This window comes from Numenius arquata, chromosome 19 (genome assembly GCF_964106895.1).
Source record: "Numenius arquata chromosome 19, bNumArq3.hap1.1, whole genome shotgun sequence".
Lineage (NCBI taxonomy): Eukaryota > Metazoa > Chordata > Aves > Charadriiformes > Scolopacidae > Numenius > Numenius arquata.
In genome coordinates, this window is record NC_133594.1 from 8,108,891 (window position 1) to 8,342,821 (window position 233,931).

General features: G+C 52.0%; 4 protein-coding genes across 6 annotated transcripts; 2 read left to right on the forward strand and 2 right to left on the reverse strand.

Moving 5' to 3' along the window:
* The first annotated feature begins 26,025 nt into the window (after positions 1-26,025).
* DBH (dopamine beta-hydroxylase) lies at positions 26,026-44,904 on the forward strand. The gene is made up of 13 exons (XM_074161394.1): positions 26,026-26,044; positions 30,355-30,674; positions 32,939-33,085; positions 34,470-34,727; positions 36,128-36,304; positions 36,746-36,848; positions 38,154-38,320; positions 39,034-39,177; positions 39,291-39,329; positions 40,294-40,353; positions 40,947-41,074; positions 42,169-42,328; positions 44,770-44,904. Exons 2-13 carry the CDS (start codon positions 30,396-30,398, stop codon positions 44,902-44,904), a joined length of 1,797 nt encoding a protein of 598 aa, XP_074017495.1. The 5' UTR covers positions 26,026-26,044; positions 30,355-30,395.
* Positions 44,905-47,606: 2,702 nt separating this feature from the next.
* SARDH (sarcosine dehydrogenase) lies at positions 47,607-71,680 on the reverse strand. The gene is made up of 20 exons (XM_074161172.1): positions 71,365-71,680; positions 70,581-70,759; positions 69,842-70,021; positions 69,122-69,245; positions 68,836-68,936; positions 67,286-67,390; positions 66,701-66,830; positions 64,309-64,395; positions 64,097-64,187; positions 61,989-62,130; positions 60,204-60,287; positions 59,376-59,489; positions 58,688-58,826; positions 57,956-58,069; positions 56,299-56,446; positions 55,857-55,950; positions 50,893-51,055; positions 50,423-50,591; positions 49,832-49,967; positions 47,607-48,139 (listed from the first exon to the last, which is right to left on the reverse strand). The coding sequence occupies exons 1-20, from the start codon at positions 71,678-71,680 to the stop codon at positions 48,014-48,016; spliced, it is 2,742 nt and encodes a 913-aa protein (XP_074017273.1). The 3' UTR covers positions 47,607-48,013.
* Positions 71,681-76,136: 4,456 nt separating this feature from the next.
* VAV2 (vav guanine nucleotide exchange factor 2) lies at positions 76,137-223,942 on the reverse strand. 3 transcript variants are annotated; one of them, XM_074161401.1, is made up of 30 exons: positions 223,739-223,942; positions 192,398-192,514; positions 127,638-127,696; positions 113,753-113,821; positions 105,054-105,156; positions 103,330-103,344; positions 102,539-102,637; positions 100,990-101,058; positions 100,089-100,189; positions 96,600-96,699; positions 95,256-95,351; positions 94,717-94,785; positions 91,841-91,927; positions 89,929-90,014; positions 89,540-89,672; positions 88,831-88,845; positions 88,288-88,397; positions 87,617-87,718; positions 87,423-87,511; positions 86,778-86,794; positions 86,423-86,444; positions 85,031-85,158; positions 84,776-84,850; positions 84,083-84,135; positions 83,279-83,395; positions 83,084-83,171; positions 82,866-82,989; positions 81,796-81,882; positions 79,546-79,700; positions 76,143-78,921 (listed from the first exon to the last, which is right to left on the reverse strand). In XM_074161401.1, exons 1-30 carry the CDS (start codon positions 223,940-223,942, stop codon positions 78,874-78,876), a joined length of 2,637 nt encoding a protein of 878 aa, XP_074017502.1. In that variant the 3' UTR covers positions 76,143-78,873. The 3 variants fall into 3 exon arrangements, with proteins under 3 accessions (XP_074017504.1, XP_074017502.1, XP_074017503.1); XM_074161402.1 differs by lacking the exons at positions 88,831-88,845; positions 103,330-103,344; XM_074161403.1 differs by lacking the exons at positions 81,796-81,882; positions 88,831-88,845; positions 103,330-103,344 and having other exon boundaries at positions 76,137-78,921.
* Positions 223,943-231,719: 7,777 nt separating this feature from the next.
* Positions 231,720-231,989, forward strand: BRD3OS (BRD3 opposite strand). Its single transcript, XM_074161258.1, has one exon. It carries the CDS (start codon positions 231,720-231,722, stop codon positions 231,987-231,989), a length of 270 nt encoding a protein of 89 aa, XP_074017359.1.
* The last annotated feature ends 1,942 nt before the right edge of the window (positions 231,990-233,931 follow it).

The following is a 233,931-nucleotide window of genomic DNA, read 5'->3' on the forward strand; positions in this document are numbered from 1 at the left end:
TTGAGCAGCTGCGTATGGGGGGGGAGCATGAGTCTGACCCTCTGTGGTGGAGGGTCACGAGCTCTGTGGGTCTTGTCCCGGGTGGGTGATGCTGCCATTTCCCATCTCATCCAATTTCCCACCTCATCCATGCACAACAAACCCTGACGACGATGCTTCTGACCAAGCCGTACTTCAGAAGAAAGGAAAAGAGCTCAGCAAGAGGTCAGGGAAACGGGAGAGACATAAGTGATGTCTGAGATGCCGCTTCCCCGAGCCACTGGGTCTCGCTGCTGCTGCTGCTTTCCTGGGTGCAGGCAGCATTCGAGACCCAGGACAAGAGTAACATGAAATCCCACTATAATAAACTCATCGGGGCAGAGCAGACTGGATCTGAGCCCTTGATGCTGCAAATTTTTGGGGTGAGCCTGGCTTACACTCCCCTGTTGCCCCCCCAGTGCCACGTTAAGTGCCAGGGCTCTGCCCAAGGGTAAACCCCGAGAGCATCGGCGTGAGGGAAAGCCACTGCCCGGCCAGCAGCCACCAGCCTGGGAGGTGGGAAAGCAGCAAATAAGTTAGAAGCCAAAAGCAGTTTGGTGGCAAATACAGCCTTATTTCTGCATTTCCCCCAGTTCCTGTAATCCTACCCAGTCAATGAATAAGAGCCGGGCTGCTAGGAACTGCCGGGCAGTGTGCCAGCAGAAGACTTTGCATTTACGGAGCCAGCGGACAGGGCAGCTGCCAGAAACACAGGCGGAGAACGTGGCTTTCCATATGAAAAACACTTTAAGCAGAAGGCCTGCATCACTTTTGTTCGCTTTCTTTCTCTTCCCCCTGATGGCAGCACTCCTGGCCTGGGGGTTGATGCTCTGCCTAAACAGCAGGGATTTAAACGGCCAGGCTGGACTGTGGGTGGGCTGGGGAAGGGGCACACGGGGGCTCAGTGCCTGTGAACCCATCGCTTTGAGAAGACCATCTGAGCACTCCTCAACACAAGGACAAGACAAGACACGTCTCATGAATCAATGTTTCCCATGTGGGACCCCCTCTAACTCCAGGCACCAAGTTTCTTTTGAACATTTCATGAGCAAAGGACACTTAACTCCCTGCTGTCCCCTCTTTGGAGAATGCTACTCACAATTTCCTGGCTGATCCATAGCAGATGGGTCCTCCTGGGTGCTGGAGATGGTTCAGGGATCCCAGCAGCCCCATCCTCCCGTCTGCACCCATTGAGACCGCATTTGCCCCCATCTCTGCTCAGACACTGGCCCCTTGCAGAGTGGCTCCTGCACTCGGGAGGTGTTTCCCCTACCCTGAAAATGGGGGTTTGCATCACTACTGATAGTCCCTGAAATAAGAAGGATTTTTGGAAGTGAATTGATGGCACATTGGAGAGGGGTCCACTGCCTGGGAGATGCAGCCAGGTCTGGGCTGGCACTGTCAGGCTGTAACACCACCATGAGCTTTTAAATGATAAATCAGAATGGGGAGCAACATTTCACACCCACCTGAAACTGCACGTCCCTTTCTGGTGGCCTTAGAGGCATTACCTGGTTTGAAGCCAGTTACAGAGGTCACCAATACCCTAACAGAGGTAACTCACAGCTATGCCTGCAGTGACCCCAGCCCTCTTGCCCGCTGGGACGGACCCCGATACTTCAGCTCCCGCTGATGTCCAGACCAGAAACAACACATTTCAAAGGCAATCTATATGCAGTGCCTGATAAATCATTCAGCAAACAGGACACTGCTGGAATAGTGCTGAGCTCTGCAGAACAGGATCCCGGCCACCTCTGGTGGTGCACAGCATCACTTGGGCAGGGCTGGGACGGCAGCTCGGGGCAGGTTGTGCTGGGGACCAGGGCTCACGGGGCGCCTGGGAATGGCCGAGGGGAGGAGGACAACACCATGGCCATGAAAAGGTGATGAGAATGGGGTGCAAGAGAGCCCTCTCCACCTGCAGGCACCGGCTCAGCACGTTCTCATGCTGGTTTTAGTGCCCTGGCAGTGAGAGTTAAGCCTGGAGCTACATCAGGCTAATGCGAGATGAGCATCAGGCTGATACAGGGATGTCTCCTCCGTATAACCCACAATAATCTCCTTTGGGGGACTGGAGGAGCCGGGGACAGTTCCTCTCCTCTCTGCCCATTCCCAGATCAACCCTTCACAGCCAGAAACTCTCTCCCAGCGCTCCCCGAGCCGTGCCTATGGTCAGGCTGAGATGGGGAACGGGGACAGCCAAATGTCACAGTGACCCACTCCTTCTCTCTGCTCTTATTACTGTCTACTATAATGATATATAATGACGATATCATTAAAATCCAGAGTTTTATCATCCAGTGTGTTTTGGATTATAAATTTATAGAAAAGCCGCTGCTTTTCTGATAAGTTGTATTAGTTTTTTCCATATGGTGAAGACACCCCGTACTCGTTTCCCTGTGGGTGTCCCTGCTAGCAGTGGCACTGCTGGGGCAGCCGGGCTGTGCTGCGTGAGAGCAGCTCATCAGCCATGAAACCCAGCAAAGGGGGCCCAGGCTATTCGGGAGATACGTCATACAGCAACTCCAAATTTCAGGTTTTCCTGATGCTTAAAAAGAAAGCCAAAGTTCATGGGACAACTAAGAATCCCCTCCCATTAATTATCGTTGTTAGTTTTTAAAACCGAGATCGGCACTTAGTGAGCCATCTGAATTTTCAGCACACTGAGGCAGGCTGTCTTCAAAGTGCATCGATCTAGGGGATGCCTGCCCCAGCAGCGCGTGAGAGGGAATATGTGCTCGGCAATAATGAGGCAATAATGTCATTTAACACAACCAAATCACGCCTAATGAAAAATAATATTTGCACAGCTCATCAAAGTGGCATTGAGGCTTACTAAGCACAACTCCAGGCATGAATTTAAATGACTGCAAATGCTAAATGGAGTGCAGAGGTGCTGCTCGGGAAGGACAGGGCAAAGCGCTGAATCACCTGGACGGTGCGTGGATGGACGCTGCCCTTGGGAACATCCCTTTCCAGTGCCCCTGGGGCCATCCCGAAGATGCTGCTCTCTCTGTCCCAAAGGGACTACGGAAAGTGTCTGCAGACACTTCAGCATCACCTGGAATAAAGCAGGGTATGTTCACCCTGCTCTGCCCTTCTGACCCTCTGTAAAACTGTACAGCTGCATCCTAAAACCCATCGGTAGGGATGCTATTGGTATTAGTAGGGATGCTACTGGTATGGGTAGGGATGATAGGGATAGGGATAGGGATAGGGATGCTACCGACTCAGCGCTGCCCACCAGTGCATCCCCGCACACCAGCCCTATGCTGGCAGCAGTCCAGGAGAAGTAAACCCCAAAACCATGTCCAAGGAAGGAACTTTTGATGGAGTCGTGATGGACTCACCTCCGGGTTCAGCCGGTGAGCTGTCACAGCAGGGGCTCGCAGCCAGCCGGTCTCTGTCAGGATTTCAGAGCTGCTGTCAAACCACACCAGAGTGAGCTGGGCCGGGGGGGAGGGCTTACCCTCCCCAATCCCACCTTTCCCTGCCCAAACAATCACACTCTGCTTAAGTACCAGGAATTATTTCCATACATCAGCTGGAGAGCCGGCCATAATCCCAAACACGCATAAGCAGCCTAAACTCCTTCAAAAAAAAAAAAAAGAAAAAGGAAAGAAAGACAAGCTGTCTTTCCACCCTGCATCATTTAATCGCCTCTTGAATTACAGTTTAGTCAGCCTGAGATATTAGCATCAGAGAGAGCAGGTTTTGGTATTAACGGCTTGAGATAAGCTACCGCAATCACTGCTGAGTGGGAAATAAGTCAGAGAGTGGGGAGCACCCACCAACCCTGGGCGCTTCTCCTAGCAGGGCAGTTTTGCAAGCTGGAAACGTCCCCTGGCCCAACTGAATAGTTTGTGTTAGTTTACTGAGACCTAATAATAAAACTTACTCCTGATCAGTACATTTTCCTGCCCAATTCACTGAGCAGGCATTGCTCCCTCTCCATCACTGTCCCACGGGAGAGCTCACCACATCCCCCCAGCGAGGCACAGTCTTCTGGAGCGCTGGCGGAAAGGTGAAAAAGCCCCAATTGTCAGAAAACACTCCTGAAATGGTGCACCAAAGGTGGGAAAAAGGGAATCTGTCCTTCTGAAAGAGCAACTCTTTCCAGAATTGCTCCATTCACCCAGATTTTGTTAGTTCTTCAGGCTGAAAACCAGCTGCTGCTGCCCCAAGAGTCCTGGGTGGACCCGGTGCCCCACACCAATAGCTCACACCAGCTTTCCTGTTGTCACATCTCCCGGCAAACACCTGGAGAGCAGGGTTTTGTTGCTCAGACGGGACTGCTGGGGCATGCGGATGGGGAGAGACCCACACAGAGTTGCTGGCTGAGCTCTCGGCTGATTACCACCCTGGCTGGGGGCTGGAGCTGCCTCCTGGCCCCAGGGGCACCAATGGCGCAGATGGGATGGGTCCAGCACTCCCACCCATGATGGTCCTGGGAACAAGGCTCTTACAGGCCAGGGACACCGCACAGAGGGAGAGCAAGGTCTGGGTACCCTCTGATGGCCATGCAAAGCAACAGGAGCAGCAGCTCTCACGGTGGCCCTCCCAACAGCGGCTGCTTTAGCTCTGGGGATTTGTTGGCTCTGGCCGTGCAGTGGTGTCTGCACGGAGCCCTGTTGTTATGGGAAGACATTGCAGCAACTGGCCTGGGGGAGATGGACTGAGTCAGCCCTGCCGGGATTCAGCCCTGTGCTATTAGAAACACCACTTGCTTCAAAGCTTGGGTTTGCACCTTTCAGCTTTTGCCTTAGGCAACCAGAAAGCCACGCAGAGCCTTGGGTGGCACCGAGAGGAGCAGCAGCCCATGTAGCCATCAGCCAGCCCCAGCTGTGCATTCAGCCTTTGTGCGACATCCGAGCTAAAGCCCTGGTTCAGCCCAGGGCTACTGGCCCCGTCTCCTCTCTGGCTCCGGCAAACGAAGCAGTATGGTGCCCGAGAGAGAAAACATTGCTCTGCCTATATCCATTTTACAGACGGGGAGACTGAGCCCTGGGCTGATTAAGGCTCTGCTTTTGAAGTTAGTTTGCTTGATATCTATCCAATATCGGCCCATTTCCAGACTAAGGTGGGTTCCACCAGGACAGGCACTGGGTAAGCAGTGAGCTGAGCTCAGCTCCACTCTCCTTCCACCCCCTGCGCTGGTGGCTGGGAAAGATGAGTCCCCACACCTGACCCGGTGGCCCCTGCAGATGTCCTGAGCTGCAGATGAGCCATCGATCCTGAGCCGCAGATGAGCCATCGATCAGGGGCTGAGGAAGGAAGGACACGTACAGTGTACGTCTCCAGTAAGCAGTAAATCCAACAGCTTTGCATTTCCAAGAGGCAGGAAGGCAGCTCCGTGGCATGGGAAGACCCTGGGCAGATTAAAGTCTTTGTGAGCTGCACAACTTGCTCTCATTCGCTCGGGAATCACAGACCCAAATGGGCTGGGGTGGAGGCAGCAGGGAGCACCATTTCCTTGGTCATCATTAAATGCAGCAACCTGAGAGCTCCGGGGACCGCCTCGGTGTGGGGGGAGGACCAGCACCCCTCTGTTCTGCTCCCCTCAGCTGTGGTTGATGGCTGGTGACACCTCTGACAGCCTCACACTGCCCCCCCAGCACCCCGCTGTCACACGCCAGTTCCTGAGCTGCCCTGGGCTCCAGCTCTCTGTGCAACTCACTTATTCCTCATCAGTCCCCACTCCTCTGCCCTTGTGACATAAAATCCCTGCAGTGTGACACGGGTCTGGGCTTCCAGCTCCTGCTGCTGCGTGGCACCAGGTGACCCCCCGAGTGCCGGCTGCGACCACACAGCATCTCCCAGGGATGAACCCTCAGGGCTGCCTGAACAAACAGCAGTCCCACTGGGGATCTCCAAAGAGATGTAAGTTTCTGCCTCTAAAAAATAATAATAAAAAAATCACAAAATAGGGTAGGGAGTTTCCATAGCTACAGCTTTACATTGCTCTGGCAAAGGCTCGGGTTCAGCCCATGTAACGAGAAGCAAGCAGAGTGTTTTTCCCACTCCAGCCCAGCAAGGCAGCGTGGCCTATGAATAACGTAGTGAAGTGATTCTGGCAATAACGCATAAATGATAAGGACTGGCATGTGAGGCTGCCGCTAGTGCTCCCTTCTATGGGGCAGGAATTGCATTTGAGGGTGGGAAGGAGCCCTCACAGCCCCCCTCCCATCAGCACAAGGAGTGCGACATCCACCTCCATCCCGCTTGATGTGGTCAGCAACCACTTCATTTAATTATAGTCTGCGTGGTGCTCCCAGGACTGGACTTCCACAGAGACGGGGAGATGGCACAAACAGTGAATCTGCAGAGATTTAGTGCTGCTGCCAATGCAGAGTCACTGTCTGCAGGACCTGGGGACGTGGGGCTTGTCTTGCTTCGTACCCATGCTTTGGATAAGAGAACATCCCGCACTTCGGGCTGGTGTCAGCACCACGGCTCGTGGGGAAGGACATGCACATTTGCAAACCGTCCTGATCATGAACAAGGAGGCGACAGGCTTCCTCACTGCTTGTGACCAGGAGTTTTCCTACAGGCAGTAAAATCTCCTTATGTTATCCTTTTTAATAAGGATTTATCATTGCTGCATCAGGGGAATTAATACAGACCCGTCTGAGAGGGTAATTTTCAGATTCTTGGCAACTTACACTGAACCGGTTCCAGTAAATTTTCCTTTTTTCCTCACCTTAATTCTGTTACAGCTTTTCCTGGGAGATGAGAGAGGGAAAGGTTTAGCTCAGAGGAAAAAAAAAAAACCCTCAACAACAAAATCATAAGCAAAAAAGCGGAAAAGATAAAGTAATTCATGCGGCTCAGCTGAAAACCATCATTAGGCGAATAAAGAAACCGAGATAAACCTTCGCACAAATTGCTCTGCTCAAACCATGTGGGCTTAACAGAGCTGCTGGGATCAAATGTTTGAAATATCGACTGTTCCCAGGGACAGCATCTTTCAGAAATCAAAACACATGTGATGGATCTTTTTGCCTAGCGTCAGCACTAGGATGGAGCAACCCTGTCTTTGAAATGACTCCTTGATGCTCGAGAGGGCCTAGAGAGCGATGCGGTGGTTGGTGCTCCCCGCACACACACCCTGCCATCTTCTCGCCATCCCCGGGAGCCAAAGCAAGGCCACCTAAGGGCAGGGGAAACTGAGGCAGGTGAGGCTGGTGGGGCAGGGCTCTCCCACCGCTTCTGCTGGCCTTTGATGCCTGCAGGCATCGGGCTCCCCAGCTCCTCCTGTCTGCAGCACATCGGTGCTGGCTTCTTCCCCAGCAGGCTGCAGTTACTGCCTTCCTTGTTTAAATGATGCCTGACTCCTGACTTGTGGCACCTCAAAGGACTGGAAAACGCCAAGGAGCTTCTCTCTGAAAGCCAAGCCCTAGACCAGCGCTCTGAGTCACCCCTGAGCGTTTGAGCCCTTCCTTGGCTTTGCCGAAGGGCGGATGGGCCAGAGTACCAACACCATCCGTGCTTGCTGTGGGATGGGCTGCGCTTCCGGCAGCCCCCGGAGGGGTCAGATCATGTAACCCCCTAGGGATGTGCACGCAGAAATGCCTCCATCCATCCTGGAAAGCAGGAGGAGACTCACACGCCAGCACTGCCCCACTCCACCCTCCGAATCCCAGCTGAATGTCACCTTGCGTGGTGAGCTCACCTGGCTTGAATATGTTTGCTTGAACTCCTTGAGAAGTAGGTACCTTATACTGTTAAATAACACTTTCTGCCCCAGAGCTAACCCTGCAGATGAACTGGGAACGCACAAACAACATAGCAAAACCTTTCCCTGAACCTATGCTGAGCCTATTTTCTGAGCTCTCCAGACATCACTCTGGCCACGCTGATGCTGTAGGACCATTAACGGCCCCCCTTGATGGTAAACCATACAGAAACCTGCTTCACAGATAAGTTTAAGTCTTACTAAACCCAGACCTGCAAATGGGAGCATCTTTGCTGCCCTGTGCCCAATTAGCAGACCAGAGCTCATTGAAACGCAGGTGCCCGACTCGCGATGGAGCTCTGCCTGCAGGAGATGCCCCTCACAAGGATAAACAGACTCAGACTTCCCAGGTCTCCTCTGGGAATCGGGAATACATTCGTTCAAGCCACAGGCCTGTTTAATAAACCACCCTGCAACCTGGCTGCCACCGCTCCTGGGCTTGACAGCGGAGAGACCTGGCAGCGCCTGGGAGCCTGGGAATTTCTGCTGTGATCACAGGATGCTTCAGTTCTGCTTCTGGTTGGTTTGAGTAGGATATCATGACATAGCACGAGATTGTGACACTCGGGTTATATGGCAATGTTAGCATTCCTATCAAAGCACTTTTTCTTTTCAGGTTCCTGCAAATGTTCTCATCTGTATTCATTTTTCGCAATCTCTTTTTGAGCAGAACCCAAGCACTGGCGACAGCACCAGGGTGCCAGTGCATTTCTGCAGCTGGGCAGCTCTAATCCTCTGCAGTCAGCGCTACTGCCATAACCCAGCAATATTCATGCTTTATATTTACAACCAATCAAGCCAGACAATATTTTAAAGACCTACCCTTTGTCTGTCAATCCTAACATTCAACAATATAACATAATATTTACACAGGTATCCAGCAAGCAAGCAAGATCAGTGCTTGGCTTCTCAGAAACCAGTATCGCAATCTTGTGTTTTCTATAACCTATGTTGTTTTATTTAAAAATACAACAAAAACAAAGATGTGATGCCAGAAACACAAGGGAAAATATGCGCAACCAAGAAAACCCGACTTTCTGTGGGCTGAAGCTGCTCCCACGAGCTACCGTGAGAATCAGGAATAACTCTTGAGAAGTCACTAATGTTAAACTGTTGCAAATCAGAAAAAAAAAAAAAAGCAAGCTGGAACTGTCTAATATTAATTGTATAAATATTATGCTTGTCTTTATCTCAGGAGGATATGCCTGCCCACAGGATGTCACATCCAGGCTGGCCAGAGGGGAAACCCGCAGGCCTCCTCTGCAAAGAGCAGCCAGGATCTTCCCACACATGAATCCGGATTGATGCAGCCGTGAATAACCATAGAATCACAGGATTGTTTAGGTTGGAAGAGACCTTTAAGATCATCAAGTCCAACCGTTAACCCGGCACTGCCAAGGTACCACTAAACCAAGTCCCTTAGCACCACATGTCTTTTAGATACCTCCAGGGATGGTGACTCCACCACTTCCCCGGGCAGCCTGGTCCAAGGCTTGACAACCCTTTTCGTGAAGAAATTTTTCCTAATATCCACTCTAAACCTCCCCTGGCACAACCTGAGGCTGTTTCCCAGCTGCAGCTCAGCCTGCCCTGCGACGCCCTGCACGGTGGGCACCCCCGGCACTTCTTACAGCCCAGAATTAGGGTTTGTGTCCCTGAGGGGCCCAACATCCTGGGAGCTTCTGCCTGAGCTGGGACGAGCTCAGCGGCACCAGCACCCGGAGCAGAGCTGCCCTTCTCCGGGTACATCTTCAGCTCTGGCGCAATCAGTATGTAAATGCCTTTGGTGACAGTTGGGTCACCTGGAGGGGTTTGAGAAACACCTTTTGAGCACTTTAATGCATTTGGACGGGGAAGGGGGGGCCGGCCCCGCTCTCTGCAGCCACCGAACCACGCGGCTTTTTGCCTGTCCCCGTTTGCACAGGGAAAGGTGTCTCAAAGGAAACCCACGGGACAGATGTAAGTTTAAATGATTCCCCCAGCCTCTCCTTTGTATAATATAACAATAAACCCACAAAATTCACCTAACAGCAAACCCAAATCAACACTTATTATCCTTCCCCTCCCGACTCCACTCCCACTCTCGCAGCAAAGCTATTTTTCCCCAGATCCCACCACTAATCTTCCCAGGGCTTAGCTACCCAGCAGGCGACACCAATCAAACCAAGACACCTCTTTTGCCTTCCACATGAGAGCCTTATAAAAAAAAAATTGCATCCCTGTAAATCCCTGCTTGCCCTGGCTCATAGAGGGAGATGGGGAGAGATCGTCAGCAGCGAGGCCATGTATTTCCTAGCTGGGGCACCGCAGCACTTGCTCAAAACAGAGCCTCTGGCAGCCTTGATACTGTATTTTTCTCCCCAGGGAGGGAGTTTAGCTTGGATTGCCACAAAAGGCATCATGCCTTGCTATGTAACTCACGTATATTGTGTTAACTAAAGAGTGACATCGTGCACACTATTGTTCTGCGGATGCAAGGGTGGGAAAGCAGGAGGAAGAAGGAGCATCGCTGCCTGCAGGGGCAATGCACGGGTGAGGGAGAACCCCCCCCCACACCACACAGCCTGTCATCCAGCAATGAAGCTGGCAACAGGCAGAGGAGAGAGTTAACGGTTTGCCAAAGCTCAGGCAGGAAGACCCGCGACTGGTCTTAAAACAAATCCACACTGAGAGCAGCAAAGGGAATCCAGATGCAAACCGCATGGCAAAGCCCAAGCAACACCCTCTGCTTAAATGGGGAAGGAAACGCGGGTTCCAGAAGAGGAGCTCTGTACTGGGATTGCACTGTCCCTGCTGGTCACGGCAGAAAATACTGTATCATTTCCTAGGGAAAAAAAAAAAACAAAACAAACAACCCAGAGGAGCGAAGGTGGAATATTGGGAATAAAAATGAGCAATGCTATTTATAGGTGAGTTATTTTTCTCAGAGGAAACGGTGCCTGTAAGAGGATATTTTAGCAGAGCTGCGATGCGCACGCTGTTACACAGCCCTTTGGGGACTCCTCTGGCACTTGCCTGTGAAGTCCCTCTGTCTCCAGGCAGGCTCCCGCATTACCACAGCAAATGCCAGCTTAGATGGAGCCCGTTTGTCATCTTTTACAACAAAGTCCGAGACATCTCTCTGCTGTGATCAGTGCTGCTTTATGAGTCTTTCAATCTCGAGACGTTTTGATCTGCTTCAGTGGAAGTGACCTGAGCTGGGGAGAGGTCGGGGGGAGACAACAACTTCTGAATCCATCACAAGGCTGCGGCTGGTCCCCAGAGAGTTTCACAACCGCCACATCACCCAGCAATCTGGGTATTTTATCTTCCCCTGGGCACCCAGTTTCCTTTCATTAATGCCGATGTGTTTTCCCCTTTAACCTCAAACAGTCTGAAATTCTCAGTGAGTAGAGACAACCTGGCTTCGACTGCTGCCAGCTCTGCAGCTCCCAGAAGAAGAGGCCACTTTTGTCCATTATGGTCCAGCCTAGATTTTCAGGCAGCTGAGGAACAAGGGACCGCTCTGCACAGGAAAAAATGAAACCACAAAGGACTTTTCCTCCCAGTCTCCCCTCCAGCAGAAAGGAGGGAAATCCCAGCTGTGCCCACTGCTTGCAATTCCCCCAATATAATGAGCTTATGAGCTTCCGCAGCTCAGACCCTGTGATGAACGTGTACCTAGAGAAAAGCCAGAGCCTGGCCTCAAAGCCATACCTAAAGCTGGCAGTGCGGAGGGCTTTGTCCCCCACCTGGAGAGAAGATCATCTCCTTTATCCCCTGCCCAAGAGAGGCCAACTACTGCAGCCTTCAAGAGCCTAAGCTGGAGTTTAGTGGCAATTTAAAAAAAAACAACCACAAACCTACAAGCTTTTTCACCAAAGCCTATTTTTCAGGCTGGCAGCTTCTGACGGTTATCTCACCACCTAAGTTGTCTGTAATTGGTATCTCGGAAAGGAAGGAAGATGGGGACAGGGTTGGGGAGGGGGAGCAGTGAGTGACCAGCAGATAAGCAGAAGGGAAAGACAGATAGAGAGCGTTGGGATGGGGTGTGTGGGATCCGAACAGCTCAGAACAGCTCTCTGACACTCCTCTGCAATGCTGACACAGCCTCACAGCAGCGCCAGATGAGGCCGAGGAGAGCTGGAGCCAGTGCCTGGGACGGGATGGTCCTGCTGTGGGAAGAGAGCTCCGGTGGGCTCCAGGACTCCGTGGGCACCCTCCCAATCTTGCTCCCTCCCCCCCATCCTCAGAGAAAATCAGTGGCAAACCAGAAAGAACGACGTGGGAGACCGCAACGTGATTTCCTCCCCATCACAGCTCTCCGAGAGACATGAAATTAACGGTGAGAATTAATTCTATTTGCCCTGGGGCCGAGGTAAGAAGCCAGGAGTGATTTCTGCCAGAAGCGCCTGCAGATGCTAGGCTGGTGTGAGTGACAGCAAAGCCACGTCTCACCCCTTCTGCCACATGTGAGCAGCATCCTTGTCACCTGTGCGAGGGACGGGGATGATGCCTGGCACTTGGCTTCTGCCAAAAATTCACTCGCCCTTCTTTTTCTCTTTTTTTTTTTTTTTTTTTAATCAGGAGGCTATTAACTGAGCAGGGACATGATGAATAAAGATGTGGGCTGCAAAGTGTCTCCTCCAGTGGCCTCGTTGAGCCCTCCGAGTGCTGGCAGACCCTGCCAGCCCCCCTCTCCCTGCAGAGCCTCCCGCCCTCGACTCAGGTGCTCAGAGGCGGTTGCTTTATCCGCTCCTAACGGCATTTATTTTCTTTTCAGAGCCTCGGGGAAGACTCTTTCTCTCTCCCTCCCTGCTGACGTGAACCCTGCTGCCCTATTATGCTGATCCGAGACCTTTTTTTTACCGTTGAACCGCTGGTGGTCTCCCCTACATCCCTGAACTGTGCGCCCCCAGCCTGCTCTTCCCACAGACAGACACACACACTTCCCCGGCCTGATCCAACCAGCATTGAAGGAAAAACTCTTCACGTTTTCCGGCTGGATCAGGGCCCCCCAGCCCGGCGAGGATGGGCTGAGACTTGCTTTTGAATTTCTGGTAACTTGCCTCTAAAATGTCCTTAAGAAAAAGGCAATTATCACGGTGCCATTAAGGCTTTCCCCATAGCACGGCCAGTTAAGTCGCTGGGAGTCTTTTGAAATAACCTTTAAACAATAGATCCTGTCTTGTTTACGGAATGTTTTTGAACTCAACAGTAATGCATCCAGATGTCACCCGTGTCTACTGTAGGCCTAACTATTTCTGGAAACACACCAAGGGCAAATTGCTTGGATAATGTCAGATATTGTTGCGGAGAGAATGTGACAAGTTTCCATCTCTTTGATAAAAGCCGTGGAGCAGAGAGATGTTTCCCAGGGCAGCAGAACTGCGTGCACCTTCCACTCAGCCCTCCCCGTAGCTCACGGGCCGGTACAAGCGGCATTCGCTTTCTTTCCAGCTGGGGAGAAAATTAGCATTACTGTCAAGCAAAGCCCGGCAAGCTCACAAACTGCCATGCTGGGTGATGTGTCGCTTGCAGGTGGCTTTTGTCCTGGAGGTGAGAGATGGGGGAGAGAAGCACTGGAGACAGCGAGGAGGGGCTGAGCTGCCCTCGTGGCCAGGCAAACTTGGGGAAGATGTCTCGGCCCGTCTTGTGCCATTATTCTGGATGAAGCTGAACACCAGCTCTGACCCGCTTGCAAGATAAAACTCTGTCTGCCGTGAGAAGGTAAACAAAAGTCCCCTGGCCCCTGACTCATCTCTTGTCCCTACTCCATGTCCTGCCAAGAGGAGCACCAGTGCACGCTGAGGGAGATGCCAGCGTCTCCCAACAGTGTCCCAGGCTGCAGCATACACTCCTGCAGCCCCTGACTCCAGTGAGAAATCCACACTCCCAGTCACGTAGAATGAGGCAAAATCCTTGGCATTGTGATTTTGGCCTAAATCAGTTCCGCTCCCGTCCCCTCTCCATCCTGACACGGGCACCTTGAGAACTGCACAGTCCACAGGAGCCAGGTCCTCTCTGAGGTGCCCTGAACTGCTATAAATGGGTCAGGGCTGTTATTAAGCTTTCCAGGGAGAAACGGGTCCAAGGATGTTTCAAAATGTTATTATGACTTTTAATTTTGTTCCCCAACCTTTCCAGCTGACCTCTGCCCAGGGCTGTTCTCAAGGGGATCGCAGGGCTCGCAGGTTCCTGAGGTCCCAGCCTTGTCTGGATTGGCCTCAGCTGCGATCCGAATGTGGCTGGAAGGTCTGAAGAGGGTCAGAGTCCATCACCCAACCAATTTGTCACGCCTCAGCCAATCTGTGGTGCTGGGATATATGCTTTTTTTCTCAGGCAAAGGGTGAACCAATGCTGCCTACTGTAATAAATTAGATCACGCGGAGAGAAGGACATAACAGATGACGACATGGGGACAAGTGTAAATTAGAATGGGAATGAGTGGCAAGTTCAACCCCAACACCTGCCGTCTCTCCTCCATCCCTTCCCTGCTCCTCTTCAATGTTATAAGTTGCCTGACAAGCCATGGCTGCGGGAGCCCTGCCAGCAACGAGCACCTCTTCACCGGCCATGTCCTTATCCATATCCATGACAACACGACAGCCAGGTACCAGAACACGATGAGCGAGAAGGTAACGAGTTATCCCCATTTCTTACACCAGCGCTAACACAGCTAAGCACCGCACAGCCAAACAAAAAGCTCCGAGGTATGTAAATACCTTACAGCTTGGCCAGCAGCAAAATCCCTCGCTGACCGCCGTGTTGGGCACCCAGGACATACCCTGACGTGCCCAAAGGTCAGTGGCACAGACTTCTTCAGCCTGCGAGGATGCAGCTAAGCTCTCTGGGCTGCAGAGAAATGCCCAAGGGCATTAAGTACCTTTACCTTTACCTTTTTGTATCTGGCCCCCAGCAAAACTTACAAAGGAGCCTAAAGGGGTGCTTAGGTATGGCTGTGGGGTCAGGAGGTGTTCTGCAGCTTTAGACATGGGAATACCTTTAGAAAGACTAGGGTCAATGTGCCACCGACAGCGAGCAGGTCCTCTGTCACTTAGCCACTTCTGAACGTGTTCTCCTTAGACTGCAAAGCCCCTGAGACCAAACTTTCAGGTCTGGCTCTCGTGTCACCTACACGAGGGTTTGGAGACTGCTGCAGTTGCAATGGGAAAGGAGGAGACATGACAGCTAGACCAGTCTTCTCTTTGCTGGAACACAAAGAGGAACACAGCGGAGATGCAGCCAGTAACCACAGTGCTGGTAACGTTCTGCAACTCCTTTGTGCTCAGGTAGGCACAGGTATCGAAGAACTGCCTGTATCCGTAACCTGTATTCACTGACAAGAAAACAGAAAGGAACAAATGCTGCTTCCTTCCTTTTCCCTCACATCCCCACATCTTTCGTAAGTGAGAACCAACGTACTGAGGGGTGATAAATCAACATCAGCCACTTTGCGGGGGATTTTGTTGAAGTTCTTTACATCTACTGAGCACCAGCACCATTCCCCAAGAGGTCCTGTCACCGTTCTGCACAGAAATCCTGACAGGCAGAGGAAAGAGGTTACACTTCTAATTACAGCTGCACGGTCTTTAAGGTGTTTGAAATCTCTTTTCACCAACTGACAGCCGTAATGCATCTTTCTGCTCGTTTCAGACTAGATGAAAACCAACCATAAAAGGTTGCAAACAACCTTCCGTTATTCACACACCATCGCAACGGGGCAAGTGCCTAAAAATACAGGTGTGCAGATAGTTCAGGCGCTTAGTTCATGCATAATTTACTTAAGCTATTTTCCCTTAACAGCATTATAATTTAGTTGCTTACTCAGTGAAGACAAGATATAACGACTTTAAAAAACCCATAGGTCTGAATACTTCTGCTCAAAGGAGGTCACTCAGGAGCAAGGTCTGCACTTTAAACATTGGGATTTCTGCCAGGTTTCCTAAAATGACAGGCATCCATCATGAAAGACTGAAACGCGTGATTTTACCATCTAGGTTTTATGCTGATTTCACTGCTCGTTTTAGGCTAGAAGACAATCTGTTGAACCTCAAAGTGCAGTCTTCGCTTACCTTTAATTTATTCTGTCAGAAAACTGTCTACCTTAATGAGTATGAGCACACCCCCACTACCTTCCTAGTTTGGTGATCTGTTATGTCAAATATAAATAATCCTGTCTGATACCAGTCAATATGGGGAAATGAAAAGCCATCTTCCCTCGGGGGATTTCTCTCTCCCTCCCACAGCCTCCCCCCCCCCCAAGCCTGCAGGCTACCTTTAATATACCGAGCAACGTCCATGTGCTGCCAACAGCACAGACCTAGACAGCTGTTGTATTAACCAAGTAGTGACAAAAACAACCCACAGATAATTATGCTATTACCTTCCTTGCATTCACCTCTGGATTCCTCTCCATCACCATTGCTCTGTGGTGTGTGAGCTGGTTTGCTGCCTAACCTGGGGCTGGGGTGGTCTCCACAAGCTCACCTGGAGGGAGTGAGGGATTCCTACATCCTTTAGCGCCAGGACATGAGATGGGAACAAACCCTTGTCCTAGACACATGGCTCCAGGTGAGATGCCCAGACAGGCAACTAAGAGAGGCCAGTTTCAGCTCAATGCTGAGCATGCAAAGGAGCACAAGCTGTCCCCGGGGCAGAGAAGGACATGAACCGCACACCCAGGTAGGGCATGGGATGGGGGCAGCTTTCCCACCCCATGCCCAAGAGATGCTTTCATGACCACCTTCATAGGCATTGCTTTGAAACTAAAGATGCTGTAGGACCAGGGAAAACCAAGCCTGGAGCCTCCCGTTATTTTTCATCCTGGTCTAAGGCGGTGGGACTTGACCAGTCCCCCTGAGACAGGCTATCGGGGAGCGGATGCTGTGCAATTCTCCATGTCCCTTTTTGCTCTGCCTCCCCCCTCCAAACCCCTTCCCAGCCCCAACTCTGGCAGCCGGGGCTAGTCCTCTGCCTGCTCTCCGTGCAGGCATTACCCCAGGACCGGGGGTAGCTGCCGGTTCCCCCCGGAGCAGCAACCGCACCGCTGCTGGAAGGCAGGTCAGGATGTACCGGGAGGAGGACGAGGGAGGGGGGAGAGAGAAGTAAACAGGAGGAAAAGCACCGCAAAAGACCCCACCGTTGGGAAGGACGGGGAGAAGGAGCCCAGGCAGAGCCGGGGGAGGTCGGTCTGTCACCGGCGGAGTCTCCGCGCCGGTCCCCGCTCCCCCCGCGCTGCCCTCCCCGCTTACCTTCACCCGGGGGAATTGTGGCTGGATCGCTCAGGTGAGGACCGCGTCTCCCGAAGTCTCCAGCTCGGAGAGCATCAATGCAAAACCAAACCAAATGAAAATAATAATTTAAAAAAAAAAATATATATATATATTAAAAAAAAAAAAAATAATAAGGATGAAGAGGCGGACGCTAGCTCAGGGCGCCGAGCAGCCCAGCCGGCAGCAGACACCCTCTCGGCACATGGCCGGGCCCGGCAGCGGCGGCTCTGCGGGGGAGCGCTCTCTCCCTCCCCGCCCCGCGCCCCAGCGCCGCCGGTGCCGCCAATGACGGCGGCGCGGAGCCGAGCGGCGCCCCCCCGAGCCCCGCACCGGGGCCGCACGGGCAGCGGCGCGTGCTGCCGGCCCCCCGCCCGCACACACACACAGCGCCCCCCCCCCCCCCCCCGCGTCCCCCCCTAACCCCAGCCCGCGGCGGAGCGGGAGGCGGCCGAACGCTCCCCCGTCCCCAGCCTCCGCACCGGGATGCGGGGCTGTCCTGGCCATCGCGGCCGGTCCGCGGGGGGGGGGGGGGGGAGGGAAAATGGTCTCATGGAGCCGGGTAACCTCCCATGGAGCAGCATCACCCCCTCACGGAGCCAGGTCACCCCCCCCATGGAGCAGCATCACCCCCTCACGGAGCCAGGTCACCCCCCCCATGGAGCAGCATCACCCCCTCACAGAGCCAGGTCACCCCCTCCAGAGCCACATCCCCTCCTCATAGAGCCATGTCACCCCCTCACAGAGACAGGTCATTCCCCACGGAGCCGGATCACCCCCTCACAGGGTCGGGTTGCTCCCTCACAGAGCTGTGTGACCCCCCCCTCACAGAGCCGAGTCACCCCCTGAGAAGGGTCGAGTCACCCCCTCATAGAGCTATGTCACCCCCCACAGAGCCATGTCACCCTCTCACAGAGCCAGGTCACCCCCTAACAGAGCCACGACACCCCCTCACAGAGCTGGGGAACACAGCAGTTTGGCCAAGGGAGACTTCATCCCCTTTGCTGGCACAGGAAAAGCATCCCACCCAACTCCTGCCACAGGGAGGAAGGGGAGAAAATGAAGGCAAACCCCCCAGTGTCCCCTGTTTAGCCCCCCACAAGGGTCCTGGGGTATTTTACATGTGACGTCCCATGCACCGTTCACCAGGAGCTGCGCTGAGGATTTTGCTGTGGTTTTGGTGACAGCCACCCCTGGGGAGGGGAGCGTCTCACCTCTTCCCAAATCCGTGTCCGTTCCAGCACAACCTCAGCTACTTTAGAAGTCCCCGTCCACTGCTTTCTCTGAAGACGCCGATGCTGTACAGGGCACGTGTGGCACTAGCACTGGTGGTCCCCGAGACTTTGTTAGTGTCAGGGTGATTATCACATCCCAGAGCTGAAAAGAGCAGCGTTTGGTAATAGCAGAACTTGGGACAAAACCTGGCGATTTGAGTCACTTTTTCCCCTCTGGCAAGTGGGCAACCTGCAGAGACACCAGCATGGAAAGGACTGTCACAACCATGCAGGGAGGTTGTCCCCTCTCCCCACACCGGTGTGACAGGGAAGCAAAAGTGCCCCAGCTCTCCCGCTGCATCCCCTGAGCTCATCCACTGCTTGTCCCCGGGCTCTCTGCAGAGCAGCATCTTGGCTCCCCGGGGCACGGAGGATGCTCGGCAGGTCTTGGGAGGCCCCTGCCACCCCCTGCCATCAGCCTCGGCTGCTGTCACCCACGTCACCTGCAAGCTGTCAGACTCCTCGGGTAGCAGGGAGCAGGCCACTGCCTCTTCCAGCTTCCCGGCGCTGACGCTGGGGAAGACGAGAGCGTTCAGCCCGGAGTGTCTCCGTCTGTCGGGATGCGTGACTTCTGTCCTGCAGCCTTCATTTCCCTGCCCTGAGTTGCGTTTGCCAAGTCCCAAAGTTATTCCAAAGAGCTAACTTAATTTATCTCTTGGGCAATTTTAGCCCATCGATACTCATTCTGTCCTTGTTGACTGATGAGAATAATTAGCGTCTGGTCCTTTTTTAGCACATCTGCTCTTTTTAAGATGGTATCCCTTATAACACTCTTTTAATCTATAGAGAAGGAAACAGTTGCATTTAATTAATTGCTCCCTATATAAACTAATCACTGCCAGTAATTTCAGCACACTTTGCACGCAGTTCAAACACCCGTGTGGAGATCTGACAGGCAGCCACCCAGTCTAATGACAAGAAATGACAGCAAAGGGGCAAAATATAGTTTATCTTCACGAGAGTCGACTTAAGACTATTAACATTTAATTATTATAGACCGCATGGGTTAGTACCGCACTGGCCATGCCATGGTTCCCGTTCAGTTTTGCTTCAAGGTTGCTTGGATTACGTGCAAAAGATATTGAAAAGCTATGCCAGAAAAAAAAAAAAAAAAAAAAAAGACAATTTTAGCTTTTTATTGCTTTTATGGGTCAAAGGCCATTGTCTAGCAATTTATCATTGTATCTTTGTTCAGAAAGATGAATGATGGAGGTTCTTTGCCCGGGCCATTCATTTTTATTTCGATGCCTGGACTCCTGTGCTGCAACAACCAGCCTCCCTGCTGCCCAGTGGGTACGTCAAAGCAATTCTCCGCTAATCTGAGCAAGGAAAAACAATGTTATAACAAGGACTTAGCCAATACTTGGGCTACCTTGAGCAAATATAGACCTTGTTTTCCGGACTAATTCGAGTTCCACTTACTCTAAGAGCAATTATGTGAAGATCAGTCACCTGCGAAGGAGACAAAGGGGTTTATTATATATTTCTATATCGCAGCGGTGGGCAAGACCTCCGTTGCGAGCATGGTCTCGTCATGTTAGAGGGCTGTACAAAGGGCAAAGAGCTGGGATCCCCTAGACTTTGCAACGTACATTTTTACAGGAGGAAAGTGCTAATTAGTCTCTGAAGTTTGGGAGCCCGTCCATGGCTCGGGGAGCTGGCAGATGGCCAGCCACAACTTTTATCAACATCTCTCGCCATTTGGGAAGTGTCCGGTGCCTGCCAAGTTTGTGGGATAAACAGGCCAGCAGCAGCCAGGAGCCAAATCATGCCTATGTTTTAAATACAGTGTTCAGGTTGTAATCACCTGCTTTCCTCCACCACCACCAACGGGTTACAGTCAGTGTAAATCCTCCGGTGAGTTCACGCGTTCGTTTTCCCTGCACCCAAAAATTCTTGGTTTCCTCACACTTGACTCAGGACTTGGGATCAAACTGCCCAGGAATATTGTATGATCTTCCCATCACTCAGCATCTAAGGCCACACTGTAGGTTTTTTTCCCCCACCTCCATCTTGTTCCAGCCCCAGGGAGCAACTCGTGATGTGCTGCCTTTAGGAAAGGGCAGGTTCCCATCTGGTTGTCATGACCCTGGAGACATCTCCCTTCTATGACTCCCTTCATCTGGGGGTTACATGACCACAAACCCCAACAAAACCTGGGTATTGCTGGGAGCAATGGGCTGTTAAAACACTGCCCAGCTTTCTGTATGTATTCCCAGTGCTCTGCCAGCCTGGGGGGTGGGCAGTGGTGCCATTTCTAGATTCAAGCCTTTTTTAGCAACTGCAGTTTGGTGGACGTGACACACACCAAGTGTGCGGCCTCCCAGGGATGCAATAAAACACACATACCTCTGAAACAGGGCTAATTTTTAGCTGAGGGTGATTAATAGCGCTAAAGGATCACACAGCTTCTGCCAGTGCTTTGCTCCAGCGGGGGAACACGGCATTAGGGCTCTAATAAACCACCCCCAGGCGTTTTGCAGGCACATACCAGGCACCTTCTGCCTATCCCAGACCCTGGGAGTGGGTTTGGATGCAGCAGCCAGGTACAGTGACAACATGACCCTGTCATCCCTGTCAAATACTGTCTTTTTCCATTCCTAAGCCTTTTCCTTTGCTGCTCTCTGGCATTTGATTTTGCTTTAAGCTCCCCGGCGGTAAATAGGACCCGGTGAGTGCTTTTTGCAGGAGGATGCTTACCTCCTCGTAGTGACCGCTGCTCTCTGCTCCCGATGGAAGTGCCGGGCACTTTGCTCTGCCTCTTCTCCGCGATTATGGAGGTGCCTTCCCTTGGCCAGTCTCCAGGCTGATCCCAAATATTCACGATGGCAGCCTGGAAGGGCTCCCCCTGCATCATCCTCCTCTCTCTGGGACGTGGGTACGTGCTCATTGCTCCTCAGTCACCTTTGCTGGATTTAAATGAAAACTTTTTGTTTAGGTGAGAACGGCAGCTTGATCCCCAGGTGCGTGCTCTTCCATAGCAGCCTTTCTCCTCCCTGCTTTAATCACCCACAATCTACCAACCACCTGGATCATAAACACAGCCCATGACCAGGGTCCTCGCCTCCAGGCGTCCCTCTTGCACCCACTGCCGTGTCGTACGGCACTGCTTCAGGCAGGTACGGAGGTGACGATGGCCTGGGGCCAGCCCTGCCACATAGCACTCCGAGAGGTTTCTGTCCTGGAAGGTGACAACCTCAGAGTGCCGAGGGATGCGTCTGCTTGCAAGAGTTAACAAAGCAAGAACAGAGAGAAACTGCTTGTTAAATAAGCGGGTCTAACCTGAACAGATGAATTACTCAGTGCCACAAGCCCGCGTGCTCCACGCTCGCTGTGTTAAACATCCCCAGCCCCTGCCCGACACCATACGCCACGGGGGGTAACGTCGGCCTCAGCCAGAGCAACGCGGGTCAGGGATGCTCTGAGGCAACGTGTGCTGAAAAGCGGTTCCATGGCAGGGCTTGCCCGGCACATCGTGTCACATCGCCACCGTCAGCTCGTGCCTCGGCACCCGAGGTGACATCCCAGACTTGCTGGAACATGATTCTCTGCAGCCGCTGTTTTGGCTGGAAGTGCCAACAGGCAGGGCTTAGAGAGGCAGGGGGGGAGTTTGCGGCTGCTCGCCATGGATTCCCTCACCTCACCTTTACACAGGGCGGTCCTCACCCCAGAGGCATGGATATCAGGGGTGCTGCTGGCTTGAAGGGCCATGTGAGCAGCTGGGGCAATAATCCTTCCATGGACATCTGGGCTGTGGTGGGACTCGGGCAGAGCCTTCTGTCACAGCCTTGGAGAGCCAAGGAGACCGTATCTCCTGAAAACATCTTCCCCTTCAAGCTTATTGACCCCTTTAAGGTTGTCAAGAGGTTTGTAGGGCAAGAACTCCCTGTACAGAAGCCATGTTGGGTTTTCTGAAGGAAATAATATTTATTCACTATTTCTACCCTTTATTAGACCTTCTGCTGACTTGTCTGTGACAAACCTCAAGCGTGCAGAGCCTGCAGCCTCTGTCATTTAACGCGCCAACCCTTTTGCTAAGCTGATAAAGCTCCATCTTCAGACTCCTCAGGCTCTTCTGGCCCCACATCCTCTCCTGGATCGGCTCCTCTTGATCCTGGCTTGCTGTGTAATCTTCAGGAAGCAGCTTAGTGCCAGAAAGCGATGGCTAGAGGAAAAGCAACAAGAAAGGCTGGCATCAAAGAGCAGAGCCCCACACAGAAGGGCTCAGCACCAACCCACCCCCTGAAAACTCACATGGCAGACAGCCCTTCCCCTGGGCTCACGCCCACAGCAGATTCCAGCTCCCTTTGCTGTTGTTTCCTACCAAATCTGAGAAGAACTCTTCCTCACCGCTCTGGAGGCATGAGACATCATGAAAATTACTGGGGGTCCTGCAAAATCAGGGATGGAAGCTAATGCTGAAAGGCAATGCAGAGTGTCCTACAGCAAGAAGAGCAAAAATTGGATTTGGTGTGGTTTTAAAATGATAAAGCAGGTCTTTCCTTACTGAGTTTGGTATTCTCCACCACGTGTCAGATAATGAAGCATGGAGAGATGTCTGCTTGCACTCACAGGGAGAGAGACAGGAGAGAAAACAAGCGGATGAATGGTCATCCCACAGTGAAGGGCATCTGGAAGGCCACAAGGGAGCTGAAACAGCCGTGGCCTGGGGACGTCACCCACCGATGAGCATGGGGGATGGGAAGGTAAAGCCACTGATGGAGACTTGGAGATTGGGGGTAGCACCTGCTGGGAAGAGAAGAGGTCTCCCACGGTAGGACTGGAGCCAGCTTGTCATGCCTCTCTTGGAGAATGAGCTTAGAGCAGGGTTTATTCTGCTTGGAGCTTCTTTTGCAGGGACACATGAATCTGTGCTACAATGCGTGGAGATGGTTATTGCAAAGCCACTTTATTTATGGTGGTTTTATTGGCAGGGGAGTGGGAGTGCAATACAATTTTAGCCACTCTGATGTCTCCATCTCCCTTACATCCCACCTCCATTCCTAGAGAACTTTTTTTTTCTTCATATTACACGAACTGTGCAAGGGACTTTCTGTACCTGAGATGGTACAAGATTAGCTGGATGGTCTTGCTGAGAAGGGTCAGGTGTGGGCAGTTGTGGGAGAGCTGATGACCATATGCCTCTACCACCATCACCAGTCCTTGCCCCCACCAGTTGCAGGCAGCAGGATCTCCTTGCACATGGCAGAAACAGGGTAGGACCAAGATTTGCGTGAAGCTCAGCTGGGATGAACTTGAGCACGAAGAACGATGCACTTCATACCTACAGGGAGCCCAGATCTTGGGCACGAGCAGGGTCAGTAAGCAGCCTAGCCAGCAGCACTTTTTGGGATCATTTTAGAAAGATCCTGTTGAAGATCGGAGGGAGTCTCCAGAGCTACCGAGTCCGAGACTACTGCTCCATCATGTTCCACTTCTCAAAGTCAACACAAATCTCTCCCACCTGCGGCTGGCACTATCCACTGGATCACACAACCCTTTATAAACAAACCCAGAGAACACTTTTTGTCTCTTCCTGTCCTTTGCAGATATTTTGGGTGTTTGTGGCAATCTCTCCTGTTTATATAACAAAGCCACAGCCCAGTGTTTGTGGCACCATATCCATGGTAACCCTAATATAGCATCCACAGGCGACTAGATTTCATTAGGTGGCTCAGCTGCGGCAGCACCAGGGAGGGAATCTCGCTGGGATGCTGAGCTGCGCATCCAGCCAGGTGGGAAGGGGCCTGGCTGCTCATCCGACCTCGAGCTCCTGGCAAGGCAGCACCTCTGCAGGAGCAAGGGATGTTCTCCTTTCGCTACCTTTGGCCTTTCTCCTGCTCTGCCATCACCCCATCACCACAGCACGGTGCTGGACACAGCCTGTCCACCTGCCTTTCACTCTGCAGAAGAGCCACGGGTGCGTGGCTGGACGAGGAGAGGCAGAAGAGATGGGAGTTGCTCAGCCTTCTCTGCGCATGGCAGTCCTTGCTGGAGCAGGAGCAGCAGGAACCAAGCCATAAAGAGCAGCTGATCTCCAATTCTGGGTCCAATTCTATCTCCAATTCCGGGACACTCCTCCAGTGGCAGTGGGGAGGTCCGACTGCACAGTTGGGGTTGGGTCCCCTTCAGATGTGGTTCTCGTGGAGGATGAGGCAGGGGGCATTAATTGGTGTAAGAAAGAAAATTTGGTCCAAACCACGACACTGAGGAAGGCAAAAAAGAGAAACAGGTTAGGAGAAAGCAAGATGGTGGAATGAGCAGAGGATTAGCAAGGGGGATGTTACAGCGTTTGTTGCTCACGTGCTGTAAGGCACAAACTCACATGCAAGGAGGAGGGAATGGCTCTTCCCACCCACCGCTGTGGGTCACTGTCTCCTCCAGTGTCCTGTCTTGGTTGGCACCCAGCACGTCAGCAGGTCAAACAGCAGCTGCTGCAGCCACGTGTGGAGATTCCCATGCAAAACCATGCAGCTCAGAAATAACCACCCTGAATTATTCACACTGTGGCCCAGCAAGGTCCAGGTGACATTGAGACATTAAATACTCGCCTGTGCCTCCTCTGGGCAGATGCAGACTCAGATCTTTCAGCCCCAGCACCCTCTCGGTGCACGACGAAGCCACCGAGCAGCCTGCAGATCCCTTCTGACCTGTTATGGGAACAGGATGGAGCAAAGTGATCCTTTTGCAAGGATGATAAACAATTCTCCCCACTCTGGGATGTATATCGAACAGTTCCCGCAGCCATGGGGCTGGTTCAGCCTCTCCGGCTCTGGTATGAGGGGTGAGAGGTGGATCTGGCCAGTGAAATGGCACAGAGCATCGATCAGGGCTGGGGTCCCTGGGACCCTGCACGATTGCCCATCCACGTGAGTATCTCCCCTCCATGCCATCCCTCTCTTCCCGCTTCTCACGCCGCGTCGGGTCCAGCCAGAGTCAGACACTGCCTAACCTCATCAGTGTCGAGGCAAATTTGATCCTGGCTCTGGCTGGCCACGGGCCGGGGCTGTGAACGGCAGAGCCCCCGGGGCACGGAGGGCTGCACCGGCTGCACGGGAGCAGACAGCGAGCTTCCCTCCCCTCCCTGCCCTCGCCCAAATTGAATTTCCATGTATGTTAGCAAGGGAATGGATTATAGCTCGGAGGGGTGCTGCCTGCTTCAATCCCTAATTTGGTGCGTCAATTGTGTTTAAACCTACTTACCTGTAAGTCAGTCTTTGTTCCAGGCAGGCAGCCCTCGCCTCCTGCTGATGCAGGCAGCTGCTTCCCCGCACTCCCCGCCACAAATGCCAGGCTCTGCTGCTTCCAGGACTCTGGAAACCACAGCTCAGCTGCCTTTAGGACTGGCTTTGCATCTGAGGTCGTCAGTGGCAACGAAAGGCCACGGTAGTTTTAGCACATCGCCAGGAGGGTTTGGACGTGTGGCTCTGCAGAGGATGGGGCCAGCAATACCCGGTGGGGGGTTAATGCTGCTACCAGGGTTTGTACGGCATCCAGCGCAGCCAAGCTGGGACCTAGGGGACACATCTGAGCACTGTCCATTAAAAATAGCCCTTCTCCGGGGCTCACAGCGTGCTCCAGGTATTCCCTGTGCGTTACTGCACCCTGAGCTCTTCTCTGCTGGAGAGGATTGGCAGGATCTGCCTGGAGCAGGGCAGGGGGGGGTGCGGGGAGACCTGAGCCTTGTCTCCAGCACAGGATGCTCTGTGCTAGCACTGGCCCGATTATCCCGGCATTAGTTCCAGCAAGAGCTTGCAGGTGGGCAGAAAGCTACTGCTGCTGCTCTGCCTTCAAAGAAAGGAGATGAACCCATGGGTCCCGTCCCGCAGCCCTCCCGGTGCACCTCCCGGCAGCCAGCCCACGGGAAGCCGCTCTGCGCCAGCCCCAAGCAGTCGGAGTTTCTGAGTCAGGAAACTGGCATTTCTACACCTCATTGAAGTCTTAAAATAAACACCCGGTGCAACGAGTGGAGAGCTGGATCCTTGCTCTTCACCTGGATTTAGAGCAACGACTGGGGAGAAAGTGAAGGGGGGAGAGAGAGATATACATAATTTTTTTCTCTTTAAATAAATTCTCATTGCTTATCTGTAAAGTTCAGCTGTTTTCAAGCTGACCTGCCCATGTTATGCTGTTCCGTTGCAAATTCCTCCTGTAGAGGAAAGCTCAGGAGCTCCACTTGCATGTGCCAGCAACCTGGGGTTTCATCTCTAATAGATGGAGGCAGAACTCATTAGCTAAGGACCCCCTCCTGCCCCCCAGTGAGGATCATTTGCCTTCCTGCCATGCTAGCAGCTCGGCTTCTTTCCCCTTATGATGAAGAAACAAAGCCGAGAGAGGAGGAGAAGTGGGTGAATCTGTGCTTGGGGGAGGTTAGAAATGGGGCAAGGCAAAAAAAAAAATCTGTTCTCAGGGGTTTTTGTAACACAACCAGACGTCTACCCAAGCAGCCAGGGCTGGAGGACCAGGAACATCCATCTGATGCCTGCAGACAAGGATCTCAGAGCACGGTGCGTCCAGGAACGAGCCGAGGAACCTCAGGGAAAAAGGAGGATGCTGCCTGCTCCTTCAGGAAGATGAGCGGGGCCACAGATGGGTTGAGCTGTGGAGGTGCAGACCCAGCCCAGGGCACCCCAGGGGTTCAGTTTGCATCTCCAGCGAGTGTGGCTCCAAGAGCTGTCACTGTGGGAGCCTCCCCAGGCAGCTCTAATGACTTCCCACACATTAAACTATCCGGACATGTGTTTTTAAAGCTGCCAGCCGCAGCGGGAGGGCTGCTGTGGGGCTGGGCTGCGCATCCGAGTCACTGCTCCCACGGGGCACAGGATGGGGCTGAAGGATGCGCTTGTCTGGGAGGGCTCAGCTCTCCGGTTTTCTCTCTGCTTTGGCCTTTTGCTTGACAAAGCTGAATGAGAAAACAAAACCTCTAACCAGCAGGTGACCCGACAAGGAGAGACGCTCTGGATCAATTGCCGCGTTCCTGGGTAATGGTTGTGTTTTAGGACAGAAAAACCTCATCGAATTTAGCGTAGAGATGCACACATTGATGATTCATTAAAACAGCCGGGCACTGAGCTGAATCTATTTCCTCGCATTACACAGGGCTGGGAAATGTGGATCTGCCCCCATGACATTGCTGCAAGGACCACGAGTGAAACCCAAGACCCAGAGGGGACCGGAGGGGACTCCGCACAGAAGACATCTGAGAGCATCACTTGTCACGTGATGCCAGCATTAATAAAACAAGGCCACAAACTCCGAGACTACAGCAAGGCAGTGTGTATGAATCAAAGAGCTTGAGGCGGTTCATTATAATTCCAATTAACATTAAAAAGTTAATAACCTAAAGAGAATACATCAGACTTTAAACAAACGAGAAGGGGGAGGGGGAGAGACAAAATGTGTCTTAAACTGGAGCCAAAGTCTCAGATGCTACAAAAGCAAAGAAAGAGCAAATATTTAACATCTCTGAAGGCCCAGGAAGGCAGGACCTTCAATAGGAGCCAAACCAGGGTGCAAGAGGAGCTGGGTTTTGCATGGGGATCCTCATCTTTGCTTAAATGCTGTGATGGGTTTGGATGGGCCAGAAATAAATCACGTGAAGGTGAAGGTAAGGTGGAGGAGAGGAGAGGAGAGGAGAGGAGAGGAGAGGAGAGGAGAGGAGAGGAGAGGAGAGGAGAGGAGAGGAGAGGAGAGGAGAGGAGAGGAGAGGAGAGGAGAGGAGAGGAGAGGAGAGGAGAGGAGAGGAGAGGAGAGGAGAGGAGAGGAGAGGAGAGGAGAGGAGAGGAGAGGAGAGGAGAGGAAAGAGGTTTCATTTATGGCTGTTTGGGGGAAATCAGCATTTTCTCTGGCATTTAGCTTTTCAGGGAAAATATTTCAAACATTGTCAATATTACTTAATGCCTGGGAGCTCAGACAAGGCCCTGCTCGTGATCGGGGATCCTTTGTGCTAACTGCATCATTAGAAAGCACAAGAGCAAATCTCAAAGCCTGCAGCATCTCCCATTTGCTGTCCTATTCCTGAGATACTCAGCCACATGGGATAACTATCTAAATAATCAGTGCAGCACAAGTATTCTCTTCTTGTCCCACTCCAGAGCAATCCCATCTGAAATGAGAAGCACCTCCTGGGTGGTGGCCACCCAGTGCTAAGCTCTGTATGGCACCGATGAGAAATTCCCAGAAGGAAAACGCAAGCAGACAGGGACATTCACCGGCACATCCTCAGCAGCTGTGGGACCGGAGACCCGGGGCAGCACCACTGGACTCGTGTTTCTCCCAGGTGCTCTCAGGGATGAAATCTGGGCAATGTCAATGCTGCAAAGCCCCTGGGGCCACCGAGGTGAGGGGGCCATTCCCTGGTGCTGCTGGATGGGGGAGAAGAACAGCCTAGAGCTGCCAGGGCAGGAGGCCGAGAAGGGCTGAATTCAGTTCCTGTAACAGCTACTAACCAAAAATGTAATTTTCCACCTGGAAAAGTAAATTGAGTCCCTGAGGTGCCCTCCACAGGCAGTACATCCCCATGGAGTGTTTTGGAGGAGGATAGGAAAAGGGGTTTTTACTTCCCTGCGGTAAGACACTTCCTCCGCTGCGGTCCCCGGCGGCTGCCTCCTCCAGCCACTGCAGCTGGGTCCATTCACGCTCCCCGAGTCCTCCGAGGTGCTCACATGAACGATACAGCACGCTGCTCATAACGTGCCACTCATTCTAATTGTCTTCCCTGATTTCTCTGAGCATTAAGAAGCTGGGGTGACTCTGCTCTGGTTTGTACCCTTTCTGTCCCCAGCTGCTGGGAGCCTGTGGGGCTGTCCTCAATGCTGGGGTGTGCAGGAAAGACCCCATGAGATGCCAGGATCCCAGCTCAGCACTGCCAGGCCAGCTCTATCCTACTAAAATAAACTCTTGCAGCATTTTCCTGGAGGTGTGATCACGATTACATGTAAAACTATTATTAACAGGTTAAAAAACGGATGGAGGCTGAGATGGGAGGAGAACAGCCGTCTCCCACGCTGTCTCCAGCTGAGCTATGGGGACGGCTTGCTGGAGCAGAAAGCACCGTTGCCACCACCCAAAACACGGGAAGGGCATGTCCTCTCCTGGGATCCTTCTTCTGGACCTGCTCTGGCACCCATGGGAGCTCCAGCAAACACACTGCAGTCAGCTTGGAAAGGTTCATTTTAAACCCAGCAGCGACTAAAGGACTGGGGGACTCCGGGTCACTTGACTCGGCTCAGCTTTCGGCAGCATCTCATGCAAATGTGTCCCCGGGGAGGCCAGCCTCCAGAAATAAATAAACACAGAAAGGGCTCCGTGGGCTTCGTGCCATCGGAGGGTGTCCCTGGGAGGGAACGTGCAGCCGGACGGGTCCCCATGGTGCAGCCCAGACCTCGGCACAGCCTGAGCTGCACACAGCAACAGGGCTGGGGGAAGACGGGGGGGTCTCCTGGGGCACTTGGGCCAGCTTATCTGTAAGCCACTGACCTGCGTGTTACTCAGAGGGGCAAAAAGAAAAGGGAGATGCACATAGTGGTACCCAGACCCGCATCCAGCAGAGCGTGGGCAGGGAGCAGAACTGGCACTCTGGGTCTGTCTGGCAGCTGACCCTGGGATGTGACTCCCCCCAGTCTGGCCATCTTTCTGGTGATGAGTGATCCCAGGCTGGGGGACATGGGGATCTGTGACTGGGATTGCTCCTGGGGCTATCCTGGTGCGTTCGCCCCGCAGAGCTGGGCAAGAGGCACCACAGGCAGGGCAGAGCGTGTCCATGCAGGACTTGCGGGTAAAGAGCCCTTTCCAGCCACTGAGGAAGATTTAAGAGTGAACAACATCAGCCCAGTCAAATTAAATTACTATTGACAATGTCCATGTGCAATTAGAGCCAATTAAGGGAAGGCAGCGAATGACGAGTGTTTGGCCAGAAGGTGGGGGGGGGGTGTCAATACAACAATCCAATTTCCCAACAACCAAATGAAATTAAAGGGTATCGCTTACCCGGTTCGCCCAGGAGGGCCAGCACATAAATGGGTGAAGCCAGGCACGGGTGCTGTCCTCCCCGGGATGCAGACCTCTGGGAGCAAACCCTGCCCCTGCCCCAGCTTCAAGCTGCGGGAAGTGGCATCCATGTACTTCACCATGATCGCGGTGTTCCTGGTCATCTTGGTGGTGGCCCTGCAAGGCTCCGCACCCCGTGGGAGTGATTTTCCCTACAAGGTGCCCCTGGATCCCCGGGGGCTGCTCGAGCTCTCCTGGAACGTCAGCTACCCCGAGCAAGTGGTGCATTTCCAGCTCCTCCTCAGGGACCTGCGGTTCGGGCTCCTCTTCGGGATGTCGGACAGGGGGGAGTTCGAGAACGCGGACCTGGCCGTGCTCTGGAGCGATGGGCACAATTCCTATTTTGGGGTGAGTTTCCCATGTGTTTGCACAGCTGCTTTTTGGGGGTTGCCTCCCCGCAGGTGAATCTGGCTCTTTGTTTGAAAGAGCGGTGCTGGTCCAGGGCATGGGGCATCCTGGACCGCTTCTGCTGCCTGGGTGGAAGGGGTCCAAAAGGGCTTGGAGATCTTAAACCCAAAAGAGAAAAGAATAAATAGAGCAAGGCTGAGTGGAACCAACACCTGGATGTTCCTGCTGTGCTTAGCTGCCAAGAGCTCCGCAGGTGGTTGTACAGACCGGCTCACACTCACACACACACACACTCACATGCAGGATGCATCAACACCTTGGTTCGTTTGTGCGCTGCTCTCGATCACATGAAAAATTAACCACAGCTCCCGTTAATGACTTTGGGAAAAGTGCAAAAGTTATCAGCCAGAAAAGCCTGCTCCTGCCACCGCCAAGAACCTGGCCGTGGGTCGCCCTCGCTGCTGTCGCAGGGATCAGCAGGACACGGGGAAACCCAACCTGCCAGCAGCGCGGGGCTATCAGAAACTAAACGTCAAACGCATCTGGGTGGTATGTAAACGCCTGGTGATAGCAGATTGGGGAGGGAAATAATTTCTAATTTTGCTGTTTGCTGCTGCAAATCGCTCTCCTTTCTTACACAGTCTGTTTGTCCAGGTTCTTGGTGGTTTGTCCTTCCACTGGGGCGGCAGTTGCAGTAACTACCCCTGTGCTCCCCGGCAGGTTCCTATCCCCAAACCACCACTACTTTACCCTTACTGCCATTGTGCTTGGTTGCAGAAAGCAATTCGCATTTTTCCCCGTATGAGGCTTTCCAGTAAGTTAAATTTTACCTCTCTGCTTACATCAAATTAACCATAAAACACATTCTTTCACAATCAGCCGCAATGTGATCTGCAGTGTAATGAAAGGATGAAAAGGAGAGCTTATTATCTGTACTGTTTTCCTGCTAATTACCAGCCATTCAGGATGTGTGGTGGCCCGAATGCTACAGTATTTCACAGCATCGTGTTAAAAAACCATAAAGGATCATTTCTAATCTGCCTTCATGTGCTCACTGAAAGACAATCAGCGCTGAATTAAACACCGGGCAGAACGTGGGGTTTTTTTCTTTCTGTTGGTGCTGAACAGCATCCTGCGAGGAGATTTCTATAAATCTCTCCAGTCCTGGTTTTCTCTCTCCCGGCAACCTTTCTTCTGGATAAGTATGTCAGCTGTTAGAAAGATCCAAATTTGCTTAACCCCCCATGTACTACGAGATTAATTTGCACACCACACTCCTATGAAAAACAAATGTCATGCGAGCTTCATGTAGCTGATTTTACTCTCCCCCTCTAAGGACAATATGTTCTTGAAAAACCACTCTATAGTTCTGGCTGAAATGATTCCAAGATGCTTTATTCTTTTTCTGCTGCTTTTTTTCCCCCAAGAGAAGAGAACCGATGCCACTTACGTAGGTACAGCGAGGTTCTTCTTAGATGCCGTTTCTCAGTAAACAAAAGGTACCAACAGGAGCTGCCAAAGATCAAGACAACAACACTTTTCAAACCCAAATTATTGCAGGATTTTACACTCCAAACCTGCAAATCCTTAAGCACAGGAGTAACCTACTGCTTTGCTTCTCGGTGGGGCTTTGTCACCATCGTCAACACTGAGCAGTTTTTGGGAGGCCTTGCTGGGCTGCCGAAACAATCTGGCCACAACAAATTAAGGATTTTGAAGAGGGGTAGCGATTTCTAGGGCTGAAACTACAGCTCAGCAAGGGTCTGGTCTTAAATTGCAAGCAGCGGGTTTGTGGCAAGGGTCTTGGAGAACACATCACCCCCCTCAGAATGTCCCCTCAGCCATATACACCCGAAACGCAGCACAGACCAATGCGAGACCTTCACGCGTCCCTCTGGGCTTTCCTCCCCCCGCATCCTTTCCCTCAGTTGCATCTCAACTTGTAAAGGTCTTTCTGCAAGATATTAATGCTGGGTCACCTATTTCACAGCTCTGCCTGCGCTCACCCATGTGCCACCACCACGGGTTTCATGGCAGGGGCCGTGCCGGCATGGAGGTGCCCATGGCTGCTGGAAGGGGATGTGGGGCAACCAAAACACAGGCTCCCTCCACCCCCACGACATGGAGGGTGAACCAACCAGAGGGTGAACAGAAGGAGGACCTCATGACTTGTGGCTGCAGCTGGAGGTCACTGCCATAGGCTCCTCAGGCTGAGCAGGGCCAATCGAGCCTCCTGGCTTAGTGGGATGCTCTTCCTCCCACAGGATGCCTGGAGTGATGCCAAGGGGCAGCTCCACATGGACTCGCAGCAGGACTACCAGCTCCTTGGAGCTCGGAGGGCTCCTGAGGGGCTCTACCTCCTCTTCAGAAGAGCCTTCAGCACTTGTGACCCCAAGGACTACCTTATAGAGGTATGGCATTGCCCTCACCCCGCTATAGCACTCCCCAGCCCTGAGTGACCAAGCTGGCCTCCAAACCCCAACCTGCATGATCAAACCCCAACCTGCATGGTCAAACCCCAACCTGCATGGTCGAACCTCACTGGTGTTTTGTCCTGGCAACAGCATCAGGCATTTGCACTGTCTAGGGCAGAAAAGAAGTGTGTTACAGGTGTCAGCCCTGGGATATGAGTAATGTTTGGCACAATCTATTTACAACCTCTTATAAACCTCTACAAAATGTAGATTTTAGCTCGTTTGCATCATCCGCTGCTGTTAAGCATGTGTTAGTTCTATATAAATACCCTCCTGCATCACTCCGGCTTGCAGTCTGGAGCCAACTGTTTGGAGTGTTACAAGGGGATGTTGATGTTGTTCAACAGGAGGCAAAGAAGAGGGTTTGGTAGGAGTCAGAGCAAAGGGACAGCAAATAGAGTCACCGCGGTGCGCTCATCTGTGGTTCGGTCAAGTCTTTTTGGGTCTACATTCACCGCTCCTCCATGAGAGAGGACTTGGGGTTAACCTTCCCAGAGGGGTTGTTGAAGAACTTTGGGGTCTCAGCCATGGACCTCAGGAGCAGGTGCAAATCAGTAAAATGCTCATTTCAGATGAAAACCTTTGCTGGGCAGGATATTTTAAAGCCAATGTGGGCACAGAGCATCCTTAAGTTTTTGTTGCTAGTTTTCAAAAGCTTGTCTTGCAGTGAGAAACGTCTACCATCTGCCAAAACACAAAGAGCCCTGGAGGAAAAAAAATAATCTGTGTGTGAACAGGAAAAAGACTTGCAGGTCTTTATTCTCTGATCCTTTAAGAGAAAATTATTCTCTTATCCTTTCTTCCTTATCTTCTGTCCAGAGCTCACTGGGTTCAGCAGCACCTTCCTTGCTTGCAGTAGGCTTTCAGCAGAGCCTCTCTTTGTATCCCCCAGCAGAGGCTGGGAGAAAGAGAGGATTTCAAGGAGAAATTATTTTTCTCCTGTTCCTCCCCAGGCTGCTGCCCATGGCCATTGCTGGGGCTGGGCTGCAGGGTGGGATGAGCCCTAAAGTGACACGGCCACCCCAGCCTGGAGCTCAGGGGGGGATGAGGGCCTCTGAAAGAGCAGAAAGGAGATGTTACCCTTACAGAACTGAAGCCACCTAGGGAAAGCTTTTCAGACTTTCCCAACTGGAGAGCCCCCTAAATCTACAGTCTTTCTGGGACCAGCAAAGTGAGCTACTGGTGAAGTCAGGGTGATTTCCCATCTGGATAGGGGTCCAGGCATACTCCTGGAGTCATGCCACCAATACTGGTGCTAGTAGGTCATGCAGTTCACGTTCCTGCATGAAAAACCACCTGATATACTTTGCTCTTGCTCCAGGATGGCACCGTGCACCTTATCTACGGGATCCTGGAGAAACCAGTCCATTCCCTCCACGCCATCAACATCTCTGCCATCCACAGGGGACTGCAGAGGGTGCAGCTGCTAAAGCCCAACATCACCATCCCTGAATTGCCCAGCGACATGAAGACCATGGAGATAACGGCTCCCAACATTGTCATTCCCAGCCAGGAGACAACCTACTGGTGTTACATGACAGAGCTCCCAGCTGACTTCCCCAAACATCACATTATCATGGTAAGAGGCAGGGGAAGAGAGTTGCTTTCCCTGGTGCAGATCAGCAATCGCTTCCACATTCAGCCATTCTGCAAAGTCCTCTTCGCTGCCCTTTCACAAGGAGGCTTTCAGACGCCTATATCTTCCCCAACATGATACCAAAACATCTCCCAGAGCCATCTCACCAAGCATCCTTGTGTCTCCTAGAGAACCCGAAATCAGAAGTTTCTCAGCAGGAGGTGGCAAGGTCGTGACTTTCCACCTGGCACAATGAGCAAGTACCAGGGCAAGCTCAGGGCAGCTCCCTTGCAGAGCTGACCCCCTGCAGAAGGCAGAGCTGTAGCCATCAAGGACAGAACCATGGCAGGATTATGGCACACAATGAGCCATGAGGAACGTATAAACATGGGGAACAAAGGAGCAGAGCTGGCAAGAGCAGGGCAAAGTCAGCCAAGATATGAAGTGGCTTCTAAAAGATAAGGCATACTCCAAAAAAAATGCAACTTGTGTGCATTGCCCAGCGGTGTGGCACATACTTGGGTCACCTCCCTCCAAGGAGAGCAGAAACCTGCAGGCAGCCCAGTGCCAGGGAAAGGCAGGAGTAACACCAGTCTGACCACCCAACACGAGCTGCTGGGAGAGCATCACCCTGGCAGCGTGGAGGTGGCTCAGCAGATGACCTGGCACACCCAGAGTCAAAAACCACACAACGGGGAGAGGGAAAACCTGACACACAAGGCGAGGGCTTAGTGATTTATAGGGGAGAGACGGCGTTGCAAAGCAAAACTCAGAAGGAGGATTTTCTCTCCAACAGATGGTATGAAATGAATCATCTGTGTGTAAGTAAAAAGTGTGTAACTCCCGATACCTTCCCGCTGCTGCAGATCACTCCTACAGCTGGCACTTTTAGCCAGACCTGTTCTTCAGGCTTGTTTGAAGTCACTCTTTCTACCCCAAATCCTCCTCCTCGTGCCCCGAGCAGCTGTTGGCTACAAACAAAACCCAATAGCTGCAGGCAGAGCTACCACAACGTGGCCAGGACCCTCATTAGGAAAAGTAATGTCCCCAGGGTCACTTACGCCTGAAAAACTGGCAAAGGACTCAGTCACCACAAAGCAGACCAAGATCTTCTGCTGATCAGGTGCATCTGTTCCTGGAGAAGGGATGAGATGTTTCTCTGTGGGCTCTGGTGGACTCTGGGTTGGTCCCAAAGCCAACCAAGAGCTCTTGGCCCTTGGTGCCCCATGCCCAGAGCAACCTTCCCTCCCCATCACATGGCAGAACCTGTCTCCCATTCAGTAATGGAGAGCAGACGTACCTGACTTGGGCTTCTTGTGGAGCCTGCACAGGCAGCAACCCTTGGAGATGGGCTCTCAGCAAATGGTCTTAATGTGAACTCCTTCTTGGATGCTGCTTTGCAGTACGAGCCAGTGATCACGGCAGGCAACGAGGCCCTGGTCCACCACATGGAAGTCTTCCAGTGCGCTGCTGAGTTCGACAGCTTCCCCCATTACAACGGGCCCTGCGACTCCAAGATGAAGCCAGACCGGCTCAACTACTGCAGGCACGTGCTTGCCGCATGGGCCATGGGAGCACAGGTGGGTACGAGATAGGACCCACCACCCTGGGTGAAAGCTTTGCTCCTGGGCACTTTTCTGCTGCCTCCCAACCCTTCCTGATCCTATCTTGGGATTGTCCCATGCGGGCTGCCCCAATCCCGGTATCTGCTGGGATTTGTGTCCTGCCCTGTTTGAGCTCCCCCAAGACGTGTCTGTTTCCACCTCCCCCCAACCCACCTCCTCGGTGCCATAAATCGGTGTGATGCCCCTGCTGAGTGGTTATGCCATTGCATGTGCATGCCAGCATGTCAGAAGCCTCTGGAAGTAAGACCTACTCACCAAGCACAACCAAGAGCACAAGTCCTGTCCCTCAGCCCACGGTGGGGGTCAGGATTATGCCAGTCATATCCCTTAGCCTTTTCAGCTTTGTCCCCAGGAAAGCCACCCACTGCTCCCCTAACACCCTCTCTCTCCTTCCAGGCTTTCTACTACCCCAAAGAAGCAGGTCTTGCCTTTGGTGGCCCAGGCTCCTCCAGATATTTGCGCCTTGAGATCCATTACCACAACCCCCTGGTGTTCGAAGGTGAGTGGGTATGTGGCCATGCCCGGTGCCTCCCCAGCGAGGCACTGGCAGGAGAGCTGGGCAAACACCAGGGACTGCCACCCTTCCAGGGAGGGCGTCCTACAGAAAAAAACTTGGCCAAAATTGTAACCCTGTTTGCAACTTTCTGGAGACCTCATGGCCCAGATCTGCACTAGCGGGAGGAATAGGTTAAATCCTCACCATGCTGCTGCCTTTCTGGTCTCAGCGAAGTCATCCTCAACAGAGGCTGGACCCCATCCTCATGCATGCCCAGTGGTGGGGAGGGATGCTGGAGGAAGGGAGCCTGGCTGAGCCGAAATCACCAGAGAGACAGCACCAGCCTGGCTGGGGATGGGGGAATTTAGATGTTGTTTTACTGGTACTCCTGCTTCGATAACATTGTCAGGAGACACATTTTAAAAAAAAAAAAAAAAAAGGGATGCCAAACAACCCAGTTTCTTCATTAACATAAAAACAAGTAGCTTCTTGACTACCCAAGTATATTTTTAGGAGACCAGAGCATATGTACTGTAGATCAATCATAGCACATTCGGCAACTTGAGAAGAAACTCGTCTATAAATACAGAGCTCGCGTCTTTCATAATTTATTTGCTTTTGCATGTTAACCAATAGTGTCTCCCCTGTTATTCTTATCCCTGGGTGGGCTCCAGCCCAGAGACAGGGAGTTTAAGGCCACCCCGAGCCCCTCCTGACCTACTGAACCTGCCCTTTCCCTTTGCTTGCAAAGCTGGGTGGCAAATGGGAGCCCATTTGAGCATCTACCAGGGACGCACCATGGGCACAGGGGCTTCTCCAGCTCCCACCAGCTCCTGGGAGGAGGTTAAATGGAGCAATCTCAAATGCAAGAGAGACCAGAAGCTTTCCAAATGCATTTCTCCTCCTGCCAGGCTCCCAATAACAACATGGCCTTCGTTATTTGGATGTATCAGTTAAAGATGCAATGAGCCATATCTCTGAGGGAGTTCTCCAAAGCACCCCATGATCTGTCCTCCTGCTTTGGGCTCTCCAAAGGTGCTACTTACCTCTCTTGGGAGCAATTCAACCTCAGGTCGGTGACCTCTCTAGGGGACTAGGAATGTGTTTGGCTCAGTAAAGGCTTGCGTGGAAATATCTAGGATTTTAAAACATGAACAACTGCACACATGAAGAAAGCTGCAAGTGAGGGGCTGGAGCAACCTCTCCCCACACCCACTGCAGCACAGTGTCATTTTTTATGCCTGACCTTGTCCCAGCAGCCGTCACTTCTCCCACGGTGACTTGCAGCCTGGTCCTCTTGCCCGCCAGGTCGCCACGACTCCTCGGGAATCCGCCTCTACTACACGGCCACCCTGCGACGCTACGACGCCGGCATCATGGAGCTGGGCTTGGTCTACACGCCGGTGATGGCCATTCCCCCGGGCGAGGACGCTTTCATCCTCACAGGGTATTGCACCGACAAATGCACCCAGCTGGTGAGTGCCCATCCTCTCTGCCCCACCTTCACCTCGGAGAAGAGAGGTTGTAAACATTTTTTCCCTGGTCCCAGGCAGCAGTGATATGTCACCAAGCTCCCAACTCGCAGTTTTAAACTCCCTGAACCCCTTATCGTGAGGTTGTGCTGGAAAGAAAAAAATCTGCCGTGTACAACAAACAGCGAGCAGCTGGTTGGGATGCACTGAATCCCCCTCAAAGGAGCTCTCCTGGGGTGCCATCTGCTCCGGCTCCCCAGGGTACCATTCCCGTAAATCTTACTGCCGAGCTGGCCGTGCACTGGCGGTGCTTTCCCCCACGGAGATGGGAAGATTGGCCTCTGCTGCCGAGGAGCTTGCCAAGAGCTCTCTCAAGCATGGTTTCAAAATGCCCACCTTGCTCTTGAGGAAGTTTTAGGGGACATTTTTGTAGGGCCTACCCAAAAGGAATCATTTGTGCCACCACTAATGAATGCAAGGAGGCAACCAGCCTCTGGCCCAGCTGCTCCTGATGACTTTGGGCATGGCAGCACATACATTGGTTTTGGCAGTGGACTGAGCATCTGTCCCTCTGCAGGGAGCTCACTTCTACACTGCTCCAAGGGCACAGCAATCCCCAAAGCCCCGTGTGGGAGTCAGGGATGGCCGGTCCCTAGCACGCATGGGAGGTAAGAGGGATGGGGTTGGGCAAGGGGCTTGAGCCATCCTTCCCCCAGGCTCTGCCCGCTGCCGGCATCCGCATCTTCGCCTCCCAGCTCCACACTCACCTGGCAGGACGAAAAGTGGTGACAGTGCTGTCCCGGGACGGGAGAGAGCGGCAGGTCGTCAACGCTGACGGTCACTACAGCCCTCACTTCCAGGTACAGGGGTCTGCAGGGGCAGCGGGGGGGCCCGGCTGGATGTCACCCGCGGGGCTGCCCTGGACACAAAGCCACGGCATTGCTCTGACACAGCCCCTTTCCTTCCCTCCCAGGAGATCCGCATGCTGAAGGAGCTGGTTGCCGTTTTTCCAGTGAGTGGCTCCAAAAACCATGGTGGCTTCCAAATAGTGCCAAGACCTTCTCCTGACCGCCACAGCCCTGAGACCCCTGACTCCTTTACTCATCCCCGCCATCGCCGGCATTCCCTGCCCACACACAGGCACCCGCTACCATCTGGGACCTCCCGGGGGGGCTGCAGGAGGACACGCTCCCTGGGGTCCCCAGGTCATATCTGCCACCTCCACACAGATGCCTTGGGGACACCGGGGCCCTTCTCACATGGCACAAAACTGGTGTGTGGGCAACCGAACCGTGCCAGGAGCTAAATTAAGGATCTAATTGAGCTGGGCTTCCTCTAGCAGAGGGAGGCTCCTCGGGGGGTAAGGGTGAACTGAGCACGCACTGGAGGTGCCCCCTCCCTCCTGGCTTGATGGAAGGAGAGGAAGAGATTCGGCGGGGAATGTGGTGCGAGTGGGTGGTAAAACAGAGGCTGAGCGTGTCCCGGGGCTGCCCGGGTGAGGAAGGACCCGGCTGCAAAGCAGAGGACACCTCCAAGAGGCTGCTCAAAAAGCTTCAGCACCCATTGAAACCATGCCCAGGGCTGCGCTCCGGGGTGTCCCCACGTGCCCCGGTACCGACCGCAGAGTGGGAGGCAGTTGTGCCATCAAGTTGGATATAGGTTTGGCAATTCAAATTGCTGCCTAAGTGCATATTTTTTAGGTGTTTCAGCCTTACAGAAATTCTTAGAAAGTGAGGAAAGGAGGAAACACCATCCCTGGGATACAGCCCTTGGGAATCTCCTCAGGGGACGCACGTTTAGCAAGTGCTCCTGCTGCACCACGGCCGGTGCTGGTGGGGAAATGGGCTGCCCCCGGGGCTGGCACCACTACAGGGAGCATCTGCCACGTTACACACTCCCTAATCCCAAATTTACTGATCGGAAAGGGGAAACGCTGCACTCTCACACCTACACGTGTCTGTGTTTGAACCCTCCAGGGTGACGAACTCATCACGACCTGCACATACAACACGGAGGACCGGAGCCGAGCCACCGTGGTGAGTGCGGGGGACGAGCTCACTGCCTGCCTGGGGCTGCACCCCGGGGCTGGGGACACCCACAAAGTGGGGACCTGCATGAACCGGGGCTGAATCACAGCCAGAAAAAGGGTGGTAAAGAAGGGCTCTGCTGTCGGCAGCGGGGATGTTAAGGTGCTAATTGAGAAGTAGCGTGTGTCACTCTAATTCCCATCACAAACTGTTCCACCGGGGATTAATTGTAATTAAAGAGAAGTGGCATTTTTTGACAGTGCATGTTATTTTCTTACATAGGCAGCAAAAAAGGAGCCTGTCAGAGGTACCATCAACAGGGACAAAGCTAAATATAGCAGAGGGATTATAGGAAATCTGCATTTTAATGTAAACCACACGATCTAGCCTGAAAGTCTGTCCTTGCATAAAGGGCGGATGGGCAGATGAGCAGAGTGTGGCCCTTCTCATGCACCTGAAGGGGTGTGTATGTATATATATATATATGTATATTTGTGTGTGTGCACATAGAGGGGTGAGCTTTGTGCCTTTGTGGCCCTGCTGCCCACCCCGGCAGGGCAGAGCCGGACCCGGCTGCCAGCAGGTCTGTGTCTGTGCCACAGGGTGGGTTTGGCATCCTGGAGGAGATGTGCGTGAACTACGTGCACTACTACCCCCAGACGCAGCTGGAGCTCTGCAAAAGTGCCGTGGATCCCGGCTACTTGCACCGATACTTCAACCTCGTGAACAGGTACTGAGCCCCTGCACGGGAGTGCGGGGGGGAGAGGGACCATTGCAGAGCTCTTTGCTACTAATACTGGGAAAAAAGTTTAAAAAGTGGGGTTTGGGGCCCTGGCTGGGCAGTAGGTGTGCAGGGGCACTAAGGCAGTGTGGGTTTCAGGAGCCGCGGGTGCACGCTGGAACACAATCCTGCCCTCTCCGTCCCCAGAGCTGGCAGCCAAACCCAGGGCTTTGGAGTCCTCAGCACAAGAAGGACATGGACCTGTTGGAGCAGGTCCAGAGGAAGCCACAAAGATGTTGCGAGGGCTAGAGCCCCTCTGCTGTGAGGACAGGCTGAGAGAGTTGGGGGGGTTCAGCCTGGAGAAGAGAAGACTCCGGGGAGACCTTGGAGCCCCTTCCAGTCCCTAAAGGGGCTCCAGGAGATATGGGGAGGGACTCTTGGTCATGGAGTGCAGCCATAGGATGAGGGGGAATGGTTTTAAACTGAAAGAGGGAGATTTAGATAGATATTAGGGAAAAATTCTTTGCTGTGAGGGTGGTGAGACACTGGCCCAGGTTGCCCAGAGAAGTTGTGGCTGCCCCATCCCTGGAGGGGTTCAAGGCCAGGCTGGATGGGTTTAGTGGGAGGTGTCCCTGCCCAGGGCAGGGGGGTTGGGACTAGATGATCTTAAAGGTCCCTTCCAACCTAGGTGATTCTGTGTGACTTAAGGATGGCTGTGCAGTGAGAACCACCAGGAGGGGAGAGCATTCCCAGGGAGGGACTTCCCAACAAGAGTCAGTGCATGGCCAAGGACTTACATGCAAAATACTTGTTATAACCCAAGGCAGACACCAAGCACCCCTGCCAGAGAAGCAGGTTGCAGCTCTTTCACCCATGGTGAGAGGGGCGAGATGCTGACCTGGCACAGGGTGTCCTCCTCACGGGCAGTCTGGCTGGCCCCAGATCTTCCCCCGCAGATGCTGGCTGTGCGAGGGTCTCCCAGCTCCCAGCGCCGATTTCAGAGCTGTTCCAGGCTGAGCTTTAGGCAGGGAGGGATTAGACACATCCAGAGCTGAAAGGGGATGGCGTTGCTGTGTTTCACTGTGGCATTTCTCCCACCCCAGGTTTAACGATGAGGAGGTCTGCACGTGCCCGCAGGTCTCTGTCCCGCAGCAGTTTTTCTCTGTCCCCTGGAACACGTTCAACCGAGATGTGCTGAAATCCCTCTACAGCTTTGCTCCCATCTCCATGCACTGCAACAAATCCTCAGCTGTCCGGTTCCCGGTAGGTACCAGCTTCACAACCAAAGCTTCACAGCAAAATTCCTGGATCTAGGTAAAAAAGCAGCTCAGCCACAGGGTGACACTGATGAGATGGGCCAGGTCTCTGGTGCTCAGGGCACGGCTGCACCCGGCGGGCTCGGGGCAGGGACCTGGAGCTGCCTGGGGAACCCCAGTGTCACCAAGACACCGAGCCCAGCCCAAACCTGGTGCTTAAAACAATACGGCACCAGCCTGCTGTGGGTATGCTCGGCCAGATTCAATTAGGGGATGCATTTGCATAAAGTGATTTTGAGGCTGCTTTTGCTGAGCATTAAAGCAGGGCGAGCTCCAGAACCGAGGAGGAACGTGAGGTGGTTTTTAGGATTTTTGGCAAATTACATCAGGTCCCAGCAGAGCGAGCTCATTACGCACATCATCTGTGCAGTCTCCAAACGCGGCGATCCAGCACAACGTGAAGGATGAAGGGCCGTGAGATCTTTAAAAAAACAAAAAACAGGCCCAGCCACGATGGTCACGATGATGAAGCTTTAAAACTTCTGTTGATGGTCCCTATCACCATCAGCTCCCAACACTGTTTAGGAGTGTAATAAACTCACCGGATATGTTATCTCTGGATCCAGCATTATCCACTGCAGCGCCAGAGGATGCCAAGCTGGTTGCAGGGAAAACCATCAGCTTCCTGCCCCGGTAAAACCCCTTTAGCAAACTCTGCTCCGGAGGGGGCAGAAGCCTTTCCAGTCCCCTGGAACTGGAGACCCAGCACCTCTCAGCCACACAGAGCCCAGCTGCAGGGACAAAAGGGGTGCAGAAGTTTTGTGCAGCAGCCGAATTATGATTTAAGCCTCTTAATTACAGCCCAGGCAACTCTCTTGATTTCAGCGAGGTCTGGGGGGTGGCCCGGAAGAGACTGGAAGGGAGCAGATCCGACGCTGGCACAAAGTGGGTCAGGAGCATCGCAGTGAGGGCAAAGGAGCCGAGCTGCCCCTCCTGCTCTGCTGGTGTTTTCAGAGCGAGCCCGATTTTAAGACATCTCATTTATTCCACACGGTTTCTGCCAAGAGAAAAGCACCAGCTTCTAATTAAGCAAGTGTTTTTGCAGTTCAGTGATCCCAAACCTGACGAGCTTACTGGAAGGATTGAGTGCTGTTAATTATGAGAGCGGCCACGGGGATGTCACCGTCCCCCAGACCCCTGCACCTGCAAGGGCTCGCAGTGAACTCTCTACGTTCAGATTTCCACTCAAAAGCATGGAAAACAACAACTATCGAGACACTCCAAATGCCTTTGATCTACCCCAAAAGCAGGGTGCTGGCGAGGGTTTGGGACTTGTCAGCAGGGCAGGAGGACACTGCAGCAGATGGGCTGAGGCAGCCTAAGCATGCTTAACTGCTCTCTTAAGACATAAGGGCACAGGAAAGCAGTCATTTCTCCAGCTGGTGCTCCCCTGCAATGCTGTCCCCTCTCCAGTCACTCCCCGTGTGAGTCGTCCCTCCATCCCCTTCCACCTTTTCCTGGTGCCAGAGCAGGCTCTGGCCCGTTTCGCTTGACATAGGACAAGGAATTTAATCTGAAAACACAAATTCAACCTTCATCTTCTTGCCGATGACTCACGGCTCTACCTCTCCTCTCCAGACCTCCCTCCTCCCGCTCACGCTGCGGCTCAGCCTCTCGCTGACGTTTCCGCATGAGCGCCCAGCCGGCAGCCAAACTGGAGCGTCACCGAACCACATCTCAGCCCAAATTGAGCTTCCCCCACCCCAGCCCCTGCCTGCATCTCACCCAGCCACTAACCCGGACCAACAAGTCACATCTGAGCTAGATTCTGCCCCGCGGGCTCAGCCCTCAGCACCGGCTGAACCCAGTGAGTTGCTCCTTGCAAAGAGCATCCTCAAGACAAGGTGTCCCCAGGCGTGCAGGGAGCTGGGGGTTTTATCCTGGTTGTGGTCACCTTGAGCCCTGATGGCTGTGACAGCCCTTCCCCATGGCACCTCATCCCGGTTCCTGCCTCCCTCCCGTTTGGCAGCAGCTTCAGATGAAATCCATGCTGGCACGATGCAAATGTCGCCTCCAACCAACCTTCCTGCCAATACCTGGTAGAGAGCTTTTTTCAGGGCTGGGATGAGAGCGCGGTGGGTCGGTGGGACTGCCTGGTTGGAGTTGTCTCCATCTGATGCGGTGGGTAACACTTTTTGGGGTGGAAACTCCCTATCTGTGGTGGGTTTGTGCAACGTGGTGCACTGCAGACGTCTGTGCCGCTAAGGGGATGCGTAGGTGCTTCTGCAACACAAATAATTACTAACGTCTCATAAGAAAACATCCTGGTTTGGGCTAAAAACACTTCAAATATAAAAGACCGTTTCATTTTTTCAAGTAGGGAGGAACACAGAGTCTCCAAGTACCTGAAACCCTGACTTGGTCTCATGGTGCCGATCTCTCTTGCAGGGCGAGTGGGAGAAGCAGCCGCTTCCCACCATCACCGAGAGGCTGCGGGAACCCATCCCTCACTGCCCATCTGCCCCAGGGCCTCGGCCTGCTACCCCTGTCCCCCTCAACCTGGGCCCGCTCAGGAGGGACTGACCCGGTGCCCACTCCTTCCATCACAACGGAAAGCGCCTCCGGGCAGGAGCATCCACAGGGAACATCCTGTTGCTCCCCCGGCATCCCTGCCTGCACAGTGATGCTGGCCAGTGCCCTGGTCCCTGTCTCTGGAGGAGGTTAGGGCTCACAAGTGAGTTCAGAAAGTACTCTGGAGCTGGAAAGCGCTATATTTAGTGAGTTATTAGCAATCCCAGCTCTGAGTAATGCTGCTTTCCGCCCCCAGAATAATAACGTGGAGGTTTGCTATTGTGCCGAACCCAGCGCGGCCCCGGGGAGGGAGGGAAGAAGCCTGTTTTCCCGCAGGGAAACTGAGGCACAGAGCAAAGACCTGCGTGGGAGCAGCGTACAAGCCTTCCCAGTGCCCCGTGGTCCCGTCTATCTCGGGGAGGCTCCGTGGGCGCTCTCCCACGCCGGCACCCTCGGCGGGGATGGAGGGATGGAGGGATGGAGGGAGGGATGCTGTGACGCCCACCCGGTGCTCGCCTCCCCGCTGCAGGGACTGCGGCTCCCTGCCGTGCTCCTCCTCCCACTCCCCCACACTGGGGATTATTCTCCTTGACGCCACCAGATGCCAATGGCCGGGAACAAATGATACCTCTGTGATGGGGTTTTGAAAGGGAGAGGGGTGACGGGGAGGAAAATGGGGCGGGGGGTGGGGAGACAAACCTTTTGACAGGAAAAATTACTCCATTAAATACCTAAATGTGAAAAAAAAAATTAAAAAAAATTGCTTTTTTTACTGTTGAGCTCTAAAGGGAAGACAGTCGGGAGGAGCAGGGAGAGGACGGCGGTGCTGCAGGAGAGCCCATGCTCGTCCCAGCCAGGCACCAGCCCTCGCTGCCCTGGGGTAGGTGGCATCCAGGGCAGGGTGGCACCAAAACCTGCCCTCCTGGCCACCTTGGGATTAAGGAAAAGTCTCAGGTCAGAGCACTGGGGAGCAGAAAGGCTTTTTTGAAGGAAAACATTATCTTTGCAGGAACGTGGCAGATCCCTGGCCAAGCAGGGAGGCACGTGCTCCTCGCACCTCTTCCCCTTTACCAACTCCCTCGTTTATTCCCAGGACAAACGGACAAGATTGTGGCCACCCCCTCCTCCGACCTCCTCCTGGGCAGCGTCAGGGAGTGCAATCACCTCCTATTCAGAGAAAAATCCATCCCAGTCTTGTTTTTTTAATGTTTGCAGTAAAATCAAAGCATCTGAGAGTTCAAACTCTTGCCCGTGGCGCCTGTTGCACGAGGTTAAGGAACTGAAATCAGCTCTAAAGAGGGTATAAACCAAGCATATAAACCTGGTCAAGGGAAATAGAGTGAAAAGCATGCAGTGTGATTATTTCTTCAGGTGGGTGAAAACTTCAGCAGAGATCAGGCTGCACTGCTGGAGATGGAGCCCATCAAGGGGACCAGAGCAAGGGATGATTACGGGGACGTGCTGGGAGCATCTGCCCCTTCCCTTTAGCAGCGGGGGGTTCACGGGCTGCATGTGTGCCATGAAAAACCTTCCCTGATGCCTCCAACACCGCCTCTGCACTGGCAGGGGCTGCAGGGCTGGCAGCACATCGCTCAGCCTCTGCGAGCATCGCCCTCTCTGTAGGGATCTAAAAGGAGCCACCTCCAAGGTGACCTTCGGGAAGATGCCAGCAGAGCAGACGGGACCACGGAGCCGCCAGGGGCCAAGGGCAGCCCTGGTGTCAGTGCCCCGGTCAGTGAGCTCACACCACAGCGCTGAGCTGGTCCTGCCTGTACCAGGAGCAGCCCAGAGGACACACAAACACAAACTGTACCGGCAACCCAGCTGTGGGCCAAAACATTCATCAAACTCTTTTTTTTCTTCTCCTCCAAATTCTGGGGCTACACACACACAGAGGCGGCAAGGACCCAGATTCCAAAGGCACTTGCCTTGGAGAGTTTCTTTTATTCTCTGGGACACAACACGAGAATCTCTCCCCAGTTAAGCATCACGGGGACGCACGGCACCACTGTGTTTCCCTCGTTTCGAAGCCAGGGGCCGGCGCAGGCTGGCAGCTCTCCCTGGGCACCACCTGCTCCCATTGCCACGGCTGAAAACTGGGACTTGTCTTTACTCTCGCCCTCCCGCAAATGGACACAGTCATCATTCAGGTCTGGGCAGGATCGACCCTCCCCGCCTTCCACGCATCCATCGCACACCGACGCACACACTCAAGCACCACGAACAAAATCGAAGCAGCACTGAACGTTTCACACCCCAGGGTTGATTTTTTAAAGGGCCTTAGGTGCCAATCGCCACTGAAGGCAACAGAAGTTGGTGCTTAAGCTCCCTCTAAATTTTGGAGCCGCAGGAAAGCATTTGCCAAAGCAGGACCTGAAGCTCTGGCTGTGACCAGGATAAGGTGGGATGGAGGGACAAACCTGTGCTTGCAGAGATGGGAAGAACATGCCTGGAAACCTCCTGGGTAAAGCCAACAATTTCATGGTGCAGAAGAACCCTGCACTGGGCAGAGCATCCATGGCGTGAGCCTGGGCAACAGCCCTGGGCCCCTGCCCCTTCCCTCTGTGCCCCCCACGAGCACTCCCACCCCAGCACCATGTCCCCAGGACACAGCCAGGAGGAGGTGACACCCATCAGAGCAGGGACAGACGCAGTAAGGGACCGCAGAGACGGCAGGTTGGGAGGCTACAGCTGTTATTATTAACAGCAGAGTTAGTTTAAAAAATTCATTTCCAGGCAGCATGAAACTACATTTTGGGGGAAAGGGTTTCCAGCAAAGTCAAAAATTGAAACCACTTCATTTTCAGTCGAGCAAAACACCGTTTTCAGGCCAATTAACCCATGGAAAAGAATTATTGCTGTAGTTGTACTGCTTCATTTAGAAAACACAGGAACAAAATCTTTGGACTTTTTGGAATCTCTTCCTCCTCTTCCCCTCTAATTTCACCCAAATTTTCTTGGTGAGTCCACTGCAGACATTTGCCCGGCTCTCCCAGCAGACCCTGGAGCCAGCTGGGGCACCCAGGGGCTGGGAATTCAGCCGGCAGCTCCTAATGGCATCTTCCCTCTTCCCACCCCGGCGTCTGCAGCGCCCGCCCGCCGGCCCCACGCTGCCACGCTCTCAGTAAAAGCCCTTCACTCGCTTGTTGTCCGGGTCGAACGGGGACTTGGTGTGTGCTCGGGCAGGGTAGGTCACTCCCATCCGCTCCAGCTCGTAGCTGCCGCTCTTCACGAAATCCAGCGAGACCTGCAAGGCAGAGCCACGGCAAAAGCCCCGTTAGGTGCTGGGAGGCACCGGTGGGGCACCAGCCCCTTGCCACCATCCCAGCCCCATCTCTGGGCAAGCCCCCACACCACCCCACAGATGCGCTTTCCATAGAAAACCCAGCTCTGCCACGTCAGGAGGAGGCACGGAGAGGAGGAAAAGAGATTTTTTAAACATTCAGCTAAAAAAAAATAAATAAAAACAATGCAGTATTTAATTTTTTTGAGAGTTTTTTTTTTTTTTCTTTTTTCCTGTGGATTTTTTTGATGCCACCCCGTGCAAGGTGTGCTTACAGCCAGGCTGCGGGAGCTCGCTGGTGGAGGGGCCAAAGCAGGCAGGCTGGGTGCAGGGATGGGACACCCAAATGGGGTCAGCCCTGGCTGCAGGAGGGGACCATGGTGGCAGCCAGGATGTCACTGCTTGGCGTGATGAGGGTTTGGCGTTGGTGTGGGGTCTGGGTCCAGCACCAAGCCCCCAGTGAGGTCGGTGCGGATGCCCCAATGGACCTGCACAAGGCTCTCCCCTCCTTCTGCAATTATTGCCCAAACCGAGTGAGTTATCCCAGGGAGCGCAGAGATGAGGGCTGCACATTAACATCTGCTTAATGAGCGCTGCTTCCCAGCTCAGCCAGCCAGAGTGGCCACGCAAAGGAGCTGGCAGGGCTAGGGACCCCACAGAATGGCCACCCGTACACGGTGCCAATCCCCACCATTGCCATTTCAGCCCCCCCTCGCCAAAGCCCGGCAGGCAGCTGCCTGCTGCCAGCCCCACAGCAGGCAGCGGCGGCAGAGCTTTGCCTGCAGTGGGGGTGCGAGGGGGGAGAGCGATGCGACGGATGCACCCGGCAGGGATGCACTCAGCGCCGCTTTGCCGCATCGGTGCCTCGCCGGAGGCAGGAGGGGACCGTCCCCCCCCTCCTCCACCTCCATCCTGCTGCCTCTGTCACCGCTGCCTGGGGCAGGCGGGGGCGGCCAGGAGAGGGAGGAGAGAGTGGGAAAGGAAGGGAAAGGAAGGGAAGGTCTAGGGGATAACGTTCACGGTGGGGAGAAAAGGTGGTCCCTGGCGGCTGAGGGGGCAACCAGAACATAAAACCATTTGACTTGGGAGTCTGGCACTGATGCAGGATTAAAAGTCAAGGCAAGCAAGAGGAGGAAAGCACAAGCACAGGCACTGCTCTTGCTTTGCAATAGAGAGGGTCCCTGGGGACATCATCCACAGCCCTCTGTCCCCACACGGGTTCCCTGGCCTCTGCCTACAGCACGCTGCCTAATGAGGGCATCTGATTTACTATCCAGGAGTCTCCCAGGGTTAATTAAGAGCCCGCTGCGCTCCTATTGGCCATTGCTCCCTATAACATAAGTTAATTCACTGCTGCAATTAAGTACTCGGTTGCAATTAACATCTGAGGCAGCTCTTGAGCTGGAGAGCATTGCTGGGACTGCGCAGAGTGACAGCCGGTGACACCGACCTCGTCACCGAGCCATGGCATCCCTCACCCTCCCACCTCCCAAGGGCAAAGCACCTGGGGGGGGCCTGCCCCGTCTCGCTCCCCAGACGACAGTGAGTTTACAACGGGTTTGTGCATACAGCTTCAAAACCAAACAAGCACTACGCTCCCCCCCCTGGCAAGCCCCCATCCCCATGGGCTGGCAGCGGCAGGGGGTCTGCACTCACTGGGCCCCCTGCGGGGTCACGGATGTAGCCGTAGGCGATGGTTTTGTCGATGGCAAAGCCGAAGTCTGCCCGACGGATGTGGCCGACCACTTTGCCGTCCCGCCAGACCGCCTCCAGGCCGAACATTGGCACCTTCCTGCAGGGAGAAGGCAGAGCTGCCGTCAGCAAAGCCCCACGCTGGGACCCCACGAGGGATGGGGGCTCAGGGGGACCAGACCCCGGCTCTGCCCTGGGCCAGCCCACATGCTGGGGCTCCCACTGCCCACACGTTCATTAACCTCCCCGTGCCCATCCCCAGCGCTGGCAAAGCCTCTCCAGCCCCACTTGCAAAACCTCCCGCTGTTCTGGGTGAAATGAGATAAACCCACTCCCTGTCACGCTGCTTCCAGCTCCCATTAAACATCCAGCAGGGAATTCGCGGTGGGATTTAAATTAGAGATGGAATTAGAGCATGGAAAACTGCCGGGCCAGTTTGCAACTGAGCTCCACGTGCGTGCCCGGGCACAAGGGTGGATGGGGATGGCTGAAGGTGCTCATCCCAGGGTGGCCACTGGCGCTGGGTGCTGCCTGGGGTCCCACAGCGGTACTCACTCCTCGGTGGTGAAGCAGACGAGACGGCGGAAGATGCCCTTGGCTTTTTGAGCTTCCACAGCCTCCCGGCCCAGGAAGGGGATGCTGGATTTGAGCTTGCAGGTGAAGGCCAAGCCTGATTCTAGCGGGGTATCGTCGGGGCGCAGGTCTGCGTGCCAGTGCCTGTACCCTGCAGAGAGCAAGCGTGGGTCACCCAGCCTCTCCCTGCCATGGCAGCAAGCCCAGGGGGAGCAGCATCAGGAGGCCAAGACATCACCCCCACCTCCTGGACTCCCCTGGTGCCCCGGACAAAGCACCCTCGAGAGGAGCCCGTATTGGGGAAGTCTCAGCAAGGAGCGCTGAGGCCGGTTGAATCTCTACCAGTAGCTCCAGTCACACTAACCCACACTTGAAGCTGGAAAGAAACCATTTCCCCTGGTTCCCCAGCCGGAGACAAAGCAGCGAGCGCTGCTGTAAGGAAAGCAAGAAACCTTTCTCGATGCTGAGGCTGTCGATGGCTCTGTAGCCGGCGTTGGTAATGCCATGCCGGGCGCCCGCCTGCATCACCGCCCGGTAAACCTTCACGCAGTCCGCCTTGGGCACGTGCAGCTCCCAGCCCATCTCGCCGACGAACGACAACCTCATGGCACGGACCTGCGGAACGCAAGAGCCCAAACACCCCTGTGGACCGAGTCGGGCTGTGCAGCGTGGGAGCCACAGGCCACCATGGCAGGGGGAAAGCCAGCTTGCCCAAGAACCTTTGGCAAAGGTTCTGCAAATATCCTGCTTTGGTGGAAGGCATTTCTTTGCTCTCCCTAGTGCCTGAAGCCAGGATCAGACTGGATTTCTCATCTCTTGGCACCTCAAACCCAGCTACCATCAGTGCCCAGGAGGGATGGCCAGCGGGCAGAGGGGGCTGCGTTCAGCATCCTCTGGCCACCGATCCCAGGGCTGTGGCACCAGCGGGGCTGGGGTTATGATCTCTGGCTCCAGCCGGGCTTTTGTCTCCCTCTGCTGATCCATCCACACCAGACAAAAGCCCACAGCCCCCCCACCCCCAACCATGTGTCTCCCCAGATCAGCCTGTCAGATGGGGAAGCCTGTCCCCAGCAGGACTTTCCTGCTTTGGGGCACTTCATGGCTGCTGTCCCCTGGGGGTGTCTCCCACCTGGGATGGTGCTCCCACGGCAGAGACACCCAAAGGCCCTACGCTCCCAGGCAGGGGCTGAGCCTGGCATCCCAACCCGTGCCCGGCTCATCCCAGGGGGATGCTCACATTTCTCCCAGTGGGAGTTGTGCCCCAAAGCATTACCCTTAGCTGCCAAATTAGCTCCACACCGAATGTATGAAGCTCCAAAGAGGAATGAGCAGATCAGCACGGGGGACTCGGTGCTTCTCGGGGGAAGCCTCATCCTCGGAGATGTGCCTGCCTGTCCGTGCTCCCGGGGGCTGGCACTGCCCTGCCCATTTCCCCCCCCCCCGCTTCTCAGTCAGGCAGCCTTGTCTCCATCCTCCTACTGTCCCTGCTGAAACAGTCTGCATTCCCAAAGCTTTCCAGGCCAGTTGGGGCCACCCCAGTTCGGGCGCCTTCCCTGAAAATACCCCTTGAGTCTGAGCTGCATTTCCCTCTGCTTCATCCCTTCAGATTTCTCTGCTTCCTCCCCCACAAAGACCCCTCTAGTTCATCCCTGCAGATGCACAGCAACTGCAAATGGGAGATCTCTCGCTTTGGGAGAGAGATCAACTCAAGAGTTTCACTCCAGACTGATCTGCAGTCTCAATAAAGCAGTTTTCAGCTCAGAAGAGGCTTCCAGGCTGGTTCTGTTGGCCAGGCATGCTCTGCAGTTTTGTGGCATCTCTGGATGTCATCGGGGCAGAAGCTGCATCTTGCCGTTTGCTGAGCTTTTACTACAACCGGGAGCCGCTCTCAGCTGCACTCTCTAACCCTGGGTACAAACAACACCAGACAACAACAGCCGCTGCCCAAAACAGGCAGAAACAGGCAGGAGAAGTACCAAAGGGGTGCCCAGGCTCTCCGCTACGAGGACAGAGAGCAGGTGATGGCTGAGAACCCAAACCCATCCTTGCTCTCCCCAGCACCCCCGTGTTCTACCAGCACTGCAAAAAATGTCCTCAAGCAGAGTTTAAGGCAGCTTTAAAGACACCTTAACCTTTACAACAGAAATGGAGAGGAGAAAGGAGCGCCCTAGGTATTGGGAATTTATTTTGAGCCCCCTCACGAGAAGCCATGCTGGGGATCCAGCCTTCCTTCGGTCCCCCCCCAGCCCCGCTGCGAAGCACAAAGGCTGGCAATGGCTTCTCGAGGTGCACAGACACAAGGGGCACGGGGAGGCTTTTCGCTCCACACAAAAGTGTCATCTAATTAGGGAACAGCCAGAGATCAAGCCGCTGCAGCCAGCTACCATCTTCAGTGCGGCAGGAGATGCTCTGGGGATTGACAGGCAACTTCCCAGCTCATTAACCCTGCCTGTGACTCCACAGTCGCAGCTGAAATGCACTTTACTTTCAGAGGCAAGTTACTGCTGGGAGAAACTTCCCCACACACCACCCCTGCTCCGGGGGAGCGAGCATCCTGGCAAGAGCAGCGAGGCAGAAACCAGTATCCTCAGGAAAATTGGGGTACCAGTCATTGGCTTTGCACAGGCAGGAGCTGGGGGTTTCACCCATGTGTGTGTACCCCGGGCAGGGGTGGGCACCCCCCCGGCAGACACCAAAGGGGATGTCAAGGGCTGGGCTCAGCCGCCCCAGCCAGCTTTCTGCTAAATTCCCCCAGGAAGAGGTTTTTCTGTTAGATTTCAACTGGAGCTATGAAATAGCATCAATTCCGGGGTCTTTCAGCAGCAATTCAAAAGCACTTTAAGTACTCTGGAAAATGAAAACCTGAACTTTACCCTGTATCCAGCAGTGAAATTCAAAGGGGGACCTTTCTCTGCTGTTCAATACAATGAGAGACGCTATATATAAACTCACAAACCAATTGGTAATTTCCAGAGTCATTAACTCTGCTGGAACTCTCCTTTCACTCCAGCTGATTTTGTTCAACTACTGTGTTAATGCTTGAAAATGTCAGCAATAACTTTTTAAAGATTTTGGGTTCAGTTTAATCCCCCTAGAAGGCGATAATATCAGTGAAGACTTCAGCCTGCTGTCCTGAGAAACCCTCCTACTCTAATTTTGGCGTGGGACGGAGTCCCCTGTGCTCACTGTGTGGCAGGGCCCTGATGGAGACCTCCCGAAGGGTGGCATCAGGCAGGGTGACACCCCCCCCCCAGCCCCCAGCCCAGAGCCCTTGGGCAGGAAAGCTTTTTTCCTACAGCCAGGAATACAGTCAGGGTATTTACACCCAAAAAGAAGGCACAGAATTTCTAACTGCTATTTATTCCACATAGGACTGGATTATTTTTTTGTAAACTTGAAAGAAAATGCAAACAAACTTATCATGCTCTTGAGGACAGGAACATTTGTACACCTTTCCCAGGGGATAAGTAGATTATTACAAGATGTTATCAGTTTGCCACAGGCGTCACAGGGGAGGAGGTGGGGAGGGTTATAACTCCTCAGTAGAGACTAAAATACAATGTGTTGGACAACCTGCAGCTACGGATTGGCCTTTGGGTCCCCCGTGCCACTGTCCCCCCCCAGAGGACACTGGGCACAGCGGGGGTTCTCAGTACCCGGAGCACAGGGCACACTGGTGGTGATGGTTTGGAGAATTAATCCGAGTTGGGAAAAATCTGTGGCTTAGTTAAACAGCCCCAAACTCTGGCAAGGCTCTCGCTCACAAATCAAGTAGCCTTAATTTGATTTAGCAGCAATCCCTTCAGCAGCCAGCTGCATTCGAATTAAAGCCACTTTAATTCCGAATGAAAAGTGTCCGCACGCGGCTTAACCCAATTTCACTAATATCCAGCCTGCCTCCAGCTCCCTGTTTTCCTGCTGCTTTTTATGAGATTTAATGCTCTACCTTCACCCCCTTCGTCTCCCATCAGACACCAACCCAAGAGCCAGAGCAAATGCTGGGCACGGTCCCTCCTGCCATCCGGCTCCTCCGGCCGGGAGATGGATGCCCTGGGACCGCTGCCTGCCCAGATTTCCCACGGGAAGGCCGAGGTACAAACTGTACCCCCTCTCCCAAAGAGGTGTTTTTGCAACAGAAGGGAAATTCCATATGGGGTAAAACATCAACAAGAAACCAAGGCAGAGTTTCTCAGGCAAACCTGGCAAAAGCTTTTCCCCGATACCCGAACTTGCCAGCAGCAGGTTCTCCCAGAATGTTTCTCTTCTGACAAAAAAGACACTTCATGGTCACCAACTCTTCTATTTAGGGTGTTTCAAGCAGGCTGAATCAGGGGCTTCACGCATGACAAGCCTCCCCAAAGACCTGCCATCACCCCCTTTCCCCAGGGATAACTTCAGACCGTGTCAATCTCTGCCGGGCAAGGAGGGGGGAGAGATTTAAGGTGCTTTTCTCACTGCCCCACGAGAAAGCCGGCAGCGCTGCGGAATCTCACAGCAAACCCTGGGGACTGATCCACCTCTTGGCAACACAGCAAAGGACGCCAAACCCGAGCTTTCCTCCCTCGACACCTCTGAGCGATGCCATACAGTGTGTTAAACCCATCGCTGAGGCCCAGGTGCCGGGCTGCCAGCCTGGGTGAAGGTGCATCTCCCATGGCTTGCTGAGAACTGTCACACTTGGGGTGGCAATGAATCCCCAGGCGATGCGTTGGGGGTCAGGAGCCGGCTGGCACCCGCCCCCCCATGACTCCTCACCAAGCCAGGCTGACATGCTGGTTGCCACCGTTGCCCCAAAGGGCTTCTCATCCCCTCGCTGTGACACCAAGGGGCTCAGCCTGAGGCATTAGTGGTGGAGCATTACTGTTTCTGTGATTTTCTTGCATAACCACTGACGTGAGCCCTGAAGTCTGGGCAAACACAGGATGATCTGCGCTTTTACAGAAAGCTTAAGGTTGTCAGACTTCTCCTGTGATCAAATACAGGGGCTCCGCAGGCTGCCCAGCCAGTACTTGACATGCTTTACATTCAATAGTCCCTTTTTTTATGAGTACGGGGAAAAGGAGGGGATCTAGGGTGTCAAATAAATCTCTTTATCACCAGCGCTCGCCCCTAATCTGTGGGAGGCGTCTCTCGTTCTCCCGACAGCGCTGTAAAGCCATAAGTCACCGTGTCCCTTCCCCACGTCAGCCCAGGCTGCAACACTGCTGGGCGGGCTGGGAGAGCAGGCTGGCAAGAAAATGGGGAGGAAAATACCCCAGTTTTTGGCCTTTTCCAACAACCCAACCCAACCAAACCTCCCAGCTGCCCACCGCAGCAATATGGGGGCAGATGGAGCGGAGGATGCTCAGCTGCGTGGGCTTGTGGGCAGTCGCCCCAGTGAACAGACCCCCCAGGGGAACTGGTCGCCCCATCCTACCCTGCATCCTGCGGCTGTGGCCAGTTTGTGGGTGGAGAAGGGGAAAGCTTCATTGCTGAGGTCGGTGTCGAGCACTTCTTGGAGGACAACGCGGCTGTGGGGAAAGAGCAAAGCAGCCGTGGTGAAAGGATGTAGCATTCCCTGAAGGTTATCGCTAAAACTTGCTTTCTCATCTTGTTGGCAAGATGGATGTCTCCCTCTGAATGGGAGCTGATGGGGGTGACACGCCAGGCTGTGAGAGCCTCAAAAGAAATGCCAATTTCCCAGCAAATGGCACATCGCTCCAGCCAGACCATTGCCTGATGCCATGGGGCTCACACCAGGACATGGCATCCCTCCCTCCATCATCCCTCTCTCTACTCCTCCATCCATCCTAGCATCCCTCCATCCATCTTTCCATGGGCCAGGCATCAGGGTACAAAGAGGGGGCTGTGACACTCACCTCAGCGGGCCCTGGATGCTCATCATGCCCAGCTCCTCGGAGCAGTCCAGGAGTTTGCACTGGAGTTTCATGTCCTGCAGCACGGCGGTGATGTGCGACCAGTTCTGCTGAGCCACGGCCCCGCCGATAGCCAGGTAGTAGCCATCCCCTGGAAGACACCCCCCGGCAGCCCTTCAGGCTCGAGAGCATTTGGGCTGGGGGTGATGCCCAGCTCAGCTCGGCGATGGTTTTGCTCTCCAGAGGCTGAGAGGAGCCCTGAGCCTCTTCATCTTGCACAGCCCAGGGGGGCTGCCAAGAAAAGGGGGGTTAAATAGTGTTGGGGCAAGGGAGGGCTTTGGGGCTCTGCTGCCTTTTACTTGTGGGGCTCAGCACAATGAAAACCAAATGACTGTTAAAACCTGAAAGAAGAAAAGGTTAAAAAACCAGCTGTCTGGGCCCTGGAGGTGCCTGTGCATGTGTGTGAGCATCACAGGAAGAGAAAAAAAAACCCTCTTTTTCCCCTTGAGACCAACAGCAAAAGCATCTGCTCCTTTTTCCCAGTACAGAGCTGATCCCAAAGTGTGGAGGGAGCTGGGAAATATAGGTGGGAGCCGGGAAGGCTGCAGCGACCGGGCCACAGCCAGTGCACCGGCTGCACTGTATATGAGGAGGAATTTCATCTCGTCAGTAATCCTGGGTGGAAAAGTCCCCAGGGATAGGGTTTGAGAGCTGATTAATACATAATCAATCTTCCCTCTGTCTTGCCTGCCACTACAAAATTGCTCTCTCATAATCTGTCATAACGATAATAAGTACAGCCACCTACTGTAATTGGAAAAATAGACTTTGCTGCCATTAAACTCCTCCATCGCCCGACAAACCCTGCAGCTCTGCCATCCGCTTCCCGTCACCCCTCTGTCCCCCGCGACCTCCCCAGACAAGAGGGATGCAGGATTCACCTACAGGGAGGGAAGGGCTCTCTGATACCCAACAACCCCAGGGAAAAGGCAAGACTGTGGGGGCTGCACCGCCGCAGGGCTGGTCCCTTCCAAGCAGCAGCTCTGAGGGTGACACTGTGTGGGAATGGGGCTCCGTGGGCACTGGGCAGCCTGTCTGGTGGCAGCCCCAGTGCCACCAGGTACGGCACTTGGCAGCGCTGCCAGAGAGCAGCTCAGTGTCCTCCTCCTCCTCCTCTGCTGCTGCCTAATGCCATTTCTGCCCTCTGGGCTGACTGCTCTGCTCCCTTTCAATTCCCCTTTATTGCGGCTGATAAGGAGCTGGGGAGAGGTCAGAGCCGCCAGCCGGGGCTGGACAAACCCAATAACGCCGATGAGCAGTGCAGGCCCCCGGGGACAAGGGGGATAATTGGGTTACAGGGACCGAGGGGTAGAGGTGGAAAAAGCCAGGTGGCTGCCATTAGGTAAATGCAATCACCCTCCCCCCCCGCGCCTGCAGCTCCCAAGCGTGGCAGGGATGGAGGAGATGCTGGTGAGCCTCAGACTGAACCTGCTACCATGGCTTCCCGGGACTGGAAAGGTCTTTGCCTGCATTGACACAGCAGAAAAAGGCAGCGGGAGAGGCTGGGAGCTGAACTGCGGGAGGGCAAACCCACCACAGATCCCAGCCCCATGCTGGCTGCGCTGCAACGCACCTGCCTCCAGAATCCCCGTGCTTTTACCTTCAAAGGTGGGGGCCAAGGGGGAGGCCGGGTCCCCGGGGCTGATCCGGCTGACAGTCAGGTCGCTCTCCACGCCGCCCCGCTTGTTCAACATGCAGGTGTACACAGTCGAGCCTGGGGAAGGAGATGGGCATCGCTGCCCATCAGGCAGCCCCTACACAGAGCCACGGCCCTGGCAGAGGGAAGGGAGTAGCAGGAAAATTTGTCCCCATCGTTCCATCAGCCTGGGTATGCCCTGACCCACCCTGGAGGTCCCAGCACCAGGAAGGGGAGAGGAACGATGCTTTTCCCCCTTGAGATCTACGTGCAGCTGCATCCTTGGAAATGTCCTAAGCTGCCTCCCAGCCCCAGAGAAGGGGGCAGCTCCTCCCCGTGTGAGCCGCGGCTGGCGAGGGTTGTGTTTGAATCACTCCAGTACCCATCACATCTCCAGCTGTGAGCCGCAGCTGGAGCCAGAGAGCCAGACCCCCTTCCCCTAGCCCTCCAGCTCAGAGGACATTTGCCCCTCTGTTAACGAGAGCAGAACCCACCCTCCAGCAAGGACAGGGAAAGCAGACACTCTCACACGCTGCCCATACCCTCTGCAAAAGCAGCATTTAAAAAAAAAAAAAAAAGCCAATTTGGGTTCCCCACGGGTTGTTTTGGTGTAAGATGTGGTTTTCCAGGGCATCCTTCCAGGGCATCGATCAGCAGAGGCAGCGTGCGGCCGAAAGGAGGGGGCTGAGCCGGTACCTGGTGCTTTGCTCACGTCGGCAGTGAACAGCCAGTTGGCCGCTTTGGTTGCTTCGGGGCCAACCAGGTAGAATTTGCCAAAATAAGACATGTCGAAGAGAGCCAGGGCGTTTCTGCACGTTAAGCATTCATTCTTGATCTGCAATTAAAGTGAACACACCGCTGAAGTTGAGCCACACTCTCACTCCGCAAAGGGAGGCACACGCTAGAACCATTTATGTACTGAGAAACAAGACCAGGGCACGTGCCTGGTGCCTTTAGAGGCTGTAAGGCTTCAAAACACTCCTGAAAAATCAGGTATTAAATGGAGCAAGTTTGATAAGCCATCCTGTATGCTCAGTCCCTTTCCTTACCTCACTAACACAGTGACAGCTATCAATAATAATAGTTAAATTTTATCAAATTGGGTATTTCCCTCCAAGCTGGCCTCAAATTCTTTCATTTGGGAAAAAAGCAGTAAAATTCCCGTGGCCTCCCCACTGAGGTTTCTGAGCACGGCCCACGCATTTCTCTTAATCTTTTTGGAACATTTTCCCTGGTTTTGGGCAAAGCTCGGTGCTTCCCCTCCCTCTGAGCCTCACCAACTCCACCCAAAGCAGTGGAGTGGCACAGGCTCCGCTGCCTCTAATTTCCCTCCAGATGTGCCCTGCAGTTGCAGCCTGGGGGGGGAGCTGCCCCCCACACTCACGATGTCATGGTGGGGGGGGAAGTCAAAGGTGTACTCGTCTCCCAGCAGCCGGTTGTAGGTGTAGTCCTTGTGGCGCTCCTGGCCGTACGCACCATAGTAGTCATAATCCAGAACCTGGCGAGGGGGAAGCGGTAGGGATGGGGACAGTGAAGAAGATGATGTGAGGCCGAAGCCAAGGGGCCGCTCCCAGTCACATTCACCCCATGCCAGGAGAGGAGTGGGTCCATGCAGGACCTGGTTGTGGTGATGGGTCCCTACCCTGGCATCCCTCCTCGTGATGATGGGTCCCCACCCTGGCATCCCTGTCTGCAGTGATGGGTCCCCACCCCACCATCCCTGCCCATGGTGATAAGTCCCAACCCCAGCATCTCTGCCTGCAGGGAGCTCCCTCCCTGGCATCCCTGTCCTTGGTGATGGGTCCCCACCTTGGCATCCCTCCTCGTGATGATGGGTCCCCACCCCAGCATCCCTTCCTGCAGTGATGGGTCCCCACTCCAGCATCCCTGCTCATGGTGATGGGTCCCCATCCCTGCATCCCTGCCCGCTGCTCTTCAATATATAGAAGTGAGATCGGTGCCTCGTTGCAGGCAGATGCTGCCTGTTGCAGAGGGACAGGCAAACAGACAGACAGAACGTGCACACATGGATCTCCCCTCTTACTGCTGTTACAGGGAGTTAAAGCCCAACAGCTTTTATGGACCCATTTTGGTGACACGCACCTGCTTGCAGCGTATGGCACACCCTGCAGATGCAGGACGCATCCTGCACTCACCGGGCACGGCCGGTACCCTCCTGCTGAACGCCCCCCGGAATACATGCTGTGCTTACCGGGGCGGCTCCCCCGGGGCTGAACCAGCCGGGCCTCTCCCAGCCATGCCGCTCCTGGAAAACGCAGCCCTGTTGCAGCAGCTCCTGTGCAAGCAAAGCCAGAGAAATGGGAACAAGGGGTTAAAAAAAAAAAAAAAAAAGCCTTTTCACTGCTTTTCAAGCATCGCCCAAGCTGCCCTCCTCCAGTGCACGCTCAAGACTCGACTTGTGACCCCTTGGCTTGTGGCCCCTTGGCTTGTGGCCCCTTGGCTTTGGCGATCAAGCTGCCAAAATCAGGTCTGTGGCTTATCTTTTAAAACAGTGGCAGACCCCAGCTGCCTGCAAATCGCCTGGTATTTTTGTGTTTCCCCCCCAACCCCTACCCCAAAAGGTATTTGCCTCATCGGCAGCCGGCGGGCAGGAGTCCAGCAGCCCACCTCTGCGCCCACCACAGCTTGTGCTGCGGTGCACGAATTACCGACCGAGAGACGCTAAATCCAGCGAGCAAGATTCCCCCCGATGTTTACAAGAGTAATTATATAATAACATTTAAGATTTATATGGCAACCTTTTCATTCCTCCTCTGTGCTCTCAGGAAAATCTCCCTGCACGCAATTAATTAGGGATCCATTAAGATATTTTTGTTTGGTGCCTCTGTTCGGAAAAGAATAGATTTTGTTGAACATTTCAGAAATGATTCAGTGCCTATTTATAAAACACGGCACATGTTCTGGAGCTGCATGTATAAATACCAGGCTGTCAGTCAAATGGGCATTGCTTATTAGACATGCTATTAAAAAATAAATTGCATCCTCGGTGACAGAAAACAACCGAGCTGTCAACCAAACACCGGGGGACGGCGGGGAGGGATGTCTGTTTTACTGCTTGAGCCTCTGCTCTCCATCGGAAGGGGAATGGTGTGATATGAATTAGCCACGAGCAGAAATGGGCTCGAGAAATGTGGCTGCTCTTTGCTGGGGCCGGGACTGGGGCTGGCAGTGACGGGGTGGGACGAGGCACCGGCTCCGGGTCACCCCAAGCACCTCGGCAGCGGACGGTGATTTTAGGGGCTCTGAGCTGCGGTTGCTGCAATGCTGCTGATGCAGGGAACCACTGGAAATTGGGGTGGTTTTTTTCTCAAGTGCTGCATCTTGAAAGCGTTAACCTATGGAGATTTATGCAGGGAAGCAGCTGGTGAAGGTGGGAGCCGGGAAGAGCCCAGGCTCCCTGTAGGGAGCAAAACAAGCGGGGACTTAGTGGGTGCTGGCAAAATCACACCCATAGAGGCACAGCTGCTCCCCACTCTTCCTGCATCCCTCCCCGTGCCCTGGACTCCCTCCGCACTGCGAGATGCCCTTTTGGGGAAGAAAAGCTGCTGCTGAGCTGCAAATGCAGCATGGTGAGCACGAGGCAGGAGATCCCCGCAAACATCCAGCATCCCACAGCCCTTGCAACTGCCCCCGAGCTGGACTAGCAGGGAATGAAATAAGTTCCTGAGCCCTTCTCTCCGCTTTTCCTTTGCCCAGCGACCATAGCCGGGCTCTTAAGCCATATCTGCTAAGTTAAATATTACAGGAGTGCTTGGCGTCTCTACCATTAAACTGTCCGTGGCCCCAGCACCCTTGCAGCATGCACCCAGTGATCTTTGGGATTCAGCAGGGATCTTCCCGGGATGGATGGATGGGAGTAAGGATGCAGCACTATGGCTGTAGCCACCCCTTGCCACCTCTTTTTTGCCGCAAGGGTGCTGCAAGGGTTTCCCAATGCTCCTCAGAAGGCAGCCCAGGTTGGGGTGGGCGTCCTCACCTCATGCAGGGGGTCCTTCCTCACGTTGCGCCCCGCCAGTGGCTCATCGTGGGGGAAGACGACAGAGTAGTTCTTGGCGTAGGACTCGTGGCTCCGCTCCCGGATCCAGCGGTTGTTGTCAGTGAGGGAGTGGTGAAACCTCCTGGAAGGCAGGGAGAGGGCAGTGTCCGGATGAGCTCACCAGCTCAGGAGATGCCTCCTCCGCCAGGTATGGCCATTTTGGCCAGACCCAGATGTGGATGCAGCTGCTGTGGTGTAGAATTGCTATTCCTGCACCCAGTTCATGGGTAGGAGAGCAGAGGAACCAAGCAGGGCTTGGTGTTGGCCATGCCTCAGCACTGCCCATTGGAGCTGGCACTTGCTGCAGCCCCCACCATCCCCAGCCCCACTCCAGCCACATCTACCCCAGAGCAACTGGGAGCACAACACAGCCCTGCTGGGGGGAAAAAAAAAGATAAAAAAGAGGAGAATTAAGGTTAATTCTGCTTTGCTTCAGTGTGGGGCCAGCCTCAGAGCATGCCTTGAGCACAGCCCGGGTTTAAATGCAGCCCTGATGAAGGAAAGAGCCTTGGACATTCCTTACATTTTTCATCCAATTCTCCCTAGGTCGAAAGATAAATAAAACCCCAAGCATTTTAAATTTGTTTGACATATTTTCATCTTTCAAACAGAAAAGCTCCTTGAAGGAATGTGCCAGCTCAGCACATGCTCAGGTTATTATTACCAGAGACCTATAACTCACGGTGGCACCTTTCCCGTCCTCCGGCTGCAGCAGGCTGGGGAGGGGGTACCGAATTACCACGGGCTCCTCTCCAGCCCAAAGCCCCCAGGTCTGGAGAAAGAGAGGCAGGCAGCAGGTGAAAGGCAAGACAAAATGTCATTTATAGGGCCTTTTAAAACAATACTTTAAGCTTCCTTCCCCGAGGAAGAGGAGAGGCAGGGCACAGGGGCTGGGCAGTGCAAGCAAGGCAAGCGATGCTCCCCAAAAGCAGCCGTGGGCTCGCTGTGAGGGCAGCTGCCTCTTCTGCCGGCACGGGACAGGCAGCAGGTGACACATGGCATGTCACCGGCACCCCCGGCAGCCCCAGCCCCTTCACCCACACGCTGAATCTTTCACAGCGGCAAGAGGAGCAGCAGCTGCCAGATGAAATATTTACAAGCGAGTGTTTTGAGAGGATAAATATTCTAATGTACAGAAAAGGGAGTTATTTAAAGAGGAGCTTAGTAACCGTCACCAAAAGAAAAGAAACGGGACTGACACCAGCTTGACTGATGATGAGGAAGATGGGATATGGGGGATGCTCGGGTAATCCAGATGCAGGGGCTGGAAAGCCCCCGGCTGCTCTCTGAGCGGGGCTGGGGTCCCACGGCACAGCCCAGCCCCAGGATGGCTGGGGTTGTGCCATCCCACCCCTCTGATGGTGCCTGTCCAGCCCCGGGATTTCTCCTTCCCAGGCTTGGCCCCATCGTTGGCCCGGCTGTGGGGCTGCTGGAGGCACCAGCACCGACTCACCCCCAGCCCGAGTCAAGGGGGTGTTTGCCGGCACTAAAGCAACATGATTTTAAAAGCTTTGTCCCTGACAAGGTGGTTGCTGTCGCTCGCAGCCCTGTAAGAAAGCCTGAACCCAATCAAATGTAATCAAGCAAGTCGAAAGCAATTACAGAGCCAACATCTGCACAGTCAAAACTCCCGGCCCACGTCGTGCTGCAGGGAGGGGGGAAAGCTAATCTTTCTCCTGTTGAAATCATCACCCCCCGATTATTAACTTAGAGGATTAGGCACGGCACTAATTGAACAACAACAAAACCCAAACGTAATTACCCTGTCCTTTCCCATCACCGCAATCTCCTCGTGTCTGATGGAAGCTGTTTGCGTAGAAGCGGGATGAGGCCAATGAGATAAACTCCACATGGAAATTCATTAAAGCCATCGAGCATAATTGATTCCAGCTCCTCGGAGGGACACAGGCTGCAGCACAGATGCTGCCCGACTCCCACTCCCGATGCCACCATCCAGCCCTGCCTCGAAACCCGTCCCCAAGGACCACCCGAGGATGACGGCTATCAGCGAAGGAGCCCACAGCCCTGGGGCAGCCGGGGTGACTTGCCTGATGTCGTAGCCGTACATGTCCTTCTCCGGCCGCCCGTGGATGATCCAGTGAGCCAGCTCCTTCCCGCAGCCGCCTCCCAGCATCATCCCTGGGGGAAGAGGCGAGGATCCAGATGAGGCCAGCAGACCGGGCTGTGGGCGCAGGCTCTGCCCGGGATACGCTGCCCACACTGGGATGCCCGAGGTGTGATCCCTTCAGGTCTCTCTTACCGGCGCTGTTGAAGCCACAGCCAAGGAAGAAGCCTCGGACCTCTGGGGCTTCTCCCATGAGCGGCTTGTGGTCGGCAGTGAATGACTCTGCGAGACAGAGAGGGAAATGTGACAGTGAGACCAGGATGGGCATTTTGGGGATACACACACTTCAGGAGCAGGTTCCTACAGCTTCCCATGCTGGCCTTGGCCTGCTACTGCTCCCACAGAGGTCGATGGGGTCAGAGTTGGAGGACGCTGACGACTTCCCAGCATCTCAGCTTGGGCATCCCCACTGGCGTGGATCCAGCAGCGCCCAGGCAGCGGAGACCAAAGGGCTGCCCCAATACTGGGATGCCCAGCATCACTCAGGGGTCTTGTGCAGCCTCCCGAAGCAAATATCCATACATATATATACATATATTTGCTTTAGAAGCTTGCATGAGCATGCACGCGCACACACACGCACATATATATGCACATCACACTGCTGGTGGCAGAGGCAGGCGCTGGTGGCACAAGGCAGCTCCTTTGCAGCCCTGTGTGATGCACAGCCTGTCCCTGCACTGTCCAGACCCCAGGCTGGGGGTAACTGTGCCCCCTCTGCACCCCTGGGGGGCTCAGCAGTGCCGGCACTGCGGGGGGGGGGGCACCTCGGTGTTAGGGTTTAGGCTGAACGTTTGTGAAGCAGAACAAATCCCCAACCAGAAGGTGCACAAGGTGCTGCGGTGGCAGAAGCAGCCTCTTGCTTTCTCCCAGTCCCTCAGTCAAGGGGGCTGGCACCAACCTGTTCGATGCCACGGGGGCCGTATTTCATTATGATGACTATTTTTCACCTTCATCGATTTCTGTTGGGAAATTTCATGAGTTTAAGCTACTTTACTCAGCTGAGGGATTGCTGCTGATGTTGCCCAAGGCTCCTGTGCTGATGATGTCTCACGCTGCCAGCTCCTGCCCCCCACAGGGCTATCAACCACGGTTCCCCGTGCAAATCCCCACTAGGAAGGACAGAGCAGAACACCCTGACAGAGGTGTGGAATCCTCCTCCCTGATTTACGGTGGTTTCTCCATCCGTGTGAAAGCAGAGAGGGAAGGCAGAGTTCAGTCTGCTCCTTCCACCCCCCCAAGCAGTGCCCAGCTTGTTTCCCACGGTCCCCGTGCTCAGGAGAAGCCAAGAGCGGAGCCAGAAGAATATTTCCACTTTCACCGAAGCAGCTTCTCCGGTGCCAGTATCCCCATCCCCATATGCCAGGCTACAAATTCATTGAGTTACTGCAGAAACACCCAAATCACCTCCCTGTCACCAGTGGTGCACACCTGCCCTCCTGGCTTCGTGCTGGGACAGATGCTGGGTGCTCACAGGGGACCTTGGCCCGCTCGGCTGCAGGGCTGGATCAGCAGCTGGGGCAGAAACGGCTCAAATCACCCCAATTCGGGCTGCTTTCATCCCCTTTCCCTGGATCACAGTGTGGTAGCTGGTCTGGTGGTGAAATATTGACCGCGCAGCAGAAAGGACAAGTGTTTGCTGTTTGCTTCAGCCCAGCGCGACGCAGCCGTCGCAAGCAAATCAGCCGCTGCTTTAAATCAAAAACTAGAAAAGGAGGAGGCACTGACCCTTTGGAAATTACATTACTGTACTACAAATACTAGACATATATCTATAAGGAGTCAGCTCCCCTCCAGAGGCCACCAGCTCTGCTTACACCGTGGTTTCATCAAACCCCTCGTACCCAGGGCCAAGGCCTCCACCTTATACATGTCATGTTTTATCTGCCGCGGGGCAGGAGATGTGCCCTACTTTCCCCTTGTACAGCAGCTCCCCTCCCTCCCCGAGGGCCTTGAGGGTTTCCCTTTAAGTGCTTCAGCAAAAAAGTAATTTTATATATATATATATATATTTTTTTTTTAGCATGCAGTGGATTTCAAGGCCAAACCAAGTGTGCAGGGCTCAGGCTCGAGGGCTGGCATCACCTCCAGCTGCCACCGCAGTGATGCTACGGCCTTTAACTGCACGCCAGCCAGCCTGGGATGGAAAACTGGTTAAATCTAACATCAGCGGCGCAGAAGCGAGTAGTAAAAATAAAAATACAAGATCACACTTGGTAAAACAGTGGCCACTGCTTGAAAAAAGTCTGCCCCTTCATTCCCCAGTCCAGCGGCCACAACATTGGCTGTAAATCTGTGCTAGTCACTCCAATACTTGGACCAAGGCAATAAGCTCCCCAGATATTTCTCCACTGAGGCTAAGCCTGGGATGCCACCCCTCGGAAGACGACACCATTGCAGCCAGACCGCAGCCGCTTTCTCTGCGCTCAGAGAGGTTTTCTTCTCCCCAGGTTATGAAGTTTCCCCTCGCCTCCACCGAGGTCCTTGGAGGAACGCAGCCACCCCGGTGCCACCGCTGCCGCATTACCTGGCCCGCAGACGGTGGATTTAATGCCCGTTTTCTCCAGCACTGGCACCCTGTTCACGGCACCTTCGATGTGTTGTGTGAAAACATCCCAGTTCAGATCAAAGAGACCAAAAGCAAATTTTTCAGATACCTGAAGATAGGAGACAGGAATCAGGACACAAAATAGAGGACAGCTGAGGGTTTACGATCTTCTCAGCTCTGGCAGCCTCAGAGGCTATAGAAAATCGAGGCTGCTTTGCAGACTTTGGCTTCTTTGGGTTTTCAAGAACAGCCCAGCCAAGCCAAAGGTCTGGGGCAGAGACACCTGGATAAAGGGATGATGTAGCAGGGCAGGGACCGCATGATGACCCCTAAATCCCCCCAGCCCAGCCTTTTCATCTCATTCCTGCTGCCTCTGCATCTCCTATCTACGCCACAGACAGACCCAACGGGAAGATGCTGTACTGTGCTTTCCCCGCCGGTCACACGGAGGTTGGTACCCACAGGATCTGGGGGCTGAGGCGCTCCCGCCTGCGCCCACCCCTCCAAGATAGGTTCCCTGGAAACCTGCCTCGTTCCCCTGGGAAACCTCCCAGCATGGCTCACCTCCTCCCAGAAGATGGGGTTTGACTCATATCCACCCACGGAAAGGGCATCGCCTTGGAGACGGAGATACACCGAGGCGTCGTGATCGCGAACGTTCGGCATGTTCTGAAAAACGGGGAGGGGGAGCAGAGGGGTGGGAGGGGGCCAAGAGCTGCAGAGAGACCCCAACATCACCCCAACATCATCCCAGTGATGAGTGGGATGAGCTGGGAGTCTGGGGCAGAGGGTCAGTGCTTGCGGCAGTGACCCACCGAGGATGGGAGCAGCGGTGGCTCCGTGGATGTTCCTACAGACCCAAAATTTGGGTACCCACCTTGCCCCAAGGGGAGGGCACCCCACTCAGCTCCAGCAAACCTGGCCGAACCACAGGCAAAGCGGCAGCGACGCTGCGGGCAGCGCTCCCCTTCACTATGCCTGAGCCCAGGCACCCTGCACAAATCCTGCCTAATTAGCAGCTGACGAGCTCAAGAGCAGCAGGCAGGAGCTGTGCTGGGGGGGCATTTGCACCTGCACCCAGAGAGAGAACAGCCTCGGCTCTCTGGCTGCTCCTCCGTGGCACCAGCAGCACCGGGGATGCTCCGGGGAGCGGGGGCAGCCACTGCGGTTGTTCCCAGCTTGGGAAACATCATTCCTCCGCTACCCACCTCCGCAGCGGGATGCAACAGCCCAACAGGAGGGCAGCAGCGCACAAAGAATGAGGGATTTGTTCTCGTGAATAATGGATAGAGAAACATTTAGATAGCACGGCAGCATTGGTGTAGGGCCTACTGCAATTCATGTTGGCAAGTGGGATTAAGCGGGTTGAACAGGAGGCAGCGGGGTCTGCAAGCTGCAGCCTCTTCTCTGAAAAGTCTCTTTCTCGTCGCGTTTGTGAGAAAGAGACTCGCTCACGGCACAGAGAAGTTACTGGGATATAAATGGAATCATTGACACCAGCGCTTTTTAAAATGAGACACCTCGGACTGAAAAGTCAGGCACAGACTGTGACAGTGGGAATGGAAACTACACAACGTGTCACCCCCAGAGCCCTGGTGCCTGGGCGAAGGAATTCTCCTTCAACTCCTGAACAATCCTCTGCAGCCAGACGGCGGGAACAGACTTGTTGGGAGAGTTTAGAAATACTCAGAGAGCTACACCTCTGCCTGCACCAGCGATGGGGGCTTGTTCAGAAAGTGCTTGGCGTCTTTATGAACGCTGCTATCAGACATCAAACACATCAGAAACCCTATAATAATTCTACTGAGATGAAAAAAAAATTAAGAAAATTATCCTGCTAGTCATAACATTGTTAAATATTAAATATGACTCTACTAAAGGTAGTCTGATAGTCCTTGTAGGAGGAGAACTGCTGGGTGTGCACTTGCCCGGGTGCAGAGCTTGACCCAGCAGCACTTGCTCACGCTGAAGGTAGGAATATGATGGGGGGGTCCTCCAGGTCTGGGGCTGCAGGGGGGGTCTGTCCCGTCTCACCCTGCCATGTGCAGGGTGGGGCAGGAGCCAGCGCTGCCCTCCAGAGCGGAGGAGCCGATCTGGGGCTGCAGGGGACTGACCTGGATGCCCTCGATGCGCTCGGTCACCACGTAGGCGTGATGCATCCCCACCAGCGGCACGTGGACACCGGCCAGTCGGCCCAGGGCTCGCGCCCACACACCTGCAGAGAGAGCAGCCCCACGCTGAGCACCTCTCCATCCTCCAGAGATCCGCCGTGGTCCGGGGGTTACAGCCAGATGGGGGGGACAAGAGCTGATGCAGACCCTCTGGCTCATGGAATGCAAAGCCACCCCCTGTCCTGTGGCCACAGCCCCGGTCCCCCACCTTCCCCGCTGCACCCCGTACCTGCACAGTTCACCACGCAGGGAGTCTGGATGGTCCCGTGGGCCGTCTCCACCGCGTACACCCTCTTCACCCCAAAATCATCAGCTCTGACCTGGATGCCGGTGACCGGGCAGTTCTCGATGATCTGGTGGCAGAGGAAGGACAGCAGAGTCACGGCAGGGGCACAAGGGCAGTGTGACAACCCAGCTCGCCCCACATCGACCCCCCCAAAGCTGGGAAAGGTGAATCCAAGCAGCCATCTGGTACCGGCCATATCCCTTTGCCAACAGCTATTACTGTCACCGCTGATAACACCACACCTCCCTTAACTGCAGGCTTAAACCACTGCTCTGTGCACCCGCCGCTGCAGGGGATGTTTGTTATTTACATGCACATGAGCAAAGACACGCACCAAGGATGGACTGGTAGTCCCTGCCTCAAGGAATGGATTGTTACCTGACCCTAAAACCTCTTCTCTCCCAAGGAACTTGCCTTGGGCACTTCCTCGACTTAACTCCTCAAGGTCTTTTTTTCACCCTGTGTTTTCCCTGGATCTCATGGTTCCTGCCAGCTTTGCGCCATGACCCAAACAGCCATCGAAGCCAAAGAGGACAACACCCTTCTTGGGCAAAAACCTGGCTCTGCAGGAGCGGTGGGAAAGGAGGAGATGGGGAAAGCAGAGGAGGAAATCTCCTCCCAGGGTCAAGAGGCATTAATGAGTAATTACTAATTAGGAACTACCGTAGCGCCTCTGGCAGTTGCTGCTCTGGCAAGAGTCGAGCAGGTACCAGCTGGGTCCATGGTGCCATCCTTGGGGACGTACAGGGTGCCGTACAGGTCGTCGATGTTCATCAGCGGGTACAGGTCCTTGGTCTGTGACGGGGTCAGGACGTAGGACTCCACGCCGTACACCTTCCCGAGCTGCCAAACGGACAAGAAAACCAGGAGCTCAAGCAGGCAACAAAAGCTTTGCTCAGCACTGGCTGCTGGAGGAGGAGGAGACCCCCAGAACACATTTAGCTCCCAGACAAGGCAACTGGGGCAAGCCCAAATTCCAGAGTGGGGTGGGATGGTCTGCACGGATTTCAAGGAATATGGTCTCATATTCCCAAGCAAGCTGCCTGAGCAGCTGGAAAATGATGTTGCCGCTATCTGAAAGGGAAAAAAACCCACAGTTGGCTTTAATTTTGCCTTGATGATCTTTGAGGTCCCTTCCAACCTGAACCATTCTATGGTTCTATGATTTTGCCTACTTTGCCAGCATTTTGCCTGATTTCAGCAGAATCCAGGAGTCTGCCCTGGAAGCATGACCCAGGCCACTCACAGCTCTCCAGGTGGGACAGCAGGGAAGGGCATGCCATTCGGACACCCGGGGGCTCCACAGCCCCGGAACCCCCAACCCTGCTCCCATGGGCAGGAAATAAATGCCACCTCCCGTGTCCCAGCTGCCCAGAGGACACACCAAGGGGCTTCTCCCTACCGACATGAGCCTCTTGTACTCGTCGAGGCGCTGCTTGTTGGAGGCGATGAAGAGCCCCCCATTTTCCACCCAGCCCGTGTGAAGCCCCGTCTCCTCCGGCAGCTCCCGGCTGACAACATCCCGCGTGTGGGCCAACAGCTCCACCTCCACGTCGCTGGGACGCAGCTGCCACAGCAAACCTGGCAGGGGACACAGACACAGCCCAGGGGTGGGACAGGGGGCTCCGACACCCCTCCATCACCCGGAGCGGGAGGCAGAGGGGACCCCGATGTCCCAACGGTCACCCTGTCCGGGCTCTTGCTCCATCTCGTGGCGACGTGGGAGCGCTACAAATCCTCGATTTCCATTTTCCTTGGGCATTAAATGAATGGGGAAAATAGGATTTCTGGAGCAGACTACCCCAAAAGAGACAAAAACCCCACAGGGCTTATTGAATTAACCTCGTCTAGCTCCTCTCTCCCTGCCAAAGAAAATTGGCTTAAAGAAGTTAAAAAAAAAAAAAAAGTGTGGAAATAAACTCTTTCATTTTCCCATGGTCATATAATTATTTTTTTTTTAAAAAAAAAGAAAATTTGGGGGATGTTTTCTTAACAAAATGTTATACCACAAGGAAAAATAGAAACCCTGAAATTCCCCACATTTAAAGCCAAAACTCTCCAACACACGCAGAGCCAGCCTGAGCAACGATCCACTCCACAGACACCAGCACATCCCAAGCCGTGGGCATCCCCGTGCCCCCAACGCCCCCACCCCAGCAACCCCCGTGCTGTGCCCACCACCTCACCGGCCGTGTGCCAGGTGGTGCCCGAGGTCAGGCGGTCCCTCTCCAGCAGCACGACGTTGGTGACACCCTGCTTGGCCAAGTGGTAGGTGGTCTGGCAGCCCAGGCTGCCCCCCCCGACCACCACCACCTCAGCCGAGGGTGGTGGGGGCCGGCTGGGCTCCTTGCTCCCGGAGCCTTCCTCCTTCAGTGTCTTCTGGTACGGGACGCTCTTCTTCGCCGTGGGGCCAGTCGCGCTGCTGAAGGGCCGGGGGCTTCTCCAGGGGGCTGGCAGGCGGCGGGGGGCGGCCGCTCGCAAGGCGCAGCTCACGTAGGACATCTCCACCTGCAAATCCCCCAAAACACCTCGCTGGCATTGGGTAGGGGACACCTGGCCAGCCCGGCTGCTCACCGCCGTTTCGGTGGGAGCAGCATCTCTGGGTGCTGTGCAAGGGGCTGAGCAGCTCGCCGTGGCTGGATGGAGCCCCAGGGCATGTCCCAGAGGGGGGCTGCTGGGACCCCCTTCTAGCAGGGAACCGGGATCCCCGCTGCACGTGTGTGCACTCCCAAACACCCTTCGGAGGGGCCCCACTTAAAAAAGGGGCTTGGAAACCACAGGGCACGGCAATGTGCTTGCTCACGCCTGCAGAAATCACTCTTTTTTTTTGTTTTTGTTTTTTCCCTTGGATTCGGGAGCTGTTTGGCCACAATGAAGGCACGAGGTTTGCTCCCTCTCTAGAGAGGGCAGTGCAATGGCTGCTGGTGGGGGACGGGGACAGATCCTGCCTGCAGACACCCCAACCCCTGGGTGCAGGGCTCCTGGCCGGGGACACGGCTCGGGGTTTGCTCCGGGCGCGTGGTTTTGGCTGCACAAGTGGGGTCTTGCAGATCAGTGCCACCCCCTCCCACGCCAGCCATGTGCTGTGGTCGGGGGCTGCCCCAGAGCTCATACTCCTACCAAGCCACGGTTGGCTGCCTCCAAAGCACCCGTTGTCCCTTTGCTGTCCCCTCGCTGTCCCCTCCCTACCCCCCTGCAGCCCAGCGAAGCTGTAAACTCCCGCCGGGGAAATCCCGCGACACCCGCAGCCGCTTCTCGCACAGCCCAGGGCAGGTTCCCACCGCCCGCGGCCACCACTCGCCGGGCTCCACTCACCAGTGAGGCTCGTTCTGGGGCTGGCTTTCCCTTTGCGATGGACAGGGGGGCCCCTGGCCTTCCTCCAATGCTCTCCTCCTCCTCCTCCTCCTCCTCTTCCGTGCACGGCTGTCCCCTGCAAAAAAACATTAACCAGCTGGCGAGCGGAGCCAGCCCAGGCGGCCGGGAAAGAGGGGCTCGCCTCCCTCTTACCCCTTCTCCTGGCTCTGTGGCTTCTTGACGAAGAGGAAAAGTCAGGCAGAGCGAAGAAATTCAATACAGGGAGGAAAATGCTGCTTTTCTTCCCAGCTCGCTGCCCGGCAGAGAACAAACAGCCCAACTGGGGCCAGCGGGGACTCGCAGCCTCCCGGGCTCGCTCAGCGCTGGCTGGAGCCGTCAGCTGGATGCCAGAAAGCAAACACGGCGAGGAAAGGCACCATCTGACCCTCCTGCTGGAGTTCCCAGCAGTTACATTTTAAGAGGCGAATTAAAATAAATTTACACGTTTCCTAAGCCAGGCCCAAGAGCTCAAAGCGAAGGTGGGAACACCAAAAAAAATTTAATCTAGAAGGGTTAGGAAAATAAACTTTTGATTTAGATCTCCCAGGCTGAAGGTTTATTGTTCCTCCTGCTCAGGACTCACCCCTGAAATTAGGGCCTGTTTGGGCAGGACACACAAGCAACGCGTGTTCTTTAAAGGCAGCTCTGAAGGGCCCGATTCAGGTATCTCAGAGAAGCAGAGGTCGGGATGGAGTTGGGGTTTGGCCGGTGGTTGGCGGGGTCGGGGTCCGAGCAGCATCGGGGTCCCTGCACTGTCCCCCAGGCAGCATTGCCCGTCGGTGGCCCCGTGGAACTGGTGGGGACGGTGTTTTGGGGGGCTTTTAGCATTCAACAGCACTCTGACCCTGGGAAGTGCTGCTCCCCACCACCCCACGCCTCTGCTCTTGGATGTAACACACCGTGGTACCCAGTCCGCACCCAAATTCCCCCAGTTTGGGAAGGGTTTGAACAGAAGCAGAGGGGTTCGCTTGTTCCAGCATTAGCCCCTGTCTCAGGCAGCATTTCTTTCCTTCTCCCAAAGATAAAACCGGTTTCTAAGTTTTACGGAGAGTGCCCCAATTCCTCCAGACTTCTCCATGGACTAATTGCTCAAAATAACCACAGGGATGCAAACAAGTCTAAACTCCTGTTTGCAGTGGGGTGTTTCTGTTTGACAGGCCAGAACCATTTCATCAGCATGTGCTAATTATAAATACGACCTTTGGGTTAGACCAGACCTAAAACAATACAAGACCAGGGATGCATCCAGCAGCCTGAGCCGTGCACCGAGCTCAGGATGGACAGCAGAGGAAGCGATGGTGACCTCAGTCCCTCCAAGCCCTAGGGCCCTGATGTAGCTCCAGGGCAGGAATGAGGGTGCTTATTTTTACTGATGGCCAGTTCAATGTAGATGGAGCCTAAGCCAGTTCAACCTTTTCCCCATAATTCTTAGATGAGTTATAAAATAAAGGAGTGTAGCGGTTTGCAAGCGCCAGCTGGAGTTTTCCGGGTCACAGAAAACATTACGGCTAATGCAGGAACGAACCAGCCAGGCGTGCTGCACAACTGCAGCTGATCATCGCGTGCAGCGGGCTACAAGCCTCTGCCATCCCCATCCTCATCACCTCTGGAGCCGGGGCAGAGCCGGCTTCGCCCTCCCCTGTACTGCAATCTGAATTTTGGTCTTGGGAAATCATTACCGGTGCGTGACCCCACACCGAAAGCAGGCTCGATCCTGTACGATCCGGCTGGGCAGCGCTTTTCCCGAGCTCTGCTCTTGGCAACCCCCTGCCTCAGTTTCCCCATCCTGCTTACACAGCAGTTTGGACCCTTGTTTGGGAGTCTACCGAGCTGGGCGGCACGGGAGCTGACGTTCCTGCTCGTGCCACGGACCAGCCCAGGTGGCAGAGGGAGGTGGCCACACGCTGGCCGGCCACAGGCCACCGGGGCCGCGGGGCATGCTCAGGGCCCAGCCACAGGGACATCGCGGGGCGGTTGTCACACTCTGCGCCACGGAGCCGGACCCGCTGTTTGCAGAGGGCAGCCAGCAAATGCAACCACCCCCGGCGCCGTGTTTGCTCAGAGCAGCAGCAGCACCCTGGGAGATTGTGTCAGCAGCTGCTAGTGCTGGGGAAAAAAAAAAATATAATTAAAAAAATAAAAAGAAAACCCGTGTCTGGTGTGTCCCCCATCCTGGGGCAGGCTGGCGTCCACACAGGGCTGGAGCCAGCTGTGCTGGCCATGGCTGGACATTTATTCTCCTGTTAATGTCGCTGGGAAGGCTGCTCCTGGTCTGGTTACAGTGAATAAACGGCCCATTTATCCCCAAGGCATCTGCCCTCATGGATGCAAACCCAGGGGGAGGTCTGGACACGGAGCCGAAAGCCACCTTCTCCAGGCACCCGCCTGGCTGAGGCTGCAACGCTGCCGGCTCCAACCACCCCCCGAGGGTGAGATGTCACCGAGGAGCCAGCCCCTGGGGTGGCAGGGACGTCCCCAGAGGCAGTGCAAAGGAAGCAGATTTCTGCATTTACCTGCTCTTGAAGCCAACAGTCGGTTCCAGGCTCTAGGGCTGCATTTTTGCAGCCCAGCTGCGTCGTGGGCATCTGACGGCGATGCCCGACCTGTTCAGGGCCGGGCTGATGCTCATCGCCGGCAGGAGAGCACCCAGGTACCAAAACCTGGTATTTCACACACGGTACGTTTTGCAGATCATCCCTGGGACTGGACAGCAACAACAGGGAAAGGGTTTCTCCCAGGCGGGCGCCATCACCTCGGCCAAGGCTAAATACCTGTCTGAGCAGCACCTTTCCAAATCAGCATCCAAAAATCAGTGCCCAGCTCATGTCCTGCTTCTCCGAGTAAAACACCTCTCTCATTGCTACCAGCTGACCCTGTGAAAGCTGAAGCGAGGAGGAGAAAGCAGTGGGGACTCCCAAGAGCAGAAAAAAAATTAAGATTATTAATTACGTGACACAGCAGCTCACAGCGGCACCTCGTCTCCCTGCTCTGGGGTGAAACCTCCAGCGACGCCTCAGGTATTTTATAAGCAACTGTGCAACTTCTTTTATTGCTCTGGAAAATGCTGCTGCGTGCAGGGCTGAGTGGGATTCTGGAATATGATACTCGGGAGTGACTAAAAGCCATGGAAAATCACGCTCCTTCTCTCACCCTGCAGCGGTTCAGCTCAGGCAGGGAGAGGAGCCCCAGGAACGCAACTGCACGAGAGCAGCTGCTCCAGGAACAAGGAGAAGGAGCTGGAGGGGTGAGCGTTGGCTTCAGCGGTGTCTCTCTGTCAAGAGCCATGTCTGGCACTGCAGGAGGGATCTACTCTGAGTTTTGGAAGGGTACGGACACTTACGGTTCATGGCAGTAATGGGAAAGGATCCGTCCCCTTGAGCACGTGTCTCCCCTGGACTGGCCAAGCCACCCCTCCGGCCCCGGCACAGCCAAGGGGGCTTGAGTGACAAGAACCCCGACATGAGCCCTCTGGCACAGTAAAAACCATGGCTGGAAAAAAAACCTATCAGCAAAATTACACTTTATTTTTTCCCTTGTGGAATTTACTTTGATGTATTGTAACTTAAAAAAAAAAGGTCTGGAAAAACCACATGCAAAAGGGTTTCTAAGTAGCAGCTAAAGTTTCTATTCCAGCATTACAAGCTATTCCAAATGATTTCCAAATTCCCAGCTAGAAACTATTCCATAAACAAACAGTTTTATCTTTAAACCCCCTCCGCCCTACCCCAGTTAGTGCAGTGCAAAGGAAAAACCCAAGGAATTTACATATTATTTTCCAACGTATCCCATTGCAATTTTGAATGATCTGCGATGAACTAAAATATATATACAATTTTCTCGCCATCATAAAAAAACATTTCCCTTTCTTATTCACAGATATATATTGTGGCAAATGGCTGAATAATTACTTACAAACAAAACAATCTTTTTAACAAGTTTCTTACAACAGTAAACACAAGAGGGAGAGCTCTCCGGAGGGAAGAAGGGGGATTTGGCAGGGCTGGGGGGGGGGGGGGGAGCATGGGCAGCGGTGGGGGTCGGGGATCCCTTTGGGGCGGGAGGGACGGTGCCACGGTCCCGGTGACAGAGCACATCCAGGCGGGATGCCCTCCCCGCCTTCCAAAATCAGCCACATTAAACAGGAGGGTTGTGTAAGGCTTTCGGATCTGAGGCAGAACATGAGCCATCGTGAGGTTGTCTCGGGGGTGTGCGTACGTGCGTGTGTGTCTTAACCCCCCCCCAAATACACCCTCAGCTCCACTGCTACAGGAATGGGAGGGGGGCACAGGAGGTGCTGGCTGCACCCCCAGGTTTCCCCTTGCAAATGGGACCCCTGGAGCGTACCCCCAGGGGCTGCCCGGCAGAGGTTAGCACCAAACAGTACCTTGGGAAAGCCCCGAGCCCCTCCGCATCCCCTCGCAGAGCAAGACCCCCCGTGGGCACCCACCCCATCCCACTCCCCCCACAGCACCGAGAGCGGGGGCACTTGCGGGGCTCCAAAAGCAACGGGCAGCAAAATAGGGCGGCTCTGGACTTGTCACTGAGCAACAACATTTAATTTCCAAGTTACTGTCTTTCCCTTTTCCTCCAGAGCCCCAAACTCTTCCATTTATTACTGCGAGCAGGGCACTGCTGCTCCGTTTGTGGCAACGCTTCGGATGCAGCCGTGCCACCCCAGTGCCAGGGACCAAGGGAATCAGCACCGCTCACCCACCCAATGCTGGCACCTCCCAGACCTCCCAGTACGATGCCAAGAGCCCGCACTGGGAACAAGGTGCCCCGTGGCAGGACCACCCCAAGTCCCAGGGGAACAACATCAGGGCATGGAAGCACCAGCTCAAAACGCCACTTATTCCGAGAGGCTGGAGGGCAGCTCCTGCGGCTCAGACACTGGGTAGAGGAGAGTTGTTCCCTGTCACACACTCAAATTTGTTCGTATTTGCACTTTGGAAGGCAATTCTGGGGCTGGAGAGCAAAGCCAGTGCCCAGCAGAAGACCATGGCCAGGATTTCCACCCGGCAGCTCCGCCCACCAACCACGGGGCTGGGAAAACTTTGGGAAGAACAGACTCGGATGGACAGTGCTCGGGACAGAGCGGCAACACCAAGACAGACGGACCTTTACTTGACAGCAGCAGCAGTTAACAGCCTGTGGGAGGAAGGGAGGGGGCAATGCTCACAGCCCCCCCCAAAGTGCACACAGCTGGGGAAGAAGAGATGCTTTCACAACTTCATAAGAGAAATCAGGAGTCGATACCGTAGCCCTTACTCAGGTGGGTTCTCCCCCCACCCCGAACTCAGCGAGCGTGTCACAGCTGCAAGAAAAACCAGCCTGGCTCGGTGGAGTTGGGGGGGTCCTGCCCACAGCAAAACCAAGCTGGGAGCAAGGGCAGGACAGACCCACAGACGCACGGTCCCGTCCGCTCCTCTGCATGTACCTGGTGCCTTGGTGGCCTCCAAAACCCTCGTGTGGCAAAGCACGTCTCCATTCCTCAAGGCGCTGAGACCTCCTGCCCACCAGTGGGACCAGTCTGCGCCCTGGGGCTGCCCCAGCAAGGCTGGCGGGACTGAAGGTGGTTGTGAAAAAAACAGGCTCAGGATGCCAAAGTGGCTCTTTCCTCCCCTGTCTGACCTGGAGGTCCACTTCTAGCCTACGTCTGATGGTCAAAACGCGCTCCTGGTTTCACAGATGGCATCCTCCAGAGATGAGCAAGAGCCGTTGCCTCCTCCTGGGTTGGGTGTCCCCGCTCTGTCCCCTCGTCCCGGCCGCAGCCATACGGCTGCCAGGGAGACTGCCAAAATCCTGACCCAGGGAGCCCACCCGAGCAGCGTGACGGGGGATCCCGCTTCATCTCCTCAGGGCCGAGTCTCTCCCTCCCCTTCAAAACCCCCAAATTCTCACCTTGGCACACCCAGGCACCAGCCCAGGCGCAAACCTTCAGCCTCACCCTCCCACCACCATCACCACGGTGGCTTTTAAAACACCTTTACTGAAAAGGGTTTGGACCCCATCCTCTGGTGGGCACCGCACAGAGTCTCTCAGCTCTGTCCATGCAGGGGAGCGCGACTTTCCCGGGACTCTTCTGCGGCTGCTACACGAACGTTATCCCACAGACCATCAATCTTCTATACAGGGAAGAGGAGCGAGGCCGGCGGTGGCCCCGACGCGCGCGCACAGACTGTACAGAGGAACGGGTTGCTAAAGAGTCTGCGAGAGCCGTCCTGGAGGTGTCCGGCCGCGTCTCCTCCTTCTCGGGGAGCCACGGGCATCGGGACAAGTGCGCACGGGCTGCAGCGGCTGGCTCTGGGCGCTCGATGACTTTCCATCAGGCATCCCCGCAGTCATTGCACCCCCTCCTCTTCCACGTATGTCGAGGGAAACCAGCCGACCTGTCGGGGAAGCGGAGAGGTGAGATGGGGACTAGGGAGCTGAAGGGACCCTCCTGTCTTGTCACCGGGACTATTCCCCTGCCACCACGCGCTGTTCCTGGTGAGCCATCTGTACAGATGCCCCACATCCTGATGCACGCTGGTGATGGGTAAGCGGTACAGTCGTTATCCCAATTTGGGATGGAGCTATCAACTATACATCGCCGTAGACACACGGGTTGTGTGCGATATATGAGGGGTCAGGGCATGAAGAATCCGTCCCCAGTGCTACAAAGTCTGAGGGACACCAGGGGAGCCATCAGCCTGCTGCTCCTCCTCGGGATGCTGAGCTTTTCACCTGCATAAACCCACCACGTGCAGTTTTAAGGAAGAGCAGACTCGGACATCACTTGCCCACCGCATCTGTGTTGCGTGTCACTGTCACACAGCACCGACCAGCAACACAGTGGTGGCTTTTGTGAGATGACAGCCCATCCACAAGCAGGAAAAGAGCAAGAGGGAGTGGGACGTGTCTCCCTGGCCTTTGTTGTCCTGACAGGGGACTGCGCTCTGGCTGGGCAGGTTGAGAGCAGGGAGGACCATGCGCTGCAGAAATGGGACAGGATATTATCTGGATGCACTCACTCTTCCGTTGGTCTCCCCCTTCCACCATCCCTGGTCCCCGCCAATCCTGCTGTAGATCTTCACCACGTCGCCCTCCCGCAGCGAGAGCTCCCGCATGTCCCGCGCCGCGAAGTTGTATCGTGCCACCGCCGTCCCTATGACCCGTGGGGTGAACACTGCCAGGGGACAAAGGAGAGGGAGTCGGGAGCTGCCCCGTCCCATGGGACTGGCCGAAGTCTGGGGAAAGCTTGGCGAGGTTCAACCTGGGTTTTCCACCATGGTGCTGGCTCCCATTGCAACACCACGACCTGGAGCTGCTCAGATGGCGGGGCTGGCCTCATCCAAATTGCTCAGCCCCACATGGACTGGGGTGATGGGGGTTAAACTGGTTTCCTGCTGGGCTTTAAACACCTCCATGGGCTTGGGAAGGCCCTCTCTGATGACCAGGAGAGTCCAGGAGGGGCTTGGTGGGGATTGCCGGGGTGAGGGGCACTTTTGTGGGAAGGTGGTAAAATTAAAGATTTCATAGGAATACACAATATTAAAAATTAAGTCATGGAAAGATCCTGTTCCATTATCAATATCAGGTCTGGCTGCCACACAGCTCCCAGCACCTGACAGGACCACCTTGTCAAAAGATTTCACAAATCAACTTGCATTTAAACTACTTCAAAAAATGGAGTTATTGGGATTGGCTTCTTCTCGAAATGCTGAGCAAAACCCGTGTGTTTTGCCATGAGGAGGAGCAAGCTGCTAACCCGTATCCTCCCTGCTCCTGTCCCTGCCAGGGACCAGCCGGGGCTCTTGGAAACTTGGTCCCATTATAGACCAAAAGGTGCAAAACCACCCTGCAAACCCTAACGCTGACCAACAGCTTGTGATAAGTCCTGTGAGCTGTCCTGGGACCTGGCCTCCACCAGCACCAGCACGGCCCCAGTACCCTGGATCTCCATCACTTCAGGCAGGGGATGCTCGGGGGAGGCAGGAGGAGGAGCAGCAGCGAGGGGCAGGGAAAGGCAGGGGCAAGTGCTCAGCTTCCCTGCCCCGGCGTCTGGGGAGAGGGAAGGAGGGCTGGAGAGCAACGGTGAGAAGGATGGGATGGGCAGAGGAGGAGAAAAAAGCACCTTCTCTGAAGTTTGCAAAAAAAAAAAAAAAAAGAAAAAAAAGAAAAAAAATTTAAAAAACCCCGCCCTGAAGGGACATCATGTTTTGGAAAAGCTGTCCCTTTTTGTCCCATGACTTTGGAAGATTAATTTCAATTTTAAAAGTCTGCAAACCGAGGTTGAACTAAGTTCGAGGAAAAGCTTTGCCCAGGTTTTCAGCTCTCGGGATGGGAGGAGATGAGGATGGCGATGGAGACGGTCCAGACACAAACGTGCAATCACTGGAGGGCTCGTCCATCCTCGCCAGGCAGCCAGGCTGGAGAACGGAGCGAGAACCACGGCAGCCTTGAGCTCTTTCATCAGGAGCTTGCTCAGAGCCCTCTGCTGCACAAATCACTTTCTGCAATACTTTGTGTGCAGTTCAAGGATCCCAAATTCCCAGAATTATGTTCTAATACCCTGAAAAACTTAAGTGTTCTTCCCAAACATGGCAGTACGGAAAGCACGCGTGGCTTTGCCAATGATTTTCCCTGTCCAGGCTAAAGAAAGTGCCAAAAGTTAAAAGCTTAAACGGGAAGCCATGAACTGGCACGGTTTTGCTCTGATCCCTGCCAAACAGACACCGGTCTGTAACGCATTTAAATCAATGGGGTTCAAAGGCCAGAGCCACAAAGCGCGTTTGAGAGGGCAGGTTTTCCCCCCTGTCTCCCCAGCAAGGGGCTCCTGAGCAGCCGCAGACACCAGAGCTCAAAAACTGCCGGACATCGAGATGTTCTCCTTGTCCAGCAAGGAGAAACGGGCTGGAAGACGGTGTGATGCCAATGCTCGTTCGGTGAAACACACAGGATAAGCAGGTCGAGCTTGAAGTACATCATGAGATCCCAATGCGCTAGATTCATTTTTGTCTTAATTTTAGCCCCCTTTCTCAATTAGTGACAATTCCATCTCCTCCCTGCCTTGATTTTGGGGAGAGGGGGGAGCGCGTTTTGCTTCCAGCCAAGCCATGGTTAATTCACTTAATTCCAGGCTGTGCCCCAGGGCAGCACTGGGGACCCCCTGAACTGTCTGTGGGTGGGACAGCGGGGACCCCACGGGTCCCGCTCCGATGGCTTTCAAGCTGGGGATGCTGCAGCCTGGGGAAGGCGGCAGGTCTCTCCGGCACTGGTACCTGACCAGAAGGGACTGGAGGAGCTCTGAGAAGAAAAGTTGAGGCCCTGAGGACTGAGAAAAGAAAAGTTGTAGGAAGCGCAGGAGGCTGCAAAGAGGTTAGAGAGAAACAGAAAGAGGCAGAACACGCATTAAAAAGGAAATGAGAAAAAAAATATATTATAATGCACAATGCTTTAAAAGCCGACAGAGAAATACGGGGCAAAGCATGCAGGTCTTGCGTGGGGGCTCAGAGCTGGGACAGCCGGCGGCAGGTCCGGCCGCAGCCCCGCAGCCAGTGTGAGGGCCCAAAAGTCATCCGAGGGTTGTATTTCATGCGAAAGGATATTTAATCAACTCTTAAAAACTATCTTCCTTTGGTATTCTTTTTAAAATATACTATGGAAAAAGTTTTTTTAAAAATGCATTTTCCCCACAAAGTAGCTATTTCTGCACTCAGGCTTCTAGACAAAACGGAACATTTTGCACTAATGCACATTCTGCTTTCCATTTCTTTTCTTTTCTTTCCTTTTCTTTTCTTTTTTTATTTTATTTTAATTTTAGGCACAGACTTACCATTTCTCCCACCATCTCCATTAAAGGAATCCCACTGGGATTCAAATCATCACAAGTCACACTGGAACCGGATCCATTAAAACACATGCACCCAAACCTCCCGTGGGCAGGTAAGACACGATACACCCCGCAAACAGAGCGGCACATCTCCATCACCATCCGCAGGTGGACGGGCTGCCCTTGCACCACTCCCAAAGCGCAGGGGGAAAAAAACACAGGAGGGAAACCAGCCTCCCCCAGCAAAAGCTCTCCCTGAGAGGCTGCACGGGCTGGGAGGAGCAATCCCAGGGAGCCCCAGCTCGGTCAGACCCCCCCGATCCCCGCCACCTCCTAGAGACCTGTCCTCAAAATGCCACCAGCCGAGCAGGAGACTTCTTTGCAAACCTGGGAGGCTGAAGCCCTACAGCAAAGCTATAAATCCCTTCATCCAGATGGTGCTCCTGCACCTTGTGAAAGGCTGAGATTTTCCATCACAAGTTTAATGGCACCCGCTCGCGCGGCTGAGCTGGGTTTTACCTGGAGAGCGGGTGAAGGTCCTGGAGGTAGAGCGCTCCCGAGATTTATAGGGGTATTTCAGCGTCGTATCCAGCTGCTTGAAGCTCTCCTTCAGTGAGTGGCTCTGGTAGTACTCGACCAGCTCCTGGGAAGGATGGAGAGGCACCCGGCTGTCTCTGCCGTCCTCTGAGTGACTTGCAGGGACGGTGTGCACACTCAAACGGGCTACAGAAACCTACCAGCAAGCTTTCAAACTTCTTGGCTTCTGTGATGTGAATCCAGTTGTCCTTCTCCACCACCTTGATGTGCTTCACCTCCTCGTTGAACCTGCAAACGGTAGCAGAGGCACTCAAGAAAACGTAGCCGTGTGCTCCAGCGCCGTCTCGCCCTCCACGAGCGAGTAACACTAAATTACTAAATTAAGTATTACTCACTTAATACTGATGGCAAAGCGCTCGGCCTCAGCTGGTCGCTCCCGGATCAGGTAGGTGCCACTGACATGAGACTTTAGCAGGTTGTCTGTCTGCTGCCGCTCCATGTTCCCTGCAAACCTGAGCCCAGAGGTTAACTAATTAATTTAATTAACTAAAAACAAGCATGTTTTAGACAAAAACATACTTTTTTTTTTAAGGTGAGAAGGTTGAGAAGGCAAGTAGAGAAACAGGTCTCATGCAAAACTTCATGAGAAGAAAGGAAAGTGTCCTGAGACGAGTGCTCAGCCACTGAGCAGAGAGGGTGAGCAACCCAGAGTGTAACCTCGTCTCTTTGAAGTACCTTACACCTAGAAAATCCCACTAATTGGGAGTCAGTACCCAGATAGACGAGGCTTCGGGAAGAGCTGGGAAGTGGGGATAATTTAGACTCATGGATTTGCAAACCTGGCTAGAGCTGGAGGGAAGGAGGAGGAGATGAGCCAAGTGCAGCCTCTCCTGCCAAGGAAGGAATTGCTTCCTTCCTCCCAAAATGGTTTTCTGGGCACAGAAAACACAGAAAACGGGAGGAGAACCCAGCATCTCTCCTTTTGCCCCTGACCCTCTCCATCAGTGAAGAAATCCCCACTGATGCTGTGAGGGCTGCAGCAGGTTTCAACACCCAAATGCTGCTGCTGTTGGCAAAGCGTTGCCAACCTGCATCCACAGTTCATTATTGGAGGGGATTCCTGACAAAGGGACAATTAAAAGGCAAGGCTGATATATCTTTATGGCCAGAGGAAGGCCGTGTCCAGCAGGGCGACTCACCACGGGTACGCCGTGTAGTCTATCTCCCGCGAGGGCGGCCGGCTGTTGGGAGGCTGCAAAAGAGAACATCGCTAATTATTGATGAGCTGGCGTCCCATCAGGCTGTAGATCAGGTGCGAGATGCTCCTCTCCACGGGAGGGGTTTTGTCTGCCAAACCATTTCCGAATTATTGGCTTGGGCGGCGGAGGGCAGTGGTGTAGCTGAGCGTTTCTCTCTCAGCCTCCCAGCTGCGGTGAGCGTGATGCATTTGGCAATTTACCTTGGCGTTTTTTGATTGGGAAGCAGCTGACGGTGTTACAAAACACAGTTAAAAAAAAAAATAATCAATAAAGTGCACTTTGCCTGTACTGTGACTGATCTGGAGTGCTCTGCTCCCGAGTCAGCCCCGAAGAGGAGCAACGGGGTCCAGACCTGGTCACACCACCCCAACCTTGGGAACGGGGCTGAGACCAACCTGACCAGACATTTGCAACCACGGGATGATGGATCCACTTCCTCGCTAATTTGGCCACAGTAAAAGGCCCTTTTCAAGGTCCAGGGACTTACTGGAAGGATCAAGGTCCCAAGCAGAAGGCTGAGAGGAGCGACGGGCACCATTGGAATGGCACCTCCCGTGACAGCCCCCAGCACCTGTCCCTGTGCTCCCACGGCACCCACAGGTGTTCCTGGCTCCATCTCCTCTTGGCACTTACCCTCGCATCAACGGGGCAGGGCTTTACTGACGAGCTGGGAAAATAACCCGACTTCTTCGTCTGCAGCAGCCGCCCCTGCAAAGCCAAAGCCGGGTGTCAGATGGGGACACCAGGGAGCAATGTTTTTGGGTGCAGGGATGGGGACGGCCACCGCCGCAGCTCCTGGGCTCCGGGAAAGCCCACAAATCACAGGGACGATGCAGAAGTCACTGGTTTAAAACTCGCTGGGAATTTCCCGAGGGGAACCGCTCTCACCTCCCACCACGGCGAGTCGGGGTCCCCCCTCAGCAGCTCGATCACGTCCCCAATTTGAAACGTCAGCACTGGCTTCCCGGGGGGAGCTGGGTTTCCGTGGTAATTCTGAACCGCCACCATTTTAGGACCTGGAGCAGATGCGAAACAGTTTCAGCACCTTGTCCCAGTTAAGAAAAAGCAAACCAGAAATTCCCCTGCCCGAAGCCTATTGCTCCTCATCCTGTGAACCACAAACCTAGTGGCACCGGCTGCCAGGATTTGGGGGCAGAAAGCGTGAAAGCAGAAAGGAACAGCGCCCGCGGAGAATGGTCTTGGCCCCTGCAGTTACATGGATGGCTGAGTTCACTGAGCAAAAATAAACCCACGAAGGACCGAGCCAAGCCAAAGCTCCAACTCCCAGCCCCGTACCTGGACCAGAAGCTGGCCATGGCAGACCGGCTCTCGTCAGGCACCAAACCCCGCCGGGATCAGCGGTGACCCCCACGCTTGCAAAAGAGACCAGCGAACACTCGGCTTCCACTGAACTTCAGCCAGACCCGGGACCCAAACTCGCAGCCAAAGTCCAGCTGTCTCGCAAACAACTGCACGTTAAATAAGCTTCCCCAACTGTGCTAAAACCACACTGTTTATCTTCAAAATGCTTCCCCACCTCTGCCTCTCCCTGCCCAGCGAGAGCACTCTGTGCTTTCTCTTTTTTTAACCACCAATTTGATTCAGGTTTCTTTTTGCCGGGCTCGGCTTTCCTTCCATCAGAAAAAACACGAAAACAAATTGTTCCTTCTCCCTCAAGCCAGAGCACGGGCAGGGCAGGCCCAGCGCCCTGTCAAGGCTGGTTTTAAGCAAAGGGAAAAAATCAAAGAATATTGCAGTAATCATCATGACTAACGGCCCCATCAGAGAGCAGCGCCCGGAGCAGCACATCCCTGCATTATGCCGGACACGTGCCGGCAGGATGATGCTCCCCATCGGCACCGGGACCCCCTGCCAGGATGTGTTTGGTCTGCTCTGAAGGATGATGTGGCAGAAGGAAGTTGACCAGGCTCTCCTCCATCACACTGGTGTGATGTGCAGGAGCTTTACCCCCACGGCAGAGCAGCCAGGGGCACGAACGCACCCCAAAAAATGAGGCGGTGCTGGTGGTTGAGCCCAGGGAAGAGCCCAGTCTTCCCACAGGAGACCAGACCTGCTGCTTTGGGGACGGGGACAGGAGAGACCTCGGCGCCCCATCGCTTGCTGTGAGGGTGGCAGAGGACCCTTCTGCACCTACTAATGCTCCTGTCTGGTTTTAGAAGGAGCTTCCCCCTCCAATGTGGCTCAATGTTAGGGACAACTGCAGCCACAATCAAGACGCTGTCTCTACTTTGCCCTCCTGCAATACAATGATGTCCTTACCAGGTCCAGCACTCAGGGAATCCTGCAAAAAGAAAGGAAAAAGTCTCCGTGAGGACATAGTGGTCTCGCCACCAGGATGAGAAACCCTCTCCCAGAACCTCCCTGGTACCTCCCAGCCCATGATGTGCCCCCCATCTGGGCGCTGGCACCTCCTGAGGGTTGTGGTGCTGCACAAATTGGGCCAGTTTTAGGCTGGAGAAGAGGCCATTGGTCACAGTCCTACCCCTACCAGTTACTGAGACCCCCTGATGCTGGTCCTGGCTCTTCCCACGAGCTGCCCACACCCCAGCCAGGCAAGGATGGATACAGGCTCTGCCCGAGGGGGATGTGGAAAAAGGGCCATCAAACAACGTACCTGGTCTGCTGAAGAACCTGCAAGAGAAATGGTGAAACAGGTGGTTAATACAACAGGCGACAAACCCAAACCACATTTTCTGTTTCTCTTGATGTTGTAAATATCAATAAATCAGCATCAGTGCCTGAAACTGATGGAAGAAACAGAAAGCAGAGGCTGGGGTCACTCGAGTCATTGCCCTGCACCGGGTGGGCAAGACCCGGGGAGGGACTGGAGCCAGACAAGGACACACGTTTTTACTGCACTATGGGGTGTTTGGGATCCGGAGATGAGGTCTCTCCTCATCAGAAACGTGATTCCTGGCATGGACCCTCCCACTTTCACTAACCAGCATCTTCTGATGAAGAACACATCATCTCTCTTAAGCGCCCTCCCAGCATGAGGGCTGGGAGCATCCCACACAGAGCTGCCGCGATCCTCTGACACACATGGGATTCAGCTCGTTGTTTTGGGGGGGTTTGGTTGGTTGGTTCGTTTTTTAAACCACCAGCCAATGTGACTTACAGCCCTGGGAGGTGGGTGGGAGTCTACTTGGATTTTTGTTATGCATTAACAAACAGTAGTGCTTTATAAAGCGAATCTTCCACATCATTCACACGCATTCACCTCCTTGGCACGAGCTGCTCATGATGGGAAATAACTCACCGATCTTGCAGGGAGGAATGATCTCCAAGCACTCCTTGTGAGCACCCGCTCCACATTTAGGGCAAAGATAGCCCTGGTAGAAGGTTCCTCTGTGCAAAAAAAAGGAGTCAGAAAGTCCTAATTCAGCCCCAGCTTTGAGATTTTCTTTCCGTGTTCTACAGCAGACGGAGAAAAGCTGGGTGGGTGTTGCTCACCTTAGGAACATCCTGCAAGCTTTGCAGTTGGTCGTCTTCTCAAATGTGTACATCTGAAAGTTATGGTGATTTGCATTGGCTTTCTCTGGCTTTATGTTGGACCTAAGGGAAAGGACCGGGGGGTTATCAACCTGTCCCTGTGAGTCACGCTGCTCTCGTGACCGGTCACAGCAGCTACTGTTTGCATTTCAGTCGAAGTTTGGAAACCACACGGACAGATATGAAATCAAGTGTGAAAGCGGACGTGGGGATTGACTGTGAAGAGAGAGGATTTTGCCCATTACCCTTCCCCTGGGACAACGCTCACGGACCTGGCCCTTGCCCGAGTCAATCAACAGCCCAGACCTGAACGGGGCCAACCCCTGCTCTGCTCAGGACCAGCTCCCCACAGCAGAGCCCTCCTCCCGCAATGTCTTCCTCCAGCCCGGTGCTTCACGCATGGCCTGACACCATGGCAAGGTGTCACTTCAGAGATGCACCACCCGTGCCCTGGTGCAGACACTCAGGGTGGGTCCAAGCTCCCTTTACACGGGGACGCATCCTGTAAGCCCCCGGGGAGCTTCCCCACCACCAGCTCTTCTCTTGGAGCTGGTCTCCAGTGACCTGCTGGTCCAAGATGCTGTTCCCCCTGACAACTGCAGGCCAGGGCTGGAGCAGCCACTCATGCTCACATTGCCATTTCAAACTGCTCCATCCACTTCCTCTTCATTTCCTCCGTCTTGCAGAAGAACTGGAAGCCCTGCTTCCCCTGAAGGTGAATTAGGTAGAAGCCGTATGACCACTGCAAGAGAACACGAGAGAGCCGATCGGACCGCTGTGCTCCCGACACCTGAGCAGCAAAACACACCACACTTTTTTATTCAGGCCTCTTAATAACTGCTCTCAGTGCCTGTCCCTGGCCCTTCTGAAGGATGGCTGAACCTTTGCATAGGTAACAGCAGGGAAGGAGGAAGAAGAGCTCCGTGCCTCTCTAACTAATGACGCCTGAATCAGCTTGGCACCGTGTCACTAGGGCCAAACAGGATTTTATGGTGGCAGATGAGGGAACCCAGATTTTTCTGCTCCAGTGGATCCTCCCCAGCCATTATATCTCTCCCTGACAGCAACTGACAGCCCAGGAGGAACATCTGACCTGCCCACTGCACATATGCTCTGCCTGTCTCGTTACAACACTGCACAGAAAAACACGAGAGAAAATTGTGTGCTTTGCTTACCATTTTTCCATGGGACTAGAAAGCATAGGAGAGCAAAGTGGAAATATATTTCATTAACAGACAAAGCTAGCAGCATTTCTTCAGCATCCAAGTGGCAAAATTGGCTATTCTTACCCAAATGTCACTTATCCCATCCGTACAATACCTCTTCCCGTTGCATGTAAGTGGATTAAGCTAATGGGACCCTGCTAAACTGATAGCTGGGAGGTTTTCCTTCGTGGCTGCAGACTAAGCCTCAAACCACCGGCAAAATGATGTTTCTTCACTGGTAACTGTGCTCCAAGTGCCGATTTTGGCAGGCTGGTTGGCAAACGCTGCCTTCACTGGCTCCTCCACCCCGCGCCTCGCGGGAGGGAGAGCATCCAGAGGGACCTTCCCTCCCTCCCTGCCCTCCTCTCCGCCCCATCCAATGCTCGCTCCCTGCCCACGGGCTAGAAAACAGGGAGCAGCTTCCTCTCTCCTAACTCCCACCATCCCAGCCTCTTCAGGGCTGTTTTGGCAAGGATGGGGGTCAAGGATCAAGCCCAGCCCCACATTAATAAACATTTCCCAACGCTCTGTAAGGCTGCCCTGAAAGCTGAGCATTTATTTTCCAGCTTTTTGCAAGCTCTGTTTCTGTTTTAAAAGGCTAATAAGAATGTACTACCCAAGAACTGGCCTAAACAGTGCCAAAATGCTCTCCAGCAGAGCTAATCCCTGGTCCACCTACCTTCTTAATGTCCTTGTTGTTCATAGGGTCATCAGTCATCTTGTGGAAGAGCAGCTCAATAATTTCTTTCAGCTCGTAATTGTATCCTTTCCTTTTGCAGACAATCACCACTTTATCAAACAAAAATAAATACCTGCCCAAAGCAAGCAAATAAACAAGCAACGCCGTCAAACATCTCATTAAAGTCCCCATTCGAGGAGAAATATTTGGGAAGCTCTGCAGAGCTTCCCAGCCAGGGCAGCTCAGTGCTCAAAATCTGCTGTAATTTCACATTGATGGTGGTTTCTGTCAGCGCAACTCTAGGCAATAATTGCATAAATGAGCATAAAGGGAATTGCCAAGCGAAGGCACGTTTAGTTTGGGAAAACTGAGTGCCGTTGCTCGCTCACCTGTCCTGCTTGGTGTGATTGACGATGGAGCGGACCTTCAGCTCGCCGTCGATCTTCGGCCTCCCGAACTCCTCCAGCTTCACTTGCTGCAGAAAGCAAAGCAGGGCTGAGATCCGCAGCCAGGGCTGGGGAGATGCTTTGGGGAGGTGGAAATCCAAACCTGCCCGTATGGCACGGTGTGCTGGGGACATTCCCCCAGCCCTGCCTCGAGCTGCTGACGCTCCTGGGAACAGCATTGTCCTCGCCGAGGGGAGCTGGTGCACGAGCATGGCCGTGGCATCAGAAACGGGACCACGGGAGATCCCCGGAGCTCCAGCACCAGCATCCCACGGCAAGGCTCAGCAGTCAAAGCATTTTTGTAAAGTTTGGGATCCAGAAAGCAAAACCTACACAAAATAAGCTATTTTGGAAAATTTCTTTTTCTGGGATTTCCCAGAACCAAGGCTCTTGTAGTTTTGATTGCCACCCTGGAGCAAGACTGGAGATTTTGGGGAGGCTGGAACCCAAGCCATGGGTTTGGGCAGTTTGTCTTTTGGCTCAAAACCCCTTGCAAACGTTGCTCGGTGCAGCACAGCCACCGAGCCACGGGAATCAGTCCCCTTGCACAGTTCTTATAGGGAAAAAAATATTGTGAAGCATCACCGCCGGTCAGGAAAATAAATATTTGACACAGCTGTGTGTACAGTCCGTAATTATCCCAACTGCCGTGCCACGCGGGCTGTGTGTACGGAACACCAATCGCTCCACAACGTCCCGCGCGGCGCAAGGAAAGGAAACGCCGAGCAGAACGTGTGTGGGATGGATCTGCAGACAGCAGTGACTGCTTTGCTAACACCTCATCCCCAGCATGTCAAACCCGCTCTCTGGCTGCTGCAAGGAGGAGAAGGGGCTGCTCCGTGCCCCCATTTACATTCCCACTTCTATAGAGCACGATGTCTGATGTACGCGCAGATCAGGATTATCGTGACTGCTTCCATCAAAACTCATGAGCCGCAACGGTTCGTATCCCACCAGTGAATTTTTTGCAGGCTTCTCTTGAAAATGAAGAATTTTGTCTCCGCCTGTTCAATAACCATCAACTAAAAGTTCATTGTTTTCAAATGAAGTCAGGGCTTAAAGCCCCCCCAAAACCCAGGCCCCCTCCAGGAAGCTCTCGGGGTGGGCAGCCCCCAGCATCTCCCTCCATCAGCCCTTTTTGCAGCAGCTCAGGTGTCAGCCCCCAAATTGCATTACCCCCGCGTAAAGCGTGACAGCAGAGCAGCTGCGCCCCGCAGCTGACCAGCCCCCCCGCTCCCACCCCCCTCCTCCCCCCCCGCAAATGTGGGAAAAAGCTCGTTAGCTTGAAGCTCCGCCACTGAATATCAAATTAATGGGCTGGTTCGGGGCTAAAGTGAGCGATGGGTTGCACGGGGTCAGCTGATGCACAGTAATGGGACTAAGTGTTTGATACATCTGGAGTTTGGAGGATGAGATTCTTCTTAAATATCTGGTTGAGATTTGGGATTAAATGCATGTTACATGTGCCCTTCTCCAAACGGGCCCTGGTGCACTTTCAGTTAACCTCTGCCATCTTAACAGCAAAAGAAAGCCCACTTTAAATAGCAGACATAGCTAATTTAGGGAATTCTTGGGTCGCCCCCCCCTACACTAATAACATAAGAAAAAGTTGGAGAAACATTTTCAGTGTACCACCACCAAGAGAAGTCGCCCTCCATCACAGATAAATCAGTTCTGTAACGTAGCAACCGCTTCTGGACCATCAGCAAAACCACTGTCAATGATGAGGGAGTGCCCGAACACACGGGGATATCTCTTGGGTAACACATCAGATTCAGTAGTAATTGCCCAGAAAAAGTAAATATATTAATAATAATCAAATTAAAGTTGGGAGCAAGACCATTTTCCAACTTACCAGATTTTCTATAGAGCTCTGAAATTCACTTATTTTCTTTAAAGTCTCTTTATCCCTCTTTACTTCGTTTATGTACATGGCCAAGTCCTTAAAAGAAAAGTGAATATTCATTTTTATTTTCCAGATGAAACTAGTACTTTACCAAAGCAGAAAACACAGGAGCCTGACTCCCTGAAGCCACACTCCCCTCCGTCCTCCGGCCTCAGACCAGGATTCCAGCAGCAGCCCGGGACACAGTGAACACAGGTGCTTTTTTTATGCTTGCAATTTTTCCCATTTCCCAGAAGAGGGCAATGCATGAATCCAGTGCAGGGCAGCAAACCCGACCCAGGGCTTTTACCTGGCGAGAGCCTGGGTGAGCAGCCAGGCACCCCCTGCCCTGGCAGCATCCTTCCCTCCCAGCTTTCATGGCCATAATTCCCTTCATCCCCCCGGATACAAAAGCTGTGAGCCAGTCTCTGCTGTCAAAACACCCACGTCTGTAAAATAACCGCTTTGGACACCCGGCTGCACGTTAGCTGTGAACAGCATTTGACCTGGCTCTGCCCCAATTGCTTCCAGCTGACCTCCCTGGCTGCTCCGCATCCCACCCGAGCTGGGAGAGCACTGGGATGCCCACACTCCATCCTTCCTGGGGATACCCGCAAGAGCATCCCCATCTCCAACACCTTTGGGGCTCCAACATCTCCCACCACACAAAAGGCTGTGTTGTAAAATAAGGAGGCACTTGACAGAGCTTGGTCTGCCCTGAAAAACTTCTTTCTTACCCAAATTTTGACCCATCAAAAGAGAAAGAGCCCTGTCCCTCCCACTAAAACAACTCCTTACACCCTTCGGAGCGTATTTTCTGTGCCTGTTTCCTTCTTATCTGTTCCCTGCCTCCTTATCCTCAACAATAGCTCTTGTCAACTTGGATTAAATCTCAACATGGGATTTTTTAAGACATCCCCTCTGGGTCAGACCTTCCTCAGCTCCCCGACATAAGAAGGGTTAATCACAGATGGTAATCACAAATCTACGTGACAATACTTATAACATCACAAAATACCCCACCGGGCCGGTGGCAGGGATGGTTATGAAGAATGACAGAACCAAAAGCCTTATGAAGGAGCATCCTCCACCGTGCTCAAGTGTTGAGCTCAGCTCCCTCCCGCTGAGCAGGCCCATCTCCTGCCTCCCATGCAAAGGGGAAACAACACAGTCCCGGGGTCAACTCTGACTTGAAACAGCAGCAACGTGCAAACCTGGGCTGCGGGACTTCACTGAGAACCTGCCTTGTCCCCACCATCACCCGGTTCTGCGTACTCAGGTGGAGGGTTGGTACCTGCACCAAATACCCCCAGGTGCAGTTTTTTGGTGCAAATCCTGCCCCTGCCTTGTGCAAACAACTACCTAAGCAAAAGAAAAGGGAGGTGAATCCCTTGGGGAAACGTAGTTCTATTCACCCCCTGCATGGCTCTCGTCCCAGACGGCAGCAATGTCTGCCGCCTGCCAGCACAGCAGACAGGAAGGCTGGATCTGCGATGAAAAACATTACTTGTAAGTTAAGCCTTGGTTTACAGATCAATTAAAACCAAACTGCACGGCTTCCTACATCCTTGCCGAGCCCAGCGCGGTCTGAACTCCACCTGCGCTCTCCTGCGAGAGAGATGATACAGAGAAACCCGGCTGATGGCTATTGGCAGCTTCCTCCAAAAAAAAAAAATGCTGAGTCTGCAGCGCAGCCGGAGCGTATATACGTTTATTTATTAGCAGTGGTATGGGTGGGTAGCGTATTATGAGGCCATAAGCAGGTTTGAACAACTGCCACTGGGTTTAGCGCTGGTCTGAGGCCACGGCGATGTGTTGTGCAGCAGCGGGCTGCGAATGCAACGTCCTTCAAACAACCTTAACTTTAAAGCGACCCACATATCGGCTCTGGATTCCCGGGCTTGCAGGGACAACGGCTGAAAAGGTCACCCAACTTACGTAAATGCTGGGAAACCAGCGTCGTTACAAAAGCTGCGGCTCAGAGGCAGAAAACAAAGCGACCTGAGAACACGGGAGAGAGCCCAGGGATGAATCCTGCAGTGCTCTCCAGAGAGAAAACCTGGAGTTAACGACCATCCTCAAGTCAGATTCTGCTGATGATGGTCCCACGGTGGGAGCGTGCGGGGGCGGGGAACATATATTCGAGTCAGAAAACATTTGGATGATGTTATATTTTGTTGCTGATGGTTTTCCTGAGAGCTTGAGGGGTTCAGCTGAAAGCTCAAAAAACTTTAAACAAAGCAAAACTTCGACGCCAGAAGTCTTCATTTGTGGAAGGAGCATTTTCCCCTTAATAAAAATACTTGGAGGCCAGATTGAACGGGGCTTTGAGCGACCTGGTCTAGTGGGTGATGTCCCTGCCCGTGGCAGGGGGGTTGGAACTGGATGATCTTTAAGGTCCCTTCCAACCTGAACCATTCTATGATCCTACAATAAAAGGTTCCCAACCAGCGCCTGCGTAACAGCGCCCAGACAGTGCTCCCCGACTTGCTGATACGGCTGGAGTTCCTCCAGATCCCTCCCAGCAAAAACAAGAGCCGGATCTGGCACGGCCTCTTTACACACAATAGTAATTAGCGAAAAGTCGTAACTTGTCAACAAACACCAGCTTCCCCGGCTGCGAAAGGAGGACGTTAACAGCGATGCCCTACAGATCTGCCGCGAAGCAATCGCATCAAATGGCAATCGATATACACACGCAGGTCCAAAAGGAGGAGATGCCGCTTCCCTCGGGCTGCGGGATGGTTTTTCCATCTAAGGTTGTGTTGTACAGAAGCAGAGGGGTCCCACGCTCTGTCGCACCCCAAGCCCCGCACAGCCCCAGCGCCGCTCTCGCCCTCCCGTACCTGCATCGCCTCCAGAGCCTCCTTCAGCTGCTGCTTCTCCGGTCGGTCTGATGAATGGCTGAGCAGCTCCTGGAAATAAATAATAACAAAAATAAAGAGTTTGGGTGTGCTGCCAGCACCGGGCAGGCGGTGACCCGTGGGCAACGGCTGCCAGGGTGCTGCCAGGGATGTCGGGACGGGTGGCTGCGGCCGCAGCCGTAGGACGGGGAACACGCCAAGCGGCTGGTGCTAGAGCGGTCTGTTACACGGAGTTGACGGGAGGAATTTCACACATAATCAGATTATATGCAAGCTTATTTTATATTCATTAACTGCCTCTCGTGGCTAACAAGGGCAGAATTATCCTAGGTCACCGTACTTTAAGAGACGGCACAAATATTATGTCGTGTTAAGTAGCTCTAGTAATTATTTCATTTGAAGGGAAAAAAATACCAACCCTCAGTCTGAATTTGGCAATAATTCACTTTCCACTATAAAAGCTGAAAGATGCGACAGCGAGGATGGCAGCTGGAGAGAAGCGCCAATGCTGAAACACTTACTTTTAAGAGGAGATGGTATTTCAAAACTCTTTGCATTGGAACCACCAGCAGATCTTGCAATTTAAATTTCCCGTCCTGAACCTTTAGTGTGCACTCCTATTAAAGAGATCGATACATGAGTGGGGAACAGCTGGGGGAAAACAACGGTTCCCCCCCAGAAAAAGCCTCAAATGTCCTGTGACTCTAAAGTTTTGCTTTCTGTAAGCTCAGTTGGGATGAGAAATGGCTCGTGGTCCCCGCGTGCACCCAGCCGGTGCCAGGGCCCCACCACAGAGGTTACCGAGGAATAAAACACCGGGGCTGGACCCTAAAACACAGACATTCTCATGCAACTGAGCTCCTCCAGCTTAATGAGATACCGCTCATTAGGGGAGCACATGGATGCTCTCAGACCTCGGGAAATGTCAAATGAAACGCATTAGCTTAACTCACCTCCTCGATGGTTTGAACTAATGCATTTTATTTGCGCGGGGCTGGAAGCAGGCACGCAGACAGTTGCTGTGGCTTCGCTGATAAGCATTAAGTCATTAAGATGAGCTAATGTGATCGCAGGAAGTTTTGCGGCTGTTCCCTTCACCCAGACCCATTTAGATACGTGACTCTGCTGGCTGAGACCCCCTGCATGCCCCCCACCAAGGAAGAGCGGGGTTGCCACAAGGGAGGGAGAGAAAGGAAAATCACGGGAGAACTGGATGCTACAGCCACAGGCTTGATAAAAGATCCAGAGGACACGTTTTAAAAAATGATTAAATGCAGTTTTATCTCTGATTTGGGTTGCTACTTTGCACGGGAAATCAAAGAGCGTTTGCAGAAAACGAGGTAACGAGTACAGACAGCCCAGCAAATTCAGATTAGCATCAAGACCAAAGCAGGAATTAAAGCTGGGTAAAAACAGCAGCTCAAACAATGCATCCCTTCTGGGGCTCCTTTCATTCAATTAATATCTGGCTCAGCCCCTATTTACACTAAGCCTTTACGCTGGGGAAGGAGGACACGGGAGTAATCCGGGTGTTCGCCTGGGGACCTGGACTCGTCTCTGGCTGTCCCTGATGCTGCGTGTGACCTTGGAAAGCCACTCGGCTCCTGGCTCGGGAATGCTCAGAGCCTTTGGGTCTCCCTGCGTGACTCCAAGCATAATTTGCCCACAGTCCCACTCAAATAAAGTCACCCGGCTTGGTCTAACTTGGATAAACTCGGGCAGCACAGACTCACCCCCACATCCCTCCCCTCTCCTGGTAACTCAAACATTCCCAAAACACCATTCTCAGCTCCAGCAAGTCCTTCCCAAACCCCGGGACAAGGCGGATGGGCAGCTCTCAGCCCCGATGTCCCCTGCCCGCTCACCTCCACCTTCTGCCTGACGTCCTCCCTGTTGGCCAGGAGGTGGTTGAGCGTGTTCTGGGCGTACTCCATGTGGCTGCAGTACTTGCCGTAAATCAGCAGCCTGTGGAGGGGGAAATCACAAATTTAATCGGAAACACTTGCTGGCAGTTATAACCTGTTATAAAAGATATATATATACTTATCCACAGAGAGAGGACAAGGCAAACAGCTATTCCCCCATATAACTGCTTAGCAAAGTATTAACACTCTTTTACGGCATGGCTTTTTAACATTTAAATCTTTTGAAGTTTCCATAGCTGGAGCCTGTGGGGGTGATTCGGCTCACGACGAGCAGAAGGGGCCGAGTGGCCAGAGGAGCCAGATTTCGGAGGTTTGATGGCTCATCCCTCCGCTCCCCAGAGCGATGTATTTAACCACCGCTCCCCAAGAGCTGTGCTTTTGGAGCACTATGACAATAAAGGGAAACCCAGCTCCACACTGAAAGACTTTTCTCAGAGCAGGTTACCAAGTGGCTCTACAAGAGGTACCGGCATCCCAGCCCAAACATGAAAAGGAACGGCGAAGAGCTGGGACCCCATCCCTGCCCAAGCTCCCCTCTTCCCGGAGCAGCTCCGAACCCAGCGAGGGTCTGTGGATTAACTAAAACACGAGACGGGGCAAGCGTTGAACCTCTGCTACCCAACCTCAGCCGTGACTCAGCTTTTTCTCGTGGCTACATCATTGCCATAATCCCCTTGATGTCTCAGTAGGGGCCGTGCTGCCCCGATGGCCACATGCCGGTTTTCCGGCTGTGCCACGTCAGCCCCAGGGCTTGCAAAGGGCAGAGCAGGGATGCATTTCAAGACCAAATGACAATAAAAATCCATTTCCTGAGAGCGTTTCCCAAAGCAGCTCGCTCAAGGCCATGGATTCATCTCCCAAAAACCCTTCGATCCTCAGCCAGAGCTGCTCACAGCCCAAGAAAAGATTGCCACCACTGTATCTGATGTGTGCCCCTCTCTCTGAGGGTGTCTGGATATTTCACCAACTAAAGAAGGCAAGAAACTCTTTGATTCTTGAGAAGTTCCCAGAATGGACATGGGTGATAATTATTTGCACGTCATCAGAGAACGAGAAGCTTCAAATCCCCTTAAACCCTAAGGACACATTTTGGAAAGCTCATTGCTCCTTGCAGGATGGGCCACAGGGACCTGGAGATCAAGAGAAGGGGTAATTTGGGGAAAGAAGGTTGTCACAGCCTTCAGAAACACAATGAAGCTCTGCATAGATACCCTGGGCTATAAATTTAAACACCTGACACAAACAGAGCAGTTTTGCCGTGGATTCCCCCTTTTTCCTCCATTTCACTCATTAATCCCGCGTGACAGGTTTGGGTTCCCGCCTCCCCCTTTCCTTCCCGTTAACTGTGTTGCTGCTGATAAGACACATATTCCATCACACGCTGCAACTCATCCGTTATTCTGGGGCCTCCTCTCTCGCTGGAGACGATCTGGGTGCACCCGACCCGGTGTCGCTCTGTAAATGGGGGACTCTCCGACCCCGGTGGGGGATTGAATAGAGAGATTTATGGGAGCCACAGTCCCTGGTGAAGCAGCAGCCAATACAGATTATTCTTCTGCCTTTTCCCCGTGACAACCTCTGAGCACGCACAATAATATCTACCTTGCCAGCACTCGGAGAGTTTCAAAGAGGCTTCAGGAGCATAAATTCAGACTCCAGCTTTCAGAGAAAGAGATTTACAAACTGTTTCCTTCCAAAAAAACATCTCGGCAAAGCGGAGGAGCGATACATCATTTTACCGGGACGTCTCTGAGGATGTGTAGGGAAGCGAGAACTATTTGTCACGGACACATTTGATAGAGGAAGGTCTTATAGACAGGGACCAAGCGGGGACTCTGGAGGTCCATATTGCCTTCTTGGTGGGACAATGCTGTCTCTCCAGGCGAGCTCCTTTTCTCCTACTGTACCCCAAGTTCCTTCTGTAAAATGTGGTATTGTCTTTCCCAACATAGGAAAGGACCCTGCCTATTTAAACAGGTTGCTCCAAACTCTTCATCCCCGAGACCACAGTTTTGGGGTCTTCTCCAAGCCAAAACCCCCCATGATGCTGAAGTCCCTGAGACCCCCATGGGCTGAACACAGCTTTGGAGCTGCCATCACAATCTTCAATGACCATCAGTTTGACTCCTCCATTCGCCTCTCAGGAAGGCTTTTAGGTCCTTTAAAAAGTTGCTTAAGAACTCCCTTAGGAACTGGGCCGGTTCGTTCACCCACCTGCATGAAACCCATCAGCTACAAGCGCTCCACTGAGCTCCCACCAGCAAATGAACAGAAGCAAACATTTATTTAAAGGCTGTCAGCCCCAAAACAAGCCTCATGCTCCTGCACAGCCATGCGGATCTCCCTGGGGAGCGATGCCACCTCCACGACCCCTCTGGTGTCCCTTCCCTGCTCCCTGCGAGCGCCGCTCCGCCCCAGGGATGGCACCGGCATGCACCGAGCCGAGCCAGGAATTAGGAGATCAAGTCAGTTTTATGAGTATTTTTAAATTATTTGCATTCTTCTTTGGAAACTTTTTTTTTTTTTTTTTAACTTAATCCCTTTCTAGAAAGAGGGGCTGTGAATGATGGAATAGCTGACCTTACGGTGTATTATTAATGTAGATGGTATTTCTGGAGTTACTGACTTCTGAATGGCATTTCTGTGTCTAGACACTGGTTTAATCACAGTGAAATAACACCCTGGCATGACTCCGCAATGAATCAGACCTTTGATTAGTATTAAGGATATTAAAGGCTTTTATTAACCTTATCTTTGTGTTCTGAGGTACTCCCGCTTGCAGCTGCCAAAACACTGAATCTATTACGTTTGCAAAAGTGACTTTTACATGTATTTGTCATGCAATAGGTGCGGGACAAGAGCAGTGCTAAATAGGCGATTTTTTAGAGTGAGCAACCACTTTGATCTGAGCTGAGCCAAGTCTCCCCTGCAAAGGAGCCACCCGACCACATCACAGGCCCACAAAGCCCCCGCTGCTGCTCGCAGGAGAAGACCACACTAAACCCTTGAAGGCCAGTGAGGTTTTACTCCATTCTGGCTTGCTGTAATTGTAACATTCCTATATTTATCCCTTCTCGACATCCCTGTAAATGCGCTGTATGCTCAGCCTCCGAAACAGCTGGTCCCGTACGGGATGCTGTGAGCCCAACAGAATTCGGGTACAGACATGGACCTGCAGGAACGAGCACCCACGGGAGCTGGTCAGAGATGTCCCAGCCTCTGTCCTTGGGCCACCTGGCACGGCTGTGGCTGGATTTGGCTACTCAAATACCAGCACCGAGCGATGTTCTGGCCGCCCAGAAGCGTCTATCTGCGGAGGATACAAAACTGCTCTGCTGCCACAGGCATTTCTGTCCCAAACTCTGCGATGGGCCCAGCAAAAATTAACCCCTAGCTGTTAAAATTGGAGCTGCCTGAAATTTCCTTTACCTCTCTTTGAATTCCAGAAACACTTTTGCCAGGCTGCTTCCTCCAGACATCATAGAGACGTCGATGGCTCTCAGGAAACTGAAGTGCACTTTAATTAGGTCCTAAAATGAAGAAATAATCAATACTTTAAACACATCCAAAGCGAGTGGGCAAACAGAGCCTAAAGAAATGCACATTCGCTACTTAATCAGGCAGTAACTTTCTCTTTTTTTTTTTCCCCTCTTTTGAGCTGTTTTTAAAACAAGTGGTTGTAGTGAGATGCAGCCCTAAATGTCCAGGAGTGCAAAGGCATAATTTCACCAGGAGGTCGTACAGTGATAAATGCCCCAGGATTGACCCCACCACCAGGGAGGTGGTGGAGTCTCCTTCTCTGGAGACATTCAAAACCCGCCTGGACACGTTCCTGTGCAACCTGCTCTGGGTGGACCTGCTTTGGGAGGGGGGTTGGACTAGATGATCTCCAGAGGTCCCTTCCAACCCCCTATCATTCTGTGATTCTGTGATTTCCATGTCTATTAAAGTCCCTTTTGCAGGTCAGGAGGGAGCAGAGGGGATGGGCAGGCTCTGACCCAGAAGCCGTACAAGCCAGCGTAGAAATAAATCCATCCCAGTGTGGCCAAACCATCTCTAAGTACAGCTAAAATACCCAGCCCCAGCCCTGAAACATCCTCCGTATAAAACTGTTTTCTTACCTAGAGTTCATATAATCCCCAACTCTAAAATTGAGTGTTAAGGAACATCTCTTAAACCCGTTCAAGCTCCGCCGCCCATGGAAGGACTGAACCTCCACAGGTGAATGCACAAATCTAACGTGAAATCAGAAAGCTTTCTCTTAAGCAGGAAGGTGGCTGAGCTGCCGTGAAAAGAACAAGGATTTAAGCCACAACATCTACGCCGTTACCTCCAAATTGATAAAAATAGCTTCCATGTCTTGGGGAGTCAGTACCAGCCTCAGAGGGTTCATATAGTTCTGCAAGAGGGAAATGGAAAAGGGATTGAAATATCAGAGAGAAGTGAGCAAGGGGGTTTTTTTTGTGCGAGGGATGTATTTTCCCAGCTTCACCAGTTGCATTTACCTGGGCAGGGAGAAACCAGGTTTTAATGAATTTAAGCACTTGCAAAGGCAGATGAACGACAACATATTTATCAAGACCAGGCTGTGCCGGGGACCCAAGCAGGAGCCAGGAATCCCCAGGAATTCCCCCGAGCTCCCCATGGAACTTCCAGGCGTGGGGAGGTGCAGGACCCCCACCTGTGGGGGTCCTCTAAATCCACGGGAGGGGATTTAAAGGCACGCAGTTTCTCCACCTCGCCGCAGTCCTGGGCTGCAGCTGGGAAGAGCTCTGAAGCATCTTTTCAGCTCTTGGATTATCTCACTGGAATTTTGCCCTTGAAAAAGCGCCGATGATGTGATTACATCGGAAATGCCTTTCTGAACAAATACATATTAATAGAAATGTCTACATGACTTGTAACTACAAAAAACCCCTGATGCAGCGCATCGAAGACAGGACCCTCTCCCCGTAACACGCCATCAGAACCTACTAAGCCTTCACAAGCCTTTTTAATGGGTATTAAAGCGATAATTTAACTCTTCCTTTAGACTGAACCAGAAGGGCTGTGGCTGTTTCCAAGGAACAAGGGCTATTTACATAAACGACATGTCCATTGGTAGATTTTTATGGAAAAAGGGAAATGCTATTCCACCATGCCGGTTTCGCTCACAGCTTCTTTGCAGGAACTTCCAGCAGACAGAGCAAATAATTGTAAAAGGGGAGGAAACAAAAGCATTAGGGTGATTAGAAACGGCAGCTTGATTTTCACTATTGTTACTCATTCCTGCTGCTTTCCTTGGAGCAGAAACGACCTCCAGGCTCCAGCCGCATCCACCGTCTTGCTGAGGTGTTCATTTTTATTTTTATTTAAAAGAAAGGCACAACAATAATTCATCAAAACCAATTAAAACCCACGCATTCAAGCAGCAAAATGTTACTCTTAATCCAATTAGTTTCAATGACAAGTCAGCGCAGCTTCAGCACTTTTGAAAAAACAGGCAGAATAAAGAAATTATTCCGTAGCAATCAAAGCGATAAGATATCTGCAAATCCAGCTCTTATCGGCGAGACCGGCCTGGCTGAGTGAGGAGAGGGAGTCTCTTACCCCGGGTGAGGGGGGACACAGCGGGATGGTTTTCAGCCTATTTCCAACATGCAGCGATGAGAAAAAAAATATGCTCTTTGGCTCCTACAGTTCCAGGCTGCGCATTTGTGCTTGTCTTGTCAGTCTGGGTTTTCTGGATCCCCCTTCTCTCCAATTTTACATGTGAACTCATTGATCCTGCCTCATCGCATCTGCCAGCTCTGGCAGCGAGAACTAATACAGCCAGATTAATGCAAGATCAAGTGATGATGTGGAAGGCGACGGTATAGAAAAGATGGCTCAGGTCTTACCTTCTCTATATCTTCAAGCGTTTTGTAGTATTTGGCCTCAGTTTCTTGGATTTCTAGCAAACAGCAATTTCTTTTGTCATCTTCTGTCATTCCCATTTTCTAGGAAAAGGAAAAAATAACTCATAGTCACATACTCATAAGAGGGGTCCAGCAACCTGCTCAGGTGGAGCTGAGCTCCAGTTCAGCCTTCAGTGACAGCAAACTCAGAATAAACGTAAATTTGGAAAGTCAGGGGAGCACACTACTACTAGTTTATGTTAAAGGAAACTATTTTTAGCCAAAAAAATTAGGAAGGAACCCTGGCTGTACTATTCAACATGTTTCAACATGGTAAACATTATATTTTTTGCATTTATTCTTGCTACGTCACCAAAAACTATCAGCTAAAGAATAAATAAGAGATAAATGCTGGTTTTCCCCATTTTTTTTGCTTAAGATGAAACTCACAACAGAGCCAAAATGGGTCATAAGTAATACGTTAGACTTATACAAATCCCTTGCCAGGGTTGCCAATACTCGTGATTTTAGGTCAAATCTGATAATACGTGCGTTTCTTTAAAGCCTCAACTCCTGGAGTCGCTTCCCTTGCTTTTACATCTGTAAAGCGGAGGTGGAAACACGTGTCGGGAGGTGCTGCTCTTGTCAGGGCAGTCTCTGAACTCGGGAGAGGACTCAGTGATTGGGTTTTAATGACCATGCACAGGAACGGACACCCCCTGCACACCCCCTTTAGGTCCCTGCTCAGACCTCTCAGCCGGATGGGAACCCATATTTTAATCGATGCGTCTTACCTGCATATATCTAATCTGAAGCATGCAGAAACACAAGAAACCAATTAGCATTACACACTTGCTATTGCAACAGATCTTATTAAAAAGCCATTATTTAGACAGGTATGTGGATGCTTATATTAAAAATAGACTCTTTTGCTCAGGGATGGGAAGGAAAGGGAGTCAGAGCCGTTGCCTCCATTGCTGCTCAGCGGCATCCGAGAAAACATAAAACTTTGTGGAGGGGACAGTGAAAAATCACCAATTCCGTTGACCCTAATCCTGCACTACTCTGTGGGCACCCACATGGTGGGAGCTTTCCCCTATTTTTGCCTTTTATGCAAGAGATTCCTACCAAAACCTTCCCAAGGGCCAAATCTTGGCCCAACTGGCTTCTGCAACTGATGGCAACGAGGTAAAAACACCGATGGCCAACGAGCTGTGCTGACTTCGGCACTGCCACCCGTGTCCGGAAACAGCTCCAAGCACTTTGGCAGGATCAGTGGGAATATTCTGTGCCCAACTCCTTGATCCAGACGGGTTTTCAGTGCACAGGGAGCTCCTCAGGCTGCAGACAGGGTGTTAAGGGATGAAACGCCTCAACCGCCATCATCATGGTGTTGGTGGCACTTGCATCCGGGCTTGGGATGGGTGAGAAACCACCGTGTGGGCATCGTTGCCACACAGCTCAGCTCGTCTGCTGGGCTCCGTGGGGTGAAGCCCTGTCTTCCCAGCCTCCCAGCACCTCATCCAGCTCAGCCACACACCCTGCTCTGGGGATTTAATCCATCAGTGAACTTGTCCATGGATCCTGCTTTGTTACGGGAAGAATGTACGGTGCTGTTTGCAGCCAGGGGGGAGTCATTAGTGCCTGAACAAACCCTGGGGGTGATAGATATCAGAGGGTGGGAGAAAATCGAGAAGGTGGAAAGGTCCCTTCCAGCTCTGCATCAGCAGAAGCCAGGGCAGCCCATCTCCTCGGCATTTGGGATGCAAGTAGTGAGGGCGGCTGTGAGCACTTCTGGGGAGATACAAGGGCCACCAGCACCTTCCTGGCTCATCCATGGAGCCTGATACTTGCACCAGGGCTCTTGGAGTTAACGCAAGTCCCTCCAAGCTGCACACCCCGGGTTTCTCCATCATGGAAAGGCTTGTAGAGATGATGAATGGGGTCGGCTGCTTGTCCCTAAAGCCACACGGGTCCCCGCTGTCCCAGAAAGCTCCGCTGCAAACATCTACCTGCTCTGAGCCAGCCCCAGGAGCGGCAGCCGGATCACAAACAAGCACTGGATGCTCCACGCACAGATCTGTCAGCGCTCGCCCCGATCTAAAAATACCGGTGGCAGACACGGCACATCTGGCTGATGGAGCACAGAGCCACCGCGCTCCCCCCTCCCCAGAAAGGGCTGAACTGACACACGCTGCCTTGGCTCGGCAGCGAATTCCTATTTTTAGCTTATCTTTTAGAGCTTATTAGCTCTCCCTTTCCCTTCCTCCTCCCCAAACTCCTTCAGATGACAGGATGGGCTGGGAAACTCCTCGGAGAACCCCCTCCGGGCCAGCGCCATCCCGGCTCGGCTTATTTTTACCTCTCACGAGGCAGCTCAGTTTCAGGGAAGGATGCAAAGCGATTCGCTTCCCCACAGCATCACCTGTCATTGGCAGACGCTTATTTATTTAATTGAATTCTCTCCTTTCCCCTCCCATCAAGGCACAGCTTTAAAAAAACGCATACAAATTGTTACCATGGGCTGCTGAACTTCCACTCTGATGATATCTTCGTAGATATCATCGCCTTCATCTTCACAGGGGACGCAGTCATAAATATCCTCCCCCAGATCATGTTCGCTGGAACGAGAAGGAGAGCGATTTAGTGATAATAAAGAGGGTACGTTCACTGTCACTTGATCAGGCAAAACAACAACTGCTCTCGCACCAAGGAGGGAGGACAACCATGACAATAAGAAAATCCTCCTGGCCCACAGCATCCACATGTTCAGTCCATATTCCCTGTTTGCATTAGGAGTCTGTTTTTCCCGGACCGGTACCCGCTGCACATCTCTTTCCGCTCGCTGGAGGCTGGAAAAGGCGAAATGCTGCTCGACACGAGCGGGGATGGCAGCCAAGAAGCCGCTCCGAGCCCCGTGCCAGACGTGCCTGTGATGCCCAGGCCACCGTGGTCTGCCAGCTCGTCCGTGCAGAGCTTTTGCTCAGCGCTAATCGGCCCGGCTGAGACGGATCTGCTGGCCAAGCGTCCCGGCAGGACCATCTGAGCCACCGCACACGACCGGCTCCAGCATCACGCTGCGTCCGGCTCCACTTGCCTCCGAAGATGCCCGCAGCCTCCTGTTCATCTCCTGCCTCTCCTCTTCAGGAGCAGCTCTTGTGTCTCAGTGACTTTAACCATATTATACTTTGAGAATATATTTTAATGGGTTGGGTTTTAGTATGTTTAAAGCACCGCACTCACTCGTGGTCTGCTTTTTCTTTTTCCTCACGAAAAGGCTTCCTTCCCAGCAAAGAAACCCTCCTCCTTCCCCCAAACTGCTGTAGGAGCCCATGTCCATTCAAAGCAATAAGCAGACAGTAAATAATCATGCCCTGGCTCCGTGCAGTAGGTGGGAGCATCCCAGCTTGGGGGGAAGTGTGACAGGGTCGAGCCGAGCCCCCGGGGCTGTGCAGGGACCCCCAGCATCACCTGGACCAGCCACAGGCAGAGTTCAACCCAGCCAGGTCCAGCCCCGTGCTCCCTCCAGCCACCAGCACCACGTCCAGGTTTAAAATCTCTGGATCCAATTTTTCCTGATGATGTGCCGATTCCCATAAAGCACAAACCCTGCCCCGATGGGCAACAGGGTGATTTTTAATCTAACGTTTCCCAGGGGAGGGGGAGACTCTCCTGATCACCGTAAAGCGATCTGGCCAGACGCTCAGCTTGGTGATGCTCAGCCCCGGTGCTGAGCGGAGCCCAATAATAACGTTTACATCAGAGATAAATTAAGCAGCAAAAAAGTCACATTTTCAGAACTGGCCACATCTCTTAGGAGATGCCCCTGCAAGCACAAGCTTTAAAGGCATCACCGAGGCGTAGTGCCCAACTTGTATTTAAAGGTGATGGTGTGAGGTACTTAATTGTCATCTGAGCCTTTTCAACTCCCCCCCCCCCCCCCACCCAGGGGCTCCTAAGCCTTAGAACACTTTTGAAAATTCAACCCATAATAAATACCAATTAACAATAATAATTTTAGTGCTTAGATCTACAGGTGCTGATTGCTAACGGCTCCCACTGAAGTCAACCCCCTGGGATCAGGACAGTGTGAAACGCTGGAATATCAAAGAGCGTTTGCATATTTTACGAGCTGTCTCTTTCAACATGGGTATTAATTACATACAAATATATTTAGGTGCAAAACTGTGCTCAAACTGTAATACTTGACACCTCTACACACAGTGTGAAGCAGCAGAGCACATCTGTTTGCAAAACTGGGCTTTATTTCTTTTCTAAATGCAGTTATTTCTATTTTTAAAAACAGATTTATTTAATAAAAGTTTGGGGATTTTAAATAAATACACTGGCATGATGTATCCATCCCATTCTTCCAGAGTGATGCATTGCAGCTGCTGTAATAATGCCCACTAATAGCTGGTGATCCATCTTCCCCTTCCCAAGCGTCGCCGTCACCGTTATTATCTGTACCAATATTTATATTCTCAGCTCTGCTCCTCATCCAGAGCGAGTAACTCCCGGTTCCTGATTAATCTTCCCCACCTCTCGGATTGCTGGCTGTCTCTCCATACATCATTTCCCTGGCTCGAGGGTCGTTAGGAAACGTATGGTTGGGTTAATGTCACCGGCGCGAGCCCGGCTGGGTGTGACAGGACCACGGCAAATGCCGCGGTGATGCTGCTGCCGGAGCTGAGCCCGCTCTGGGTGACGGCTGATTGTCACCAGCACCAAGAGTTCAGCAACTCTTTTGGGCTACATGCAGGAAAAGACAGCATCTTGAGGTGTCCCCGGGAAGCCCTGTATCCCAAGCATCACCTGGACCTGCTCTCCTGCACGCAAGCACAACCAGGCGCCACGTCCAAGCCTCAGACCCCAACATCGCCTGTCCCCAGCCTGAACCTGGACAAGCCTTCCTTTTCTCACCCATCAAGGAGCCACAAGCTCTGGACCACTGCTGGGCACACACCAGGACATCACCAGGACATTTAGATCGGATATTAGGAAAAATTTCTACAAACACTGGAACAGGCTGCCTGGGGGGGGGGGGGTTGGAATCACCATCCCTGGAGGTATTTAAAAGCCGGGCAGACGTGGTGCTGAGGGGCATGGTTTAGTGGTGGTTTTGGCAGCATTGGGTTGATGGTTGGACTCGATGATCTGAAAGGTCCCTTCCAACCCAGACAATTCTATGATTCTGTGATCCCTGTGAGAAATCCAGGCAGCAGCGTGGGATGCTGAAGGGGTTTTGCTGGCTGGAGAAGGAATGGTGCCCCATGGACCTGGCCTAGCCTGGTCCTACCCAGAGCTCCTCTGGGCTACCAGAAAAGGGGCAGAAACACCTACTGAGGGACAACACAAATTTGTCCATACAGCTGCCAAGAGCCATCTGACACAAACACTGCACCCATCGCGGGGGGCCACATATGCCCCTTGACACTCTCATTGCTCTAACCAACAGGCCAAGTGTTCCTGCTCATCAACACCAGTACAAGCTCTTTCCATCTCCAATTTCTGCCCTTAAGCAAAAAACAGGGACGATTCCCTTGTCCTGGGGTCATCTAGAAGGACACCTCCATTTCAGAGCTCAGGTGACAGGCACTAGAGATGCTCAAACCCGACAGCCGTGGTGGTATTAGAACAACAATACCTACGTCCAGCGGACCCTTATTTATTAAAACACATTCCTAAAACACCTCTGAGAAACACCAGAGGCTGCCAGTTTTATGGAGAGCAGTAAAACGTGCAGATCAGCCTCTCCCATAGCAGCCCAGCTTTGCCAGTGCGTGTAGGGCTGTTGATGCCGCTGCTTTGCACATATTGATTCTCATCGAGCTCTGCATTTTGTCTGTCAGAGTCGAAAATATGCAACCTTCCTGATGTTAAAACAGAGAACAGGCATCGGGATGATTTTAGCCAGTGGCAACCTAAGAACACACTGAATTTTAAATGCCACAAAGGGAGGGAAAGTGGGGCAGGCATTTTTCCATGTTTAGCACAGTCCCCTACTGTGGGAGGCAATAAATTCAGCATCCCAAGCATGTCACGCGTAGACTGAACAACTTGAGCAAGGAAGGCCAGATCCTCACCTCGTTCTTCACCAAAAAAAAAGCAATTTACTCCTTCAATAAAGGCAGTGGAGTCTGTGAGTTACCCGTGGGTATCAGAGCCTGCAATCTACTCCTGGATTAGAAGATTCATTGACAGCTCCGGGTTTAGAAAAGGGATTTTATCCACCCTTCAGAGTGAACGCCAGCATTTGCAATTACTGTTATTAGGATGGATGTAACCAGTTTTGGGCTGGCAGCATCTCGCCTAGCCAGGAAAGCTCATTCAAAGCAAAAAGAATAAAGCTTTTCATATCTAAGGCAATTTTGGGCAAAAACAATGCTTTTGGCTGAGCCCTTCCTCCCTGGCAATGCCTACTCAGTACAAATGCCCTCCCAAGCAGGCAGCAGCCATGCCAAGGAGCAGCTCCCCAAACAGAGGGACCGAGGCCAGGATGCTGCCTTGGAGTAAGGGACAAACAAGGACATCGAAGGAGTGAGCTGGGGAAGGGAGGGGTTCCTCAGGAGACCCACTGGCACCTCCAGGTACAGGAGTTGCCTAAATGCAGCCGAATTTTAAAGAAATCTTCCCCAATAGGATGCCAAATTTGAGTTAGTTTGAGGAAGAACCACCCTGTCCTGGGTAAAGGCACTGGTCCCACTGTTCCCACCACTGGGAACCAGCCCTTCAGAGGTCAACACGTGGCCAAAATAGAGAGCACAGTCTGCAGTTGGGCTTTGGGAGAAGATGAGCTCCGGAGAGGGCTGCCCACATGAGGGGATGGGCACAGACGGCCCATGATGCCCCGATAAATAACCTGCAGCAGGTCCACTATGCTAAAGGAATGCTGCACAGCACATCTGCAACGACACCGCGGGTAAGGAGGGTACGTGAGGAAGCTCTGAAGGTCTCAAGGGCTACTGAAGGACATCTTCATCCATAAAAGCTGCTTTGGGGCTCTGGGAAGTTGACGAGTTTGTAACAGTCTCAAGAATTCCCACCACACCAAAACCCTGTCCAAACCACGGCGCTGCTTTCGCTCCACTGATGAAAGAGCCAGAACCACCAGGACGAGCAAAAGAAAGAGGAGGAGGAGAGAGAAGGAGCTAAAATAAAACAACCAAAAGACAAAGCCAAATTCCCAGCCCTGTGGCTGAGGTCAGTCAGAAGACCTCAGAGCCACCGCCGGGTCCAGGCTGGAAGTGCATTTGCAGAGTCCCTAAGACAGCTGCCCAGCAGCTGCCAGGCTCCAGTTCGCCCCAGTAATCCTCCACTTTCTCATTCTTACTCTGCACTTACAGCTATAAATAGACAGTTCATCCGACCAACCCCCTCATTCACAGTCTCCGTCAGAGGAGGACAAGCAGAGTCCTGTATTTGCAGCACATCTGGCAGGCTTAGGTTTCAGGGTGAAGGAGTGCAAGATGTGCAGTCGCTGGACTCGAGATCTTGCAGGGTTTTAATTAGCCAGATTGTACTTGGACGGAGACGTGCGTCTGGAAATAGCAAGAGAAGCCTTTGGCCATCTATTCTACTCAGGTCTTACATTCCCCATTCAAAGTGGAACATTATAATCCCAAGAATGATCCTCACAGTTATAGCAACTCACATGATCCTAGAGACGGCACAAGCAGGACATATAAAAATCTTTAGCGGTGACAAAGAAGAAAAGACACGTTTACGAGTGCCTTGTACCACGGAGCCATTTATTTAACTGGCTGGCATGTGTGGTTTTTCCAACACAGCAAAAATAATGAGAAAAGTGGCAGCTAACTTATCATCTCACCTTGGCTCCCCTATTCATTACTTTTTTTTTTTAACGCACTCAAGAAATTCTGCTGATCACATCACTATTTTGGGAGATATGAGGAGGCAATGCTGGTGACAGCAGGGAAAGAAGCAGGAGAAACTTCTGCAAGAAGCCCTCGGGGCAGGAGACAGGCTGTTGGCAGAGTCTGTGCCTGAACAAGTCGCATCACTTGAGAAATTGAGGCCAGGCAGGAGATCTTCTTCAACTCCCCTTCTCTACGATGAAAGGTTTGGAAATACACCACTGTCCCCGACACTTTTGTTAGGGCACACACAAATAAATCAGGCAGCAGAGGACAAGCATCCCCGTATCGATCAGGCACCACTTGCAAACCGGCCAGCCCTCGCCATCTGCCCGGGCTCTCTGCAAGCTGCCATCTGGCCGATGGCAAAGCAAACCGAGGGGCCGCCGGGGCGAGGACAGGGAATTTGAGAACTTTCTAGCTCCCCTGATACCCTTTTAGTTTCCCCTCCCCCTTCCATCATCAATTGTTCTTTTGTTTTTTGGCGTTTGGCCTTTTTGTTTTGTTGGTTTTTTTTTTTTTAAATAAATAGCTGTTTCCAGGCAATTATCTGCCGTGATCTGCTGGATGGCTGACCCCGTGCTGGGGAGCTGCCTGCAGCCCGGCATAATCTCCGCGATACCCCAAAGGTGACAGCACAATGGGTTCATCAAGGCATGAACATCCTTTATAGAGGCCAGCACCCCGCGGCCGCCCCGCGCTCGCAGGCAGACAGCTTGTTTCTGCAGCGAACAGCCCTCGTGGCGCTGCCATTGATCCGCTCCCAGCCCCGGCGCTGGCTTTTGTCCCCAGCTGCTGTGGCTCCTCCGCGCCGGGAGGGACCTTGCTGCCCACCAAGGTGACAGGTCCTCGCTCTTCAGAGCCTTGCAGGGACAAAACCTGGTTCCTTCTGCTTCTGTCACAAATATGTTTCTATTTTGAATGCTTCGCAGAACAGGAATTTACGGAATTCACCCTAAATCTCAGTCTCAAACAGGGGAACACCCAACTGCTCCATTAAGGTTGAAATGAAGCTTTATGACATTCTCCAAAAGAAGCCACTTCTACCAGCACCCAAAATGTCTTGTTAGAAACAGCTCAATATTTATCCTGAGCTTTTTATCACAGCACCCACAGGAAGACATGTCTCTCCTGGGGGGGTGATGTGGCAGTGCCGAGCCCACCAGGTTGTCCCTCTTCATTTGCACCCTGGTCCTTCGAGGCCAGCGGGGATGGCAGGATGGGCCCTGGCAGCGGCACGTTTCACGGTGGTTTTTCGGACAGGGCTATGCATCCCTCCAAAATGATCCAATGGGTAAAAATAACCACTCGGATGTCTGTACAGATGTAGCACATTAACATAAAAACACCCAGAGATGGAAGGGTCTCTCTGGTCGTGCTGTTCCGTAGCGGTTCCTTCCACGCGTTGGGTCACTTCACCGTCTTGCTGCGAGAATCACTTCCTCCCCTCCAACAAAGCATTTCGGATGCGCTCGGATCTTCCCAAAGCTGCTGGATCGTCAGCAATACTAAATGCAAAGATGCTGGATGGACTGAATCATTCCCAGCTCGTGAATGATGCCCTTGTTCGGCTGTTTGGAGATCGGCAGCAGTGAAGAAAGAGCTTTCTCATGCGGCCCCGCCGTTTGCCAGCGCCCAGCATCGGAGCCCAGTATGCACCATTGTGACCGGCAAATTTCCAGTGAAAGTTTCCTTGTCCAGCAGGGAGAGACGCTCCTTGTCCAAGGGAGAAAGGGGGGCTACTGCTGATGGGTCACCAGGCAGCAGGAACGGCAACTCTCATGCTAAGGGGCTCTGAGGGGCATTTCTGGGGTTTTTAAAGTTACAGGTGAATTATGTCTCCGTTTTGGAGGTTGTGTTTCCAGGCACAACCTGGCTGCAGCGGGATGAAGGCATTTGTGCAATAACCCCATGCTGATTTACACACGCCTTTCCCCGGTGGTCCCAACTAAAGATGTAAAGAAGAGGATTTTGCAAAGAATGGGAAAAAAGGGGAAGTTAAAAGTGGGAGACAATCTGGGACAGAACAGGGCCATCAGTAAGAAATAAACCTCTAAGTCATCTGAGCACAGGATTTGGGCATTTCATGGAGGGACCAACTCACAGCCACGAGCAAAGGTCCGAGGAACAGTTTGGGAAGGTTCCACCCATACAACACCCTGTGGGAGCAGAGCAATTAAAGCTGGAAACCTGTCTCCAACGCTGAATAACCTGCCGCGAGCACACCAAAACCCTAAAACCCCAATTTCTAGGAGAGGGCTGCCATCCCCACCAGCGTTTGTATGTGAGTTCACACACAAACCTTCCTCCAATTAAAAGCACGCCTACGTGTGAGACTCAGGAATTTTAAAACCCAGTATTAAAGGGATTCTGAGAACTTTAGGAGAGTGGGGGAAAAAACGTTATTCTTGAAAGGATTCCTTTATAAGTTAAAATTTTATTAAACTGTAGCTGCTGGGAGCAAACCACGAGCAGGGGATTCCAGGGTACTCCGTTCCCTTGACTAGTAATTTACGATTTACTTTTGTAATAACTGAAGCCATAAGGAACTCATTGGATTAAGGAGTCTTATTATTTATGTTGTGGAACAATAATATTTAACTGTATAAAGCCACATATCCACTCATACAGCCTTTCCCTCCATACGGAACAGACTGCTCTTCATAAGCAAAGCCCTGGCCGACGGGAACGCTGCCATCGAATTCCGATAGCGCCCGCCTTTCACCGTATACGTCGTAGCTCAAGGTTGCTTTTAAAAGCCTGTTATATCATCACCACGGGCAGCAAAACGCAGACACCAGAGACACAGATAAATACAGGAACCCCAGCAGCATCCCCCCGCAGCCCACCAGCGAGGGACTGCCCTGGGCACGGCTGGCGTGGTCCAAAATCACTCATGGGGGACACGGACCGATGTGCCAGCACCCATGAGGCCACAAAACACCATGGGGGGGGTGTGTGTCCAGTGCTGAGTTAGCAATGGGTATCCCCGTCCCAGCGAGTGGCTCGGCTTCGCTCGGCTGGGAGGAGGAATTACATCCCGGGGTTTGGCAGCTAAGGATGGGATTGAGCAGGCGGAGGGGATCCCGGGGAACTTGGCTCCCCTCACCCCGCACTGAGCCCCTCGTAAACTCAACCCGATTAAAAGTGATGTCTCCCAGGGCTCTACATGGGAAAAGATGGACTATCGTAAGAGCACAAAAATCTCCTGGCACGAGGATCAAAGCAGCCGGCCCCGCTCTCCGAGCCCCGCTGTCAAGTTTTATCCCACTTTGCTGGAACTACACTGCAACTTTCCCCTTTCCATGTCCCCTCCCTGTGAGAAGGCGAGGCCACTTACTCCGCCAGCTCCTCCAAGCTCCGATACACGTCGTCATCGTTTTCCGTGGTCTCCTCCGACGGGAAGGGCCTGGGGGAGGAGAGGAATGACAGCGTTATTGGTGTGTCTCGCCCCTCGCAGCAGATCCCCTGCAGCCCCAGCTGAACTCAGCCCAGCCCCAAGCATCCCGTTGAGCAGAAGGGGATGTTTCGGAACAAAATATTCATTGCAAATACATTTTTTCCTATTGAGGTCTTAGCTCCTAGGAGGACATCATCTCCGCTCCTTCCCGCAGGCACGGCAGGACAAGAAACCAGGTGGTGAGGCTGGTTCATCGCCGGGCACCATCTGAGCGCTGAAGTGAGGAGCTGCATGGTCTAACAGCATCTTGGAGACCCCGGGTCTGAGCTGTCACTCCCCCATCTGCTGGTGCTTGAACAAACGACCCAGTAGAAACCTAATTCAAGCCCGGTGTCGGATTCATTGAGACAGAGAAATTCTCCTCCACCTGTGATGGAGCCTTTCTACCTGCGAGCTCCTGCCCTGCTTGGCTGGGGAACATCGAGCCGCTTCCCACCAGTGTCTCCCACTGCTGCAAGCAGCCGATCCCACCTTACAGACCCTGGGCTTCCTCATCTTAAGAGCTTTGTGATAGCTGAAAGAAGTTAAAAACCTAGGGATGAGGGAAAGGACACCGAAAGGGCAAAATGAAGGAGGGGGAAAAGCAGATTAAAAGAGAAAGGGAGGGAGTGGGGGGAATACAAGAATTCCTTGGCTCATTCTGAAGTAATAACCAAATAATGTAGGAAGGAGATGAAAAATACTGCTTTAATTAAACCCAAAGTATTATTGCTGGCATGGGGCCACAGTGGGTTACGGCTCTGCTGAGGCTAGATGCACCTTGCGACTCCGGCTGCCTCTGGCTCCCTGTGGTCACACAAGCCTTGTCCCCTCTGGAACGCCGGGAATGGGGGCTGCAGCCAGGCAGTGTGCTCCGAATGCCATGGGCAGCGCAGCCAAGGCAGCCAGGGGTCCCCGGGCTAAGAGCCACAGGGGGTGTGATGCCGATGGATGCTGCGGGCGAGTGTCCTGCTTTGAGGATACACGTGAACTTTTAACTGCCCTCGAGCAATTTCCTCCTCTCCCCTCCCACTCTCCCCGTTTCACGATAGATTGCTTCTCCTGAAAGATTTAATACATGGCCTTGCTAGCCCCTGAATTTGCTATTTTTGGAGCCTGTCTCTAGCATTAATTTGCCTTCCCTCCCCTGCTTTACTTCACCCTTCCTTTGGTGAGTGGCTTCAGACCGAGTGTTGTCCAACCATGCTCCAATCTGCAGCGGGTTCAATTAAAACCACAACCAGGTGGTGACCCCAGTCACAGAGCGGGACGATTTCACGCTCCACCAGCCATCAGGGCTGCCGTGCCTCCGCTCGAGATGCCATCCCACGGGAACTGAGGAGCACCCCAGGTTGGCACGTCTGACCGTGCCCACATGTGAATTAATGACAAACACAAAAGCCACATGAAGAGCAGACCAAAAAAAAGCCACCAGCTCCTGGTGCAAGTGGTTGAGCCCATCACGGGAACCAGTCTTGGACTGCAGCCCCGATGGACAACAGGGAACGGCAGCCACTGCCACAGGGCTGCCCCATCCCGCACAGCTCGGGCAAGGAAGGAGAAATCAGAGGTGACCTCTGTTTAAACACCACTTGTTAAAATAATAGTAAAAAAATACCACCACAAGGCACGACTCCCTATCTTCTGCTCTTAACCTCTAACTATTTCCTTCTCCAGTGCTCACTACGCCAGAAAGAAAGAAGTAAAAGAGCCATAAAGAATATTAAAATCACAAGCGCACATTTCCAACCATAAATCTGGGCTTGAGATGTAATCAGTTCCTGTGATAAACCCCCCCATGTAAGACAAGGAGACAGCAAAGAGAGAAAAATACTTTCTAATGAGAGCTTCACGGAGACGGCAGCTCGGTCAGCCCTTCCCGCTTCACCTTGACCGTCGGTAAAGCACCGGAGTGAAAGTCAGGGCAGGGGAGGAATTAATAACCTGTATCTCCGCAATAGCAGCTAATGGCTAAATAAGGATGCTCCGAACACAATTAGAAGGAAAGTCACACCGAGGAGAGGATTACTAAATGGACCAGCTAAAATCTGGAGCTGAAGGACGGATTTTTGGAGAAAGCCTTGGGTTTGCCCTTTGTTCGTGCCTCTCTCCCTGGCTCTGGAGAGGCTCCCTGTGTCCCCATGTCACCACTACGGGAGCAGGGCCGCCATCTCCCCACACCTCCTGTCCCCTTCTCCAAAACCAGGTGCCAGCCCCCAAACTGCAGGACAAACCACCCGGGACTGGGACCGTGAGCTTTGGGCAGCTCTCGCCCAAAAGGTCCTTACTCCTCCCCAAAAGCCCACTGTGCAACAATATAATTTAATTTAGCCCTAATTATGGTCGTTATTTAAAATCTCTCCCTACTTTTGGCTTAAGTTCCCTTATATATATATCCATTCACATTGTTTTTCTTCGCTGACCACGGGAAAAATTAATCCTCCAGCAATGAGCCGATGAGGATGAACCTCCAGCAGCCAGCTATAGAAAAACATATTAAACACTTTTCTACCTCGACTCGCACCAGGGGTCAGGGCAGCGCTGGCAGGAGGCGCGGGGCGAGCTGCCCACCCGCCCTGTCCCATCGATTATTCCCCCGTGTTGCTGGTTTTGCCGCTTCCCATCAGATCATCTTCACGGCTCCCCTGGGGGCTAAGCCCATCTCAGGGCAACGTTTTCCACTTGAACTGGCTGCAGAAACAGATTTGATGGGGTGGGGAGAGGCCGGGGGAGGAGAGCCCTGCTCTCGCTCCTGCCCCACCAGATCCACGTCAAGGTAACTCTAAGAAAAGCCAACTGGGTGAAATTTTAACCTGGTGTTTCTCGTGCACATCCAGGTCCAGCACAAGACTTGCACTTAGACACCTTCATGCAGGTTAGCAACTTGGTCCCAACCACACAGGGAGAAGCATCTCCATCTGGTTGGGCGATGGGGCTGCACATGAGCTCCCCAAGAGCAACCACATTGTTTGGGACCAGTTTGTATGTCGTTATTTCTTTTTAAAAGAGCAGAAGCATTGGAAATCAAGGAGTCTAAAAGCTATCAGTTCCCCGGGCAATTCTTACACATCTCCAAGTGCATTGCAACTTCATACACAGCATTAAATGCTAAAGCTGGGAATGCCCAACAGTAATAAGCATTCTGCGTCCACTGAAGCCCAACAGGTTTGCAGAGATCCCAGTTCATCGAAATTCATTTGAAAATGTCTCTTATTTAATATCATTAGTTAAGCACCAGACTTTCTTTTTTACTCCACCATCATGAAAAACCACCTGCTGAGCCATTTATCCTCCCAGCCCGCGCCTGGGCTGCAGCGAGCCCCATCCCGCTCCAATGAAAAGCAAAAGCCCCAGCGACATCAAACACGGTTGGAACAGGCTCTTAAGAGATAATAAACCTCCCAGAGCAGACTTCTTCACAGACAAACCCCACAGCATTCACCAGCATCGCTTCCGGAGATCAAAGAAGAGAAGGGAAGTCGGATCGATCTGACGCGTTTGTTTTAGAGCCCAAAAGGGAAGGAAAGACCAAGTAATTTGTTACGGAGTTTAGAGGGAGCTTCTCCTCTTGAGGACAAGACTTACAGCAGATGATCGTTCCCGACACGTGGTGCAAAGCACCCCCTTGATCTTACAAAACATTTAGGCGACTTTCTGGGTTGGAGAGTTCGCACCCGCTCGTCACCCTGCAAACGCAACGCGCTCTCGCAAGGGAAGGCAGGAGCAGCCCACTGCCACAGCACATCACACAGGGCAACGGGCAATTAGTATTTCACCAGGCACCTAATGCAAATCCCCTCCCTCGGGCTGCCCCGTGGTCCATCCCACGCCGTATCCTCATCCGCCGCCCCCGCGCGCAGGGATCCTCTCTGCGGGGAGAAGGAGCAGCCCGATGAGCTGCCTGGCTGCTCTCTCCTCTGAATTATTTAATGGGAAGAGCCAGGTAGGCTGCAAGTCTAACAGCATTAAGCAGAAAGGTTTATTTATTTATGAACATGTTCCAGCATCTGGGTGCCTTCTCCTAGCGACTGAAGCCGGCTCTGCGGTATCGTCACAGAGAATACGGAGGGTCAGGGATGGGTCAGTTTTACTCGGATAATTTTGTGCAGAAGCACCTTGACCTCAAATCCACGTGTGACAGAGCAGAGAGCATCCAGCATGATTTATTTTCACTTTTTCCTGTCTGTCTACATTCTCATTTCCTGGGGCCAAACACCAGCCCTGGGAACAGAAAGCCCAGTCAGAAGCAGGCAAGATGGAAATGTCCCCTCACTGCCCTCCATTTGAGGCCACTCTTGGTGGAGATTGTCTGTCGGGCAGATCTGCAAGGAGCTTCTCATGACTTGTGCAAACGCCTACAGGAGGGTGTTTGGTGGCTCATCCCTTACCAGGTGCAGGACTCCAACCTCCCAACACCAGCTTGCCAATCTTCCCTCATTTTCTTAACTCCAGAGATCACACTTGAGTGTTTTAAAAAGCAGGAGGAGTATGTGACACTCGTGAAACCTGAGCTGCTCCCATCTGCTCCCCCTTCTGCCAGGGATTTCTTCATAAATGGAAAGGACCAGAGCCACAAGCTGGTGCAAAGGAGCTTCTTCTACAGCTCTGCTGGGATGGACAGGGCTGTGCCGAGTCTTCCTGGCTCAGGACCTGGCAGAAAAAAGTTTCCACAGCATGGTGTCTACAGACCATAATTACACCTTGCAGTAACTCACAAAACCCGTGGCTGGGTGTGCAGATCCTCCGACAAGCCCTTTTTGAAGAAAGCACTGCGGCAAGACAGAGAAACCCCACCGGAGTCTGGGATCTCACCAAGGTTTTGGACTTCAGGCTGTGCTTTCCATGACAGTTTGGGTGGGGGGTCAGCAGCAGCTTCAGCTCCCGTGCTCCCAGTCCAGTCCGTCTGTCCCACCACAGAGGTTTAATGCTACTTCAACCCCAAATTTCTCCAGGGGAAGTGCTCAGAGCTTGGCTGTTTGTAGCACATTGTTTGATAGCTCCAACCTTCCCTTTTTCCTTTTTCCCCCTTTTTTTGTCCAGGATGGCAAGTCAATCCCTGAGCATGGGGTCACCCCGTCCCTGGGGGTCCCCCATTAGCCATCGGTTCTGGCACCCCGGATCTGCAGCAGGTCCATTGGGCACACCATCATGCCTTCATGAGGACAGTATTCCCAGAGCCATCCAAAGAAAACCATGTGGTTTTGCAAGACGTTCACACGCAACTGAAAAAGCATCTGTCATCGGCTTTGGTGGGATTAGGCAGATGAAAGCAGCGTTTAATTTACTGATGTACCAAGAGGTGGCAGCGAGCTGACAAGGGACAAGCAAAGGGGTGACCTGGAGCTGCTTCTCCAGCCCCGCTCCTGACCCAGGCAGCACCTCTGAGCTTTGGTTCCCATCTGTGAAATGGGAACAAGCATCAGGGAATGACATTGGTAAAGTGCTGCGAGACGGATGAAAACCAGGCTATTAGCGCCCAAGAGCCATTTGTATATAGCAGAATGGAATCAATTCTCTCCCTGCAGAACGAGACACATCGGAGCATACCAAAAGCTGCTGAATTTAATTAAAATCATACTATTGTGTTACATTACTCATCTCTGGAAAGAAGCACCTCACGCTGTGCCAAATTTTAGACAACGTCCTCTGAAAAATTATGATTTGCTTTTATTTGTGGTCTGGAACTTGCAAAAATCCTCACCAGATTAATTCTGATAGAAATTCAGCAGGGAAGCAGCAAGCTACATCATCAGATAACACAAAGATGATGATTTTGCAGGAGAGCACTCACAGCATTTAGCAGAGCGCATTGCACAGTGCCCAAGGGTTAGCTGCATGCCCCGCTTTATCTTTAGCTCAAATGGGAACCAAGTATTTCTGGAGACTATGAGACAAGAAAATAACAGCTCGTATAATTTTATGTTTCAACACATTATCGCATTTTTAAAAAATTCTCATGTACCAATGCTTCGCTCAAGAAAGCGGTATGATTTTCTCTTCACTTCAGCTCCACGATGCCGATAACAGATGGAAAAAATCAAAAGGGGAATCCAGAGACATCTTTCTCAAAAAGGAAGATATAAAAAAAAACCCCTCTGGGGTAAGAGCACAACCAATCCCTAGGAAACGATTTGGCACCGGTCTCTGACTCTGAAGAAAACTATATTTGAAAGTGCCATGTCTGAAAATCATAGTATGGTTTAGGTTGGAAGGGACCTCAAAGATCATCCAGTGCCACCTCCCTGCCACGGGCAGGGACACATCCCACCAGACCAGGTTGCTCAAAGCCAAACTGGTCAAAGCTCAGGGCACGTCCAGTCTGGGCAGACGGCACCGTTCACTCAGGGAGCGTAAAGACAGATCACAACCAGGACATAAAGACCTGGGACGCACCCCACCGTATTTAACAAGACTCTGCAATTGCCCAACTCTGGAAAACACTCTGTAAAAACAAAAACCTTGAAAATTCCCCTGTTTTAACTTGTAGCAAAGCAGCACAAGGAAATCTTCTAGCAGTCGGAGCAGCAGTTTCTCTGCTGTACCTGAGCAGCTGTAGTCCTGTGAAACACATGCCAATAAAAACAAATATCTACCTAAATATATATTTCTGCCTGCTTCCAGACCAGCGCCAGCACTGCTGGCTGCCTGCTGGAAAGCACCACCAGCACGTCCCAGCCGTGCTGGGTCCTACTGTGCAATATAGACCAGGTCTAAACAGACCACCTGGGCTGAGCAGCACTTTCTGTGGTCCACAAGGAACAAAAAGATGTGTTCTCCCCCTCGCCAGTGGGGTGCAAAGAGATGTGGTTTGTCCCAGAGCACCCGAGTAGACCTTTCTCCAGACACAGCCCATGGTGGTGCCTCCGGCTCTGTGTCCTCCCCTGTCCCTCACCTCTGAGCCCCCCATTTTGGACCAGCCAAGCCTGAAGCCCTTCTCCATACCTGGAGCAAGGACTGCATTTCAGAAAGACCTGCCCAGCACCTTTGATTGTCGACCTATGCACTGACCCTGAATGAGAGAGAAAGCTCTTCATGCCTTGCTTTTGCACCCAAAGGTGAGGTGGTGCAAGGGTGGCCAGCGATACAGGAGGAAGCCCCGAGGGAAGTACATCGGCAGAGCCCATGAGCAATGACAAGGCAGGTGCACCTCAAGCCCAACAAGCCCCACAAGAGAATATTAAGCAGAGCTGTGCATGTCAGGACCGTATCTTCATTAAGCAAAGCTGCTGGTGGGGAGGAGGCGAGAGAAACTGCTTTTGCTTTTACTAGCAGATGCTTACGGGGTGACCTCAGCATCTCCCAAGCCTACAAAGCAGCCGCACAGGAAAATATGTCAATGATATTTTTCAGACTCTCTAAGGAGCAAGTCTGTAAGGATACATACTTGCCAAAATAAATGAGTTTTAAAGGTTTTTAGCTGGAAAGGAACTGCTTTTAGCCCAGGATACTGCTTATTGACAAGGGAAGAAGCCTTGCAGTCATTCCTAAAGAAGGTCTGTCCATGTCACAAGAAACCATCTCCACTTGACCCCCTGCTTGCGAGGTCTGCGGCTGAACCTCTGCGGGTTTGTGCTGGTCGGAGCGGTAGTCAGTCCCAGGACTGGTCCCAGTCCCAGACTACCTGGAGCACAGGAGAGCTCTGCACAGCAACCATACATGTTTCCAGACACCGATTCTTTCCACAGCCTTCTCCATCCATTTTATAGCAACACTCACAGCGCGCACAATGGATACACAGCGGCCATAAAAAATATAATGGGCAGAGAGCAATTACTGAGAACACACTGGCAATGAATAAAACAGTCCCTGTAAAACCAACCTTACAGGAGAGAAGGTCCCGTAACTACCTACCTCCTCACCAGAAGACACTTGAGGTCTTAATCGTTAGCAACTTTAATTGCTTGCCATTTTCACACACAGCTAGGTCCGCCTCCTGTGTTGAGCTGCCATCCCCAGGGGTGGGGGGAGCAGAGACCAAATCTGATCAGCATGAAGCCTCCATCGTGGTGGAGAATCTTTGCAAATCCCATAAAAGATTTCCACTTATCTCCCTTCTCTCCTCCAGGGCAGCAAGGGGAACGTCTCTTTGATCAGCTACACTAGAGCTTGTGCCATCCCATCTTTTGCAATAAATGGGTTTTTCTGGCAGGATCAAAGTCTCCTTTACAGGGTCACTCCCACTGTAAACATAAGGGTACCGCAACATCATAATGGTGCTCAGTCAGACAGGGAAATGGATTAAAGTCAAGAAAACAGGACAAAACTCTAGGTTTAATTCTGAACTGGTGGATGAAGTGTGGAGGACTTTCCAGATCAAACACCAGATGAGACACACTGGGGGCAGAGACAGGCACATTTTGCAGGGCAGGGGCTCGGGGGTCCAGCTCGGTTTGCCCTCCTCTGCCCCTCTCCTGCAGGCTCAGGAATGCTGCTCGCTCAGCACGGTAATATTACAACCCCGGGAAGATGCTTGTGACTCTCCCTTCCACCCACCCCCCCCACATCCTGATATTATTGGCAAGCCGCTGAGTACAGAAACTCCAGGGATGATAACGCTGCAAACCTCATTTTGAGCACGTCAGTCTGTTTTAATAGTTTACCTGGGCAAAACCCAGCAATGCTGAACCTCGGCAGCACGGCACGGGGGTTTGCAGGCAAAGCAGGGTGGGAGGAAAGTCTCCTCTGGGTTAAGTCCTCCCTGATGGGAGGATGCTGGTACAGCTCATTTAATGCCCTAAATGTGTCTGGAGGCGGCTCCGACCTGGGCTAATCCCAGCATTGAGCTTCTCTCCTCCCAACTCACCATCTGCCTTGTAGAGATGGGCAAAGTGGAAACACGATGGCCTGGATGGTGGTCTGCACTCAACAGGGTGCTGGTGGGCACCCTGTCCCCGACACCTGCTCAGGGGGTGGAGGTCACCCAGGGGGTCACACAAGCATCAGGACCAGCGCCAGCCCATCCCCTGGAGAGCCAGGAGGGTTTTTCTCCTTCACCGATGTGTCCAGCCGCCTGTGAGCAAAACAGCAAATCCCAGCTCCTAACGTACGGGACTTTCAGGGGACTCCCAGGCATCCGAAGCATGTCACCCCTCCCGAAGCACTGTCACCCCTCCCGAGACACGTCACCCCTCCCCGAGATCAAACCCGACCTGCAGCCACAGGCAGGCAACAGGCAGCTCCCAGCCAAGGGCTTGCCCTCGACCGCCAGCAAATCTGCTCTGTCGCCTCAGGGCACGCGATGTGCAGATGCTAAACGCCAAGAAAATCAGCGTTTTGGCTTCTATTTATTTATTTGTTTAAATGCAAGGTTAACCTCAGCCCAGGGCGATGGGCTGGCCTCGCTGTGTTTGCCTGGAGGTAAAACTAATGTCATTTATTCTTCCCATCCGCTGCCCCAGGTAGCTGTGCTGTGCTGTGCCACCGACCCGAGGAGGTCCTGCCTTGGCCCCCACCATGGAGAAAACACAACCATGGCCTTCTCCTTCCCCCCACCACCCCGCCAAAGCACCACTGCCGCTCCCACGGGAGAAAACCTCCGCTTGACAAAGAGGATTCCCCCCTCCTCCCTATTTGCAAATGGTTTAAAATCTATTTTATTAACTGCAGTGCCTCCTGAAGAAAGTCACTTAGAGGTTCAGTTCATATATAACGGATTTACTTAGATTAAGGGCCCCAGTAGAAGGCCTTTGAACATGCTAACTCCTTCCCGTTTTCAGATGGTTTCACTGCGCGCACATTAAAAATGCATGCAGGCAGCATGAGCCAATATTCCTTAACCTCCTGCTTTGCTTGCAAAACCCTGCTTCCAGGAAAAACACATATCTCGGGGAGATGAAAAAACACATGCCCCCTCCGCTCCCAGCTCCCACTCAGTCGGGGGAGCTTGGAGTTTGCTCACACGAGATGGATACGGCCGGAGCCCAGAGACATTGGGACCATCACGGGCAATGGAGAACTGCCAGGGCAGCAGCAGGAAAGTTTTAAGGAAGAAAAAAAAAAACCTTTAAGAAAAAAAAATATATCCTGGTTTATAAGGACCTGCAACAAGAAGTCCTGTTGTCCTGCAGAAAGCTGAGTTTGCTTGAGAAAATTTGGAAAGGGAGTGAAAACTTGTGCTCCGGAGCACAGGAGAAGGTTTGCACAGTATCCCCCATCCGACCATGGTGCTCCTGTCATCTGTCATGCAAGATCTGTCACGCATCCTGTCATGCAAGATCCTCTCATCTCACTTGGAAGAATTTAGTGCCAACCGCCGTGAGAAATGGGGTAATGGACTTAACGGGCCGTGAGTCAGGTCTGCAGTGGAAACTCCTGGCGTCCTGGCTGTAAAATAAAGTCTCCTTGTTCAGAGCCAGCCACGGACGGGCAATGAGCACGGTGGTAACTTCTCACCGCGACTGCTGACAGCCCTCCAGACAGAGGGAGGAAAGGATGAGAAACAGCAACAATTAAAAAAAAAAAATCCCTCCTCCTTTGCTGACGGGCAATGCTACACAATGAGGATCTTTGCTTTGTGCCCACCTACAGCCCTGTAAAACCACGCACGGACGAAAACCCCCAGAAAAGGGTATTATCCCATTACGGCAGAACCTGCGCTCCCCAAAGGAGATCAAAAGGCAGCGCTGCCTGCGCCCACAGGAGCCGGCGGGGCTGGTCCCCAACCAGCCAGATGAACAATGGCATTTCTCACCTCCCCACTCCCGAGGGGAAATCAGACATACAAAACTAAGGGTTTTGCCCAGGGCCACGTAGGAAGCCAAGATCACAGAATCATAGAATGGTTAGAGTTGGAAGGGACCTTAAAGGTCATCTAGGTCCAACGCCCCTGCCATGGGCAGGGTCCCAATGTAGTTTCGTGCATCCGCTTTCCCTTCAGCACATGTCTTTATCCACAAAAGCATCTTTGCTCTGAACGCCTTCAATTAAAGAGAGAAAAAGTGCCTTTTTCTAGGAGGCACCCATAAGCCTCACATCATCAAGGGGTTTGTTATGCACAGATGCTACCCAAAAAATAACCCACTGCGGTGGCTGCGGTCCTTGCAACTACACGTGGCTTCTTCAGTTAGTGGGGAAACATCGCCTGGGCTGTTTGCACAGCCTCCTGCAAGAGAGAAATCTATTTTGGGGGTCATTAGAGACCATCACCTGCAGGGAGGGAAGTCAGCGATGCACCGCGCTGGAGGGTGACGCCGTTTTCTGCAGGACTTGTGAAACCCGTAGCCGGGACTAGAAGGAGGAAAGACACAGCACGGGCTGTAGCTACAGCTGCAAGAGATTACACCCAGCCCTAGCCGCGCGCTGCAAACAAAACATTGCATTCAACATCTCTTTTTTTTTTTTTCCTTTTTTTTTTTTTTTTTTTGCCATGTTTTGCTGCTTGTAGCTTGTTTCTTTGGAAGAAACACTCTGTCATTTCAACACAGCTATCCTGATAGCTATCTGATTTACTCCGTGAAACAGGGCTTCTCTGGCAAGGTTCATGCAGCCAGAAATTATTACACAGAAAGGCTATTATTTTTTCACTGAACAGCATACAAGATTGATTTTTATTTTTCTACTCTACATGCCATGAAACTTATTTAAGGACAAGTAATAGGCTTGGGGATTTCTTTCATTCTTAATTTGCGTGACCCTAATTCTTCGACCCCAAAATAGGGGTTGGAGCAGAGCCACACTCATGTCTACGGGGCTGAAGACCACACAATCCATAGATCATCCTAATTCTGTATTTAGCATGGTTTTGAGCACTGTGCCTACGCCAACAAGACTTTTCCCATTTATTTCAATAGCAGCATCTTCACTGGGGGAGGGACCCGAACCATTGTGGGGACCCCAGTGAGCTGAGGGGCAGCGGTGGCTGATGTCCCTTTGGGGAGCCAGAGCTGCTGCTGGTTCTCACAGATTAAATTAATTCATCTGAGATTAGTTTCTTGTCATTGGGGCTTTTGTGATGGTGTGGCAAGAAATCATCTAATTAAAAGGAAAAAAAAAAAACGTGGAGCAATGGACAAAGCGAGGGCTCTCTGATTGCAGGGGACAGCAGTGATGGGAGGGGACACCCCCGGGGGGGTATTTTCCAGCCAACAGATTGACAGCATTTTCTGCTCTTGCAGAGCTGGCAATGGGGAGGAGGAACAGGGTTAATACGCAGGAAAACGGAGTTAGAAGCAAAGACCCACTAAGCTCTGTGCTATTCTTGTGTAATTATGGTGCCAAAGGCTTCTGAGATAAGGGATTTTAGCAGGAACCGTAAATGCTGGTTGTAAAACGAATGAGAAAAAGCCACATATCCACAAGGATAGCAAAGCCTCCCTGCCCCTGGATCCCAGCTATCGCCCATCCCTGCCCGTCAGACACCTCAACAGAAACACCAGTGATTCAGCCAAAGCCTTCCCAGCTCATTCACCCTCTGAAGGGTCACCAGGACCTCCCCAAAGCCTTGGGAAGGGCTTTGCCAGGGGTGACACATTGCAATGTCCTCCAGCCATGCCCCGAGACTTAAACCCAGCCCTTGTACTTCTCCCTGCCTCCAAACGCCTTGGGTGCTCTTTCCCCTTAAAATAATAATCATTGCAGGCTTCTCCAAGAGTCAGGTCTATCCTTAATAATAAATAGACCCTAGCTTACATGTCTTTATTCTTCAATGCGCTTTATAAACCTCCACCCCCTGAATCTCCGCTCCCCAAGTCCTGGAGGGATCTCTCAGGTTCCCGTTTAACAGATGAGAAGGCTCCGGGTTTGTTTTACACGTGAAAAGCTGCTCCCCTCCAGCAATATTTAATGCAGTTAAGGCAGCAAACATTAAGTTCAAACAGTGAAAATGGTGGCACGGGGTGGCGGGCATGGGCAGCAGGGCTAAGAGTAAGGCAGGAGCCCCATCCAGCCCGTGTCCCCACACCCTGGGATGCAGCCACAGACCAATGCCATGCTACGCCCTGACCAGAAGAACATCAGCCGGACACGTTCTGTGGAGAAAAGCCAATGTGTTCTATAGCTGGGAAAAAAAAAAAAAAAAAACAAAAACAAACCAAAAAACCTCACCAAAATGAAGGAAAGGTCCTTTAAGCTGAGAACTCTTCCCAGTTTTATCTGTTGTCCTAATGAGATGCTGTTGCCAGATTAATAATAAAAACGCACACTAACAAGAAAACCAATTGCAAACCAATTTTACAGGGAACTGAACAAAGACCAGGATAACAGCTCTGCTTAATAGGGCTGTCTGCTGTTTTTAATTCCTTCTCCATTGCTCCTTCAATTAGCAGCGGAGGAGGAGCCCCAGCAGCAGGGCAGCTCACCCTGGGTGCCAGGGCCAGGTTAATTATTAGCCCTTATTACCCACTCAGCACTAATGTGCCTTTGTCAAAACCAGGAAGAAATTTCCCAGCTGTTGGTGACTGAAAGGCCACCTGGGCACTTCTGCAGGGCAGGTGACGGGTGGGGACAGGGAGGTGACACCACAGCTCTGCAGGATGGACATTGCTGGCTTTCTCGGGATCCTGGTCCTCAGCTTCCAGCCCCTGCAAGAGACACTAAAACCCACCCTGCCACCCTCCCCAGCAGGCATTCTGCACACAACTCATTACATCTGCACTTATTTACTTGTAAAATATTCCTGAGCAGCCAGTAAGGTGCTTTTACACGTACCCTGCATCCTTAATGTCTGTTTAACCCTAATAGATCCCAACCATATCAATGCTTCTAGAGAGTCTGACGTGATTAAACACCAGGAATATGGACAGGCAGGGAGAGAAACATTATTTAAAGCATCATATTGAAAGGATCTTACCTAATTCCTTTGGTTTGAGCAATACTGTGGAAGGAGAGTCTGGATACTGCGGAGATCACCTGAAAATGAGAGAAAAAAGATGGTGGTGTGCTTACTGAAGACAGAGGAAGGTTTGGTGGGAACTCGAGGACCCACAGCCCAAGATTTGGACCCGAACACCCACTGAAATGGATGTGCTCCTGTCCCCCCGTCAGTGCCACAGTGCGTCCCCATCAGGGCTTGGAGGACACTCTCAGTGCAAACACTGCCTTTGGTTTTACCACTGAGCATAAAAGACATTTAACCCTCAGCTACAAAGATATTTATTCAACAGTGTCATCTGAGGAAACTCCAACCTCATGTAATACACCCAGACCTGCTCCAGTAGGCTTTATGCAACACTGAGAACCACTGAAAAAAACACCCCTCTTAGTTTGTAATTTATTACAAAAAAGTTTATAACTCCTTTCGTCTCTCCCCATGCAAAATGATCTTATTGAGGCAAACTTGCCAGGACTGAGTGGTTCTGACTTCTTGCATTTCAGTAAAGATGCATCATCAGCTTGTCAGAGGTGAGTGCAGACCATCGCCCTGTTCTGGCAGAAAACAGCCAGAAGTGATTCAACAACGGAATATTTTCATCAGCTTCGCAACCGGGAACAGTAAAGCCACCGGCTTTTTCTGAAAACTCCCATTTTTGATGCAAGTTTTAATTGCTCCGCAGAACTTTCAACGAAGGCAAACACAGAATGGTTTTAGTCCCTTACAGATATAAAACATGTTTCGCTCTTGCTCATACTCGCCATTTCAAAGCTAGATTGAGAAAACGAACCTATTATTTTTGGATTGGTTTCCCGTCCACTGGAATGAACGGAGGTGCCAACGTCCAGGACACAGATAAAGGACTTTGTGAGCGGTCCCTGCTGTCAAACCCCAGCACCGTGGGGGTTGTTGGGCTGCACACAGCCGGGAGGCACCCGGTAGCTCTGTTTTCCTTAGGGACTGCGTGTTCCCCCCACTGAGGGATGCCCCCCCCCGCCTTGCTGAGCCCCCTTCGCATCAGTCACCGGGGGAGCACGTGCCCTAAGCCAGTGCCTGACTTCCCTCCTGGGACTGCTGCTGGGACTCGAAGCCTCTCTCCCTCCCACGATATTATCCCAGAACATCAATCAGAGTTACCTCGCGGATCCTCACGCAAATCCCTCCCTCTGCAAGAGGCACGTGCAAGCACCGAGCTCCTTTTGGGGGGATGCACATGTGCAGCTCCCCAGGAGCACCCTAGAGCCTGAGCTCCTCCTGCTCTAAACCCTGTCTTCTCCTCCACACTTTTACAACCTTCATCCCTTGATTTTTTCTTTTCTTTTACCATTGCCATGAATTCCAGCCCAGCTGTCGGCTGCCGGTGCCCCCCACGTGGACCTGAAGCCAGGGCAGCAACAAAGGAGCTGCCACAGTTTGGCATTTAGTGGTTGACTTCCACGCGGAGAACAGAGATGGTGAATTATTCAACAGGGCCAACGAGACTCTGGGAATGTCAAAACTTGGCCAAGCTTCTCCCTGGCATAAAATGTCAGGAACAGGAGTTTGAGGCAGAAAGGAGCTCCAGAGCACGAGGGGATTTTCCGCGCGCCTCGGATGCCTTTATTGCCCCCGTGCAATGCTTCTTGTGAAACGGGGCTTTGCCAAAGCATCCTTCCACGTCTTGTTTTTAAGATGTCACCCCTGACAGTTCCCTCTAAGCAGAGGGGGTGGATAAGGGATTTTTTTTTTTCTAATTAGACAAAGCATTACTTTCGTTACTGCTGTCATGAGCATATTTTGGCCAATTTCTCACTCTGAAGAGCCCTTCTGGATGGCCACCAGACCACCACCCCGGCACGCTGTGTTTTACAGGGATGCCCTGGAGCCACTGCTTACAGACCATCATTACCATGCAACTAAAAGAGAAACTGTAAACTTTCTCAAGCAGAAATTCGGAGCTACGAATGTAAAAGCAGTGAAGTTCCTCATTTTACTGCAATCTAACAAAAAAGCAGCGTGGGGAGAGGTTGGTGGCTTCTGGCAAAGGTGCTTCAGCCACGTGTTGTCCTGTCAGGGAGCTGCAGGCCTCCCAGTGCCAGCCGGCAAGATTCCAACCTCCAGTTGGGGCAGGCGTTAATCAAGCCTGGCTCTCCCAGTCCCTCTCACAGCCCTGCCCCTGGCCCGTCTCTCGTTTGCTCTGGCTTTTGAGAAGCATCAAGCAAAGCCCTGGCTTCTGGTGAAGTCACGCTTCAATGAGCAAATCTGCTCCGGAGAAGCCCGAAGGGGCTGAGCCCCCCTTGGAAGGAGAAGGCAGCCCTCCCTGCCAGCTCCACGCGAACCACGTCCCTCCCAGCGCTCTAAAGTGCATGCTGTCATTTCCATCTGCGTTTTTAAATGAGGTTAGCTTTGCCTTTAGAAATGACCTGGACAGCGACAGGAGAAAGAAGGTTAAAACATAACCAGGAGTCAAAGAAATCAGATCTTACACCCAAAATTGCCAGCCACTTAAAAGGCCACTCCGGGCATGTTATTAAATCCCTCTGTGCCGCAGTCTCCCGTCTCTAAAATTCTCCCCAGTTTGGGAGAGGACTGAGTTCATTAGCATCCACGAAAGGCTCCGGGGCTCGTCACGGCAGAGTATCGCTGCCGGTGAGCGGTACCTGCACACGCCAAGCCCAAGTGGGATGTGGAGGCTGGGGAGCCCCCCCAGGCAACCCCTCCACGGAGCTTAAAATAGTCCCAGGGAAGTCCTAGACTGATTGAATGAGTCTTTTCTGCAGTCTATTATTAGACTTCTAAAGCACAAAAAATCAGTTTATGAATCAGACAGTTATACCGCAGGGTTTGACTTCCAGGGAAATTTAAGAGAAAAGCGCACTGTTCTCGACGCCAACGACTTTTGCTTTGTTCTTTTATGAAAAAAAGCCCCAAGCGCTGAACATCCTGGCACATCAAAGCCCGGGCCCCAGTTCCAGCGACGAGCCAGCAGGCACGGACGCGCTTGCCTTACGCTCAGGCTCCCAAATCAATGCTCAGGTAATGCAAGCGAAGCGACCCACTTGGAGGGGATCAAGCACAAAGAGCCTCCACGAAGCTTGGCATCCCCAAAAACGAGACTGACCCAATATCAGGGAATATTTTTTCCAACAATAACTCCCGCTAAGGCAGTAGCCAAGAGCAAGAAAAGCCAAGTGCAACCCCAGCTCCTCTCACAGCTCCTGTGCCTGCCAGCCCCCAGCCAGGGAGGTGCTTAAGCATGCGTTTAAGGATAAGTAATCCTCTCAATTTCAACATTCTTAAAAGTAAGTCAATCCTGAAGCGTTTGCTAAACTGTGTCTCATTTTCCCTCTAAAGCAGCTTCTTTTTCGTAAAGGGACCCAGGAATATTTCCTGCCGCTCCCGGCTATCGTTTTCCATCAGGGCAAGGCAGGACCCGTGATGTCCCGCACCCACGCAGCAGTTGGCACAAGGGGTCCCTGGTGTCATCTGAGGCTTTTTGGTGCTTCTGCAATACAAGGACGTATTAATACTAATACAGACAGGACACTAAGTGGAACCCTCAGCAAGTTTGCTGACGATACAAAACTGGGAGAGGTGGTTGACACACCAGAAGGCCGTGCCGCCATACAGCGAGACCTGGACAGGCTGGAGAGATGGGGAGAGAGGAACCTGATGTACTTCAATAAAGGCAAGCGTAGGGTGCCGCACCTGGGGAGAAATAACCCCATGCACCAGTACAGGTTGGGGGCTGACCTGCTGGAGAGCACCTCTGAGGAGAAAGACCTAGGAGTCCTGGTGGACAACAGGATGACCATGAGCCAACAATGTGCCCTTGTGGCCAGAAAGGCCAATGGCATCCTGGGGTGCATCAGGAAGAGTGTGACCAACAGGTCGAGAGACGTTATCCTCCCCCTCTACTCTGCCCTGGTGAGGCCCCATCTGGAGTACTGTGTCCAGTTCTGGGCTCCCCAGTTCAAGGACAGGGAACTGCTGGAGAGGGTGCAGCAGAGGGCTACAAAGATGATGAGGGGCCTGGAGCATCTCCCTTACAAGGAAAGGCTGAGGGGCTTGGGTCTTTTTAATCCAGAGAAGAGAAGGCTGAGGGGGGATCTGATCAACACCTATAAATACTTAAAGGGTGGGTGTCAGGAGGACAGGGCCAGTCTTTTTTCAGTGGTGCCCAGTGACAGGGCAAGAGGAAACGGGCACAAACTTGAACATAAGAAGTTCCATCTAAACATGAGGAGGAACTTCTTTACTTTGAGGGTGGCAGAGCCCTGGAACAGGCTGCCCAGAGAGGTGGTGGGGTCTCCGTCTCGGAGACATTCAAACCCTGCCTGGACACGTTCCTGCGGGACCTGCTCTGGGTGGACCTGCTTTGGCAGGGGGGTTGGACTAGATGTACCCTAGAGGTCCCTTCCAACCCCATGTGATTCTGTGAATTACAGTTTGCTGGTTATTTATACCTCCCCTTTCTGTTATGGCACCCTGGAAATGCAGGCGCTTTGTTTCCTGAGGCAGATGGCACAACCAAAAAAGATTTCTTGCTGTGGGGTATCAATTCCCTTTGGTTTTACACTGATTATTTCATAAGTTTAGACCTTTGGGTTTCTCCTCTTAAATCTAACCCTCTGCTCAGAACTGGGAACTGGCAGAACTGCTGCATCCTGGAAGTGCTCCTGGAGCAACACCTTCTGAATGTGCTTGAACCACACTTTTCAAGGCTAAAACAACCAAACCCACATCCCACCCGAGTGCCATGGGACCGCACTGGCTGGGGTAGTGCCAGGGTCTCTCCCGGTCCCATCCCAGGGCGGTGACATCCCAGGGGACATCACCCTGCACAGAACTGGGAGACAAAAGGAATAGCAAAGTCATTTGAACACGCTGTGTGGGAAAACTATACTTTTATCTGTGCATTTGTTTTCTGGGAGAAGGAGGGCTGTGGGCTTAAGCAACAGGGGCTTATGCAGATTTATCTTCACCCATTTCTCAATGCAATTTCCTCCAAGAAAACTGCATTCAGCATGCAAACATCACCATAAGCACTATATATAACGTCCCGCTGACATTAAGATGCCAGAAACGGAGCTATAAAGGTGTGCGGTGCAGGTGACGTACAGACCGACCTTCTCTACAGTCGACCTGCAAAGGGTTAGTGGGAAATTTCTGGTGGTTTCACTGCTCGAGGTGAGGGATGCCCTTCGCATTCCTGACATTCCAGTTTGCCTCGTATTTTTAGACAGGAGCTAAATCCAACCGCCCAGCTGCTCATTTACCCACCAGCAGGCCCCCTGCAATGAGATAATTCACAGCAGTGAAACAACAGAACCAGAAACAGAGCACGAGGGCCGTGCACGTGATTCTAGAGGCCGAGCGTCAGAGGTTTCCTGGAGGTCCCCATGTAAAAAGGCACCAGGTTCTGCACTTCATAGGAAGAAGAAAGAAAATTGAAAAAGGAAAAGAAAAAATCAAGTCTCAAACTGGGTTCACCGCATTCACTGGTCACTTGGCAAGAAACCCGGCAGAGTAAGGAAATTGGATTTTTGAAAGAAAAGAAAAGCAAAAAAAAAAAAAAAAAAAACCCAAACCAAAACCTGCACACCACCACCATAAGAAATCCACCACTTTTCTTCTTCCTTACTACCAACACTTTCTTTTAGGAATTACGGATTTAAAAATAAACTAAAGCAAAACGAAAAAATAAATGATTCTGCTTACTGCTCTTCCATTTCCTCCAGCGTTGTTTATTGCTGATGGTATCTCTGTGCATCTAGAAAACCCTCAAATAAACTCTCTCCTTATTTGAGAAAACAAACTGACCCAGCTGGGCTGGAGAACACTTTGCATAAGAGGAGCTCCCCGAGCGAGCAGGGGAGGGTCACAGCCAGGCTCCAAGTCCCTGCAGAGCCCCAGCAAGGTCCTGCCTTCCCAGAACAAACAAATATTTGCTTCTAAGCAAATCAGGAGCTTTGCACAGCGGTGATAAGTCTGGGCTGAGACCTCGATGTTGCCGCCTCTGCACACAGAGGTGGTTTCAGAGCCTGGAATTACACAGAGTAATTTTCTGATTCACCCCAAAACTCATGAAGGGCAAAATAAATCCTCAGGCTGATCATCCCCAGCCTCTGTGCGAGTAGAAACATGATCGCAAGTTCAGAGATGAGCTGGCTAAGTTATTTCAGAATTGGATAATGGCATCCAATAGTAAAAACACTGATGTGAAGAGTCCCAGGGACAAGGCTGCTGAGATAAAAGCAGCCATGAGAACAAGTAGGATTTGAACCAGTTGCCTCCAGTTCATGGTGCTGGAAAACCCTATATTTCCTCCCACGGGCAGCATAGCAGTGGGCGGTGAGGTGTTTGCTCTTCTCCCCATGCCGAGGAGCATCCCTGCCCACCTGGGGCATTTCCCAGCACCTTCCACCCAGCTGCATCCCCCCTGCCCGGGCTGTGCACCACCAGGATCCTGTATTTGCAAACCAAAGTGTCACCAGCAGTTTTCAACCTCCCATCTCCTCCGTTTGCATACGCCTCTCCCATGATTCGTACTGCGGCTAAGCCAGCTCTGGGAAGTCAACGTAGCCAAGCCCTGAGTGTGAAAAGCCAACACAAAACACAACCTGCTCACTCTGGATCAATTATTTGTGCTCTGTGCGTGCTATTGCCTAGTCCATAAACCTGCACGACCTTACAGGATGTGTTCAGTCAGCACAGCAAACTTTAAACCTACAGCTGCCTTCCAGCCCTCTGCCTGGACACCCCACAGATGTTGCTGGGAATTCCTTAAATCAACATCTCCTGATGCAACCCGGTACCCGAGAAGAGCATCGCTGTACATGGCTACAGCAGGAGAGTGGCAGCCCCTGGCCAGGCAGGAGGAAATCAGGCTGCAGTGATTTATTTCCTTAGGATGCCAAGGGAAAGCATAGCCCCATTACGGGATCAAATGGGTTTGATTTTCCTACACCCAGGGCTCTCTGCTCTCAGCTGGACCTCATCCACCCTGCTGGCTGCCGAGGACGAGGGCTACTAAGTAATAACCCCATTTGGATAACTGCATTGTGCCTTTCCAGGTCAGATGCACCTGCCTGAACAGTTTCCCCCACAGCTCCTGCCTGGGGATGCCATGGCTTTGCTTCCCATTCCCACTCATGCCAGGGGGAAGGACAACATGCCAGGGAAGCGTGGTGTTTGCTGGTGTGCAGCATTCAGAGAGGCGGCAGCTGAGCCAATTTTGGCTGATACATATTTGATAAGGATTTTAAATCAAAGCCAGGGAAGTTCTCCCGTGACGGTGTGTCTGTGGCAGGCTTCTCTCCCCGTATTTTACTGCAAGGACCACGAAACAGATGGGGAACTCCATGATGGAGGTGTGGTAAAGCCTCTTCCTTCCTCCAACAAATACCCATTCCAGGGATCCTTGACTGACAGTCCCTTTTGATTTATTGAAATATCAGCAACATGTGACGTTGCTATGGAGCTGCAGATGAGCTTTACAGCACCCAGCAAATCACAGGAGATGGAAGAACCAGAAATGTAAAACAAAACCCCTTTGCCAGAGCAGGTGGGGAACAACAGAATTGCTCAGCTTCCAGCACCCCTCTGTGTGTGCTGCTCCCTCGGCCTCAAAGCTGTGTGTGCAGCATTAAGTGCTGTCTCAGGGAAGTATTAAATATCATCCTAAAGCCCAAACAGTGGTACGGTGGAGAGCTGGCCAGGAATGCTGGGACCAGGTGCCTCACCGGGGCTGGACTTCCAATCTGCAAACGGGATGCAGGAAAACCAGGTACAAGCAGGATTTTGCTTCTCGAATTCAGTGATGCAGGCTGGACCTACGCGCTCCTTCCTTTTCTAAAGGGATCCTTGGTGATGGAAGCAGCAAAGGGTTAAAATAACCTCAAGTGAACATCTGACACAGATTGTCCCCAAGAACTCTTAGCCACAGTTCAGAGCCCTGTGTCAGGCTGCGTTAGGGTTACTGCAGCACTACAGGGAGGAGCGATTACACCTCTCAAGATAACGAGGTTAAGCCCTCTAACGAGAGCCCACCATCAGAGATGCACTTTAGGCAAAAGCATCTTTACCAAAACCAAAAACTCTTCTGAGAAAGCAGGAGGAACACACACCAGAGTTTTGCATTCTCCCCTTCCCAGGCGGCTGGGGAGGAGTGACTCCCCAACAAGGCTGCCTTCACAGGAGCATTTGCCAAAGAAAAGCTGCAGTGCGTATAGCATTTTTTACAGACACAACTAAAAAGCTCTAAAATACATTCCCAGCCAGCCAGCCTGGCAGTCCATGCAGCATTTGAGTGCTCCCCATGCCCACGGCTCTGCTCCCCAGAGCACCACGGGACAGGTGAGCCTCGCCAGGCTAGGGATTCACTGGGGAGGCAGCCCTGGAGCATCCATATCCCAAACCAGAAATCCTTTGCAGTTGCAATCGGTGGCTGCTTTGTCCTCAGGGAACCTTCACAAATCCATATTTGATAAGCACTGGATTACATTTCTGTATAATGAGGCTGTAAGTGAGCTCAATGCCTTTAACCCCCTCACTGTCCACGAGCTTCAAGAGTGGGAAAGGGACAATGTGGCCAGGGGAGCACCCGTACCACCAGCAAATGCCACCCCACCAGGGATGGGAAGCATCACCTGCCGTAACAGCAAACACAATGAATGCCCAAAGCTCACCAGGGAGCAGGAAGAGTTGGGCAAAAATTGGTCCAATGCAGAGTAGTCGTCCCCAAAGAGAAAGGAGAAAATCCCCAAGGGACCAGAGAAGGAACAAAGGGGAGAAGTGGATTTTCCTCCTGGTTCTTGTGCTCCCCGTGGTGCCACTGGCACTGCCAGCAGCTCTCCAGGGAACAAGCTCCATCTCCAGATCAACCCCAGCTGATAAATTACATTAGAGAAGAGAAGAGGAACAGGATGCTGGGAAGAGAAAGGAAAGGGAGTTTCTGGACCTGAACCTCAGGTGCTGTAAAATCACCCCTGTTCCCATCAGCTGCTGTGATTTACAACCCAGGCTCTGTGTCGGGGCTCCGGTAACTCCAGGGCTCCAGGCAACTCCTCTGCTTCCAGAGCACCGCGGCACTGAGAAGCCCATTAACTGTAATGTGCTGCTCTAAGCACCGCTGCCATTACACTGTGTGCGTTTGGTTGGTCTTCTTAAAACAGGGGTTATTAAATCCAGCGTTATTTTGCATTAAACCCATGATTTGGCCACATTACGTGTTGGGGTTGCAAAGAGTAAGTCACTGGCAAAGCCTCTGCTGGTTTCCAGTGGGAACAGGACTTGTATCATTTTAACAGGCTTATTTTGAGCTCTTTGGGGCCGGCGTGATGTCTGCTATTGTGTAGCCTTAGAGCAGTGGGCAGTCATTGCAAAACCAGCAACATGCCCTGACAAGGAGTAATTCGTGTGGATTTATAGCTACTGGTAGAAAAGCTCTGCACCATATCACACCATCATCAGCTTCTCAGATGCACACACGTCCTTCTCCCATATTTAAAGACCCTAATCTGTCTTTTCCTCTCACAGAGCAGCTGAGCATCGGAGGGAGCACTGTCACACATCTCTTAGGGGACCCTAAGCCCTGATGTCCATGCGTGAGGAGATATCTGTGCTCCTCCGTGTGTCCCCTTTGTGATATGGATGTCCCCATCCCACAGCAAACATGCCGAGCTAGGACTGAGGCAGGGTAGGGTCCCTCGGCTCCCTGGGACACAGGGACGATGCAAAGGCACAACCCAAGAGGCAGAAGCCCCGAGAGCTACAAACAAGCCGGAGCTGGGTCCCGCCGTGCCGCTCCCCAGGCCGCCCACGGCTCCCAGCGCAGAAATTAATGCCCTGAAACTATAGCGCTTGCTTTATGCTGCCAAGTTCCTTTACTACAACAGCAATAAATACTTATTCTGCTACTTAATGGCCTCTCTCCTCCGACACGGATGCTCAGCTTCTGTCTCGTTCGGTTACTTTTACTATCACTATCTGATAGCCCGGCAATGACTAGAGAGAGGAGCTGGCTTTGATGGGGCTTGAAAAGCCGAGGCGGGGGTTGGGGGGGGGAACCCAAGCGGTTTCTCAAGTGAGCCAACATGAAAGCCAACCGACGCGAACTGAGAAAGCTGAACACCGGCACAGAGATTGCCTCTGATGGCTCTGAAACACTCGAAGCGGCGAGCTCAGCCCTCAGAGAGAGCTCGGCAGCACCCATGGGTGCTGGTGAGAGCTCAGGGCGAGAGGACGGCGAGGGCTACGCTCAGCGATGCCCCCAGTTTGGGGCAAACTCAATAGCGTGGTAGGTGCCACCACGCTGGGTGACAGAGGTACCCTGGGCTTGGAGAAAGCATAGACACGAGGGTCAGGGCATGGCCTGGAGGAAGCTCTGGGTGAAATGAAGCAGCTGGTTTCCTGTAAGCGGCGGGGATTCACGGGGCGCGTGTGAGCTGTGCCTGCCGCAAACACCCTGCGAGCTGTCACCCGCCGCCCTCCCGTCCCCTGCTCCGGCTCCGGGGCCAGGACAAGCCTGCCCCATACAAAGGCTTGGAGAGACACTGCCTCTGCAAAGATCTCTGCCAGACGGGAGGAGAAATCAGAAGAAAGAGTGAAATCACATCTTTACACACCCAGCACTGGGACTGAGCAAGGGAGACCAGAGTCTTGGTGCTGTAGCAAAGGTCCTGGCTTAGGGAGGGGTGGAAGGATGAGCTTGCCCATGGCAGCAGACTGTGAGAGGGTCCCCAGGACCTCTGGGAATGCCGTGAACATCTAGTCCTCTAACACCCAGAAAAAAACCCCAAGTGCTCGGCGGGAGGAGCCAGGGTGAGCACCCATGCGATCGCGCATCCTCCTCCCACAAAACGCCCCCCTGCACCCCCACTGCTTTCCCTGCCTCAGCTCGGCCCCACCAGTTTGCACAGAACTGGCAAATAACGGGAAATAAGGCAACCGCTAAGCACCAGCACAAGAAAGGAAGGAAGGAAAATGAAAAGCCTTGATATCCAAAAACTATGGGAAAAGCTTGTTAGCACCTCAGAATGCTGATGTGGAAATGAGTCACGAGCCTGTGCCACAACGGTGGGGTTTAAGGTAACACCAGCCAATCTCACATTTCTGCACGCTATGGAACAGCATTAATTAAATATTAAGCTAAACCATCTCAGCACCGGTGAACAGCAGCGTGTGAAACCGAAACCAAGGATCGGAGGGGCATGTGATTCAACACGGGGCTGGCGGGATGCTCCATCCCTCCACAGCAGCGCACAATGAAAGGCAGAAAGCATCTTCTGCTGTCGTCGAAGATAGCAATCGGACAAACACCCTCATGGGACAGACCACGGGACATCCAACCCAAACTGATTGGAAAAGAGGAATTGTCCTGTCTTAGGTTCCAAAGAAGGTGGACAAGAAGGATGCAACATTTTCCACATTTTGACCTTGAAATTTTAATTTTACTGACACGTGTCTGTGACTCACAGGGCCTCCTGGAAAGCCGTCCTTGTGTTTCTCTCCCTCAGGAAGTACCTCCCCGTGTCCTCCTGGGGCTCCCCCACTGCCTGGGGGGGCTGCATCGCCTCCCCAACTTTGCCCAGCACCGTGACCCCTCATTTCCCATGCAATCCCAGTGTGTCCCTGCATACACTGGCTTTGCTGACCTGTGAAGCACAAGTCAGTCAAATTTTGCCTTTGCTTAGAGCAATAATAGAATATATTTGGGCAAAAGGAACCAGCAGGGAGAAGAAACTCAGAGTTTCATTTTTACTGCAGCTGGGATTTCAGCATCCTCCTGACGGATGCCCAAAGACAAGGAGGATTCCCAGAAACGCCTGAGTCCGAGCTGAGGGCTGGCTGCTTCCCTCCAGACCAAGGATATTACAAAATTGCCTCTTTAGAAAAAATGCAGCCTGTAACTGGAGAGGGTTCATTTGCATAGTTTAGTAATAGTTAGAAAAGCCGGCTACAAAAGCACATCCTTTGGGAAACAAAAGCAATGAAGCCAGGGAACTGCGCTTTCCTGGAAATTGGAGGGGGGTGGGGGGGAACACAAACAAACTGGCTAAAGCAGGAGTTTGGTTCAGGTCCCCAGGGCAGACACACTCAGGTAAGTGCACAGTCACTGACTGAACCTCCCCGGGGCAACTGCGATGCCACCGGAGCTCCTCGTCTCCGCACCCAACGTGGCTCAGTCCAGCCAAGCTGGCTCCTTCCCTCTTTCCCCAATTAACATCGCAGTGGATCCCTAATGAACCTGGAGCGACATCGAGCGTGGAGCAGGAGAGGATGGAGCCGAGCCTTGTGCTGGGCACGGTAGCGAAGACACATCCAGTGGGGAGCTTTGCCATCAGCCTATCCCGAAAACACATAAGGGGAATCAATCTTTAAAGAAGACAGGAAAAAAGGGTTGGTGGCCAGGTGTAAGCTGGACACACAAGGCCAGGACGGCCCATTTCTTTCAAAATCCAACCCAGCGTCCCAAATGGTGGAGAGGAGGATTCCCCGATGCGTCTCCTCACTGCACAGCCCTCCCCGGGCTGGGACAAGATGCCCCGTGTTGTGCTACAGGGGTTGTTGTCACACACATAAACGTCTGCCTTTGATTTCTCTAAGCAAGTACACACGCAACACTGCTGATATTCCCAACACACACCAATTCCCACTGGTGCATCTCAGGCTTTAGGACAGCCCCCTGGATGCGGGATGACCTTGGGACACCAGAGGAGGCTCCTGGAGCGTTCCTGTAACATCACGGTCACTCAGTCACCACTGAGCACCACAAGGTGCCCAAATGAAATGCAGCAGCTCTGCCCAGTTTTGGTACATAGAAAAAAGCACTCAGAAAGCAGAGCGGTACCATCCTGCGTCATATTTGAAGCCCCCAAAGAGGTGGGGAGAAATGCAATTACACTTCTAAATGAAGTTGCGCCTAAAAGCAAGATGAGGGAACTCAACCAAGTCCCAAGCCAGGCCCTCAAGTGCCAGTTCGAGCAGTCACTGTTTATTGAAAGTATTTTCCCAGAGTTTACTCACTCTAAAATCTTCCTGCTTTTTTTCCAGAAAAAGCATCCTTGCACAAGCCCAGCTGCTCAGAGGCCACGAAACACCCTCTGGTCTGCAAAGCAGAGGGCCACCGTCCAGCTTGGGCTGCAGGTTTGCACGGAATCTGCTGCCAAAGAGACACCCATCCTTCCTGCTGCCTTCTTTGGGGAGAAGTGACAAGCAGGTAGGAAAAACGTGAAGGAATTAGCTCAAGCGTGGGAAGACGTGAAACTCGTAGGAGGATGCGGGTGCTAACGGCTCCCATCTCAGCTCGTGCGAAATGGTCGAGTCTCTGCTGGAAGCCACCACGTCGTGCTGACCTGGCCCTTTGTGCTTAAACAGGAGCAGGAACAGAGGAGGGAGGGAAAAAAAAAAAACCCTGAAACACTAATTATCTTAAAATGCTGGTAAATAGGTTTACACAGGCCGTCTGCAAAGCCCTGGCCGCAGCGGCTAATTGGGGCAGGCAAGGTTGGAGGCAGAGCCCAGTTTGCATCACCTCCCATTGTCACATAGGACCGAGCCACCACAAAGGCACATTGCGCCAAGGTATTTGAGCACAGGGAAGGAATCACCAGAAGAATCATTTCCATGCAAGGGAAGGAGAAATGTTGCCAGCTGAGAGCAGCATTCATCCCGCTGCTGTATTTCCAAGTGGTCCAAACCCTGGCCTGGCCCTGCTGCTCTGGATCTCTACAGGCTTTGGAGATCCTTGAAAAGCATCTCCATCTTGCCCCAGGGCTTGGAGCCTACCTTGTGCTAAGCAGGGTGGTTATAATTATCACCTCTGTGCTATGCATGGATATAATTATCAGGAAAATTCAGGGGAAAGCATCCCACAGCTGACTCCTGATTCCAGAGCACTGATGCAAGCATCAGAAATGATGGGATGGCCAAGCCATCACACTACAGAAAGCGGCTGCAGGCAGAGAGGTGTTTGTCTTACACTGTAGGAACACCCGGACAGGCTGAACTTTGGCCAAAAACTAGCTGCTCCTGCTAAACATTTGAATTCAGGCAGTTTTAGTTAAGTTTCCTCCCCAACTTGCAGGGCACCGGCTCCACAACCTCATCCCTTACTTCTGCTTAAGGGCTCTGGGACCTTCTCTGACCCCAGTCCATAACTCGTGATGCCCAAAGCCATGTATCTAAGCAAAATCCCTCATCTCGTGACTCAAAAAGAGCCACCCAAGCCTTCCCAGGGGGTATATGCACCCTGACAGCAAGTATTGCATGGAAAACGAGCAGCACACCTTAACTGAGGCTGGTGGAAGATGAGATGGGCACGTGGCGCTGGTAACAGCATTGCCAACTGGGGTGTCCTCACTAGGTGTCCCCAGACCTGAAGTTTTTTTTGGACTGGGCTCTAAATTAAAAAGCCACAAGCCAGGTAACCACGCAGATGTGTGGTAGCAGAGCAGTGTTGTCTTAGCTGTTTAATCAGCTCTGCCTTGAGGGACCCAAGGGAGTTCCAGCCAAGGGGACTGCAAAGGGCTCTGCAGCCCCGGGGAGCGACGCTGCAAGGAGAGGCTCTCCCACAAAAGCATCCCTCCCTCCCCCAGTATTGATTGGATTTGTCGAAACAGATGGAAAAACCAGCTAGTCAGATGCAAAACACAGATATCCAAACCTGCTTCTGAGAAACTGGCTTAAGTCTGCATTAAGTTTAATCCCTTTTGATCAAGGCCTGGGATGTAAGCAGAAAATATTACAGATTTTCACATACCTTTAAGTTCCCATTTCCGCTCTGCTCTGAAATGGAGTTGGGCGGTCAGAGAAAAACATATGGAGCACAAAAAGAGAAGTTTAGGAACATTTTGCATGTGCAGGAGCAAACGAAAGCATCCATATGAAACCAATCCACTTGCACAATGGTAATTTACCTACTGAAGAGAGGGGGCTTGAAATTCTCCATGGCTTATTTCCTTCATCTTTATTCCAGCTGCTAAAGAAAAAAAGTGCAGCAGTATAAAAAAAACCAACACTACAGAAAGTGCTAAAAAGCCAGTTCTCTGCATGTTGCAGAGCCTCCCTGATTCCTGGCATGGGCACGGCATCCAGACACGTGTTCCTCCAATAAATAAATCCCTTCCAGCCCCAGAGCAGTAGCACAGAGTGGGGATGCCCACACCAGGAGCTGGGTATGTAGGAGCAGTTTCAAAGCCCATCTGCAGCTTTCTCCCCCAATCTGCAGGTGGGAGAAAGCCCAGAAGAGAAGGAACCTGCAGAAGAACTTGTGCTGGAAAAAATAGAGCCGATGACCTCCAGATCCACGTGCACTGGGAACACATCGTCACCAGCAGGGTGGTGATGCTGGAGAGGGCTGGGGCTCTACGCTGCCCGCACCCCTGCCCTGGCACCCCCAAACACAAACTCACGTCAAGCAGGAACGGCTCAGGAGAAAGGGAGAACGGTAGGAAGCAAAGCATAAACTTTATTTCATTAACCCTAACCTTCTCCCGGACTCCAGAGAGGAGGCAACCTCCTTGTAGACTTCGGGGGTTTATTACTATTACAAGCCGGTTTGCCAAGGAAAATTCCCCAAAGCCACCCAGGTCTCAGCCCACCTGGGACCGGCACTAACACGCCTGTTAAACATCTCCAAATTCTCCAGCCCCTGGCGACACTTGGATTCACAGCCGAAGCCCATCACGTTACCGGGGGCTGCTCCGTGACCCTGAAAACTGCTCTTCAAGCCGCGACACCGCTCAGTGCCGCTCAGCTCCTGGCTTCGTCTTAGATGATGTGTAAATGCAAGGCCCCGGGTTCATACGTAACTAATAACCTTGGTCACCCCCGAGCACGCTGCAGCAGTTCAAGTGTGGGGCAACAAGGAAGCAAACGCCTCCCTTTCTAGACTCGTGAAACATTAATTCAGGTTATGGCTTGTTTTAAAGCGAGGGCACCCGCCCCTTCCTCCTGAGAGCGTTGCCTCCGTCGGCACGAGGAGGCTCACAAATCTCACAAATCCACGTCTGAGCACATAAATCACGGAATCACGGAATTGTCAGAGTTGGAAGGGACCTCTAGAGATCATCTAGTCCAACTCCCCTGCTGAAGCAGGATTGCCCAGAGCACATCACTCGGGACTGCATCAAGGCGGGTCTTGAAGATCTCCAGAGAAGGGGACTCCACCACCTCCCTGGGCAGCCTGTTCCAGGGCTCTGCCACCCTCACCGGAAAGAAGTTTCTCCTCATATTTAAATGGAAACATAAACAAGCAGGGAATCGTTTACGCACCGCCTATACCGCTCTCTGAATCTCTGCAAGCTTCCAGCAAGCCCGGAAAAATCAGACACGTGAACTTCAGTCCTCCAGGACTGCAGATTTGGCCGCTCTCCTCTCCCCTTCCCAAGGTTTCTCTAAGGTAAGGAAGGAGCGACGCAGGACGCCGCTCACGGAGGCAGGAGAACGTGCCCATTGCCCCCTCCTCCCGTCCGGAGGGCACGAAAAACTTCACATCACAAACAACCGCTTCATTTTTCCAGGCTACTGAGAATCAATTAAAAGCACCACGAGCACAGGCTTTTCCGATACAGAGCTGTCCGGTTCCACGCTAAAGCCATCCCAAGGAATTCGCTGCTCTTGAAAAAGGCAAAAAAAAAAACCCAAACCAAACCCAAAAGTGCCAGATGCTCTGCTCTGGGTGAGCCTTTAGATGCTCCACGCCAGGCGATAAGGAGCAATCCCTCGCACATGTGTCCCTGCCTGTTTCTACCCACTGATTTCCCCCCCCATCCTTGCACACCTGAGCGATGTGCCACCACCACGCTGCTGCCCCCACCCCGCAGCCCGCATTAGCCGCTCCGACGTCTCCGTCACTTCTTATATGTCCCCGAAGCGTCATCCCTGGGTTTCCTCTGCAGACGTGGAAAACAACTGTGTTAAATTCCCCATTCCTAGAAGAACAGGCAACTAAACGGAGTTGTTCAGAAGAACAAAGGCCGGGAGGTGGCTGCCCCGTACCCCACGTCCCGGCTGCCCCGTACCCCACGTCCCGGCTGCCCTGCAGCTCGGGGAGAGCGCAGAAGAAAGATCTCACCGGAAAAAAAGCTGACTTTTCTAGCACCAGCAGCAAGGCATGCAGAAACGCACCGTTCTCTTCTACCTTCTCAACACAAAACATTATAATTTTTTTTTTTTTTTTGCTAAATCATTTTGCCTTCGTGGTGCGGAAACCGAACCAGAAGCCTCCAAGTAGTTCAGAGCAGCGAGGAGAGATTCCCAGCTCCTGATGCGAGGTCAGTGAAAACGCTCTTTTCTGTTGGTTTGTGTCGTTTGAGGGGGAAAAATTACAAATGTTTAAATTTTTACTCTGTACGCCTGAGAGCTACAAGCAGGGGCCAGTGTTGAGTATCAGAGTGAGGGACATGCTCCTTATTTTGGTGGTTTTCTCTTCCTCATTGCACAATTCCTGCCCAACTTCCCAGGAACTGCAGGAACCATTTGAAAAGAAAGAGGCTAATCTGGGAAAGGACGGCTCTGCCAGGGTTACAAACACTACCAAGAGCTGCTCTCTTTGCAATTATTAGATGGTTTATACAAATGAAGACTCTTAAGATTGTGCAATGCAGCAGGGAAGCCAGAATGGCCGTGCGCAATACGGATGCTACTCCTCCTCTTCCCTGCCCTCCCCAGAACGAGATAAAAGGATCCTTTTTTTTAATTTATTTTTGCACATATTCTGCTTCACTCCTGAAAAGCTGCTGGTGAAACACTTTCCAGAAATAAATGTTATTTGAGAAATAAAAATGGGGTTTCCATCAATAACATTCTGACTGCAGAAATAACCCTCAGTTTCCCTCTGATCTGTTACTCAACGAATGGTTCTCAAGATAGCCAACACTGACTGCCCCAAACCTGTGATTAACCAGAAGCATCAGCAGAGGTTTTCAAACACAATTTGCTGTTCGGAGCCCCCTCCCACCCCCCCCCAGGCTGACCAGTTCCTGTGCTAGGCTCTCCAGAGGAGCCCAGTGCATCCCTGGAGAGGATGGCACTGCACGTGCCAGCCGTGCCACTGCATAAAGACTTCTGACACTTGCAGCCACATTTTTCCCATGGTTTAATTCCATTGTGTCTATTAATCTATTTACACCTGCAGAAAGGCAGGAGCCTGGGGCTGACGGAGAAGGAATCCACAAGGTAGCTTTCCAGAGACTCTGACAGTCAGAAACTACCTCCCTTCCTCGCATATTGGGGGATAAACATACCCATAAAGTGCTTCGATTTGACTGAGTAGGTTAAATTTAGTCTTTGCTCTGCCTCTGCAGACAGCACATTTAACAGCTGTGTGGGTGACTGAAACAGGCATCACGCAGCATCCTGCACGCTGGCCTATAAACGAACTGCAGTAAAAGATATCCAAAATATTGGCTCCCTGAGCGGGGTGTGCACGGTCACAGCTCACAAATTACAGGGCGGAAAGGAAGCTGGATGGATTTCCACGGTCACTACTGTACAGAGGGCGAGACAAGATGATCTAAGGGTCCCTGCAGACCTAACAAATCCATACAGCTGTAAAAAAATTAAAAAAAAAAAAAAAAATTAAAAAAACCCCATAGATTAGATCTTGGCTGCCTCCAAGACAAAAAAAAAAAAAGGAAGGAAAGAGTCAGGCATGATGTTTTCAGTCAATGATTTAAGAAATGTAAATAGCTTTGTCAAAGATGCTCAGGCAGATTCCCCAGCTGGATCCTCCACCATGAGCTCAGCTTCACTCTTAGGACCTGCAGCGTATCAGGATGGCTTAAAACAGCAGGAAAAGCAAACTGGCGAGCCCTGGTTCTGCTGGAGACCGGGGGAAACATGGCTCGGCGAGCACTTGCATCTCGAGGGAACAAGATCCCGATGGCCCCAGTGGAATTCCTGCTCCCCCCAGCTCAGCGTGTGGTGCTGGGAGAGCTCCACCAGCTCCTCGGATGATACGGTGCGACTCCGAAAGTGTCACCAGCTGTTTATCCACCGCTAAAAACCACGAGCATTTAAAAATTAATAGGAACAGATTGAGCAAGTGTGGAACACGCAGAAACCAGAAGCTTCGAGGAATTTCAACATGCAACGTTAAAATCGCATGGGCTGTGAAAAAACAGCTCCAGCCCCGGCACAGGAAAGAAACGCCAAAAATACACAGACATAATCAGACGTTCAGCCTGGGAGAGGGAAACGCAGCTCTAACCACCACATGCTCTTTCTTCCAGCCCTTTAATCAGACTTTAGAGACAAAGAGCAGCCGGACGGCACTGTGGTCAGCCTTGGGTTGCAGGGGGAGAGAAAAAAAGAGCTTTATCTCTGTGTTAATAGAGGCTGGTTTCAACACGGACCACAGGTTTTGAGCACGGGCTCAGGTTTTCAACGCACATCGTTGACAAGGGTCATCAATTTTGCAGCAGGAAGGATGACGCCCCCTTGACGATGCAAGAGGGAACGGAAGGTCCCCGGCAGCCACGTCGTGCATTTACAACAGGCTAAGACAGGAGAAAATACAGCAAAAAAAAAAAGAAAGAAAAAAAAAAAAAAAGGAACAGGAATTACTGGTCCCAGAAGGGCAGGGCTGCAGAGCTCCGGATAGCGATATAAATAAAAGCCAACACCTAAAACTGCATCCCAAAGGCCACTCATGCAAATCTGAAGATGAGATCAGAGCAACCATTCCAGAAATAACTGCTGTCACGTTGGGTAGGAGCAGGCCAGACACAGAGGTTCACAGAAAACTTCCCCCTGGAGCTCCCGCCCAGAATAGAGATATTGTGCAATAAAACAGGTAAAGCCGGTTTCTGTCCAGTGAAGTTCCTGGAACAAGTATTTACTTGTAGTAAGGGAAGGGAACAGGAAACTAATATTGTTTCTGATGATCTTTCTTCGATGATCTTTAAGGTCCCTTCCAACTCTAACCATTCTATGATCCTATGATTCTATTGGTTCTTAGTTGGCTCTCTTGACGTTTTCTTCCTCGCAGTAAGACCAGCGAGGGCACATTTAACTTGGAGGTTGAAATCTTACTGACTTCACCGCAGTCAACGAGCAAATCAGCCCAGGTCACCACTGCACACGGCAATTTATGGAGCAAGAAACCCAAAAAGCTCAAGTCAGGGCAAAACCCTGCTCAGGTGCCTCACGCGGGGCTGAGACAGCGGCCAAAACCACGCACTGTGAAAATCCACGCTGGAAATAACCTGCTTAATGGCAGCAACCGCTGAAATTCTCAGAGGAAAAGCTTAGCCTGGAATAAATCTCCAAATTCAGGAGCAGGAAAGCAAAAAGAAGAAATGGTTTTCTACTGGGATGGATATTAACAAGCATTTCGAGTTTGTCCAATGAAAAAAAGAAAAAGACAATGTTTCCTTTAAATCCACAAACTTTCAAACAAAGTATTTTCCATTTTTGGACAAAAATGGCCCAAAAACATCCCCGAAAATTGAGTTTTAATGACTTTTCCCCCATCTGCTATAAAGGCTGCTTTATGTTCAAAACATCTTTTTTCCACGACATATTTTGGCCAGATGTAGATGATGTGCCTGGACTGCAGAGAAGAGCATTTGACAGCACTACCCGAAAGATAACGGGCTCAGACCAACCCTTGCAAAAGAAAACCTTTCGTTTAACGTCAGGTCCTCTCCATTGAGCTGCGCCGGTATCGTTTCATCAGCCGGCGGAGCAAACCGGTCCACGGGGATGGATCTGAAAGGTTTGAATAATTCCACATCAAAATGAACTGTACTTGGATGAGGCTCCCGCCGAAGCATCAAGACAGTACAAGACCGGCTGCGAGAGGGAAGAGGAGAAAATATATTCTTGTCAAAATGACATTCCCCTTAGGAGTACAATCTCCACAAAAGCATTTACCCGCGCGCATTGTGTTGGATTTCAGATTCGGCGCTTCTGAAACACATTATGCTGGGTACTCGAATAATTATGTTTGACTTATTTAACAATTTAACATTCGCATGCTTGGCTTTACAGCTGCAGGAATAAAATCACATGTTTGAGTGACTACAAGGGAAAAAAGACGGTTAGACAATATATGTATATTTATGCAGGCATTCCCCGCTCTGAAATTACATTTGCAAAGAAAACGTTAAACTGAGCAAATTCTCTCCCTCGCTGGCTGTAAATGAGATTTTAAGTGGTTTGACTGGTCAGCAAACGGCCACAATTGCGGAGCTGGAAAAGCAAGGGCAGCAGCAGGGTGCAGGCAGGACGGGCAGCTGCCTGCACTTGAGCTGCTCCAGCACCAAACCCCTGCGTTCCCACCACAGCAGGACCATGGTGCAGGTTGGCTGAGCAAGAACCCATCCATCCAAGCCCACCTCCAGACACACCTCAAAGGAAAAACCACCCCAAGGGGTGATGTGTGTCAACCTGGAATCCGAACGGGCAGCTGGGCTCTCCTCGGGGCGTTCACGGGCACCCTGAAGGTCAACCAAGAGCTGAGTTTCTACTCCCATCAGCAGGGTCCAGACTCGGTGGTGGCTCTCAAATGCTGTGGAGGAAACCTCACGCGTGGCAGCTTGTGGCCATCAGTCAACGAGACTTGTTTTCCAGCTGGTGAGTGCAGTGAAAGACAGCTCTTCTGAGCAAGCAAGATGTGCCAGGAACACAGGAGCTCTACACGGGGCTCTCCATCATTTAACCGACCCAGGACCGGGGCTTTCTTCTCTACATGACTCACCAGACCTGAAGTGGGGCAATTGGTTTAATACTTACCCCTGGGATGCCCCCGGCCGTGGCCTGGGCTGTCCCTCCCTGCCCACCAGGAAACCCACACCGGCACGGCCCCAGCTCCTCTGCAATATTTATCAGGAGATCTTCGTTACACCACCCAGTACCTGACACCAAGCGGGATGATGAATAAGGATGTCCATGGAGAAGAGAGCAGAGAAAAGGGAACAAATGGGCTCAAGAGCAAAAAAAAAAAAACCCTTCCAAAATGCCGAATCACCCGAGCCATGACTTTGTAGGATCTCCTATGAGCATCTTCCTCCTTGCCCTCCGCATGCCCAGAAACTGCAGCCCTTCCCTGGCCGATATTGGTCCCCAGAGCCCGCTTTGCTCCCAGCCTGACTGGGACAGGGACCCTTCCCGGGAAACACAGAGGAGGAGGAGGGAGCTGACAGGCTGACGGGTTACGACACAGAGAGAAATATAGAATTGTGATCACCGCACCCGGTGAAATGCCCCCGCCAGCTACCGCAGCGGGGAATACCGAGGCAACGCTCCGCTAACAAAGGCCCCACTAATGTATTTTTCATAAAGCGCTTTATTCCGCTGCAGACGTGGAGCACTATCAGTAATAAACACTCACAAGCGCGATAGTAGGCGGTGGCACTGATATCTGTAAAGCCATGGACACGAGCTGACGGGCCCTACACCAAAACAACTCAGCACTTATTAAGACTTCTATTAATCGTCCATCTAAGCTATTTATATTGGAATCTCTCCATTAAAAAGCGTGATCCCAACTTGCTGCATCTCACCCTCTTTCTTCACATCTAAAGACATGTTGTGAGTGGGTTTGAGCCAGGCTCATCCCGGTTTACCCCAGTGAAGCCCCAGCATGGGCAGCAGGCAATCCTGCCTGTATAAAATAGAAGATGTCGTATAAAACACAACATCTCTTCATCTCTTCATCCCAGCCCCGGACAGGGGTCACAGCACATGCACCCCAACCAGAAAAATACTTCCACAGTGCATGAACAAAGGATGGGACGTGTCTAAAGCAATTAAACCCACAGACCTGCAGACGTTTCAATGACTCTCCTGAGCACAGTCATTGATGTCTTCACTCCCCTATGGCCCCGCAGCTGCTTTCCTGCTGATCCCTGGGGATATCCTGATGGGAATTTCCCATGGGGACCACAGACCGCCCAGTGCTGCCTCTCCCAGTGACTCCAGCAGGGCTACCAGGGCCAACCTCCCCACCCCTAAGCTAAGCCGATACCCTCATGATGCACGCGATCTAAATTAATTAAACATCCATCTGGCAGAGGGAATAACCCATCCACCTCCCGTTTCCTTACCTACCCCTAGAGGTGGGGTGTTGGGAATGATGTTGGCAGAGGAGAGTGCCACAGATGGGACTTGCAGGAAAGGTCTGGAAAGCCACCTTGGGGATGAGGAAGAATGGCCATCTCAACGCCCACGGGTGCCCAGAGCCACCAGATGCTCTCAGTGTGCTGCGGGAGTCACTTGATGCAGCATGAGAAGGGAGACACAGGGAATGGGAATACGTGGGGAGAACGAGACACAGATGAACGAACCAACTCAGCTACGCGTGTCGGGGCAGCTTCAGCTTAACCAGTGGCGTTGCACTGGTTTCCAGTAGTGCCAGTGCCAAGGAAGCAGCAAATCCAGCATCCTTCCCATGCGTGGCTGCACGGACACGTCCGTCTGTACCAGCACTGCTGGCTCTGGACAGGATGGTGCTCAGATTGATCCCATCTCACTCCTGATGCCTTCCCGTGCACAACCGCTGCCAAACGCTCCTGGATGGGCTCCAGGGGACGGCCAGGTCCCAGCTCTCCTCTGCACCACCCTTGCAAGAAGAGCTGTTGGGTGCCCTTGGCCCCTTCCCTGCTCACAGAACCCACTTGAAACACGCTGGTTTGCTCCAGCCCATACAAAGACCCCTCCTAAGAAACCACTGCACCTTTTCTGTAGGAGAAATGAAGCTGCCAAAACACGAGCCCATCAGCTCTCGTGTCACCCCGCAGCCACCCCACGCCATGGCACGGGGTCGGCTGGTGCCACCTGGAGCAGCGCGGACTCTGCTGGGTTTCATCCCAAACACAAATGCACATCCCAGAGCTTATGAGAGAATTTTAAATGAAATATTGGAAGAGGAAGCTCGGGCAGGCCTGTCTGTGAGTCTCGCAAAGCAAACAGACATCCTATCACGTCTTTCCAAGAGCATCTCCCAAATGATCCCACAGAGCCCAGTGCTGTTCACCAGCCACCTCCAGCTCCAGCGCTGGTTCTGGCCGGGATGCAGGAGACCCGTGTAAATGCACATCTCTCTGTATCTCCTCCTGTCTCTAACAGCACAGCTGCATTTCTGCCTTCGTTTGTCCTGCTGAGTGCCTGGGGACACGGTGTCCGAGAGCAGGGTGTGAGCCTCTCCTGCACCACACCGTGCGGTGCCATCGGGCAATAACTGTGCTCCAGGACAAAGTTAAAATAAATAAAATTACAAATAAATAAATAAGGAAGTGCAACCTGTTAAGCAAGCGGCTGTGGTCTTACAAGCCCGTTCATCCTCCGAATTTTAACTCCAGAGCATTTCACCACCAAGACAGAGTCCAGTCACTTAGGAATTTGAATTTGGGATATAATCACAGAGCGCTCCGCTGCTCCGTGTGCTGTTCCCCTTCCCCTCCCCAAGCCCGATGTAAAGCTGTGTGACGGTAAGACAACAGAGAGGAAAAGATAAGCTTTGATGGGGAAAAACTATGCAGAAAAAGGACCAGAACTATATTAAAGTATATTAAAAAGCCGGCATGTAAACAAGTTCAAAGAGCTCCCTGTAAAGCAGCTCAGCTCTCTGGGGCTCCATTTAACAGACATCCTTTTATTAGAAAGTCACTGAAGATGACTGCTTAGCAGTTCCAATAAAGAATAGGTGAATGGGGAGGGAGGATTTTTTTTCCAATAAGATTACAGAAGGGCCTGAGGCAGAAAGAAGGGAAAACGTCCAGATCCAGGATTTGGTTTCTGCCCCGCTCATTAACCAGCCAGGGAGCACCAAGATCCGAACTGGTCGCAGGCTGGAGGGTTCCTTCACTTGGAGGGTCGCTGGAGCCCAGGGTGGGTACACCAGTCATTCAGGTTTTAGCTGAAACAAGGAACAGGCACACGGGCAATGCAAACAGAAAAGCCAAATGCCAAAAAAAAGAAAGGGATGAAAAATGAGACTCCGTGGCCAGGATGGCATTTTCTCTGCTCCTTGGGCACCTCCAAGAGAGCCGGCTGGTGCATCGCATGAAGGGCACGACACCTCCTATTGCAGAAACCCCTAGAGGTGCAAGAGCCTGCAAGAAGTCTCCAGTTACATCACTTTGCAGAAAATTCTTGCGCATCGTTTCATGACATCCCCCTCCCAGCTGAGGGCGGGAATTGTCCCTGTCCCACCAACCATCTTCCCACCAGGGTCAGAGGGACGCAGGGCGAGGCGGTGGCTCCTGTGCTCGCAACATCCCGGCTGATGCTCTCCATCACCAAAGAGCTGCCAGTAACAATTCTTCCCAGGGCCATAGTCCTTCCCGCTAAACCTTGGGTCTGCTCCAAATTTATCATTGCGGCGCATTATTAATCCTCATTATCGTCAAGATCTTGGTGTGCGAGCACAGATTGAGGTGCCTTAAATTGATGCGGTGCTTATTTCCCCACCGAGATCGCTCTGTGCTGCCATAGCCCCTTTCCACAGCAGATAACTCTGATTTCTCACACACGGCACGGGCAGCAGAGAAGCTGGTTTAAGACTGCTCCAACCATCACACAAATCACAGCACAGTGTAGAAGGGAGAGGATAAATGCCTGGAAACCAACAAAAATAATAATCTAAAGGATTACAGAAAGAATTTAAAGGGCTTTGAAAGACCATAACCATTGCCGGCGCCACAGGATGTCCAGCCACCAAATAAGCAAACACCAACCTCCGCTCCAGTTTTCATTTAAATATTAAATGTCTATGTGACATAATCGTTGATGATCAGAGAGACCATCTGCTTTCAGCCATCCGATGGTTTCTACCCACACCCCTGTCTCCAGGGCAGACCCTCAGACGTGTTGCATTATCTAATCCCAAACATAGCAAAAATAGGCTGGAGATTTTAATAATGATGATCATACTGCATGGCTTTTTCCACTTTGAATATGAACAGAAGAGGAGCTGTGACATGAAAAATTGCACTGTAAAAAATAAGATTAAAAATGCATCTGGTTTGGCCCTAAGGCCCACAGAGAAAGATGTTTCATTATCCAAGTCTAAGAGCATAATTATGTTGTAATAATTTTTTCAATACGAAAAGGCAAGACTTTTTGGCTTGCTTTGCTCTTCCAAAGCTGCACTTGAATAGGAACCCCAAGACCACTCGAGCCTGTCCATCTCCTCCAGGAGCCAACCCAGGGCTCGTTGCAGCATCACGGACGATCCCCAGGCGCAGCCTCCCCCAGCTCTTCGTCCCTCCGCGTCCCACGTACGCTTATACACGGAGCATCGGGATTCCCTCTGTGCAGGTGACAGCCCAAAGCATGTCTGGGCAGGGGCGAGATCCTCATTTCAGCAAAAAAATAACCCAATTATCAGCCTTTAGGAGATCTGACAAGTTCAGCATCCCACCGACAAGCCGTACCCCGCCTTAATCTGGCTTCTCCAGGCATCGGGACAAGCCTGTTGCCAGCCTCCGGGGTGGGTTTTATTGCTGCTCTCACTCAGGCCGGCGCGCAGCCGGAGCCGAGCGGTGCCGATTCCAACCCGCTCACTTGGCACTAAAATCTGGTTTCCATAGAAACAGGTAGATAGCGAACAGAAGCTAAATCTTATTTACTCAGTTAAAGAAAAGGGCTTTCCAGGCTGTAATTTAGACCTAGGGGTAAGTGCAACATTACTGGGAATACAAAGATTTCACGATGGCAAAGAACACGGCTTTTAAATAAATAATACCTCCTTTTTCCTTTAATGTCAATTATTATAATAAGACTAACAAAAATAGACACTTTAAAAAGTCCCACGTCCCATCGGCTTTCTTAATAGATAGCTAATTTTTTTCTTACATGCTAGTGGTTTTTGGAAGCTTAATTTCTTCCCCCTTTCTTTGCCCCCCCAATCAGAAATAACCCCAGTAACAAATGAGGAAATCTGCAGCTTCAGTAACCCGTTAGTTATTACAGAATCACAGAATGATATGGGGTTGGAAGGGACCTCTAGGGTACATCTAGTCCAACCCCCCTGCCAAAGCAGGTCCACCCAGGGCAGGTCCCGCAGGAACGTGTCCAGGCGGGGTTTGAATGTCTCCGAGACGGAGACCCCACCACCTCTCTGGGCAGCCTGTGCCAGGGCTCTGCCACCCTCAAAGTAAAGAAGTTCCTCCTCATGTTTAGATGGAACTTCTTATGTTCAAGTTTGTGCCCGTTTCCTCTTGCCCTGTCACTGGGCACCACTGAAAAAAGACTGGCCCCGTCCTCCTGACACCCACCCTTGAAGTATTTACAGGCGTTGATCAGATCCCCCCTCAGCCTTCTCTTCTCCGGACTAAAAAGACCCAAGTCCCTCAGCCTTTCCTTGTAAGGGAGATGCTCCAGGCCCCTCATCATCTTTGTAGCCCTCTGCTGTCCCCTCTCCAGCAGTTCCCTGTCCTTCTTGAACTGGGGAGCCCAGAACTGGACACAGTGCTCCACAGTACTTCATTGTAAGTTGGGCATAAGCACCATTTAAAGTGAGTTTCCTGATCTCAAGTCCAAGGAGATACCCTCAAACTGTTGGCTCTCACTTTCCTTCAGCAGCTCTACTCAGACCAGACCACAATTGGTGTTACATGCACAAATCACTTAATTTTGGGAGCATCCGAGAGAAACAGTTTCTTGTGTACTCCCAAACACGCACACACCCCAAATCTGTTAATGCTTCCAATGTTCAGATTTATAGGTTGGAGATATCCTTAACGTTACTCTGCCTTGCCCTGCACAATTGCACAGTTAGAATATGTATTATTTCGGATGAATAATACATGATGGCACTGTAAATCTAGTCCCAGCTGAGAACGTGCTCTCCAGCAAGGAGCCGGGAAGGTTTCTGGGACCGCACTGTGCTGTCTGGAGGTAGTGTTTATCTCCTTGCTAATGAAGGGAGTTGCTGCTCCAGCATGGAAAAAGGGCTGCAAAACTCTAATTAATTAATGGTATTCAAAAACCACGCACATCACTCTCCGTGACAGCCCAAATCTCTTCCCACCAGAGACCCTGGGGCTAACTCCAGCGCTTGCTACTGGGAACTGGGGTCAATTTAAAATAAATGAAGCACTTGCAAACATTTCCTTCCTGAGGGGAGAGGAGCTGGGGGGTGAAGCGCATCGCTTAAGAAAAGGTCACTGAATAGAGATGACCCGCAAAAACTTGGGGAAAGATTAATGCTTAATCCCATTTAAAGGGGCTCAGCCATCCTCCTGCAAAAGGCACGGATTTTGCTGAGTTCAGTGGGGGCTGTCCCCAGTCCAGCCCCGTCCCCAGGCCAATGGGGACCGTCCCTACGATGTGCCACCCCGGGGCAGCCACGTTTCCCGTCTCACTTGCACCATGAAGCCATGAAACTGGAGCAGCTCCTTCTCAGGCCGGTGTTTTGCCGTGCCGGACCGGCTCCTGTGGCAAACATCGCAGCTCTGCATACACATTACAAATAGTTATTTTTAAAATGACTGTGGAAGTGAATTTTCAAGCCAGACTGACAGCATCTGATGTTTGCTCATTAGCTGAGCCTGGGATGACATTGCTCATGGCTCTGCCAGGGTAATAAAGGAACCAGCTAGGAAACAAAGCAAAAATCAATATGGATGAGTGTAATATTTTTCATAATGTCTTTATTGTGTACAGCCTTCCTCACGCAGCTATTATTAGACACACTTTCTCTTCCTTTCGCAGGGAATGAAGGAATGGGAAATGTTCTTATTCACACCAGAAAATCCTACAGCGATTTCATCCTCCCTGAAGAGTTTATAAATTAAACCTAAACAACAGACTAAATCAAATACCCATCCTAACTGGTGGAGCTGGTTTCCCAGACACATCCTGACGCCCCAGGTCCCCCTGTTGATGTTGGCAGGGGCTGGCAGCCAGGGACATCCACGTGTCACCGGGTCCCCCCACGCTGCCCAGCAGGAAACGAGCGGAGCTCCTGGATGCTGGTGGTACGAGTAAAGGAAGAAAAACTACACTCGGCAGGAAACTTTGCTACAAATGCAGCAGAATCGCATCCTGTCCAGAGGCATCCTCTCTGTGAAAACAGTGACCCCAGATGACCGATGCTGAAGGGGAGGTGGGGTTTTGCCCAGCGCTGGGCATGAAGGCTGAAGGCCAGAAGAGAAAGCATGAACCGTGCTATAACCTGGGCAAAGAGAGGACTCATGACTTGCAATAAGGATCAGACTGCCCCAAAAGAGCTGTCACACAGGGAGGGGAAACTCTTCCAGGCTTCCAACCATTGCCAACCTCAGCCAGAAGCTGATGGATCAGACACCACCTCCCTGCAGCCCAGCTTCCCACGGTGAACTGGAGCCCCCATTTGGGGGGGCTGTGCACCCCAGGGTCTGCTGTGTACCCACCTTCTCTGCAGATTTCTATTTATTTAAGCGCAGAGGCCTGCTTCTGCCCTATCTGGTCCCACTCTGGCAGTATCAGTGGGGCCACTCCAGTTTCCATTTATTTATTGCGAAGCGGATGATGCAGAATAAACATGGAAACATCGCGATTCCCACACCAGAGCACTGACAATGGAGCCCCCATCACCTCCCTGTCCCTGCCAGGGACTCCCACCAGGCTGAGCAGGATCAATGTCTCTCGATATCGACTAAGTACAGTGAAAATTACCTTAATTACCTACACTGTGCCGATGCCCCGCCAAGGTTAGAGCCAGCTGCGCTTTCAGGCTCGGCGTGTGGAAAAGCTCTTGGACACGAAGGTGAAACCGCCGACCGCAAAAGCTTTGATGCAAAGCAACAGTAGTTACCTGCCGGGCCTGAAAAGTCACCACCACCCTCTTCTGTCCCCTGTGTCACCTCCTGAAAACCCCACGCCAATTGCTTTGACTATTTGCTGTCACGTTGCATTCAACGAGAGCGACGCTTTCACGAGGTCCTTCAACCTAGGAGCCACTGGCAAAAGGAATCCGGAGACTTAATGACACCTGCCGGATGCAGACAGGGCTCATATTATTTCACTATGAGGGTGGTTTTTTCACTCTGAGGGTGGTGAGACACTGGAACAGGTTGCCCAGAGGAGCTGTGGCTGCCCCATCCCTGGAGGGGATCAAGGCCAGGTTGGACGGGACTTTGAGCAACCTGATCTGGTGGGAGGTTTCTCTGCTCAGGGCAGGAGGTTGGAACTGGATGGTCTTTAAGGTCCCTTCAACCCAAACCATTCTATGATTCTATGTTTCATATTTTAAGATGATCTTGCCCTATCGTTGCCAGGATAGCGCTGGGCTGAGCTCAGCAGCGAAGTGAAGGGGAGGCGAGAGGTGGGACTGCAGAGTCCCAGCCCCGCTAGCAGGATGCTGTCAACCAACACCAGAAACCACACCAGAAACCAGAAACACACCTTGCTGCTGCTGCTTGATTTTTCTTTGTCCCGGTAACGGTATAGCTGATCCCCTCCAAAGGCAGCTGTGCAGGGAAATTGTTGCTTTTTCTGTGCAACCGGTTGGATCTCAGTACCTGCAGAAGGGCTGTTGAATTTAATCAGGGACAAAAGGAAAAAAATGATTCCTCTGTGGCTTTGCTCTTGGTGAGTAAGCAAAAACCATTGATTAAAAATGAGAAATGAGAAGAGGAAGTGCCTCTCTGCTTCATAAACAGCTCGGGACACAATGGTTTATACTGTACATAAATTTAAACAGAGGAATAAATAGCCTCTCCTTGGATAGTGGCCGAAGCAAAACGATGGCAGGATGGAAGCAGCGCTGCAGGAACGGTCTGTCTGCACTAAACACGAACGATAAGATCTAAATGAGAAGGACAGATGAGACGGTTTTACCTGTCTTGGAATTAGTTGGGCTCAGCTCGAGGTACCAGCCAGGCCACCGGAGCAGCTCCTTCGCTGAGCCTCTGCTTGGGCTTCAGCCGGGGCAGCCACCGCCAGGCAGCCTGGCATCCATGGGACATTGGCAGCCTGGCATCCATGGGACATTGGAAGACCATAAGATGAGGCACAAAAAGCAAAGAGCACACACTGACCAGAGCGTTGCAATGGGAAATCTGTAAAAAAACATCAATCAGGGCTACTACGCTGGCAGTTGGGGTCTTCCAGCCCTGCGGCACAAACCGATGGGCTTTCACCTGCAGAAAAGAAAAACCCCAGCACAGCAGTTAGGGGGAACGGGTGCGTTCCTCCCTAAGAGCAAACCCGCTTTTGTAACCATCCCTCAAAGTTGGGGCACGGAAGTAAAAAGCAACCTGCTTCCAGCCCCAACAGCAGCGAGCTGCTCCGCTTTCAGTGCGGAAAGAAATCAAAATGCTTTGGAAGGGACTCTTGATCAGGGAGTGTAGGAATAGGACAAGGGGAAACAATTTTAAACTGAAAGAGGGGGGATTTAGATGAGATATTTGGAAGAAATTCTTTTCTGCGATGGTGGTGAGACGCTGGAACAGGTTGCCCAGAGAAGCCATGGATGCCCCTTCCCTGGAGGGGTTCAAGGCCAGGCTGGATGGGGCTTTGAGTAACCTGGTCTGGTGGGAGGTGTTCCTGCCCACAGGAGGGTGTTGGAACTCGATGGTCTTCCAACCCAAACCATTCTATGATTCTACAATTCTATCCTGCACAGCAAGAGGTCCTACACACACGCTGCTCAGTCCTGCGCACCATTGGCGCTGCTGTTCCAAGCAAATCTCAGCACCAAACTTTTTACAGCCATCAATTAATCCCCGCAAAACTGTCAATGCCATTTTTCAGATGGAAAACCCGAGGTCCAAAGATGCTCGAGAGATTTGGCCGAGAGCAAACAACCAGAAGGATCAGGCCTGGGCTGCCTTTCACACGAGCCATGCTGGAAGCCCCAAGGCCGGTGGGAAGCCAAGCCATCCCCAGAGCCGCCAAGAAAAACCGAGCTGTATTTATATGCACGAGCATTGAACAGCAGGTATAAAAGCATAAAGCTACGATCCAGTGCAGCTCTGTACAAAGGGGAAGTGGGGGTTATATATAGCTGTATTTTTAAATAATATTTATCATATTCGGCGCTCATGGGACGGTGTGAAGCACCGTGGGCTTTGCTAGTTTGGAGCGGGCAGCTCCGCGCACCCGTGCCAGGCAAAGGGGAAGTAAAAGGCTCAAGGCTGAGACACAGCCTGTTAAAGATATCTTCTCCTGCGCCCTCGTCCAGATCCCCACTGGGAAAACACGAGTGCATTAATTCATTGCACCACCGGGTCCGTGGGGGGAAGCGAGTCACGGGGTTGAAGAGCACTTGCTTTTGGCAAGGCACCCCTCGCCGTCGTGCCAACCACTTGAGCTGCGCACCACGGCCGGGATGCCGGGGTATTATTGTTGGAGGAGGCAGAATAAATCTCCAAGGGCATCGCTGACGAAAGGGGGGGAAATAAAACCAGCTTTAACTCTTTTGGGGGGGGGGGGGGGGGAAACCAAAACGGTATTGAAAATAAATTTGAGGATCCACAGCGTAGCTTGGCTCCCTCCCTCCTCTGCGGCCGCCCCTCCCCTCGCTTTCCCCAGCGAAATGTGCACAAACACATCCTGTGGCCGGGGCGTTTCATCTGCTGCCAGGGAGATAAAGCGAATTCCTGCCGGCTGGGGCGGGAGCAGTGCCCGGTGCGAGGCAGCGCCGGCCCCAGCCGGGACCAAAGGTGGGTTGGAAAACACGGCGGTGGCCGCACACCCCGCTCTGGGCTGCCAGGGGACGAGGGGTCCTGCCACCGGCCCCCGGTGGCACCAGGCTTACAGGGGGACAGTGGGTGGCCCAGAGATTTGGGCATCATCTCAAACCATCACTCCTTTAGATGGGCCATGGGAAAAAGTCACGTGTACCTGGACCCTGGCTGGCACGTTTGTGTGAACGATTGGAGGAAAATCTAAAATATAGCGGCAAGTCAGGGCTAAAGGCAGGGGACCTGGCCAAGGGACAGGCAAGGACAGCCGGAGTCATAGGCTCTTTGGTGTACATGCTCCAACTTTTGGCATGGATTAACAAACAAGCCCCCATGGAAGACCTGCCCAGGGATGCTGGGGGAGAGGAGAGGCAGGAGCTCTGTGGGGACTGAGAGCCCAGGCAAGGGGTGCTGCAGGATCTGGTACCATGGGGAGAGCTGCAGCTCTCAAAGGTACCACCAGAAAATACACAACTCAACGTGGATTGAAGGTGTGGGGTGAGGTTTGGGGAAGGGTCCAGCAGCGCTCAGCGCCGGACCTGCGGGCTCTGGTCCTGCACCAGCACCAACCCCTAATGGCTCTTCCCAAGGGAACCCACCACCTCTGGCACCACCCTGCAAGCCTGGGATGGTCTGCCTGCTGCTCTCCAGCAAGAGAAAGAGCTGTAGGCTTCATGGGATTTTAAAGCAGGACAGACAGAAGGGATGGGAAAAGGCTGGAGACTGGGGTGTTTAAGCCTAAAAGGTCCTCTTCAGGATTTACCCCAAAGTCGCTAATCCGCACTAACAGGAGTAAAACAAAGGGTGATGTCACCAGCTCCATCTGCTTCAAATTTGCTGTAAGCTTACATCTCCCTAATTAAAAAGAAGGGGAAAAAAAAAAAATCACCAACATTTGCTAAATGAACCCAAAGCAAAGCAAACACCCCCACGCATATACAAAATGCCTTTCCCCCTAACCAGCTAAAAATATTGGCACTAATAACCTCACAGACATCCTGGCTGATTAGAAATAAGGCGGGGGGGGATATGCGGCAGGACGGCAGAGGTGGGGGCACGGGTGGCAACCTGCTGTCATCGGAGATAACCGCCCCCCCCTGGGGCTGCCGCACCAGTGATCACCCTACAGGAACGAAACGGGCTCCGCTAATGGTGGGGGCTGATGCTCCGCGCTGCGGTTGGCCTTTTAATGACTGGGCAAATGGAAAAACCGATGAAGTTGAAATCACTTTGTCACCTTCTGTGAGGTATTGTGTGGAGTTAAAAATATTTTTTCCAGTGAACTCTGCAAGCAGAAATGAGACTGGCTGACGGTGCGGTCGTTAGCCACCCAGTTAGCCAGTATCCAGGTCATTAGCCCATCCATTCTGAACTCTGGGAGCCGTGGGGTCCCTCGGGAACACTGACGGATGGAGAACCATCCCAGCAGGGCCCAGCAGAGGGGTGGATTTGCTGAGGTTTTGCTGTATGATGATCCCAGCCTTCACCAGCCTCGCTCAAGCCTGGCTCCACGGGCAGGAACAAAGCCAAGAGCAGTAAGATCCATCTCTGGCCGTTGAGAAGGTTGAGAAGGCAGCAAGGATGGACCAGGTAGCACTAATGAGCCCATAACGGGCAGCAAACCCCGGTTCCTGTGAGCCCTAACATCTGGATGCCTGCAATGCACCCAGTGTGCCCACAGCAGCAGCACCCGTGCTTTACCGGGGGGAGAACTCGCTCTTCGCCACATCTAAAAGGTTTCCTGCAGGCTCCCCACAACATCGTGGAAAATTTAATGAGGGCGCAAATGACCGACTTCAAAGCCCAGGGAAGGACACAAGCACCGGGGTACGCTCAGGCTGCCAGACTCACGGGTGAGCTGGCCCGAGGGTACAATTTCTGCCCGTTTCAAGTCAAGCTGAAAAATTTCCCAAGCATGATGGGCAGTGCCTCAAGTTAACGACTGGCTCCAAACCCAGGGAACTAAACCAGAATTTCAACACAAACAGAAGAAACGTTGAAAAAGTCCCACGGGCTGCGCTGGTCCCTCCTGCAGTGTGGGGGTACTCAGTAAGATGGGAACAGGTTCCCTGGGGGTGTCAGGGTTTGTCCCCCACCACCGACCACAGCTGCCCGCAGTCCCCGTAAGGAGACGAGAGCTGGGGCTGAGTGCTCTCTCCATCACTGCACAGGCAAAACTCATTTGGCTTTTTATATCAACAAGATTTGATCTCCCTTTGCTGTTCCAGGGCCCCGCAGGTCAGTAGGGACCAAACCCGGAGCCGCAGCAGAGTGTGCCAGGTTTGGTGGGGTCTGTCCCCAAGGAAGCCCGGGAGGCATCAGCAGCCCCACATGCTCTAGTGGAGGTGTCCCTGCCCATGGCAGGGCGGTTGGAACTCAATGATCTTTAAAGTCCCTTCCAACTCTAACCATTCTATGATTCTACGATTCTATGCTCCCAGAGCTGGGGCAACCAACCAGACCGGGTCTGGCAAACAAACATTCATCACGAGCCTGACTACAGGGGAAAAAAAGGACTCCTTTCTGCCTCGGTCCAAGGATTTCTATCACGTGGCGGTTCCCGAGAGCTCTTTCCCTGAGTGTTTCTTACTTTAAAACCAAGAACTTGCCTCCAAGCTTGCCTGGGCAGACGGACACCCACGTGTGTCCGTGCTGTGAAAGACAGCAGGTATAAATGGGAAGCCTGAAATCACGGGAGATGCACAGCCCTGGGGAGGATGCTGCACTGGCAGCCCAGAACCTGCATCCTTCCCCAAACTACGGCCCTGGCTCCCCAACAAAAACCCAAGCTCCGTATTCCATCCCTGCTCCACATCGCAGTTTCTGCGTTTTAAAGAGAAAGGAAAATTGTGTTTTCCCCTTTTTGCAAGGTGTTCTGGCATGTACAGATTCCTTACAGCAAACCAGCACAGTGTGAACGCCAGGGATTTCCACAGAAACTCCATAAACACAGCGCTAATGTATCTCGTCTTGAATAAGGTTTTCACAGCCAAGCAGAAGGAAATACTTAATCTAGAAGACAAAGGAGACTAAGGACCTGGGGAGGTTTCTCGGAAAGGATTCTGGGGTGCACAGAAAGCTCAGGGGTGATGCAGCAGATCCTTTGTATGGGTCTATATTAGCTCCTTTAACGTTACAATTAAGGCACAAAAATCCAGAAGAAAAAGCAGAGTCACACAAGTGTGCGACAAATCCCTGGTGTGTGCGAGGGAAGCTGTCAAGGCACCTCAGCTGGGGGAGACAGACGGCGGAGCCGCAGAACTTAAAGACAGGAACGGCAATTCAAAATGACGAGATGTAAAAACGCTATTGCAGTCGACGGAGCTTGAACTAAGTTCATCCCAGCAGCAATCTGGTGCAGCGCCCAAGACAGGCAGCCTGGCAGGTAAGGGCTCCCCCACCTCCACAGAAAATGCATCTATTGGTCTACGTTTTCATAAGCTGAAACCCAACATCTGGGCGGCGGAGCGGGGAGCGTGGTGTTGCCGTGTGCCCAGCCCGACGGGCAGCACCGCACTCTTGGCATCGCTCCTGATTCTTCCCCAAGACCCGCTTGCAGCCATGGCCCGGCCAACCTTCTGCCGAACAGAACAGCCACACAACTTGGCTATCTAGTGCTGCCGAGGGTGATGAAGGGACAGTTTTTCAGTTTCTCTTATAATTTCCAATGTTTCTCTACATTCTGTTAACCATCTCATAGAATGGTTAGAGTTGGAAGGGACCTTAAAGATCATCGAGTCCCACCCCCCTGCCCTGGGCAGGGACACCTCCCACCAGACCAGGTTGCTCCAAGCCCCATCCAGCCTGGCCTTGAACCCTTCCAGGGATGGGGCAGCCACAGCTTCTCTGGGCAACCTGTTCCAGTGTCTCGCCACCCTCACAGCAAAGAATTTCTTTCTCCTATCTAATCTAATTCTCCCCTCTTTCAATTTGAAACCATTACCCCTCCTCTTATCACTACATTCCCTGATAAAGAGTTCCCTCCCACTTCTCCATTTAGGATCAATAGCACCCAGCAAGCACGTGGCAAGGAGCTACCACCACGTTTGCCCACACGGGTTTCTGCATCCGACTCCACAGCATGTCAAATCAAACCAGTTGAAACACCAGCTGGAAGGTGGATTTCCTCACTTCCAATCCTCCCTCCGGCACTTCTGCCCATCAGCGGGCCCCGGGAGCGCTCTCGTGCATTAGCTGCTCACACGGCGTGAACGCTCCCAGTACTGAGATTGCAAGTCCAAACACCCCCAAATTTCCCAAACCATCGGCGGTTTCACAGCCTGAGGCAAGTCCTCGTAGAGGTCTGCTCGCTGGGAAGTGCTGAGCCATCGATATTCTCCAAAAAAAAAACTCAGCATGGGACTTGTTTCCTTAAATCACAAGCTATTTCGGACCCTTACCTTCCTAAAAACTTGGGCCTATTTAATTTTTTAATTGATGTACTGAGGAGAGGGTTGTACTTAAGTACCTGATTCTTCTCCCCAGCCAAAAACCCTTTCCCCAAACGCACCCCACGCCTGGCTTCAGCACTCGCCCAGCCCCACATCCAGACGTGGGAGAGCAGCCCCATAATAAAGCTGCATCAGCAACACCGTGATACAGGGCTGCTGCTCGACTACTTTAATTTCCCACACTCGCACGGCTCCTTGGGAACTGATTTATAAGTATAGTTTAAAACCTCATTGGAATCAAAACTAATTTATAGACTCGAGAGGAAAAAAAAAAAAAAAAAATTGACATTTTCTATATCACACACCGTCGCCGTAAATCAATTTCCATTTTGCGCCCCTGGTGCAAGCTGCTTTCCAGCCTTGGTAAATAAATGCCAAGGGTAATGAGTTTTGAAACAACCAGCCTGAAAGTAACAAAGAAAATGACAGTCACTGAAAAATCCTTATGCTGCCAGGAAACCCCAACTGCAAATTAAAACGACTACCAAAACCCAAGTGACAAGGCAGAGGAGACCAAGAATTGGAACGAGGAGTTGATTTTCCGTCTTTCCTTTATTTTATCTTTCTCCTCCAAAGTCACGGAAGATGAGCAGTCCTCCCCTCGTTAGCGACTGCTCCACGGGAGGTAATCACTTGTTGGGAGGAGGATGAGCTGCGCAGCAGCTTTCTCATGTGGGTAATGAACCTCCCAGTGCTTTCAGGCAGCGAGGCTCTTGGAAAGCAGGAGGGGACGAGTGCCAGCCCTCCGCGAGGAAGGGATTTTGCATGGAAAGCAAAGGCAGCTGCGAAGAGCCACACGAACCCGTATCGCGGCCATCGCTCACAAGCCCATCACGGGGTCAATTATCAAATTGCAAACCATAATTTCCTGGAGGATAACTGTTTCCTCCAGTTTTGTTTCTGCCCTGGGAGGCCCTGTATTACTGCAGGTGTGCGAGGCCGAGTTTGAAGATTCCCTTCATCAAGGTTGTGATGCCCTGCCTCGAGATTTGGGGTTTGCGGGTGGCAAATGCCATTTCACAACCAAATTGCACCTGCTCATCCAGCTGGAGAAAAATCAAGCTTGGTGCCACCACATTAAATCACAGAATGGTTTGGGTTGGGAGGGACCTTAAAGATCATCCGGGTCCCACTCCCTGCCCTGGGCAGGGACACCTCCCACCGGACCAGGTTGCTCAAAGGCCCATCCAACCTGGCCTTGAACCCCTCCGGGGATGGGGCAGCCACAATGCACAACGCTCAAGCACTGGGAATGCCACAAAGCAACACCCTTTTTCAATACATTAACCCCCAAAAGGCGCTGGGGGAAGCGTGGAGGAACAGATGCACCACGGATAAGTCATTTTGTCGTGCTGCATCCTTCATATCAACAGGAGCAGGACCATCCAAGAAACACCATTTGCCAACCTCCCTTCCCTGCCCGCCGGTTGACTTCGGGAGCCCTTCCCACCTAAGCAGGAAGGTGCGAAGCTGTCAGCAGGAGATGCGTGGGAGGAAGAGTGACATTTCAATAAACACTTGAGAAACAGCTCAAACCAGAGCTGATACCCTCTGCCAGCTCGTGTGAAAGAAGAAGGGAGGGTGAGAAATACTTTCCTAGGAAACAAAACCCTGTGAGAGACACCCTGTGAAGCCCAGGGTGCCCTGGCCGGCATCGCCCCGCTTGAACGTTGGGACCACATCACCTTTGGCATGGGACGAAGCAGGATGGGTGCCACCAAGGTCCTAGCTATTGTACAGAGAAAAAGAGGGGGTCTGAAAAACCTGAAAATCACCCAGGATGACCACGCACCCATCAAACGCGACCTCCTGTGTTTTATCAGCTCTGCAGCAAGCCTGGCTGTCAAGGAGGGAGATGCCTTCAATGCCATCTGCTCGTCTTATTTTGAAGGCTCAACTCCATGGGGAGAGGCGAGAGTCTCTGTTCATCAAACCTGAGGAAGTTCACATGTTTCTCAAAGCATCTCGTGGAGCTCGGGAGCATCCACTGCACAGAGCAGGAGCAGCCCCTGTCTCTCCCATCACGGGCAGCGCGCTCCCATCACGGAGATCAGCAGCTCACACAAAGCTTTAGGATATTCCAGGATGATAGGCGAGGGATGTAAAATTATTCATTTTTATTATTACAAGAGCAAAAGCCAACAGTACAGGCTTGCGCTGACAGCAATCAATCGCTCAGTAACCACCAGACATTGTTACGCTCAAAGGAAGCAGTGAAATAATATTTGAATAAACTAACAAGAAAGCACAATTACCGATGAAAGCAGCACCCGGGTGAGACTTCACACACGCTCTCTCAACGCACAACTTCAGAGATACACGGCGTGGGGATCAAACACCTCCTGCTGCAGACGAGGTGTCTCCGGTGGCTGAGGACGCAGCCGCTCCCAGAGGCGCACGTCGCACTCGGAATTTGGGTTTTATTTTTTAAGTTTGCAAAGGAGCTGGCAGCTGCAGCCCAGTTGGGGTCAGCAGCCGGCGCATCTCCCCTGGCCCTGCCACCGAGCAGCCAAACATCCCCTGATACAAAGCGATCCTCTGACCAGTGAAATCACTTGATGTATGAAAGTAATTTGAATTTATGTAGAAGAAATGCAAATTCAGCCCTGAGGCCGCTCTCCTGTATGCGGCCCAGGCGCCTCCCAGCACACACGCTTCAGAGGTGAGTTACTCGGAAAATAAGAGCGAAGCTAATTACCAGTCCCAGCACTAAAGCTTTTGTTACGGAAGGAAAAGAAACAAAAAAGACTGATAGAAGGGGAAAAAAAAAACACTAGAGCTACTCATATTTGTCTTCTATTAAGCAAAGCCTGGAATAGACAGACCTTCTGTGTCCAAAGAAAGGAAAAGGCCAGGTCCCATCTGTCCGTGTCTGGCAGCAGCCACCCCGTATGCGTGGCCATGGGGGGACGGGTGCCAGCGCAGGATCCCAAGGGACTCCCCGAAATGCCCCCCCCCCCCCCGGGTCCTTGCACCAACTCGCCTGCCTGGGGATGGGTGCCCTGGAATTTATAAAATCCCAACGTGTAAAGAATTAGGACAATTTCTGGAAACCAGACAGGCTTCTTAAAATAGAGACCTGCAGTGAAGGTGGTGGGTTACCACCACCGCTGGTCCCTACTCTGTAATCTAGAGACATTGCACATCCAGGAGCCAGCCCAGACCGCTCCACGCTCTGAAAATAACTGTTTTTACCAACAGAAGAAGGGTAAAACACACAGAGCTGATGTAAAACCCTGGAGAGCCAAGACTCCCAGCAGAGCAGCCATGGGGCAGAGAAAGCAAATGGAGCAGAGGAAGAGCATCATCTCAGGATGCAGAGCATCATCTCAGGATGCAGAGCATCAGCATGCTGCCTCTTCCCAGAGGGCAAATTGCACCCATGGCCATGCTACCTATGAGCTCCATCATTCCTTACCCCAGACAATGGGGATGGGGCACCCTGTGCTCACCCTCCCCGTTCCCGGAAAGGCACCGGCACCAACAGTGGCTGCAACATCCAAGGTCGGAGCAGCGGAAACAATGCTGGGTCACGGAAAAAGAAAAAAAGTTTGCAACTAAAGGCTTAACAGGGATGATTCACACTTCCCTGCTGCAAAGAGATGTCCCTTTTTGCCAAGTATTTCACCTTGGCTTGGCAAAGGACCATTGGTCAAAGGCACCTCAGTCACGTAACCTCACCATAAAAGCCCTGGCACAGAGTAAGAGTAATATTTAGGTGTCCTGCTCAAAGGGGGGCCGAGAGAGAAATGGAAACTCCATATGGCTGCTTTATATATCTGGCAGCTTTATATATTTAGCTGGCTGCAAAGGGAAACGTGTGGCTGTTGAGAACAATGATACCAGTTCCTGACACAGTGCCGTGCCCCAGGAGAGAGCTGTTGACAGGAAAAAGCCTTTGCCCAGCGAGTCCGGTGAGCAGATGGCCACCAGCCCCCAGTGGGCACCAACACGCACCCCAGCCACGCTGGAAAACAACATCACCAGCTTTGGCCAGGCTGTGGGACCACGGCAAATGCAGCAGAGGCTTTAAAGCAGTGAGCCCCGATAGCTTTGTAGGGCTGCACCTTGGAGAGGACCTTCACTGCAGCCCCAGGACCAAGTGGGGTGGGGAAGGGTGACCCTGCATCGCTCCAAAGCATCATGAGATGACCCAAACTACCAGAGCTTAACTGGGCATCCAGCTCGAGCAGGAGAACAAGTTGCTCTGGCAGGAGGAAAGGCCAGCACTTCTAGAAAGGCCAAACGCGTGGATGCGAGGTGTTTGGTGCCCAGCTCCCATCCTACCCACGCACCAACTGATGGACAGACAGACGGCCTTTGGGACTCCTGGCAGTACATCTGCTCACGTCCCAAGCCCATCTGCAAAGCAGCACATGGAGGAAAACCGCCTTGCGAAAGGCAACGGAAGTGGAAAGGGAAAGGAAAATGTCTTTCACTCTCGGGAACAAAACAAAAGCCACAAGAGATTCAAAACGCACCACAACATCCAGCCTCCAAACAGGACTACGGCCAATCTTGCTCAGGAGCTTGCTGGGAAGTGACAAAAGCCACTTCATCTGGGTGCTGCAGACACCCTGGTGTGAGCAGTGCTATTGTGGTTTCCTCCTGGGGTAAAACCACAGCCCCTTCCCTCCTTCCTGCGCCCACCACGGGCCCGAGAACAAGCCCTGAGGTCTGCCCGAGCATCCTTGCGTGGCCAGTGTTGGAGGAGCAGCGAGGGCAGGGGAGCAAAGCGCTCCGAGGAACAGCCCTCGGGGCAGCTTGCCCCCGAAACCGGACCATCGGGGACATCATCCATGTGCTGCAGAAACAGAGCCGTGGCCCTGCCAATGAATTCATGGGTGGAGAGCTCATGTTTGGGAAACACACTTTATCACAGAATGGTTTGGGTTGGAAGGGACCTTAAAGATCATCCAGTCCCACCCCCTGCCCTGGGCAGGGACACCTCCCACCAGACCAGGTTGCTCAAAGCCCCGTCCAACCTGGCCTCGAACCTCTCCAGAGATGGGGCAGCCACAGCTTCTCTGGGCAACCTGTTCCAGTGTCCCACTTCAGTTCCAGGCTCTGCAAGCACCCAAGAAGCATGAAGCAGCCTGGAAGTGGTGAGAGTCGAGGCTCGCTGCTCTCACTGCCCAGGCTTCCAACATCTGGCAGAGAGATCAATACGCGCAGCCCCTGCACCCCGGATTTATGGGTTCAGCGCTGTTTTGGGGACCCGCCGGCAGGAGGGAGCTCAGAAATTGCAGAGCTCTGGAGACTTCGCATCTCCTCCCTCCACAGTGGCTGGTAACGAAGCCAGGTCACGTAACACGCACAAACCTCACTGCGCCTAATCCACTGAAGTGCAATGTACCTAAACACACAGTGACTTTTTAGAGTATGTACATAACACGCTAGCACAAGCACGAGGAATTAGATCTAACACGCTCATGTACAGGGTGGAGGAGAAAGCGAGGACACTTCTCCCCACGGTGCTATGTGATAGCCTGGGAGATCAGGGAGGTTCACCTACGGGACAGAAGGACACAGGAGAACTTGCATTGCTACTTTCTCTCAAGTATAAATACTCATAAAACATTCAAATGTCATTTTAAAATTATTTTTTATAATATTTTTATTAAAAAGCTGCCACCCCCAACGCTTGTTTGTTTGAATGGAGGAGGAACCTGGTCTATGCAAAGTCTGGCAGAAGCGAAAAGGAAACACTTTCCTTGTGATTGACAAGATAAAGCCTCCAAATGATTGACAGGACAAAAGACTTTTGTTTTCAGGTGATAGGCAATGCAGTAATTTTCTTTAAATGGCATCTTTTCTCCCCAAGTCTTTCTGAAAAAAGCACAAACAGCAAGACGAACCCCTGCATTGAGCTGTATCGATCCCCTGCCCGGGAGAGGTGACCGAAGGCCGATTATCACCGTTCTTCCTACAGTCCAGAGCCTGAAAAAGCCAAGGGATTCAAACACGTGCTCGAGAGCCAGCCCTGCTCCCATCACAGACACAGCCACTGTGCAAACGGGTGGCAGCAGCGTCACACAGCACCAGGGACATTGTCACACTCCGGGTAATTCCATTCTGTTCTAATGAGCACCTTCCCTGGAAGCAAATCCTACGGCATCCCTGCCTCTTCTCTTCCCAAGCTCCTACCTCGCTAGCTTCCCTCCCACAGCAAAAATAAAATCAATGCACATGACATGTATGATGGTGACAACTTTAAGTTACGTTAGATGTGCTACAGTCATAGGCATCTTTCAGGGAATGGCGTTTAGCCCTCCTAGAGGAGCTGGGATGCTCCAGGAGAGAGATGAGCTCAGTGAATCCCCCCAGACATCACAACACAACTCCATCCAGCCACCTCTGCCACCAGCATCGCTCCTTTAGCATCCCTCATGGTGACCAAGCCTTGGGCTTGTGTTCAGACCCCAGAAACACCCATCCTACTACACGGGTCACTTCCAGCACCGGGGGTTGTTATTCCCAGTGCATTCCCAACACCAGAAGACCTGATCTTGCAAACACTTGCATGGAGACAGCCATATGGACCAAGAAATTCATCCCCTGTGGTGTAACTCTTCCCTTCATGAGTAATCTTTGCTTGCACAGGGCAACAGCCCGCTGTGAAATCAAAGGGCAGTTAAAAAGCGGGTGTCACCCTCTTTAGGTGACCTTCCCAGCACGCATCTGGCTGCAAAGGGTGTCCTTGCTGCGCTGTCAGCGTCCTCTCAATAATTCATTTTGGCGGGGGAACGCTACGGCTGCACAGAGGGAGGGAAGGAGAGGGTGACCCAAGCGAGGTTTGCTCTTGCTGTTCCTTCTCTGTACAGTTCCCAGCGCCAGGTGGGTCAGTTCTCAGAAAAAAAAAATAACCATAAATTAAATATAATTTTGTTCTCAAATGAAGAAAAAGCACACTGTGTGAAAATAATAAAATTAATCTTCGCAAAAATTTAACTTTTCAGACAAAACGATTAGCTGCATTTCAGCCAGAATCGGGAGTGTTTTCAGTTAAAAGCTTGTTTGGAAAAATAAATAAATAAATAAATAAATGAGAAAACCCAAGCTGCCCGTGCTGTGTTGCCCTGCTGTAACCCGCTGTTACGACAGCGAGAAAGATGCTTTGCTGTGTTGCGAGCGCACGAGGTGATCCACGCAGGGGATAGATGGACCACTATCAGTGTGGCTAATCCACACCTCCGCCGTTTATGCCGTTATTTGGGAACAATACGAAGTCATTTACCAGCGATGCCAAGTGCAAATGGAAGCAACACGGAGCATCTGCCCCTGGGGCTCGGCGAAAGTCCCACTGCGTTCAGCTGGAGGGACAAAAGTGACAAGAGGAGATGGGACAGACCCGTTTGACTCTCAGAAGCCAAACCTGACCATCACAGCAAATATATATGTGCGGAAAATAGGTATGTGCAGGACTATCACAAATATCACCGTATCCCACAGAGCCCATTCCACTGAGTCACCACCCAGACTGACCCCCAGAAGAGGCAGAAAACATCTTTGTTTGCTGGCAGCAAAAAAACCCAGCAGGCCAGAGGTAGGAACTGCACGATCAGCTTTCTGTGATAGAATCACAGCTGTGCCCCAGATACAGTCTTCTTCTTAAAAATAGTAATAATAACCTACACATGAAAAGAACGGAAACATTATGCTTTGCCTACGAATAATGACTTAGGACACCAGGAAAAAAAAAAAAAAAGAGACACTCATGCCAAATGACATGGTTGTGAGACCATCTCACATCTGTTATCTGTCTCCATCCCTCCTCATTTCTCTGGCTTTCCCGAGAAGTTCATACATATTTAAAAAGGCCAATAGCTCCATTACTCCTCGCTTCTTATCATATTGGAAGATTAGAGTCCATAAGGGAGAGAAAAGAAAAGAAAGCGTCACGGAGAAAAATGTCACCGTAGTTCTACAATACCATTTACCCCTAAATCCTGTGCCTAAAGTGGTTTTTATTTGGAGAAGGGCTGCCAGGGCTCGGGGGGTACAAAGGGAGGTGACTCGGAGCAGGCAGGAGGCTCAGACTCTCGCAGAAGCAGCAGCCGTGCGCAGCGGCCCCGCTCTCAATGTCCTCCTTGTTCTCCCAGCAGAATCAGGCTGGAAAACTATTAATTATGAACCAGGGGCTGGCACGTTCCCTTCACAGCAGCGGCGGTGGAGGAGAAGATATCCCAGCACACGCCGCTGGTTTGGGTTTGCTCTGGCAGTAGGGATGCGGTGGGCGGCACCGGTGACTCTGCAAGCACGTTGGTTTTTGGGGTGGGTTTTGCTTTTTTTGCTTTTGCTGACCACAAGTTTCTTTGAGAAGGTTTGCTGTTTCTTTTTTTTTGGGGGGGGCAGGGGGGGAAAGCAAAGCAAAAGAAAAAAAATTGAATTTTCAGTTTGCTTATGGCTCAGAAAAGAACAGACACTGAATTTTGGTAACTTCCCCCAGGAAGTCAGAGCTGTAACTGGCTTCATGCTCGTACTTACCCTACGGGAGGGCTTGACTTCACTCCGTAATCCTGAGCCCAGTGCAAAGAAACCCAAGCCCAGCAGAAAGCTCACGCTCAGACTTTGATCTCACCGTAAGCATTTTATCCCCGTTTCAAAGACCTCTAAGGCGTCCAAAGCCAGCTCCCGGGGGAGATGAAGCAGCCTGGGCATCGCTTCGCATTTTCGCCAGCGCTCCTGCTGGTATCCCCCGTACCCGAGTCACAGCGATGGCATTCCTCACAAAACATGACGGCAGAGGCGGGTGGCCAGGGCTGGAGGGACCCCACCGGGCAGAGGGAGGACGAGTACATCCTTGCTGAAACACCATCCTGAGCAGCCCGGTGGCAGGACCACAGACACCTGGCCTGCATCAGCCCATCGCTCATAGAGTCATAAAATGGTTTGGGTTGGAAAGGACCTTAAAGATCATCCAGTTCCAATCCCCCTGACCAGGTTGCTCAAAGCCCCAACCAACCCGGCCTTGAACCCTTCCAGGGATGGGGCTTCCACAGCTTCTCTGGGCAACCTGGGCCAGGGTCTCACCACCCTCAAAGCAAAGAATTTCTTCCTAATCTATACCTCTCCTCTTCCAGTTTGAAACCATTACCCCTCATCTCCTACCCCTTACACCCTCATCCTTTTTACTATGTGCCCTTGTAAAAAGTCCCTCCCCATTTTTCTTATAAGCCCCCTTCCAATCCTGGAAAGTTGCTCTAAGGTCTCCCCAGAACACCTGACAACTATTTTTATATATAGCTCATTGTGTTATTTTTGTCCTGCCCACGCTGTCATAATCCAGTTCTGTGAAAACTTGGCTGTTCACGTATGTTTTCGCCATTAAAAATGTGGAGGGAAAAAAGAAATTACTGAATTGCAGGTTATCATTCAACATCAAACACCCGGCAATGACGCCAGCCAAGGTGAGCATCGCTTCCATGGTGTAGGAAAGCCCAAAGCCTGCCCCACGACCTGCGTCTAACGAGACGTTTGTAGGGCAGAAAGTAAGAGCATCTCTAGCCCCCTGGATCCAGCCTCACACCACAAACCACCCGGCTCTTTGCCGAGCTTCCAGCTCCTCATCCTTCCCCAGCCGTCAGCCCAGGAGTCCATATCCTTGATTACCAACTCTTTTGCCTCATATTTCTATGCAGGAGCCACAAAACTTCACAGCACAGCAACTAAAATATTAAAGCAATAAATATTTGTGTATTTATATAAATCTTCACATAAATATTTTGGTCACAACCTGCATTGATTTTTTTTTTCCCCCCTCCTTCTTGTTTCACTTCGACAATATTGATGTGATGATATTTTCGTGCATTACAAGAATGTTTTTTCCTCTCAGAAGGGAAGGGATGAAGTCAGCCCCAGCCGCGAGCGTGCCGACAGCCACACCACGGGCACAGACTTCTTCCAAAGGCTGAAGGAGGACAATTTCATGTGACCTCATCATAATTTTAATCCTCTTTTATTTCTTTGGTTTGGGGACAGATTCAGAGCAGCCAGTGAGGCTCGCTGGAAAGTAAGGATGCTCTCCACCAGGTTACTCGTGTGCGGCAGTGCCTGAGCGGGATCCATCTCAACATTTCACATCTCAACATGTGATTCTGTGATTCTGTGATTTCTCCAGTGCCATTACTAAAAAGCTCTATTCTTCACCCCGAGTAGTGCTGACAGCTACTGTAAACCATGGCATGTAGCGAGGCACAGAAACTGAATTTATCCGGGTCAACTCTTTTTTGACCAGGGAATAGCCAGTAGGAGGAGGAGGGGACAAACCCACTGATTCTACGTTCATTTTAAAAGCTGTTTAAAAAGTTACTGCTCCGCACTCTCATACATCTCATCCACACACAGCACGTGCAGCTCTCTGCTCCCCGCTACGCTTCAGCAGCTCTTCTGTCTTTAGCGGCCGGGGTCCTAACACCACTAACTGGGGTTTAATTTGCTCTTGCTAATATTTTATCCACGGTATTAGGTCATGTTTCCCTTTCCACTTGAAAGGCATCTTCAGCTTATTGGCAGCAGTGAAATTAATAGAGAAATCATTAGAAAGCATAAGGCTAGGGCCGTGCAAATCACACACCACAGAAGATTATTTCCAAACAATAAAATTAATTGGTGTCATCAGCCAAGTAGCAGAAACACAGAGAGAGTTCGCATTAAAAAACATAGAGGATTATTGACAGCCTGTGCCTCCTCATACATAAAACATTTGATGGCATAATTTTATTTTATTATTTTCTATGCATGAAGGCTTTCCCCGCACACCGCTGCGGAGGAGAGCTGAGCCAGGCGCATCTGGGACAGTGATGCCACAACAACACCCCAGCTCTTGCCCACATGAGGAGGCTATGAAGCATCCCAAGACCTGGTGGATTTGGTCACCTGGCTTCTGGCAGCATCAACCACACTGATTTTCAGAGGACAAGCACTCAACAGCTTTTGCAAGTCAAGCCCTACAAAGATGGGCTGTCTGCACCTGAATTTACCGGTTTCTTTTGCCCACAAAGACTTGCCTGTTGCAGGTGCTTCCAGGGAGCAAATCCCACACAAACTACTTCACCCTGGCACAACTTGTGCTCAGCTCCTGGACCATGAAGCAAACACCCTCCTGATCCTCCAAGGTTCAGGCTTGGGTTCACAGCATAGAATCATAGAACTGTCTAGGTTAGAAGGGACCTTTAAGATCACCTAGTCCAACCGTCAACCTAACCCTGATAAAAATCATCACTAAACCATGTCACTAAGCGCTATGTCAACCCGTCTTTTAAACACCTCCAGGGGAGGTATTTATCCATGCCAGGGATGGATGCATCTTCCTGGGCTTTCCCATCACTCCGGGATCTGGCTCGTTGGTGGCCCATGGAAACCATGCAAGCAAGCACAGAAGATTTTGGCCCTGGGTACTGCATTTTCCCCCCAAAATTTAAAAAAAAAAAAAAAAAAAAAAAAAAAAAAAAGGCTGCAAAGCAGAAAAATCCATACACTTGAGAGAGGCAGATAAGGTCACCATTTGAGCACAGCAGAGTAAACACTAAAGTGCTGCCATCGCCACGGTGGTAAAAAAAAAAAAGCGAACGATTAATTCCAAGTCTTGAGAAGGCATGTATGAATTTGTTTTGTTTCGGAAGAAAAAGAATAAATAGTAGCCTCAAGTCAGGATAATATTTATTCACATGCTTCACTTTGAAGTTCAGCCCCTGTCGAATTCACGTGGTGTGTGCACACGCTAAACCTCCTCCAGAAGAGAGCTTTCCGAAACCGCCGCCCTGAGCAAGGGAAGGAAGAAAGGAAACTGTTCAAACCCAGGTATTTATGAAGCAAAATAAGCCTCGGCACCAGGGGAATTATCACTGTTCCCCCCAAAATACAAAGAGGAATTTAAATGGGTTTATTATTGCACTTCTCCCAGGTGGTGCAGACGGTAGAGCAATTCTCTTGGGTTCAGGGAACTGAGTTTCGTGGCAGGAAAAGCAAAACGAGAAGAAGAGCCCAGTTAATCTCCAAGATAAATCCCCATTCGCTTGGTTCCTGCCATGAAGAGGGGTTTCTCTATCCTGCCATTTCTTCCTGACAGCATTTGGATGCGTTCCCACACTTGTGTGAATACCTGGAGAGCTTTAGGCAGGGAGAAGGGCAGGAGCAGAGACACGTGGACAGGCAGAAACACGCTGGGGCTGGTGGCAACGCATCCGCAGTGAAGGCTGGAAAAGCACCACGACATCCAACTTCCCTCCCCCCGCCACCCCGCGGGAAGCTCCTGCCCAGCCCCACACAACGGGAGCTGCCTTACTGAGACATGAGCTCGTCTCCAAGACACTTCTGTTTTCTGAAGTAATTCTGGATTATTTTCCTTCTTCACGCCTGTGCCTCGAGCAGAAATCACCAGCCCAGGGGCGGGCGATGGGGCGGCAGATTTCTGCACCCAGCCTCGGGACCCGAGCTCCAAACTTCAGGTCAGGCTCCAAACAGCACGGGCTGAAAAGCTTTTCATGCCCTTTGCAAACATTTCGGTGGAGGTTTGCCCAGCACAGGCCAAGGAGCAGAAAAGCAAACAGCCCTGCCTTCTCCAAACAGAAGCACCACGAGGGTCACGCTGCAAAGAGAACATTTTTTTTTTTTTTTTTTTCTCCCCAAAATACTAAGCGCACCGCAGATAATGGCTGGTATCAAAATCCCTCGGGCCACTTCACCTGCTGTATTGCCCAGAATGCAAACACAAGGGAAAGTTTCCCTCTACATATCTTGCATCTCTCTCCACAGGTCCTCTGACCGGCTTTACTGAACACTCAGGTAAAATCAGGAATCTAAATTACATCCCGATACCCTTTTCCTTAACGACCGCTGCGGGGTAATGTCTCTTATCTGACCTTTCTTTTAGTTGGGTCACTCATATTTATAGTCATGCTTTATTTTTCTTTAAGCGTGCCCTTGTTATGGCATTTACTCGTTTATGTTTCAGAAGAGAATAGGGTAGAAATGGATTTAATGGAGCTAGAAATAGAATGGAGCAAAACCACAAAAAACTAAAGATCTGCTCATCCTTCAGACAGCTTACACCAACAGGAACTCGCTGCGACTAATTTTAATCGATCGCTACCTCTTTACAAGCCTTTCTATAGCAAGACAGAGCCGGAGAAGCATCTGGGAGGTGCAAAGTGCTTGAAGTTACATGGTTTTTGGCTGTTTTACAGCCAGTAACACCCAGTGAAGTGCCTGCTGCAGGTCGCGGTGTGTGGAATTGGAACTTCACAGAACTCCCAGGACTGGCACAACAACACACTGCTTTCAAAAAGCCTTCTCCAGCAACACCACCTGCAGCCCAAGTGGCTACATCTCCGATTTTCTGCTTCCAGGGCTGTTGGCACTGCCCCTTCCCTGCCTTTTGGAGGTCCTCGCCACTGTCAAACCAAGAAGCCCAAAGCTGAGCATCCCTGGCCACAGGCCATCCATTCCTGGTGTGTCCCTGCCCAGTTTCTCCTTAGCCTAGTCCAGGGCAGGTTTTCTTCACCTTCCCTTGCTTTTCAAATTCTCTCCCTATCAGGGTTAAAACTGATTAGCTGACAAAACAGTGCGATAAGGCGGAGAACATTCAGGCTCTATTGCTCCTCTGAAGGATAACTGCTCTTCTGTGAGCCATTCACCAAGAGGAGGCACATTAGAAGAGGCCAGGGGTGTGCCAGGAGCTCCTGCAAGGGACAATTAAACCCCTTTATGTGCCAGAAAAGGGCTGTGGAGGTGGGAGAGGCTGCCCACAGCCCTGGGGAACCCCAACACATCTGCAGAGGCTGGGGCATTCTTCTGCCGGGTGCCCTGCCAAGGAACATAGAGAACTAGGCTGTCATCACACCACAGCTCCATCCTCTCCACTGCCCAGCCTGGCCACCAGTCCCAGTCCCTCGCAGGGGCTAAGAGCCACGCCAACGGTGGTGCAGAGCCATTGGGATGAATTTTGGTTCCCCACTGGTTCAGTTCCTCTGACAAAGTCAACTGGGGTCCAGCCAAATGCCACAGCCTATCCTGCAGGGAGGATTCCCGGGAGGTTTTATGATAAGGGAGGAGACTTCACGGTAGCCAAAACCCCCAGCCCTTCAAGGCCAGCCCAGTCCCCAGGGATGCAGGAGGCACAACCCACACGCAGCCCTGAGGAAAAGCACATCTCCATTCCTGCTCCCCTCTCCAGGACCTGCTGGTCCAGCTCCTGGGCTGCAAATTGAGGGGTGAGGGAAACCCAGACAGAAGCAACCTGTAATTTCACAGCTCGAGTCTGCTGCGCGGACCCACTGCAAGTGGTCTAGAATCGGGAGATGGTCCAAAGCTGCCCAGGCTCTAACGTTATGAAGAGAATTTCCTCTTCGGCATTTTTCTTAAAGCCTCAGTCCCAGGAACCTTGCAATTACTTGCTAACTGAGCTTTCAGCTTTATTTTTCAAGGTTTTAGCCCTTTGCAACTGCAGGAAAAGCCTGAGGCATTACTCAAGTGTTCCCTACTCACTTTAAAAAAGGCCCCTAGAAACAAACCCATAGTGGTGTTGTTTTTAAAAGGAATAACCCACTTTGAGAGCACATCAGCCATTCACCCCGAGTCCTCTGCAACATCAACAGATGACGGCACAGGCACAAGAGTCTGCTGCACCCAGCCAGGGAGCAGAAGGTCCAGGCAGGGCCAGCAAGGGACAGCCATCGTGAGAAAGCAAAGGACACGACCACACGCAGGCAAAGAAGTACCACAAACATCCCCCTTCCAAGCGGGGTTCAGAGCTCGATCTCCCCAAAATCCTCAGCCCCACAACGCTCCTGGCAAGCCCTTCCCTGAGCTACCAGCCTTCCACCCGCAGCCATCCCTGGGTGTCCCAGTTTATCCCCCCAAAAAATTACATCTGGCAGCTCATCAGGAGAAACACCACTGAGAAAACACACACCAGCAGGAACCCAGCACACAAGTGTTAACCCTTCATCCTCCCCCAAACCCCTCATTTTTCTTCCCATTCTCAGCTCCCCTTGGCATTTATCATCTCCAACCAAAGCGACAACGAGCGCATCCCGGTTTTCCCTGGGAAGGGTGGAGGAGAAGTTTAGATCCAAGGACGGGCTGGACGAGGCGGCGCTAATGGGGAGGCTGCAGCGAGGGGAAATTTCATCAATGCACAAATGGAATTTGCCAAGAGGCATTTTAAGAGTCAATTCTTCACACTCCAGTAATTAGAACAATATTATGAAAAAAGGCGAGGGGGAGGGCGGGAGGCAGCGCACACACTGGGACTTGGCCGATGGAGGAAAGGGGCTGAGCAAACAAAACAGAGTCAAGTGAGGCCTCAAGGCAAGAGTCCTTCACATGTTCCCAGCAGGTTGGAGTCAAACCAAAAGTTTATCCACTTCCCAACTGTAGATTTTTCTATGCATGCCTGTTTTTAAATAAAAACTCCTATTTAGTCAACTATGGGCTAATGACCCTGACACAACTTCCTTCTTTACCTCAAAAATACCATTAAGGTCAATGGGGGTTTTTCCCCTTCCAGGCCAGTACGTTCAATTCAAGGTCCTGCTACAGGCTCTCCTAGTGCCTAATAAATCTCTGCACGTGACCTAAGACATCATAAAAGTCTAACCCCATTGAGCACTCGGTCCCAAAAATCAGATTCCCGCAGAGGAGCTGTCATCCAGGTCTACAAAAATCAGAACGCCCCAAATTGGTGCAATAGCCGAAAATGCTTAAAATTAGCTTCCCATCCAGCATCTGCTGTAACCGGGTAAAACATCCCAGCTGAAAAAGGAAACAAAACCCAACAGACCCAGCAAGCTGGTGGATCCATGGCTCTAACAACCTCCCTGGCGGCTGGAGCAGCCTCTCTGGGGAACTGGTGGGCTCTATTTGCTGCTGGTCTCCAGCGTCCCACGTTGGTGTGCCCACAGGCAGCGCCCTCGCAGCCAGCTTCGCCGTGCTACGTCCAAGAGTCGGATAATTCATTTTTAAAGCAAAAAATTAATTTGCTCTGCAAATCTAGCTTCTGCGAAGACAGCCTGGGAGCAGAACTGATGCGCGGGGCTCAAGACAGACTGACGCTGTACAATGGTTACTCAGATCTGCTCAAAGTGGGACTCGGCCAGTTCAGTTCACATCTGCAACCAACTGTGATCTCAGCTCCGCTTCTGGAGCACAGAGGTCCTTTTGATAAATCTCTATGTACAGGGACTAAAGCACTGTTTCCGCATGAAAAAAAATATATTCCTTTTTTTTTTTTTTTTTTTTTTCAATAATCTTTACAGTCCACTGGCTTGGAAGACCGAATTTCTCTCTTTCCCATCGGAGAGCTGTTGCTCCCCATCAGGCTCAGGTACGGAGCCCGCTGTCCCCCACCCTGGCTCTCCAAGCACGTCTTTGAAATTAGTCCTCCAGCACAATCTCTAGTCGTTTTGTCTTCTGCATGTGCCCAGAGACCAGGGAGCCACAGGAGCACCCCAGATATCATGCCCAGCATTTGCACCCAAAATCCTCCCCAGGACCCCCAGCTCTGATTTAATTCTCAGGGCACACTCGTAGCACCGACACCAAAAGATTTGTGTACGGGGGAGAATCTCTCCTCATTTTTTTTTTCCCCTTGAGAAAACTCTACAAAGCTTTTCTTTGTCAAAGCTCCGCTTTTGCATCAGTTCTCTCCGGATATATGTATATTTTAAATTAGATGCACAAAACCATGAAAGAAATAGCAGAGTAGGCCTGTATGGGAGCCGTTATTCTGTGACACCCATTGCATCTCTCCAAGGACCCTACAATGCAGATAGCTGGGGAACTGTCTCCCTACTCCTAGGAGTAATTAACTGTCTTCAGCGAGATGACTCAAAGGAGGTGGGATAGCAGCAGGTCAGGGCACAGGACTGCCAGGTCTGTCACTGCTCCGTTGCCACCGTTCTGCAGGGCCTGGACAAACTGCTGCTTCTTGGGCCACATCCACACCAGCTCTTCAGAGAACACCAAATCCATAGATTGTGTAAGTCGTCCTCACTGCTCCATCACATTCCAGCTTCAGCCCGTGGCAGAGGAACTGAGCACCACACTGCAGCTTTGAGACCCTTCGTGAGCTTTAAGTCAGATAGATGCTCCAAGAGCTGCCCAAACTCAGGGTGACCTTGGAGGTAGCAAATGGGAGAGGTGGGGAGCTGGAAATAAAACTCTCCCCCGTGGCAGGAGTTGTGGAGAAGGTGTTTTTCATCAGTAGCTGGCATCAACGTTAATAACACGAAACGATGAAGTCTTGCCCAAGGACCAGGACGGGAAACACCATCACCCCAAGCCCCAGAACATGCAAGCTTCTGGCTCCCACTCATGTGTTACTTCCAATCCATTTGCACGTCGCTCCTTCCCCTGAAGTATTAACCACGTTTTTCAAAACTTAAGTAACAGGCTGTGAAATCCCCACCATCTGTTAGCCAGGGAGAAATCTCCACCGCAGATAAATCAGCCTCCCCACACAAGCCTTACTCATTAGCAGGAATGACTGCAAACATCTACCAAGTCCACGCTGGTTCAAAAATTCCTAAAATTACTCACAACAGGCCTGGAATAGAAAACCTTGACAAATGTAACTAAGTGCAGTGTGTCCACATCATTAGCTTTACCCAGGGTGCATTAAGGCTGCTTTCTTGCTACCATGATTATGCTTTAATACATAATTAGTAAGAAGAGAACGGTGTCGAAGAGGAGAATGTCTCACTTACACGCACACCATTAAGGCTGAGAGCGTAAATGAACTTAGCGGCAGCATCACCATCTGAGGCTCATTAATTGGAGCGGCAAAGCAGGGAGGGGGAGCGAGCCTTGCTGTCCCACTGCAGGTACGGCAACGGGCTGCGTGGCCACGCTTGCCCCATCTCCCCTCCAGCACCAGGGCTGGAACCAGGCAAGAAAAGGTCTGCAAGAGCTGGAAAATTCCAAAGGCATCTGCTCCCAAGAGAAACGCTCACACTTTTCCAAAGGGAAATTGATACTTAAGGTAATTACAGAGCCCTTACAGATGGTTTTCGGATTTCTTGGTCATCCCCACCTGTGATGTTTAGAGAGAAACTTTTTCAAACTTATTCAAAGCAAATTGCTCCCTACCAGCACTGCAGATGCAGCGTTACTGCCTGGCCCCCCCGGCTGCTGCACCCAGCACAGCCCCTGCACACGGACAGACAGACAGACAACAGACAGACCGACGGCCCTGCAGCTCTGGGGAATTTCTCACCAAGTTCTCCATCCCTCACGTGCGTGCACAGAAACACTGCGCCCAGCCTGCAGCGGGCAGGGGGGAGAAAAACCCAACGTACAGGGAGTTTTTGAAGAAATATTTAATTTCTGAAGTAAAGGGGGGGGGGGGGGGGGGGGGGAGAGAGGGGGAGGAAACCCTAAACCACCCTAATCTGGAAGCCCTCCAAGAACAAACAAGCAGCCCATTATGACAGCCAGCGGAACAAAATAGTCTGAGATGCTTTTTTCTTCCCCATTAACTTTCACCCCCCCCCCGCCGTGAAGAAGTGTGGGAGGGAGAGGAGAAGCCTCCCCACCGTCCCTGGGCGAGGGCAGCCCCGGTTTCTAAAGCTGTCCCTGCAGGAGGACAGGACCCACCGGTCACGGCCCCAGCCAACATGAAGTCTCTCCAAAGATGGGAGACTCGGAAGAGACCGAGACTGGGTGAGAGATGGGGGTGCCAACAGCAAACCCCGCCGAAACCACGCTCTGCTGAGACACGGAGGTTTCAACACATTTTTTTTCTGTGTGTGCTGTTTATTTGCTGTGAAACATTAACATTTCCCTTGCAATAAGTGACTGTGCAAACACAAAGTGGGGGTCCGGCAGGAGCCCGGCCAGGGCCACAGGCTCCCCGAGCAAAGGCCATCTCCCCCAGAGCACCCCTGTCCTGCCCCCCTCTCCTGGGACACGGGACACCCAGGGGACACCCAGGCTCCTCTCGGCATCGGGATGGTTGTGTCCTGCTGCGCTATCTCACTGTGCTAACTTTGTACCAACTCTCCTCTGCCCCAAGAGGAATCACCATTTCCTACAGAAGCTTCCCCCCCCCGCCCCGTTTTTTCTTTCTGGTTGACGGGGAAGACGCTGAGTTCTACACTGAGTAGTGGGGTTTGTGGCTTTTGTACTTTTAAAAAGTACTTTTGTTTGGCCGTGGCAGTATTTTCAGGCTGACAGTTTCACTTTTTGCCCGTTCTGCCAAAGCACAATTACACCCACGTGTTAATCTGTTTCAAAAAATGTTAATTATTATCTGTAACGAAAGCATTTGGCCTTGGGACAGTATCATTATCAGGCACTGAAGCTCCAAGAGGCTGAGAAAGCTGCAGAAGATTTTAATGAGGAAATTAAGAGCCCATTGTAAAAGAAAAAATTTCCTTTTATTCCAGGGCTCCCTTAAGTGATATTACCTGGGATGTGTTTCCTTCCTTTCCCAAAGCACACGCTCACTGAACAGCTAAGCTCAGGCGATGGCAGATGCACAATTAATTGAGCACCAAGACATACAAAGACTGACTTTGCCTGTTGACATCTTTCACTCACGATGATGCTCACTGTAATCGTTCAAACGTCTGATGACATCATAAAGGAAAAACATCTCGAGGGGTTCAAATGAAAGCAGGTGTTTTTCAAACAATATGCAAAAAAATGTTGGGTCACCCCAAAAAAGCCTGGTTTCTTCCCCCTTCTCTTTTTTGAAATGTAGGCTGGTAAATGTTTTACCACTCACAGGTTTTTTCAAGGAAAAAAATAAATAAATCATTTTCCCCTCCGATCTTGTCTAAAGTTACTGCAAAGAGAGCTCAGACAAATCAAGAAGGTAAAGGAAAATCAATTTTTTACACATTAAGGACATGCATTTATCCATGTCCTGATCAATACCTCGATTCCTTGCACGTTAAAGCACTTCAATCGCAATTTAAGGCCCAACAGCAGAATTCTCCCATGCAGAGTATGGGAGTTATGAAAGATCCTGCCCATACTTGTTTGATCTGAAACATAATGCCCCTTAATGTGACCCCTTGGAAAAATACTGGGGAAAGGAGCCAAGGGAAAAAAAAAAAAAAAAAAAAGGGAAAGCTTCCCAGAATGAACATTTCTGGCTCTTTCAGTTCCACTGAGAAGCTGCACATTTATAAACAGACCAGATTTGTAAGTAGGGGAGAGCGGAAGGGGGAAAAGTGGAGATAATCTACCACAGCACAGCTAAAAGCTTCTGCTGCAGTGAACATCAAAGGGCCACCTCTGGCACCCAGTTCCTGCTCTTGCTCCAGCCCAGGAGCCGCTTGCTGGGACACGGCATTTTCATTTGCCCATCATCACCCCATGGAAAGTGTGAGCCTCGCAATCCCGTCTGCACGTCCCCGAGACCCTACCGCACCTCTCCTTCATGCTCCCCAAAATAAGAGCAGCTTCGCCAATGGTGGTAACTCCCATTGTGGTGCTGGTCCTCACCTGCTCAGCCATGCAAAGTCCTTGGCAAGGAGTTGTGCTTCTCTCCGGGAAAGGCTCAACGGGTGTCCAGCCAACCCGAAGCCATGGACCTGCTGGAGCAGGTCCAGAGAAGGCCACGGAGATGCTCCGAGGGCTGAAGCCCCTCTGCTGTGAGGACAAGCTGAGAGATTTGGGGAGGGTTCAGCCTGGAGAAGAGAAGGCTCCAGGGAGACCTTAGAGCCCCTTCCAGTCCCTAAAGGGGCTCCAGGAAAGCTAGGGAGGGACTCCTGATCATGGAGGGGAGCCATAGGAGGAGGGGGAATGGATTTAAGCTGAAAGAGGGGAGATTTAGGTGAGATATTAGGAAGAAATTTTTTGCTGTGAGTGTGGTGAGACCCTGGCCCAGGTTGCCCAGAGAAGCTGGAGGGGTTCAAGGCCAGGTTGGACGGGGCTTTAAGTGACCTGGTGTGGTGGGAGGTCTTCCTGCCCAGGGCAGGGGGGTTGGAACTTGATGATCTTTAAGGTCCCTTCCAACTCTAACCATTCTATGATTATGTGTGGATAGCGCAGAGATGTCTAGAGGACAGGTCAGGATTGGGTCTGCCCTGGATCTTTAAGGTCCCGTCAAACCCAAACTATCCTGATTCTACGATTGCTCTGGGCCAAGGAACTGCAGGAGCAGGTTCGATGCTTCAAAGCATTTCTTGGCAGAAAACCCAGCCCCAATAACCAGAGACACACCTTGAGTGAACGGAGGTGTCTCCTTTCAGCCCTGCAACATCTCACCACCCCTAAAGACTGCAAAATACGTCAGCGTGGCCCTTCTGACTTTAACTGTGACAGGCAGCTAGGAAGATTCACAGTCCACCAGATATTTCATGGCAATGTTCACACCTGAGCAGGGAGCAATTTCCAGGATTTGGAGCCTAAAAATGTACATTACTAGAGGCGTGGCAGCACCTACCACATCTTTCAGCAAAAACCGTGCTGACAAGAGTCCTGCGCGCAGCACGATGCTACGCAGCAGAAAGCACCGTCTGGTCCACGCTTGAATAGTCACAGAAATCTGTAATTCATCTGCCCCGTGTTTTAGGGAAGTTCAGCATCAGGGCTTCCTGTACATACTTTTAGCGTTCCGGCTGAAAACATCTGCTGGACACACTGCACCTGCTCAGGCAGCCCCCACGAACCACAGCTGATGTCTCCCCACAGTGCCCGAGAGCATGAGGATGGGAGGAGGGTCCCTGCATCACCCCATGTCTACCAGCATCCCCGAGACCAACCATCACCACGGTTGGACAACACAGAGATGGGTACGCAGGAGCAGAAGACAAGAACCCAACAAGCTTGCAAAGGGAAGGGGACAACAAAAAAAACCACATGCCCCCCCTCAACCCCTGCTGTTCCAGCCTGCTTTGCCATTTGTGGCATTCATCCCAATATTCAAGTTTCCAGTACAATTCCAGCAAGGCCATTTAAAACACGGGTGGCCAAACGCTGGTTGACCTCAGGCCAGCTGAGCAACACGCCAGCCAGAAGGGAAGGGACCTAACATCACCCACACCTCCTGCGAGCGACAGGGGAGTTAATCATCAACGGGCAGGTGGTGACGTCCCCGACGGCAGGGCTGCCTTCCCCATACTCTCACAGGCTTCCCAGAGCTGGGGCTTCTCCCTCAGGCAGGGTCCTGCAGCACCCGGGGGCTCTGGGCAAATCCCTGTGGGCGGCATCGAAGCTGCACGTGAATTTTCAGCTTGTTGGCAAAAGAGCTTTGGTCACTTCCCTTCTTCAGCGGGGACAGCTTGACGGCAAGAGCTGGGTAGGCAAGGGGTTAAGCAGGTTCCTGGTTTCAAACACACAAATCTGTCTTTGCAGGCCAGTTACTCTACTGCTCTCTTGGGAATTAAAGCAAAAAACAAAAAAAAAACAAAAAAAAACCCACAACAACAAAAAAACCCACACAAACAACAAAAAAAAAAAAAACAAAAAACAAAAACCCAAACAACATGCCCTTCTTTTGGAGAATTCTTCTCACTTCCCACCCCAGCCGCTGCACACGCGCTGTGCGAGTTACACGGCAATGAGAACCGTTTTCATCCGCGACAGGATGCCTTTCTTGACACACATCCAAGCCCCGCGCAGCAGCCCTCCGAGGAACGGGCAGAGAGGAACACAACAAGGGAAGGTCTGTCCGGCCGCCTGCTCCCCCGGGGATTTGTAACTCCAGAGGATGCGAGGCACAGCCAGGGATGGGACGATGGGACGCTGACACGCTCCCCTCCGCTCCCGGCCCCCGTCACTTCACGCACGCAGCGGTGCATATAGAAAAATGCACCACTTTTAATTCGTTCTTGGCTACAAAAGGCCGGGGGGGAGGGGGGAGGAAAAAGCCAAAAAAGTCAAGAATGGGAGAAGAGCTGCTCCCACCCGTCAGCTGGCTTTGTTATGGCACCAAAATGCAGCCACTTACCCGAAAGCCTTGCAATTTTCAACTATCTCTATTATTTCATATAAATCTCCCCCTTATTCCCCTTCAAACTGCATTAAAAAGGCACCCTTTAAAATACTGCTGGAGGGATATTGACTCTAATGTGAAGTTGGAGATGATGGAGGGAGGGGAATTCTCAGCAGAGAAACAGAAAGAAACACAAACCACCAACTCTCAGTTATTAGTCCCTTAAATAATTCTGACAATGCTCCCCACCCTGCTACCCGAAATCAGGCAGAACACTCCGTTTTTTTTCTGGCAAGGGGAGGGGTGGGTGTCTGTGTGTCAGTGGGGGACGGGGGGACGATGGCAGTCGAGCCCCTTCACGGCTCTCCCAGCACCCCATCCCCATGGCCAACGAGGTGGGACCTCTTGTTTTGCAGGTTCTCCAAGCACGGGCTGGGGACAAATCTGCAACAGCATCTGAGGTAACGGTTTTAAACTGAAAGAGGGGAGATTTAATGAGATATTAGGGGAAAATTATTTGCTGTGAGGGTGGTGAGACCCTGGCTCAGGTTGCCCAGAGAAGCTGTGGATGCCCCATCCCTGGAGGTGTTCAAGGCCAGGTTGGACGGGGCTTTGAGCAACCTGGTCTGGTGGGAGGTGTCCCTGCCCAGGGCAGGAGGTAGGGCTGGATGATTTTTAAGATCCCTTCCAACCTAAACCATTCTATGATTCTATGATCTCCCCCCTCCTCTCCCACCAGCGAGGCAGCTCTTGCTGCAGCCACTGGTGCGTGCCGCACTCAGGGCCACCCTCCCACCACACACGTCTCCTCCCCGGCACTTCAGACATGCAAGACAAGCCATGTACAAGTCCTCCGTCAGCCACCCAGGCGTTGCACGTGCCAGCCAACCTTAGCGGACTCAATTAACTGAGAGGGAAGATTGATCCAGACCCCTTCTCCTCTGAGCTCGACCTGCAAGGTTGATGCAGTTCTCGCCAACCTCTGGACCACAACCAAGAGAGTGAAAACCACCACTTTAATGTCAGTATCAACATCTCCTCATTTTTCAGCTGACCCATGAGCCGCTTCCCCTTTTCATTTTTAGAACAGCATCATTTCGTATCTGTGGGTCAGGGCAAGAAAGACCCCTATCTCGCAAAAAAACCCCTCTTTTCAAACAGTACAGAAACTTCAAAGGAAAGTCAGGACAATTAAACACACGTCGGGAGAGCGCAGAGGAGTGGGAGGCTAATAAATGGCACACTCCACAGGTTTATGAATATTTGAACTATATTTCTAAAAAAAAAAAATAAAAATAGCACATTACTGCAAGTTATTGAAAGTGAGTAACTCCCATTAATGAACCTTGCTACCATCATGCTGACTAATAGAGTGATAGTTTAATCCATATTTATGTACATTTTATCTCATTATAGTTGGTGCCAATAAATTAGCAAGTCCAATATGAGTTACATTTTATACCATCACTGCTATTAAATGTGCATGAAGTATCGCACAACTGCACACCATCCACAAGCACTAGCCTTTTATTTTATTTATTTTTATATTCAGGAGCCAGGATGCACCACACAGCACCCCTGCAGAGGACCCCGGTGCTCGCTCCTGCAAGATCAGACCCTAATTAGGGACGAGACGATATTAACGGGGGGTTTCTTCCCGGGAGCGCTGCTTCTGCATCCTGCGGTGGGGAGAGAGTCACAGGGAAACGCTTCTGCAAGGTGCACTAGAGATTACAGACAGTTTTTGAGTCATTTTAAAGGGGTAAGATTTAAACAAAACAAAACCATAAAAAATTGAGAGCCAACGTGTAGAAAATTAGCATTTTAAGGTGCCTTAAAGGGGCACATCTAGAAATGCAGCTCAGCATCTCAGGTCACTTTTGGAAACCTCTATCACGATACACGGCGTGTCCCTTGTCACTGCAGGGTTGCTCAACAGCTGGACATTGGGGAAAAAAAAAAAAAACAAACTGGCCTTGAGCAATTTGAACTGGCCTTTCAACTCCCCTGGGCAACTGGGAAACACTGCAACTGAGATTACAAGAAACATGACGCATCTATTTGGCAAAGGCCGGCACTTGCCAATTACCCAACATCCCACCAAGGCGGAGATGGAGCTTTTCAGCTCCACAGGGATTTTGGCCAGAGAAGCCCACATGGTTCATGATCCCATTTCACCAGCTGTTATCCCGGTGATAGTAAGGAAGCAGTGATTTCCCAAGCTTACAACTCAAGGAAGCGGCAAAACCAGGGATAAAAACCCCACATTCTTGGACCCCGACCACACTTGCTCCTTTGGAGGAGGCTCCATCGATCCTTCGGCAGCTCCTCCTTGCTGAGGCCCTGGCTCGGAAGCCAAAGGGAGCTATGGAAAACTCTCTCGGAATAACAGCTGGTCACAGCAAGACTGAGGGATTTGAATTTTCTTCCTCGTCTAAAGCACTAGTGTTTTTCTGACGCTCGGAAACCCTGAAGGACCCTGCAGATTCCAAAGGACAAGTCCTTTACGTCTAAGTCGGCACCACATAAACACAAGCCCCAGCTTTTCTCCTCGGTAATTACACTGCAGCAAACCCAAACGCTATTACTAATTGCTGTTTCACCGGCCTTCTGGTTTGGAGGAGAGAAATAACTACTCAAGCAGCATCCAGAAAGGAAACACCCAACACCGCTCCACCAAGGTTTCTATGTAATTACATGGTTGACTGTTGCTGTGCTCCGTTCAGAAAAGTCTCCTACACGGCCTAAGTGTCTTGTAACCAAAAAAAACGCTATTGATCTAAGTCATGAATAGCTCCAGGAAGAATTTTTTGTGTGTGAAGTCGGCGTTTGGCCAGTGGGAACGTGGATGAGAGACTCCTTTTGCTCTCACTGTGACTCAAAGCGGAACGGGGCTTTGGTCAGCAGCAGATTTTTCCCTGTTTATTTGCTTTGCCACTGTTGAACGCAGATCTGAGGGCGATGTGGGAACGAACGGTGGCAAAGACAATGGGAATGTTTTGACAGGCTTCCAGAGGGATTTAGGGTGGTGCAGACCTCAACAGCTGATAGCCCCACCAAAACTGATAAAAACCTACACTGGGAAAAGATCGGCGAGGTTTTCGTGTAGAGAATCTCTGCCTCGCACATGTTGTGAGGTTGTTTGAGGATGACGACGCACAAGAAGAATCAGCAAGATCTGGGTAAAAAAAGTACATGTGGATTTCTCAGAAGTTTATGACAAGTTTCTTTTCCAAAGTCTCCTAAAAAGCTAAATTGTCATGGGGTCAGAGGGAATGGCAAGTCATCTCCTCTTCCCAAGTCACAAACCTGAATATCCCCCCCCAAAAAGTGAACAGGAGGGGGAGGGAGTAACTGTTCCCTAACCAGACCAAAAAGGAAACCAAACTGTGTGCAGCTGACATGTTCCAGCAGTGTTTAACGCCAGGCTCTATTAACCGGCGTCTGAGGCAATTTGAAACAGCACAAAGCACGAGACAATGTGACGATAAAGCAGCATTTTAATTAGCAGCGGTTCTTTCCCCAGCCCAAAAGGTTCCTTCTGTGCATTCATATTCCCAGAACAACAAAAGCCGCCTTGTATTTCATAAATCAAAAAAAAACTCATAAAACAAGCCCCTGCAATTGCACATTCCAGATAATGGTCCAGAAATAAATTAGGCAATAAATATCAAATAATATATCCCCATCAGCAGCGAAAATCTACTCTTTGGATAATCAGAAGAGAAGATGCCTTCCAGCAGCTTATGCCTGGTAGCTCGAAATAGGTAAAACAATAGAGAGCTTTAATAAATCTTTTAACACCTTTTTCCACTGAAGAATATAGCAATTGTCCTGCGTAATGGCTTCCCCGAGCCCCGGTATCCATCAGAGTAACAACACAGCCCTGATGCTGTTCACGTCAAAAGCGAGGGTATCAGAACAACAGCCGCTTGTCAAAATCATGTCGGGTTTTCCTCCCTTGCAGCCGGGTCTCCTTCAGCATCGGATGCCACCCATCAATTACAGCAGAACACACAAACCCCGCTCTCTGCTCTCCCGTCTAGGTGACACACGACACAAACACAGCCAGCACCCAGGAATTGCTGGGAGGAAAAAAAAAAACCTCCAAAAAACAGTTTCCAGAGACACTCAGGGGACAGATTTCACCCTGGCATGAGACTTCTCGACCCCTTTGGAAACTCAGTGGCCACATTACAAAACCGATGGCCACGTTGGTACAAACCCGGGTCCAGGCTTGGAAAGGTGTGTAACGCTGCCAGAGGGACACGTGCTGCTGGGTTCAATCCCCCAGGTGGGTTCATGCAGAGCAGGGGTGATGCTCAGCACCGGTGTGGAGGTGCTGGGCTCACAGGGTGGGGGGGTCACAGGCAAGGAGATGGTACGGCTTTGTCCCTGTCACCCAGCCAGGACCCAGAGTCCTGACCCCAGCGCAGCACCGGGTCCCCAGCGCTGCAGCCTCTTCCAACTGCTCTTGTGAACACGTAAGATAAAACATTGTGATTCCCCCCCAAAAAAGACATTTTTCATCTCCTTTAGAGACTGATCCCAAAGGCTTTGTAACCTAAAGCAGAGAGCTTGATCACCCCTCACACAGCAGAATCAACCCCTAATATGCAGTCTACCATGAGCACAGGGGAACGTGTGCCCCACGCACAGGTTAAGGGTACAAAACTGCTCAGAAAAACAGAAATCTTTCATATTTTCAACCAAAACCTGCAGCACAAGTCCAAAGAACCGCCCAGTGCTAGCAGTACCACAACCCTCACTTCCCAACAGCTCAGGAGTAACTCTTACCTTTCCAAAATCCCGTACGTCGAAGAGGTCGAAGGGATCAAAGAGATCGCTGTTTCTTAACCCAAATTTGTCGTGACACACTTTTAGGAAGGTTCGGATGTTCTTCAGACAGAGAAACTGGAGGAAACAAGAAAGGGAGGGAAAAAGTGAGCAAGACGGGGGCAAATTTTAACTGAGATTTACTGAGTTAAATTCACATGCGAGACAAGTTAACAGGGACTTCCAAACTTGCACGGAAAAGCCCGGCACTAGTTTATTTGTTGTTACTGAAGATGTCAGGCTCCTGGTGCCCTGCGAGGGCTCCTGTGTTCTCAGCTGCGCACCAGAAACAAACGCCCTTTTGAAAAAACAAGTTTCACGTAAGGTAACATCGCAGAAGGGCTGGAAAACTCAAGCCAGGACGTTTCCCCTTCAAGGTCAAAGCCAAATATAAATTACAGCTGATGTTCTACAGAAGCCCAGTGTTGAACTTTTAACCATTTCCAGCAGGGTCCCGTTTGGTTGCCTACAGAAGGGACACAGGTTACATCGCTTATTGTACATATTGCTGTACATCCATACACACAGCCCAAACAAAAGATGGAAACAGTGAAAATTAGGTGGTTTTGTTTGTGGGGTTTTTTTTTTTCCTTTGGGGTCTGGAGCAATTGATAACTTATCCAAGTAATACTTGCTCCCTCATCCTCACACCTCCCAGGTCCCATGAACACTAAGAGACCCATGAAACATCAACCAGCCCACATCCAGCTGTGGGTCCTAAGCCTCGGCCACGGGAGCTGCTCCTGAGCCAGCTCAAGTCCCCTTCCCAGGGCAATCCCTGGGGCTGCTCCCACAAAGCTCTGCTCATCTTTAATCTCAGCCCAGTCGAAGAGGCAGAAATCTCACCTCCCTAGGGACCACCCCCAGTTGCTCTGCTCAACTGCAGAGCGACATTATGTTCCTCTTTCAAGAAAATCCTGTCTTTGACTATAGCAATAATTGGTCATTTGCCAGCGTCGGAGATTTTGGAGTCTGGGGATTCAGACGGTCTCGCTCCAACGATGACGCCTGGCAGCAGAGGGGCTGAGATGAGGAGAATAAAAATCTGCTTAATTTTTCCGGTTGCATCACCTACATCCTTCATCGGGAGGGACTGTCCCTGCTGAGCCAGCCAATTCAGTTCACTACTTCTGCATCCTCATGCTATTCCACAAAATACCTTCAATTTATTACTGTATTTTTAAACTTTTTTTTTTTTTCCCCCCCCAGAAAATTCCTCCCCAAATACATAACAAACATGTCAGAATTCTAAGTGAATCAAACGATTAAAGGGGTGAATCACCCCCACGTGATGAAGAGGCACAGGATGCGAGCTGCCCTTGGGTGGGTTTGGTCAGCATGGTTTTGTCCCGTGGCTCTACCTCAGCTCCCCAAGTTGCCATCAAACCAACACCATGCAAGAACGCTGCTTGCAAACTTCACCGAGAGTTCAAAGCAAAATGAAATCGCTTAATTTTCTTTTAATTAAAAGAATCAAAGCAGCGTCTTTAGGGCCGTCGCATCTCCATAGATACGACCGCGATGCAGCTGGTCGGTGCCATCGCACTTGGGATTATACGTGAGGTTTGTGGCGATGGGTGAGCGAGACCCACCTCATTAACAACAGGCTGATTCACCTACACACACACAAAAAAAAGAGAAATAACCTTTTACGCTTTTCCCCCATTCCAGCCCCCTACACACACACACACACACACAGCGCCGCTGGGCAAGAGCAGAGCTCCCTGGCACAGGACATTCCCATCACATCAGAGCCTTCTCATTAGACAAGCAAGTGCCAGAGGCAGAAATTGAAAACAATTCTGTTTTTCTAGGGCATTCCTCTATCTCACATAAACACTGCAGTAAATATAATCTGTCTAGACTGAGAGGTTTTTTTGGAATTGCTTTACAACCTTTCTCGCCGATACGGGCTATTTCATAACTTTATCTTCTGGGTCTCCAGAAGAATTTACACCCTGGGCAAAGCGGCTGCTTGCAGCAGGGCTGTATTTGCTGCTGCATCACAGTCCCGCTGATTTCAAATTTCTAGCATGTTGTTTATTTTAAATCCTTTTAAGCCTCCAGTTCTGCAAGTTAATGACACAGGTTATAGCCATAATGGTACACAGCACGAGGCAAAACCTCCCTCTGCACAGCTCGTCCCGAGGCTGGGGCAGCAACAAAGGCTGAGGTGCTCAGGGAATCACAGAATGGTTTAGGTTGGAAATGACCTTTAAAGATCATCTTAAGAAGATGGAAGATGGTCTGTCCCCGCACTGACGCTCAGCCGAGCGAAAGACACCCGATGGGTGTGAAAACCCAAAACCTCGGCACGATGCCCTTGTGGTTCCGATTCCTGAAAAGCTCAAAGTTCACAGTACCCCGTTTCCGAAGGATGGCAGTGGGATCACGCATCCAAGCAAAGGAATGCCTTGTCCCAACAGCATTTCTAATGGGGAGCGAGCCCCGGCCCCACCATGGGTTTGGATCAGGCTGAGCTTCCCCATCTCAGCTTGGCCTTGGGGAGAAAGGACAGGACCAGCCACGCTGCTCAGCATCAGCTGCATCCAACTGTCTTTGCTCATCCAAGTCAAATCTGGAAGCCATCAGGCCACCAGCTGCTAAATGAGCACAAGGCACCCACGGCAATGCCACTGCCCTTCCCGCAGCTCCAGGTGACATCTGCGACAAGCCACCAGGCACTGCCACCACGCGCTGAGCGTGGGCAGATGACAAGCATCAAGGAAGAATCCGATAATCTATTTAAAGAGCTGCTGAAAAGGCCTGATGTAAAACAACATAAACCGAGGCAGCAGCACCGCGGTCCCGCTCCAGCAGCGAGGACCTGGCAGCAGAGAGAGGCCACCACCTTGCCCACAACCAGAGCCACCCTTTGAGATGACAACCGTAGGTAGGTCTTAGCCCCACTCCTCACGCACAATGACTGTACAACCCACGTGCGGCTGTCGGTGGCACAATTTTCCCCTGCACTATTTCTCTCTCTCACCAATCTGCAAAATACCTTCATGCGTTTTTGCTCCCAGGCGTTTCGAGGCGGGTTTGCTGTTGATGGAAGGTCAGAAATTGTTGGCTTGATGGCGCTACTGAATGGCCACACGTTCAAATCAGCTACAATTGAATATGAGCTGTGCCAAGGCCGTTTTATTTACCAGTCAATCACACCTTTGGACGAGTAAACACTCCACAGAAGAAAGAAAGAGCGAGAAATCGATGCTCTCCGTGGGGCTCATTCACCACCTGCCAGGCCCAAAATCAATGCTGTCATTTATATGCTTCAAAGCGAGACCAGCGCAGGGTCCTGCCATCTCCTTCGGTGCGAGAGCCAGCGGGAGCCCCAGCACCGCACACCCCAACTCCTGCCATCGCCCTCCTCTCCACCCAAAACACCCTTGATACCCTCCAGCCATCGCTTTGGGGCTGGGAGAAGACCAGCACCCAGGACGCTCAGATCCAGAAAGAGACCCCAGAGACCAGGCCACCTTCCATGGAGACCAGCATCTCCCACCATAACCAGTGTCCAGGCTCTGAAAACAGAGGTGCCATGAACCCCCGGCGTGGGGAAAGCTCCATCCAAGGGAGAGGAGAACTTCGGAGAGGTAACTTATTAAAGCCAGAGTGAAGAGGCAGTGGGGGCAAGGGTGGGACTCTACCGCAGGGAGCAAGAAACTTGACCAGTAAAACAAAATAGCTTGAAACCTGCCAACAGACGAGAAAAGCCTGTGGTCAGCTCTGAGCTGACCCTCTGAGGGTTGCAAGGAGACAGCCCAACAGAGAGGCAGAGGTGACAGTGCGGCAGAAGGGCCCCACCACCTGCACTCGTCGAGTTTCGGAACAGCTTTGCTTATTTTTAAACACTCTGAGACGCCATAAGGTGAATAAACTGCTCTCGGCCCCTGCCCATCCTGCCCCAGCCCAGCAGAAACCTGCTCCGCCTGCACACCAGCCAGGGCAGGACCATGGCCACCGTGGTGCACGCTGGAAACTTCTCAGTAGCTTCTAGCATGTTCTCTTCTAAAGAGGGTTTTCACTGTATTATTTGTTTTATTGAGTTCACTGAGTTTAGAGACTCCTTGGATGATCGCTGTGCAGAGGAAGGGGACCGCTGCCAAGTTTTCAACGCAACTCAGAAACTTGTCCTGCAAACAGAAATGCACTCGGAGAAACTTGCAGTGGAGATGGAGGAAGGGACAATTTGGTACCTGGGAAAACCCCAGATACTTGGGATAACTCTGCACAGGGATGACCTGACAGCTTTGCAGAGGGACATCGGGTGCTCAGAGGGACATGTCCGGCCACCCCAGAGCTCTGTTCCTACAGCCCCGGGGATGTGAAAACCCTCAGATGTTTCTGCAGCTGGAAATAAGAGCTCGAGGGGCTGGAGAGGAGCCCGCAGGAGGGTGCACAGCAGCTCAGCACATCCTCACACCTCGTTTCAGTTGTCACCGCCCCTCCCTGCGGTCCCCAAATGACTGGGCACCCACGGCACCTGCGCTGACGAGACAGCGGCATTTCTGATGCAAATTCACCAGAAAAGATTCGGCTACTCGAGCACATTGGGGTTAGGCTGGAAACCGTCCCCCTGCCTCAGCAGAGATGATGGAAAACTGGAAAGCCTCCCAGGAGAGGAGCTTTGCTCAAGGGAGATGGCAAAGGGACAGACAAAAAGTTGGCGAGTGCAGCAGCCTTTGGTCAACAACTAGACTGCCCAAGGTGGGATCTGGAGGATGTTCGTGTGAGCATCGGAGCAGCCCCCAGTCCCTGCAGTTGGGACGGCACAAGGGAGGGAGGTGCAAGGCTTGGGAGGTCATAGAATCATGGAATTGTTTAGATTGGAAGGGACCTTTCAGATCATCAAGTCCAACCATCGACCTAACGCTGACAAAACCCATCACAAGCACCACGTCTACCCATCTTTTAGATACCTCCAGGCATGACGATTCCACCCCTTCCCTGGGCAGCCTGTTCCAATGCTTGATAACCCTTTCAGCATAAAAATTTTTCCTAATATCCATCCTAAACCTCCCCGGCACAACTTGAGGCCATTTGGAGTCTGCAAGAGACATTTAATAAATGTGACAAAACTTAGGGAGAAGAAGGAAAGGGGGCTTGTCTGGCAGGGCAGGATCATGCAACAGCCCATGGCTTTTCAGAAGGGGCCTTGTGGAGATGCCGGGGTGGGTGCTGTGGAGGGAGGGGGGCCATGGACAATCGCACCGGGCAAGTGGCCATATGCTGAGCCAGGACCAGGGCCGTGGGCTGGAAACGGGCCCCGCAGCATGCCAGGAATGCTGCAGCTCCGCCGTTGGAGATAAACCCACCAACGGATGACGAAAGTAACTTTCTTTAGTGCTTCCTGACCGTGATGTCAGATTTCCTCTTATCTCCCGGCCGGCACGGCTCGCAAAACGCCGCGCGACAAAGTAAGTCCCCGACAGGGAGCTGTGAGCATCTGCTTATCACAGCCTGCGCCAACAGGGAAGGGAGGGTCTCTCGTTGAGAAAACACATCGTTTGCAACGATCAGCAGGGAAACGCCAGGGTATCCCATGGCGTAAACCTCTGGAGAAAGCCAAAGGCTGCATCTCCGAGTTGTGCTGCGCTCCCCTTGCGCTACTCTGACACTGCGAAGGAGCACCAAAGCTCCCTTTGCTTCCTCTAAAGTCAAGAGCGGGGAGAAAGTCCGAGAGCATCCAAGTAGCCGGCAGGAACCTGGGCAGGGCTGCAGCCAACGTAACTCTGCACTTAAAACTGCGCAAATCACCACCTTTATCTCATCTCTCCAAATGGCTCTGCCCAACCTCCACTCGTCTCCGCATGGAGGTGTTACCGGGAGAGTTTTGTGAGCGGTAATACGAGTCAAAAACCACCACTACAGCTTGTATCACCCTCCACCAGCAGCACCACGTCTTCCCTGGCTTTGTTCCTTCTCAGGCTTCGCCCCATTGTCTCCAGTGGAAAGGAGCAGCCGCAGAAACGATACAAAAACATCTCTGCAGAAACTCTCCCTTCCCGTTCGCATTTGGATTCATGTCGCAGCTCATCAATTACTTTAGATGGACAGATTAAATTTCGGGTTGTTGGACAGCAGATTTATCTACTGAGAAGCGGAGAATGAAATTATTTCTCAAACAATTTAGTGCTATTATTTCCCCTCATTTCAAAGACATTCCTATCACAGAGCGCTCACGGGCTGGGCAAACTCCACTTAGTGAGGCTGATTAATGAGCCCGAAATGCTGATGAGCGCTGACCTCCCCACAGCTTCTCCTTCTCCTCACATCCACCCACAAGCAAGGATGAGCCCTAAGAGAGTACCTGGGGGAGAGCAACCATTTATTGAGCAAACAGCCATAGCTCATCACTGGGAGGACCAGGGGAAAGCCAACCCGGAGCTGCAGCAAACAAAGGTCCTCCCCAGCACGGAGCACCAGCCAGAGCTGCAAACCTCCCACAGGAGCTCACCAGGAGCTCCAACCGTGCCCAGCAGAAGCCCAACATGGAGCCAGGCAGCACTGCCAGGAGGCTGAACCGGCAGGACCACAGCACGCCGGGTCCCTGCCCATCCTCACACCTCTGCTGGTCATCACTCTCACACGGGTCAAGCAGACAAATTGCTCCCAGGTACCTCACAGGAACCTCCCACCATGACGTATGGGCTCTCAGAGGGAAGAAGTCCATCAGATAACAATATTAAGCTCCTGAACTGGAAGCCAGAATATACATAAAATTGTAAAAACAGTAAAAAACCCCAAGGGGAAGCTCTGCATTAACGCATTAAATACATTGGAGTGCTGAAGTCACAAGCCTGGGCCCCAGAGGCAGAGGAACAGCTCTTGGCCGCGTTCAGGTCAGAGCAGGCACAAACATCAAGCAGAGCTCCTGGATTTCATGCCAGACATGAACTACTGAAACAAGGCGAGGAGCAGAGGCAGACACCTCCGAGGTGGCAGGCGTTAAGAGGACGTGGGAAGAGCGAGAGACAGAGCAGCACAGGGTCAAATGTTTAAATCCCAATTAGTCAGAGATGCAGAAGAAACGCTGGGTGACATACTGAAGTACGTACCCAAGATGTAGAGGATACAACTGCATCCGCGCTTTCCCTGCTTGCAGGAGGAGCCCCGTGTGAGGGCAGCGGCATCGTGTCCCCCCCCGGGGCTGCTGTCACCTCGCCAAGCCCAGCACTGTGGGAGCTCATCCTATTTTACCCTAGGAAAGTTTTGCTGACCCCAAGCTGCTCCCAAGGACGGCCAGGCTCATTTCCTCCATTCCGTATGAGAAAGAAATGGAAAAGAAAAAGAAAAAAAAAAAAAGTAATCCAGAAGTGTGGATAAAGACCCCATCAGGCAGCTGATGGGTCCAAGACGATAAGATGGGACAAGGATTGAGTAACATTGAGCCTTGCCTTGCCTCCCCAGCGGCATGGCAGGAGAGGCTCGTTAAAACCCATGCAAGGAGCCAGCAGACCCCACATGGTGATGGGTGGCCCCGCCAGGAGTGCTTGGCTCAGCAGAGCTCGGCATCCATCCGTCTGTCCGAGGGTCACCCAGCGGCGCGCGGGGGCTTTAAATGAGCGGAAGGAAGCCACAACTTCCCAAAGAAAACGGCGGAGCTGCAGCCCATGACAGTACTTCCCTCCTTTGTGGAGCCCGCCGAGGTCTACAGACACAGGGCTCTGCTGAAAAGCTGAAAGCAGGAACCGTTACGATGAGGGCTTTAATTGCCATGCCTGGGAGCATCTTTATCAAAGACGCTTACAGGGTCTGAAATTTTCTGCTCACACATCTGTCCTCTGGACAGCCCAGAGCTTTTGCCCAAACACCCAAAATCCAGCAGGTCCAGCATGGGTCCAAACACCAATGACAGGTTTGAGGTTTGTGTAACCAAAGCCCTTGCCACTAAGGTTTTAAAAAACCCTAATCAAATTCCCTGCGTCGCATCAGGCGGCTGATTGTACTTCACAGATTTATCTTTTAGGATGTCTCTAAGCCATCCAGACACCTTCTCAGACACCCTGTCCATAACCATATGCATTGAGATTTAAGAAAACAAAACAAACAAACAAACAAAAAAACCCAAAACCGAAAACAAACCAAACGAATGCAGAACAGCAGTTTTCTCTGCAGGTCCTGGCCTGCCCCAGAGCCGTTTGGGGCTGGCTGTGGGGACAGGGGACAATGGGGCAGGGAGAAGGGGCTGTCTGCAGCCTAAGCTATGGCCAAGTATGGGAAGACCACCAGGTATCACTACCGTGCTTCAGAGAAGAAACCCAAGCTGGACCTTTTGAGGCTCCTCAGCATCTCAAGGAAATACAAAGGGGTTTATTTTTGACTTTCCCACACAATCCAGGGTTAGAGCCTCGGACTCCGGCAGCCCAGCTCTGGGCTGTCTCCACAGCGTGCTCACCAGCAGACTGCCAAATCCAGCCTTGGCTTCAGCGAGCAACAAGATCTGAGACTACAGAAAGCTTGGGAGCTGAAGAGCTTGGGAGGATTGCTCAATCTGCCCACGTTTGGCACCCTCAATGGAGAGTCCCCTTCCACACTCATTAAATCCAGCCTTTTTCTCCTCTCGCTGGAAGCCATGCAGCTCCGTCAGGGGAACTCGGTTAAGAAATGGGAGAAAAAGAAAAGGAGATATCTTGGATTTTACTATCGACGTGAAGTTCTAAACTCACGTTTGCCTCACTGGGGCTCACACTTCATCACTCACAAAACATGTCCATAGGTAAAAGAAGGGATATGTAAAAGAAGAAATTATGATTATAGCTGATCAAGAAATAGGATACCTTCCCACGCACTGACTTTTCAGCAAAGAAAATTCAAAACATTTTGGCCAACCCAAAGCTTTAAGACAGGACTTGACCTGAACCATGACAATCAAATTATAACACAGAATTCAGCTGCTGTTACAGAAAATGAGGCATTGCGTAACCATATATAGCATTACACTATAATGATACGCTCATGGAGAACTTTCCAAGCAGTCATTGTTCTCCTGCTCTTCAGGCTGACGCAGGGAACTGGACCGTGATGAACTTTTGACAGGACAGCGATGAGAACAGCTACGGTACATCTCCGAGATGAGTAAATAGCAGCCAAGTCAGGAAATCAAGCCCTGTCACGTCAAGTATTCGGGCCAGACCCGAGAGAGGAAGCCTCAGGCAGTAGCCCTGCGAGCCTGGGCAAGTTCAAGAAATTCACAGAACTTACTTTTGTCTCTTTATAACCAAGCTGCCCTATGGAAATGCTGAAGAGACAAGCTCTGAGGCTTTGGAGGCAGAATTGAACCACCGGGTGGGATGTGAGGTAGGTGCCTGCGATAGCTGACTCCAATATCATTGATGAAAAACTGTCAAAACAGACTATTATTAAATAATAAAGTGTGTATATTAAATTCAAGACCTTTATATCGATTTTATAAGACTCCCATGTGAGCCCAGTTTTAAATACCCATCGATATCTCCAAACCACCCCTGAGCTGATCACGCTGCCACCATTAGAAGCCCATCCTCATTTCAGGGCGCATACCAGTCTTGCTGCATGCACCGTTCACTTTTCTTTATTAAAGTATCCCAAGAAATCATAGTTCCAAAGTTCTGCCATCAGATCAATGGCATGCAATCTGCCAACATCCCGAAGAGCTTGCGTGGATGCCATTGCATTATTCATGCATCCCGGGCACATGCAGTTTTTCTCCATACAGCCATGATTTTGGGCGACCCGCTTCCCATTAGACTCACTTCACCTTCAGAAAGCCTCGGAAAATACAACCAAAGGGGTTATTTTCGTCACTGCAAAAAGTGCCGGGTTACCTGCCAGGGAGCAGAACCACCGAACAAACGACCCTCCCGATACATTCGCCCACCGCGTCGGAGCAGAAGAGCAGGCAGGGGGAAAGCAGGACCGAAAAGCAAGAAATCAGCCATGGGAAATATTTATAACGCTGCATTTGTTGCAGCTTTTACCTCTTAAATTGGCAATGGGAGGAAATAATGGCCTAAAACAACCGCAAACTGCTGTCAGTTTGAGATTTGCGCTCTGGACAAGATCTGGAGATGAAAGTTCAGCTTCCAGACCGGTACCGAAGGACCCAAAGCTGTAGCTGGTGCTGGCAGAGAGTTATGTGTCCCAGGAGATGGAGACAGCCTGGTCACAGTGACAACCGCTGTCACACACCCCGACACCGTTACACCCGGGCTGAGTTACACCTTCCTGGACTGTTGCCCAAGTTGCCATCTACTCGCAAAGCCTTCTTAACAACAACAAAAAAAACCAAAAAAACACAAAAAACCACCCAAAAAAACATGCCAGCGGCTGACAACACATTTGGTGAAAAACAGTTCCCAAATGTCACACCGGGGACCGGGATGGCATTATTAGAAGCAGACAACAAACACTCAGAGAACTCTGCTTAATGGCACCAGGTAATGATGCTGAAAGATGTCCTCCAGCTTCTTCCTAAAGTAGTAATTAGAACCAGAACACTACTTTTCACATTACGGATAACTGATGCAGACCTGCATATGAAATCAAGCTGCATTTTGCAAGATTAAGCCCACAATCTGCTTTTAATAGGTCTCTGGGTGCTCCTCTGCCTCGTGGCAGCACGCTGGGGCCCTGCACCCCCAGCAGCCCCCTGCCGCAGAGACGGGCAAGGGTCCAAAGGTCTCTTCCAACCCTTCTGGGATTCTGTATCACAGGATCTACAAAGCCAGAGGGAGCAACCCACTGCAGACCAGCTCTTTGGAGCCTCCTGAGTAACGGGGAAGAGACAAGCATCGCACCTGAGGATACGGGCAGCGGCAGGAGCTGAACCCGATGTGGTCCGAGCTGCGAGAAGGGGCTGGTTGCCTTTGCCAGCCAGCGCATGGAGGCTGCGTGTCCTTGGGGACAGAGAATGGACAGGCGGTCCCGGGAGCCGCTGGAGGCCTCTTCCTCTCCTCATTCTTAAATAATAAATGTTTTGTTGCATTTCAGTGTTGGGAAGAACCAAGGATGTGAACAGACAGTGCGAGCTGGAGAACAGGAAGGGCTTTTGTTTTTTTACCCACGGTTTAATTGGGGCTCATCAAGTTTTCTAACTCCAAATTCCTCCTGCAGAAAACGAAGCTGAAGCAGAGTGGCAAAAGCAGGAGCAGGGAGTACCACTGTCTGCAAGGTGACAGCCCACCAAGAATGATTCTAATACAATGCACAGAAAATTACTCTGGGTAAAGAGGTTATTAAAAAAACCCAAAATCTTAATGGAAGGAAAAATAAAAGGTTTTATAGCTTTAGTGCTTGTGTGTGGGACCAAGGCTGGACAGATAGACGTGCAGACACACACCAGTCCCTGGAGCTCTCTGATGAGCATCTCTGCCTGCAGGTCAGCCAAACCAGACCCAGGGCTCTGTGTGCACCTTCCCTGTGAAGATTAATTCCCATTACGCTAACGAGATGAGAGGCAGAACATCCCCTGACAAGCAGCGGGAGCTTTGGTAGTGCTGACACATGCCAGACTGATTCCAGCCCGAGTGGCTTGGGTTGTACAAAGCCTCCGTCATCACAAAAATGAGATGAGATTGAAAAAGACACCTCTGGCTTCACGCGCACTGCAACTGCCTGCATGTTTCTGATTAAGATACTCGTTAGTAGTACAGCCTACCACAGATTAAACTCATCTTTAAGAGGAAGAAAGGAGACCCAGGGAACTACAGGCTGATGAGCTTTACCTCCATTCCGGAGCGTGCCCCACTTGGGATCCCTTTCCCAAGGACGAGATGGTCAGTCAGAAACAGTCAACACAGATTTAGCACCAGCAAGTCCTGCTTGTCCAACCCGATTGCTTTCATAAAAGACGGGGGCAGACAGAGGAGGCTGGAGCCGTGGATGTGACACACCACCTCCCTCCCGCACCGAGGGACCGCACCGGCTGGCAGAGTGACCATGCTGGCTGGCAGAGCTCCTGCTACCCTGTATCGCCTGTCTACCAGCCGTGCCCAGGAGAAAATAGCTAACAAATCACCTATTTTAAAATGTAAAGGGGAAGTTGAGGTGGAGAGAGACTAGGTAGGATGAACCACTCCCCTGCATTAAACCTTTTTTTCCTCCCAGTAACAGAAAACGTCAAACAGTTTCAAACGATAAACCCACAAGTGGGTACTTGGAACTTCCCAGGCATCAGGAGAAACCCCCACGGGTCTTCCACAGGCTTCAGAGGAGGTCCCAAAATCCTACTTGGCTTTCCCACAATAGCTCTGAATCCATTCCTGTGTATCAGGAAAGGAAAACCCATCCACAAACACAGACATTAACACACATTTTTCTTACTACCTAAAGCACCCGTACTGCCTTTTGTGATTTGCATTCAGGGTATCAGTTCCTCTCCCTTTCAACTTTGCAAGGAAATTAATTAACTGAATAGTAACTGTAAGTATCACAAAGCTTGGCAGGCTGAGACAGGAAATCTGAAGGTTAACCATGATATTTAACGTATGCGTGAGATAAAAATCAAAATTAACTTCAATCAGGGGAAGGATGGGGAGGCCATTGGCATTACTGTGATGTTGGTTGTTTTAGGTTTTTAAGATTAGAGCCTATGTTTTATCTTTATGATTTCAATTAAGCATTTTTCTGCCTGCTGGAGAGAAAAGAAGGGTTTAATTCCTTACTATAGAGTATCAAGCACCATTCCAAATCACTCAAGTGTTGTGATGAAAGCCAGGTGAAAAGCGGGAGCAAAGCCATCACTCTTCGGACCTTCACATCAAACTTTGGCAGTCACGGGCTCTGAACCTTTCTGGATTTGGGTGCATCCCCATCCATGACCTTTGCTTGCTTCAGGGAGAGGCTTAAGCTGAATTAAACGAAGGGGAGCTTCATTTCTGACCCAGTTTATTTTAAATCTCTCCCTGAGGATGTGACTATTTTACCTTATCTGGAACATTTGACCCTCCTTCCCAAGCTCAAGAGGCAAATTTTACTGCCACAGCGCAGCTCCCGCAGCAGTTCAGTCCAGTCCCTCTTTCGTATGGTTGAAAACAAGCTACAGAAAATTAATCCACTGGCTACTTTATTTGTAAAGCTGCTTAAAAAGGTCAGATCCCCAGCTCATAAGAACCATCACTGAGAACAGATCCCAGAGATTATGGGAAATGAGGCTCTGGATATTTATATAAATTAATACTTGGGGAGTATAACAAGATCAACAGGACCCTTTAATACCTACATCACACTCTCTGCAGCTCATATCACTTATCTATTACAGTAACACGCGGGGGTTGACTCAAAGCTGGCATCTGAGGCTGGAGAGGGTTTTAGAAATCTTCCCATATGTTTTGACTGAAGAGTTTCCAGCTTTGGCTCTGAATTTTTCAAGGCAGGTCCTCCTTTCTGAGCCAGCCCAACGGGGGCTCACACGCACTACCAGGGATAAGTATTAGTCTACCGAAAACACGGGAGAACAGCATTTTGGTGGTTTGGGGTGGATTTTTTTCTGAATGACGGTCTGTTAAATGCTTTAATAGAAAGTTTAGCCTGTAGACGTAATCACAAACACTAACACTCCCGTGATTCTGCAGTTGCCCCTGATTTGCTCTCCGTTCAACAAGAACACCAAACTGGAATTTCTCACTGTGAGACAACGAGAAAAGCCAGTTATCTCCAGGAGCTGACTTCTCCCCTCTCCATCCCTGCACTGACTCGAGTCTAGGCAAACGCAGGTGTTTTCCTAGGACAAGCATTTCCCCTGGAAACAGAATTTAACGATGTATTTACCAGCCAGACATGAACAGTTACACCAGACAGCGTATATGAGCAAAGCTTGCTCTCCTAATTGGAATATCTAAAATAAACTCTGTATAACAGTGTTAATTGCATTTGCAGAGCAGGGAACGTTAGGGAAGGTTGCATTGCTTTTGCTGTGCTGGTCTAATTAATTTGGTACAACTTGAGCACGGAGATAAGGCCCCAGGGAGGTGTTGGGCTGGACCATTAATGCTGGATTTCAGCAGGAGGGTGAGGAGGGGAACTGGAAGCAGCATCCGATTCCTTCCTCGGCTCAGCTGTTCAGCTCCATCTCCTTCCAAAGCCACCCACTTGCTTTAGTGGGCTGAAAATTATCCAGACATGAAAGGACAATACTCGGAGCTCCTAATGGGAGAGGATCGACACATCTAAATAGGCGGTGGCCCTAAAAAAGCTCACTGACCCGTAAATTAAAGTTACTTTATTGACACGGTTAAGACAGTGTAAACATGCAGTTAAACACAGACTCTTCATTTCCCCTTTTTTTTGGCAGCAACCCTATTCTATTTTCCTAAGTGCCACCTAATTTAAGTTAATTTTTACTACTTCAGCTGCATATATAACTGAAGAAAAGTGACCTTTCTTCTGCTTTAAATTAATCCTTCTCTTAGCAACTGCCTCCAACAACACGTACACAGTGTAAAACATAGAGATTTTTTCTAAGCACTGAATTAAGGTGCAAGAACAAGCACACAGATTTTTGTCAGACTAATGTATACTCAGTTCTGTGCAGCCCAACAGAGAAGTTATTAAGAACATTTGTTTAGAAGCCAGCACGATACTTTTTTTAAAAGTCATACAGCAAATATTAAGATGGGTCTGGCTCCTGTGAAAATGGCTATGGCACATACTAGGCTGAGCTGGTAGGAATAAATTGCTCCTCTGCATACTGCAATCAACACTATACAAAGGAAAAAAAAACTAAGGCTATGTAATATTTTATAGGTTCATAAACACCAAGGGAAATAAAACATCTTTCTCTAAGGTGTATCTTCCAATGCAAAAAGCTCTTATTCAAACCAGCACTGCCTCAAGCTCCACAGAAGAAAGGCTTTCCAGCCGCTGAATGCCTCTTAGGGAGGGGGAATAGATAACATTTCACGTAGAGTCATCATGACCCATCACTTCTGCTTGCATTCAAGCAGCAGATTGTGACTTTTTCTGGACCACACTCCACCACGAACAGCGTTCCCTCGCCAGGACTTGAGGAGTGACCAAGATCTGTCTGATGAACATCTGGCAAGGGGCTTACGTCTCAAAGAGGATGAGAGAGCCAAGGCGATGCACAGCCTCCCTTGCTGTAACAGAGCCTTTCCACCTTCGGTTTGGTAACGCGAGTGAAATGCAGAGATAGACCACCCCAAGTCAGCCCATGGTGGCTCTCCTCAGACATTCACATGCCCAGACCCCAAACCACAAAGTCACACAATGTGTGTGCCACCAGCTAAGGAGCACAGACCGAGATCCTACGTATAGCTGACCCCCTTTGTGTGCCTGACCTTATGTGCCCAGGGATGTATCAACTTCTGATGCGCTATTCCCCAGCTAGGCAGAAGGGAACAAGGAGATTTAATTGAAGTTTGAGTACTCCTCCACTCCCAAATGCTAATTCCTTCAATCCTAAAAAAACTTTTCTTAATATCGCCTTGAATGAACCAAGGAACAAGTAATAAAAATTATACAAATCCACCCACGACCAGAAAAGAAACTGCAGTCCAGTTTGGTTCCCAGCCATCTTAACTATTCCTTGGTACTGAGCTTCTGGTTTAACTCAGATGCTCAACTTTTGAACTTCTGCCTCTGCTCCTCACCACAAGGAAGGAGCTCTCGGCTGCTTCGTACCCAGCCACAGAGCCCGGTCAACCACACATCCCTGCCCTTAGAGAAGGGCTTTGCTGAGGGAGATCAAAGGCTGACAAGCTCACGGGGTCCTCCTCATTGAAGAACAACGCTTGAAGAGGACGGCCGGCAGAGAAGGGCCCAAGAAGAGGACGGCCGGCAGAGAAGGGCCCAAGAAGAGGACGGCCGGCAGAGAAGGGCCCAAGAAGAGGACGGCCGGCAGAGAAGGGCCCAAGAAGAGGACGGCCGGCAGAGAAGGGCCCAAGAAGAGGACGGCCGGCAGAGAAGGGCCCAAGAAGAGGACGGCCGGCAGAGAAGGGCCCAAGAAGAGGACGGCCGGCAGAGAAGGGCCCAAGAAGAGGACGGCCGGCAGAGAAGGGCCCAAGAAGAGGACGGCCGGCAGAGAAGGGCCCAAGAAGAGGACGGCCGGCAGAGAAGGGCCCAAGAAGAGGAGCCAACCTGCCCCCTTTACTCCCTCAGCTTTTATCCTGAACATGGCAGACGGGAGGGAACACCCCATTGGTCAGTTGGGGTCACCTGACCTGTCCCTGCCTCCCCATGGGGTAAACAACCAGGTCAGCTGACCCCGGTTGCCACGGCAACGAGTGTAAGCACGGGCCTCCCCCTGAGCAGGAAGTGGGCTCCACTCCCCCCCAAACCCATACAACAACCCATGGCTCAGGATTAGGGCCTCTGTTTGCAAAGGGCCCGGTACCTGTTGGACCCTTGACCTAGGCATCCAGGAGTTAATAAAAATAATAATAATATCTCTCAGGGGAAGAGTTTTTTTGAGCACTCCGCTGCTGAAGGAGATTCCTACAGAACCAGGCCTGGGAGCAGCCCACAGTGCACACATACAAGCCCACAGCATTAATAACCAAGCGCTGTTGTCTTTTTTTTTTTTTTTTAATGGTTGCCTTAAACCCACAGAATTGTATTACTGGCACCTCCTTTTTGTGTGTGAGATTATTTCTTTTTTTTCCCCCGTAAGCCACCCGCAGAAAAGTTATGCAAAAGTTTTTCCCAAAAAACAACAGGAATAATGATGGCAAAACACCCAGAGGGAGAGAGCCTGGAGCCGGAGCAGAACTCTGGGCTGCACATGGGCTCCAGCCCCGTCAGTCCTCATTACCCTGCGATCTCCCAGCGCGGCCACGCGTACGGCCGAGAGCCAAGAAACTGAGACATATCTTCAGCCTAATGGACACTGAAAACGTTAAACCCCAAAGAAAGAACCGAGCCAGAAAGGGTTTCATTGCTCTCGCCCCTGCGTGATACAGGGCGGGATGGCCATCCGTCGCCAAAAGACATTTTTTTTTTTTCCAATTTTTGAGTAAAACACTAAGTGGGCGGAGGGAGAAGTTCTCCATTTATTCTTCAGCACTCAAATACATGACAAAGCCTGGCTGCTAACGTGACAAAGACAAAACCAAGCCGTTATTAAGTTACCTTGAGCACAGAGACAAGTTAAATACCCCTTTTTGCCTCCAGTTTCCTCCTATGCTCCATCAAAGGGAGCTCCTCCTGCCACTGCGCGACGAGAATCAGACTAATAACAGCCCTGCTCGGGTGAATAACGGGTTTCTATGGAGCGATAACACTACCTGATGTCTCGTCTTTATTATAAAGGATCTTCACACCATTAAACTGTTATTAGGAGAGCCGTCTCTCAAAAAAAACCCCTCTAAATCATAAGGAATAAAAACACTCAGAAGGGGGATTTGAGCAGTTCCTCCTTCCACGTCTGCACGAGAGCAGTGCTCAGTGAAACACGGCTTTTCTTCTCGTCCCCAGGAGGAGAACATGCAAAACCTGGTGGCTACGGGGGAGAAATCCTTCCCTCTGCTCCAACTCGGGAGGTTTAACACTCAATGCAAATACCCAGCCTCATCCTTGGGAAGTTCCTCTCTGCCCCCACAAAATTACGAGGCTGCTTTACACCTCTTGAAGTTTTACTCTCATTCCTTTTATTTACACCCAGCGAAACCAGCTGTTTAACCCTGCTTAATATTCTTTTTCTCCTTGTATGTAAAAGATAACGCTATTCACTGAGTCATGGTGGAGCCCAAAGCTAAACGTGGGTTGGTTTTGGTTTTATTTTATTATTTTACAAGGAGGGGGAATTCAGAATATCACCTACTCCTCCTTCAGTAATCATTCTGCTTTATAAATTTTAAAACTTGGGTATTTTAAATTCGCTTTTGAGCCTATGAGGCTTCAGAGAGCACTTCAATCGTGCTCTCATGCATTTCCCCAAAGTAATGAAAGCAAGAGCTTCCAACGCCTGTTTGTCTGTCTTCCCTTAAGGAAAAATTAAATTCTCACATCACAGGACTCCCAGGAGCTGGGTCTTCCAGAAAAACACCAGGGAAGAAAAGTCACAGGAATACTTTACCGCACTGCCGATACCTGCTGGTAGCTCAAAACTGCAGGTCAGGGACCTGCGCGGGAGAGACGGTGGGCGAGTGGGATCCTGATCCCCGAGACTGATGAGCAATGGAGAGGAACCAGCAGTGCCGACATGGACCTGCATCTCCTGATGACTCCAGTGAGAGCCAAGTTACAACAGAAAGACCTTTATTAACAACCTTTGGGTGCTCATCAGGATGGGCTGACGTGTCACAGCCAGTTTGGGTACCATGAACCCGCTGGTCTCACCAGGGACCCCCTCCCCACTTCACCCCAAGCATCCTCCACTTCCTCTTTGTCTCCGCATCCGCTCCAGCTGCGACATTAAATACCCCCCTGCACCTCAAGTGGCGGCAGAAGAGCAGGGGGATAAAGGCAGAGCAGGGGCACTGCACAGCTGCTTGGTCACCAGCCAGGTGAGCTCCTCTCCTGCTCTGGTGCGTCCCAGACTCACATCTCTCCCCTCCCTGGTTTCATGGAGTACATGGAGCTGGTCCTCACCAACAAGCCCAGAGCACAGAGAGGTGCGAGCCAAACCACAACCCTACATAGAGGCAGCAGCATAAAAAAAAAAAAAAAAAAAAGAGGGCCAAGCCACCCCACACCATGAGAATCCACTGAGACATGCTTGTCTCTGGATCCCACACATGGAGCATCCCCCATCCAGGGGAGCAGAGCTCTTTCCAGGTTTTCAGTATTCACCCCCACACAGTCAGCCCAGCTCCAGCCAGGCATTAGGATTCATCTGGCAGATTTAACCCTGCCAGAGGAATGTTCAAAAAGAACCCAAAGCAGGCAGAAGTATTCTTGGCTTTGGGCGAGGGCTGAAATGATAAAACAAAGGACACTCGAGTCTCAAACATACATCAGAGTCATCACTGCGCTGTCCTTTCCCATTGCAAAGGAACAGATTTTGCTCACACTGCCAAAAACCACCAGGAACTATGAAAATGCAATGAGGCTTCATCTTCCATCAATAAATCCATATTTTTTTTTTTTCCTATAGAGACTTTCACCCACCCCGGCAGCTGTATGCTAATTCCCCCTCAGCACTGCTTTATTATCACTTGGAACAGATGTTCCAACCGCTCCAAAATCTGGAGGTTACAAAAACTATTAACCTGATCTGGGCAGCAGGCTGAGGGTTTGTTGCGGGGTGTTGGGCATGGAGGGGACAGTTCGGTCCCTTCCTCCTGTCCCGGCAGTCCCCGGGCAGCGAAGCGGGGCAGGGTCTGCTCTCCCGGCAGCAAGAGACGGACGCTTCCCCATGGCAGCCCCCCAGACAATCAATAGCAACGACGGGATCGAGAACTAATTGATAAAAATACCCCCCAAATGTTGTCAAACAAAGACAAGGAGAGATCAAGGGAGATGATACGATTTACAGGCTTGTTCCAGAGACTAAGGGAAATCAGCTACAAGATCCCCACGGTTTTTAAAAATTTGGGCACAAACGTGGATGCAATAACCTTTTTCTTTTCTTTTTTGAGGGGGTGTCTGTCTTTTTTGAGGTGTGTGTGCAAACAAAGTCGTTCCAACCACAGATAAATCCAACTGCGAAAGGTTTAGCATTCCCCGTGGAGTTGATGTCTCCAGTGCAGCCCAGTGTGGCTCCTGGAGTAATTAATGCCAGAATCTATTTATGACCTTTGAATAAATTGTTCTTTTCTGAAGGGAAAGCTGTTAAACACGTTAGCAAATATAATTAAGAGGGAAAGGGAGAGGGGGGGGAGGATGACAAAAATCTGGAATTAAATCTCTAATTAGAAATGCTTCTTGCAACAACCTGGCTAAAAAAAACCCACTCTCAAGCAGATACTGTAGCTTCATTAAAGCTTCCTCATTATCCTCCCCAAGATAACCGAGCTGTCAATACAAGGGAAATTTACTTCTAACCTTTGTCACCCCTACAAAAAAAAAGTTTAAATGTTCCTGCATGCGTGTAAAGCTCCAGAATGTGCACCCCGACACGCTGAGGCTGTAAAGCCGGAATTCCAGCAAGGGATGAGCAGAACTTCTGTAGGGCCCCACTCGCCTTTCCCAGCCGGGGCCGCGTTATCTCGGCTGCATCGCTGCTCCTTCGCTGGCCTCCTGGCCACAGCCGCGGCTCCCGGTGCAAGGAACAGGTTTGGCTGCCCATAGCTCAGGACTTTTGACCAAGTTTGCCCTGTCTCAGGTTCAGTTCTCATCAGGGAGATACCGATTGCATCGTGCAGAAAGGCGCCAGGCAAAGCAGGTGGGAAGCGGCAGGGATTAAAGCCGGGAATCCCTTTGAAAATGTTCTTGCTCCATCAGCACGAGCGTCCCTACCCCTGCCCACTGGAGAAACCAATTCTCAACTGATGTACAAGAAAGGGTTAAAGTAAGGTAACAAATCTGCAATGCCATCCAGCACCCTTGGCACTCTTAATGTGAAAATGCAGAGGGCAGAATGATTCACATCTGGCCAGATTCCTAAATATATATATTTTTTTTTTAATTATTTAAGGAGGCACATCAAAAACCCCAGTTCAATGTAAAAATATTTGTGCTGAAGTAACACATTCTTTTCCATCTCCAGTCGGTTTCACAAACAAAAGATGACCCACACAGCAAGGTGCCCAGTGAATCACGCTCATGGGGAGGTGAGCAGGGATAATTCCCTGGGAATATCAACTCCTGGCATGGACCTGCCCAGCACAGACAGGACAAACCTCAGGGCAACACTCACGTTTCATCTCCTGCAACTTCACACAGAAAAATCCACCCTTTCAGAGGGAGCCCGGAGCTGGGCAAGCAGATTGCATGCCCAGCCTCCCTCCCAGGCTGCTCTGGGCTCCCAGTCCCTTGGCAACATTAAGTTCTTAGGTCTATTTTGCTGCTTGAAAACTGACAATTTGGCTAAAAGACACCTGTATCCATCTACAAGACTGCACATCTCCCCAGGAGCAGACCTGCTGGTCCTGCAGGCATCACCCAAGAGCCGCAGGCTGCCACCGACACCATGATCATGCTTTGTCCCCCAAAAAACAGCGCTCTGTGACCACCCTGGCCATCCTGCTGGAGACCTTGGGAGCTCTGCCCAACCCCACGTAGTTTGTTGGCAGATCACCAGTTACAAAGCCACATTTGGCTGGGCAGAGAGAGAGCATCTAGTGACAGAAGCGGCATTGAGGGAAAGCCCCGCATCCAGTTCGCCCATCCTGAGGGCAACAAGCTGAGCCCGAAACCACGATGCGCTGAGCGGCTGCTGCTCCACAGCAGTTCCCAGAAAACAGCCCAAAACCCTGCAGCAGTATTAAGAAAATAAAAAAAAAAATGTAGAAATTGATCTATAAAAGGGGGTGAAAAAAAGCATAGAACTCTTCAAAGTAAGTTACTGTGTTTACTAGAAAAGTTTTTGTTTCATTTTCTGTTTAAAGTCATAGTTCTCCCACAGCCAACATGAGACTTGTCTTCACTTCTTTTTTTTCTCCTTCCCTCCCCGAGGCTTACCAGTGGCTTTCTTGGAAGACAACTCACATGAGAAAGCGCTTCCCATAAATGCAAAGGGTCTTGATACGCACACGAGTCTGCCCCAACGCTGTTCACATTTCCTGCCCTGCAGACACACCATTCAGCCTGGGATTCCCAGTGTTCAACACACTCCAGCTCTTAGAAATATATATATATATATATCCCATTGCATACATATATACATATCTCCCATTCTTGTTGCTTCTGCCATAGAGATGAGACCAACCTCTCCAGAACAGGGCTCTGCTTTAGGGAACACCTGTATCTATCCTTGCATGAACTCAGATGCTCCCAGCCCAGCTGTGCACACTCCAAGTACCCAATAAACCCTAAAACAGCCAAACGGCCAGTCCTAGAAAGCAAAACCAGTTTATGCAGCACTTGTCCCTTCCAGAGCAGCCTGGGGGACACATGCTCAGTGAGGACGTGTCCTGCACAAGCCATGGGGTTTTCCTGCAGAGATGGAGGAGCTCGTCCCATCTGCAGGCATGACCTGCATCGTCTCGGTGACAGAACACGGGGGACGCCATGCTCCCAGCTGCTCTGGGTTTGGGCCTACTAAGTTTGTTTTCCACAGGGCCAAAGACTTTGGTCACGCACATGAGTTGAGCGGATTTCACAGATAATTCTGTTTGCAGCAGTAAACACAAATCACTTCTCCCGCTCCTCCCCTTCTTGATCTACAAGCCTCCTCTGTTCCCTCCTCAGCCCCTTTCAAATACCAGATGTTCCATTTAGCTGTAAACCACTACAAAACACAACAAAAGATATGAATGCTAGAAAAAGGGCCAATTTACTCCCTCCTCCACCAGTATTGAAGCGTATGCTTGAAGAGAAAAAGAGTAAATTTCCTCTATGGGAATCTTTTAACCTTCCCCCTCTCCCCATTTATCAATCCCTGCTCGTTTGGGGTGTCTCAAAGGGAGCTAAGCCCCAATGCAGGCAGGGACAGGCAGCTGCCCCACGCTGCGGTCCCCGATGGATGGCAGGGAGCTCGCTGCCAAAAGGAGGATAGCGTGGCCCGGAGAGGTGCGAATCCCTCCCGACCTCGCCACCGTCACTCTCATCACATCTTATCACATCCAGCCGTCAGCATCCCCCCCCTCTGCCGAACCAGGTTCACCACCCGGTCAGCTGTCAGCACCGACCAGAAGAGAGTCACAGAGCTCCTGACAAGGGCGTGCAGGGCACCGTGCAAGGTGGGAGATGCTCCCCAGGTCCAGCAAGCCTGGCAAATTCAATCCTGAGAAGTCAAGCGGCATCACGGCAAATAAAAGCTGATTTACAACTGGGTGTCTACCACGGGCAACGCTAGAGAGTCTAGGGAGACAGGGGAGTTCGCTAGATCACACCACCGAGGAGCCAAAGGAGCAGAGCGAGTCAGGATATGACTCAGGCTGGTGGCTTTCCAAGGAGGCGAAGGAGGACCTTCCAGCTGAATCCTCACTGTCCAGACGGGGCAGGCCCACGGGTTACGAAACCAGAAGAATAGATTTCACATTACCTCTTGCTACGGAAGGGAGACAATGGGCAGGCGGCATCCTTTGTCCTTCGCTCTGTGACGGGAAAGGGCTTGCAGCCCTCCCATCAGGTTGAAACAACTGTTTTGGGGATTTCAGAAAAAAAGGGCTCCTAAAACTAGAGATGTTCCAAAACTTGTTCTGCAGGACTTGTTAGACAGGCTGGGAAGTTTGATGGCCAATAAACTACTACACTTCAGTGGCTTCTCCTGGGGATAACTGATTTTTTTGCAGAGGAACAGGGCTTTGAGCCTAGACACAGATTAACAGCCTGACCCATCCGCACCCGTATTTTTTCCGGTTCTTTCTATGGTGGAGTCCTTTTGGCTTTAGCTAGAGACAAGAACATCCTCTGCCACAAGAGGAGAGGGCTTGGATGGTCCAATTACCTGTTATAGATGATGTGCCCCCGTGAAAAACTTTTAGGTTAGGTCATCCTAGCTAAACCTTACCATTGACATGGACTGGACCCAACAGGGCTGAGCTGGTCCAGAACGCGATCCCAGTCAAACACTCCCAGAGCAGCAGCGGTACAAAACACCCATGGGAATAAGCAGATCACAATCACAGGGCTCAGCAGCTGCAAGATCACCTATAAACCCAAGCTGTAGGAGACTCCGGCAGCGGGTGTTCGAGCAGCACAGGTTGTTCTATGGGCAGGTACATGCTTTGCTGGCTGGTTTGGCCAAAATCCCCACCTGCAGGGAGCTGAAGAGCCCCAGCCCATCCGGCCTCTCCACTGCACACCCAGGAGGCTCCGAGCCATCCCGGAGGGTGGAGGGCAAGGAGTGGTTGCCTTCGAGTTGTATCATCGGATGAAGCACAGCCCTGAGCTGCAACCAAAGAAAACATGAAGGGAGGTGGGGGGGGGGGTAAATGTCAGTTTTATTAGAAACAGACCTTTTTCCAGGCTTTTTCTTGCAGGAGAAATACAACACTGGGAAAAGTAATTTCATTAACGCCGAGTTTGAAGTTGTCAAAAGCAGACTGTAATTAATAGTTGTCCTGTAAAAAGAAGGTCCTTCCCTCTCTGTGTAAAAGGAGCATCAGAGGGAATACAGCTTAGAATAAGGAAGCAGGACACACTTCTGGGACACAACCAGGAGGCTGCTGTAGGGTAACATGTGAGTCACCCCAAGGACATGCCCATAATGCGAGCCCTTGGGCTAATCCCGGCAGGAGAGCTGGGGTGACTCACGGCAGGCTGGCAGCAGGGACAAGACCAGGCTTCGCCTGGGGCCAGCACTCACCCAAGCAGCACCGGTGAGCCCCGCGGGTCCCGGGATGCTGCACGGACAGCTGGGCAGACAGATGGACTCAGCACCAGAGCAAGTCTTCGGGTGGGATCAGAGATCCGGGACGCTGGGCTGCTTGCTGGGAGAGCAGCCACGGGGACTCATCTTAAGAACGCTAAGAGTCCAAGGAAACCAACTGATGCCAAGGGTAGTGCAAGGAAGCAGGAGGAAAATAAATAAAACTAAAAATAAGCTGTGTACAACTCAAAGAAGGTGGATCCATGCTTTAAAAATCAAAGCAGAGACAGTCTTCACTTCCCAGAGATGTTGCCCAGCTCACTGTACTTACCCCCCCCTCCACATTAATCCTTTCCACGCCACCAGGTACACCTTAAATGTACAGTAAACCCTCCACCCCCTCACTCACACTGTGCCCTAAATTGATGGGATCCCGGCGCTCCCACCCCGGGCTGCTGGAACATGTGGGATGAACGTATTTGAGATACCACTGAAAAAGCTTTGAAGGAAATCAAATGGAGAAGTACTGCAGGGAAAAAGCTCAAACGCTTGGAAAAAAGGTTTGTCTCTTTAAGAAGGGACAAAGAAGCAGACCAAAAATTTGCCCTCAGGCCAGTCTGAAGCAACATTTCCCTCAGCGCCAAGAATCAGGTCCCTTCTGGCTCCAGAAAGGAGCTGAAGAAAGCAAAGGGTCTGTGTCACCGACCAGGGGCTCCCACAGCCAGGAGCCACGACAGGGGGTGATGGGTCAGCACCATCCCACAGGGCACAGGCGAGGTGGAGATGCTCAACCCTTCGATATAACCTCATCCTGGGCGCACGTCTTGCTTGATCTAGCCCAAATTTTTGCAGCCCAAATTCCTCACCCAACTGCCTCAAACACAGCCCCGGGAATTAAGCATCACAAGTGCCATTGCCGAAAATTTGCCCGTTTCTCCCTGGAGGCACCAAGCAACAAGGTACCCTGTTTTCTGGTGGCACACCCAGCACAAAGGATGGTCTCTGAGAAGGACGGAGAAACCAAGCATTTCTTTTACAGCTCATCAACATGCTGCTGAGAGGGAAAGCAGCTTCCAAGCCTAGTCCCAACTTGAAAAATGACCAAATTGACTGGGTTTTTTGGCTTTGTGTTTTTAAAGGCATCTATTCATTGGAGACTTTGTTCCCGCTAGGTATTTAATGCAGGTATTTAGCTCTCCTCAATCTTTCAAGGGGAGGGGGGGGGAAGTTTTCACTGCTTTTCATGCTTCTTGGCACAGTAGCAGGATCCATCTAACACTTTCCGCCTTCTTCTGCCCCAACAGAATACATATGAGCCTTCAGCTGCAGGTTCAGTTATATCTTAAAACCTTGCCAAACAGCAAAAAAAGAGGGCACTGCCTCTAGCTAACACAAGGTTTTAGGGTGCTATTTGACACGCAGGAAGAATGAGGGGGGGGCGGCTGAGAAGGAAGACTGAAACTAGTTCCTATTTGCAAGGAGCTCCCGGGTTCAGCCGTACAAGACAGAGCACCTTTTCTCCCTTTGTAAAGCTCAGCACATCCGAACGGGAAGTCACTGAGACGCAGTAAACAGTGATATGTAACGAGGCCATTTTTCATAGCTGTTTTTGGAACAGATCTCAATTTCAAGCAGCAGAGAGTAAATAAAAAGCCAGAGGACCTGCGCGGGGTAAATCAGGGAGCAGCGATACAGACCTTGCTCAGACAACCCTACCCTACCTACCCAGCCAGCTCCGATAATACTGAATTATATCTAACTACTGTCATGACATGTGGAAGTAATTACAAGCATTGTAGCTATAAAGCCTTCAAGTGGCACGTTAAAGAGTCCCAAAGCCTTGTGAATAATTACCAGTACCAAACACGCCAGCGTGCCTCCCTCTCCCATATACCTGGGGGAAGCGGCCGCTACAAACCACCTGCTCCCAGTTGTCATGGCAAATAAGCGCCTACATCATCAATAAATAGGACTTTGATACCAAATTATTGCCATCCTTCAGCGGAAACAACAGCCACGAAGCTGCCTGACAGCTCAGTTAGGTGCCGGGCATTCCATCCATCCATCCATCCATCCATCGAGGGAGTCACTTGTCTGCGTGGTCCCTTAATAAGAGCAGAACGGAGCGGTGGGCAGCCAAGGCATCGCACCAATTACGTCTGCTGGGTCTCATCAGCCTCAAGAGCCCTAATAAAACCTCCAGGCACTGCAGACCGAGATGGATGATCTCTAGAGAGATGTCAATATGCTTCAAAATAAGAATCCTTAATGAGCTGACCATTACTGCTAACTTGGAGTCTCTGCACACACAAATACAGGCATTAAATGTGGGGCTGCTTCATTTCAAGTATCCAGTAGATTTTGAAGCAGGAAAAAAGAGATATTTAGCAGTGTCTAGGCCAACCTTAAAGGATGGGTGAACGCAACACGATATCAAAGGGAGTCTTCACCTTACAACAAATCGCACGATGGAGCCCTAGAAGGGCACAACTGCTTTGGCGCAGGTAGCAACCTCCATCTGCCTAAATATATGGAGCAACGTCAATGTCACGGCAGAGCACACTGCCACAGCATGCTCATAGAGCCAGAACAGGGCAATGGGAAGATGGGACAGGATTTGGGGGGTTATTGCTTTTTTCTTAGTTGTTTTCCCTTGAAAGAACCCACATTTCCTTCAGCTGCTGAGATTTAGGAGCAGAAACTCTCCTGGAGCTGGGATGGAGGACAGGCTGAGAACCCTTGGACATGCTGGCAATGGTGCCAGCCCCTGTGGCACCCTGCACACTCACTTTCCCTCCTGCTTCTCGGGCACCGGCAACACAAACACTTTGCCAAGAGACATACATTTCCATACAGCCCCTCCACGGCATCGCCACAAGTGCCAAGAGGTTCACCCAGGTCTGCAGACACCAGGGTGCCAGCATGTCACCGCAGAAGGGACAATGACCTGGCACCCTGCAAGCAGCTCCCCGAGTCCTCCATCTTCAGGGATAATTCCTGATCAATCCCACACCCACAAAGGCGTCTGGCAAAACTGATCCATCGGTGGGAGGTTTCTGCCTGGAGACCTCCCTGCACAAAGAAGCCTCCAGCAGGGCTCTCCCAAGCTTCCCTTCAGTTCCCTTGGACAGTACATGTCCAAGTCCCTATCAGGAAGGACTAATTTTATCTAAGGCAAATGCAAAAAATAGAAAAAAAAAAAAAAAACCCCACACCAACCACACACCACTAAATATCAACCTCACCCAAACATGCAATTTTTTATTGCGCATACTATTTTCTATGCCTCACCACGCTGCAACACAAGTGAAGAGTCATCTAATTTGTATTTGACCAGAGACTTAACAAAATTACGATTCAAACCTAATTATTGATGAAAATCCAAAGCTCGGAGGTCTCCATCCTACTCCCAAAAGGAGCCTGGGATGCAAGAGCAGGGGTACCACACAGTGCCAGAGGACTGGAAGTCAGTGCCAGCTGCTGGGGAGCGGGGGGGAGACGCGGGGTCCTGGAGACGGCTCCGTGCAGGGATGGGGGGGAAATGCCGTACCGAGAGCTGGGGACAGGGATTGCGAGCCTGAGGGGTGCCACATCTGCTCCCGTTTGCCAATAAAGATGTTCTTTGCATCACGCTCTCGCAGTTGGCTGGCAAACCACCTTGAATTACACCCCACCCCCCCAAAATCCAATCACGGTAATAGACATAATGATCAATAAGTACCGAGGGCAAGTACAAACATCCCACTTCCCACCTCTCCAGGCGCAGCCTCTACAGCAAGAGCAATTAGCAGAAATTAAGTTTTACTCCGGGCTCATCAGAACTGGCCTCACGTCCACCGACTCTCAGAAGAGAACTGGGCTTTAAGACTTTTTTTTTTCCTGCTTATTTTGTCAGTCTCTTTGGAGGTTCGGTAGCTTTGGGTCATCCCACCCTGCCAAGCACCCGACTCGGGTCTCTGCAATTCAACATCAAAATAAAGCAAATTGAGATTGCAACCCAAGGAGGCAATTTTACTCATTTATTTATTTAACCATCAGGCAGTAAACTACTGCTGTACAACCAGCCCGGCCATTCCAGCAGCCTGGATTCCCTGCTGGAAGGTTTTAGGAGGACAGGGACAGGACCTCATGCTGTGCTGGGACCAAGATCCGCTGCTCAAACCTCACCACGCAGCACACCTTCAGAGAAACAAATCAGCATGGAGGGAGACTAAAATAATAAATAAATTAAAAAAAAGAAAACAAACAACAAAACCCACCGAACAAACATGCAACAGCATCTGGATCTTCAAGCGCTTCTCTGCAGAGAGCTGTGATTTCCCCTCCAGCCTTTGAAACGATGCTCACCTCGGGCAAAAACCTGTTTCTCGTTACACACCTGCACAACCCCATTTAATTCACGGAGAAAGGTGGATAACAGAGTATTACTGGGTGTTTCAAGTCTAGCACAAGTGTCTTGCCCCCTGGCATTTTGACTGAATAATAAAAAAAAAAAGTCATCTGTGGAGTAAGGCAGACGGCTGGTTAGCCAGCCCAGCCAGGCAAAATGTGCATTTATCATCAAAAACAACCTCTGAAGTTTCCAGGCACGCTCTGCCTTGCACATCCCTCGCCCCGTGTCTGGACGCATCACGGCTGTGTGACAAACATGGGTTCCTACACTCTTCTTCTGAAATTTGGCCCAGAGAGACAAAAATCACTCACCGAGAGCTGTGGGGACATTTGTCCCCACCCCGGCTGGGCTCAGACCCCAGCTCCCTCCTCCCCGGGCTGCCCGTGCCGCAAATGCATAGAAGGTAAAGAGCAACCTCCTGCTTTTAGCTACCCTGGGCAAGAAACCAGGTTCCCAAATTCAGGAGTTGCCAGAGAAACACCAAATACAGAAGAGCAAGTATAAAGACTTGAGTCTGGGTTGATTTGAGTCCCATCCTGGCCAAGGACAAGCATCAGCTGAGCCTCACCAGAGCATCCACTCCCACGCCAGGCTCTGCTTTGGCCAGGCTTCACCAACGACCAGGTTCTCCCAGAGGTGACCAAGGCCACCTGATTCAGCCCCTCCACACTCCTCCCGAAGCCAGGAAAGCAGCCAGAAAGCAATTTCATTAAGGACAGCTGGGCTGTAAACTCTCACCTCCAACGAGCAACACCTGCCCTCAGCAAGAGCATCCTTTGCAAACGACCACTGGGATCCTCCCTGGATCGCCGCTACCAGCTTTAAACCCATTCTTCATTCCCCGCAGGGGAAATATTGAACCAAAATTAGGTTTGTAGGGCTATAATATTTCCTTAAAAGAAACCAAACACAAAAAAAAAAAACCCTGCATAGTATGCCATTCTCAGCATGTTCTAAGAAAGCAGGAGTCCCTGCACATCCACAGCTCCGGAGCGCCAGTTTATATTTGGAAACATCAGTTTGTACGGAAGACAGTTTGATCAGTTTATAGCCTGGAAAGCTCAGAGGAAATCTCACAACATTGTTCCACCCCGGGAAGAGGCATCAGTACGTGTGGTTATTTACTCGGCACCGGCACGAGAGCTGACGGGGGCTGGTTTTCACCACAGGGTCGGGGCTTCCCACCCCATCGGTTGGCAGGACCAAGGTCTCTGACTCTGCAAACGAGCAGCGATGTCCTCGCGTCCACGTGCACGCAGCAAAAACACGCTTCACTCCAAGTTTCGGGCCCGAACACCTCGCTCCCGGCTGTCCCCAGCCACAGCAGCTCCCCCAGCACAAGAAGAGGACAAATGGACAAAAAAACCCCACCGTTGCCCCGGAACAAAACTCCGGTGGGAGAAGGGAAAGGCACTGGCTGGATAAGCGGGGTGCTTGCACAGCAGAGATCCACAACTCACGTTAGCATTATACATTATTTATCTTTGAATGCTTGAATAAAGTTAAACGGAGTCTCGCGTGCCCTTGGCTGCCAGGAAATTTCCTTTCCCTTTTCCCAATAAAACCTGCTGTTGCTCAAAAATAAAAGACAAATTTGCTGTCCGCTTGTCAACACAGGGGCTGCCGGGTAGGGAGGACGAAGTACCCCGTTTCATTTGTTTCTAATTGATTTCACTTCCCGATTCCCATGCAAATACCGCGCAGCTCGGCTTGCAAAAAACGTCAGCAGAGCATTCAAACCCAAAACAACCAGAGTTGGGTGTTTTTTGTTGTTTTTCGTTTGAGCCTGCTTCCATCAAAACAACCAGAAACTGGAAACACTTCCTCGAGGAGAGAACCCCTAAAGCTTCCAAGTTCCCATCCCTGGAAGCGGCGAGGAGAGCGGGGCAGAGGGAGCGCCGGGGGCCACCAAACCGGGAGCCCGGTTGCCCCTCGCCCCGGGCACTCTGCCCCGCCGGGCTCGGGGCAGCCTTGAGAGCAGCAGGCTTCGGGTTTTTTGTTTTGTTTTGGTTTTTTTTTTTTTGGTTTGTTTGTTTGTTTTTTCCCTTTTTCTATTTGCTTATTTTGCTTTTAGTTTTCCTGGGCAAAGTTTTGTCCCCAAGGGCAGCAGCCTCCCAGCACCGCCCGCTCCTCCAGCGCATCAAAGCCGAACCGGTGCCTCGTTAAAAACCCGAAGTAATCCCCCCCCCTCCTCCTCTCAGCCCCATTATTTGCTTTTGTTTCACGATGGCTGTAAACAGAAAGGGGATGTTTCCACTCTTTCCCGTGAGGGGTTGTTTTTTTTTTCTCCTCTTCCCTCCGCCCTGGAGCCCTTTCCCGAGCGGCCGCTGTTCCCACCGGCGCTGAGACCCCCCCCGGGGCACGGCCTGGGGGGGGGGGGGGAACCGGGAGCTACAGACCGGGGGGGACGGGACGGGACACTGAAGGGCAGCCGTGGAGCGGGGGGCAAAGAAGAACAGTCAGGGGGGAGCTAAAGCAGACGATCTCCCCCGCATCCCTTCCCCAAACCCGCTCGTATTCCCGCATCCCACCAACTTTTGCATCCCGCATCCAGGGAAAAGGGGGGTATTCCCGTCCGTCCGTCCCCCACCCCCCCGTCCCCTCCTACCTGGGACATCTGGGGCCTGAAGTTGATGTCCTTGAGGTCGATGGAGCCGGGGGAGAGGTTGTGGAGCAGCTGGCAGAGCAGCACCCCGTCCCGCAACGCCTGGGCCAGGTCGAAGACCACCGCCGAGGGCCAGACCACCCGGTGGTTGGGGGGCAAAACTTTGCAGTCGATGAGCCAGCGGCCGCACTGCCGCCACTCCTCCATGGCCGCGGTCCGCTCGCACACCCGGCCTTCCTCCTCCTCCTCCTCCTCCTCCTCGCCGCCGCTCAGGGGCAGCGAGCGGCTGCTCGGCACCGCGGCCCCCCGCTACCGCCCCGCTCCATCGCCGCCCGCCGCCCGGGGAAGCATCGCTCCGCGCCGGGGCTCTGCGGAGGAGGAGGAGGAGGAAGGAGGAGGAGGAGGAGGAGGAGGAGGAGGAAGAAGAGGGGCGGCGCGGAGTTTTCCGGCGGAGGGCTGCCCCTGCCCCCGCTGCGGCCCCACCGCCTCGGCCGGGGCTAAGCGCGCTGCATCCTCCCGGGAACAAAGCGGGGAGGAGGGCGGCGGGGGGGGGGGGGTACACACGACACACACCGAAACCGGGCCGCCCCCGCGCAACTTCGTCCCCCTGCCCCGAGGAAACTTGCCGCCGAGGAGCCCCCCCACCTGCGGAGCCGGAGCTGGGGATGCCGATGCCGCGGGTGTGAGACCCCCCCTCCCGCCCCGGGCCGGCGGGAGGAGCTCCCGGTCCGCCCCCGCCGCCCCTTTGTCTGCGGGAGCCCGGGCTGGGCTGGGAGCGGGGGGGCGGGCTGCGGCCGCGCCGCCCTGGCTCCTTTCCCGATTATTTATTTTTTCTCCCTTTTTGATTTTTTCCCTTTTTTATTTTTCCCCCTTTCCCCCTTCCCTTTTTTTTTACCCCCCCCCTTTTTTTTTTTTTTTTTTTTTTTTTTTCCCCCCTCTTTTGTATCCCTTCTCTCCCTCCCGCCGCTCCTGCTTCGCTCCCTGTTCCGGGGAAACCGAGCCGCCGCTCTGCTTCGCTCTCCCCGCCGGCTCCCACCCCCACTCCGCACCCCACTTTCCCCCGGGCACCCCCCATCTCCCCGCCGCCCCAGCCCCAGCTGACCGGGGGCAGAGGCAGGACCCGACCCGGGGCTCCGCACCCTCCCGCTGCCCTCGCACACAAGACCCTGCTTTGTCTGCCCGTGCACTCCCACTCTCCATCTCATGTTTGGGTTGCAAATACTGCAGGGGAGATGTTTAACCCAAACAAGCGATCGTATTCCTTGACTTTCAAACATGAAGACAACTCCTATAATTAATTACCAGTGTATTTATTAAAAACCTCAGCTCTCAGCCATTAACTCCTTGGCAGCAAACTCTTGAAAAATCTCTAATTTTTCACCCGTGGCTTCTATCCAAATCAGCACGGTTTAGAAGAGCCTCTTTCCAAATCTGTTCTGAATTTTCTTCCGAGATCCTCTCCCCAGAGTTTGCCGATTAATTTCCAGCCTGGCTTTCCAGATAGCCAAAACCGGAAGCCGAGACTGGAACGAAGGGAAGCTATTAACCTGGATGTCAAACAAATGCAACGCTAATCTCTTCCAAATGTAGCCAAGTGGAGATAAAGAAGAACGAGCGAGTGACTCTACCGGCATGATCCTTCATTTCCAGTGTAGGAAGAAGGATCCCTCCAAAGAATGAAAAACAATTAATATTCCAAGGAAAGTTCAGTAGGTTTTTTTTGGTTTTAGGAAGGCACTTCTTTTAGCCCGGTGTGCTGGGGCTCCATCTGTTTCGGGTCCGGCTGCATGCGGTGCCCGCCGTCCCTCTGGCAGGGCAGGGTAGGTGTGGTATGATCCGAGAGGGAGCAGCATCCATATTGCCCCGATCCCGCCATCAGAGTCACTCCCTGCCCCGGGTACATTCGGGAGGATGCTGATTTCAGGCCGCAGCTCCCCATTCCCTGCGGAGGTGATTTCTCGGAATAACTTTCTCATTCTTTTAGCTCTTCACGATGCTTTTCTTTCCGGCCGCCCGCAAGGTCTCCCCCAGCACCCACCGGGCAGGACTCACCGGGCTGCTGAAAGGAGTGGAGTCCTGCCAGGGATAATTTTGGTTGACTCTGTACTCGCCTGCCTTGTGAGGTCAGGTCTGTAGGTAGAGGACAACAGAGGAGTTTATTCTCTGTGTATAATTAGAGCTGCTAGCTACAGCCTGGCTTTTTTACTGCCTAATAAAAAGCGTACTTGGCCCCTGGACACTTAGGAACAATCACTGCAGCTGCAAAGCCAGCCTCTGCGTGGGAGGTGTTGAAGCCAGGACGCTTCTCGCCTACCTCTGCAACAATCAAAGCAGCTGACAGCAGAGATATTTTTGATATCTGTGATACACACACACACGCACGCAAAAAATAATAAACCAGACCTATAAGGCAAGGCTGAGTGAGGAGCATGTAACCAGCACACAGCCCTGTGAGGTGCAGGTCATACAAATGTCCTGAAGCGGGTCGGGGTACGCGGGGGGGATGGACACACACACCTAGAGGCTGCTTTCAGGATGTACCTGAAGCTAAAAGGGAGCACGCATAAATTAAAGAGGTCGAATTCTGTGCTAAGAGCCGGTGCTCCCCTTTCCTGCCCCTTGGCACTGCTGGGAATGACAGCCAGGGAAGGACAGACGGACAGTCAGGCAGGGCTGAGGCTGCTGACCCTCACGCAGAGGCTGACACTACCCTCTGCTGGGGACTGAGCGTGGAGCTTCTCCTCTCCGCTAACAGGCTTCGCTGTATGTGCTTTTATTACTTTCTTGCATGAGAGAAGCCCGAGAAGTGACTGCGCACCCTGTAAAAATACTAACAGAAGGGAAATGATGCTTTTTCATCCCCAAATGTCTCAGTACCTGGGCACAGGGAGAGAGGCAGGAGCCACCGCAGCCTGGGTCCCGTTGCGGAGGGGTGCGAGGGGGCACGTGGCTGGCGAAGCAGGGGCTGGTTGGGAATGTAAGAAAGCTGCTGGGAACATCACAGTCCAGCATGGAACAGGGAAAACCAGTCATTAAAGAGAGACAGAGAAAAAGACAGAGAGAAAGAAAGAGAGAGAGAAAAAGAGAAAGAGAGAAAGGAAGGAAGGAAGGAAGGAAGGAAGGAAGGAAGGAAGGAAGGAAGGAAGGAAGGAAGGAAACTTAAATGCACAAACATGTGCAAGGAGACTGTACCTTACAAATCAACCAAAACATACCCGGGAACATACCCCATTTCGCAGCAAAGTGTACTTTCTGTAACGTTTGGTGTTGCTCCTGGGAGAAGGGCTGGCTCCCTGGTCAGCACACGCCGAGAAGCAGCCACCACGCTGCCCCTTTGGAGCAGCCAGCTGAAAACATCCCTTAAATACAGGGGCCGTAGCGCCAAGAAATCCCCATTTCCAAGCCGGCCAGCGTCTATGGATTGCCATTGCCACCTTCTGGATTAGACCAAGTGTGCACCAGCCTGCCCCAGCCCCGCTGCCAGCAGCTCCGTGGACATCATGGACATCTGTCTCCAGCTGGAGCTGGGGTCCCCAGAGCAGGAGCCATCACGGCTGGTGTCACAGCAGAGCTCGGGCCCCACCAGCAGCTGTCGGCAGTTCCCCCTCCAGCCTACGTGCCATTTCCAGCACGCCCTCGGATCCTGTGATCTCCTTTTGCCGACTATTTTAGGAAACCAGTGCAAGTCACAACTCGGCAAAGACACTGCAGCTCTCCCTCAGTCGTCGGTGTCCTGGGCTGAGCGACACAGGGCTAACTTTTCTTCTAATGCTGGGAAAACTGCCCTTTCAGAAGACACTAGTGTCTGAATTCGTGAAAATATTTACTTTATAGCCAGCCAGGCCATGTGAGATTCAAGGTCTCGGTGTTTTCGAGCCTTGCCAGGTACAGGGATGAGGAGGAGTGAGGTCTGGGCACTTGACCCAAGCTGCCAGCGGGATTATTTCATACCATGAATGTCACATTTGATATAAATTAGAAAAGTTTGCTGTGTAGTTTCTCTCTCCCTTGATGGAGATGGTCCAGAGAACTCCTTGCCCCGGTGCCGGACCCCTGACCCCTTCTCTTCCTCCCGAAGCCATTGTGCTCATGGTGTCCCACAGTGGCTGTCCCCTCTGGGAGTGCACAGCCTCCTGCTGGGGAATGGGCTGGGTATAATCCTTGTATATCTTATATTAGTATTGGAATTAATACTGGTTCCTTAGTATTCTTATTAATTATTTAGTCTTATCCTATTAAATCTATTTCCATTTCAGCCCTCGTGTTTCCTTGCTTTCCCTGATTCCCCTTTCCAGGTGGGGAGGGGTCATCGGGTGATCAAATAATTGTCTAAACTGGGTACAGCCAGGAATTCTCTCTCTGGCTCATCTCCGGCTGTAAAACCCTGATCTACCTGCCTGGGACACTTGTACCCTGCAACAGGGTAATTATCCTTGCAATTATCCTCCCGCTAACGGCTCTGCGCTCCTGCCAGGAGACCCCACATCTTCTCCCCCCCCGCCTCAGGGACACCCCCTCCAGAGCAGCAGTGTCGGTGACCGCCTGGCCCTGCGTAAATGAACCAGCTCGATGCTGGGGGGAGGGATAAACTGGATTCTCTTGCACTGGGGCAATGGGGGCAGCCAGCCCAAAATACTCTTTGTTTAGCCTGGAAAAGGCTAACACTGGCGGGAATGCAGCTCTGCTGGAAAAGGGCTCTCCACCTGGGTACCAAGCAGGTGGAGCTGGCCCTTCCCTGGGCATTTCTCTGTGGAAGGGTCTCATTTATGGGGCTCGTGATGCCCCCGCTGTGCTGAATACAGCCGTCTTCCCCCCCTAACGCTTTCCCATCAGAATCGAACAGACCCGAACGGCATCACAGTCCCAAGGAGCTGAGTAAGTGGAAAACAGCCCAGCCCAGCCCGTGCTGCAGCCGTGTTTTACAGCAGAGGTACGCGGGGAAAGCCAAGCAGACACAGAGATTGCCTCCAAGGAAGGAGGAGAGGAATCACCATCGGCTGGGCGGCACCAGGGGTTCCCCTCGTCTGTTCCATTCTGCTGTTTCCCAGGTTTATTTGGGAAGGGTCCTGCTGGCAGAGGTCTGGGGGACCCACGGCGAAGGGTCAAGGTGGGTCAGAGAGGCAGTTGTTGGTTTTCGGAGTTCCCAGTCCTTCTTCTTGCCTTATCTCGGCAGCGTAACCACCCCACTCACCCGCTCCTGCTGTTGTGCTCTGAGTTTGACGATAACGGGACCAGTAATTTTTCAGAGGGGACCAAGACACCTCATCCGTACCAAAAACCGACATCTGGGTCCTCTAAAGGATTTCGTATTTAGCTCTGCAGCTTCCACAAGGTGGGGCCTGGGCTGGCTCCTCCGTGCCTGCGGGAGGCGGATAAAGCTGGGAAGTCAGGACATTTCTGATAGTAAACATTTTAACTGGGTATTCATTCTTTTTTTCTTATTTTTTTTTTTTTTTTTCTTTCTTTCTTCCTTCTTCTTTGTGTTTGGTCTGCATCTCCCGGGAACGGGGAATCGCATCTTGTCTTCTATCTGATGGCAGTAAACCACCACGTCTTGTTTGTGTCCGGGAAGGCCGAGCGGAACGGCGTCACCACCTCCAGTAGCTCTGCAACGGATAAGAGCATGGGCTCCTCAGCAGGAGATTAGATGGCACCGCGTTCGCAGGAGATAAGAAGATTGAGAGCTTAAATTTAGCATCATCAGGAAAAGAATAAGCCCCACGGCTCTCTTCAAAACATATTTCTTACTGCGCTTGCCAGGGGACAGTCGGGCTGAGAGGCAGCCAGTGGTGATGCTCAGTCACGCTCCTTTTCCACACAGTCCACAGTGACGGTCCCATGAGGCTGTCGGGACACACAGGGATGTCCCCCACCTGCCTTCAGCCCACGATGATGCGGTCACTGGGGTCCCCGAGACAAGCGCAGGGGTTTAAAGGGTATCACGCACCCTCCCAGCACAAATGGCTGCCGTACCGGTCACCCACCAGAATGGAGACTGGGCAGCAAAACGCTCCGCCTGGGCTTTAAACGCTGGGGGCTGGGACCTGCCACCTTCAGCATCACCGAGAGCCGCTCTCCGGGGGCACCCCCAGATGGGGTGGGCAACAGCAGCTTCCCCCCACTCAGCCCCCGTGCTCCCACAGACGATGCCAGGGGCTGGGTGTCCCTTTAAACCGCTCTGTGCACCCGGAGGGGGCTGAAACCCATGGGACCCACATACATAGTGTGGGGAGCCCCATTGCTGTACCCCAGATCCATGTACCCCACTTGGAGACCCCCATTACCATGCCCTGGACCCACGTACCCCACTCAGTGACCCCCACTGCAGTGCCCTGGCCCCGCACACCCCGCTCGGGGACCCCCATTACTGTGTCCCAGACCCACTCAACCCCCTCGGGGAGCCCCACTGCCGTGCCCCAGACTCACACACCCCACCGCAGAGCCCCCCTACCGTGCCCCGGACCAATGAACCCCACTCGGGGACACCCCTGCCGTGACCTGGACCCACGAACCCCGCTTGGTGACCCCCATTGCTGTGCCCTGGACCCACACACCCCACTGCAGACCCCCCCGCCGTGCCCTGGACCCACGAACCCTGCTCAGAGACCCCCATTGCTGTGTCCCAGACCCACACACCCCACTCGGGGAGCCCCACTGCCGTACCCCGGACCCAGACACCCCACCGCAGACCCCCCCTGCCGTACCCCGGACCCACAAACCCCACTCGGTGACCCCCACTGCCGTGCCCCGGACCCACGAACCCCACTCGGGGACCCCCATTGCTGTGCCCCGGACCCACACCCCCCCTCGGGGAGCCCCACTGCCGCGCCCCGGACCCACGAACCCCGCTCGGAGACCCCCCCCCCCCGCCGTGCCCCGGACCCACACACCCCACCGCAGACTCCCCCCCCCTCGCCGTGCCCCCGCTGCAGCCCGCCCCGTCCCGCTGCCCCCCCCCGGCGGCGGCTCTGGCTCCTCCCGCCGTGATGCGCTCGGGAGGCGGCTCCGCGGCTGCTCCGGGAGCGGCGCCAGGGCCGGGCCGGGCCGGGCCGGGCAGCGCAGGCACGGTGGGGCCGATGGGGGCGCGGGCAGGGGGTGCAGGGAGCCCTCGGGGGTGTGCAGGGGTGGGGGGTACCCCACGGGGGGCGCGCAGGGCAAGGAGGGTGCGGGGAAGGGGGGGGGGGGACGACCGTGGGCGGGTGCGCGGTGCCGGTGGAAGGGGTCGGGGGGCCTGTGGGGGGCACGGTGATGCCGGGGAAGGGGCCCTGGCAGGGTAGGGACCCCCGCTGCCAGGCCTTGGGGTGACCCTCGCTGTGCCCCCCCCCAGGTTGAAGCCCTGAAGCGGTGCTGTCAGGAGGGGACGGGCACCCCCAGCTCGGGTACCACAACCGGGGCTGGAGGCAGCATCTTCTCCTGCATCCCCGAGTCCGGGGCTTGCTGAGCTGCCCTCCATCAGGCTGGCGTCGGGTCCGTGTGAAGCCCCAGGGGAGAATCCATGCATGGGCCTGGTGACCTCTTACGTATGACCTCTTAGATCTGCTCTACAGCTTCGGGATCCAGCCTTCAGGGAAGGAAAACTCGTCCAGAGCCGCTCAGCCCGTCCTGCCCGGCTGCAGATCGACCCCAGCGCTGTGGAGCCACCCCTCATGCCCATTGAGATACTTTGTGGACTCTCAACAAGAAGCTCCTCGTGCGTGTGTGGTCCCTTCACAAGATGAAACACGTAGCGGCATCACCTCTGGATGAGCTTTTGGAAGTCCTGGCTTGTGATTTAAGCACGGCCAGGCTGCCCGTTGTGGTTTTTGGGGACACGTGTCCCTGCTCCCTCTCCTGAGTGGCGCTTACCCCCACCAACAGCTCGTGGGGCCCCGGGGATGTTCTCCCTTGAGCTCGAAGCATCAACCATTCAGCCAGTTGGACCCAGCGGGGTATATTTCGGAGCTGCCGGGAAGGAGCTCTCCTCTTTGGAGCTACCCTGGAGCAGATGACTGACAAAGTCATGAACGGGAGGGTTCCCCTGCCCGAAAAAGCCTTGTCCGAGGGCTATGCCCGGCTGCGGTACCGGGACACCTCCCTGCTCATCTGGCAGCAGCAGCAGCAGAAGCTGGAGTCGGCCCCCCCCAACACCTACCTGAGCCGGAGCCGCAGCATGTGGTACTCGCAGTACGGCAACGAAGCCATCCTGGTGCGGGACAAAAACAAGCTGGACGTCTCCAGGGACACGGGGCAATCCAAGTTTTGTGCTATTATGTAGTTTCCGGTGGTTTCGCGTTAGAGATCCGCGCGTGGAGACAAACCAGACTCGGGTGAAGCTGGGGGAGGTGGGTTTGCACCGTCCTCGCGACAGCCCCGCGGCTAAAGCAGCGTGGACGGGGTGGCCAAGAAAGGCTGCCTCAAGTTTGTGTTTGTTTTCGCTGTTGGTAGCATCCGATTTTGCATGTTCTTGAGTGTGTATAACGAAAACAGCCTCGCCGGGGAACTCCCCAGCCTCGGTTCGTTGCCTGGCATCTTGGCAGGGTGCGTGCTGGGCCATGTGTTGCTTGGAAGCGGCTCCTGCACCGTGAGAAACACCCGCTGGCATTCGGGAGCCAGCCCCGGCGGGCTCTTCTATTGCCAGTCTTCAGGCGTTGCCAAAGCCCCGCGAATGCTGGGGGGGGCGGGGGGGGAGAGAGGGGCCAGCGTGGACCCGCTTCCATCGAGGCAAAGATCTTAAGAAGGTGACCTGCAAAACCGCCCGGCCGTTACTTGTTCTGCCGTTAATTACTGCCCTGGAAGTGGTCTCGTACAACCAGGTAACGAAGTGATTTATTGTAAGGGGGGAAAGAACGTATTGAGAATTTCATCTGAGCCTTCGGAACAGCCGGCGGGAAAGGTGCGGCGCAGGTTCGTCCCGGGCAAAGCAAAGGGCCCTCTCTGATGCCAGGGTTTGGTGTCATGGGAATAACAGAGGGGACTTCTGGAGTCGTGGAGCTGATTCCCTTCCCACCGCTCGATCCCCAGCCCGGGCTCCGGCGATAGATCACAAGGGAACCACCTGAAAGGGAGGGACAGGCCCAGGAGAGCAACAGGAAGAAAACGACTGTAAATAACACCCATCTCCTGCTACGGGAGGTGAGGGAACTCCTGCGCAGCACGAACCTGCCCCCGGAGAGCGGCCACGGAAGGAGAGAGCCCACCCGTGTTTGCTTTGCATCTCAGTTTTAATGCACCCAGCAGCTTGGAAGGGTTTACCTTCGAGTTCGAGTTGGAGAGTAGATTCGGTGTGTGTGTTTTAAAAGTCACGTCTGGGAGCGTTTGTTTCAACTAACTGAAGGGATTTAGGAAGGAAAAAATACTACAAGTGCACTTTTTGGGAGTAGGGACTACTTTCAGGGTGTTCCCTAACTTGCTCAAGGCAAAATAAATGAAGCCGAGAAACCCAACCCAGCCAGCACCTAAACCTTTATTGAAAACGAAGCGGAACCACTTCCAGGGGCACTGATTACGTGCCCAGGGTTCGGCGTTGAAGTGTGACATTTCTGTCCTGCCCAGGAGCCCTCCCGCAGCCCCCTGTGCCCCATCCGGCACCGCCTGGGCACGGGCTGACCTTCAAGCAAATCAGTATTTGATGTTGACGTCAGTATGGATTATTTACCTGCCTAAAATTAGGCACGTCCATCACTTATTTATCTAAAACCTCTTGTTGGTTTATCAAGCACTTTATTATTATTTTTTTTTTAATACCGTGAAGAATCACCTTTTCCACCTCTCCCGCGTGGGTTAAACGCTACAAGACACACACTCGAGTTTGCTGAACTCCAGGCGCTGAGCAGAACGGGCTTGTTTTAAGGTGAGATGGTGGAGGTTTGATGCCCCGGGCCCTGACCCGCGTACACACTGCAAAGCCCAGGCAGCTCTTTGGGTTTTTTATTATAGCACTATTTATGCATGTGTTGATGTTTGGTACCTGCTGTGCGTGCTCGTGAAATTAAACCTGCTGATGGACCTCCGTGTTTCGCAGACCCCGCGCGTTGCTCCGCACGCTCGTGGTCCTCTTCGTCTTGCCAGGATTAGCTCGGCGGGGGGGGGGGGAGAGAGATATTTTGGTGAATAAATGTTTTTCAACTGGGGAAAAAGCAGAGGTTCACAAAATGAGATTGACAAAACTAGCGGGACTCCCACAGCTACCGCAGCCGCGGCGGTGCCTGGTGTTGAGA

Bases quoted from the DNA above. Each gene is read 5' to 3' on its own strand.
- DBH (XM_074161394.1), top strand. From the start codon at position 30,396: ATGTACTTCACCATGATCGCGGTGTTCCTGGTCATCTTGGTGGTGGCC. The intron at 34,728-36,127 runs GTAAGAGGCAGG...GCTGCTTTGCAG, and splicing joins CCAAACATCACATTATCATG to TACGAGCCAGTGATCACGGC. The intron at 39,330-40,293 runs GTGAGTGGCTCC...TGAACCCTCCAG, and splicing joins AGCTGGTTGCCGTTTTTCCA to GGTGACGAACTCATCACGAC.
- SARDH (XM_074161172.1), bottom strand. From the start codon at position 71,680: ATGTCCTACGTGAGCTGCGCCTTGCGAGCGGCCGCCCCCCGCCGCCTG. The intron at 70,760-71,364 runs GTGAGGTGGTGG...GTCCCCTGCCAG, and splicing joins CACCACCTGGCACACGGCCG to GTTTGCTGTGGCAGCTGCGT. The intron at 69,246-69,841 runs GTAGTTCCTAAT...CTCTGCCACCAG, and splicing joins CAACTGCCAGAGGCGCTACG to ATCATCGAGAACTGCCCGGT.
- VAV2 (XM_074161401.1), bottom strand. From the start codon at position 223,942: ATGGAGGAGTGGCGGCAGTGCGGCCGCTGGCTCATCGACTGCAAAGTT. The intron at 87,512-87,616 runs GTGAGCAACACC...TTTTTTGCACAG, and splicing joins GCTTGCAGGATGTTCCTAAG to AGGAACCTTCTACCAGGGCT. The intron at 84,136-84,775 runs GTAAGTGCCAAG...TCTCTTTTGCAG, and splicing joins CCTGCCCCGTTGATGCGAGG to CCTCCCAACAGCCGGCCGCC.
- BRD3OS (XM_074161258.1), top strand. From the start codon at position 231,720: ATGACTGACAAAGTCATGAACGGGAGGGTTCCCCTGCCCGAAAAAGCC.